Raw genomic sequence first — 273,785 nt, forward strand, 5'->3', positions numbered from 1 at the left:
TCAGATAAAATGAATATAAAAGTAGAATAAGGCTGTGCTATATTTAAATTTAACAACACTAGCCGATTTCAAATGAATACATTTTAAAATTAGCAATTTAATAAAAATAACGAATGCATACATAAAACATATAACATGAATTCATGTACAAATTTAAGAAAGGTATATTTTACCCCGGGTAATGGGTCAGGAGGTATATAGTTGAGTCAATAAAGGAATCCGTTCCAAAAAGTGCCCTTTTGAAAAATATAGTGCAGTGCAGCTGGAGACTCTTGGAAGTGAGCAGAGTCCGATCAATAATGTAATATCCAACGTAGATTTTTTTTTTTTTTAACTTTGAAAAAGCTGCAAGCTATACGCAGCGAAACACATCAGGTGCTATTGATTGGGTCAGGACGCTTTAGCTACTTGGATCCGAACCAGCCCTTGGCAATCATCCAACAAATAACAAGTGGCGCTAGACAACCAGAGTATAATAAAACATTTATTTTCTAAAATGCATGTAGAAATTACAACAACCTCCCGGGGGTAATATATCTTAAAACATCACAATGTCTGAACAAACACTAAATAGGTCCAATAAGTAACATATAATTAGTATATCATAACACCTGGAAGTTGAACAGCCTTTTATGGATTGTATATGTGCACACTGATATTGCTAATTGATGAAACGAAAGTCACTAGCACCTGTATTCTAATAGCCAGTTGCAAAAAACATAAGTTTTAGACTACTCTCACAATAGGGATTCACAGAAGCCCCTGCAGATTTATATATTTCCATGGTTACAATAAAACAAATAAATTTATTGTGCCGATATTAGATTTATTAAAATTTAAAATATAGAAAAAGGAGCTTCACTGTCCCCGTTCATCTATTTCTAACATTTTCCCACAAGTATTTTCTCCCACCTCTCCCAATGGTAGATGTATGGAACACAAGTAAACTAATGCTGAATAGAATACAGAAAATGATTCACTGCTTTACATGGGGAATGTATGATTGTCACATTCAATAAAGCAATAAGGAGAACAACTTCTTGCTGGAAATTATATTTGCATTAACTTCTGACTGATATTTTCAGAGGTGGTGGTAGAAGTAAAGCCACATGGCCCAGGGTGGAGTATAGCCCGGCAATGTTAGGTCACCTGCCTGAGGAGCCATGCACTGCTCTCCTGCTGCACAGTGAAGCACAAAAGGGTAAGTGGTTCAAGAACTGGGCCAGTCTTCAGATGTTGGTCCAGGGCTCAGCTCAGATTCTATTTATGCCAATATGTTTCCCACCAGAATACACAGCCATTTTGTAGCAATGGTGAGTGAGCTGAGATCTTATTAATAGGACATAAAGTAAATGGCTACTCACTGTAATCTATAAAAAAGGTAAAGACAAAGGAAGAGGGATTCATTCATGATTTATATACCTCAAACATGAGCGGTTTTAGGAACAACCAGAGATCTAGTTGAGTTTCTTTACCCTCCACCAGGCAAGCAAATAATTAGCTAAATCATTGTATACATTGTCATTACAACAGTTGCTTTACGTTTAATCTTCTGAAAACAACATCTGGACCAGATCTGTTTTTAAGCATTCCGCCTCTGTCAGCTTCTGCGGCTGTAAGATAAAAATGCATTTCAGATGACAGGATTTGTAATAGCGTTACAGCACAATACAAGTTGACTTCAGAGAAACAGAATTAACCATGGTAAGTCTACCACAACTCTTGTTTTTGTGTCGTGGGAAAAAGTAACAGAAAATCATGGAAATTTTCCTATTTGAATACATTAGAAATACGAGAACCATGATTAAAAAACAAAACAAAAAAGGAAACCACCTCCCTCTTCATGGTGCAGCAGCACATGCCTCAATAGAGATAACGAGTTTTATGGTAAGAACTTACCATTGTTAAAACTCTTTCTGCGAGGTACACTGGGCTCCACAAGGATGGACAATGGGGTGTAGAGTAGGATCTTGATCCGAGGCACCAACAGGCTCAAAGCTTTGACTGTTCCCAGAATGCATAGCGCCGCCTCCTCTATAACCCCGCCTCCCTGCACAGGAGCTCAGTTTTTAGTTAACCAGCCCAATGCAGTAGCAGGAAAAGAGACGACAACGGTTAGTAGCCACATACACCACACTCTCACGACAAGAGAAGTGTCAGCGGCTAATGCCATACCAACCCGAAGAAGCTAAGTGCGTCAGGGTGGGCGCCTTGTGGAGCCCAGTGTACCTCGCAGAAAGAGTTTTAACAACGGTAAGTTCTTACCATAAAACTCATTTTCTGCTGCGGGGTACACTGGGCTCCACAAGGATTGGACCATGGGGATGTCCTAAAGCAGTTCCTTATGGGAGGGGACGCACTGTAGAGGGCACAAGAACCCGGCGTCCAAAGGAAGCATCCTGGGGAGCGACAGTATCGAAGGCATAGAACCTTATGAACGTGTTCCCGGAGGACAACGTAGCCGCCTTGCACAATTGGTCAAGGGTCGCACCACATTGGACCGCCCAAGAAGGTCCAACAGACAGAGTAGAATGGGCCGTAATGTGAGCAGGAGCTGACAGACCAGCTTTCACATAAGCATGTGCAATCACCATTCTAATCCACCTGGCCAGGGTCTGCTTGTGAGCAGGCCAGCCACGTTTGTGAAATCCAAACAAAACAAAGAGAATCAGATTTTCGAATAGAAGCAGTTCTCTTCACATAGATACGGAGAGCCCGTACCACATCCAAAGACCGCTCTTTGGGAGACAAATCAGGAGAGACAAAGGCCGGAACCACAATCTCCTGATTAAGGTGGAACGAGGACACCACCTTCGGTAAATAACCGGGACGAGTCCGAAGTACCACCCGGTCACGGTGAAAAATCAGATATGGGGAACTACAGGAAAGGGCCCCCAAATCCGACACTCTTCTAGCAGAGGCAATAGCCAGCAAGAACACCACCTTAAGGGAAAGCCACTTAAGATCAGCTGAACCAAGGGGTTTAAACGGAGGCTCCTGCAACGCCTCCAAAACCACCGACAAGTCCCAAGGAGCCACAGGCGGGACATAGGGTGTGTTGCGTATCCAACCTCCCTGAGTGAAAGTATGATCATCAGGTAAAGTCGCAATTTTTCTCTGAAACCACACCGACAAGGCAGAAATATGAACCTTGAGGGGAGGCCAGACGCAGGCCTAAATCCAGGCCCTGCTGCAGAAAAGCCAAAAGTTTGGCTGTACTAAACTTGGAAGAGTCATAATTGTTAGATGCGCACCAAACAAAGTAGGAATGCCAGACCCTATGTTAAATCCGGGCAGAAGCCGGTTTCCGGGCCCGCAACATAGTTTTAATGACCTCTTCAGAAAAACCCTTAGCCCTCAAGACGGAAGCTTCAAGAGCCACGCCATCAAAGACAGCCGGGCTAGGTCCTGGTAGACACAGGGGCCCTGAACAAGGAGGTCTGGGCGTTGTGGAAGTAGAATTGGATGCTCTGACGATAGGCCCTGAAGGTCTGAGAACCAGTGCCGTCTGGGCCACGCTGGAGCTATGAGAAGCAGATTTCCTTTTTCTTGCTTGAACTTCCGAATTACCCTGGGCAGGAGTGACACCGGAGGGAACACGTACGGCAGCCGAAACCTCCACGGCACCACCAGCGCATCCACGAATGCTGCTTGAGGATCCATTGTCCTTGCTCCGAAGACCAGAACCTTGTGATTGTGTCGAGACGCCATCAAATCTACATCTGGAAGACCCCACTTTTCCACTAGGAGTTGAAAAACTTCTGGATTGAGGCCCCATTTGCCGGCATGCACGTCCTGACGACTGAGAAAGTCCGCTTCCAATTCAGGACTCCCGGAATGAATATTGCCGATATGGCCGGTAGATGGCGTTCCGCCCAGTGTAGAATCCGTGAGACTTGCTTCATTGCCAAACTGCTTCGAGTGCCGCCTTGATGATTTTTGCAAGCCACTGTGGTGGCGTTGTCCGACTGTACCTTAACAGGACGGTTCTGAATGAAATGCTGGGCCAGGTTCAATGCATTGAAGACCGCCCGCAATTCCAGAACATTGATCGAGAGGAGAGATTCCTCCTTGGTCCACCGACCCTGAAGGGAGTGTTGCTACAGCACCGCGCCCCAACCTCTTAGACTGGAATCTGTCGTCAACAGGACTCCGTTGGATATCCAGAAGGGACGGCCCCCTGCACAATTGTTGGTCCTGGAGCCACCAGAGCAGCGACAGACGGACCTCCGGAGTCAATGAGATCATTTGAGACCTGATCCGGTGAGGCAGGCTGTCCCACTTGGCTAGAATCAGCCTCTGGAGGGGGCGAGAATGGAATTGAGCATACTCCACCATGTCGAATGCAGACACCATGAGGCCCAGCACCTGCATCGCCGAATGTATCGACACTTGCGGACGAGAAAGGAAGCAACGAATCCTGTCCTGAAGCTTCAGGACCTTCTCCTGACACAAGAACAACCTCTGGTTGTGAGTGTCCAATAGCGCTCCCAGATGCACCATGCTCTGAGCAGGGATCAGGGAGGATTTCTTCCAGTTGATGAGCCACCCATGGGCTTGTAGAAACCGGACCGTCATATCCAGATTACGTAGGAGAAGTTCTGAGGAATTTGCCAGGATTAACAAGTCGTCCTGACCCCTTGACGGCGGAGTACCACCGTCATCACCGCCATTACTTTGGTGAAGACTCGCGGAGCTGCTGTTAAACCAAAAGGTAACGCCCGAAACTGGTAATGGAGGTTGCCAATAGCAAACCTCAGGTATTGCTGATGTGACGCTGCTATAGGAATATGCAGGTAAGCATCCTATATGTCCAGGGAGACCATGTAGTCCCCAGGTTCCAAGGCTAGAACTATAGAGCGAAGGGTTTCCATACGGAACTTGGAAACCTTCACAAACCTGTTCAATGCCTTGAGGTTGAGAATGGGCCGGGAGGACCCATTCGGTTTTGGGACTAGAAATAGCGGAGAATAGTACCCCTGGCCCCTCTGCGCAAGAGGCACCTGTACTACGACTCCTGTATCCAGGAGGGTCTGTACCACCGAATGCAGAGTGTTTGCCTTTGTCTGGTCCGACGGGACGTCTGTCTGGCAAAATCGATGAGGGGGTCGGTTTTTGAAGGCTATGGCGCAACCTCGAGTGACGACTTCCCGTACCCAGGCATCTGAAGTGGTTTTCAACCATTCCTGGGTATACCCTAGAAGCCGATCCCCAGGGGGAGTCCCGCCCCGTCATGTGGCAGGCTCATCGGCCTTGGAAGCTGGCTAACGGGCTGCCCAGGCTCTTTTTGGCTTCGGCTTACCAGGTTTGGAAGTGCGGGCCTGCTTGTTGTACGCCTGACTTTTTGCTTTACCTGAAGGACGAAAGAGGCGAAAGGACGTACCCTTAGCCTTCGACACAGAAGGAGCGATACTTGGCAGACAGGCAGTTTTGGCAGTAGCCAAGTCAGCCACTATCTTATTTAAGTCCTCCCCAAACAGAATATCTCCCTTGAAAGGGAGTACCTCCAGGGTTTTTCTAGAGTCTAGATCCACAGACCAGGATCTCAGCCACAATATCCGGCGAGCCAGGACTGACGTAGTAGAGGCCTTGGCTGCTAGGATACCGGCATCAGAAGCCGCCTCTTTAATATAGCGAGAAGCTGTGACAATATATGACAAGCATTGTCTAGCATGGTCAGAGGAGATTTCAGCTTCTAACTCCAAGGCCCATGCTTCAATAGCCTCTGCAGCCCATGTAGCTGCAATAATAAGATTTTACTTACCGATAAATCTATTTCTCGGAGTCCGTAGTGGATGCTGGGGTTCCTGAAAGGACCATGGGGAATAGCGGCTCCGCAGGAGACAGGGCACAAAAAGTAAAGCTTTTCCAGATCAGGTGGTGTGCACTGGCTCCTCCCTCTATGACCCTCCTCCAGACTCCAGTTAGGTACTGTGCCCGGACGAGCGTACACAATAAGGGAGGATTTTGAATCCCGGGTAAGACTCATACCAGCCACACCAATCACACCGTACAACCTGTGATCTAAACCCAGTTAACAGTATGATAGCAGCGGAGCCTCTGAAAGATGGCTTCCTTCAACAATAACCCGAATTAGTTAACAATAACTATGTACAATTATTGCAGATAATCCGCACTTGGGATGGGCGCCCAGCATCCACTACGGACTCCGAGAAATAGATTTATCGGTAAGTAAAATCTTATTTTCTCTATCGTCCTAGTGGATGCTGGGGTTCCTGAAAGGACCATGGGGATTATACCAAAGCTCCCAAACGGGCGGGAGAGTGCGGATGACTCTGCAGCACCGAATGAGAGAACTCCAGGTCCTCCTTAGCCAGAGTATCAAATTTGTAAAATTTTACAAACGTGTTCTCCCCTGACCACGTAGCTGCTCGGCAGAGTTGTAATGCCGAGACCCCTCGGGCAGCCGCCCAAGATGAGCCCACCTTCCTTGTGGAGTGGGCCTTTACAGATTTAGGCTGTGGCAGGCCTGCCACAGAATGTGCAAGTTGGATTGTGCTACAGATCCAACGAGCAATCGTCTGCTTAGACGCAGGAGCATCCATCTTGTTGGGTGCATACAATATAAACAACGAGTCAGATTTTCTGACTCCAGCTGTCCTTGCAATATATATTTTTAATGCTCTGACAACGTCCAGTAACTTGGAGTCCTCCAAGTCACTTGTAGCCGCAGGCACTACAATAGGCTGGTTCAGATGAAATGCTGACACCACCTTAGGGAGAAAATGCGGACGAGTCCGCAGTTCTGCCCTGTCCGAATGGAAAATCAGATATGGGCTTTTGTAAGATAAAGCTGCCAGTTCTGACACTCTCCTGGCCGAAGCCAGGGCTAGAAGCATGGTCACTTTCCATGTGAGATATTTCAAATCCACCTTTTTTAGTGGTTCAAACCAATGAGATTTTAGGAAGTCCAAAACCACATTGAGATCCCACGGTGCCACTGGAGGCACCACAGGAGGCTGTATATGCAGCACTCCCTTAACAAAGGTCTGGACTTCAGGGACTGAAGCCAATTCTTTTTGAAAGAAAATCGACAGGGCCGAAATTTGAACCTTAATAGATCCCAATTTGAGACCCATAGACAATCCTGATTGCAGGAAATGTAGGAATCGACCCAGTTGAAATTCCTCCGTCGGAGCACTCCGATCTTCGCACCACGCAACATATTTTCGCCAAATTCGGTGATAATGTTGCACGGTTACTTCCTTCCTTCCTTGCTTTAATCAAAGTAGGAATGACTTCTTCCGGCATGCCTTTTTCCTTTAGGATCCGGCGTTCAACCGCCATGCCGTCAAACGCAGCCGCGGTAAGTCTTGAAACAGACAGGGACCCTGCTGAAGCAAGTCCCTCCTTAGAGGTAGAGGCCACGGATCTTCCGTGATCATCTCTTGAAGTTCCGGGTACCAAGTCCTTCTTGGCCAATCCGGAACCACTAGTATCGTTCTCACGCCTCTTTGCCGTATAATTCTCAATACTTTTGGTATGAGAGGCAGAGGAGGAAACACATACACCGACTGGTACACCCAAGGCGTTACCAGCGCGTCCACAGCTATTGCCTGCGGATCTCTTGACCTGGCGCAATACCTGTCCAGTTTTTTGTTGAGGCGAGACGCCATCATGTCCACCATTGGTCTTTCCCAACGGGTTACCAGCATGTGGAAGACTTCTGGATGAAGTCCCCACTCTCCCGGGTGAAGATCGTGTCTGCTGAGGAAGTCTGCTTCCCAGTTGTCCACTCCCGGGATGAACACTGCTGACAGTGCTATCACATGATTCTCTGCCCAGCGAAGAATCCTTGCAGCTTCTGCCATTGCACTCCTGCTTCTTGTGCCGCCCTGTCTGTTCACATGGGCGACTGCCGTGATGTTGTCCGACTGGATCAACACCGGTTTTCCTTGAAGCAGAGGTTCTGCCTGGCTTAGAGCATTGTATATTGCTCTTAGTTCCAGAATGTTTATGTGAAGAGACGTTTCCAGGCTCGTCCATACTCCCTGGAAGTTTCTTCCTTGTGTGACTGCTCCCCAGCCTCTCAGGCTGGCGTCCGTGGTCACCAGGATCCAATCCTGTATGCCGAATCTGCGGCCCTCCAATAGATGAGGACTCTGCAACCACCACAGAAGAGACACCCTTGTCCTTGGAGACAGGGTTATCCGTAGGTGCATCTGAAGATGCGACCCTGACCATTTGTCCAACAGATCCCTTTAGAAAATTCTTGCGTGGAATCTGCCGAATGGAATTGCTTCGTAAGAAGCCACCATTTTTCCCAGGACTCTTGTGCATTGATGTACAGACACCTTTCCTGGTTTTAGGAGGTTCCTGACAAGCTCGGATAACTCCTTGGCTTTTTCCTCCGGGAGAAAAACCTTTTTCTGAAACGTGTCCAGAATCATCCCTAGGAACAGCAGACGAGTTGTCGGCATTAACTGGGATTTTGGAATATTCAGAATCCACCCGTGCTGTTTTAGCACTTCTTGAGACAGTGCTAATCCCATCTCTAGCTGTTCTCTGGACCTTGCCCTTATTAGGAGATCGTCCAAGTATGGGATAATTAATACGCCTTTTCTTCGAAGAAGAATCATCATCTCGGCCATTACCTTTGTAAAGACCCGAGGTGCCGTGGACAATCCGAACGGCAGCGTCTGAAACTGATAGTGACAGTTTTGTACAACGAACCTGAGGTACCCCTGGTGTGAGGGGTAAATTGGAACGTGGAGATACGCATCCTTGATGTCCAAGGATACCATAAAGTCCCCCTCTTCCAGGTTCGCTATCACTGCTCTGAGTGACTCCATCTTGAACTTGAACTTCTTTATGTACAGGTTCAAGGACTTCAGATTTAGAATAGGCCTTACCGAGCCATCCGGCTTCGGTACCACAAAAAGAGTGGAATAATACCCCTTCCCTTGTTGCAGAAGAGGTACCTTGACTATCACCTGCTGAGAGTACAGCTTGTGAATGGCTTCCAAAACCGTCTCCCTTTCGGAGGGGGACGTTGGTAAAGCAGACTTCAGGAAACGGCGAGGTGGATCTGTCTCTAATTCCAACCTGTACCCCTGAGATATTATCTGCAGGATCCAGGGATCTACTTGCGAGTGAGCCCACTGCGCGCTGTAATTTTTGAGACGACCCCCCACCGTCCCCGAGTCCGCTTGAGAAGCCCCAGCGTCATGCTGAGGCTTTTGTAGAAGCCGAGGAGGGCTTCTGATCCTGGGAAGGAGCTGCCTGTTGCTGTCTCTTCCCTCGACCTCTGCCTCGTGGCAGATATGAATAGCCCTTTGCTCTCTTATTTTTAAAGGAACGAAAGGGCTGCGGTTGAAAGGTCGGTGCCTTTTTCTGTTGGGGAGTGACTTGAGGTAGAAAGGTGGATTTCCCGGCTGTAGCCGTGGCCACCAAATCTGATAGACCGACTCCAAATAACTCCTCCCCTTTATACTGCAAAACTTCCATATGCCGTTTTGAATCCGCATCGCCTGTCCACTGTCGCGTCCATAAAGCTCTTCTGGCCGAAATGGACATAGCACTTACCCGTGATGCCAGTGTGCAGATATCCCTCTGTGCATCACGCATATAAAGAAATGCATCCTTTATTTGTTCTAACGACAGTAAAATATTGTCCCTGTCCAGGGTATCAATATTTTCAATCAGGGACTCTGACCAAACTACCCCAGCACTGCACATCCAGGCAGTCGCTATAGCTGGTCGTAGTATAACACCTGCATGTGTGTATATACTTTTTTGGATATTTTCCATCCTCCTATCTGATGGATCTTTAAGTGCGGCCGTCTCAGGAGAGGGTAACGCCACTTGTTTAGATAAGCGTGTTAGCGCCTTGTCCACCCTAGGAGGTGTTTCCCAGCGCTCCCTAACCTCTGGCGGGAAAGGGTATAATGCCAGTAATTTCTTTGAAATTATCAGCTTTTTATCAGGGGCAACCCACGCTTCATTACACACGTCATTTAGTTCTTCTGATTCAGGAAAAACTATAGGTAGTTTTTTCACACCCCACATAATACCCTGTTTAGTGGTACCTGTAGTATCAGCTAAATGTAACGCCTCCTTCATTGCCAAAATCATATAACGTGTGGCCCTACTGGAAAATACGGTTGATTCGTCACCGTCACCACTGGAGTCATCGCCTGTGTCTGGGTCTGTGTCGACCGACTGAGGCAAAGGGCGTTTCACAGCCCCTGACGGTGTTTGAGTCGCCTGGACAGGCACTAATTGATTGTCCGGCCGTCTCATGTCGTCAAACGACTGCTTTAGCGTGTTGACACTATCCCGTAGTTCCATAAATAAAGGCATCCATTCTCGTGTCGACTCCCTAGGGGGTGACATCCTCATATTTGGCAATTGCTCCGCCTCCACGCCAATATCGTCCTCATACATGTCGACACACACGTACCGACACACAGCAGACACACAGGGAATGCTCCTAACGAAGACAGGACCCACTAGCCCTTTGGGGAGACAGAGGGAGAGTTTGCCAGCACACACCAAAAGCGCTATATATATATATATCAGGGATAGCCTTATAATAAGTGCTCCCTTATAGCTGCTTTGTTATATCAAAATATCGCCATAAATTTGCCCCCCCTCTCTGTTTTACCCTGTTTCTGTAGTGCAGTGCAGGGGAGAGACTTGGGAGCCGTCCTGACCAGCGGAGCTGTGAGAGGAAATGGCGCCGTGTGCTGAGGAGATAGGCCCCGCCCCTTTTCTGGCGGGCTCGTCTCCCGCTATTTAGAGAAATCAGGCAGGGGTTAAATATCTCCATATAGCCTCTGGGGGCTATATGTGAGGTATTTTTAGCCTTTATATAGGTTACATTTGCCTCCCAGGGCGCCCCCCTCCCAGCGCCCTGCACCCTCAGTGACTGCCGTGTGAAGTGTGCTGAGAGGAAAATGGCGCACAGCTGCAGTGCTGTGCGCTACCTTTAGAAGACTGCAGGAGTCTTCAGCCGCCGATTCTGGACCTCTTCTGACTTCAGCATCTGCAAGGGGGCCGGCGGCGCGGCTCCGGTGACCATCCAGGCTGTACCTGTGATCGTCCCTCTGGAGCTTGATGTCCAGTAGCCAAGAAGCCAATCCATCCTGCACGCAGGTGAGTTGACTCCTTCTCCCCTCAGTCCCTCGCTGCAGTGATCCTGTTGCCAGCAGGAATCACTGTAAAATAAAAAACCTAGCTAAACTTTTTCTAAGCAGCTCTTTAGGAGAGCCACCTAGATTGCACCCTTCTCGGCCGGGCACAAAAATCTAACTGGAGTCTGGAGGAGGGTCATAGGGGGAGGAGCCAGTGCACACCACCTGATCTGGAAAAGCTTTACTTTTTGTGCCCTGTCTCCTGCGGAGCCGCTATTCCCCATGGTCCTTTCAGGAACCCCAGCATCCACTAGGACGATAGAGAAAGTGGGCCTTTGTGCAGCACCCGTGAGGGTGTAAATCGCTTTCAGACAATCCTCCACACGTTTATCCGGAGGCTCTTTTAGAGACGTGACGGTAGTGACAGGCAGAGCTGAGGAAACCACCATCCTAGCCACATGTGAGCCCACTGGAGGAGGCGTTTCCCAATTCTTAGACAGCTCTGGTGCGAGGGGATAGCGAGCCAGCATCTTCTTTTGAGGCACAAACTTCGTACCCGGGTTTTCCCAGGGTTCCTGATGTATATCCACTAGGTGATCAGAGTGAGGTAAAACTTGTTTAACCACCTTCTGACGCTTGAACCTATCAGGTTTCTTAGGAGGGACGGATGGCTCGGGATCATCTGTAATCTGTAGAATTAACTTAATAGCCTCCAAAAGGTCAGGAACATCCACATGTAAACTACCCTCCCCATCAGCCATATCCGAGTCAGAACCTGTGGGGTCAGTGTAAGTGCCGTCTTCATCAGACGAGGCGTCAGTGACAGCAGTGGATTGTGAGGAGACAAGCGCTCGCTTAGAGGACCCTTTGGACTTAGGCGAGCGATGGTCAGACTTTTTAGTAGTCAGGGACTGGTTCAACTTCTTCAATTGAGCAGATAAATCATCCGCCCACGGCGGATTAGCTGCAGGGACTAAATACGGTTGTACCGGCATTGGGGGTCCCATAGGGGGTGTTAGTTTATGAACTAGCGTATGCAGAAGCGTGGAAAAAGCGGCCCACGGTGGGTCATTATGTGCCTCCGTTGCCACAGTCCCACTGGGGGGCAAGGAGCCCCCAGAACCAGAGCCCACAGCTGCTGTATTCCCCTCATAGGGATCTGTGGCTTCAGCAACACCGGCAGTGTGTTCAGCCCCAGAACCGTTACTGCAAGTTATATCATGTCTGCTTCTGAGGGTATCAGGTAACACAGTACAATTGGCAGCAGCACAATACCTCTTACCCAAACCCCTGTGCAGTGTAGTCAGCACTAGCAGAGATAGGGGAGAGATATGGCGACTAAATCACAGAGAAAAATACGTAATAAAGTATATCTGTGTGAAAATCCTATATCAATATAAAACCTGACGCACCAAGCCCCCTCAGGTTATAGAATATAGGGATAGCAGGTGGAGTGAAAGACACGAAATGGACACCACTCAGCTATCTAATAAACACACAGATAGTAATAACCTCTGCATTGTACAAACTGTGACTAACAATAATACTGCACTGGACTAGCTTATATATCAAGCTATATAGTCAATAGATATAACACTACACAGTAAGAACTGGATGTATATCACAGGGTAATTGTACTAGAAAACCCTGACTAAGGCCCTCATTCCGAGTTGTTCGCTCGCAAGCTGCTTTTAGCAGCTTTGCACACGCTAAGCCGCCGCCTACTGGGAGTGAATCTTAGCTTATCAAAATTGCGAACGAAAGATTAGCAAAATTGCGAATAGACACTTCTTAGCAGTTTCTGAGTAGCTCCACACTTACTCGGCAACTGCGATCAGTTCAGTCAGTTTCGTTCCTGGTTTGACGTCACAAACACTCCCAGCGTTCGGCCAGACACTCCTCCGTTTCTCCAGCCACTCCCGCGTTTTTCCCAGAAACGGTAGCGTTTTTTCGCACACACCCATAAAACGGCCAGTTTCCGCCCAGAAACACCCACTTCCTGTCAATCACATTACGATCACCAGAACGAAGAAAAAACCTCGTAATGCCGTGAGTAAAATACCTAACTGCATAGCAAATTTACTTGGCGCAGTCGCACTGCGGACATTGCGCATGCGCATTAGCGACTAATCGCTCAGTTGCGAGAAAAATATAACGAACGAACAACTCGGAATGACCCCCTAAATGCACTCTCTTAACCATCACTGTCTAAAAATGCAGGTAGAATACTTAAGTGTCATGTAAAGTCACAGCACTGACAACCAGACGGCTTTACACAGGAGGATTTGCCCAAGCAGTCCCAGGAACAGTGAAGCTGAGGGATAATGGCGCCCAGACAATGACAGGGAGTGAGGGAGAGACAGATATGCAGCTCCAGGGCGGGAACATTTGCGGGAAATGGCGCCCTGGGGCTGGAGGAGGGGCTTCAGGTCAAAGCCTTACCCCCCTGCTGGCAAAACCACTGGGTACTGTGGGCTCTGATTAAACTAGTTTAGAGAGAAAACCTGACCTGCACCCATGCCCTGGTGATCTAGTGGGATCGCCTGTACTGCCACAGTGTCCACCGCCAGCGTGCGCGGCCCGCCTCCCACTGACCGCGCCGGATCGCGATAAAGACCGGGTCCTGCAAGCAGGACCCACTTACCACCTCCCAAAGCGTGGCCACGCGATGCCGGAGAGCCCCCGTTGTGTGTGCCTAACGTGAAGAAAATAAGATTTTAAACCTACCGGTAAATCTTTTTCTCCTAGTCAGTAGAGGATGCTGGGGACTCCGTAAGGACCATGGGGTATAGACGGGCTCCGCAGGAGACATGGGCACTATAAAAAACTTTAGAATGGGTGTGCACTGGCACCTCCATCTATGCCCCTCCTCCAGACCTCAGTTAGAGAAACTGTGCCCAGAGGAGACGGACAGTACGAGGAAAGGATTTTGTTACTCTAAGGGCAAGATTCATACCATCCACACCGTATAAGATGGAATATACTAACCTGTTAACAGTATGAAACAAAACAGCATCAGCCAGAGACTGATCAAAACTGTAACATAACCCTTATGTAAGCAAAAACTATATACAAGTCTTGCAGAATTTAGTCCGCACTGGGACGGGAGCCCAGCATCCTCTGCGGACTAGGAGAAAAAGATTTACCGGTAGGTTTAAAATCTTATTTTCTCTTACGTCCTAGAGGATGCTGGGGACTCCGTAAGGACCATGGGGATTATACCAAAGCTCCAAACCGGGCGGGAGAGTGCGGATGACTCTGCAGCACCGATTGAGCAAACATGAGGTCCTCATTAGCCAGGGTATCAACCTTGTAAAATTTTGCAAAAAAGTGTTTGAACCCGACCAAGTCGCCGCTCGGCAATGCTGTAATACCGAGATGCCTCAGGCAGCCGCCCAAGAAAAGCCCACCTTCCTAGTGGAATGGGCCTTTACCGAATTCGGTAACGGCAATCCAGCCGTAGAATGAGCCTGCTGAATCATGTTACAGATCCAGCGAGCAATAGTCTGCTTAGAAGCAGGAGTGCCAACCTTGTTGGCTGCATACAGGACAAACAGAGCCTCTGTTTTCCTAACCCGAGCCGTCCTGGCTACATACATTTTTAATGCCCTGACTACATCAAGAGACGTGGAATCCTCCAAGTCCCCCGTAGCCACAGGCACCACAATAGGCTGGATCATATGAAAAGATGAAACCACCTTTGGCAAAAATTGAGGACGAGTCCTCAATTCTGCTCTATCCACATGGAAAATCAGATAGGGGCTTTTGTGAGACAAAGCCGCCAATTCGGATACCCTCTTTGCAGACACCATGGCCAACAACATGACCACCTTCCAAGTGAGAAATTTGAATTCCACTGTCTGAAGAGGTTCAAACCAGTAAGACTTTAGGAACTGTAACACCACGTTAAGGTCCCATGGCGCCACTGGAGGCACAAAAGGAGGCTGTATGTGCAGCACTCCCTTTACGAAAGTCTGGACTTCTGGGAGAGAAGCCAATTCCTTCTGAAAGAAAATTGATAAAACTGAAATCTGTACCTTAATGGAGCCTAATTTCAGGCCCATATCCACTCCTGTCTGCAGAAAGTGGAGAAGACTGCCCAAATGGAAATCTTCCGCAGGAGCATTCTTGGCCTCACACCAAGATACATACTTTCTCCAGATACAGTGATAATGCTTCGCCGTCACCCCCTTCCTAGCCCTCATCAGAGTAGGGATGACTTCTTCCGGAATGCCTTTTCCAGCTAGGATTCGGCGTTCAACCGGCATGCCGTCAAACGTAACCGCGGTAAGTCTTGGAACACGCAGGGCCCCTGTTGCAACAGGTCCTCTCTGAGAGGAAGAGGCCACGGATCTCCTGTGAGCATTTCCTGAAGATCTGAATACCAGGCCCTTCGAGGCCAATCCGGAGCAATGAGAATTGTCCGCACTCTTTTTCGTCTTATGATTCTCAAAATCTTTGAGATGAGTGGAAGAGGAGGAAACACATAGACCAACCGAAACACCCACGGTGTCACCAGGGCGTCTACCGCTACTGCCTGAGGGTCCCTTGACCTGGCACAATACCTTCGAAGCTTCTTGTTGAGGCGTGACGCCATCATGTCTATTTGAGGAAGTCCCCAACGACTTGTTATCTCTGCAAAAACTTCTTGATGAAGTCCCCACTCTCCTGGATGGAGATAGTGTCTGCTGAGGAAGTCTGCTTCCCAGTTGTCCACTCCCGGAATGAAGACTGCAGTCAAAGCGCTTACATGATTTTCCGCCCAGCGAAGAATCCTGGTGGCTTCCGCCATTGCCACTCTGCTCCTTGTTCCGCCCTGTCGGTTTACATGAGCCACGGCTGTGACGTTGTCTGACTGAATCAGAACCGGTAGGTCGTTAAGAAGATTCTCCGCTTGACGCAGGCCGTTGTATATGGCCCTCAATTTCAGTACGTTGATGTGAAGACAAGCCTCCTGGCTTGACCATAGACCTTGAAAGTTTCTTCCTTGTGTGACTGCTCCCCATCCTCGGAGGCTCGCGTCCGTGGTCACCAGAACCCAGTCCTGAATGCCGAACCTGCGACCCTCTAGAAGGTGAGCACTCTGCAGCCACCACAGGAGACACCATGGCCCCGGGGGACAGGCTGATTTTCTGATGAAGATGAAGATGGGACCCGGACCACTTGTCCAGAAGATCCCACTGAAAAGTCCTGGCATGAAACCTGCCGAAGGGGATGGCCTCGTAGGACGCCACCATCTTCCCCAGCACTCGAGTGCATTGATGGACAAACTCTTTTCGGTTTCAACAGGTCTCTGACCAAGTTCTGGAGTTCCTGGGCTTTTTCCATTGGGAGAAAAACCCTCTTTTGTTCTGAGTCCAGAATCATGCCTAAGAACGATAGCAGAGTGGTTGGCACCAACTGTGGCTTTGGTAGATTCAGAATCCAGCCGTGTTGCTGCAGCACTCTCAGGGAGAGCGCCACGCTTTCCAACAACTGACCTCTTGATCTCGCCTTTATCAGGAGATCGTCCAAGTACGGGATCATTGTGACTCCCTGCCTGCGCAGGAGTACCATCATTTCCGCCATTACCTTGGTGAAAATCCTCGGGGCCGTGTAAAGCCCAAACGGCAACGTCTGAAACTGGTAATGGCAGTCCTGAACAGCGAATCTCAAGTGCGCCTGATGAGGGGGATATACGGGGACATGAAGGTACGCGTCCTTTATGTCCAGTGACACCATAAAATCCCCCCCCTCCAGGCTGGAAATAACTGCCCGGAGCGATTCCATCTTGAATGTGAACTTTTTTTAAGTACTGGTTTAGGGATTTTAAATTTAGAATGGGTCTGGCCGAGCCATCCGGTTTCGGGACCACAAATAGGGTTGAATAGTACCCCTTCCCCTGATGACCTAGGGGAACCTCGACCACCACTCGTTGTTGACATAGTTTTAGCTGCGATTCAAAAACTATCTCCCTCTCTGGGGGAGAAGCCGGTAGAGCAGATTTGAAAAATCGGCGAGGAGGCATGTCTTCGAACTCTAGCTTGTAGCCTTGGGATACAATTTCCATTGCCCAAGGATCCACGTCCGACTGAACCCAGACCTGGCTGAAGAGTCGAAGACGTGCCCCCACCGGCGCAGACTCCCTCAGTGGAGCCCCAGCGTCATGCGGTGGACTTGGCAGAAGCCGGGGAGGACTTCTGCTCCTGGGAACTAGCCGTAGCAGGCTGCTTTTTCCCTCTTCCCTTACCTCTGGTGAGGAAGGAAGAGCCCCGACCTCTTCTGGACTTATGCAACCGAAAGGACTGCATCTGATATTGTGGTGTTTTCTTTCGCTGTGTGGAAACATAAGGTAAAAAGGTAGGATTTGCCCGCGGTAGCTGTGGAAACCAGGTCCGTGAGACCTTCCCCAAATAAATCCTCACCTTTGTACGGCAAAACTTCCATATGCTTCTTTGAGTCGGCATCACCCGACCATTGACGGGTCCACAGGTCTCACCTAGCAGAAATCGCCATGGCGTTGGCTCTCGAACCTAGCAGACCAACATCTCTCTGAGCATCTCTCATATGTAAGACTTTGTCTTTAATGTGAGCTAAGGTCAATAAAATGGTATCCCTATCCAGGGTATCAATGTCAGCTGACAAGGTATCCGTCCAAGCCGCAACAGCGCTACAAACCCAAGTCGAGGCTATTACTGGTCTGAGTAAGGTCCCCGTATGTGTATAAATAGATTTTAAGGTAGTTTCCCGTCTGCGATGAGCAGGATCCTTGAGGGCGGCCGTGTCTGGAGATGGCAGCGCCACCTTTTTGGACAAGCGCGTTAACGCCTTGTCCACCCTGGGTGAGGATTCCCACCGTACCCTGTCCTGTGTTGGGAAAGGATACGCCATAAGAATTCTTTTGGGAATCTGCAGTTTCTGGTCTGGAGTTTCCCCAAGCCTTTTCAAATAACGCGTTCAGTTCATGAGATGGGGGAAAGGTTACCTCAGGTTTCTTTTCCTTAAACATGTGTACCCTCTTGTCAGGGACAGAGAGGTCATCAGTGATATGTAAAACATCCTTTATTGCAATAATCATATAATGAATACTTTTGGCCACCCTTGGGTGTAACCTCGCATCATCGTAGTCGACTCTGGAATCCGAATCCGTGTCGGTATCAGTGTCTGCTACTTGGGACAGGGGACGTTTCTGAGACCCTGAAGGGCCCTGTGACACAGCCAAAGTCATGTATGGACTCCCTGTTCTATCCCTGGACTCTGCTTTGTCCAACCTCTGATGTAATAAAGACACATTTGCATTTAAAACATTCAGCATATCCATCCAATCATGTGTCGGCGTCGCCAGACGGAGACACCACAATCATCTGCTCCACCTCCTCCTTAGAAGAGCCTTCCGCTTCAGACATGCCGACACACGCATATCGACACCCCCACACACTCAGGTATATATCTATATGAAGACAATTCCCCAATAAGGCCCTTTGGAGAGACAGAGAGAGTATACCAGCACACACCCAACTGACACTGGAAACCAATTCCCAGACAAAAACAGCGCTTTTATATCAATATACACTCACTGCGCCAATAAAAAGTGCCCCCCCCCTCTTTTTTGCCCTCTGTCACCGTGTTCAGCAGGGGAGAGTCCGGGGAGCCAGCTTCTCTGCAGTGTGCTGTGGAGAAAATGGCGCTGGTTAGTGCTGGAAGACCAAGCTCCGCCCCCTCAGCGGCGGGCTTCGGTTCCGCTCAATTTTTCCATACTGGCGGGGGATTTTACCATATAGTGCCTCCGCAGCCCCTATATTATCATTAGCCAGTCCCAAGAGGTTTAAAATTGCTGCCCAGGGCGCCCCCCCTGCGCCCTGCACCCTTCAGTGCCCGCTGTGTGTGTTGTGTGTGGGAGCAATGGCGCGCAGCGTTACCTCAGAGAAGATCCGAAGTCTTCAGTCGCCTTTGACGTCTTCTTTCTTCTTATACTCACCCGGCTTCTATCTTCCGGCTCTGTGAGGAGGACGGCGGGGCGGCTCCGGGACGAACGGCGAGGGTGAGACCTGCGTTCCGCCCCTCTGGAGCTAATGGTGTCCAGTAGCCTAAGAAGCAGAGCCTATCACTTAAGTAGGACTGCTTCTCTCTCCTCAGTCCCACTGTTGCCAGCAGTGCTCCCTGAAAATAAATAAACCTAACAAAATTATTTTTTTTCAGAGAAACTCAGGAGAGCTCCCCTGTAGTGCCTCTAGTCTCCTCTGGGCACAGGATCTAACTGAGGTCTGGAGGAGGGGCATAGAGGGAGGAGCCAGGGCACACCAATTCTAAAGTTCTTTATAGTGCCCATGTCTCCTGCGGAGCCCGTCTATACCCCATGGTCCTTACGGAGTCCCCAGCATCCTCTAGGACGTAAGAGAAAACCGGAGCCTCCTGCTGTAGTTACCCGGCAACCAGGGCTCGGGAGTGTACAGCGCCGCTGGGGAGAGCTGGAGCTGCAGCAGTGAATGTCTTCTGACATTTACCACCGCTGCTGCCCTTGAAGTCTTCACTTTTTCTTCATAAAAAAGCTCTTCTTAGGGCTGCTTGGAGCAGTCCCTCTGTTATGTGCCTGCTTACTGCAGCACCAACTACAAAACTGAGCTCCTGTGCAGGGAGGCGGGGTTATAGAGGAGGCAGCGCTGTGCATTCTGGGAACAGTCAAAGCTTTGAGCCTGGTGGTGTCTCGGATCAAGATCCTACTCTACACCCCATTGTCCATCCTTGTGGAGCCCAGTGTACCCCGCAGCAGAAACATCGAATATTTCAACCACAGGGTTTCCCATTCTCCTTGTAACAGAGTCCACCACATTGTTAAGTGGTATTTCAGAAAACTTCCATTGCTGACCTCATGTGTCTAACCCCGCCAGGTAGAGCACTATTGTTTATTCAACAATCACTGATCTTGAAACATTTTATTTTCAGTGTAAGTGCCATACTAACAAGTTTCCAACAAGACGCAGCACTGAAGATAAGGCATAGGCCGGATCATTATTATTAGTTACTTATATAGTGCCAGTATATTCTGTTGTACTTTACAATGAGCACAGAAGTTATTAAGACAGAAAGAAGTAAAATTTGGTTTTCAGGTATTTCAGAATAGAAGTAGTGGTCGACTTTCTTATTCTTGCACATTGCACCCATGGCACAGTACACACAGGAAATAAGTAAACATATAAATAGAGATATCTAGATATAGAAGAGGCTTACCGTTCCAACCTTTACCAGAGTGGGAACACCAGTTAGCTTTAAGTTTTGTCTGAAGTCATTGTTTGGGTCCTTCCACCTGCAGGAAACAAATCATGGAATAACCAATGAGAAGCTACAGATGAACACTGTCAAAGTTACAACATGTAACCAGAACTACAAATCTACACTAGCAGTATTTTAAATACTATACTGGACTTGGAGGTAAACATTATGAGGCAGATACCAAGGGGTCAATCCAATTAGCCACAATGATCTTGCAGGTGTGAATCATCGCAGCAGCAGCCACACTTTACGGTGGCCTGAAATCGCACAAAAGAGCTCAACACCCTATAGAGATCAGAGCATGCTCAGGAAGCAAGCTGACACAAGTACAGGTGACGTACAGCTTTACCAGTCTCAGCTGCCCCTCCACTTGTAACTGAAGGGACATATCTTGGCTACAAATGGGCATTATCACATAGGCTAGTAGAGTGTAAGCTCCCAGAACAGAGCCATTTTCCACCACAGTAATTCCCCAGCATTATCTTAACCAGAAGTGCTCCTTGTCTTTGCCCTACCCTTACCCTATACTGCTGTTGCAGGTGTACACAGAAAATAGCAACTACAATGGAACCACACATTTGGTTATTTGGAAAGCAGAGATGCAATATAATTCTGCATACAGATGAATATACACATTTAGTTCCACTCATGCAGTGTGGGAGCAATTCCAACCAACTTGCATTCAATTCTGCAATGGCCTCTAAGTAACACATTTTCATTTGGTTTGTATAATTTTAACAGTTAAATCAGGACCAAACATGCAATTTATATGCGTAGAAATGATCCAAAGTTTGCTGAAACATCAGCCAGCTACAAAATCCTGCCCATTACTATTCCTATCTTTAGATATAAAGGCAGAGGATAAGAATAGCTGGAAAAAAAAAAGTGTACACAGTGGGTAAGTAAAGTGTAAGAGAAGCCAACACAAAAAACTGTCCCCATTGTGTGCTTGGATAATTCCCCATTTAGGAGCTAGATCACTATAGAAACAGATCCATGACAAACAACGTCGCTCTGGTTACAACAAACAGAGGAAAAAACAAAAGAAAAGAAAAAAAAAACCCACACACCACCTTCTAATTCCTTCAAGGTTCTTCTAAACAGAGAAACAACACCCAACTATTTATTACACCGGAGCAGCTTTAATGACGGCTAAGAAAGGAGTCACTAAAGCACCTAGGAAATGCAGTGATAGACCAAGCAGGCTACTGTCCAATGAAATCACTTTGGGAAAACTGTACTGCCACTGCCTTTTACTATAGCGTTCCAAGAACTGTATTGTAACATCCACTCATGTTGTGAATAGAGCTGTAATGAAAGGGAGGCACTCGTTATACCGGCTGTCGGGATCCCGGCGCTCAGCATACCGGCACCAGGATCTCGACCGCCGGTATACAGACACCTAATCTCCTTCTTGGGGTGTCCAAGACACCCCTGGGAGAATAAATATGCATAGGGCGCCACCGTGCCCGCAACGCGGCGAGCGCAGCAAGCCCACAAGGGGCTCTTTTGCGCTCTCCCTGCTGCCGGCATTCCAGTGGTCAGGATCCCGGCACCGGTGTGCTGGGCGCCGGGATCCAGAGTGTCGGCCACTCGTACTAAACCCGTAATGAAACGTAGAATTTGACGACCGTTAAGAACCACTAGTATCTAGCCTGCCCATGTACACACACACACACACACACACACACACACACACGGGTTTTTTTTTTTTTTGGAAGCTAAATCAGAGGTATAGCTAGGCACCATGGTGCCCAGAGCAAGGGTATGTTTTGGCACCCCCCTCCCTTGTACTGAATTGGGGACCTAGCCAACGTGTTGTGGCAGGTTATATTTGAAAATAAACAAATTTAAAAACCCTAAGTTGGTGACAGGGCCGTTCTAGACCTTGTGGAGCTCAGGGTAAAATTTTCCTTTGGGTGCCCCCCCATGTTTAAAATAGGTCACTGTGTGCGCCGAAAGCTTGCAAAAATAATATAGGGGCATGACAATATGGACGGTGTAATGGTTAGTTTTACTACCTCACAGCACTAAGGGCCATTTTGGGAATCAAACCCATGACCTAACTGTGTGTTGTATATTCTCCACAATACAAAAATATACTGGTAGGTTAATTGGCTCCCAACAAAAATTAAGCTTCCATGGGGCAGGGACCGATTTGAATGGGGAAATATTCTCTATAAAAGTGCTGCGGAATATGTGTGCGTTATATAAATAACTGGTAATAATAAATAATGACTTCATTGGGAAGGTGTGTGTTCACAGAATAGTACCAATTCACATTACACCGCACAGTAGTGTCTGTTATTCACATTACATCACACAGTAGTACCCCTTATACATGTTCTGTCACACAGTAGAGCCCCTTATACACATTACACCATGGTAGAGCTGCTATGGAAGTAGCTGTATTTAACTATTTACTTTAATTCAAATAAATAAATAAAAAAAAACAAGCACTATATGCCCTGACCTCACCCCCCCCCCAATTCTGCACTGAAAATAAAGCCCCAAATGTGACCCCCCCAATCTCTGAATGAAGATAATGCCCCAAAACTGCCCCCCCCCCTCCGAATCTGATAATCTCGCAAACTCTCAAAGAAAATAATGCACCAAAATTACCGACCCGCCTCGATTTGATAAACCCCCAATGCCTCAAAGAAAAATAGGCTAGAACTGCCATTCCAGACCCGATAATCCCACTATGCTTCAATGTAAAAAATAAAAAAGTCCCAGAATTGCCTGAGGGGGGGGGGGGAAGAGAGAGAGAGAGAGAGAGAGAGAGAGAGAGAGAGAGAGAGAGAGAGAGAGAGAGAGAGAGCTATGCTGCAGCAGCCTGAGGGGCAGAGAGAGGTGCTACAGCTTTTAATGCAGAGAGGGGTGCTGCAATAGCAGCTAGGTCAGACTAAGTTGCTGCAACATCAATGTAGAGAGAAGTGCTGCAGCAGCTTGGGCAGAGAGAGGTGCTGCAGCATCAATATAGAGATAGGTGCTACCTAGTCTCAAAGTCCAAGGCAGTGTGCGCCCCCTCTGCTCTGCGGCTGCCAGTAAGGGGAGGTGACAGTGCGTCTACCCTGCCACCCTCGCTACACCCCTGGAGCTAACTAACCTACCAGAATATTTGTGGTTTGTAGCAGTTTGATAGATAGATGCCAGGTAAGTGTGCACTTGCAGGTACTTGTGTGTATGCATAGCAGATCACTTGGAAACTGTGAAGCCACAGCAGCATGCATCCAATTGTCCTCACTGCTCCAGCATAGACTTTCACAGATAAAGTGAAATGTGAGGAGGGGGGAGGCTGTGGATAGCCACCCTCAGTGGGACACTCCCACCAGGCACCACAACAGACAGCAGTTGGACAGCACCACCCGCCTCAGCTGCAGGGTCCTCGTCCAATCGCTCCTCACCAAGAACCGGAGAGAGCATGGCTTGGGGATCTGGCAAAGTAGTCCATAGGAGAATAACAGCACCGGGGGGCCGTGGAGAAAGACAGGCATGGTAGAAGTAGTGGCTGGCCATGTGGCGACATACTGCCCGACGCGCCAGAAGGCCTCACATCGATCAGGCAAGACTCGGGTCGAGAGATGGCTCCATCACCAAAAATGTTTAGTGCAAAAGATAGAGCTACATTTTTAATCTACCTAGTGTTCTTAAAGAAAGGTACCAGGGACGGCAGATGCAATCAGATTCAGAATACAGCTGTTCTGAAGGGCGGAGCATCCTGAAGTCCGACTTTTACGAAGTCCCAATGTTTTTTGTTGGTGGCTTCTTCTCCTTCTGGACTTTACTCTTTTGGGTTTTTCTCATCTTTCTCGGCCTCTTTATTGGCTCAAGATAGTTTATAAACTGAACTTTCGTTTGGTTTTTCAGTTTATTTTCATTGCTGTCCTCCTCTTCCATTTATTTAAGAATGCTCTAAGCACCATTGTCTGGTTTCTTGGCAGATGATGATGCAGTATCGCTTTCTGACATCCATTTTTTATAGCAGGCGTAAATGCCGTAGGCAAATACAGCCACAGCACCTGCTGAGATGCCCGTTACAAGAACTTGACTCGTCATTGCCTCTCCTTTACCATTCCGTTCTTAAAAATATCAAAAATGTCCTTAAAAATAAGAATTTACTTACCGATAATTCTATTTCTCGTAGTCCGTAGTGGATGCTGGGGACTCAGTCAGGACCATGGGGTTTAGCGGCTCCGCAGGAGACAGGGCACAATAATAAAAGCTTTAGGATCAGGTGGTGTGCACTGGCTCCTCCCCCCATGACCCTCCTCCAAGCCTCAGTTAGGATACTGTGCCCGGACGAGCGTGCATAATAAGGAAGGATATTGAATCCCGGGTAAGACTCATACCAGCCACACCAATCACACCGTACAACCTGTGATCTGAACCCAGTTAACAGTATGATAACAACGAAGGAGCCTCTGAAAAGATGGCTCACAACAAGAATAACCCGATTTTTGTAACAATAACTATGTACAAGTATTGCAGACAATCCGCACTTGGGATGGGCGCCCAGCATCCACTACGGACTACGAGAAATAGAATTATCGGTAAGTAAATTCTTATTTTCTCTAACGTCCTAAGTGGATGCTGGGGACTCCGTCAGGACCATGGGGATTATACCAAAGCTCCCAAATGGGCGGGAGAGTGCGGATGACTCTGCAGCACCGAAAGAGAGAACTCCAGGTCCTCCTCAGTCAGGGTGTGCCCCTGACCAAGTAGCAGCTCGGCAAAGTTGTAAAGCCGAGACCCCTCGGGCAGCCGCCCAAGATGAGCCCACTTCCTTGTGGAATGGGCTTTTACTGATTTTGGCTGTGGCAAGCCTGCCACAGAATGTGCAAGCTGAATTGTACTACAAATCCAGCGAGCAATCGTCTGCTTAGAAGCAGGAACACCCATCTTGTTGGGTGCATACAGGCTAAACAGCGAGTCAGATTTTCTGACTCCAGTCGTCCTGGAAACATATATTTTCAGGGCCCTGACAACGTCAAGTAACTTGGAGTCCTCCAAGTCCCTAGTAGCCGCAGGTACCACAATAGGTTGGTTCATGTGAAAAACAGAAAACACCTTAAGGAGAAATTGAGGACGAGTCCTCAATTCTGCCCTGTCAGAATAAAAAATTAAGTAAGGGCTTTTATATGATAAAGCCGCCCATTCTGACACACGCCTGGCTGAAGCCAGGGCTAATAGAATCTTCACCTTCCATGTGAAATATTTTAATTCCACAGTGGTGAGTGGATCCAACCAATGTGACTTTAGGAAACTCAAAACAACATTGAGATCCCAAGGTGCCACTGGGGGCACAAAAGGAGGCTGTATATGCAGTACCCCTTTTACAAACGTCTGAACTTCAGGCACTGAAGCCAGTTCTTTCTGGAAGAAATTCGACAGGGTCGAAATTTGAACCTTAATGGACCCTAATTTTAGGCCCATAGACAGTCCTGTTTTCAGGAAATGTAGGAAACGACCCAGTTGGAATTCCTCTGTAGGGACCTTCTTGGCCTCACACCACGCAACATATTTTCGCCCAATGCGGTGAAAATGTTTTGCGATTACATCCTTCCTGGCTTCGACCAGGGTAGGGATGACTTCATCTGGAATGCCCTTTCAGGATCCGGCGTTCAACTGCCATGCCGTCAAACGCAGCCGCGGTAAGTCTTGGAACAGACAAGGCCCCTGCTGGAGCAGGTCCTCTCTTAAAGGTAGAGGCCACGGTTCTTCCGTGAGCATCTCTTGAAGTTCCGGGTACCAAGTCCTTCTTGACCCATCCGGAACCACGAGTATCGTTCTTACTCATCTCCTTCCTATGATTCTCAGTACTTTTGGTATGAGATGCATAGGAGGGAACACATACCCTGACTGGTACACCCACAGTGTTACCAGAGCGTCCACCGCTATTGCCTGAGGGTCCCTTGACCTGGCGCAATATCTGTCTAGTTTTTTGTTCAGGCGGGACGCCATCATGTCCACCGTTGGTTTTTCCCAACGGTTTACAATCATGTGGAAGACTTCCCGCTGAAGTCCCCGCTCTCCCGGGTGGAGGTTATGCCTGCTGAGGAAGTCTGCTTCCCAGTTTTCCACTTCCGGAATTAACACTGCTGAGAGTGTTGTCACATGATTTTTCGCCCAGCGAAGAATCCTTGCAGTTTCTGCCATTTCCCTCCTGCTTCATGTGCCGCCCTGTCTGTTTACGTGGGCGACTGCCGTGATGTTGTCCCACTGGATCAATACCGGCTGACCTTGAAGCAGAGGTCTTGCTATGCTTAGAGCCTTGTAAATTGCCCTTAGCTCCAGTATATTTATGTGGAGAGAAGTCTCCAGACTTGATCACACTCCCTGGAAATTTTTTCCTTGTGTGACTGCTCCCCAGCCACTCAGGCTGGCATCCGTGGTCACCAGGACCCAGTCCTGAATGTCGAATCTGCGGCCCTTTCATAGATGAGCACTCTGCAGCCACCGCAGAAGAAAACACCCTTGTCCTTGGAGACAGGGTTATCCGCTGATGCATCTGAAGATGCGATCCGGACCATTTTCCCAGCAGATTCCACTGAAAGGTTCTTGCGTGAAATCTACCGAATGGGATCGCTTTGTAAGAAACCACCATTTTTCACAGGACCCTTGTGCAATGATGCATTGATACTTTTCCTGGTTTTAGGAGGTTCCTGACTAGCTCGGATAACTCCCTGGCCTTCTTCTCCGGGAGAAAACATCCTTTTCTGGACTGTGTCCAGAATCATTCCTAGGAACATTAGACGTGTCGTCGGAAAAGCTGCGATTTTGGAATATTTAGAAACCACTCGCGCTGTCGTAGAACTACTTGAGATAGTGCTACTCCGACCGCCAACTGTTCTCTGGACCTTGCCCTTATCAGGAAAGCGTCCATATTTCTTTTAGGAAGAATCATCATTTCGGCCATTACCATGGTAAAGACCCGGGGTGCCGTGGACAATCCAAACGGCAGCGTCTGAACTGATAGTGACAGTTCTGTACCACGAACCTGAGATACCCTTGGTGAGAAGGGCAAAATTTGGACATGTAGGTAAGCGTCCCTGATATCCAGTGACACCATATCGTTCTGGTTCGCTATCACTGCTCTGAGTGACTCCATCTTGATTTGAACCCTTGTATGTAATTGTTCAAATCTTTTAGATCTCACCGAGCCGTTTGGCTTCAGTACCACAATATAGTGTGGAATAATACCCCTTCCCTTGTTGTAGGAGGGGTACTTTGATTATCACCTGCTGGGAATACAGCCTGTGAATTTTTTCCCAATACTGCCTCCCTGTCGGAGGGAGACGTTGGTAAAGCAGACTTCAGGAACTTGTGAGGGGAAGACGTCTCGAATTTCCAATGTACACCTGGGATACTACGTGTAGGATCCAGGAGTCCACTTGCGAGTGAGCCCACTGCGTGCTGAAACTCTTGAGATGACCCCCCACCGCACCTGAGTCCGCTTGTATGGCCCCAGCGTCATGCTGCGGACTTGGCAGAAGCTGTGGAGGACTTCTGTTCCTGGGAATGGGCTGCCTGCTGCAGTCTTCTTCCCTTTCCTCTAACCCTGGGCAGATATGACTGGCCTTTTGCCCGCCTGCCTTTATGGGTACGAAAGGACTGAGACTGAAAAGACTGTGTCCTTTTCTGCTGAGATGTGACTTGGGGTAACAAAAGTGGATTTTCCAGCTGTTGTCATGGCCACCAGGTCCGATGAACCGCCCCTTTATACGGCAATACTTCCATGTGCCGTCTGGAATCTGCATCACCTGACCACTGTCGTGTCTATAAACATCGTCTGGCAGATATGGACATCACATCTACTCTTGATGCCAGAATGCAAATATCCCTCTGCGCATCTCGCATATATAGAAATGCATCCTTAAAATGCTCTATAGTCAATAAAATATTGTTCCTGTCAAGGGTATCAATATTTTCAGTCAGGAAATCCGACCAAGCCCCCCCAGCGCTGCACATCCAGGCTGAGGCGATTGCTGGTCGTAGTATAACACCAGTATGTGTGTATATACTTTTTAGGATATTTTTCAGCTTCCTATCAGCTGGCTCCTTGAGGGCGGCCGTATCTGGAGACGGTAACGCCACTTGTTTTTATAAGCGTGTGAGCGCCTTATCCACCCTAAGGTGTGTTTCCCAACTCGCCCTCACTTCTGGCGGGAAAGGGTATACCTCCAATAATTTTCTATCGGAGGAAACCCACGTATCATCACACACTTTAATTTATCTGATTCAGGGAAAAACTACAAGTAGATTATTCCCACCCTACATAATACCCTTATTTGTGGTACTTGTAGTATCAGAAATATGTAACACCTCCTTCATTGCCCTTAACATGTAACGTGTGGCCCTAAAGGAAAATACGTTTGTTTCTTCACCGTCGACACTGAAGTCAGTGTCCGTGTCTGTGTCGACCAACTGAGGTAAATGGGCGTTTTTACAAGCCCCTGACGGTGTCTGAGACGCTTGGACAGGTACTAATTTGTTTGCCGGCCGTCTCATGTCGTCAACCGACCTTGCATCGTGTTGACATTATCACGTAATTCCTAAATAAGCCATCCATTCCGGTGTCGACTCCCTAGAGAGTGACATCACCAATACAGGCAATTTGCTCCGCCTCCTCACCAACATCGTCCTCCTACATGTCGACACACACGTACCGACACACAGCACACACACAGGGAATGCTCTGATAGAGGACAGGACCCCACTAGCCCTTTGGGGAGACAGAGGGAGAGTTTGCCAGCACACACCAAAAAACGCTATAATTATACAGGGACAACCCCTTATACAAGTGTTTTCCCTTATAGCATTTTCACATATGTAATCATATCGCCAAATAAGTGCCCCCCCTCTCTGTTTTAACCCTGTTTCTGTAGTGCAGTGCAGGGGAGAGCCTGGGAGCCTTCCTCACAGCAGAGCTGAGCAGGAAAATGGCGCCGTGTGCTGAGGAGAATAGGCCCCGCCCCCTAAAACGGCGGGCTCTTCTCCCGGAGTTTGTGAGATCTGGCAGGGGTTAAATACATCCATATAGCCTCAAGGGCTATATGTGATGTATTTTAGCCATAAAAAAGGTATAATATATTGCTGCCCAGGGCGCCCCCCCCAGCGCCCTGCACCCTCAGTGACCGCTGGTATGAAGTGTGCTGACAACAATGGCGCACAGCTGCAGTGCTGTGCGCTACCTTATGAAGACTGAAAGTCTTCTGCCGCCTGTTTCTGGACCTCTGGACCTCTTCAACTTCGGCATCTGCAAGGGGGGTCGGCGGCACGGCTCCGGGACGAACCCCAGGGTGAGACCTGTGTTCCGACTCCCTCTGGAGCTAATGGTGTCCAGTAGCCTAAGAAGCAAATCCATCCTGCACGCAGGTGAGTTTACTTCTCTCCCCTAAGTCCCTCGTAGCAGTGAGCCTGTTGCCAGCAGGACTCACTGAAAATAAAAAACCTAACTTAAACTTTTATTCTAAGCAGCTCAGGAGAGCCACCTAGATTGCACCCTTCTCGGCCGGGCACAAGAATCTAACTGAGGCTTGGAGGAGGGTCATGGGGGGAGGAGCCAGTGCACACCACCTGATCCTAAAGCTTTTATTATTGTGCCCTGTCTCCTGCGGAGCCGCTAAACCCCATGGTCCTGACGGAGTCCCCAGCATCCACTTAGGACGTTAGAGAAAACACAGTATTCACATGTGTCCTGCTCCACTGAAAACTACATTTCAAAATAGACTAAAACTGATCCAGTCTATGACCTCTCCCCGAGCCATAGCTCCATTATGAGGTGTTACGTAATGTCAAAACTAGGAAGTGGCTGGGACCTTATTAGAGCCAATTTGTGCAGGGCAAATATATGTATTTCTTCTAATGGAATGTGCAGTGATTATAAGTGAGCCGGTGTGTAAGTATCCCAAAGGATCACAAGTCAGTAATCATACTGCTCTCTGGAAAGCCTTTGAGTTCTGCACTGTAAGAGTATCCTGAAAGTGAATATGAAGCAGATGACAAACATTGTATAAAATAATACACATACATTACAACTCCACCAACAATATACTTATTTGGATCTGCAAATGCATGCATTTCCTCTCATTCCCCAATAATAAACTGGCAATGAGCGCTGTAATTCCACGCTGCCTAAGAAATTATACTGGACAGAGATGCCAGGGCATAACAAACAACATTTGCTAGGAACAACTCCTATACAATTACTCTTTGCATTAGATTTATTACTCAGCCTTCTTTATTTGAACATGAACATGTAATTACACTTGAGACACCTTTCAGTCTACCTTGAAAAACCCAAAATGGTCATTTGCGATGCTGCTCTGGACCACTGATTTACCACTTTTTGCCCAAACTGGCCCAACACAGTGTGCAGTTCTCAAGGGACCATCCTAACTGGTCAGATCTAATCTGGCTTGAGCAGGAAAAATATTGAAAAACAAAACATCACAACACCCACAAATGTGTAGCCTCCTGGTATTTGATTGTTGTTGAATAAAGTCACCTGTAACACGATCTGGCACATGTGCTCATCCAGTTAGCGACTATGCATCGTGGATCAGTCTTGTAGTTACTGATACCTTTTGCACCAATAATCCTGTGTTGGGAGTGTTGCTTTGTAACTGGGAATGTGGCCATATTTGATTGGTTTGTACAACCCTCAAAACATATGAGCTATCAAAAATTATTAACCCATAATATCTAGCAAGTAGACACGTTTAAATCTCATTCGGAAAAGAATTGTTCTTCTACATTGCTATGGTCTAATAATTAGAATATGGCTAGTAAGAAAATAAAACATTCAGCTTTAGCCAATAGTACAATAAGATCCAGAGCGACGTATATTCTATAAATGGTCGTTTAATGCTTTGTTATTGTAAAGGGAAAACATTAAATCTATAGTCACTGTTTATTACATTAGTAGAATTCAGACTTTGCATTTGACTTTTTATTCAATACAACATTTTAAATAAAACAAATGAAAATGGCATGGACAAAAATGATGGGACCCTTGGGGAGGTTATCCAATTAGAGGTGAAACGGCTGTTTTTCACACTTTTTTTTTCTACGATGTTTCACAGTGTTTTTTTTTTTCTTTTTTAGGCTAGGCTGTTTTTCACACTTTTTTTTTCTACGATGTTTCACAGTGTTTTTTTTTTTCTTTTTTAGGCTATCCTATTAGATCGCCTGTAAAAAATAAATAATAATATAAAAAATAAATAGTATTTTAATTACCTACCGGTAAATCCTTTTCTCGTAGTCCGTAGCGGATACTGGAAATCCATTTAGTACCATGGGGTATACATGGGTCCACTAGGAGCTATGGGCACTTTAAGAATTAGATAGTGTGCGCTGGCTCCTCCCTCTATGCCCCTCCTACCAGACTCAGTCTAGGAAACTGTGCTCGAGGAGACAGACATACTTTGAGAGACGGATAGATAAGGAAAGTGGTGAGATTACGAACCAGCACACACAGAACAAGAGGAAAGCCATGCTAACCAAACTTGAAACAGGAACAGCAATAACCGAACCAACCAGAATACTTAACTAAGTAACAGTGCAGGAAAATGAAGCACCGGGCAGGCACCCAGTATCCTCTACGGACTACGAGAAAAGGATTTACTGGTAGGTAAAGTCCTACTCTCTCTTATGTCCTAGGGGATACTGGGAATCTAGTTAGTACCATAGGGAAGTACCAAAGCTCCCAAAGCGGGTGGGAGAGTGCCGAGGTTCCTGCAGAACTGATTGACCAAACTGAAGGTCCTCAGAGGCCAAAGTATCGAACTTGTAAAACTTAGCAAACGTGTTCGAACTTGACCAAGTGGCCGCTCGGCAGAGCTGTAAAGCCGAGACACCCCGGGCAGCCACCCAAGAAGTACCCACTAACCTAGCAGAGTGGGCCTGTACAGATTTTGGAATCTGCTAACCTGCCGTGGAATAAGGATGCTGGATAGTGAGCCTGATCAAGCGTGCAATGGACTGTTTTGAAGCAGGACACCCAATCTTATTGGGATCATAAAAAACAAACGAGTCCGATTTCCTGAAACGAGCAGTCCGCTTCACATATACCTTCAAAGCCCTAAAAACCATCCAAAGACTTGGAAGTAGCCGAGGTGTCCGTAACAACCGGAAACATTATAGTAGGTTGGTTGATGTGAAATGCGGACACCACCTTAGGAAGAAATTGCTGACAAGTCCTGAGTTCAGCTCTGTCCTCATGGAAAATCAAGTAGGGGCTCTTGTGAGACCACACCCTCAGTTCCGACACACGCCTTGCTGAATCCAAGGCCAACAGTGTGACGGTCTTCCACATAAGATACTTTACGTCTACCTCCTGTATCGTTTTAAACCATCCCGATTGGAGGAACTGCAGCACCAAATTGAGATCCCAAGGTGCCGTGGGGGCACAAAGGGAGGTTGGATGTGCAGAACATCTTTCAAGAACGTCTGGTCCTCAGAGAGAGAAGCCAATTATTTCTGATAGAAAACAGACAAGGCCAAAATCTGGACTTTTATGGAGCCTAGGCGTAGGCACACATCCACTCCCGACTGCAGTAGAAGCAGGAAACGTCCCAGATGAAATTCCACCGCAGAATATGGTTTGCTCTCACACCAAGAGACATATTTCTTCCAGATACGATGGTAATGTTTAGACGTTACCCCCTTTCTGGATCATAGTCGGGATGACTAGATCAGGAATCCCTTTTTTGGCTAGGATCAGCTGTTCAACTTCATGCCGTTAAACGTAGCCATGGTAAGTCTTGATAGACGAACGGGCCTTGTTGCAGAAGATCCTCTCGAAGAGGCAGAAGCCACGGATCTTCGCTCAGCATCTCGAGAAGATCCGAGCCAGTCCGGAGCAATGAGGATTGCTTGAACCTTTTCCCTTTTTATTCTTTTGAGAATTCTTGGGATCAGAGGAATGGGAGGAAACGCGTACAGCAACTGGTAAACCCACGGACTTGTCAGGGCGTCCACCACCACTGCCTGAGGGTCTCTCAACCTGGAACAATATCACTTGAGCTTCTTGTTGAGTCGAGATGCCATCATGTCAATCTGTGGGTAACCCCACGACGCATCAGCCACTGGAACACCTCCGGGTGAAGACCCCACTACCCCAGGTGCAGGTTGGGTCTGCTGAGGAAGTCTGCTTCCCAGTTGTCCACTACTGAAACGAAGACCGCTGACAACGCCATGGCGTGTTTTTCTGCCTAGAGCAGAATTCTTGACACCTCTGACATTGTGGCTCAGACTGTAGGACATGGGCCAAAGTACATTTTTGCGGACAAATGTCAGGGGACTGAGATGCTGGTTTGGGTACAGAGTCTCTTTTCATAAACTCAGTCAGATTGTCTTAAGTATTGCGTCTCTTTCTCATTCCAAGATAACTTAGTAGAGAGCCATGCTGGCTCTGCCCCACTAGCCTGGGAAGGGATACTACACTGAGTACACACTAGTGAACCCCCTGGAGAAGAGGAAAACTGTGCCTTACACGAAACACACTCTTTGCCTGACATACTGTAACAGTGACAGCACACACACACAGAAAAAGGTTAAAATGCACAATTAATCCACAAAGAGCTCTTCCAGGGAGATACAGGGGGGAGTATGGAACCAGCACAGGGCGCCCTTAACGCTAATGCAAAGCTTAGCCGGCTTGCAGACTAAGTACTTACATTAGGGACTTAGTACACTAATAATCGCTCCTCTCCTGCGATGACCCCCTGGTACCGCCAAGGTAAAGTGGAGTCTCACCGGAGGAGCTGCGCGTCCCCGTCAGTAAGTGTCTGTCAGCTCCAGAGGGAAAATGGTGCTGGTGAGCTGCTGGATCCGCTCATAGTGAAGCCCTGCCCCTTCAATGGCGAGTGGTCTTCCCGCTCTTTTTTATACTGGCTGTATGGGTCTATGTGCATAAAAATGGAGACAGACTCCTTTTATGGCTTTGTTGCCAGTCTGGGTACTGTGTCCGCTGTTCAGCGTCTGAGTCCGTACACAGCGGGAGACGCAGTCAGTCTCGTTTAGAAGCCGTGCGTCTCCGCACCCTCATGCCGCCATAATGGCCAGCGACCCGCTAACTGGGATGCCGGCTTAGTACTCACCACACTTCATTCTTCTGGCTCTGTTAGGGGTGGCGGCGTGCTGCGGGAATGTACGCTCACTGTGGTGGGGCTTGCGAATAATTCCCTCAGGAGCTAGTGTCTTGTCAGTGGGGAACGGGACCATTAACCCTTCAAGAGGTTGGGCCATCCCCCTCCCCCTAAGTCCCATGAAGCAGGCAGGCTGGTGCCATCGAGTCCTGCCTGAAAATAAACGGAGAAAATAAATGCAGAAAACTCTTCAAGAGCTTCCATAGACGTGAGCTGCTCTTCCGGGCACGTTTTCTAAACGGAGTCTGGTAAGAGAGGCGCCTAGAGGGAGGAGCCAGTGCACACTATCAATTTCTTAAAGTGCCCATGGCTCCTAGTGGACCCGTCTATACCCCATGGTACTAAATGGATTCCCAGGATCTCCTAGGACGTAAGAGAAAACACATTATCTCCAGAAAAAACACAGGTTCAGTGAATCGGGGCTGTTTCGGGGGATTTGGTTTCGCCTGCCAAAATGCCCGATAATAACCGCGGCGACCTGTAGTGTCCCATTCCCACTGCAGCAGCAACAGACTGGGACTGCAGGGACGGTGCAGCGGCCCAGGAGCAGGCACTCTGCGCTGTGACCCCCACGGTGAGGAAGCCGGGGCAGCCCCGTGACACACATCACCCGCCCCCGGTCACATGACGGGGGAGCGGTCATGTGCACAGGGTGAGCCGGAGGTGCAGCGCAGGTAACCCCCGATGTGCCAGCTTATCGGGGCTAATAGGATAGCCCCCAGCGGTAATTACCAGGGCTAACTGGATATCCCCCCTCAATCTGTTATTTTGTTGCACAACCTTTAGAGGTAATCACTGCCATCAAGCAATTTCTGTAGCTCTCAATACGTTTTCTTTACCTTTCAACAAGTAGTTTGGCCTATTCTTCCTGAGCAACCTGCTCCCGCCGTCTCAGGTTTGATGGGTGCTCTCTCTAAACAGCAAGTTTCATCTCTTTCCATAGATTTTCGATAGGATTCAGATCAGGGCTCATAGAAGGCCACTTCAGAATAGTCCAATGTTTTGGTTGTATCCATTCTTGGATGCTTTTAGCTGTGTGTTTTGGGTCATTATCTTCTTGGAGAACCCATGACCTGCAACTGAGACAGAGCTTTCGGATACTGGGCAGTAAGTTTTGCTCCAGAATGCCATTATCGTCTTGAGATTTCATTTTGTACTGCACAGATTCAAGGCACCAAGTGCCAGATGCAGCATGGCTTCCCCAGAACAGAACCAAGCCTCATCCATGTTTCACAGTAGATATGGTGTTCTTCTAATTGAAAGAATTATTTTTCCACTGTGGACATAGGGCCTAATTCTGATTTGTACGCAAGACCCGTTCTTCGCAGCCCCATCAGCCATAGCATGTCTGACATGCTGTGGTGTTTGGGATGCGGAGTGGTGGCAGCACTCTGCACTGTTCTTCAAAACCGGAGCGTGTTGCCCCCATTCTGAAGGTGTGATGGGTCCAGGGTCTACATGGTCACACACAGACTTGGGTGTCCGGATCAAGACGACCAGCCGGAGTAAAGCTTCAGCTTATGCAGGCCAACTGGTGCTTAAAACCATTGCAGCACTAAGACTCTTCCTTGCATGCATTTGCGAGGTCCATCTCCTACAGATACCTCCTGCTGCATTGCATTTTAAATGACACAGAATTGCACAGCCACTTCCGCTCGGCTGTCCATTTCCATACAATCATGAATAAGGCCCATCGAACAGATATTGCCAAAAAGCTCTAGTTTTGACTCATCCATACAAAGGGCAATCTCCCAAAAGCGTTGTGTTATTATGCATTTGAGCAAATGTCGGTCTGGCTCTTTTATGCTGTTTTCCCCCCCAAAATGGCATCCTCCTGGGTCTTCATTGATGGAGCCCACTGGTGCTCAAAAAGCATCAGATGGTGTGATCAGACACGGATATACCCTGACCTTGGAGTTCAGCTTGTATCACTTTAGACCTTTTCCTTGGCTTTTTTTCTATATCAATATCCTTTTTAATCTGGGGTTAATTTTCCTTTTGCAGCCATGTCCCAGAAGGTTAGCTACAGTCCCAATAACTTGACTTTTCATAATAATAATAATAATAATAAATATTTCGAACTGTAGTCACAGAAACATCAAGCTGCTCATAAATGGTCTTACAGCCTTTACCTTTAACGTTCTTGTCTATAATTTTCTTTCTGATCCTCAGACAACTCTCTCCTTGCTTTCTATGGCCCATGTACAGTGTCGTGCACATAATGATACCAAACAGCAGAGAGACTACTTTTCTCCATTTAAATACGCTGAATGACTAATTAGAAGACTGAAGGTGTGTGAGGCTTATTAAAAAAAATAAAAAATAAAAAAAAATAAAAAAATAATAGGATTTTCATTACCTACCGGTAAATCCTTTTCTCATAGTCCATAGAGAATGCTGGGGTCCACATTAGTACCAGGGGGTATAGACTGGTCCACTAGGAGCCATTGGCACTTTAAGAGTCTGAGAGAGTGTGGGCTGGCTTCTCCCTCTATGCCCCTCCTACCAGACTCGGTCTAGGAAACTGTGCCCGAGGAGATGGACATCTTCGAGAGAAGGATTTAACACAGATAGTGGCGAGATTCATACCAGCTCTCTCTCACACACACACACACACACACACACACACACACACACACACACACACACACACTAACCAGATTGAAACTCCGCAACCGCTGAAACATTACTTACCAAGTAACAATGCAGTACATAACTAAAAGCCAAAGTTGTACTGAACCGGATAACCACTGCAGGAAAACAAAGCACTGGGCGGGCGCCCAGCATCCTCTACGGACTACGAGAAAAGGATTTACCGGTAGGTAATTAAAATCCTATTTTCTTACGTCCCAGAGGATGCTGGGGTCCACATTAGTACCATGGGGATGTACCAAAACTCCCAAAACGGGAGGGAGAGCGCGGAGGCTCCTGCAGAACCGATTGACCAAACTGAAGGTCCTCATAGGCCAAAGTATCGAACTTGTAGAACTTTGCAAACGTGTTAGACCCCGACCAAGTAGCCGCTCGGCAGAGTTGTAAAGCCGAGACACCCCGGGCAGCCGCCCAGGAAGAACCCACCTTACGAGTAGAGTGGGCCTTAACAGACGTAGGACACGGCAAGCCTGCCGTAGAATACGCATGCTGGATAGTGAACCTGATCCAGCGAGAAATAGTCTGCTTAGAAGCAGGACACCCAATTTTCTTGGGATCATACAGGACAAACAGTCCGGTTTTCTGTGATGAGCAGTCCTCCTCACAAAGATTTTTAGAGCCCTTACAACATCTAAGGACTTTGATGAAATTGAGGAGTCCGTCGCAACTGGCACCACAATAGGTTGGTTGATATGAAATGCCAACACAACCTTCGGAAGAAATTGCTGACGTGTCCGGAGCTCAGCTCTATCTTTATGGAAGATTAAAGTATGGGCTTTTACAGGACAATGCCACCAACTCAGATACACGTCTAGCAGAAGCTAAGGCCAACAAAGTGACAGCCTTCCACGTGAGAAACTTGACCTCAACCTCCTGTAGAGGCTCAAACCAGTCCGACTGGAGGAACTGCAACACCACGTTAAGATCCCAGGGCGCCGTAGGCGGCACAAAGGGAGGTTGGATGTGCAGAACTCCCTTCAAAAAAAGTCCGAACCTCAGGGAGGGCAGCCAATTGTTTCTGGAAGAAAATGGATAGGGACAAAATTTGGACCTTTACGGATCCCAACCTCGGGCCCATATCCACGCCTGCTTGCAGGAAGAGGAGAAACCATCTCAGTTGAAACTCCACCGTAGGAAATTTCATGGACTCACACAAAGATACATATTTTTTAAAAATACAATGGTAATGTTTAGACGTTCTTCTTCTTTCCTAGCCTGTATCAGGGTAGGCATAACCTTGTTCAGAATGCCCCTCCAAGCTAGTATCTGGCGTTAAACCTCCATGCCATCAAACGTAGCCGTGGTAAGTCTTGATAGGCGAACGGCCCCTGCTGCAGCAGGTCCTCCCGAAGAGGAAAAGGCCTCGGCTCTTCTAGCAGTAGATCCAGAAGATCCGCGTACCAAGACCTTCTCGGCCAGTCTGGAGCAATGAGGATCGCTTGAACCCTTGTTCTCCTTATGAGCTTTAGCACTCTTGGAATGAGTGGGAGTGGTGGAAACACGTACACCGACTGGAATACCCACGGAGTCGCGAGGGCGTCCACCACCACTGCTTGCAGGTCCCTCGACCTGGAACAATATCGCCGAAGCTTCTAGTTGATACGAGAGGCCATCATGTCTATTTGGGGTACACCCCAAAGATCCATTACCTCCTTGAACACCACCAGATAGAGATCGTGTCTGCTGAGGAAGTCCGCTTCCCAGTTGTCTACTCCCAGAATGAAGATTGCAGACAGCGCCAACGCGTGTTTTTCTGCCCAGAGGATGATTCTGGTTGCCTCTGACATCGCAGATCTGCTCTTCGTTCCGCCCTGTCGGTTGATGTAAGCCACTGTCGTTACATTGTCCGACTGCACTTGAATGGCCGATTTGTCAGAAGATGGGCCACTTGGAGAAGACCATTGTAGACAGCGCTTAGTTCCAGAATGTTTATCGGTAGCCCGTCTTCCAGACTTGACCACCTTCCTTGGAAGGTTTCCCCTTGAGTGACTGTACCCCAGCCCCGGAGACTTGCATCCATGGTTAGAAGGATCCAGTCCTGAATCCCAAACCTGCGGCCCTCCAGAAGAAATTCTGGCCTTTGGTGACAGACGTATTCTCTGGTGCATGTGTAGATGAGATCCCGACCACTTGTCCAGAAGATCCAGCTGAAGGACAGAGCATGAAACCTGCCGTACTGCAGAGCCTCGTAAGAGGCCACCATCTTCCCCAGAAGGCGAATGCACTGATGAACCGACACCCGGGCTGGCTTCAGGACATCCCGGACCATTGTTTGTATCACCAACGCTTTTTCCTCTGGAAGAAAAACACCCTCTGCACTTCCGTGTCCAGGATCATTCCCAGAAAGGACAACCTCCTGTTTGGTTCCAAATTTGATTTTGGAAGATTCAGGATCCAACCGTGTTCCCTGAGTAGATGGGTCATGAGAACAATGGACTGTAACAGAGTCTCCTTGGATGATGCCTTTATCAGCAGATCGTCCAGATATGGAATTATATTCACCCCCTGTCTGCGGAGGAGAACCATCATTTCCGCCATCACCTTGGTGAATACCTTCGGTGCTGTGGAAAGGCCGAATGGCAGGGCCTGGAATTGAAAATGACAGTCCAACAGTGTGAATCAGGGGGATGAGCTGGATGCGGCGGCCAAATCAAAATGTGGAGGTACGCATCCTTGATATCCAGGGATACCAGGAATTCCCCCTCCTCCAGACCCAATATCACTGCCGTTAGAGACTCTATTTTGAACTTGATCTCCCTCAGGAAGGGATAAAAAATTTAGTGAGAATTCTAATGCACACTCTAGGAGCAGCAGTCTATGGTCGTATCACTTGGTGTATCACCACACACACCAGAAAAATTGAAACTTTTACAATCAAAATTGGAAACAACCTTAAACAGCGCTCACTCAAGATATTTCACAAAACATAAATGTAACCATACATAGGAATCAGTACTCATATACTGGGAAACGGTCCTTGGATGTTCCTCAATGTTCTGGCTGACAGGATATGATCGATTTCTTCTCAGTTTCCCGTGACTTGGTTTCTCGAATTCAAGGGAAAAAAAAAACAGACAGAGGGGAACGAAATGGTGGTAAGGTCTAAAGATGAGAATTTCTTTCCTTCTTTCCTCCACCCCTGTGGTAAATCAAACAGGGTAGGTCCGTCACCCTATTCTCCTTATACAGGAGACTGAATATTCTGATAGTTCTTTGAACTTTCTTCAGAAGGGTGTATCTCTCCTTTAGGGGTCCACCACAGTGAAGGATGAGCAGATAGGTACCAGACCGTACCTTACTTACTCCAAATAAAAAAACTGTGTAAATCCTATAAAGGTATCTTTTCACTGAATTTTTTAGGGGAGATGAGATGGTATCAGGCGTACCAGACTTACTGTTTTGCAGGAGTAGTCTTCCACATTAAGGTATCTTTATATCACTTCTCTTCCGGACTGTCCCCCTCAAGGTAGTAGTTCCAGGTTCCTCAGGAACCCCTGAGGAAGACTTTAATGTTGAAACGCGTTGGTGGAGAGTGCTGTGGCAGTTTTTTTAAAGAGTACCTGAATGCGGGATCGGCACCTGGAACTACTACCTTGAGGGGGACAGTCCGGACTTCTATCCCCCCCACAAGTTACGTATTTTCCTTATTTTTTCATCTGTGCTAATTCACGCTTCAGAGTACACTGTGTTTTAAACATTTTTATAAGGCATATTGTATTATGGCCTTTTGTTAATAAAGAAATTAAGGGATTATTTGAGGATTGAGACGTTCCTTCCTTTGTCTCTTTTTTTAATACCCCCATCGTTTAAAATTGGAAGCATCATTAAGTGACAAGGGGGAGGAGTAGAAGGAAGTGAACGGTTAGAAAAGATACCTTGATGTGGAAGACGACTCACAAGATATAGTTAATTGGGTACGCTGGATATCAGTTCACCTTTTAAATTTTGGTGGAAAGAAACCTTTATAAGATTTATACAGTTTTATTCATAGTAAGTAAGGTACGGTTTGATACCAGACCTATACATCCCGCACTGTGGTGGACCTTTAAAAAGGAGATACACATCCTCCTGAGGAATAAGGTGACGGACCTACCCCTTCTTTTACTTATTTAAGGGTCGGAGGAAGAAAGGGGAAAGGAAAATCCCCGTCTTCAGATCTTACTATAATTCCTGTTCCCCTCTCTGTTTTGTTATCCTCATTGATTGAGATTGGAATAACCATCCGGTGATAGAGGGGGAGAAATTGAGTACAGAAAGGAAGAGAAGTGGTCTAAAGATACCTTTATGTGGAAGACTACTCCTGCAAAACAGTAAGTCGGGTACGCCTGATACCATCTCATCTCCCCTAAAAAATTAAGTGAAAAGATACCTTTATAGGATTTACACAGTTTTATTTGGAGTAAGTAAGGTACGGTCTGGTACCTATCTGCTTATCCTTTACTGTGGTGGACCCCTAAAGGAGAGATACACCCTTCTGAAGAAAGTTCAAAGAACTATCAGAATATTCAATTTCCTGTATAAGGAGAATAGGGTGACGGACCTACCCTGTTTGATTTACCACGGGGGTGGAGGAAAGGGGGAAAGAAATTCTCATCTTTAGACCTTACCACCATTTCGTTCCCCTCTGTCTGTTTTTTTCCTTGAATTCGAGAAACCAAGTCACGGGGAACGGAGAAGAAATCGATCATATCCTGTCAGCCAGAACATTGAGGTACATCCAAGGACTGTTTCCCAGTATATGAGTACTGATTCCTATGTATGGTTACATTTATGTTTTGTGAAATATCTTGAGTGAGCGCTGTTTAAGGTTGTTTCCAATTTTGATTGTAAAAGTTCCCTCAGGAAGGGGTTTAGTGATTTTAAATTCAGAATGGGTCTGGGTACCACGAAAAGGTTCGAATAGTAACCTTTGTTTTGCATATGGGGTGGAACTGGTACAATAACCTGTGCCTCTACCAACTTTTGGATGGCTTCCTGTAGGATAGCCCTGTCTGCCAGCAAAACTGGCAAGCCTGATTTGAAGAATCGGTGAGGAGGGAGATCTTGAAATTCCAGCCTGTACCCCCCCGGGACACAATATCTTGCACCCAGGGATCCAGGCCGGACGACACCCAGACGTGACTGAAATGCCCAACTCTTGCCCCCACTGTCCACCGTCATACGGAGGACTTTGGCGTACTTGAAGTAGGTTTCTGTTCTTGGGAACCCTCAGCTTTCTTGGATTTTGGCCGACCTCCTCGAAAGAAGGTGTTGGACAGCTTGGTCTTTCTTGCTTTGGCAGACCAAAAGGGCTGTGATGCAGCTGAAAAAAAAAGGGTTTCTTCGTAGCAGGTGCAGCTGAGTGAAGAAAATGAGACTTAGCTGCTGTAGCCGTGGCAATCCACGCATCCAACGCTTCCCCAAAGAGAGCCTGACCTTTGTAGGGTAGGGTCTCCACACCTCTCCTGGATTCCGCGTCGGCAGACCACTGGCACATCCAAAGTTCCCTACTAACTGAGACAGGCATGGAAGATATCCTTGCAGCCATGGAACCCAGGTCTTTCATGGATTCCACCATAAATCCTGCAGAATCCTGAATGTTACATAAAAACAATTCAACATCACTTTTATCCATTGTATCCAAATCCTCAAGTAACGTGCCTGACCACTTTACTATAGCTTTGGAAATCCATGCACAGGCTATAGTAAGACGTAGTATCGCCCCTGAAGCAGTGTATATGGATTTGAGCGTAGTATCAATTTTGTGATCAGCCAGCTCCTTTAAGGCCTGGAATCCTGGAACAGGTAAAACCACCTTTTTTGAGAGTCTGGATACAGACGCGTCCACTATGGGTGGGTTTTCCCATTTTTTCCTATCCTCAGGGAAGGGGAAAGCAACCAGAACTCTTCTAGGAATCTGGAATTTTTTCTCCAGGTTTTCCCATGCTTTCTCAAATATAGCATTTAATTCTTTGGATGCAAGGAAGGTTAGCAAGGCTTTCTTATTGTCAGTGAAGTAAGCCTCATCAACCTGCTCAGCTGTTGCATCAGCAATATTCGACACATCTCTAATAACCTCTATCATCAACTGCACCCCTTTAGCAAGAGATACGGGCCCCCTCAGCACATCCCCATCACCGTCTCAGAATCGGTATCCGTGTCATCTTGCATAATCTGGGCAAGAACACGTTTGTGGGAACCTACAGTGGGGGGCCCTGAGGTAACAGAACCGGACCAAACTGCCATAAAGTTCTGTAAAACCTGAGTTGCAGATTCATTCTGCACAACCCTAGTAGAAATCATAGATTTGATAGAGGATAACCATTCAGGCTCCCTTGCTGGTATCTGCGCTAAAACAGTGCAATCCTGATTACATGGAATGGGACGATCCTGAGAGGACATATCCTCTGCAGCATATGACACAGAGTCCCTGGACATAGCTTAATAGAGACCACAGACACTCCATACACACACAGGGGAGGACAGACAGAGTTTAACCCCCAAGAATGGCAAAAGAGACACAGAGATTGGAGCCAACCCACACACAGCGCTTTCAAGGTATAGGGAGACCCCAACCAGCGCTGACTGTGCTCCTTAATAGGTTACACAGTCTGTACACAGCCTCCAATACCTTCTACAACCCCCTGGTACCGTAAGAGATAGCTGGAGTCGAAATGGAGGGACAGCTCTCACTGACAGCGCTTCTGCAGGCAGGAAAATGGCGCTGAACGCTGCTGGGTCCGCTCTGAGGAGAAGCTCCGCCCCATTAATGGCGCTGTCTTCTTGCTCTTCTGGAGATTATACTGGCCTGAGGAATTTTGCCGGCAGCGATCCTGGGACCCTGACATGCTTGGAGGTCAGCGTAGGGTGTAGGCGCTGGCTCAGGGCACCCCTCACAGCTCTGCACTATGTACCGCTGAGCCTAGGAGCACAGTTAGTACTGCGCTCCATACCCTGTTGCCGCCATCTTCACACCGGCTCCCCGCTTGCTAGGCGGGCCGGTGACTGACTCGCCACTGATCTTCTGGCTCTGTATGGGGTGGCCGCATGCTGCCGGGGTGAGCGATCCCCTGTGGCGGGGAACGTTCGATCCCCTCAAGAGCTCAGTGTCCTGTCAGCGGAGATAGTGGCTCAGACCCCGCAGGGCGGACACTACTACCCCCCCCCCCCCCCCCCCCTTAGTCCCACGAAGCAGGGAGGCTGTTGCCAGCAGCCTCCCTGTAAAATAACAAACTCTGGAAAACAACTTTACTTCAGAAACTCTGGAGAGCTCCCCTAGCTGTGACCGGCTCCTCCGGGCACATTTTCTAAACGGAGTCTGGTAGGAGGGGCATAGAGGGAGGAGCCAGCCCACACTCTCAAACTCTTAAAGTGCCAATGGCTCCTAGTGGACCCGTCTATACCCCATGGTAGTGCACCCCAGCATCCTCTAGGACGTAAGAGAAAATCTATTAATTGAAATATCACTATAATCCAATTACATTTTATCTTGTTAAAGGGTACCAACAAATCTGTCCATGATATAAATTATTGCTTATTCTACAAGTAAATTCTATTGTTTCACAGTTTCTTTGCTTTATTCTATGACATGGCAAAGGCACGCAGGTATACATGGGACAATAGCTTTTAATGTCATCACATTTCTCCTGAAAAGTGATGAATGTAAAAGTTATTATCTCATGTATACCTGCATGCCAATTGTTTCATGTATACCCCTAGAAAAAAGAAAACCTAGCAACATACAAAACAACTTACGCTGCTCTCTCTCCAACCAGGCAGTATATAAAGATAGCCCCCTCAGGAAGATGTGTCAGCTGCCCACGGACAATCGGCTCAGCTGGAATAAAAAATAAAAAAAATATTTCACTATAAGCTCTATGAGGACAAAACTTTAAAGTTGTCAATTGAGGATAAAGTGTCAGGCTAGTATACATTCTGAGGCTTAATTCTAAGAAAATAGAATGTATGCATTACCTGTCATAGAAGGAATAAATGTCATACAGGTATCCTACCATTTGTGTGATAACAGTGGATGCAAACTGAGACTATCACACTACGGATGTAAATACCAATAGCAGTCACTTGGGTAATACCATTAGGTGAGAATGGGCAGTTGTCCATGGTGACAATGCTTGGTGGTGCCTACAGATGTGTCCTCGCACATCCATACTTTTTGCACCATATGGCATGAGACAAATGGCACGACTTGGACACACCACCACATTTAGCAACTCCAGGACTTTCATATGAATTAAATCACACCAGATCTGCATCCAGAGTTGCTTAAAAGGGTATCAAGTCACAGATTAGGCACAAGGCTATGGGGCGTGATGCATGGCGTGCCTCACACGTATCGGTCTTCAGTCTTTTGTTTTTTTACCCAGGTTAGTGCCCGAGTCACACACCACAGCTGCATGTAATGCCAACGCCAGTATCACAGGTACCATGGCCGGTACTTTTGTCACATTAGTGATGCAGATAAAACACGTACTAGGTACAAGTGTTTTTGGTGGGAGGCATATCGCAGCTTAGTCATAAAGCATATGACTCCAATAGGGCTACTTGGCTGAATTTGAGGATCGGTAATGTGGACACATCTGTAAAACACTGAATGAGTTACATATACCCCTTTCAGACCGCATTTCGCGAGATGCACCCGAAGTCATACATGGGTGCTTTCCAGGTGTGACCCGCTCAGGCCCCTTTTACACTGGCATCCCCAGCTTGGCATATTGCCGGGTTGGTGATGTCAGCAGTGATGGCGCTTGGAGATCAGATGATCTCCAAGCGCCTCCTGTCCATACAGCGTGAATAGGAAACTCCTTGCATCGACCCGGGAACCCGTTCACACCACACAGCGACCCAGGATGAAGCCGTATTCTACCCTGGACACTATCAGGGTTGAAATACCAGGTCGCTCAACCCAGGTTATTTTCCCTGGCACCTTTCAGACCGCACAGCAACCCGGGTTACAAGTTGGCGGTCTGAGAGGGGCAATAATGTCCGTCGGCACCCAGACAAGGAGCACTGGCAGCTGACATGAAGGAGAAGCAGTTTCCTACCTACCAAGATGCAGCCTGCCTTCATGTCAGGGTTATACTGGGTGTGTGGGGCTTGGCTATGATAACACAGCCAAGCAGTCCCAGGTGAAAAGGATACAGCTCCCTCACCTTTTTATAATGGACTTAACGAGCCATTTGCAATGTACTCACACATGTAGGGCTTAATTTCTAAGACAAGCAAATGCCATTGGCAGGATCACTTAGTTAGATTTGGAGGCAAACTAGTCAGGGAGGGTGAGCTGACCTGGAAGGAAATGAGAATCAGGGGCAAACCCAAGGTATGCTGGATCTTCCAATGAGATGGGTCACAGCTCAGAGCACCCCAGGACTACCACAGCCAGTCCTGATTTCAGATTACTCCCTTCTTCCTTGGTTTAAATACCTGCGCCTTAGCAGGAGCGTCATGTGTGAGTGGAGGGGGCGTCATGTGTGAGTGGAGGGGAGGAGGGGGAGAATTTGCAGGGTTTTGTATCGGAGGCCCTTATCTAGACAAGGTATTGTTTGGGACATAGGGCCTGATCCAGAGATATATGCAAATACAGTGACAGCTGCAATCCTGTACCCAACAGCTGTGCAAAAATATGCAAATGTCACAGACACCTGACCGGCTTCTTTGCCAATCCCAGCGGCTGAATGTAAAGACGCAGCATCCATCGCAGACCAGCCTATTATCGAGTTTCAGGTAGCCTAATGGTCATTGTGGTCGCAGGGTGTAATACACCGGAGACACTGTAACTGCATCCAGGAACACAGTCGCAACCTCAAGCACACCTCCAAAATGGTCACGACATGCCTGCGTTTTTGCCGCCACACCCTTTTACCTCCCACAAAAGCTGCCTGTCACTCACTTTGCTAATAAATGCTTACTGCGACGACCATCGCAGGACTATGCTCAGACCTCCAGTAACGGCTCAGCTACAACAAAATCGGGTGCGCAAATAGCCGAATCAGGCCCATAGGCTAGGCCTACTTCTTCCATTGAAGTTATGGTGTTGACACAATGATCTAGAATCAAAGGAAAAGACTTGTAAATAGTTGGAAGAGGGAACATGCTTTTGCCATCTTGGATTAAGCCCAAACTGCATTTTAATAGGAACAAGACTTAAAAGGAGAGGTGGCCTCTATTGGGTTGGCCCCTCAGCTTGGCTTACAGCCTCAAGACATTGCTTTTTACCTGAGCAGTTCTATGTGAGGAAAACTAGTGATGATGCCTTTCCGACGCGTCACAATACGGCTAAGACGCTAATAGAATTGCCCCCATAAATCTATTTCTATATACTGTTGTGGTTAAAGGATGAGCAATGTCAGCAGTTACATTCCTCTAATGATTAATAGCTGAAGGAACTTTGACACATTCTCCAAGCACCAAACCTAAGACTTTCTGCCCAGTTTATGGCTTACATGTATTAGTTAGGTTGCCAGACAATTCGCTATACTAGAATGATTATGGGTCTATATATCAAAGGCAAAAACCCCTAAATCCAGCAACCCCCCCCCCCCCCCCCCACACACACACACACAATTTAAGGCCTTTGCTTGTTTACAAACCAACGGCGGGATGTAATGTCACCTGAGTCCGGTGGCTGTGCGGGATGCCAGCTGAACCCAGACTTTTTTTTTATAGGGGCAATCATTTACAAGGCAAAGCCATGCCTTGTTCGGCCAGCATCCCGCACGAGCACCGGACTCAGGCGGCATTACATCCCACTGCAAGCGTAAACTCTCACCGGGAGCATTCTGCAACTTATTATGGATAATGGGCCTGTTTCAGTTCCCGATGGTTCTGCAGCACATGCTGCAAAGTACCGCTGTTGGGTACTTTGCGCATGCACCAGACCTGTACTGCGTATGTGTAGTACGGGTCTGTGACGTCAGCCACACTACAGCATCAGACTATCAGTTATAGACAGTCTATGCTGTTGGGGGCAGCAGCAACCTCAAGGATAGAGAATTCTTGGCCTCTTGTTAGAGCTTGCGGCGACCGCCTTGCTCAACCCAGTGGTTATTTGGAAATATTGTGTCCTAGGACTCAGTTCTAATCAGTGATGCAGCAGGTGACGTGACACCTCCTGCTGCATTACCAACTTAGTGCTATGGCTGCTGCTTCCATATAAGCTCAGCTACAGCCTCTTCATCCACATCTGATTCAGGCCCAGTGTGCTGTTCTGAGATTGCAGACTCCATCTCAGAATGTCAACATTTTATTAGTCAGGGGAAGCCACAGGAAAAAAAAATATTTTAATAATAAAGAGAGGAAAATTTGGTTTAAGTAATTTTTTTTTTCTTTCTATTTGTAACTTTTATTCCTTTTCAACACAAACGGTCTTCCATTATCTCTGTGCATGCAGAATTCAATAAACTGGCTCATATGCGCACAATGACATTAAAAAGCCTGGCAAGCTGTGAGACCACTCTCCCTGGTGCCGGTGAACCACCTTTCTCAGCCATCGCATCATGTTTTTATTTTTATGAAACCGCAGAAAATCTTGATTTTGTTGGGTTCTTAATAAATGAACACCTTATTGTGTAATCACGTGGTCAGATTTAGAAGAACCCTTTTCCACCAAACACATGGGTCCGATCGTGGTAACTGAACACGGTTTCAAGCAGTGTCACAGCGGCTTAAAACCTGTTCACACTACAGGCTTGACCTGGGTTTGTGGCGGGTCTTCCCTCGGCCAGCGCTTGGAGATAACATCATCTCTTATATCCCTTTCACATCGCCAAAATATCCCGGGTTATGGTGGAGTCAACCCGAGTCAAGGTGCATTGTGAATGTGCCACTTAATTTCCCGGGTTGACTGACCCGGCATTTCAACCCAGGATTAAAGCAGAGTTATACACGGGTATGATCAGGGTTGAAGTGCAGAATGGGAGCAGGGTCGATACAACCCAGGACCCAGTCACACAATAGGAAAGCCAGTGATTACAGATGATCTCATCTCCAAGCGTCAGCCCAGGTCACCTGACCGCTGATGCGGCAATGAGCTGAGAGCAGCTGTGCAGTCTGAAATGGGCCAAAGCAGGGACGAACCGTGTAGGACCCATATACAAGGCCCCTGTGCTTCCCAGCTTTGGCGATGTGAAAGGGGTACAAGCGAGAGCCAGCTCTCCTTATGCTTTCTGCGTGGCCCAGGTCAGATAACCCAGGTCCTTCCCTGGTCACCCTGGTAGCTACCAGGGACAGATTCCCAGGTAACTGAAATCAGGATTTTTTTCAGAGGCCTTTTTACACCAAATGTTGACTCGGGTTGACCTGGCAATACCCAGGTTATAGGTTTTGTAGAAAAGGGATAATAGGATTTTAATACCTACCGGTAAATCCTTTTCTCCTAGTCCGTAGAGGATGCTGCGGATGCTTCAAGAACCATGGGGTATAGACTGGATCCGCAGGAGACATGAGCACTTTAAGACTTTAAAGGGGGTGTAAACTGGCTCCTCCCTCTATGCCCCTCCTCCAGACTCCAGTTATAGGAACTGTGCCCAGGGAGACTGACATTTCGAGGAAAAGGATTTATTTCACGTTTTTAAACTAAGGTGAGATACATACCAGCTCACACCTCAAACACGCCGTACAACATGGCATTCAACAACAACGCATGCAACGACATGACTATCATCAGTCACAGACTGACAGAACTCAACCGGAGTATAACCATAAGCAAAAAAAACGCAGATACAGCCCGCACTGGGACGGGCGCCCAGCATCCTCTACAGACTAGGAGAAAAGGATTTACCGGTAGGTATTAAAATCCTATTTTCTCATACGTCCTAGAGGATGCTGGGGATGCTTCTAGAACCATAGGTTTATACCAAAGCTCTAGAACGGCTGGGAGAGTGCGGATGACTCTGCAGCACCGATTGACCAAACAAGAGGTCCTCCTCAGCCAGGGTATCAAACCTGTAGAACTTCGCAAAGGTGTTTGATCCTGACCAAGTAGCAGCTCGGCAAAGCTGTAATGCCGAGACCCCTCGGGCAGCCGTCCAGGATGAGCCCACCTTTCTGGTAGAATGGGCTTTCACCGATTTCGGCAACGGCAATCCTGCCGTAGAATGAGCCTGCTGAATCGTATTACAGATCCAGCGTGCAATAGTCTACTTGGAAGCAGGAGCCCCAATCTTGTTGGGAGCATACAGGACAAACAAAGCATCAGATTTTCAAAGCTCTGACCACATCAAGATACTTTGATTCCGCCAAGGCATCAGTAGCCAGTGCCACTGGCATCACAATAGGCTGATTCCCGTGAAACAATGAAACCACCTTTGGCAGAAATTGTTGACGAGTTCTCAACTCTGCTCTATCAGCATGGAAGATTAAGTAGGGACTTTTGTGAGACAAAGCCGCCAATTCAGATACCCGCCTTGCGGATGCCAAGGCCAATAGCATGACTACTTTCCAAGTAAGGAATTTTAACTCAACCTTACGCAAAGGTTCAAACGAATGAGATTGCAGGAACTGCACCACCACATTTAGATCCCATGGTGCCACTGGGGGCACAAAGGGAGGTTGGATGTGCAGTACTCCTTTCACGAAGGTCTGAACCTCTGGAATGGAGGCCAATTCCTTCTGAAAGAAAATTGATAAGGCCTAAATTTGAACTTTAATGGAGCTTAACTTTAGGCCCGCATCCACACCTGCATGCAAAAAATGGAGCAACCGCTCCAGCTGAAATTCCTCCGTAGGAGCCTTCTTGGATTCACACCAAGACACATATTTTCTCCAAATACGGTGGTAATGCTTTGCCGTTACTTCTTTTCTAGCTTGAAGAAGTGTGGGTATGACTTCACTTGGAATACCCTTTCGAGCTAGGATTTGGCGTTCAACCGCCATGCCGTCAAACGCAGCCGCGGTAAGTCCTGATATATGCACGGTCCTTGTTGTAGCAGGTCCTCTCGTAGAGGAAGAGGCCAGGGATCTTCTATGAGCAACTCATGAAGATCTGGATACCAGGCCCTCCTTGGCTAGTCCGGAACAACGAGTATTGCCTGAACTCTTGTTCTTCTTATAATCTTTATCACTTTTGGAATGAGCGGAAGTGGAGAGAACACAGACAGACAGAAACACCCAGTGTCACTAGGGCGTCCACCGCTATTGCTCGAGGGTCCCTCGACCTGGAACAATATCTCGGAAGCTTCTTGTTGAGGCGAGACGCCATCATGTCTACTTGAGGAATTCCCCAACGACTTGTCACTTCTGCAAAGACCTCTTGATGAAGACCCCACTCTCCTGGATGGAGATAGTGTTTGCTGAGGAAGTCTGCTTCCCAGTTGTCCACTCCCGGAATGAATACTGCTGACAGAACGCTTTCATGTTTCCCCGCCCAGCAAAGAACTTTCGTGGCCTCCGCCGCTCTGCTCTGTATTCCACCTTGGCGGTTTACGTACGCCACTGCTGTTATGTTGTCCGACTGAATCAGGACGGGCAGACCGCGAAGAATATATTTTCCGCTTGCAGAAGGCCGTTGTAAATGGCCCTCAATTCCAGAATGTTTATGTGCAGACAAGCTTCCTGGCTTGACCATTTTCCCTGGAAATTTCTTCCCTGTTTGACTGCTCCCCAGCCTCGGAGACTTGCATCCGTGGTTACGAGGATCCAATCCTGAATACCGAACCTGTGTCCCTCTAGGAGGTGAGAACTGTGCAGCCACCACAGGAGAGAGATTCTGGTCCTGGACGATAGGGCTATCTTCCGGTTCATGTCCAGGTGAGACCCGGACCACTTGTCCAATAGGTCCCACTGAAAAACTCTGGCATGGAACCTGCCAAACTGTATGGCCTCGTAGGCCGCCACCATCTTGCCTAGCAACAGAGTGCATCGAAGAATTGACACTCTTGCTGGTTTCAGAATCTGTTTCACCATGTTCTGTATTTCCAGAGCTTTTTCCTCTGGAAGAAAAACTCTTTGTAATTCTGTATTTTTCGCAACATTTTTCAGCAATTGCTCCTTGGATCTCGCCCCTATGAGGAGATCGTCCAAGTACGGGATAATTGTGACACCCTGCTGGCGCAGGAGAACCATCATTTCCGCCATAACCTTGGTGAAAATTCTCGGAGCCGTGGACAGACCAAACAGCAACGTCTGAAATTGGTAATGAGAATCCTGAACCGCAAACCTCAGGTAAGCCTGATGTGGAGGATAAATGGGGACGTGTAAGTAGGCATCCTTTATGTTGACAGACACCATGAAGTCCCCTTCCTCCAGACTGGAGATCACTGCTCGGAGAGATTCCATCTTGAATTTGAACTTCTTTAAATAGAAATTGAGTGATTTTAGGTTCAGAATCAGTCTGACTGAGCCATCCGGCTTCGGGACCACGAACAGGCTCGAATAAAAGCCTTCCCCCTGTTGTGACGGGGGGGGCCATGACAATGACTTGATTTTGACACAGCACTAGTATTGCAGCGCATACTACCTCCCTTTCTGGAAGAGAAGCTGGCAAGGCCGATTTGAAAAATCGGTGAGGGGGCACGTCTTGAAACTCCAATTTGTACCCTTGGGCCACTATTTCTAATATCCAAGGGTCCAGGGCTGAGTGAACCCAGACCTGTTTGAAGAGTTGGAGGCGTGCCCCCACTGGTGTGGACTCCCGCAGAGGAGCCCCAACGTCATGCGGTGGATTTGGTAGAAGCCGGGGAGGACTTCTGCTCTTGGGAACTTGCCACGGCCTGTGACCTTTTTCCCCTTCCTCTCATAGCAAGGAAGGAGGACCCTCGTCCCTTGTATTTATTGGACCGAAAGGACTGCATCTGATAGTGGGGCGTTTTCTTTTGTTGCGCAGGAACATAAGGCAAAAATGATGACTTACCCGCGGTAGCCGTATATACCAGGTCAGTGAGGCCCTTCACCAAACAAGACACTACCGTTAAACGGTAAATACTCCATAGACTTCTTAGAATCGGCATCAGCATTCCATTGATGAATCCACAATGCCCTTCTAGCCGAGACTGCCATGGCATTGGCCCTTGAACCCAAAAGGCCAATATCCCTCGCAGCTTCCTTTAGATAGGCTGCAGCATACCTTATATGACCCAGCGTCAAAAAAATGCTATCCCTGTCCAGGGTATCTAATTCAGATGACAAGTTATCTGCCCACTTTTCTATAGCGCTACTCACCCATGCCGATGCAACGGCAGGCCTGAGCAGCGTACCCGTAGTGACATAAATGGCTTTTAGCGTATTTTCCTGCTTACGATCTGCAGGATCCTTCAGGGCTGCAGTGTCCGGAGACGGAAGCGCAACCTTTTTGGACAGTCGCGACAGAGCTTTGTCCACGGTTGGGGTTGACTCCCACTTTTCCCTGTCCCCAGAGGGGAACGGATATGCCACCGGAATTCTCTTGGGGACCTGGAATTTCTTGTCAGGGTTTTCCCAAGCCTTTTCAAAAAGAGCGTTCAGTTAAGGAGATTGACGAAACGTTACCTGAGGTTTCTTTCCTTTAAACATACAGACCCTAGTATCAGGAACAGCAGGGTCTTCCGTGATATCTAACACCTCTTTGATAGCCACAATCATGTACTGAATGCTCTTAGCCAGTTTAGGATTCAATCTGGCATCACTATAGTTGACTCTGGAATCAAAATCCGTGTCGGTACCTGTATCAGCTATCTGGGTAAATGTACGTTTCGGTGACCCCGAGGGGGTCTGAACTTGTGATAATGCAACCTCCATGGACTGTCTCCATGTCTGGGCATGAGATTCTGATTTATCTAATCTTTTATGTAGTCGAGCCACATTAGCATTCAGAACACTTAACACACGGTCACTCCCACATTCTTCTCTGTTCCCGTACCAGCTTCCTCCTGGGAAGAGCACTCAGCCTCAGACATGTCGACACACTCGTACAGACACCCACAACCACACTGGGGCTATAGGGGACAGACCCACAGCCAAGCCTGTTAGAGAAACACAGAGGGAGTTTATGCCAGCTCACACCCCAGCGCTCATCCCGGTTCTGGACAAATAAAATAATGTCTCAGACCTGACAGCGCTTTTATAATATGAATTACAGCACCAAATTGATGTCTCTACCCCCCCCCCCCCCCTGTTTTGCACCCTGTTACTGTACAGTAGGAGGCCAGGACCAGCGTCTCTGCAGCTTGCGAGGAGAAAACGGTGCTGAGTGGAGCTGTGAGGGCTAAGCCACGCCCCCTTAATGGCGCGCTTCAGTCCCGCTATTTATTTAAATATTTATACTGGCAGGGGTCCGGTTATTGTGCCTAGACACCGTAGGCCTCTTCTGTCAGTGTGTTTTAGAGGATTTATGCTGCCCAGGGCGCCTCCCCCCTGCGCCCTGAAGTGCAGCTGTGTGTGGGAGCATGGCGCGCAGCGCGACCGCTGCGCGGTACCCCAAGCCGTCACTGAAGTCTTCTGATCTTCTTTACTCACCCGTCTTCTGACTTCTGGCTCCAAGGGGGGTGACGGCGTGGCTCTGGGAACAAGCATCTAGGCGTACCTAGCGATCAGACCCTCAGGAGCTAATGGCGTCCAGTAGCCTAAGAAGCAAAGCCCTTGAACTCACAGAAGTAGGTCTGCTTCTCTCCCCTCAGTCCCACGATGCAGGGAGCCTGTTGCCAGCAGTTCTCCCTGAAAATAATAAAACTAACATAAGTCTTTTTTTGAGAAACTCTGGAGAGCCTCTCAGTGTGCATCCAGTCTCACTGGGCACAGAATCTAACTGGAGTCTGGAGGAGGGGCATAAAGGGAGGAGCCAGTCCACACCCCTTTTAAAGTCTTAAAGTGCCCATGTCTCCTGCGGATCCCATCTATACCCCATGGTTCTTGAAGCATCCCCAGCATCCTCTAGGACAGGCATTCCCAACCACGGTCCTCAAGGCACACCAACAGTGCATGTTTTAGTGATATCCAGCCTTCAGCACAGGTGACTTAATTAGTAGCTCAGTTATTTTGATTTAACCATCTGTGCTGCAGCCTGGATATCACTAAAACCTGCACTGTTGGTGTGCCTTGAGGACCGTGGTTGGGAACGCCTGCTCTAGGACGTATGAGAAATAAGGAATATCAACATGCACTAGAAACTTTCAGTAATCATATAGCAGCACATAAATAATAAGCAAGCCAACAAGCTGGCAAGGCTTTGTCTCTGCAATATCACACAACTAATGCAATATGATTCACAGGATCAAGCATGTTTCTCCAAAAATACTTACCGAGTTTACGAATTGTTTAGTCCTCTCACAAAGTAAATGAATGAAGGGGCATCAGCCTTATAACTTGTGTACTCTGAATGACTGGAAGTAATGGCATGCAAAGCTTACTCACACCAGAGTGAGTAATAGGAGACGAGTTTTAGATATGATTGCTGTCGTCTTGTTATCGTCGGGAGCCCGGCCGCCGGCAAACTGAAGACCACCCATCTCCCCCAGCCCCAACAGAACTGAGAAATGCCATATTTAGGGTTAGTGGCAGCATAATAACTATGGGAGTGCCAACACACCAACAGGGCTGGCACTTACAGGGTATACACTACTATACAGCAGGGACGTGCAGTCAGGGGAGGCAGGGCAGGCAGTGCCTCCCCTGTGATTAATTATTAAAATAATATAAAGAAGATACTTATGACACATATTCTGTGTCATAAGTATGTTCTTTATTTAATTCTAATAATTTTCTGTGCTTATATGTGTTTGGGAGGCACTGATAGCAGTGCCTCCCAAACACAATGCAGACGGGACAGAACGGGGGGCGGGGCCAAGCACTGGGCTTTAAAAGCCCATTCAAAAAAAGCGTAAAAGTGGCACTGAAAAAAGTGCCTCGCTGACAGGGACACCACCCCCATGTCAGCGAGGCACCTGTGATTGGACAGTGGATCCAGTGCTGGATCCGCTTGTCCAATCACCCAGACGCGGCGGGTCCCAGCGGTGAGTGTGTGCGGCTCTCCCCGTCCTCCTCCCGCTGACAGCAGCGGTGTGCGGCTCTCCCCCCGTCCTCCTCGGCTGGCTCCGTCCAGCCCATCTCTCCCTCCGTCCGCCCCGTCCTCTACCGCCCTCCCGCTGTCAGCGCGGTTTGCGGCTCTCCCCCGACCTCCTCCCGCTGACAGCAGCGGTGTGCGGTTCTCTCTCTGTTGGCTCCGTTCGCCCCGTCCTCCCCCCGTGTCTCCCTTCATCCACCTCCACCCTCCCGCTGTCAGCAGCGGTTTGCGGCTCTCCCCCGACCTCCTCCAGCTGACAGCAGCGGTGTACAGTTCTCCCCCCGTCCTTCTCCATTGGCTCCGGCTAGCTCCGTCCTCCCCCCGTCTCTACCTTCGTCCTCCTCCATCCGCCCCGTCCTCCCGCTGTCAGCAGCGGTTTGCGGCTCACCCCCGACCTCCTCCCACTCACAGCCAGCAGCAGGTTAGTCGGAGAGTGGGTCTCTCTCTCTCTTCTCTCTCCCCCCCTCCTGTGGATTGAAGTTTAATGTTAATTTTTTTACAGGTACCGGGCTTATTGGATTCTACTGGACAAGTGGACGTGACCAGCGTGGGATGTAGGTAAGTAAGTAATCTGTCTCTCATTTTTACAGGTATCAGCCCTATTGGATTCTACTGGACAAGTGGACGTGACCGGCGTGGGATGTAGGTAAGTATGTGTGAGTGTGTGTGTTAATGATAAAATTTTACTTTCACGGTGTGTGTGTGTGTGTTGTGTTGTGTTTTTATTTGGGTATTTTTTTTTTGTAGAACTACAGGTACCAGCGAGCCCGTTATTTCACCGCATGCTGGTACTTGGGGTTCTCCAAGTACCAGCAAGCAGGGGAGGCTTGCTGGGCCTTGTAGTTCCACAACAAAAAACAATATTCTTTTTTTTAACACTCTTATGGCTATCAGCCTCCCATCCACTGCCCACGGATGGGGGGGAGGAGGGGGGAGCCTCGGGCTTCACCCCTGGCCCTTGGGTGCTTGGAGGGGGGGACCCCTTCATCTAAGGCAGGCATGTCCAAACTGCGGCCCTCCAGCTGTTGAGAAACTACACATCCCAGCATGCCCTGACACAGCTTTAGCATTCTCTGACAGCAAAACTGTATCAGGGCATGCTGGGATATGTAGTTTCACAACAGATAGAGGGCCGCAGTTTGGACATGCCTGATCTAAGGGGTCCCCACTCCTCCAGGGAACCCCGGCCAGGGGTGACTAGTTGGGGGGGTAATGCCGCAGGGACCTACATTAATGTGTCCCCCGGCTGTGGCATTATGTCCCTGGCTAGTGGAGCCCGGTGCTGGTTTTAAAAATACGGGGGACCCCTACGTCTTTTGTTCCCCGTATTTTTGGAACCAGGACCGGACTAAGACCCCGGTGCTGGTTGTCTAAATACGGGGAACCCCTGTCCAATTTTTCCCCCAGTATTTAAACAACCAGGACTGGCTCAAAGAGCCCAAGGCTGGTTATACTTAGGAGGGGGGACCTCTCACAATTTTTTTTTACATTTTTTAACCCATTCAGTCCCTTCTCCATTAAGTTAATGGAAGCCCTGGACAACAGAATTGCATTTATGTTCTCCTCCCACTCCCTTCCCAAACACAAAAAAAAATTTCTATAAAAAATGTACAATATATCTCAAGTATGATGAGCAGGCAGGCAGCGGGCATTGGACTGAGATGCAAATTAGTGGTGGAGGGCTGGGTCAGTTGATTGTGGGCAAGTTTATAAGCCATTGGCGGTGGCAGCGGGCAGCGGCTCAGGGGCAGTAGCGGGCATTGGCTCGGTGGCGGTAGGGGTCATCGGCAGGATTCGGCGGGCATTATGGCTGTAGTGCCTCACCAGCCACTAACCTCACCGCACGCCACTGCTATACAGTACCTGTAACGCAGTCTGGGCACCAGCTCTCTCCCTGTTCGTTCTTATTACCACAGAACAAAGCGAATACCGGCTTCCCCTTGTGCTTGTCCAGCTCCCTGCAGTACTCCTGGTAGCCGTGCACCTTCACCTCAGTGTAGCCCATGGCAGCAGCTGCTAACCCGGCCTGACCTGCAGCAGCGCTGGCTGTATGGGAGAGAGAGGCTGGATGCTACACACAGCACACACTCTGCTTCTGCCCGGGGGAGTCACTTCCTTCCTGCCTGCGTTTTTAAAGGGCCAGTACAATAAAGCAGCAATTCCCTATCACATATGATAACAAAGTATATTAAAACACATGAAGTGACCACAGGCTAGAAAATGGCTTTTATTTCCCCATAGACCACCAACTGGAACTAGTCACCCTGGATTTGAGTATTATTACACTGACAGACTGGGCGATTGGAAAGACGGATTAATATTCAATTCATTAAAAGCGCCCGGTGGGTCAGGCTCAGGGAGAGCAGATGGGTGAGCTACACTACAGAGTCGCACCCTGTTGCTGCTGCCTCTGCCCGCGGCGGGTGAGGAGGCTGCAGTGTCTCCCTGCACCGCTCCCGTGTGGCAGCTGTCTGTCACACACACGAACCCTGACGGGGACGCGCATAGAGAATCCCATGGCAGCAAAGGTCGCTGCAGCATGGGGCCGTTCTGTTCCGGAGACCTGACTCTTCCAGCTTTCAAGAACCCCTCCTCCGCTGTTAGCCAGCGCTTAGCAACAGAGCACAGCCCGGCCCCAGCAACACAGACAGGGTTGCGCACACATTACAGCAGGTAGGTACCAACTAGTGTCCGCACATAGCTGAGGGGGCTACATGCACCCATATGCCGGGCGTTACACCGAGCCTGCGCCGCGTATACTTACTTACTGCCACTTATACACTATACTATAGTCACATCGCTCTGGTGCGGCGCTGAGATGGCGGGTTGCTGCTGCCCAGTGACAGGGGCCCTAGCTCCTACGGGTGGTTATGACTTTAATCCGTACTGCACTACTCATATTCGGAACTTCTAGTTTTATTTAAAAAAAATAAGTTCTTCATAATTATAGTTCTCTGTGCTCTAGGTCACATACTGACATTTCTCCTTACGTCCTAGAGGATGCTGGGGATGCTTCAAAAACCAGGGGGTATAGACGGGATCCGCAGGAGACATGGGCACACTAATAGACTTTGATTGGGTGTGAACTGGCTCCTCCCTCTATGCCCCTCCTCCAGACTCCAGTTAGCGTCTGTGCCCAGTGAGACTGGGTGCACACTGAGGAGCTCTCCAGAGTTTCTCAGAAAAAGACTTTTATTAGGTTTCTCTGACGTCCTAAGTGGATGCTGGGGACTCCGTCAGGACCATGGGGAATAGCGGCTCCGCAGGAGACAGGGCACAAAATTAAAAAGTTTGACCACTAGGTGGTGTGCACTGGCTCCTCCCCCTATGACCCTCCTCCAAGCCTCAGTTAGGTTTTTGTGCCCGACCGAGCAGGGTGCAATCTAGGTGGCTCTCCTAAAGAGCTGCTTAGAAAAAAGTTTGTTAGGTTTTTTATTTTCAGTGAGTCCTGCTGGCAACAGGCTCACTGCAACGAGGGACTTAGGGGAGAAGAAGTGAACTCACCTGCGTGCAGGATGGATTGGCTTCTTAGGCTACTGGACACTAGCTCCAGAGGGACGATCACAGGTACAGCCTGGATGGGTCACCGGAGCCGCGCCGCCGACCCCCTTGCAGATGCTGAAGAGAGAAGAGGTCCAGAAATCGGCGGCAGAAGACTTCCCAGTCTTCTTAAGGTAGCGCACAGCACTGCAGCTGTGCGCCATTGCTCTCAGCACACTTCACACCAACGGTCACTGAGGGTGCAGGGCGCTGGGGGGGGGCGCCCTGGGCAGCAATGCTGGCTATGCTACCTATGCTGGCTAAAAATACATCACATATAGCCCCTGGGGCTATATGGATGTATTTAACCCCTGCCAGGTTGTCAGAAAAACCGGGAGAAGAGCCCGCCGAAATAGGGGGCGGGGCCTATCTCCTCAGCACACAGCGCCATTTTCCTACACAGCTCCGCTGCTAGGAAGGCTCCCAGGCTCTCCCCTGCACTGCACTACAGAAACAGGGTAAAAACAGAGAGGGGGGGCACTTATTGGCGATATTCATAATATTTAAGCTGCTATAAGGGGAACACACTTATTTAAGGTTGTCCCTGTATATTTATAGCGCTTGGGTGTGTGCTGGCAAACTCTCCCTCTGTCTCCCCAAAGGGCTAGTGGGGTCCTGTCTTCTATCAGAGCATTCCCTGTGTGTCTGCTGTGTGTCGGTACGTGTGTGTCGACATGTATGAGGACGATGTTGGTGTGGAGGCGGAGCAATTGCCTGTAATGGTGATGTCACCCCCTAGGGAGTCGACACCGGAATGGATGGCTTTGTTTATGGAATTACGTGATAGTGTCACCACGCTGCAAAAGTCGGTTGACGACATGAGACGGCCGGCAAACCAATTAGTACCTGTCCAGGCGTCTCAGACACCGTCAGGGGCTTTAAAACGCCCATTACCTCAGTCGGTCGATACGAACACCGACACGGACACTGACTCCAGTGTCGACGGTGAAGAAATAAACGTATTTTCCAGTAGGGCCACTCGTTACATGATCACGGCAATGAAGGAGGTTTTACATATTTCTGATACTGCAAGTACCACAAAAAGGGGTATTATGTGGGGTGTGAAAAAACTACCTGTAGTTTTTCCTGAATCAGATGAATTGAATGAAGTGTGTGATGAAGCGTGGGTTACCCCCGATAAAAAACTGCTAATTTCAAAGAAGTTATTAGCATTATACCCTTTCCCGCCAGAGGTTAGGGCGCGCTGGGAAACACCCCCTACGGTAGATAAGGCGCTCACACGCTTATCAAAACAAGTGGCGTTACCGTCCCCAGAAACGGCCGCCCTCAAAGACCCAGCTGATAGGAGGCTGGAAAATACCCTAAAAAGTATATACACACATACTGGTGTTATACTGCGACCAGCTATCGCATCAGCATGGATGTGCAGTGCTGGGGTGGCTTGGTCGGAGTCACTGACTGAAAATATTGATACCCTGGATAGGGACAGTATTTTATTGACTATAGAGCATTTAAAAGATGCATTTCTATATATGCGAGATGCACAGAGGGATATTTGCACTCTGGCATCAAGAGTAAGTGCGCTGTCCATCTCTGCCAGAAGAAGTTTATGGACGCGACAGTGGTCAGGTGATGCGGATTCCAAGCGGCATATGGAAGTATTGCCGTATAAAGGGGAGGAGTTATTTGGGGTCGGTCTATCGGACTTGGTGGCCACGGCAACAGCCGGAAAATCCACCTTTTTACCTCAGGTCACCTCCCAGCAGAAAAAGACACCGTCTTTTCAGCCGCAGCCTTTTCGTTCCCATAAGAACAAGCGGGCAAAAGGGCATTCATATCTGCCCCGAGGCAAAGGAAGGGGTAAGAGACTGCAGCAAGCAGCTCCCACTCAGGAGCAGAAGCCCTCCCCCGCTTCTGCAAAGTCCTCAGCATGACGCTGGGGCCTTACAAGCGGACTCAGGTGCGGTGGGGGGTCGCCTCAAGAATTTCAGCGCGCAGTGGGCTCACTCGCAAGTGGACCCCTGGATCCTGCAGGTAGTATCTCAGGGTTACAGGTTGGAATTCGAGACGTCTCCCCCTCGCCGGTTCCTGAAGTCTGCTTTACCAACGTCTCCCTCCGACAGGGAGACGGTATTGGAAGCCATTCACAAGCTGTATTCTCAGCAGGTGATAGTCAAGGTACCCCTTCTACAACAAGGAAAGGGGTATTATTCCACGCTGTTTGTGGTACCGAAGCCGGACGGCTCGGTAAGACCTATTCTAAATCTGAAGTCTTTGAACATGTACATACAAAGGTTCAAGTTCAAGATGGAGTCACTCAGAGCAGTGATAGCGAATCTGGAAGAAGGGGACTTTATGGTGTCCTTGGACATCAAGGATGCTTACCTCCATGTCCCAATTTGCCCTTCACACCAAGGGTACCTCAGGTTCGTGGTACAAAACTGTCATTATCAGTTTCAGACGCTGCCGTTTGGATTGTCCACGGCACCCCGGGTCTTTACCAAGGTAATGGCCGAAATGATGATTCTTCTTCGAAGAAAAGGCGTATTAATTATCCCTTACTTGGACGATCTCCTGATAAGGGCAAGATCCAGAGAACAGCTAGAGGCCGGTGTAGCACTAACCCAAGTAGTGCTGCAACAGCACGGGTGGATTCTAAATTTTCCAAAATCCCAGCTAAGCCCGACGACACGTCTGCTGTTCCTAGGGATGATTCTGGACACTGTTCAGAAAAAGGTGTTTCTTCCGGAGGAGAAAGCCAGGGAGTTATCCGAACTTGTCAGGAACCTCCTAAAACCAGGAAAAGTGTCTGTGCATCATTGCACAAGAGTCCTGGGAAAAATGGTGGCTTCTTACGAAGCGATTCCATTCGGCAGATTCCACGCACGAATTTGTCAGTGGGATCTGCTGGACAAATGGTCCGGATCGCATCTGCAGATGCATCAGCGGATAACCTTGTCTCCGAGGACAAGGGTGTCTCTTCTGTGGTGGTTGCAGAGTGCTCATCTGTTAGAGGGCCGCAGATTCGGAATACAGGACTGGGTCCTGGTGACCACAGATGCCAGTCTGAGAGGCTGGGGAGCAGTCACACAGGGAAGAAACTTCCAGGGCGTGTGGTCAAGCCTGGAGACGTCTCTTCACATAAATATACTGGAGCTAAGAGCGATCTACAATGCTCTAAGCCTGGCAAAACCTCTGCTTCAGGGTCAGCCGGTGTTAATCCAGTCGGACAACATTACGGCAGTCGCCCACGTAAACAGACAGGGCGGCACAAGAAGCAGGGGGGCAATGGCAGAAGCTGCGAGGATTCTTCGCTGGGCGGAAAATCATGTAATAGCACTGTCAGCAGTGTTCATTCCGGGAGTGGACAACTGGGAAGCAGACTTCCTCAGCAGACACGACCTTCACCCGGGAGAGTGGGGACTTCATCCAGAAGTCTTCCACATGCTTACGATCCGTTGGGAAAAACCAATGGTGGACATGATGGCGTCACGCCTCAACAAAAAACTGGACAGGTATTGCGCCAGGTCAAGAGATCCTCAGGCAATAGCTGTGGACGCCCTGGTAACACCATGGGTGTTCCGGTCAGTGTATGTGTTCCCTCCTCTGCCTCTCATACCCAAGGTACTGAGAATTATACGGCAAAGGGGAGTAAGAACGATACTAGTGGCTCCGGATTGGCCAAGAAGGACTTGGTACCCGGAACTTCAGGAGATGCTCACGGAAGATCCGTGGCCCCTACCTCTAAGAAGGGACCTGCTTCAGCAGGGTCCTTGTCTATTCCAAGACGTACCGCGGCTGCGTTTGACGGCATGGCGGTTGAACGCCGGATCCTGAAGGAAAAAGGCATTCCGGAAGAAGTCATTCCTACCCTGATTAAAGCCAGGAAGGAAGTGACCGCACAGCATTATCACCGCATTTGGAGAAAATATGTTGCGTGGTGTGAGGCCAGGAGGGCCCCGACGGAGGAATTTCAACTGGGTCGATTCCTACATTTCCTGCAAACAGGATTGTCTATGGGCCTCAAATTGGGGTCCATTAAGGTACAAATATCGGCCCTGTCGATTTTCTTCCAGAAAGAATTGGCTTCAGTTCCTGAAGTCCGAACTTTTGTCAAAGGAGTACTACATATACAGCCCCCGGTTGTGCCTCCAGTGGCACCGTGGGATCTCAATGTAGTTTTGGAATTCCTCAAATCCCATTGGTTTGAGCCACTTAAATCGGTGGATTTGAAATATCTTACATGGAAAGTGACCATGCTACTGGCCCTGGCTTCGGCCAGGAGAGTGTCAGAATTGGCGGCTTTATCGTACAAAAGCCCATATCTGATTTTCCATTCGGACAGGGCAGAACTGCGGACGCGTCCTCAGTTTCTCCCTAAGGTGGTATCAGCGTTTCACCTGAACCAACCTATTGTGGTGCCTGCGGCTTCTAGCGGCTTGGAGGACTCCAAGTTGTTGGACGTTGTCAGAGCCTTAAAAATATATATTTCAAGGACGGCTGGAGTCAGAAAGTCTGACTCGCTGTTTATACTGTATGCACCCAACAAGCTGGGTGCTCCTGCGTCTAAGCAGACGATTGCTCGTTGGATTTGTAGCACAATTCAACTTGCGCATTCTGTGGCAGGCCTGCCACAGCCAAAATCTGTAAATGCCCACTCCACAAGGAAGGTGGGCTCATCTTGGGCGGCTGCCCGAGGGGTCTCGGCATTACAACTCTGCCGAGCAGCTACGTGGTCAGGGGAGAACACGTTTGTAAAATTCTACAAATTTGATACCCTGGCTATGGAGGACCTGGAGTTCTCTCATTCGGTGCTGCAGAGTCATCCGCACTCTCCCGCCCGTTTGGGAGCTTTGGTATAATCCCCATGGTCCTGACGGAGTCCCCAGCATCCACTTAGGACGTCAGAGAAAATAAGAATTTACTTACCGATAATTCTATTTCTCGTAGTCCGTAGTGGATGCTGGGCGCCCATCCCAAGTGCGGATTGTCTGCAATACTTGTACATAGTTATTGTTACAAAAATCGGGTTGTTATTGTTGTGAGCCATCTTTTCAGAGGCTCCTCTATTATCATGCTGTTAACTGGGTTCAGATCACAAGTTGTACAGTGTGATTGGTGTGGCTGGTATGAGTCTTACCCGGGATTCAAAATCCTTCCTTATTGTGTACGCTCGTCCGGGCACAGTATCCTAACTGAGGCTTGGAGGAGGGTCATAGGGGGAGGAGCCAGTGCACACCACCTAGTGGTCAAACTTTTTAATTTTGTGCCCTGTCTCCTGCGGAGCCGCTATTCCCCATGGTCCTGACGGAGTCCCCAGCATCCACTACGGACTACGAGAAATAGAATTATCGGTAAGTAAATTCTTATTTTTTATTATTTTCAGGGAGACCTGCTGGCAACAGGCTCCCTGCATTGTGGGACTGAGGGGAGAGAAGCAGACCTACTTCTCTGAGTTCAAGGGCTTTGCTTCTTAGGCTACTGGACACCATTAGCTCCAGAGAGTTCGATCACTTGGTGCGCCTAGCTGTTTGTTCCCGGAGCCGCGCCGTCACCCCCCTCGCAGAGCCAGAAAAAAAGAAGTCGGGTGAGTATAGGAAGATCAGAAGACTTCAGTGACGGCAGAAGACGGCTTTTGAGGTACCGCGCAGCGCGCCATGCTCTCACACATAACACGGCACTGCAGGGTGCAGGGGGGGGCGCCCGGGGCAGCATAGGACCCTCAAATAGCACTGGCAGATGGGTAAACAGTGCTTAGACACTAATTACCGACCCCCGCCAGTATAAATATGTATTTTAAGCGGAACTGAAGCACGCCATTAGGGGGGCGTGGCTTAGCCCTCATAGCTCTGACCAGCGCCATTTTCTCTTCACAGAAGCTGCAGAGACTCTGAGCCTGGCCTCCCACACTTCTGTACAAGTAACAGGGTGCAAAACGGGGGAGGGGGGGGGGGGGGGGGGGGACAAGAGATTTGGTGCTAATTACTTAAACCAGACATGGAGAAAATCCATGGAGGATGCATTGTCACAAACTCAGACCCCTACGGGGTCACAGAAACGTACATTTACCCAGATAGCAGATACAGATACCGACACGGAATCTGATTCCAGTGTCGACTATAGTGATGCCAGATTAAATCCAAAACTGGCTAAGAGCATTCAGTACATGATTGTGGCAATTAAAGAAGTGTTGCATATAATACCCCTTTTACACTCGCAGAAAAATCCCGGGATATTTCACGTGAACGCGCATCATCCCGGGATTTTTCTCAGTGTAAATGGGTACAGGGACAATTTCCCGGGACGAGCATCCCGGGATTTCATCCCAGGTCTAGAGCAGGGTTGAACCCGGGACCGTCCCGGGAAGCTGCCAGTGTAAACGGGTATACCGGGTCAAGGCGACCCGGCACCCGTTCTCTTCATAGGAGGAGGCGGTGCTTGGAGAAGATTATCTCCAAGCACCGCCTCTGGGAGACTCAGCGATGACGTCACTGACCCGGCAATATGCCGGGTCAGCCCGCTAATGTGAAAGGGTCATTCCCGGGAATGTGTCCCGGCAAATATACCGGGACACATTCCCGGGAATGAACTTTCCTGCGAGTGTAAAAGAGGTATAACAGAGGACCCTGCTGTTCCTGATACTAGGGTCTGTATGTATAAAGGAAAGAAAACTGAGGTAACGTTTCCTCTCTCTCATGAACTGAACGCTCTTTTTGAAAAGGCTTGGGAAAATCCTGACAAGAAGATACAGGTTCCCAAAAGAATTCCACTGGCATATCTGTTTACATTTGGGGACAGGGAAAAGTGGGAGTCAACCCCCACGGTAGACAAAGCTTTATCGCGTCTGTCCAAAAAGGTGGCGCTTCCGTCTCCTGACACGGCAGCCCTAAAGAATCCTGCGGATCGTAAGCAGGAAAATACACTAAAATCCATTTATGTCACTACGGGTTCACTTCTCAGGCCTGCTGTTGCTTCGGCATGGGTGAGTAGCGCTATTGAAAAGTGGGCAGATAACTTGTCATCTGAGATGGATACCCTAGACAGGGATAGCGTGCTTTTGACTCTGGGTCATATCAGGGACGCTGCTGCATATTTAAAAGAAGCTGTAAGGGATATTGGCCTTTTGGGATCAAGGGCCAATGCCATGGGTATTTCAGCAAGGAGAACATTGTGGATTCATCAATGGAATGCTGATGCTGACTCTAAGAAGGCGATGGAGTCGTTACCGTTTAACGGTAGTGTCCTGTTTGGCGACGGCCTCACTGACCTGGTGTCTACGGCTACCGCGCGTAAGTCGTCATTTTTACCTTATGGCCCTCATTCCGAGTTGTTCGCTCGCTAGCTGCTTTTAGCAGCATTGCACACGCTAAGCCGCCGCCTACTGGGAGTGAATCTTAGCATAGCAGAATTGCGAACGAAAGATTCGCATAATTGCGAATAGAAATTTCTTTGCAGTTTCTGAGTAGCTCGGGACTTACTCTGCCACTGCGATCAGTTCAGTCAGTTTCGTTCCTGGTTTGACGTCACAAACACACCCAGCGTTCGCTCAGACACTCCCCCGTTTCTCCAGCCACTCCCGCGTTTTTCCCAGAAACGGCAGCATTTTTCCGCACACACCCATAAAACGGCCAGTTTCCGCCCAGAAACACCCACTTCCTATCAATCACACTCCGATCACCAGAACGATGAAAAATCCTTGTTGTGCCGTGAGTAAAATATCTAACTTTTGAGTAAAATAACTAAGCGCATGCGATCTGCGACCCTTGCGCATGCGCAGTAAGCGACTAATCGCAATATAGCGAAATTCGGCAACGAGCGAACAACTCGGAATGAGGGCCTATGTTCCTGCGCAACAGAAGAAAACGCCCCACTATCAGATGCAGTCCTTTCGGCCCAATAAATTAAAAAAAGGACGAGGGTCCTCCTTCCTTGCTGCGAGAGGAAGGGGAAAAAGGTCACAGGCTGTGGCAAGTTCCCAAGAGCAGAAGTCCTCTCCGGCTTCTACCAAATCCACCACATGACGCTGGGGCTCCTCTGTGGGAGTCCGCACCGGTGGGGGCACTTCTCAAACTTTTCAATCAGGTGCACTCGGACTTGGATCCTTGGATATTAGAAATAGTAACCCAAGGGTACAGATTGGAGTTTCAAGGCCTTGCCAGCTTCTCTTCTAGAAAGGGAGGTAGTATGCGCTGCGATACTAAAGTTGTGTCAAAATGAAGTAATTGTCATGGTACCCCCGTCACAACATGGGGAAGGCTTTTATTCGACCCTGTTCGTGGTCCCGAAGCCGGATGGCTCAGTCAGACCGATTCTGAACCTAAAATCCCTCAATTTCTTTCTAACAAAATTCAAATTCAAGATGGAATCTCTTCGAGCAGTGATCTCCAGTCTGGAGAAGGGGGATTTTATGGTGTCGGTCGACATAAAGGATGCCTACTTACACGTCCCCATGTATCCTCCACATCAGGCTTACCTGAGGTTAGCTGTTCAGGATTGTCATTACCAATTTCAGACGTTGCCGTTTGGTCTGTCCACGGCTCCGAGGATTTTCACCAAAGTAATGGCGGAAATTATGGTTCTCCTGCGCAAGCAGGGAATCACAATTATCCCGTACTTGGACGATCTCCTCATAGGGGCGAGATCCAAGGAGCAATTGCGGAAAAATGTTGCCCTGTCACTGACGATTCTGCAACAACATGGTTGGCCACTAAACTTGCCAAAATCACAGTTGGTTCCGACGACACGGCTGTCGTTCCTGGGTATGATTCTGGATACAGAATTGCAGAGAGTTTTTCTTCCAGTGGAAAAGGCTCCGGAAATATAGAACATGGTAAAACAGGTTCTGAAACCAGCAAAGGTGTCAGTTCTTCAATGCACTCGGTTGCTGGGGAAGATGGTGGCAGCCTATGAAGCCATTCCGTATGGCAGGTTCCATGCCAAGGTGTTTCAGTGGGACCTATTGGACAAGTGGTCCGGGTCTCACCTGGACATGCACCGGAAAATAATTCTATCTTCCAGGACCAGAATCTCCCTTCTGTGGTGGCTGCACAGTTCTCACCTTCTGGAGGGACGCAGGTTCGGGATTCAGGATTGGATCCTGGTGACCACAGATGCAAGCCTCCGAGGCTGGGGAGCAGTCACACAGGGGAGAAATTTTCAGGGAAAGTGGTCAAGCCAGGAAGCTTGTCTGCACATAAACATTCTGGAATTAAGGGCCATTTACAACGGCATTCTGCAAGCAGAACATCTTCTTCGAGGTCTGCCCGTCTTGATTCAGTCAGACAACGTAACAGCAGTGGCGTACATAAACCGCCAGGGCGGAACAAGGAGCAGAGCGGCGATGGCCGAGGCCACAAAGATTCTTCGCTGGGCGGAAAGACATGCTAGCGCTCTGTCAGCAGTCTTCATTCCAGGAGTGGACAACTGGGAAGCAGACTTCCTCAGCAGACACGATCTCCATCCAGGAGAGTGGGGTGTTCATCAAGAGGTCTTTGCAGAAGTGACAAGTCGTTGGGGAATTCCTCAAGTAGACATGATGGCGTCCCGCCTCAACAAGAAACTTCAGAGATATTGTTCCAGGTCAAGGGACCCTCAAGCGATAGCGGTGGACGCCCTAGTGACACCGTGGGTGTTTCCGTCGGTATGTGTGTTCCCTCCACTTCCACTCATTCCAAAGGTGATAAAGATTATAAGAAGAACAAGGGTTCACGCGATACTCATTGTTCCGGATTGGCCAAAAAGGGCCTGGTATCCAGATCTTCATGAGTTGCTCATAGAAGATCCCTGGCCTCTTCCTCTTCGGGAGGACCTGTTACAACAGGGGCTGTGCGTGTATCAAGACTTACCGTGGCTGCGTTTGACGGCATGGCGGTTGAACGCCAAATCCTAGCCCGGAAGGGTATTCCCAGTGAAGTCATTCCCACTCTTCTTCAAGCTAGAAAAGAAGTAACGGCAAAGCATTACCACCGTATTTGGAGAAAATATGTGTCTTGGTGTGAATCCAAGAAGGCTCCTACGGAGGAATTTCAATTGGGGCGTTTGCTCCATTTTTTGCAAGCAAGTGTGGATGCGGGCCTTAAGTTAGGCTCCATTAAAGTACAAATTTCGGCCTTACCAATCTTCTTTCAGAAAGAATTGGCCTCCCTTCCAGAAGTCCAGACCTTCGTGAAGGGCGTGCTGCACATCCAACCTCTGTTTGTGCCTCCGGTGGCACCGTGGGATCTGAATGTGGTATTTCCTGCAATCTCATTGGTTTGAACCTTTGCGTAAGGTTGAGTTAAAATTGCTTACTTGGAAAGTGGTCATGTTGTTGGCCTTGGCGTCCGCAAGGTGGGTGTCTGAGTTGGCGGCTTTGTCTCACAAAAGCCCCTATTTAATCTTCCATGCTGATATAGCAGAGTTGAGAACTCGTCAGCAATTTCTGCCTAAAGTGGTTTCATCATTTCACGTAAACCAGCCTATTGTGGTGCCAGTGGCTACTGACACCTCGGCGGATTCGAAGTCTTTCGATCTGGTTAGAGCTTTGAAAATCTATGTCACCAGAACGGCTCAGATTAGGAAAACAGGCTCTGTTTGTCCTGTGGGCTCCCAACAAGATTGGGGCTCCTGCTTCTAAGCAGACTATTGCGCGCTGGATCTGTAATACAATTCAGAAGGCTCATTCTACGGCAGGATTGCCGTTACCGAGATCGGTGAAAGCCCATTCTACCAGAAAGGTGGGCTCATCCTGGGCGGCTGCCAGAGGGGTCTCTGCGTTACAACTTTGCCGAGCCACTACTTGGTCGGGATCAAACACCTTTGCGAAGTTTTTCAAGTTTGGTACCCTGGCTGAGGAGGACCTCTTGTTTGGTCAATCGGTGCTGCAGAGTCATACGCACTCTCCCGCCCATTCTAGAGCTTTGGTATAAACCCCATGGTTCTAGAAGCATCCCCAGCATCCTCTAGGACGTAAGGAGAAAATAGGATTTTAATACCTACCGGTAAATCCTTTTCTCTTAGTCCATAGAGGATGCTGGACGCCCGTCCCAGTGCGGGCTGTATCTGCAGTTTGGTTGTAGTTACGCTCATGTTGAGTGTAGTTCAGTCAGTCTGTGACTGTTGTTGGTCATGCCGTTGCATGCGTTGTTGTTAAATGCCATTTTGTACGGCGTGTTTGTGGTGTGAGCTAGTATGTATCTCACCTTAGTTTTAAAATAATTAAATAAATCCTTTTCCTCGAAATGTCCGTCTCCCTGGGAACAGTTCCTATAACTGGAGTCTGGAGGAGGGGCATAGAGGGAGGAGCCAGTTCACACCCAATCAAAGTCTTATAGTGTGCCCATGTCTCCTGCGGATCCCGTCTATACCCCCTGGTTCTTGAAGCATTCCCAGCATCCTCTACGGACTAAGAGAAAAGGATTTACCGGTAGATATTAAAACCCTATTTTCTGGCATAAGTCCCAACTTCCTCTGTTATGTTTCCCTCATACAAACTGGGTCTACTCTAACATGATGTTACCAGTGCTCCTTTTTATCACTGTCTATAGGGCACATTTATTGATAATCGCCTTTGTCTGAGTGATTATTATGTATTCTAAAGTTTCCCAAACAGAACTTGATATGCGGGGTGGTCTTCAGTATGCCGACTGTCGGGATCCTGGCGCACAGTATACCAGCGCCGGAGTCCCGACAGCCGACATACCGACACTTTTTCTCCCTCGTGGGGGTCCACGACCCCCCTGGAGGGAGACTAAAACAGCGTGGCGAGCGCAGCGTGGCGAGCGCAGCGAGCCCGCAAGGGGCTCATTTGCGCTCGCCACGCTGTCGGTATGCCGGCGGTCGGGCTCCCGGCGCCAGTATGCTGGTCGCCGGGAGCCCGGCCACCGGCATACCATACTACACCTGATATGCGCACCAGTATAGATTGGTTTCTTGTTATGTACATTTAGGGGCATAGGGGCCCATTTATCAAGCAATATTTGCAGCTACATTTCTGGAAAACACCAGTTTTCGGGGATTACCAATAAATATTAAGTGTCCCTTGAAAGTATGTAAGAGGGACTGCAGCAGATATGGAGCTGCCACTGATCTTGAGCACTAATATTGGTTCCAGATTGCATTGCAAACGTGATCAATGATAAATGGGTCCCTAGTCAGTTAGTCATGGAGAGTATCACAGACTGATTACATGCCCGGAGCTATTCAGTTGCAGCCCGGAGGCGGAACTTACTGTGGGCTCCTACTCGCTTTGCACCCTCCTGAGGTGCAAACAGAAATTCATGGTAAGTAGGACTTGGTGGCCTTACTGCGGCCACCGTGAGCGCATTAACCCGTAGCTCCGGGCACTTAACCCAGTATCTATGGGTTAACATGAGCTAGCCTTGGGTTTACCACTGGAGGAAATTGGCTTAAAATTCAATATCTCCAACTATTTAAGCTTGAGGCTATCCTTCCATGGTGAGCCCCATTGTTAATTGAATAGGCCCCTTAAATGGGTACATACATTTTTTTGGAGCCCCTCTAAAATCTAGACACCCATTAGGTGACTTGGAGAACTTTTTCCAGAAGATAAGAAGAGACTTTTAGAATTGTACATTCCCATTGGTGCTGGCCTGAAGATTCTGTGTAATTGGCACAACCAACTGGAATCGGTCACACTTGTGTAACCATGAAGTGTTTAATTGCGCACCACTTTACTTGGAATGGAGATGAAATGCTTCCTGTCATGCTAAGGTGTGCTGTCAAAGGTAAAAAGAAAAAAGGAAGTTATGGCTGTTACCCAACATGGGGGGTCATTCAGAGTTGATTGCACGTAGCAACTTTTTGCTGCCCGTGCGATCAACTAGAATCCGCCTATGGGGGAGGGCTTTTTTGCATAGCAAGGCTGTGAACGCTTGTGCAGCCCTGCTATGCAAAAAAAGTTTTGTGTAGAAGTAGACCAGGGTAAGAGTTACTTACCCTATGCGATTGATTCATCGATGCAGGTCCCGGAATTGACGTCAGACATCCGCCCTCCAAACGCCTGGACACGCATGCGTTCTCCGCACCACTCCCAGAAAACGGTCAGTTGACGCCCCGGAACGGCTTTCTCCTGTCAATCTTCTTGCAGTCGCCCGGACTGCTTTCTCCTTTTGCGGCGTCGCGTGCAAACGTCGCGTGCCACGCGTGCGCATTTCCAACAGCGTGCGATCATGTCGGAATGACCCCCATGGTTAAGTAAAATGAAGAGAAAGTGTAGAAAAAAATAAGAAAAAGAAAGATAGACTTTATATACTAGAACTTCCTGAACAAAAATAATATACAGTCTACTTTAGAGTCCTCTTACTAGTGTGTGTTATTTGCAGATTCCTTTACAGAGTTGCATTATCTTGTATTCTAGCAGGTTAATGGATACTGGAAATCTGAGGTCACCGTGGACAGAGAAAAAACTCACCTCATTAGTCGCAGAAGAGAAATTGGATACCAAAAAGCTTCATCAGCTGTACAATGACATCCTGCAGCCACTCACCTTATTCCCCAGTCAGACGACCCATACTGTACAAGAGAGGAAAGGTTTGTATGGTATTCTGTCATTGATGAGGATGATTAGCTTAGCACAGATTTGGTCATTTTTTACGTTGTAGGATACATATGACACAAAGTAGATAATATTGTCATCATGGAGAGTCAAACACAGTCTTCGTATAGAGTATATAAGTAATGTCCATGTGGGACACTGTAACTGTACAAGTAATTGATAATAAAGGAATGATAGAAGGTCACAGGAGATAAAAAAGAGGCACACAGTAAAGGGGAAGGGGTATCTGTGCCTTTGCTTAATACTTAGAGGGTTGGTGAGTGTACAAGTTGGGAAGTCTGATGCAACCAAAAAGATATTCATTATATCTCTCATTTAGCTCTCATTTAGCTCTTACTTTATTATTCCTAGTGGAAGGCACTTCTTTCAAAGCCTCACTAGTATTGTGGGGAAGACTTAAGTGTATGAGACACTGTTGTCAAGGTTAGATAGCAATTCATGAAGATATCAAAGACGTTATCATTGTCAGTCACAGGATTTTATTACATAGGAAATAATACATTCCAGTTTGTTTGAAAGAGTACTTCTTCAGTCTGGCTTCCAAAAGGAGTGTTATCTTCACAGGGTTATCTTAATGTATGGGCTCACTTGGCAGCTCCCCAGGTCCCCACAATTCTAGGAGCCTTTGAGCAGGGGTGGATTGGGCCAGGGGCATTTGCCTCTAGGGCCAGTTCCTCCGGAGCTCCTGGGTGGCAGGTAGAGAATGCTGTCTGGCTTCACTGATTGTGAATTACACAGAGTGGCCAGGCAACCGTCTCTACCTGGCTCACGTCCTGCAGCCTGACAGTGAATAACTGTCAGCATGCTGATTGATTGATTGATTGATTGATTGATAGCTAAAGCTACTCACTAATCAGAGTGCAGCATTCTCTACGTGCCTCCCAGCTTGCAGCCAGACAGTGAATGGCTGTCAGCATGCTGATTGGTGGATGGCTGGAGTTATCCACTAATCAGAGGGCTTACAACCATTCACTGTATGGAAGCATATGGAGAAACTGTGTGGGACTGCAGAGTAAGTTATTATTATATTCATTTATTTGCGAATATGGGTGGGTACAATGCTAACACATCCCTGCATCATCATGAGATATTGGAATTATAATTAGTATTTTTCAAATAGTATCCATTGTGTTTTTGGAAGGCACAAATATAGATTGGTATCACTGACTTGGTTTGGGAGTATTGTGGACTCGGGGTTTCTTCCGGTGACCGGGAAGAGGAACCGCAACTGGACCGCAGCAGAGATGGCCGAATATAGGTTTTCCTCATGCAGGATTTGGTCGGCAGACAGGAGGCACGTGTGGATACTGGAGGTCTCCTGAAAGACAGAACTTGAAAAGGTGCTGAGGAATAAATAAAAAGTACCGGATGCTGGAGGCACCAACTACGCTTGTGAACACTGGGTGCTTGGAGGCACTGAGGTGCTTGGAGGCACTGAGGTGCTTGTAGGCGCAGAAGTGCTTGGAGGCACGGAGGTGCTTGGAGACGCTGAAGTGCTCGGAGGCACAGAAGTGCTTGGAAGCACGGAGGTGCTTGGAGACACGGAGGTGCTTGGAGGCACGGAGGTGCTTGGAGACACGGAGGTGCTTGGAGGCACGGAGGTGCTTGGAGGCGCTGAAGTGCTCGGAGGCACAGAAGTATTTGGAGGTACGGAGGTGCTTGGAGGCACGGAGGTGCTTGGAGACACGGAGGTGCTTGGAGGCACGGAGGTGCTTGGAGGCGCTGAAGTGCTTGGAGGCACGGAGGTGTTTGGAGGCACGGAGGTGCTTGGAGGCACGGAGGTTCGTCTGAAAGGGTTGGAAGCCACAGGGATACGGGAGCTCTGGAGATCACAACTTCAATAGCAGTAAAGATGATACTCAGGCGCCGGAGCTCTGCCCGGCGTCTGAATTTGAACTTCCCGCCAGCGTCTGATTGGGGAAGAGCTTGATGACGTCACCCGCACCCTCAGTGAACGCCGAGCGCACCCGCGACGTCCACACTACGTGCGCCGGACGGAGCACCGGGAGCCGGAGACCGCCAGTGAGGACGGCCGCCCGGAGACCCAGCGCCCCCGGAGAGGCAAGTACGGCGGCCGCGGCATGACAGTACCCCCTCCTCTAGGAGTGGCCCCTGGACACTTTCCTGGTTTCGAAGGGTGTCTAGAATGGAAAATCCGGATTAGTCGAGGAGCCGAGACCTCAGAAGCCTTTATCCAACTTCTCTCCTCAGGACCATACCCTTTCCATTCCACCAGATATTGCAGATTCTTGTGAAGGTAACGAGAGTCCAGAATAGTTTTGATCTCAAAGTCTGTTCCGGTTTCAGTTTCCACTGAGGTGGGGCTAGAGGACTTCGAATGAAAACGATTAAGGACGAGAGGACGAAGAAGAGAAACATGGAAGGCATTTGGTATACGTAGGTGAGAAGGTAAACCCAACTTACAGACCACAGGATTCAGGACTTGTAGCACAGGATAAGGACCGATGAATCTTGGAGCAAACTTCATAGTGGGCACCTTTAACCGGAGATTGCGTGTGGAAAGCCATACCCTATCACCAACCTTGTATTGAGGAGCGGCTCGCCGTTTCTTATCTGCGAAGAACTTGTATCGGACAGAAACCTTTTTAAGACTAGCATGAATCTTACTCCAAATTTGTCTGAAGTGTAGTAGAGTGGACGTTACAGCTGGAACCTCTTCCGTCGGAAGACTTGGTAATTCCAGAACTCGTGGGTGGAACCCATAGTTGACGAAGAACGGAGACTCGCCAGTGGAAGAATGAAATGAATGGTTATGGGCAAACTCCGCCCACGGTAACAACTCCACCCAGTTGTCCTGTGAAGGGGAGAGATAATGGCGGAGGAAAGTCTCTAGATCTTGGTTGACTCGTTCCGTTTGTCCATTCGTTTGGGGATGATAGGCAGACGAAAATTTAAGTGTAAATTGTAAGGCTGAGCAGAGGGTTCTCCAAAACCTTGCGGTGAACTGTACCCCTCGATCAGAGACTATTTCTTAAGGTAAACCATGCAACCGAAAGTGTTCCCGGATGAACAACAAAGCCAATTTGGGAGCTGTCGGCAGACCTGTTAATGGAACGAAGTGCGCCATCTTTGAAAAACGGTCAACAATCACCCAGATGGTATTGTAACCCTTGGAACAGGGCAACTCGGTAATGAAGTCCATGGAAATATGAGTCCAGGGTTTCATAGGAATGGTCAGAGGATGAAGCAACCCGGCAGGAGGTAGACGAGGAGATTTATGCTGCGTACACTGTGGACAAGAATCAACGTAATCCTGTACATCCTTCCTCATGGTGTACCACCAGTAAGATCTTTGCAGAAACTTGAGCATCTTCTGGACGCCGGGATGACCGGAGAACTTGGAGATATGGGCCCACTGCAGTATTTTTGGCCGGAATTTAGTTGGTAGGGACATTCACCCAGGAGGAGGACCCGGAGTAGTGGAAGCAGCGGAAACAGAAATTGGATTCAGAATTAAGCTCCGTTCAAACGAATCCTCTTCATCTATGGGAGTTTGTAAATGAGAGAGCGCATCAGCTTTAGTATTGAAAGTCCCGGCCTGGTACTTGATAATAAAAGAAAATCGAGTAAAGAAAAGCGCCCATCTAGCTTGACGAGGATTCAGACACTGTGCGGTTTTAATGTACAACAAATTTTTGTGATCGGTGTAAATAGTAATCACATGTTTGGCCCCTTCCTAAAGATACCTCCACTCCTCCAAAGTGGATTTTATTGCCAAGAGTTCTTGATCACCGATAGTATAATTCCGTTCGGCCGGAGAGAACTTTCGAGAGTGGAAGCCACACGGATGCAGTTTCTTATCTGAGGAATACTGGGAGAGAACGGCTCCGACTCCAACCGAGGACGCATCAACTTCCAAGAAAAAAGGTTCTTCGAAATTTGGTTGTTGAAGAACCGGGGCTGACATAAAAGCTGATTTCAAGTAGGTGAAAGCTTCCATGGCTTCGGGAGACCACAAACCCGGGTTGGAGCCCTTCCTGATCAAGGCGGTAATGGGTGCAACTATAGTAGAGAAACCCCTAATGAATTTCCTGTAGTAATTCGCAAAGCCCAGGAATCTTTGTATTGCTTTCAAAGAGAGGGGCTGAGGCCAGTCACGAATGGCAGAGAGCTTCTTCGGATCCATGCGAAGCTCCGTCCCCAAGATGATATAACCGAGGAACGGAATTGATGTTACTTCGAAGGTACATTTGGAGAACTTAGCATAGAGACGATTCTTTCGTAAACAGTGGAGCACCTCTTTGACCTGAGTCCTATGTTCAACAAGATCTTTGGAAAAAATCAGTATGTCGTCTAAGTATACCACAACACTTCGATATAACATGTCTCGGAAGATTTCGTTGACGAATCCCTGGAAGACGGCAGGAGCATTACTAAGGCCAAACGGCATTACCAGTTATTCGTAATGCCCATCCTGGGTATTGAAAGCGGTCTTCCATTCATCCCCTTCTCGGATGCGTATAAGATTTTAGGCTCCCCTCAAATCGAGCTTGGAGAAAACGCGGGCGCCACGAACCCTATCAAATAAGTCTGTGATTAGTGGCAAGGGGTATTTATTCTTGATGGTGATATCGTTTAAGCCGCGGTAGTCAATACATGGCCTCAACCCCCCGTCCTTCTTCTTCACGAAAAAGAAACCCGCTCCAGCAGGGGAGGTAGAGGGGCGAATGAATCCCTTGAGCAGATTAGACTTAATATAGTCCGACATAGCTTGAGTCTCAGGAAGTGACAAAGGATATGTGCGGCCACGGGGCTGCATCTTCCCTGGGATAAGATCAATGGGGCAGTCCCAAGGCCTATGAGGTGGTAACTGGTCAGCCGCCTGTTCCGAGAACACATCCTTGAACCCTTGATACGCCTCCGGAATATGCTCTTCATCCGACTTAGAAGAGACACGGAGCGGACAAACGGGAGTGAGACAGTTAGCGTGACAAAAAGAACTCCAAGACAGAATTTGAGAAGACTTCCAGTCAATGTGGGGATTATGAATTTTGAGCCAAGGCATTCCAAGGACCAGATCATGATGCATTTCCGGAATCACCAAGAATTCCAGGCATTCTAGATGTAGAGCTCCGACCTGCAGTTTAACTGGTTCCGTGCGCCACGTTATGAGACCCTTGGATATCCTAGTACCATTGATAGCCGTCAAAGAAATAGGCCGCTCGATAGGCCGTAACTTTAAATCCATGCTTTGGACACAGGAAGAAGAAATAAAGTTCCCCGCAGCTCCGGAATCCAACAGGGCTTCACAAGACTTGGAGACGGACTTGGTGATTAAAGACACTGGAAGCAAACAATCCAAAGTCGGAGAAGATTTTGTCGTGACCCCCAACTTGACTCCTCCGGAACAAGCTAGGCCTGCCCGTTTCCCGGACGGGACTTGCAGAACTTGATGAAGTGATCTGCGGCCCCGCAGTACAGACAGAGTTTGCCCTCACGACGACGCTGTCATTCTTCCGGAGACAATCGGGACCGGTTAATCTGCATGGGTTCGTCCGGACTTGGTACCACCGCTTGCCTAGAGGGAGGAAGCCGGAACCTGGAACGCTCCGATCGACTACGTTCACCTCCACGTTCCTGCATCCGGAGATCCACTTTAACGCAGAGAGAAGTCAATTCCTCCAACGAATCCGGGAGTTCCCTAGTGACCAACTCATCCTTCAGGCGATCAGAAAGACCGTTCCAGAAAGCAGCTCTCAGGGCGTCATTATTCCAGCGAAGTTCAGAAGCAATGGTCTGAAAATGAACCACGTACTGGCCCACGGATCGGGAGCCCTGACGGATGCGTAGCAAGTCGGAAGAGGCCGTGGTCATCCTGCCGGGCTCGTCAAAAATTCTTCGGAAAGACGTAATGAACTCAGAGTAATTGGAAACCAATGAATCAGATTGTTCCCATAGTGGAGACACCCAATCCAATGCAGATCCTTCAAGCAAAGAAATAATATATGCCACCTTGGACCGGTCTGTGGGAAAATTATGTGCGAGTAGCTCAAAATGAACTTCGCATTGGTTTAAGAAACCTTGATAATTCCTTGGATTCCCATTATAACGGGAAGGAGTAGGGAGTTGAAGGCGCGGACTGATACCAGCCGATGGTTGAACATTGCTGGAAGCGGCAACTGGTGCGGCTACGGAAACTGGGGCCGGAATTACAGAAGCCAAGGATGCTTGAATCTGATCCAACGACCGGACAACTCCTGGAGGTACTGCATCACTTGGCCCTGTGCTGCTTCCTGACTTTGCACGCGGGAAACCAAATTCTGGATGGCACTTGAGTCCGTGTTCCGCTCCCCCGGGTCCATGTGGCCTGAGTATACTATCACTGACCTGGTTTGGGAGTATTGTGGACTCGGGGTTTCTTCCGGTGACCGGAAAGAGGAACCGCAACTGGAACGCAGCAGAGATGTCCGAATATAGGTTTTCCTCATGCAGGATTTGGTCGGCAGACAGGAGGAACGTGTGGATGCTGGAGGTCTCCTGAAAGACAGAACTTGAAAAGGTACTGAGGAATAAATAAAAAGTACCGGATGCTGGAGGCACCAACTACGCTTGTGAACACTGGGTGCTTGGAGGCACTGAGGTGCTTGGAGGCACTGAGATGCTTGTAGGCGCAGAAGTGCTTGGAGGCACGGAGGTGCTTGGAGACGCTGAAGTGCTCGGAGGCACAGAAGTGCTTGGAAGCACGGAGGTGCTTGGAGACACGGAGGTGCTTGGAGGCACGGAGGTGCTTGGAGGCGCTGAAGTGCTTGGAGGCACAGAGGTACTTGGAGGCACGGAGGTGTTTGGAGGCACGGAGGTGCTTGGAGGCACGGAGGTTCGTCTGAAAGGGTTGGAAGCCACAGGGATACGGGAGCTCTGGAGATCACAACTTCAATAGCAGTAAAGATGATACTCAGGCGCCGGAGCTCTGCCCGGCGTCTGAATTTGAACTTCCCGCCAGCGTCTGATTGGGGAAGCGCTTGATGACGTCACCCGCACCCTCAGTGAACGCCGAGCGCACCCGCGACGTCCACACTACGCGCGCCGGACGGAGCGCCGGGAGCCGGAGACCGCCAGTGAGGACGGCCGCCCGGAGACCCAGCGCCCCCGGAGAGGCAAGTACGGCGGCCGCGGTATGACAATAGGTACTATTTTGTTAAAATATTTACATCTACATTAATTAAGGAGATAGACCTGTAACTACAGCAAAGTGTTGCTTCTCTGCCTGGTTTAGGAATAACCATAATAGCCTTCAGAATGGGGTAGAGATACAGTACACTAATGTGAAGTAGATCATTAACCAAGAAAGAAGATTGTAGAGTAAGGATTCAAACTTGTTTATAGTAGTCCGAGTATTCCTACAAGGACGTACCGGGGCTTGGTGATTTAGAGGACTTCAGAGAACAGTGATAGCTGCCATTAGCGATAATGTTTGATCTGCAGGGAGTCATGGTAGGTTACAGTCCTATATAAAGATAGTAATGGCTGGTGCAGTACCATATTTGGGATTGCTTAGTATTAACATAACTTAGAGTGAAAAGCAAAGCATTATAACAAATCTTCATATTGCATTAATTATCTAGAGATATCTGCTGCAATGTCTACATTCCCACCAGCAGATGTATCCCTCATAGGTTTTTATGGGGGATGCGATTCTGTCAGCTTTAGAAAGCTCCGGAATGTGATGCATTCCCTAGCTTGTCCCTGCAGCTAACACCATCTGAAGATGGCGTTAGCCTGCTTTAGCCTGTGATCTACACATCGCAAACTTAGTGGTTCCTCTGCAACCCTCCACAGCAATGGCCGCCACACATGCGTGGTCAGCGGGCCACGTATGCGCAAGAGCCCCGACACTACACTGTGCACATCTCTGGGTCGGGCTCCTTTCAGAGCACCTGTCCCTGCAGGTGTAGAATGATATACAGTATATCACAGTAATAATCGCGTACTGCAATGCAATTCTGGGTGCTAATATTGTACCCAGATCACATTGCAAATACGATTCTTGATGACTGGGCCCCTAAGTGTGGAAAGAGTTCCTAAATTATATGGTCCTAGTTATTTTGTGTAAATTCTGATAGTGATCAGATTTTAGGTCTTGCATTTTTCAAAGCCTTTGTTTGTTTTTTAATCTTTTTCATCTAGGTCCCTTTAAGATTAATCTCTGGTTCCTGAGGTGGAGAAACTTCCATGTATCTATGAGGCTAAAGTGTTTGACCCCAGTTTTAAATAAGTTAAGAGTACGAGATATGACAGCAGGGAATTGAATGGCTTATTTGTCCAGCAAGTGGTCAGCTGTAGATTAGTCACCAGGTATAGCAAGTTTGGAGTGAGGAAGAGTTGTGTGTTATAGGTCTGCATATATGTTGTACATTAGTTTAGAAATGACATATTAATATAGTGTGTGTATTTATCTGAGTAAACCGTATTTGTCTGTCATTATATGCCTTGGAAGTGTACAATTATTATTCTTGATATATAACCAACATCCCCAACCCACCCCTGTTGCCGGTTCTGCAGTGCATCTTCAATTAACTTGGACATACCTGTTCATGTTACAGAAGACAAATAAGTTATACATTGCACACATGCAATCATATAGATGTTGTGGCAAACATAAATATTGGTGAGGAAGACATAATATTGTAGTACTTCAATTACAGATCCTACAGAAGAACAGAAATATTCCTCAAAAGACCAGTTTGACTTGAAGGAACAAGTTGATGCCACTCTTTGTAAAGGTAAAACTCACATAAAAATTGTATCTATACTTTGATAACTGATGTTATATTATGCTGTGCTTGTTGGGCTGCCCGGCTTATGGGTTTCGATTCATATTATGGCTAGATTAATATTGCACAAAGGGTTGTCATTTGCTGGTGCACAAAAACATTAAAACATTACTTTTATTATGGATTATTAATACTATTGTAGTTAGCAGGTTCAGTGAAATATATTAAAACTAGTAGAAAAGTAAGAAGAGTGTGCTCAGACATGAGGAATAATAAGTCAAATAAAAACTGGGAAAAAACCCTGTTAAAGTCTCAAGTGATTTTATATCAGGGATAGTATGTCTACTGTGTATTATATTGGTGCCAGGAGGGATTAATAGTTATATAATGATGCTCCTGAAGGGAGAGTCAAATATAAATGTGTGCTGAGGTAGCAGGGTCCCATACACTCTCTCAATACTATATTGTTATGTGAGTTATGGCCTGCGACGCCTATACTGCACACACACTCTATACAGATCAGTGCCATTGGATGGAGTACCTGTGTTCATGGATTCTCTGTAGGACTCACTGTTGATTATTGGGTTACCTTTATGATAGGGATCAGGGATTAGGCGTGCGCTGGGGTATCGCAGCCAGTTATACTCAATTAATATTATATTGCATATATCATGCACACAAGTTTTGCCTAAATTGGCTGAAATTCATATATTTCTTGATGCGTTAATTGATAAGGTAGATGACTATATTAGTAAGTGTAGCATCAAATAGCTGCTTCCCCTAGTGTATCCTGGGATAAGTGAATAGCCTGCAAATGAGCCTAATTCAGGCAAGTTATTCACAGGAACATAGGTTTAAGGGGGATAAAACCCATAGGTTCAACACATTAAGGACCCCAACAACCGTCTTGCTGATAAATTAAAGGAAAATGTTCATGATGGCCTTACACCTAAATATTTGTAGTGCATAGATTTATAATGTTGTTTACCCACAGGCAGTGACGGACTGGGGCTCCATTTCGGCCCGGGCACTTATAAATGCGCGGGCTCGTCACAGGGCATGCGCACATGACACGGGGTGGCGTGCCGTCACGATGTACGTGGGCGTGCCACGAGTTAAGGGGGGCATGGACTCGTGGCACTCCCCCATTACCATAGCTACACTTGCTGAGGGCGGGGGCGAGTCCGGGGGTGTGGACTCATGGCATTCCTTCATTTCCATGGAGACCGGGGGGGGGGGGGGGGGGCGGCTTAACCAGAGAGCCGGAGGCTGCACTGCGCGTGGCCTTCCCAGCTCTCTGAGGGACCGGCCTGGGCCACTTGCCCTTTGGCCCTTCTGGCATATGCCAGAAGTGCCAGATGGGCAGTTAGACCCTGCCCATAGGGCTAATAGGGGCCTGCAAAAAGCACCTGTATGCTAGTAGTTTAGGGATTTTAGCTGTCTAATTCATATAGCGAAAATTAATACTTATAGGTCAGGATGGGTTAAGTTTGGCTGACCGCCGGTCACCATATCGACGCCGGTATCCCAGTTGTTAGGTGGCGGGGGGGGAGGGGGAAGAGCACAACGAAGCCCCGTGCCTGCTCGGTGCTCTCGCCACGCAGAAGGCTCGGTTGCTTGCTGCGCTCACCACAGGATCTATTCCCATGATACCCATGAGTGGGAATAGTCCCTGCTGGTCGGCATGTCGACCGGCGGGCTGTTAACTGTTCGGGATCCCGGTGACGGTATAGTGACACATAACCGCATCCCGTCAGGACATCAGTACATATACAGAGGGTCTGCAAAAGTACTCAGCCCCTAATTTTCTCTTTACACCCTGGGGGACTGAACAGAGTGGCAGGAAAATAGACATATCTTCTGACTTTCTAGGAGGTTGAATACTTTTGCTAGCCACTGAAAATGCTGAGCTTGCTAGTTTTCACACAGTGAGATGAAGTTATTCAACCAGTGGCGGAACTCCCGCAGGCAATGAAAGCATTGACCTCCGGGTGCTAGCTGTCAGGAGGGGGCACAGATCAGTCCTTTTCTAACCGCTGTCCCTTGATGGCTGGAGAGACAGAAGGGTGCTAGCTGGAGAGATAGAAGAGTGCTGGCTGGGCAGACAGATTGGGGCTGGCTGGGTAGACAGAAGGGTTCTGGCTGGAGAGACAGAAGAGGACTGGCTGGTAAGACAGGAGGGGGGTGGTTGGGGAGACAGAAGGGGATTGGCTGAGAAGACAGAGGAGGACTGGCTCGGAAGACAGGAGGGGGCTGGCTGTGTAGACAGGAGAGGACTGACTGGGAAGACAGGAGGGGGCTTGCTGGGTAGTCTCTTTCACATCATATATAATGTATCTGCCGTGTTGGTCATTAGTATCCAATATACCACTAAGACTGTCTGTTTATTACCATTGGGTATATTTGATACTAATGACCAACACGGCAGATACATTATATATGATGTGAAAGAGACTTTTCATTTTTATTTTATCTTTATTTTATTTGTGAGCTCTTACTTATGTGAATATATTCATTGTATAAATATGTGGTAATGGCATTTAAAGAGTATTAACTCTTTTTAGAACCAGCTAGGAAGTCTTTCCGGAGTTTTATGGATAATAAAAATTCCTTTTAATTTTAAGTTGGTCAGCGCATTCTATTCCATTTCTCTTTTGGTCTATTGTTTGTAAGGGGTTGAGTAGCCCCTTTGGAAATAGAAAGCTGCAGACAAACAAGTGTATAAATACTGAGCATTTTAATTGGGCGCCAGAAGATACTTGTATCATTTCTCTTTTTTCTATCTTTTCATGTTCATGTAGATGAGGTATATGCACGTCCAGTAGCTCCTTTTATGAAGGACGTGTGCACTGTCTCTCCGGACGTTCTGTGTGAGATTGTGAAGAGGAGACTACATAGAAAATCAGCAGTGCAAGGTGGCTCCACAGAAGTTCAACGGATATTTGTATGTACAGTCTATTCATGTCCATCTCTTATGCTGTCCTGTTATATCGCCATTCCCCAGTACCGTGGGGTAGCCGCTGGCTTCTGGCCCCCCGGAATAAATCTGAGCCTCATTATTCTGAAACAATATTGGACACTCACTATTTCTGAATTCTAAGTGGAGGCCTGTGCAGTGATTTATCGCCCCTGATTCTGAAACCTCCTGCATTGATGAACAGGCTGCTATTGCTTCCATAATCACAATAGGAAGGACATAACCAAGCTGCTGTGAGACCGCATAGCCTATTGGATTGACAGCGGGGCCCCCAGACCTTCTGGTGCTGTTCCTACACCACTCCTGCAGTAGTTACAACATCTATATTAATCCCCATCTCTGCATATCTTTGAGTATAGCGCAGACGCATGCGCAGATGAAACACATCACTCCACTGCCTTTGCAGCTGCATCTGACTCAGACTCAGGCCCTTAGCTGTAAGATATAACATATACTGCAATATCAGTATCAGATTGATCAGATAACTAAGCAACATTTATTCACCTAGCGGTAAAAATTAAATGAACTGTTACTTATGTGGGTATTTTGTCAAGTTTGAATGCTCTGTTCTTTTCTGCTATCTGATAGGAGGAAATTATTCTCAGTGAAGTAAGAGTTGCCTGCGAGAGCATTACTAGTGTACTATGCACTACATTATTACCTCAGAATAAAAAGCTACAACTGCGCCGTCGTATCATCTCCCACATCATGATTGTCTCTGAGCAGTTGTTTATGTTCTACATGCACAAAATGGATCGGAATAAGCCACATGCTGTGTTTTCCGAGGAGGCCAGTCTCACACGTTACAAAGCACAGCTGTTACTTGATTGTTCCAAATTGTAAGTCCCGACAATAAACAGTTTTTATGTTCCTCGCATCTCTAAGGGAAAGAATTCTGAATATGTGTAAAAAAATCTACATTTATAGAAATAAAACAAATACTCATCAGTATTCCCACAGCATAAGACTTTGGCCAGTGATGTAACATTGCATTCTGCTGCTGCACCTCTGTGTCCTCTGATAGGCTGGGAGTATGATGTTGGGTTTGATGCCAAAGCCCCATGTCACACTGACAGCCTGACACAGAGGAGCAAAGCACTGATATCTTCTTGGTGGGGGATTATAGATAGATAAATAGAAAGATAGTTAGATAGATAGATAATTCAAATGTCAATAGGCCAACACCATAGGACCAACAGTCCATAGGGTCAAAAGTTCGACATATAAAAGGTCGCCAGGTACATTAGGTCGATGGCTTCAAAAAGTCGAGATGAAAAAGGTTGATACACTTATGGTCGACACATGTTTTTTATGGTTAATTCATGTTTTTACAACTTTTGCTGCATTTACTATCCATGTCACAAACTATTACCTTTAGTAACCTTGTGGCGAGTGAAGCAGAGTGGAGCGAGCTGCCGCGTCCGAAGTGTAGCGAGAGGACACAGTTCAAGAAATGTGGGTCAAATATGTCTAAAAACACAAAATACCACCCAAAAAAAAAAAATTGTTGACTTTTTTGTTTTGACATTTTCCATGTTGACCTTTTGACCCTGTCAACCTTTTGTACCTCTCAACCTTTTATATGTCGACCTTTTGACCCTGTCAACCTATTGAATGCTGATCCTATGGTGTCAACCTATTGACTATAGACCTTTTAACTGTCTATTGATCCACACCCCCTTCTTCCTCTGCTTGACAAGCTCACATGCCTAATGTGAGGTACAACTATGGTAGCTAACACCCTTCCAGCATCCCAGCGTTTTGCACAAAAAAACAAAAAGAGAATGCTAAAATGATTGTATTTTACAACATGCCCATAATCTCTTCTAGTGCCAATGACAAGTGTGCCTACAAGTTTTGTTGAAGCGTTAGTAAATATAACTTGTGGTTTGTAACTGGAATGCTATAGAGTTATTTGTGTTAGTGCAATGTTAGCTACTACATATGAGTAGTTACTGATTGGCACTTTTTACATTTAAGCAACTGATTTACCCTGTAGGGCAGGCATTCCCAACCACGGTCCTCAAGGCACACTAACAGTGCAGGTTTTGGTGATATCCAGGCTGCAGCACAGGTGGTTAAATCAAAATAACTGAGCTACTAATTAAGTCACCTGTGCTGAAGCCTGGATATCACTAAAACCTGCACTGTTAGCATGCCCTGAGGACCGTGGTTGGGATTGCCTGCTGAAGGGAGTAAATATAAAAGCCTGCCACTTGCAGGCATTGGAGAGATTCCGGTGAGTCTGCTCAATGTTTTAAAGTTGCGCTCATTTAAAAGCAAAAACAAAATGGTTTTGCCTTTATTTAATGATTGCCCCTTTAACACTTCGGCCATACTCACTAGAAACTTGCAAGTCTCAGGCTATTACATTTACCGCCTTGAAGTCTTATTAAATAACATGGTGTACCTAGCACACTATTGATTTATGGAATCATATTTATGAATGATATTAATATTGAATGTATCATATATGATTATTAATATATGGATATATTTTAATTAATATGCATTTATCATATATATCTGCAAATATATTATGTCAGGCTTGCAAACTAAGTGGCTGATAAATATATGCAGTCCTTATACATATGACTTATGAAATTATGAAGTTATAATTCCTTAAAGAGAGTTCAAACTTGAGATTACCGCTCTAATCATATAATTATTTATTTACAGGCAAAATAAAATCATACAGACTAGGATATTCACAGTGGTGATATATATACTAATAATATTTATGCTTCCTTAATTATAGAACAAATATAACAAAACACAAACCGTTTCACAAACTTAGACAATTACTAACATAGTTTGTACTTGCAAGTTACCGTCCTAAAGATCCTTTTCCTTTCTCTCCTGCATCAAGCTTCCATCTGCATCTTCTACTTCATTTCCTGCTCCTCCTGACTTCTCCTGTTCTGATTCTAGCACTGACTGAACTCATGTATATATACCTATAACTTAACATTTAGCTGGTATACTCTCATAGTGTTTTCAATGCAAAAGATAATTATAAGTTTGCCATTTACATTCCAAGGTGTCATAAAACAAAATTGAACTGAGCTGGTTTGTCCTGCTCAAGAAGGCATGGTGTCATAAAACGTGTTGTGCCCACCCTGCCTCAAGCATTGAGAGTATTGTAAAATTCAGAATGTCTTTTCATCCAAAGTTCTGTTGTATTGACACGTTTTGTCTGAAGTGGTTTAGACCATGTTTTATCAATGGATGTGATCTTTTATTGTAATAGGTAATCTATGATCCCTAGCTTGGCCTATACTGGACAATACACAAACCAGTTTTATGATTGCCAAAGGTATTCTGGAGCTTGATTTCAATCTAACTGTAAGCACACCTGTGAATTCCAGTGTCCAAGTGACCAAAAGAGTTCTCAGTCACATACCTAACTTCATTTATGGCCTAAAACCTGTTCAGACCACAATGACTCTTAATATTGCAGTAAAACACAAATATATACAATATATCTATATAAACACATATACAAATCATTATTTCTTAAATCATTTAAACATTTAACTTATATGTTCAAACCTATTTCATATCTATTCCGTATTATATATATATATTATAATGAATTGTATTTTAATTCGGACAATATCCATTGCCTTAATATTATATTAAGTGCGAACAATTAACTATATGGCAACAACACATTGATTGTGACTCATAGCAGCTGGTCATATGCTGGCTTGAGGGTCTATTCAATACCTGTCGGAATTGCTGTCAAGTCAGAAAGACATCAGTTTCCGACTTTTTTTGGTCAAATCGGGATTTGACCTATTCAATGAAGTTGCCATTGTTCTGACTTGTCGGCAATTCCAACTTGTCGGAAAACACGTGGATCGGCGGATAAGCCGCGGATCCGCGTGTTTTGTCAAATTAGCGGTCAATTCAGACAGGTTTTTGGCCCGTTTTCGATAGTGCTGATCCGACTTAAAAAAAGTCGGATCAGCATTGTCGAAAACGGGCAAAACCTGTCGTAATGCCCGCTAATTGGATACTGACCTGTCAGATCCTTTCCATCGGAGAGGATCCGACAGGTATTGAATAGACCCCCTTGGTCTTTATTATACTTGGCTAATTAAAGCAAATGTAGGGGGTCTATTTACTAATCCTTGAATGAAGATAAAGTGGACAGAGATAAAGTACCAGCCAATCAGTTTTTAACTGCCATTTTTCAAACACAGCCTGTAACATGACAGTTAGGAGCTGATTGGCTAGTACTTTATCTCTGTCCACTTTATCTCCATTCAAGGCTTAGTAAATAGACCCAGGTCTGTTGTCTGTCTCTGTGTGACATTGTATGTGTGACAGCTATCAATTAATAAATCCTGTATTTGGACAACAGTGTATTAGTGTGGGATTGTACATGGGTTCCACAGTGAATTTGTGCTATTACACCTTGTTATTAATCAATGTCTTTTCTAATGCATCTTCATAGTAACACAAAGGGCCGGATGTACTGAAGTCCGAGTTGGCCGGAGAAGCGTTTTGCCATGTACATGATTGCCACTTTAAAAAAAACGTCCGAGTTTGGCCGGGAACCCGCACCTCCAGCCAACTCAGACTTCATTACATCCGACCCAATATCTGCACACTTTCTGGCATTATTCCTAGTATTTGCTATGTGTCCTATCAGATCTACCAATGTGGAGCACTCTCGTCATCTCTTTTCAGGAATAATAAACTATTTTCTCAATTTCTTTGTAACCTGTGGGTATTAAGAAAGTGATATAAGTCATTATTATGAGTTTTATGAATGTATAAAACTTTCACCTTTTATGCAGAAAGTCTAATTCAGATTTTCTTTTTTAGTTTGAATGTGTTTTCAGTCAGACACCACCTTATTGCTGAGATAAAGGAGTTAGACGGTAAAGAACTATTACATGATGACCCTAATGACGTGGCTACGGAGCACATTGAGGAGACCATACCCCAATATAAATCCCACTATCCAAGGATTACTATGGCATATTTCTTAAGGTTGGGCAGGCCACACATTGCGGTACATAGAGTCCATAGAGAAACAGAACTGATGCAGGTAACTGTGACATAGTTATAAATGTAAATATGAAGAAATTAATTAACATGACAGTCCAATATTTTTCTAAAATGCTTTGTATTATTCCATATGTATGAACTGTTTGCAGATGATTCTCTAATATGCTGAAAGCGTCAGGTTACCCTTAGGAACCAATCAGCGAAGAACATGGATCAGCCCAGTACAATTGTAGACTGATTTTAAAATAAATAATCTGCTTGGTTGCTATGGGTTACTATGGACCCTATTCAGGTTGGATTGCTAATTTTGCTAAAAAGCAGTTGCTGCGATCAAATAGAAGCAGCCCAGAAATAGAGAAAAAACGCCCATTGCAGAAATTGCGAATGCATCAAAATGCGTGATGTGACCGCATAACGATACACAAATACCAGAACATCGAAGAGTTTTTCCATCTTCGCCAGGCAAGGTCGTCCACAATTTGGCATATGCAAGAGGCTGGAAGTGGTCATTGCTGACGTCAGAGACCCACCCGAAAAACGCCTTGCCGTGCCTGCGTTTTTACAAACACACCCACAAAATGCCATGTTTCCTCCCCTAAACGCTGGCTTCCTGTCAATCAAAATGCAATTGCGTTGAAGCACAATGCATTTGCAGAAATATTCGCATGTGCACACACGCAATGTGAACGCTGCACATGCACAGTTGTTTGATAGCCGGATTGTGTTTTCTCAAATTTTGCGATCGAACCTGAATAGGGTCCAATGTTAGTAAAACATCACATTATTCAGTTCCATGTGATAAACAAATCAGGTCTCATCCCATCACTAGTCCACATTACACAGTTACAGCTGCTTCTTGCAGTAATGTCCATAGTGCACTGTAGCGTCACAATTCATTGTCTATGGTGGATATAATTAGTGGCCATAGCTATACTTTTTACATTTGTGTAAAAATGAATGCAGAGAAAACACATGCCTCGTCTATGCAATCTGCTTTTTGTAAATCATTGAAACATACATTTCTCTAACGTCCTAGTGGATGCTGGGAACTCCGTAAGGACCATGGGGAATAGCGGGCTCCGAAGGAGGCTGGGCACTCTAGAAAGATCTTAGACTACCTGGTGTGCACTGGCTCCTCCCACTATGACCCTCCTCCAAGCCTCAGTTAGATTTCGTGCCCGGCCGAGGTTGGATGCACACTAGGGGCTCTCCTGAGCTCTTAGAAAGTTATAGTCTTAGAATTTGTTATTTTCAGTGAGACCTGCTGGCAACAGGCTCACTGCAGCGAGGGACTAAGGGGAGAAGAAGCGAACTCGCCTGCTTGCAGCCGGATTGGGCTTCTTAGGCTACTGGACACCATTAGCTCCAGAGGGATCGACCGCAGGCCCAGCCTTGATGTTCGGTCCCGGAGCCGCGCCGCTGTCCCCCTTACAGAGCCAGAAGCAAGAAGATGGTCCGGAAAATCGGCGGCATGAAGACTCTGTCTTCACCAAGGTAGCGCACAGCACTGCAGCTGTGCGCCATTGCTCCTCTCACACACTTCACACTCCGGTCACTGAGGGTGCATGGCGCTGGGGGGGGCGCCCTGAGGCAGCAATAAAAACACCTTGGCTGGCTAAAATACCTCAATATATGGCCCCAGGGGCTATATATGAGGTAAATACCCCTGCCAGAATTCCATAAAAAACGGGAGAATAGGCCGCGAAAAAGGGGCGGAGCCTATCTCCTCAGCACACTGGCGCCATTTTTCCCTCACAGCTCGGCTGGAGGGAAGCTCCCTGGCTCTTCCCTGCAATTCTACAGTACAGTAAGAGGGAAAAGAGAGGGGGGGCATTAAAATTGGCACTGTATACAGTATATTATATAAAAGCTATTAGGGACATAACTCAGTTAGTCCCTGTATATATATAGCGCTCTGGTGTGTGCTGGCATACTCTTACTCTGTCCCCCCAAAGGGCTTTTGTGGGTCCTGTCCTCGTTTAGAGCATTCCCTGTGTGTCTGCGGTGTGTCGGTACGGCTGTGTCGACATGTTGAATGAGGAGGCTTATATGGTGACAGAACAGAGGCCGATATATGTGATGTCGCCCCCTGTGGGGCCGACACCAGAGTGGATGGATAGGTGAAAGGTATTAACCGACAGTGTCAACTCCTTACATAAAAGGGTGGATGACATAACAGCTGTGGGACAGCCGGCTTCGCAGCCCGCGCTTGCCCAGGCGTCTCAAAGGCCATCAGGGGCTCAAAAACGCCCGCTCTCTCAGATGGCAGACACAGATGTCGACACGGAGTCTGACTCCAGTGTCGACAAGGTGGAGACATATACACAATCCACTAGGAACATCCGTGACGTGATCCCGGCAATAAAAAATGTGTTATACATTTCTGACTTTAACCCAAGCACCACTAAAAATGGGTTTTAGGTTTGGGGAGAAAAAACAGGCAGTGTTTTGTTCCCCCATCAGATGAATAAATGAAGTGTGTGAAAGCGTGGGTTCCCCCGTTAAGAAACTGGTAATTTCTAAAAAGTTACTGATGGCGTACCCTTTCCCGCCAGGTGGATAAGTTACGCTGGGAGATATCCCCTAGGGTGGATAAGGCGCTCACACGTTTGTCAAAAAAGGTGGCACTGCCGTCTTAGGATACGGCCACTTTAATAGGTACCTGTTGATAAAAAACAGGAGGCTATCCTGAAGTCTGTATTTACACACTCAGGTACTAGACTGAGACCTGCAGATAGTGCTGCTGCAGCGTGGTCGGTGACCCTGTCAAACAGGGATACTAGTTGGAAAACATAAAAACATATTAAAGACGTCGTCTTATATATGGGGGATGCACAGAGGGATATTTTGCCGGCTGGCATCCAAAATAAATGTAATGTCCATTCTGTCAGGAGGGTATTAGAGACCTGTCACTGGACAGGTGATGCTGACTTAAAAAGCGCATAGAGAGCCTTATAAGGGTGAGGAATTATTTGGGGATGGTCTCTGGGACCTCGTATCCACAGCAACTGCTGGGAAGAAATAATTTTACCTCAGGTTTCCTCACAGACAAAGGTACAGTCCTTTCGGCTTCAGAAAAGCAAGCTGGTCAAATGGCGCTTCCTTTCTGTACAGAGACAAGGGTAGAGGGAAAAAAGCTGCACCAGTCAGCCTGTTCCCAGAATCAAGATTCTTCCCCCGCCTCCTGTGAGACCACACCATGACGCGGGTGCTCCACAGGTGTAGCCAGGTACGGTGGGGGGCCGTCTCAAAAATTTCAGCAATTAGTGGGCTCGCTCACAGGTGGATCCCTGTTTCTTTCAAGTAGTATTTCAGGGGTACAAGCTGGAATTCGAGATGTCTCCCCCCAGCCGTTTCCTAAAATATGCCTTGCTGACAACTCCCTCAGGCAGGGAGGCTGTGCTAGAGGCAATTAATAAGCGGTATTCCCAGCAGGTAATACTCAAGGTGCCCCTACTTCAACAAGGACGGGGTTACTATTCCACACGGGTTGGGGTACCGAAACCGCATGGTTCGGTGTGACCCATTTTATATTTAAAATCCTTGAACACAAAAATCGAGTTCAAGATGGAATCGCTCAGGGCGGTTATTCCAAGCCTGGACGAGGGGGATTACATGGTATCCTGGGACATCAAGGATGCTTACCTGCATGTCCCCATTTACCATCCTCGCCAGGAGTACCTCAGATTTGTGGTACAGGATTACCATTACCAAGTCCAGACACTGCCGTTTGGACTGTACATGGCACCGAGGGTGTTTTATCAAGGTAATGGCCGAAATGTTGATACTCCTTCAAAAAAAAAAAAAAAGGGAGTTGTAATTATCCCGTACTTGGACAATCTCGTTATAAGGGCGAGGTCCAAGGAGCAGTTGGTAGTCGGGGTAGCACTATTTTGGAAAGTGCTACAACAGCATGGTTGGATTCTAAACAGTCCAAAGTCACAGCTGGTTCCTATGACACGTCTACTGTTCCTGGGGATGGTTCTGGACATAAACCAGAAATAGTGTTTCTCCCGGAGGAGAAAGCCAAGGAGTTGTCATCTCTAGTCAGAGACCTCCTGAAGCCAAAATAGGTAGCGGTGCATCATTGCACGCGAGTCCTGGGAAAAATGGTAGCTTCCTACGAAGCAATCCCATTAGGCAGGTTCCATACAAGAACTTTTCAGAGGGACCTGTTGGACAAGTGGTCCGGATCGCATCTTCCGATGCATAGGCTGATAACCCTGTCTCCAAGGACCAGGGTATCTCTACGGTGGTGGCTGCAGAGTGCCCATCTTCAAGAGGGCCGCAGGTTCGGCATACAGGACTAGGTCCTAGTGACCATGGATTCCAGCCTTTGAGGCTGGGAGGCAGTCACACAGGGAATAAATTTCCAGGGACTTTGGTCAAGTCAGGTTATTTCCCTACACATAAATATTCTGGACCTGAGGGCCATTTACAATGCCCTGAGGCCGGCAAGGCCTCTGCTTCAAAACCAGCCGGTACTGATCCAATCAGACAACATCACGGCAGTCGCCCATGTAAACCAACAGGGCGGCACAAGAAGCAGGATGGCGATGGCAGAAGCCACAAGGATTCTCCGATAGGCGGAAAATCATGTGTTAGCACTGTCAGCAGTGTTCATTCCCGGAGTGGACAACTGGGAAGCAGATCTTCTCAACAGACACGACCTCCACCCGGGAGAATGGGGACTTCCTCCAGAAGTCTTCCAATAGGATTGTACACCATTGGGAAAGGCCACAGGTGGACATGATGGCGTCCCGCCTCAACAAAAAGCTATAAAAGATATTGCATCGGGTCAAGGGACCCTCAGGCGATAGCTATGGACGCTCTGGTAACACCGTGGGTGTACCAGTCGGTTTATGTGTTCTCCCCTCTGCCTCTCATACCAAAGGTACTGAGAATAATAAGAAGGCGAGGAGTAAGAACGATACTCGTGGATGGCCAAGAAGAGCTTGGTACCCAGAACTTCAAGAATTTATATCAGAGGACCCATGGCCTCTGCCACTCAGACAGGACATGCGGCAGCAGGGGCCCTGTCTGTTCCAAGACTTACCGCGGCTGCGTTTGTCGGCATGGCGGTTGAACGCCGGATCCTGAAGGAAAAGGGCATTCCGGAGGAAGTCATTCCTACGCTTACTAAAGCCAGGAAAGAGGTTACAGCAACTCATTATCACCGCATATGGCGAAAATATGTTGCATGGTGTGAGGCCGAAAGGGCCCCAACAGAGGAATTTCAACTAGGTCGATTTCTGCATTTCCTGCAAGCAGGAGTGACTATGGGCCTTAAATTGGGTTCCATTAAGGTACAGATCTCGGCTCTGTCGATTTTCTTTCAAAAAGAACTAGCTTCAGTACCTGAAGTTCAGACATTTATAAAAGGAGTGCTGCAGAGTCAGCCCCCGTTTGTGCCTCCTGTGGCACCTTGGGATCTCAACGTGGTGTTGAGTTTCTTAAAATCACATTGGTTTGAACCACTAAAAACCGTGGATCTGAAATATCTCACGTGGAAGGTGGTTATGTTATTGGCCTTGGCTTCTGCCAGGCGAGTATCAAAGTTGGCGGCTTTGTCTTGTAAAAGCCCTTATTTGAGATTTTCCATATGGATAGGGCAGAATTGAGGACTCGTCCCCAGTTTCTCCCAAAGGTGGTGTCAGCGTTTCACCTGAACCAGCCTATTGTGGTGCCTAGGCTACTAGGGACTTGGAGGACTCCAAGTTGCTAGACGTTGTCAGGGCACCGAAAATATATGTTTCCAGAACGGCTAGAGTCAGAAAATCTGACTCGCTGTTTATCCTATATGCACCTAACAAGCTGGGTGCTCCTGCTTCTAAGCAGACTATTGCTCGTTGGATTTGTAGTACAATTCAGCTTGCACATACTGTGGCAGGCCTGCCACAGCCAAAATCTGTCAATGCCCATTCCACAAGGAAGGTGGGCTCATCTTGGGCGGCTGCCTGAGAGGTCTCGGCTTTACAATTTTGCCGAGCAGCTACTTGGTCAGGGGCAAACACGTTTGCAAAAATTCTACAAATTTGATACCCTGGCTGAGGAGGACCTGGAGTTCTCTCATTCAGTGCTGCAGAGTCATCCGCACTCTCCCGCCCGTTTGGGAGCTTTGGTATAATCCCCATGGTCCTTACGGAGTTCCCAGCATCCACTAGGACGTTAGAGAAAATAAGAATTTACTCACCGGTAATTCTATTTCTCGTAGTCCGTAGTGGATGCTGGGCGCCCATCCCAAGTGCGGTTTATCTGCAATACTTGTACATAGTTATGGTTAACTAAATCGGGTTATTGTTGAGCCATCTGTTGAGAGGCTCTATTGTTTCATACTGTTAACTGTGTTTCATATCACGAGTTGTACGGTGTGATTGGTGTGGCTGGTATGAGTCTTACCCGGGATTCAAAATCCTTCCTTATTGTGTACGCTCGTCCGGGCACAGTACCTAACTGAGGCTTGGAGGAGGGTCATAGTGGGAGGAGCCAGTGCACACCAGGTAGTCTAAGATCTTTCTAGAGTGCCCAGCCTCCTTCGGAGCCCGCTATTCCCCATGGTCCTTACGGAGTTCCCAGCATCCACTACGGACTACGAGAAATAGAATTACCGGTGAGTAAATTCTTATTTTTTAGAAGTCCATATACAGATACAATGGATAGTGGTCACATTGTATCTACAAAAAACTCTTCAAATCTTCACAGATTGGAAACATAAAGGGACTGGATATAGAGAAAGTACATATGTTGGTTCCCAGGCGAGAAGACCATAGTAGAGCTATAAGAAATATGCGCTGTGAGTATCTCAAACATTTCAAATGGTATTTTATTTATAAAACCTGTTGTTTTGATAAGGTGTCAAGATATACTTGTTTCATATATTTATTCTATGAAAGCTTTATACACTATAGACATACCTGGGAAATGCTGCCCTGGAATCCGCAGGGGAGGTATTTGATATGCCGGCTGTCGGGATCCCGGCGCTCAGCATACCGGCGCCAGGATCCCGACAGCCAGTATACCGACATCTATTCTCCCTCTTAGGGGGTCCACGACACCCCTGGAGGGAAAATAAATAGCGTGGTGCGTATAGCGCGCCACCGTGCTCGCAGCGTGGCAAGCGCAGTGTGGCGAGAGCAGCGAGCCCGCAAAGGGCTCTTTTGCGCTTGCCCCACTGCCAGCATCGGGATCCTGACAGCCAGCATAACGTAGTAGGCCCAATCCCCAGCACTGCATTACACTTGCTGGACAGAGACAGGGATTCAGTAATGTAATGTAAGGCCTAATTCAGAGATGCAAGCAAACCCAATGGTTTACATACGGTTTACTCATGCGCAGAGATATGCAGATCTGTGTCTGCGCATGACTGTAGCAGTGCCCCCTAACCCCTGTTTGGTGACAGGAAAGAAAACACCAAGCGTGTCAGAAAAAGGGGAATGTCGATCAAGTTTTCTGGATGTGCTGAAGCCAGTAGCTATGCCCTTGGTGCAGCAGAGGATCAGAGGAGCCAGCAGGGGCGTCTATTTACACAAGATGCCTCCTGCATATTAGCATATTTTAGCACAGCCGCTGTGTACAAAGATGAAGCAGCTGTAACTACTGCATCCATCAGGCCTGTAATGAAGAGCTACCTGTGGAGGGCAGGGACAGACACCTTATAAAACCGTACTGATCCACATAAGTCCTATCTCTGCTCAGGGTGCTATTAAATACTTTGCTATTTATCTCTCCTCTCAGCAAGTGCTGGTATATTCTGGTCAGAAGGTCTGACCTATGACAAAAGTCAGTGTAAAGATCTGAACAGTCGCTATGTACCAGGTGATAAAAATAGTGCGCCTCATTGTTTCTTCACAGGTGAAGCAGTAACAACCCCCTGTCCATTCATACATGAGGGAGACCAGGAAACAAAAGAAGAATACAGTCATACTAAGCAGACTCGCTTCAAGGTTGTCTTTCTTCTTTTCTAAATTAGACACACATGTAGGTTTACAACAAGTACTACTTCCCTAACGTGTCATGGGCTTTTTGCCTACGTGTATTGTGTGATGCCCCTGCAGTGGGCAGTGGGCCTACGCGTGGGTTGTGGTACCCTGGAATTGGGCAGTGTGCCTACATGTGGGGTGTGGTGCCCCTGCAGTGGACTGTGTCCTACGCATAGGGCGTGGAGCCCTGGAAGTGGGCAGTGTGCCTACCCGTGGGGTGTGGTCTTACGTGTGGGGTGTGGTGCCTGAGCAGTGGGCTGTGTGCATACACGTGGGGTTTGGTGCCCGTGCAGTGTGTGCCCACTGCCTACCCTTGGAGTGTAATGCCCCAGAAGTGGGCTCTGTGGTAATCGGAAGCATGAAGCAGTAGGCCATCTTACAGTTAATACTGGTGAGAACCACCATAAGAAGCTACAATTGTAAATCAGTATTCAGAAAATGTATTACTAGATATAAAATACCACTACCATAGACTATTATAGGAATTTGGTAATCAGTACGTTTATATAGTAACAAATGTCATTGCTGACTTCTTTAATCATTACAAGCCTTAACCACTATCAGTGTGCAGATGATGTCTTTCAGCTGCTCCAGAAATATCTTATTGGTACATTTTTTATGACTGCAGGAAGTGGTAGTAAATGTTCATATGTTAATTGACTAGTTTTTTGACACGTCACTTGCCACCTCCCCTCCTCTCATCCCTGGACGCAGGCGGCATACATCTGTGGAAGGCATTGTCTTCTGCATACTTCGCTATCCTGGCTGTTGCAGCAGTGTGGGGAGAGAGCCCATACAGTGCGGTCAGGCTCCTACTACACATTACAGAGACAGGCTAGGCGCTAGACCATCGGCAGTTATCACATTATGCTTAAAGGATTTTCATTCCACTGCAAACTGCCAAATATTTTTTTAGATTGTTTTTATATTGCTCGCTTCTGCCTGATTTCTGCTGCTCAGTGATCTCTGTGTTTTCTCTAAACGTTCTGGGGGTAATTCCGAGTTGATCGCAGCAGCAAATTTGTTTCTGTGCAGGATAAATACTGGCTGCTTTATTTTTACACTGCAATTTAGATTTCAGTTTGAACACACCCCACCTAAATTTAACTCTCTCTGCAAATGTTATATCTGCCACACCTGCAGTGCAAATGGTTTTGCCCAACTGCTAACAAAGTTGCTGCTGCGATCAACTCGGAATTACCCCCTCTGTGTGCAAATTCACCAACCTAAACCTACTTGTCACCTAAAATGTTTGATAACAATGAATCATAGTTACAGTGTGCTAACATTTTACTTTAAAGCCTAAGGGGTCTATTCATGAAGCAGTGAAAAATGTGGAGAAGTGAACTTGTGGAAAAGTTGCCCACGGCAACCAATCAGCTGCTCCGTACAATTGTACAGTATGCAAATTATAAATGTTAATGCTGATTGGTTACCATGGGCAACTTCTCCACTGGCTCACATTTTTCACTGCTTTATGAATAGACCCCTAAAGCCTTACTTTTACTAGTGATCTTTCCAGGAACACATATTTAGCACTGTAACGATAACTGGCTATTTTGTAAGAAGACAAATAAGTAACTTTAAAACTTTATATGTAGAAATGTGTGTCCTGCCCTAACCTGAGGACCGGTGACTTGCTAGCTGATGAACTGAGGATAACATTTAACCAATACGCTGCTGAATGTCCAGAGACTGCGGGCACATTTGAAACCGTGAAAGTGAAAAACGATCCGGTATCGGATGATCTCAGAAGGTATGTTACCTTCAGTTTAACATTTGTTCATCTGTCAAGTAAGACTGGGTAAGAAGAGGAGTGTCGCCTCTGACTCCTTTTTGGAAGGATCCTTTATGGTTTGCACTCTTTTCTTCCCCCACAAGTTCAACAAACTTCAGTATAGACACCCATTCAATTTAATTCTAATGCTGGCTACACACTAGGCCGACCTATCTGACGATTGGTAAGTGCATACATACTTACCGATCGTCGGCCAGATGTGTTGTGTGAGTGTCTGATGCCCCAAATGGGCGGACACTTACATGTGCCGACCCAGTTGTGATGTCAGTCACCAGCGACCTCTGCAGCAAGTGTACCGACTGCCTGTGCACACAGCACTATGCGCCGATATATCTGTAAATATATCAACCATCAGCTGTGCTGCACAGCCATCGCGTAGTTCACAGACATATTGGGGGTACACAATCTCTGATGCTTCCAAGATATATCGTCCGTTCAATTGAACAGCCGATATCGGCCGGTGTGTACCCAGCATAAGTCTTACTGCTTTGCCTTTTATCTAAAATGATCGGTCCCCGGTTTTCTGTTCAAGGTTTTTTTCTCCGTATTTGGTATTACAATGCTTTACATTGACTAAAATTCATTGAAAAGCCACCCCAGTCATTACTTATGGTGCAGCAGGGCCGAATTAAGAGCCATATGGGCATGGGGCTGCAAAATGTTTTAGAGCCTATTGTGAGAAGCAGAGGAGGTGGAGCCAGTGATGTGTGGGTGTGGCCAGTGCAATGTGGGCGTGTCACCTTTCTATTATCCGCTTCAATGGCTACCAAAATATGTATAAGTATAAATATTGCATCATTGTAGGAGGAAAATAGAAATACAGTGTTAATTGTTATAATTTATGATGGCTGTTAGAATTGTGTCTATTTTTATGAGGAGGCCGGGAGCTGTAGCTCCATCTGACCCATTGTTAATCTGGCGGTCATGGCTTTGTTTCACTGAGCGGTAACAGTCTTTTCTCTTGCGTCCTAGAGGATGCTGGGGACTCCGTAAGGACCATGGGGTATAGACGGGCTCCGCAGGAGACATGGGCACTTTAAGACCTTTAATGGGCGTGAACTGGCTCCTCCCTCTATGCCCCTCCACCAGACTCCAGTTAGATCCTGTGCCCAGAGGAGACTGGTCACACACTAGGGGAGCTCTACCGAGTTTCTCTAGAAAATAGACTTTGTTAGGTTTTTTATGTTCAGGGAGACCTGCTGGCAACAGACTCCCTGCTTCGTGGGACTGAGGAGACAGAAGCAGACCCACTTTCCTGGACTGATGGGCTCTGCTTCTTAGGCTACTGGACACCATTAGCTCCAGAGGGTCTGAACACTGGTGTCGTCTAGCTGTTCGTTCCCGGAGCCGCGCCGCAGTCCTCCTCACAGAGCCGGAAGATTGAAGCTGGGTGAGTATAGGAAGAAAGAAGACTTCACAGGCGGCAGAAGACATCAGAGCTTCGGGAGGTACCGCGCAGCGGTCGCGCTGCGCGCCTTTGCTCCCGCACACACACTAGGCACTACAAGGGTGCAGGGCGCAGGGGGGGCGCCCTGGGCAGCAAGGAGTACCTCATAAAAACGACTGGCACACTATATACACTGCATTACAGGGTATTTGAAACCCCCGCCAGTATAAATATTAGCAGAACCGAAGCCCACCGTTGAGGGGGCGGGGCTTCGTCCCTCAGCTCTAACCAGCGCCATTTTCTCCACAGCTTGGCTGTAGAGACGCTGCTCCCGGACCCTGCCCTGATATCTGCAAGTAACAAGGTACAAAACGAGGGGGGGGCACAATATTTGGTGCTAACTTGATATATTTATTATATATATAAAACGCGCTATACAGGTCTGGGGTATTGTTATATTTCAGACTGTGGCGGCGTTGGGTGTGAGCTGGCAAACTTCCTCTCTGTCTCTCCAAAGGACCTCCTTGTGGGTCTGTCCCCTATAATTCAGTGTGTGTGGGGGTGTCAGTACGTGTCTGTCGACATGTCTGAGGCGGAAGGCTATGCGAGGGAGGAAGAGGAGCAAAATGTGATAGTGACTGCGTCGGCACCGCCGACTGCTGATTGGGTAGACATGTGGAATGTTTTGAATGCAAGTGTGGCGTTATTGCATAAAAGATTGGACAAAGCTGAGTCTCAGAACCAAGCATGGAGTCAATCCATAGATATTGCTGTGTCTCAGAACCCATCAGGGTCCCAGAAACGTCCCTTTACCCAGATAGCAGACACTGATACCGACACGGATTCCGACTGCAGTGTCGACTATGATGAGGCGAGATTACACCCATGGGTGGCCAAGAGTATTCAGTACATGATTGTAGCAATAAGGGATGTATTACATATCACAGAGGACCCTTCTGTCCCAGACACAAGGGTCTGTATGTTTAAAGAGAAGAAACGTGAGGTAACGTTTCCCCCATCTCATGAACTGAACGCGCTATTTGAAAAGGCTTGGGAAACTCCAGACAAGAGGCTGCAGGTTCCCAAGAGAATTATTATGGCATATCCTTTCCCTTCACAGGACAGGTTACGGTGGGAATCCTCTCCCTCGGTGGATAAAGCCTTGATGCGGTTATCCAAAAAAGTGGCCCTACCGTCCACGGACACGGCGACACTAAAGGATCCTGCGGACCGCAAGCAGGAAACCACTTTAAAATCAATTTATGCGACTACGGGAGCCCTCCTCAGACCGGCAGTTGCGTCGGCATGGGTGAGTAGCGCGATTGCAGCTTGGGCAGATAACTTGTCATCTGACATGGACACCCTCGACAGGGATACTGTTCTGTTAACTTTGGGTCACATCAAAGACGCAGCGTTATACCTAAGGGAGGCTGCGAGGGATATTGACCTCTTGGGATCAAGGGCCAATGCCATGGCAATTTCAGCTAGGAGGTCGCTGTGGACCCGTCAATGGACTGGTGATGCTGACTCCAAGAGACTTATGGAGGCTCTGCCTTACAAGGGTGAGGTTTTGTTTGGGGATGGCCTCGCGGACCTGGTTTCCACAGCTACCGCGGGTAAGTCTTCTTTTTTGCCTTTTGTTCCCCCACAGCAAAAAAAAACGCCTCAGTACCAGATGCAGTCCTTTCGGTCTCATAAATTCAGAAAGGGGCGTGGATCGTCTTTCCTCGCCAGAGGTAGAGGAAAAGGGAAAAGAACACCAGCTACGGCTAGTTCCCAGGAGCAAAAGTCCTCCCCGGCTTCTGCCAAATCCACCGCATGACTCTGGGGCTCCCCTGCGGGAGTCCGCACCGGTGGGGGCACGTCTTCGGCTCTTCAGCCAGGTCTGGGTTCAGTCGGACCTGGATCCTTGGGTGCTAGGAATTGTGACCCAAGGGTACAAACTGGAGTTCGAAGACGTGCCTCCACACCGATTTTTCAAATCGGCCTTACCAGCTTCTCTCCCAGAGAGAACAATAGTTTCAGCGGCAATACAAAAGCTGTGTCAACAGCAAGTGATTATCATGGTTCCCCGGTTACAACAGGGGAAGGGATTTTATTCAACTCTTTTCGTGCTCCCGAAGCCGGACGGCTCGGTCAGACCGATTCTAAACCTAAAATCCCTAAACCTGTATTTGCGAAGATTCAAATTCAATCGGAATCTCTCCGAGCGGTGATCTCCAGTCTGGACGGGGGGGAGTTTATGGTCTCACTGGACATAAAGGATGCATACCTTCATGTCCCCATATACCCTCCGCATCAGGCGTTCCTGAGATTCGCTGTACAGGATTGTCATTACCAATTTCTCTAACGTCCTAGTGGATGCTGGGGACTTCGTCAGGACCATGGGGATTAGCGGCTCCGCAGGAGACAGGGCACAAAAATAAAGCTTTAGGATCAGGTGGTGTGCACTGGCTCCTCCCCCTATGACCCTCCTCCAAGCCTCAGTTAGGTTTTTGTGCCCGTCCGAGCAGGGTGCAATCTAGGTGGCTCTCCTAAAGAGCTGCTTAGAAAAAGTTTTTAGGTTTTTTATTTTCAGTGAGTCCTGCTGGCAACAGGCTCACTGCATCGAGGGACTTAGGGGAGAGAAGTCAACTCACCTGCGTGCAGGATGGATTGGCTTCTTAGGCTACTGGACACCATTAGCTCCAGAGGGATCGAACACAGGCCCAGCCATGGAGTCCGGTCCCGGAGCCGCGCCGCCGACCCCCCTTGCAGATGCCGAAGATGGAAGAGGTCCAGAAGCAGGCGGCAGAAGACTTTTCAGTCTTCCTGAGGTAGCGCACAGCACTGCAGCTGTGCGCCATTGTTGTCAGCACACTTCACACAGCGGTCACGGAGGGTGCAGGGCGCTGGGGGGGCGCCCTGGGCAGCAATGTATAATACCTTTTTATGGCTAAAAAATACATCACATATAGCCCTTGAGGCTATATGGATGTATTTAACCCCTGCCAGATCTCACAAACTCCGGAGAAGAGCCCGCCGAAATAGGGGGCGGGGCTTATTCTCCTCAGCACACAGCGCCATTTTCCTGCTCAGCTCCGCTGTGAGGAAGGCTCCCAGGACTCTCCCCTGCACTGCACTACAGAAACAGGGTAAAACAGAGAGGGGGGGCACTTTTTTTGGCGATATTACTATATTTAAGCTGCTATAAGGATACAACACTTATATAGGGTTGTTCCCATATATATTATAGCGCTTGGGTGTGTGCTGGCAAACTCTCCCTCTGTCTCCCCAAAGGGCTAGTGGGGTCCTGTCTTCAATAGAGCATTCCCTGTGTGTCTGCTGTGTGTCGGTACGTGTGTGTCGACATGTATGAGGACGATGTTGGTGTGGAGGCAGAGCAATTGCCGGTAATGGTGATGTCACCCCCCAGGGAGTCGACACCGGAATGGATGGCTTTGTTTATGGAATTACGTGATAATGTCAGCACATTACAAAAATCAGTTGACGACATGAGACGGCCGGAAAACCAGTTAGTACCTGCCCAGGTGTCTCAGACACCGTCAGGGGCTGTAAAACGCCCTTTACCTCAGTCGGTCGACACAGACCCAGACACGGACACTGAATCTAGTGTCGACGGTGAAGAAACAAACTTATTTTCCAGTAGGGCCACACGTTATATGATCACGGCAATGAAGGAGGCTTTGCATATCTCTGATACTACAAGTACCACAAAAAGGGGTATTATGTGGGGGGTGAAAAAACTACCTGTAGTTTTTCCTGAATCAGAGGAATTGAATGATGTATGTGATGAAGCGTGGGTTAACCCAGATAGAAAAGTGCTAATTTCAAAAAAGTTATTGGCATTATACCCTTTCCCGCCAGAGGTTAGGGCGCGCTGGGAAACACCCCCTAAGGTGGATAAGGCGCTCACACGCTTATCAAAACAAGTGGCGTTACCGTCTCCTGATACGGCCGCCCTCAAGAATCCAGCTGATAGGAGGCTGGAAACTACCCTAAAAAGTATATACACACATACTGGTGTTATACTGCGACCAGCCATCGCCTCAGCCTGGATGTGCAGTGCTGGGGTGGTCTGGTCGGATTCCCTGACTGAAAATATTGATACCCTGGATAGGGACAGTATTTTACAGACTTTAGAGCAATTAAAGGATGCTTTTCTTTATATGCGAGATGCTCAGAGGGATATTTGCACTCTGGCATCGAGAGTAAGTGCGATGTCCATATCTGCCAGAAGAAGTTTATGGACACGACAGTGGTCAGGTGATGCGGATTCCAAACGGCATATGGAAGTATTGCCGTATAAAGGGGAGGAATTATTTGGCGTCGGTCTATCGGATTTGGTGGCCACGGCAACTGCCGGGAAATCCACCTTTTTACCTCAGACCCCCTCCCAACAGAAAAAGACACCGTCTTTTCAGCCGCAGTCCTTTCGGTCCTATAAGAAGCGGGCAAAAGGACAGTCATATCTGCCCCGAGGCAGAGGAAAGGGTAAGAGAGGGCAGCAAGCAGCTCCTTCCCAGGAACAGAAGCCCTCCGCGGGTTCTGCAAAGCCCTCAGCATGACGCTGGGGCTTTACAAGCGGACTCAGGAACGGTGGGGGGTCGACTCAAGAATTTCAGCGCGCAGTGGGCTTGCTCACAGGTGGACCCCTGGATCCTGCAGGTAGTATCTCAGGGTTACAGGTTGGAATTCGAGAAGTCTCCCCCTCGCCGGTTCCTAAAGTCTGCTTTGCCAACGTCTTCCTCAGACAGGGCGACGGTATTGGAAGCCATTCACAAGCTGTTTTCTCAGCAGGTGATAGTCAAGGTACCCCTCCTACAACAGGAAAAGGGGTATTACTCCACGCTATTTGTGGTACCGAAGCCGGACGGCTCGGTAAGACCTATTCTAAATCTGAAATCTTTGAACCTGTACATACAAAAATTCAAGTTCAAGATGGAATCACTCAGAGCAGTGATAGCGAATCTGGAAGAAGGGGACTTTATGGTGTCCCTGGACATAAAAGATGCTTACCTGCATGTCCCAATTTGCCCTTCACATCAAGGGTACCTCAGGTTCGTGGTGCAAAACTGTCATTATCAGTTTCAGACGCTGCCGTTTGGATTGTCCACGGCACCTCGGGTCTTTACCAAGGTAATGGCCGAAATGATGATTCTTCTGCGAAGAAGAGGCGTATTAATTATCCCTTACTTGGACGATCTCCTGATAAGGGCAAGGTCCAGAGAACAGCTGGAGGACGGAGTAGCACTAACCCAAGTAGTGCTGCAACAACACGGGTGGATTCTGAATTTTCCAAAATCTCAGTTGACCCCGACAACACGTCTGCTGTTCCTGGGAATGATTCTGGACACGGTTCAGAAAAAGGTGTTTCTTCCGGAGGAGAAAGCCAAGGAGTTATCCGAACTTGTCAGGAACCTCCTAAAACCAGGAAAAGTGTCTGTGCATCAATGCACAAGAGTCCTGGGAAAGATGGTGGCTTCTTACGAAGCAATCCCATTCGGCAGATTCCACGCACGAACTTTTCAGTGGGATCTGCTGGACAAATGGTCCGGATCGCATCTGCAGATGCATCAGCGGATAACCTTATCGCCACGGACAAGGGTGTCTCTTCTGTGGTGGTTGCAGAGTGCTCATCTGTTAGAAGGCCGCAGATTCGGCATACAGGACTGGGTCCTGGTGACCACGGATGCCAGTCTGAGAGGCTGGGGAGCGGTCACACAGGGAAGAAACTTCCAGGGAGTATGGTCAAGCCTGGAGATGTCTCTTCACATAAATATACTGGAGCTAAGAGCGATTTACAATGCTCTAAGCCTGGCAAAACCCCTGCTTCAGGGTCAGCCGGTGTTGATCCAGTCGGACAACATCACGGCAGTCGCCCACATAAACAGACAGGGCGGCACAAGAAGCAGGAGAGCAATGGCAGAAGCTGCAAGGATTCTTCGCTGGGCGGAAGATCATGTGATAGCACTGTCAGCAGTGTTCATTCCGGGAGTGGACAACTGGGAAGCAGACTTCCTCAGCAGACACGATCTACACCCGGGAGAGTGGGGACTTCATCCAGAAGTCTTCCACATGATTGTGAACCGTTGGGAAAAACCAAAGGTGGATATGATGGCGTCTCGCCTCAACAAAAAACTGGACAGGTATTGCGCCAGGTCAAGAGACCCTCAGGCAATAGCTGTGGACGCTCTGGTAACACCGTGGGTGTTCCAGTCAGTGTATGTGTTTCCTCCTCTGCCTCTCATACCCAAAGTACTGAGAATTATACGGCAAAGGGGAGTAAGAACGATACTCGTGGCTCCGGATTGGCCAAGAAGAACTTGGTACCCGGAACTTCAGGAGATGCTCACGGAAAATCCGTGGCCTCTACCTCTAAGACGGGACCTGATTCAGCAGGGACCGTGTCTATTCCAAGACTTACCGCGGCTGCGTTTGACGGCGTGGCGGTTGAACGCCGAATTCTAAGGGAAAAAGGCATTCCAGAAGAGGTCATTCCTACACTGGTTAAAGCCAGGAAGGAGGTGACTGCACAACATTATCACCGCATTTGGAGAAAATATGTTGCGTGGTGTGAGGCCAGGAAGGCCCCCACGGAGGAATTTCAATTGGGTCGATTCCTACATTTCCTGCAAACAGGATTGTCTATGGGCCTCAAGTTGGGGTCCATTAAGGTTCAAATTTCGGCCCTGTCGATTTTCTTCCAGAAAGAATTGGCTTCAGTTCCTGAAGTCCAGACTTTTGTAAAAGGAGTACTACATATACAGCCCCCGGTTGTGCCCCAGTGGCTCCGTGGGACCTTAATGTAGTTTTGGATTTTCTCAAATCCCATTGGTTTGAGCCACTCAAATCGGCGGATTTGAAATATCTTACATGGAAAGTAACCATGCTACTGGCCCTGGCTTCAGCCAGGAGAGTGTCAGAATTGGCGGCTTTATCGTATAAAAGCCCATATCTGATTTTCCATTCGGACAGGGCAGAACTGCGGACGCGTCCTCATTTTCTGCCTAAGGTGGTGTCAGCGTTTCACCTGAACCAGCCTATTGTGGTGCCTGCGGCTACTAGCGATTTGGAGGATTCCAAGTTGCTGGACGTTGTCAGGGCATTGAAAATATATATTTCAAGGACGGCTGGAGTCAGAAAATCTGACTCGCTGTTTATACTGTATGCACCCAACAAGCTGGGTGCTCCTGCTTCTAAGCAGACGATTGCTCGTTGGATTTGTAGCACAATTCAACTTGCACATTCTGTGGCAGGCCTGCCACAGCCTAAATCTGTCAAGGCCCATTCCACAAGGAAGGTGGGCTCATCCTGGGCGGCTGCCCGAGGGGTCTCGGCATTACAACTCTGCCGAGCAGCTACGTGGTCGGGGGAGAACACGTTTGTAAAATTCTACAAATTTGATACCCTGGCTAAAGAGGACCTGGAGTTCTCTCATTCGGTGCTGCAGAGTCATCCGCACTCTCCCGCCCGTTTGGGAGCTTTGGTATAATCCCCATGGTCCTGACGGAGTCCCCAGCATCCACTAGGACGTTAGAGAAAATAAGATTTTACTTACCGATAAATCTATTTCTCGTAGTCCGTAGTGGATGCTGGGCGCCCATCCCAAGTGCGGATTGTCTGCAATACTTGTACATAGTTATTGTTACAAAAAAATCGGGTTGTTCTTGTTGTGAGCCGTCTGTTCAGAGGCTCCTACGTTGTCATACTGTTAACTGGGTTCAGATCACAAGTTGTACGGTGTGATTGGTGTGGCTGGTATGAGTCTTACCCGGGATTCAAAATCCTTCCTTATTGTGTACGCTCGTCCGGGCACAGTATCCTAACTGAGGCTTGGAGGAGGGTCATAGGGGGAGGAGCCAGTGCACACCACCTGATCCTAAAGCTTTATTTGTGTGCCCTGTCTCCTGCGGAGCCGCTAATCCCCATGGTCCTGACGGAGTCCCCAGCATCCACTACGGACTACGAGAAATAGATTTATCGGTAAGTAAAATCTTATTTTCAGACGTTGCCGTTTGGGCTTTCCACGGCCCCAAGGATTTTCACCAAGGTAATGGCAGAAATGATGGTGCTCCTGCGCAAGCAGGGGGTCACAATTATCCCGTACTTGGACGATCTCCTGATAAAAGCGAGATCAAGAGAACAATTACTGATAAATTTGGAGCTCTCTCTGAGGGTGCTACAACAACACGGCTGGCTTCTAAATTTGCAGAAGTCGCAGTTGGTTCCGACAACTCGGCTGTCGTTCTTAGGCATGATTCTGGATACGGAAAGACAGAGGGTTTTTCTTCCAGTGGAAAAAGCTCAGGAAATCCAGACCATGGTCAAGGATCTGCTAAAACCAAAAAGAGTATCGATTCATCAATGCACTCGAGTGTTGGGAAAGATGGTGGCGGCCTACGAGGCCATTCCGTTTGGCATTTTTCATGCAAGAGCTTTTCAGTGGGACCTACTGAACAAGTGGTCAGGGTCCCATCTCCAAATGCATCGGTTGATATGCCTGTCCCCCAGGGCCAGGATCTCTCTCCTGTGGTGGCTCCAGGGGGCTCACCTTCTAGAGGGTCGCAGGTTCAGAATTCAGGATTGGGTTCTCGTGACCACGGACGCGAGCCTCCGAGGATGGGGAACAGTCACACAAGGAATAAACTTTCAGGGAATATGGTCAAGCCAGGAGGCTTGTCTGCACATAAATGTGCTGGAATTAAGGGCCATATACAACGGCCTGAGACAGGCGGAGCACCTTCTTCGCAACCTACCGGTTCAGATCCAGTCAGACAACGTCACAGCCGTGGCGCATGTAAACCGACAAGGCGGAACAAGGAGCAGAGCAGCAATGGCAGAGACCACCAGGATTCTTCGCTGGGCGGAAAATCATGTGAGCGCTCTGTCAGCAGTATTCATTCCAGGAGTGGACAACTGGGAAGCAGACTTCCTCAGCAGACACGATCTCCATCCAGGAGAGTGGGGACTTCATCAAGAGGTTTTTGCAGAAGTGACAAGTTGCTGGGGACTCCCTCATATAGACTTGATGGCGTCACGCCTCAACAAGAAGCTTCGGACGTATTGTTCAAGGTCAAGGGATCCTCAGGCGATAGCGGTGGACGCGCTGGTAACACCATGGGTGTATCAGGCGGTCTATGTGTTCCCTCCACTTCCGCTCATCTCGAAAATATTGAGAATTATAAGAAGAACAAAGGTTCAGACGATACTCATTGTTCCAGATTGGCCTCGAAGGGCCTGGTATCCAGATCTTCAGGAAATGCTCACGGAAGATCCTTGGCCTCTTCTTCTCAGAGAGAACCTGTTACAACAGGGGCCGTGTGTGTTCCAGGACTTACCGCGATTACGTTTGACGGCATGGCGGTTGAACGCCAGATCCTAGCAAGGAAAGGTTTTCTAGGGGAAGTCATCCCTACTCTACTTAAAGCTAGGAAGGAGGTGACGGCGAAGCACTATCACCGTATCTGGAGGAAGTATGTGTCTTGGTGTGAATCCAAGAATGCTCCTACGGAGGATTTCCAGCTGGGTCGTTTTTCTCCATTTTCTACAGACAGGAGTGGATATGGGCCTGAAGTTAGGCTCCATTAAGGTGCAGATTTCGGCATTATCAATATTCTTTCAGAAGGAATTGGCTTCTCTTCCAGAAGTGCAGGCTTTTGTGAAGGGAGTGCTGCACATCCAACCTCCCTTTGTGCCCCCAGTGGCACCGTGGGACCTTAACGTGGTGTTACAGTTCCTTAAATCACATTGGTTTGAACCTCTTCAAACTGTTGACTTGAAATTTCTCACTTGGAAAGTGGTCATGTTATTGGCCTTGGCTTCGGCAAGGCGGGTATCAGAATTGGCGGCCTTATCTCACAAGAGCCCCTATTTGATTTTCCATGTAGATAGAGCGGAATTGAGAACTCGTCCTCAATTTCTACCCAAGGTGGTTTCGTCATTTCACATGAACCAACCTATTGTGGTGCCGGTGGCTACGGATGTCTTGGAGGATTCCAAGTCCCTTGATATGGTCAGGGCTTTAAAAATCTATGTAGCCAGAACGGCTCGTATTAGGAAAACAGAGGCACTGTTTGTTCTGTATGCGGCCAGCAAGATTGGCGCGTCTGCTTCCAAGCAGACTATTGTACGCTGGATCTGTAACACAATTCAGCAGGCTCATTCTACGGCTGGTTTGCCGTTACCAAAATCGGTAAAGACCCATTCCACTAGGAAGGTGGGCTTATCTTGGGCGGCTGCCCGAGGCGTCTCGGCATTACAGCTTTGCCGAGCAGCTACTTGGTCGGGGTCGAATACTTTTGCAAAGTTCTACAAGTTTGATACCCTGGCTGATGAGGACCTCACGTTTGCTCAATCGGTGCTGCAGAGTCATCCGCACTCTCCTGCCCGGTCTGGAGCTTTGGTATCAACCCCATGGTCCTTACGGAGTCCCCAGCATCCTCTAGGACGTAAGAGAAAATAAGATTTTAAACCTACCGGTAAATCTTTTTCTCCTAGTCCATAGAGGATGCTGGGCGCCCGTGCGGACTGAAATCTGCAATAATTGTACGTAGTTATTGATAAGGTACACACAGGTTGTGTTACTGTTGAAATCAGGTTGTTGCTGGTTTCTGTTGTTGTTCATACTGTTAACTGGTTTACTTATATACCATGTTGTACGGTGTTTTTGTGGTGTGAGCTGGTATGTGTCCCACCCTTGATTAACAAAATCCTTTTCCTCGAAATGTCCGTCTCCTCTGGGCACAGTTCCTATAACTGGAGTCTGGAGGAGGGGCATAGAGGGAGGAGCCAGTTCACGCCCATTAAAGGTCTTAAAGTGCCCATGTCTCCTGGGGAGCCCGTCTATAACCCATGGTCCTTACGGAGTCCCCAGCATCCTCTACGGACTAGGAGAAAATAAGAATTTACTTACCGGTAAATCTATTTCTCGTAGTCCGTAGTGGATGCTGGGGACTCCGTAAGGACCATGGGGAATAGACGGGCTCCGCAGGAGACATGGGCACTTTGGGAAAGAATTTAGATTCTGGTGTGCTCTGGCTCCTCCCTCTATGTCCCTCCTCCAGACCTCAGTTAGAGAAACTGTGCCCGGAAGAGCTGACAGTACAAGGAAAGGATTTTGGTAATCCAGGGCAAGATACATACCAGCCACACCAATCACACCGTATAACCTGTGATAAACTTACCCAGTCAACAGTATGAACAACAACAGAGCATCAGTTCAACCCTGATGCAACTATAACATAACCCTTATTGCAGCAATAACTATATACAAGCATTGCAGAAGAAGTCCGCCCAGCATCCACTACGGACTACGAGAAATAGATTTACCGGTAAGTAAAATCTTATTTTCTCTAACGTCCTAGTTGATACTGGGGACTCCGTAAGGACCATGGGGATTATACCAAAGCTCCCAAACGGTCGGGAGAGTGCGGATGACTCTGCAGCACCGATTGAGCAAACACAAGGTCCTCCTCAGCCAGGGAAATCAAACTTATAGAACTTTGCAAAAGTGTTTGAACCTGACCAAGTAGCCGCTCGGCACAGCTGTAATGCCGAGACTCCTCGGGCAGCCGCCCAAGAAGAGCCCACCTTCCTAGTGGAATGGGCCTTAACTGATTTTGGCAGCGGCAATCCAGCCGCAGAATGAGCCTGCTGAATCGTGTTACAGATCCAGCGAGCAATAGTTTGCTTTGAAGCAGGAGCACCAAGCTTGTTGGAAGCGTACAGGATAAACAAAGACTCTGTTTTCCTGACCCTAGCCGTTCTGGCTACATAAACCTTCAAAGCCCTGACCACATCAAGCATCTCGGAATCCTCCAAGTCAGTAGTAGCCACAGGCACCACAATAGGTTGGTTTATATGAAAAGATGAAACCACTTTCGGCAGGAATTGTGGACGGGTCCTCAATTCTGCTCTATCCGCATGGAAAACCAGATAGGGGCTTTTATGTGACAAAGCCGCCAATTCTGACACACGCCTAGCCGAAGCCAAGGCTAGTAGCATGACCACCTTCCACGTGAGATATTTCAATTCCACCGTTTTGAGTGGTTCAAACCAGTGGGATTTCAGGAAACTCAACACCACGTTAAGATCCCAAGGTGCCACTGGAGGCACAAAAGGGGGCTGAATATGCAGCACTCCCTTTACAAACGTCTGAACTTCAGGTAGAGAAGCCAGCTCTTTTTGAAAGAAAATGGATAGGGCCGAAATCTGGACCTTAATGGAACCCAATTTTAGGCCAAAAGTCACTCCTGACTGTAGGAAGTGAAGGAAACGGCCCAGCTGGAATTTGCTCCGTAGGGGCATTCCTGGCCTCACACCAAGCAACATATTTTCGCCATATACGGTGATAATGTTGAGCTGTCACGTCCTTCCTAGCCATTATCAGCGTAGGAATGCCCTCATCCGGAATGCCTTTCTCTGCTAGGATCCGGCGTTCAACCGCCATGCCGTCAAACGCAGCCGCGGTAAGTCTTGGAACAGACAGGGCCCCTGTTGCAACAAGTCCTGTCTTAGAGGAAGAGGCCACGGGTCCTCTGTGAGCATTTCTTGCAGGTCTGGATACCAAGTCCTTCTTGGCCAATCCGGAACAATGAGTATTGTTCTCACTCCTCTTTTTCTTATGATTCTCAGCACCTTGGGTATGAGAGGAACAGGAGGAAATACATAGACCGACTGGAACACCCATGGTGTCACCAGGGCGTCCACAGCTATCGCCTGAGGGTCTCTTGACCTGGCGCAATTCCTCTGTAGCTTTTTGTTGAGGTGGGATGCCATCATGTCCACCTGTGGCAGTTCCCACCGACTTGCAATCTGCGTGAAGACTTCTTGATGAAGTCCCCACTCTCCCGGGTGGAGGTCGTGCCTGCTGAGGAAGTCTGCTTCCCAGTTGTCCACTCCCGGGATGAACACTGCTGACAGTGCGCTTACGTGATTCTCCGCCCAGCGAAGAATTCTGGTGGCTTCCGCCATTGCCACCCTGCTCCTTGTGCCGCCTTGTCAGTTTACATGAGCCACAGCGGTGATGTTGTCTGACTGAATCAGAACTGGTTGGTCGCGAAGCAGGGTCTCCGCTTGACGTAGGGCGTTGTATATGGCCCTTAGTTCCAGGATGTTGATGTGAAGGCAAGTCTCCTGACTTGACCACAGACCTTGGAAATTTCTTCCCTGTGTGACTGCTCCCCACCCTCGGAGGCTTGCATCCGTGGTCACCAGGACCCAGTCCTGAATGCCGAATCTGCGGCCCTCGAGAAGGTGAGCACTCTGCAGCCACCACAGGATAGACACCCTGGCCCTGGGGGATAGGGTGATTAACTGATGCATCTGAAGATGTGATCCGGACCATTTGTCCAGTAAGTCCCATTGAAAGGTCCTCGCATGGAACCTGCCGAAGGGAATGGCCTCGTATGATGCCACCATCTTTCCCAGGACTCGAGTGCAGTGATGCACTGACACCTGTTTTGGTTTTAATAGGTTTCTGACCAGTGTCATGAGTTCCTGAACTTTCTCTATCGGGAGATAAACCCTTTTCTGGTCTGTGTCCAGAATCATGCCCAGAAAAGGCAGACGAGTCGTAGGAATCAACTGCGACTTTGGAATATTTAAAATCCAGCCGTGTTGCCGTAACACTTCCAGAGAACGTGCTACACTGATCAGCAACTGCTCTCTTGACCTCGCTTTTATGAGGAGATCGTCCAAGTATGGGATAATTGTGACCCCTTGCTTCCGCAGGAGTACCATCATTTCCGCCATTACCTTGGTAAATATTCTCGGAGCCGGGGAGAGACCAAACGGCAACGTCTGAAATTGGTAATGACAATCCTGTACCACAAATCTGAGGTACGCCTGATGAGGTGGATAAATGGGGACATGAAGGTATGCATCCTTTATGTCCAGAGACACCATAAAATCCCCCCCTTCCAGGCTTGCGATGACCGCTCTCAGCGATTCCATCTTGAACCGGAACCTTTTCAGGTACATGTTCAGGGATTTTAAATTCAATATGGGCCTGACCGAACCGTCCGGTTTCGGTACTGCAAACATGGTCGAATAATTACCCCTTCCTTGTTGAAGGAGGGGAACCTTGACCACCATCTGTTGAAGATACAATTTGTGAATTGCAGTTAACACTATTTTCCTCTCGAGGGGGGAAGCTGGCAGGGCCGATTTGAGGTATCGGTGAGGGGGCATCTCATCGAATTCCAGATTGTATCCCTGAGACACAATATCTATTGCCCAGGGATCCAACTGGGAGTGAACCCACTTGTGGCTGAAATTTCGGAGACGCGCCCCCACCGGGCCTAGCTCCGCCTGTGGAGCCCCAGCGTCATGCGGTGGATTTTGTGGAAGCCGGGGAGGACTTCTGTTCCTGGGAACTAGCTGTGTTGTGCAGCTTCTTTCCTCTGCCCCTGCCCCAGGCAAGAAAGGACGCACCTCGGACTTTCTTGCTTTTCTGTGATCGAAAGGACTGCATTTGGTAATACGGTGCTTTCTTAGGCTGTGAGGAAACATATGGCAAAAAATTTGACTTTCCAGCAGTAGCTGTGGAGACCAGGTCCGGGAGACCCTCCCCAAACAATTCCTCACCCTTGTAAGGTAAAACCTCCATGTGCCTTTTTGAGTCGGCATCACCTGTCCATTGCCGAGTCCACAGGACCCTTCTGGCAGAAATCGACATAGCATTTATTCTAGAACCCAGTAGACTAATGTCTCTTTGAGCATCTCTCATATATAGGACAGCGTCTTTTATATGCCCCAGGGTCAATAATATAGTATCCTTGTCTAAGGTATCAAGTTCCTCAGACAGGGTGTCCGTCCATGCTGCTACAGCACTACACACCCAGGCCGACGCGATCGCCTGAATGTGTATAAATGGACTTCAGGGTACCCTCCTGCTTTCTATCCGCAGCATCTTTGAGGGTAGCCGTATCCTGTGACGGCAGGGCTACCTTCTTGGATAAGCGTGTTAAAGCTTTGTCCACCCTAGGGGAGGATTCCCAGCGTAACCTGTCCGTTGGCGGGAAAGGATACGCCATAAGAATCCGTTTGGAAATCTGCAGTTTTTTATCTGGAGATTCCCAAGCCTTTTCACATAACTCATTTAGCTCGTGTGAAGGGGGAAAGGTTACCACCTGCTTCTTTTCCCCATACATATGAACCCTCTTGTCAGGGACTGGGGTTTCCTCTGTGATGTGTAACACATCCTTAATTGCTATAATCATATAACGGATGGATTTAGCCAATTTTGGCTGTAACTTTGCATCATCGTAATCATCACTGTAGTCAGAATCCATGTCGGTATCTGTGTCAACAATTTGGGATAGTGGGCGCTTCTGAGACCCTGACGGTCTCTGCGACATAGGATCAGGCACGGGCTGAGACCCTGACTGTCCTGAGGCTTCAGCTTTTTTCAACCTTTTATGCAAGGAATTAACATTATCATTTAAAACCTTCCACATATCCATCCAATCAGGTGTCGGCGCCGTCGGCGGAGACACCACATTCATTTGCTCCCGCTCTGCTTCCACATAGCCTTCCTCGTCAAACATGTCGACACAAACGTACCGACACACCACACACACAGGGAATGCCCTTTTTGAAGACAGTTCCCCCACAAGGCCCTTTGGAGAGACAGAGAGAGAGTATGCCAGCACACACCCCAGCGCTATAAACCCAGGAATAACACAGTAACTTAATGTTAACCCAGTAGCTGCTGTTATATTGATTTTTGCGCCTAATTATGTGCCCCCCCTCTCTTTTTACCCTCTTCTACCGTGTGTCTGCAGGGGAGAGCCTGGGGAGCTTCCTCTCAGCGGAGCTGTGGAGAAAAAATGGCACTGGTGAGTGCTGAGGAAGAAGCCCCGCCCCCTCGACGGCAGGCTTCTGTCCCGCTTAAATATGCATTTTCTTGGCGGGGGCTCATACATATATACAGTGCCCAACTGTATATATGTTCACTTTTGCCAAAAAGAGGTCCAAATGCTGCCCAGGGCGCCCCCCCCCCCCCCCCCCCCCCCTGCGCCCTGCACCCTTACAGTGACCGGAGTATGTGAGGTGTTCTGCCGCCGATTTCGAAGTCTTCTTGCTTCTCATACTCACCCGGCTTCTGTCTTCCGGCTCTGCGAGGGGGACGGCGGCGCGGCTCTGGGATCGGACGACGAGGGTGAGATCTTGTGTGCGATCCCTCTGGAGCTAATGGTGTCCAGTAGCCTAAGAAGCAGGACCTAGCTTCAGTGAGTAGGGCTGCTTCTCTCCCCTCTGTCCCACGATGCAGGGAGTCTGTTGCCAGCAGAGCTCCCTGAAAATAAAAAACCTAACAAAATACTTTCTCACAGCAAACTCAGGAGAGCTCACTGAAAAGCACCCAGCTCGTCCGGGCACAGATTCAAACTGAGGTCTGGAGGAGGGACATAGAGGGAGGAGCCAGAGCACACCAGAATCTAAATTCTTTCTTAAAGTGCCCATGTCTCCTGCGGAGCCCGTCTATTCCCCATGGTCCTTACGGAGTCCCCAGCATCCACTAGGACGTTAGAGAAAAAGATTTACCGGTAGGTTTAAAATCTTATTTTTATTTCTTTTTACTTTACATTTCAGAATATTGAGAACTCTAGATTAAAAATACCATTACAAATTAAGTATTTTAAATGTTACACTTTAAAGTAAAAATTTGAATAGTTTACCTCAAACACACATAATAAATCACCAGTTTGCCATCCTAACTTTTTTCTTAATCCTTTTTGATTATTAACAATTTTGTTTTGTTTCTTTTGCCATTATGATAATAAATAATTGGGTAAGAGGGAAGAGACTGAGCTGGTATTGTAGTAGTACAGGTTGAGTATCCCATATCCAAATATTCCGAAATACGGAATATTCCAAAATACGGACTTTTTTGAGTGAGAGTGAGATAGTGAAAACTTTGTTTTCTGATAGCTCAATGTACACAAACTTTGTTTAATACACAAAGCTATTAAAAATATTGTATTAAATGACCTTCAGGCTGTGTGTATAAGGTGTTTATGAAACATAAATGAATTGTGTGAATGTACACACACTTTGTTTAATGCACAAAGTTATAAAAAATATTGGCTAAAATTACCTTCAGGCTGTGTATATGTAACATAAATGCATTCTGTGCTTAGATATAGGTCCCATCACCATGATATCTCATTATGGTATGCAATTATTCCAAAATACGGAAAAATCCCATATCCAAAATACCTCTGGTCCCAAGCATTTTGGATAAGGGAGACTCAACCTGTATAACACAGAAGGTGACTTCCCCAACTGTAGCTTCGTAGACCTCAATGACACGGTTATTATAAAAGCACCTCGCTGATCTGAACATGCTAGCCTTTTTCTTGTTTATGTTGAAAAATACTAGTCAAGGTATAGTGGGATCTTCTGTTATATCGCATAGAATACACTAGAGCAGGCTTCCCCATACTCTGTACTCAAGGCACCCTACCAGCCCAGGTTTTAAGGATATCCATGTCCATGCTTCTGCATATATGGAATAAACAAACTGATTGAGGCACTAATTAAGTCACCTGTGCTTAAGCATGGATATCTTTAAAACCTGGACTGTTAGGGTGCCTTGAGAACCAAGTTTGGGAACCACTGCACTACAGAATTAACCAATTCCAGGCTGTGTTACTGTCATATTTATTTTATAAAGGAAAGGGTTCCAACATAAACCAAGAAAAATATGTTCTTGGGCTTATTGGCACTGCTTATACATGTTTACTGTTTATAGGCTGAACTAGTTTTGTCTGCTTTCCAGTTAACCAAACAAGTAAAGTAATTGTGTCATTGTGTCATCATGCTGGCCAGAGATTACAGTAGGAGCTATGTAGGTTCTGATGACCATGTTTAATACTAAACAGAAACTGATGTCTTTAAGGTTAATGCAAGACTCCACATTGCAGAAGTCTCGTCAAGTACAGTGTCCGGATGAGGAGATTCCTCCCTTAATAAGAGCTCTAGGTCCTGGAAACAGGAATGCTGCTAAACGCCTGGAAATGGAAGCTTTATCACAGGTAGCTAGCCCTGCATATAACAGTGGTTTATCAGTCAGGCATTTGTTCAGATTTACCCTCTTAACTTTTGGTTATCTATATGGTTGTTCCCGTATCAGTGGCAAATTCTGTTTGTTAATTTCTCTAACGTCCTAGTGGATGCTGGGGACTCCGTCAGGACCATGGGGAATAGCGGCTCCGCAGGAGACAGGGCACAAAATGTAAAAGTTTGACCACTAGGTGGTGTGTACTGGCTCCTCCCCCTATGACCCTCCTCCAAGCCTCAGTTAGGTTTTTGTGCCCGTCCGAGCAGGGTGCAATCTAGGTGGCTCTCATAAAGAGCTGCTTAGAGTAAAAGTTTTGATAGTTTTATTATTTTCAGTGAGTCCTGCTGGCAACAGGCTCACTGCAACGAGGGACCTAGGGGAGAAGAAGTGAACTCACCTGCGTGCAGGATGGATTTGCTTCTTAGGCTACTGGACACTAGCTCCAGAGGGACGATCACAGGTACAGCCTGGATGGGTCACCGGAGCCGCGCCGCCGACCCCCTTGCAGATGCCGAAGTAAGAAGAGGTCCAGAAACCGGCGGCTGAAGGCTTTTCAGTCTTCATGAGGTAGCGCACAGCACTGCAGCTGTGCGCCATTGCGCTCAGGCACCCTTCACACCGGCGGTCACTGAGGGTGCAGGGCGCTGGGGGGGGCGCCCTGGGCAGCAATGTTAATACCTTTCTGGCTAAAAAGAATACATCACATATAGTCCATGAGGCTATATGGATGTATTTCACCCCTGCCAGGTCTCAGAAAAACCGGGAGAAGAGCCCGCCGGAATAGGGGGCGGGGCCTATCTCCTCAGCACACAGCGCCATTTTCCTACACCGCTCCGCTGCTAGGAAGGCTCCCAGGCTCTCCCCTGCACTGCACTACAGAAACAGGGTAAAAAACGGAGAGGGGGGGCATTTTTTGGCGATATTATATATATTTAAGCAGCTATAAGGAAACAACACTTATATAAGGTTGTTCCTATATAATTATAGCGCTTTGGTGTGTGCTGGCAAACTCTCCCTCTGTCTCCCCAAAGGGCTAGTGGGGTCCTGTCTTCTATCAGAGCATTCCCTGTGTGTCTGCTGTGTGTCGGTACGTGTGTGTCGACATGTATGAGGACGATGTTGGTGTGGAGGCGGAGCAATTGCCGGTAATGGTGATGTCACCCCCTAGGGAGTCGACACCGGAATGGATGGCTTTGTTTATGGAATTACGTGATAATGTCAGCACGCTGCAAAAGTCGGTTGACGACATGAGACGACCGGCAAACCAGTTAGTACCTGTACAGGCGTCTCAAACACCGTCAGGGGCTGTAAAACGCCCTTTGCCTCAGTCGGTCGACACAGACCCAGACACGGACACCGAATCTAGTGTCGACGGTGAAGAAACGAACGTATTTTCCAGTAGGGCCACACGTTATATGATCACGGCAATGAAGGAGGCTTTGCATATCTCTGATACTGCAAGTACCACAAAAAGGGGTATTATGTGGGGTCTGAAAAAACTACCTGTAGTTTTTCCTGAATCAGAGGAATTGAATGACGTGTGTGATGAAGCGTGGGTTACCCCTGATAAAAAACTGCTAATTTCAAAGAAGTTATTGGCGTTATACCCTTTCCCGCCAGAGGTTAGGGCGCGCTGGGAAACACCCCCTAGGGTGGACAAGGCGCTCACACGTTTATCCAAACAAGTGGCGTTACCGTCTCCTGATACGGCCGCCCTCAAGGATCCAGCTGATAGGAGGCTGGAAAATACTCTAAAAAGTATATACACACATACTGGTGTTATACTGCGACCAGCAATCGCCTCAGCTTGGATGTGCAGTGCTGGGGTGGCTTGGTCGGATTCCCTGACTGAAAATATTGATACCCTGGATAGGGACAGTATTTTATTGACTATAGAGCAATTAAAGGATGCATTCCTTTATATGCGAGATGCACAGAGGGATATCTGCACTCTGGCATCAAGAGTAAGTGCGATGTCCATATCTGCCAGAATGTCACAACTGAGGGCCTGAGCTGACGGAAGGCAGCCTCAGTTGTAGGGGCTGAGATGTACCGGAACCTGGGAGGTTGTATCAGACCCCTGGACATGTAAGTAACATGAAGAGAAACCGCCCGAAGGCGTGACCACGACAACTTGAGTAAAAGTCAATGATATTTATTTATGACAAACTCCATGCATCACAGTAGCAATAAAAGGTAACATAAAAATCAGCAGAGAAATAATAATACAGTTCCTGGGTACTACAGGGTGGCAGGGGCCACAGAGCTCTGGTGGTATGAGACAGTTCTTATTATCTGCAAGTTGGAAAGTCCTTACCAGGCTCAACTGTAGCAATGAGGAAAGCCCAGGGTCGTACCAGCTGGTGTTCCAGGGAAAGCTGGACTGCTGTAGATAAAATGCTGCTGTGGGTACTGGTTAGAACCAGACAGGTGTTAGCACGGAGTGGATACTGGCTGGAACCAGTTAAATAATAAATAAAGCTTGAGAGCGATGCAATGTAGATGAAATGTAGAATTTGAGAGCGGAGAAATAATAATACCGGTGGAGAGTGGTAAACTGCAGAAAGGACACCGGCCCTTTAAGAGAAGCTGTACACTGCTGGAAGCTGAGCTGGAAGCAGGTGATGTTGTAGCTGGAAACAGGTGAGTCCAGTATGGATCGGAGAGTCAGGCTACACCGCAGATGGAATGCTGGTGCGGGTCTCTATAGCAGAAGTCTGGAGACAGGAGCTGGAACCTGGAAGACATTCACAGAAGAGAGACAAACTGGAACTAGGTTTGACAACCAAAGCACTGACGCCTTCCTTGCTCAGGCACAACCTATTTATACCTGCAGCAAGGAAGGCGTTGGCTAGGCAATTATGCAAATTAATAATACTGACAACGGATTGGTAGGAATGATCAGCTGACAGAATCCAAGATGGCTGCGCCCATGCAGACACTTGGAGGGAAGTTTGGATTGTAATCCATGTGGTCTGGAAAACAGTAATGGCGGCGCCGGAGACAGGAGACGCCAGGCTGACAGATGCACATCCGACCACGCGGACACAGCGGAGGCCGCGGCTGACGTAATCGCCACTCTGAATGCAGAAGCTCAGGGACGGCGGCGGAGGCCGCGGGAGACGCCATGCCAGATGTATAAGGCGTTACTGTGACTGCGTCCAGAGAGACAGGAGAGGATGCGGGAATGTGCACATCAGGATAACAGATGGGATCCGGTCCTGGAGCGCTGAGCCAGCCTTAGGAGGCATCTGATAGGTAAGAAATGGCGTCCAGATACCCGGATCGTGACAGCACCCCCCCCTTTAGGAGTGGCCCCAGGACACTTCTTTGGCTTTTGAGGAAACTTGGAATGGAATCTCCGGACCAAGGCAGGAGCATGGACATCAGAAGCATTGGTCCATGAACGTTCCTCAGGGCCATAACCCTTCCAGTCAATAAGATACTGAAGTTGACCGTAACGGTGACGTGAGTCCAGGATCTTGGCTACTTCATACTCAACGCCTCGTTGAGTTTGGACTTTCGGAGTTGGAGGAAGTGAGGAATGAAACCGATTCAAGATTAACGGTTTCAACAGGGAAACATGGAATGTCCTGGGTATCTTTAAGAAGGGAGGCAACTGGAGTCTGTAAGCAACAGGATTGATGACTTGATCAATTTTAAAAGGACCGATGTAGCGAGGTGCAAACTTCATACTGGGAACTCTTAACCTCAAATTCTTCGTGGATAACCATACCCGATCACCCACCTTGAGAGCAGGAACTGCTCGACGCTTCTTATCCGCAAACTTCTTGTACCTGAACGATGCCTTGAGCAGAGCTGATCGTACGCTCTTCCAGATATTGGCAAACTGATGCAAGGTGATATCCACTGCGGGAACAGAAGTTGCTGGAAGCGGTTGGAACTCAGGGACTTTAGGGTGGAATCCAAAGTTGGTGAAGAATGGTGTTGAAGAAGATGAAGAATGATACTGGTTGTTATGACAGAACAGGGAAGTAATTGAACCCAGTCATCTTGAGAGGAGGACACATAGATGCGGAGGAAGGACTCCAAGTCCTGATTCACCCTCTCAGTTTGACCATTGGTCTGAGGATGGTAAGCCGTGGAAAACTTTAGCTTGACTTGGAGGACTTGACATAAACTTCGCCAGAATTTGGCTGTGAATTGAACTCCTCGATCTGAGATAATTTCTTCTGGAAGACCGTGGAGTCGAAAGATCTCTTGTATGAATACTTGAGCCAACTTGGAAGCTGACGGAAGACCGGTGAGAGGAATGAAGTGTGCCATCTTGGTGAACCGGTCAACTACCACCCAGATGGTATTAAACTTGTTGCACATGGGCAAATCTGTAATAAAATCCATCGACAAATGGGTCCATGGTCGACGGGGAACAGATAGTGGAACCAGTTGCCCCGCAGGCGACTGGCGGGATACTTTATGTTGAGCACACTTTGGGCAAGATGCAATAAACTCCAAAACGTCCTTTTTCAGAGTTGGCCACCAATAGGACCTAGAGATAAACTCCAGGGTTTTTTGGATACCTGTATGTCCGGCAAAGCGGGAAGCATGGGCCCAATGCATGAGCTTCTTCCTTAGTGTCGGCTTCACAAAACTTTTCCCTGATGGGGGCGTAGAGTCCATCCCTACCGTGGAGAATGCCAACGGATTTATAATAGGATGCTTGTCTGAAGACTCTGACTCATTTTCTTGCTCCCATGAGCGGGAAAGGGCATCGGCCTTGCGATTCTGAGAGCCCGGACAGAACTGGAGTTTAAAGTCGAACCTGGAAAAGAAAAGTGCCCATCTGGCCTGACGAGGGTTGAGACATTGTGCGCCTTTCAGATATAGAAGGTTCTTGTGGTCTGTAAGGATGGTGATTGAATGAGAAGCTCCCTCCAACAGATATCTCCACTCCTCTAGAGCGAGCTTGATGGCTAGCAACTCCTGGTCGCCAATGGCATAGTTGCGCTCCGCTGGGAAGAACTTCCGTGAGAAGAAACTGCAAGGATGTAAATGGCCATCTTTAGCCCTCTGAGATAACACCGCTCCTACTCCAACGGAGGAGGCATCCACCTCTAAGATGAAAGGAGAGTCGATGTCAGGCTGTTTCAGGACAGGCGCAGAGATGAACCTCTGTTTTAAAAGATGAAAAGCTTGCATGGCTTCTTCAAACCACTTGGACGGGTTAGCACCCTTCTTGGTGAAAGCAGTAATAGGCGCCACAATGGTGGAAAAGTCTCGTATAAACTTTCGGTAATAATTGGCGAACCCTAAGAACCTCTGGACCCCTTTGAGGGTTAAGGGTACCGGCCAATTCTGGATTGCTTGTAGTTTCTCAGGATCCATCTCTAGTCCGGAACCGGACACAATGTACCCTAGAAACGGAATGGACTTGACTTCAAAGACGCATTTCTCTAATTTGCAATAGAGATGATTGACACGGAGACGGGACAGAACCTCCTTTACCCAAAAACGATGTTCCTCTAAATTGTTGGCAAAAATGAGGATATCATCTAGATAAACCACGACATGACGGTATAGAATGTCTCTGAAGATCTCATTGACGAAATGCTGGAAGACAGCTGGAGCATTGCTCAATCCGAAGGGCATGACGAGGTACTCATAATGTCCGTCACGGGTGTTAAAGGCGGTCTTCCACTCGTCACCCTCACGGATCCGGATGAGATTGTATGCACCTCTCAAGTCCAGCTTTGTAAAGATGGTAGCACCGCTAACTCTGTCAAAGAGCTCAGTAATCAGGGGTAAAGGATAGCGGTTCTTGATGGTAATGTCGTTCAAACCTCTGTAGTCGATGCACGGCCGCAGACCACCATCCTTCTTTTTTACAAAAAAGAAGCCTGCGCCGGCTGGAGAAGAAGAAGGTCGAATGAACCCCTTTGCTAGGTTCTCTTTAATGTATTCCTCCATAGAATGCGTCTCGGGCAGAGTTAACGGATAAGTTCGGCCTCGAGGTGGAACCTTCCCTGGAACGAGATCAATCGGGCAGTCCCATTCTCTATGAGGAGGAAGGATATCAGCAGAAGCTTTACTGAACACATCCGTGAAATCTTGATATGGAGGAGGTGGAACATCAGACGACCTGGGGGAGGAAGAACTGACAGGCAACACTTTAAACAAACATGTCTCAGCACAGGAGGAACCCCATGCCAGGATTTGCGTAGTCGTCCAATCAATTGTAGGATTGTGAAGACGGAGCCATGGAAGGCCCAGGACCACAGGATGTGTGGCTCTTGGAATCACTAAAAGTGAAATAAGTTTGGAATGAAGAACTCCCACTCTCAGACGAACTGGTAGAGTCCTTAGAGCAATAACTGTATCAAAAATTTTACTGCCATCCACGGCAGTTAAGGAAAAGGAGGAAGGAAGTCTCTCGGTGGGTAGGGACCACCGTTTAACATAGGCTTCGGTAATAAAGTTCCCAGCTGCTCCAGAATCCAGGAGGGCAATGACGTTCTGATAACGTTGAGCAACTTGAAGCGAGACTGGGAGATTACAATCTTGAGGAGATGGAGAGGAGATCATTACTCCTAGCCGGCCCTCTCCTTGGCGAGCTAGGATTTGGAGTTTTCCCGGACGTTTGGGACAGGCATTAATAGTGTGAGACGGAGCTGCACAATACAGACAGAGAGACTCAGAGAGACGTCTTCGGCGCTCAGCAGGAGTTAAACGGGAACGGCCAATTTGCATGGGTTCATCTTTAGTTGGTGACAGTTGGCGAGGAGGAGGAGCAGAAGATTTTGGAGCAGATGATCTTCCACGCTCAATTGCTCTCTCTCTGAAACGTAAGTCAACTTTTGTACAAAGTGAGATTAGCTCATCTAACTTGGAGGGTAAGTCTCTGGTAGCTAACTCATCTTTAATACGCTCAGATAAGCCATGCCAGAATGCAGCATACAGGGCCTCGTCGTTCCATGCCAGTTCAGATGCCAGGATCTGGAACTGTATAAGATATTGTCCTACAGTATGTGATCCCTGGCGTAAACGGAGAATCTCAGACGAAGCTGAAGTTACCCGGCCTGGCTCGTCGAAGATGCGCCTGAATGTTGACACGAATGCAGTGTAAGAAGATAGCAGGGTGTCGGACCTCTCCCATAACGGTGATGCCCAGTCAAGGGCTGAGCCACTGAGAAGAGAGATGATGTAGGCAATTTTTGTTCGGTCACTGGGAAAATTGCCAGGTTGTAGCTCAAACTGAATCTCACACTGGTTGAGAAATCCCCTGCAGAATCTTGGAGATCCGTCAAATTTTGCTGGCGTTGGAAGATGAAGACGTGGAGCAGAAACGGGTAAGGTGGGTGGGGTTATAGTTGGAGTCACTGTGGTTGACGCCCCAGATGCGCCTGATCCACGGAGAGTTGTCTGAATCCCATCCAGCCGAGTAGAGAGATCCTGGAGACAGCGGATGATGTGGCCCTGTGCAGCCTCCTGATGTTCAAGTCGGGCTGCCAGTTCTTGCATCGGCCTGGCCGCTTGATCCTGGTCTCCGGCTGGATTCATTTGGTCAGTGCTTACTGTCACAACTGAGGGCCTGAGCTGACGGAAGGCAGCCTCAGTTGTAGGGGCTGAGATGTACCGGAACCTGGGAGGTTGTATCAGACCCCTGGACATGTAAGTAACATGAAGAGAAACCGCCCGAAGGCGTGACCACGACAACTTGAGTAAAAGTCAATGATATTTATTTATGACAAACTCCATGCATCACAGTAGCAGTAAAAGGTAACATAAAAATCAGCAGAGAAATAATAATACAGTTCCTGGGTACTACAGGGTGGCAGGGGCCACAGAGCTCTGGTGGTATGAGACAGTTCTTATTATCTGCAAGTTGGAAAGTCCTTACCAGGCTCAACTGTAGCAATGAGGAAAGCCCAGGGTCGTACCAGCTGGTGTTCCAGGGAAAGCTGGACTGCTGTAGATAAAATGCTGCTGTGGGTACTGGTTAGAACCAGACAGGTGTTAGCACGGAGTGGATACTGGCTGGAACCAGTTAAATAATAAATAAAGCTTGAGAGCGATGCAATGTAGATGAAATGTAGAATTTGAGAGCAGAGAAATAATAATACCGGTGGAGAGTGGTAAACTGCAGAAAGGACACCGGCCCTTTAAGAGAAGCTGTACACTGCTGGAAGCTGAGCTGGAAGCAGGTGATGTTGTAGCTGGAAACAGGTGAGTCCAGTATGGATCGGAGAGTCAGGCTACACCGCAGATGGAATGCTGGTGCGGGTCTCTATAGCAGAAGTCTGGAGACAGGAGCTGGAACCTGGAAGACATTCACAGAAGAGAGACAAACTGGAACTAGGTTTGACAACCAAAGCACTGACGCCTTCCTTGCTCAGGCACAACCTATTTATACCTGCAGCAAGGAAGGCGTTGGCTAGGCAATTATGCAAATTAATAATACTGACAACGGATTGGTAGGAATGATCAGCTGACAGAATCCAAGATGGCTGCGCCCATGCAGACACTTGGAGGGAAGTTTGGATTGTAATCCATGTGGTCTGGAAAACAGTAATGGCGGCGCCGGCCACCGGAGACAGGAGACGCCAGGCTGACAGATGCACATCCGACCACGCGGACACAGCGGAGGCCGCGGCTGACGTAATCGCCACTCTGAATGCAGAAGCTCAGGGACGGCGGCGGAGGCCGCGGGAGACGCCATGCCAGATGTATAAGGCGTTACTGTGACTGCGTCCAGAGAGACAGGAGAGGATGCGGGAATGTGCACATCAGGATAACAGATGGGATCCGGTCCTGGAGCGCTGAGCCAGCCTTAGGAGGCATCTGATAGGTAAGAAATGGCGTCCAGATACCCGGATCGTGACACAGAAGAAGTCTATGGACACGACAGTGGTCAGGCGATGCGGATTCCAAATGGCATATGGAAGTATTGCCGTATAAAGGGGAGGAATTATTTGGGGTCGGTCTATCGGATTTGGTAGCCACGGCAACAGCCGGGAAGTCCACCTTTTTACCTCAAGTCCCCTCCCAGCAGAAAAAGACGCAGTCTTTTCAGCCGCAGTCCTTTCGTTCCTATAAGAACAAGCGAGCAAAAGGACATTCATATTTGCCCCGAGGCAAAGGAAAGGGTAAGAGACTGCAGCAAGCAGCCCCTTCCCAGGAGCAGAAGTCCTCCCCGGCTTCTGCAAAGGCCTCAGCATGACGCTGGGACCTTACAAGCGGACTCAGGGGCGGTGGGGGGTCGCCTCAAGAATTTCAGCGCACAGTGGGCTCACTCGCAGGTGGACCCCTGGATCCTGCAGGTAGTATCTCAGGGTTACAGGTTGGAATTCGAGAAGTCTCCCCCTCGCCGGTTCCTAAAATCTGCTTTGCCAACGTCTCCCTCAGACAGGGCGACGGTATTGGAAGCCATTCACAAGCTGTATTCTCAGCAGGTGATAATCAAGGTACCCCTTCTACAACAGGGAAAGGGGTATTACTCCACGCTATTTGTGGTACCGAAGCCGGACGGCTCGGTAAGACCTATCCTAAATCTGAAATCTCTGAACCTGTACATACAAAAATTCAAGTTCAAGATGGAGTCACTCAGAGCAGTGATAGCGAATCTGGAAGAAGGGGATTTTATGGTGTCCTTGGACATCAAGGATGCTTACCTTCATGTCCCAATTTGCCCTTCACACCAAGGGTACCTCAGGTTCGTGGTACAAAACTGTCATTATCAGTTTCAGACGCTGCCGTTTGGATTGTCCACGGCACCCAGGGTCTTTACCAAGGTAATGTCCGAAATGATGATCCTTCTTCGAAGAGAAGGCGTATTAATTATCCCTTACTTGGACGATCTCCTGATAAGGGCAAGATCCAGAGAACAGCTGGAGGTCGGAGTAGCACTAACTCAAGTAGTGCTCCAACAGCACGGGTGGATTCTGAATTTTCCAAAATCCCAACTAATCCCGACGACACGTCTGCTGTTCCTAGGGATGATTCTGGACACTGTTCAGAAAAAGGTATTTCTTCCGGAGGAGAAAGCCAGGGAGTTATCCGAACTCGTCAGGAACCTCCTAAAACCAGGGACAGTGTCTGTGCATCAATGCACAAGAGTCCTGGGAAAAATGGGGGTCTCTCTGCTATGGTGGTTGCAGAGTGCTCATCTGTTAGAGGGCCGCAGATTCGGCATAAAGAACTGGGTCCTAGTGACCACGGATGCCAGCCTGAGAGGCTGGGGAGCGGTCACACAAGGAAGAAACTTCCAGGGCGTGTGGTCAAGCCTGGAAACGTCTCTTCACATAAATATACTGGAACTAAGAGCAATCTACAATGCTCTAAGCCTGGCAAAACCTCTGCTTCAGGGTCAGCCGGTGTTGATCCAGTCGGACAACATCACGGCAGTCGCCCACGTAAACAGACAGGGCGGCACAAGAAGCAGGAGGGCAATGGCAGAAGCTGCAAGGATACTTCGCTGGGCGGAAAATCATGTGATAGCACTGTCAGCAGTGTTCATCCCGGGAGTGGACAACTGGGAAGCAGACTTCCTCAGCAGACACGATCTTCACCCGGGAGAGTGGGGACTTCATCCAGAAGTCTTCCACATGATTGTAGTCCATTGGGAAAGACCAATGGTGGACATGATGGCGTCCCGCCTCAACAAAAAACTGGACAGGTATTGCGCCAGGTCAAGAGACCCTCAGGCAATAGCTGTGGACGCTCTGGTAACACCATGGGTGTACCAGTCAGTGTATGTGTTCCCTCCTCTGCCTCTCATACCCAAGGTACTGAGAATTATACGGCAAAGGGGAGTAAGAACGATACTAGTGGCTCCGGACTGGCCAAGAAGGACTTGGTACCCGGAACTTCAGGAGATGCTCACGGAAGATCCGTGGCCTCTACCTCTAAGAAGGGATCTGCTTCAGCAGGGACCGTGTCTATTCCAAGACTTACCGCGGCTGCGTTTGACGGCATGGCGGTTGAACGCCGGATCCTAAGGGAAAAAGGCATTCCGGAAGAGGTCATCCCTACCCTGGTCAAAGCCAGGAAGGAGGTGACTGCACAACATTATCACCGCATTTGGAGAAAATATGTTGCATGGTGTGAGGCCAGGAAGGCCCCGACAGAGGAATTTCGACTGGGTCGATTCCTACATTTCCTGCAAACAGGATTATCTATGGGCCTCAAATTAGGGTCCATTAAGGTTCAAATTTCGGCCCTGTCGATTTTCTTCCAGAAAGAATTGGCTTCAGTTCCTGAAGTTCAGACTTTTGTAAAAGGAGTACTACATATACAACCCCCGGTTGTGCCCCCAGTGGCACCGTGGGATCTCAATGTAGTTTTGGATTTTCTCAAATCCCATTCGTTTGAGCCACTCAAATCGGTAGATTTGAAATATCTTACATGGAAAGTAACCATGCTACTGGCCCTGGCTTCAGCCAGGAGAGTGTCGGAATTGGCGGCTTTATCGTATAAAAGCCCATATCTGATTTTCCATTCGGACAGGGCAGAATTGAGGACGCGTCCTCATTTTCTGCCTAAGGTGGTATCAGCGTTTCACCTGAACCAGCCTATTGTGGTGCCTGCGGCTACTAGCGATTTGGAGGATTCCAAGTTGCTGGACGTTGTCAGAGCATTGAAAATATATATTTCAAGGACGGCTGGAGTCAGAAAATCTGACTCGCTGTTTATACTGTATGCACCCAACAAGCTGGGTGCTCCTGCTTCTAAGCAGACGATTGATCGTTGGATTTGTAGCACAATTCAACTGGCACATTCTGTGGCAGGCCTGCCACAGCCTAAATCTGTCAATGCCCACTCCACAAGGAAGGTGGGCTCATCTTGGGCGGCTGCCCGAGGGGTCTCGGCATTACAACTCTGCCGAGCAGCTACGTGGTCAGGGGAGAACACGTTTGTAAAATTCTACAAATTTGATACCCTGGCTGAGGAGGACCTGGAGTTCTCTCATTCGGTGCTGCAGAGTCATCCGCACTCTCCCGCCCGTTTGGGAGCTTTGGTATAATCCCCATGGTCCTGACGGAGTCCCCAGCATCCACTAGGACGTTAGAGAAAATAAGAATTTACTCACCGGTAATTCTATTTCTCGTAGTCCGTAGTGGATGCTGGGCGCCCATCCCAAGTGCGGATTGTCTGCAATACTTGTACATAGTTATTGTTACAAAAAAAATCGGGTTGTTTATTGTTGTGAGCCGTCTGTTCAGAGGCTCCTACGTTATCATACTGTTAACTGGGTTCAGATCACAAGTTGTACGGTGTGATTGGTGTGGCTGGTATGAGTCTTACCCGGGATTCAAAATCCTTCCTTATTGTGTACGCTCGTCCGGGCACAGTATCCTAACTGAGGCTTGGAGGAGGGTCATAGGGGGAGGAGCCAGTACACACCACCTAGTGGTCAAACTTTTAAATTTTGTGCCCTGTCTCCTGCGGAGCCGCTATTCCCCATGGTCCTGACGGAGTCCCCAGCATCCACTACGGACTACGAGAAATAGAATTACCGGTGAGTAAATTCTTATTTTCCCCACCTATAGAGCCTTATTTAGAACATACTTATACCTCTTTTACACCAGCTGAGGCGGGTCGCAACCAGGAGCCTGACACGGGTGCTTCCTGGCTCCGACCCACCTCAGGCCCTTTTCCCACCGCTGTTTCCAACCCGGCATAAGATCTCCAAGCGCTGCCCATACTTACACTGTGAACAGGAGCCAGGTCGCATCCAGTTTGCCGGATTGAACCCGTGTTCAACCCTGCGAGCTACCCGAGTTGGAATACCGTGTCACTCGACCCGGATTATTCCAACTGGGCCTCTTTATACCACACAGCAACACGGGCTATGCACGCTCATGTGCAATAACCCGTGTTAGAAGCTGGCAGTGTAAAAGGGGTACTACCTACTTTTCTTTTCATCTTTCCTGGGAGAAGCCTGGAAAGGAGATGCTGCTGGGCACTTCGGGGGCACTCCCAATTCTGCAAAATTCCATGTTTCGCTCTTCTGCGGGGTGGATGTGGAGCTAAAATGACGTGATTTGCATCATTCAGCCCTGTAGCGCTGCGCTTGGCAGTGATCCTCTCTATTCTGTGGGATGCTGGAGATCTGCCTTCTATTCTGGTGGTGCAAGGGACTACCCGAAAATAGGGAGTATCCCGCAACTTCTGGGAGAGTAGGCAAGTATGATTTACAGATGGATGTACGTCTAATTTTGTGATGTAAATATATGTATTTCCCATACAAAAATGTGTCCATAGCTTAGGTTTGGGCTTTTTACACCTGGAAAGACAGAACAGGGACGGACAAGCATAGGTTGAGTACAGTCAGGGAGTGAACACTAATATGTAGCATCAAAGATAGGCTTCTTTGGCGACATAGGCGCTGGAACGGTGGGGGGTAGCTGAGGGGCAAGAGGGCTGCTCAAATATTTGAGAAGCGCCAGTCAATGTACTGGGTCACGGGGCGCACTGCAGATGCTATCTACAGTTAATACGGGCAGTGTCAGGACAGAGATAATACCCTTTCCAACTGCTCTCCTCCTCCCTCCCCACAGCCCTTCTCTGCCTCCAGGGCCGTACTTCCCCCTGCACACAGCTCCATCTTCTACATTGTGTGGATAGTTGCTGTGGGATGGCCTCTCTTTTAAGAACAGCCCTGCGTCCTTCTCACCTCCCACTTCATATGTTCCTCACCTCTTCCCCCTCTCCTCCTCTTTGTCCTCCCACCCCCTTTACCTCGCGGCTGGCCGGACCTCCAACCATTTCCAACTGGGTACAGCTGAAAATGTACAATGTAAAGTCTCATTACCATCGATGCACAGCCTTAGCCAGGGTGTGAGCTATGAATGGGACATGTCTCTTTGTCTTCTACATAAAGTCACTCACATGTTACAGTTACATTTTTGGGGCATATTTATTATATACATTTTGTGGGAAATCACCCGAAAAATCAGGATACCCTTAAAATGTAAGTATCCCCTGAATGTATTATAGGGGTTCCACAGCAGATATTGAAGATATCTGCTGCGCTTTCCCTGTACTCCATCGCACTAGCGATGGCGTTAGCCATTGTGGTCTATGGGCTACATATCGCACAATTTACCGGAGAGGGATTGTCCAGATCTCTCTGGCGCATGTGCTGTCTGATGACCGCATATGCGCAGTAGGTCCATAGCATAAAGTAAAGTGATCCCTGATGCGATCACTTAGCTTACACATTGCTGTGACGGGCTCCTATCAGAGCGTCTGACCCTGGATGTGATTTTTAATACATCTGGGCGGAAATTAATATCTTATTGCCCGAATAGCGGTGATAACAAATTCTATTTAACGAGTCTTAACCTCAATAAAAAGTAAATTAACCCCTTAATGTTTTATTTTTCTTTTAATACCCTATTATCTGCATTCTGCATCATAGTGCCCTCTATGCTGTTTTTTACATAAGTGTGTGTGTGTGTATGTATATATATATATATATATATACACACACAGAGAGAGAGAGAGTGATGGAGAGAGATCTCTATGTAAAGATAGATACAGATCTGTCTTCCCTCAGCTTTGCTGCTAGCGTGCGTCATGTACTCACCCACGTTCCGTAGGATTGCATGTTTGCATACGCTTCTGCAAATGGAACGCACGTGTGCATGGCTAGTTGCAATCAAGATGTGAGCGCACATACGGCCCGTTCGCACATAAGCTGGTGGCGGCTGCATCTGTAGATAGATAGATACATATATATGTTTGCTATCAGGTAGGTAGTGTGGCAGTTCAGTTATAAGGTAGGTGAGGGGGCAATGTAGGGGCACCGAAATTCAATTATATCTTGCCCCCCCCCCCCCCCACCAGAAAGGTTGTGGCACCACTGTTTGGTGGTGTATCTATTCGCATATAGACCTCTCCAATTGATATCACTTCATTTATTAGTGTCCTGGCTAAATTATGTGGAGTTATGACCATCTATTCAGATTTATATGGAAAATACAACTTTTATATTCGTTAATAATACTGTCAAGACACAATCTTGTGTATATGACACTTCATTACATTACACTAGTGGCCAAAATTGTGGAAACCTTTTGTAAAATGTGCATTTTTGAAGTTTAATTGCTTATAGCTCTAATACATTTTAGTATTATACCAAAAAGCATACATCATTACAATGGCACTAAAATTTAGAACATAATACAACAGAATACAGTGAACTAGATAACAAAATTTTACATTTTGAAAACGGTTATACTGAACTGTAGGAAAGTACATTTCTCTATCGTCCTAGTGGATGCTGGGGTTCCTGAAAGGACCATGGGGAATAGCGGCTCCGCAGGAGACAGGGCACAAAAGTAAAGCTTTCCGATCAGGTGGTGTGCACTGGCTCCTCCCCCTATGACCCTCCTCCAAGCCAGTTAGATTTTTGTGCCCGGCCGAGAAGGGTGCAATCTAGGTGGCTCTCCTAAAGAGCTGCTTAGAAAAAGTTTAGCTTAGGTTTTTTATTTTACAGTGAGTCCTGCTGGCAACAGGATCACTGCAACGAGGGACTTAGGGGAGAAGAAGTGAACTCACCTGCGTGCAGGATGGATTGGCTTCTTGGCTACTGGACATCAGCTCCAGAGGGACGATCACAGGTACAGCCTGGATGGTCACCGGAGCCTCGCCGCCGGCCCCCTTGCAGAGGCTGAAACATGAAGAGGTCCAGAATCGGCGGCAGAAGACTCCTCAGTCTTCTAAAGGTAGCGCACAGCACTGCAGCTGTGCGCCATTTTCCTCTCAGCACACTTCACACGGCAGTCACTGAGGGTGCAGGGCGCTGGGAGGGGAGCGCCCTGGGAGGCAAATGAAAACCTATTTGGCTAAAAAAATACCTCACATATAGCCTCCGGGGCTATATGGAGATATTTAACCCCTGCCAGAATACACTAAAGAGCGGGAGACGAGCCCGCCGGAAAAGGGGCGGGGCCTATCTCCTCAGCACACAGCGCCATTTTCCTTACACAGCTCCGCTGGTCAGGACGGCTCCCAGGTCTCTCCCCTGCACTGCACTACAGAAACAGGGTAAAACAAGAGAGGGGGGGCAAAATAGTGGCAAAAATTATATTATAAAAGCAGCTATACAGGGAGCACTTATTATAAGGCTATCCCTGTCATATATAGCGCTTTTGGTGTGTGCTGGCAAACTCTCCCTCTGTCTCCCCAAAGGGCTAGTGGGGTCCTGTCTTCGTTAAGAGCATTCCCTGTGTGTCTGCTGTGTGTCGGTACGTGTGTGTCGACATGTATGAGGACGATATTGGTGTGGAGGCGGAGCAATTGCCAAATATGGGGATGTCACCTCCTAGGGGGTCGACACCAGAATGGATGCCTTTTTTTATGGAATTACGGGATAGTGTCAACACGCTAAAGCAGTCGTTTGACGACATGAGACGGCCGGACAATCAGTTAGTGCCTGTCCAGGCGCCTCAAACACCGTCAGGGGCTGTAAAACGCCCTTTGCCTCAGTCGGTCGACACAGACCCAGACACAGGCACTGATTCCAGTGGCGACGGTGACGAATCAACCGTATTTTCCAGTAGGGCCACACGTTATATGATTTTGGCAATGAAGGAGGCGTTACATTTAGCTGATACTACAGGTACCACTAAACAGGGTATTATGTGGGGTGTGAAAAAACTACCTATAGTTTTTCCTGAATCAGAAGAACTAAATGATGTATGTGATGAAGCGTGGGTTGCCCCCGATAAAAAGATGCTAATTTCAAAGAAGTTATTAGCTTTATACCCTTTCCCGTCAGAGGTTAGGGCGCGCTGGGAAACACCTCCTAGGGTGGATAAGGCGCTCACACGCTTATCTAAACAAGTGGCGTTACCCTCTCCTGAGACGGCCGCACTTAAAGATCCAACAGATAGGAGGATGGAAAATATCCAAAAAAGTATATACACACATACAGGTGTTATACTACGACCAGCTATAGCGTCAGCCTGGATGTGCAGTGCTGGAGTAGTTTGGTCAGAGTCCCTGATTGAAAATATTGATACCCTGGATAGGGACAATGTTTTACTGTCTTTAGAGCAAATAAAGGATGCATTTCTTTATATGCGTGATGCACAGAGGGATATCTGCACACTGGCATCACGGGTAAGTGCTATGTCCATTTCGGCCAGAAGAAGTTTATGGACGCGACAGTGGTCAGGCGATGCGGACTCAAAACGGCATATGGAAGTTTTGCCGTATAAAGGGGAGGAGTTATTTGGAGTCGGTCTATCAGATTTGGTGGCCACGGCTACAGCCGGGAAATCCACCTTTTTACCTCAAGCTACTCCCCAACAGAAAAAGACACCGACTTTTCAACCGCAGCCCTTTCGTTCCTTTAAAAACAAGAGAGCAAAGGGATATTCATATCTGCCACGAGGCAGAGGAAGGGGGAAGAGACACCAACAGGCAGCTCCTTCCCAGGAACAGAAGCCCTCCCCCGCTTCTACAAAAGCCTCAGCATGACGCTGGGGCTTCTCAAGCGGACTCGGGGGCGGTGGGCGGTCGTCTCAAGGATTTCAGCGCGCAGGTAGATCCCTGGATCCTGCAGATAATATCTCAGGGGTACAGGTTGGAACTAGAGACAGATCCGCCTCGCCGTTTCCTGAAGTCTGCTTTACCAACGTCCCCCTCCGAAAGGGAGACGGTTTTGGAAGCCATTCACAAGCTGTACTCTCAGCAGGTGATAGTCAAGGTACCTCTTCTACAACAGGGAAAGGGGTATTATTCCACTCTATTTGTGGTACCGAAGCCGGACGGCTCGGTAAGACCTATTCTAAATCTGAAGTCCTTGAACCTGTACATAAAGAAGTTCAAGTTCAAAATGGAGTCACTCAGAGCAGTGATAGCGAACCTGGAAGAAGGGGACTTTATGGTGTCCTTGGACATCAAGGATGCGTACCTCCACGTTCCAATTTACCCCTCACACCAGGGGTACCTCAGGTTCGTTGTACAAAACTGTCACTATCAGTTTCAGACGCTGCCGTTCGGATTGTCCACGGCACCTCGGGTCTTTACAAAGGTAATGGCCGAGATGATGATTCTTCTTCGAAGAAAAGGCGTATTAATTATCCCATACTTGGACGATCTCCTAATAAGGGCAAGGTCCAGAGAACAGCTAGAGAGGGGATTAGCACTGTCTCAAGAAGTGCTAAAACAGCACGGCTGGATTCTGAATATTCCAAAATCCCAGTTAATGCCGACAACTCGTCTGCTGTTCCTAGGGATGATTCTGGACACGGTTCAGAAAAAGGTTTTTCTCCCGGAGGAAAAAGCCAAGGAGTTGTCCGAGCTTGTCAGGAACCTCCTAAAACCAGGAAAGGTGTCTGTACATCAATGCACAAGAGTCCTGGGAAAAATGGTGGCTTCTTACGAAGCAATTCCATTCGGCAGATTCCATGCACGAATTTTCCAGAGGGATCTGTTAGACAAATGGTCAGGGTCGCATCTTCAGATGCACCAGCGGATAACCCTGTCTCCAAGGACAAGGGTATCTCTTCTGTGGTGGTTGCAGAGTGCTCATCTATTGGAGGGCCGCAGATTCGGCATACAGGATTGGATCCTGGTGACCACGGACGCCAGCCTGAGAGGCTGGGGAGCAGTCACACAAGGAAGAAACTTCTAGGGAGTGTGGACGAGCCTGGAAACGTCTCTTCACATAAACATTCTGGAACTAAGAGCAATCTACAATGCTCTAAGCCAGGCAGAACCTCTGCTTCAAGGAAAACCAATGTTGATCCAGTCGGACAACATCACGGCAGTCGCCCATGTAAACAGACAGGGCGGCACAAGAAGCAGGAGTGCAATGGCAGAAGCTGCAAGGATTCTTCGCTGGGCAGAGAATCATGTGATAGCACTGTCAGCAGTGTTCATCCCGGGAGTGGACAACTGGGAAGCAGACTTCCTCAGCAGACACGACCTTCACCCGGGAGAGTGGGGACTTCATCCGGAAGTCTTCCACATGCTGGTAACCCGTTGGGAAAGACCAATGGTGGACATGATGGCGTCTCGCCTCAACAAAAAACTGGACAGGTATTGCGCCAGGTCAAGAGATCCGCAGGCAATAGCTGTGGACGCGCTGGTAACGCCTGGGGTGTACCAGTCGGTGTATGTGTTTCCTCCTCTGCCTCTCATACCAAAAGTATTGAGAATTATACGGCAAAGAGGCGTAAGAACGATACTAGTGGTTCCGGATTGGCCAAGAAGGACTTGGTACCCGGAACTTCAAGAGATGATCACGGAAGATCCGTGGCCTCTACCTCTAAGGAGGGACTTGCTTCAGCAGGGTCCCTGTCTGTTTCAAGACTTACCGCGGCTGCGTTTGACGGCATGGCGGTTGAACGCCGGATCCTAAAGGAAAAAGGCATGCCGGAAGAAGTCATTCCTACTTTGATTAAAGCAAGGAAGGAAGTAACCGTGCAACACTATCACCGCATTTGGCGAAGATATGTTGCGTGGTGCGAGGATCGGAGTGCTCCGACGGAGGAATTTCAACTGGGTCGATTCCTACATTTCCTGCAATCAGGATTGTCTATGGGTCTCAAATTGGGATCTATTAAGGTTCAAATTTCGGCCCTGTCGATTTTCTTTCAAAAAGAATTGGCTTCAGTTCCTGAAGTCCAGACTTTTGTTAAGGGAGTGCTGCATATACAGCCTCCTGTGGTGCCTCCAGTGGCACCGTGGGATCTCAATGTGGTTTTGGAATTTCTAAAATCTCATTGGTTTGAACCACTAAAAAAGGTGGATTTAAAATATCTCACATGGAAAGTGACCATGTTACTAGCCCTGGCTTCGGCCAGGAGAGTGTCAGAACTGGCAGCTTTATCTTACAAAAGCCCATATCTGATTTTCTATTCGGACAGGGCAGAACTGCGGACTCGTCCGCATTTTCTCCCTAAGGTGGTGTCAGCATTTCATCTGAACCAGCCTATTGTAGTGCCTGCGGCTACAAGTGACTTGGAGGACTCCAAGTTACTGGACGTTGTCAGAGCATTAAAAATATATATTGCAAGGACAGCTGGAGTCAGAAAATCTGACTCGTTGTTTATATTGTATGCACCCAACAAGATGGGTGCTCCTGCGTCTAAGCAGACGATTGCTCGTTGGATCTGTAGCACAATCCAACTTGCACATTCTGTGGCAGGCCTGCCACAGCCTAAATCTGTAAAGGCCCACTCCACAAGGAAGGTGGGCTCATCTTGGGCGGCTGCCCGAGGGGTCTCGGCATTACAACTTTGCCGAGCAGCTACGTGGTCAGGGGAGAACACGTTTGTAAAATTTTACAAATTTGATACTCTGGCTAAGGAGGACCTGGAGTTCTCTCATTCGGTGCTGCAGAGTCATCCGCACTCTCCCGCCCGTTTGGGAGCTTTGGTATAATCCCCATGGTCCTTTCAGGAACCCCAGCATCCACTAGGACGATAGAGAAAATAAGAATTTACTTACCGATAATTCTATTTCTCGGAGTCCGTAGTGGATGCTGGGCGCCCATCCCAAGTGCGGATTATCTGCAATAATTGTACATAGTTATTGTTAACTAATTCGGGTTATTGTTTAGGAAGCCATCTTTCAGAGGCTCCTCTGTTATCATACTGTTAACTGGGTTTGATCACAAGTTGTACGGTGTGATTGGTGTGGCTGGTATGAGTCTTACCCGGGATTCAAAATTCCTCCCTTATTGTGTACGCTCGTCCGGGCACAGTACCTAACTGGCTTGGAGGAGGGTCATAGGGGGAGGAGCCAGTGCACACCACCTGATCGGAAAGCTTTACTTTTGTGCCCTGTCTCCTGCGGAGCCGCTATTCCCCATGGTCCTTTCAGGAACCCCAGCATCCACTACGGACTCCGAGAAATAGAATTATCGGTAAGTAAATTCTTATTTTATTAGTTTCCCACAATATTCATTAGTACTTTGTTGGGAAGCCGTTTTGCTGCAATTACATACCTCCCAACATTGGTGGACCTTTGGCATGCCGAAAGCGTGCTCGCATCGGAAAAGAAGTGGGGCCTAGGGCAAAGGGGGTGAAGCTTCATGTTACCCCAGCTTCTGTCACTGTGGGGACGTGCCCAGCACTCTCCGAAATGCTGGGCTGCCCCCAGGCTCTCTCTGCACTATGAATAGGTGCATGATTTTTTGTTGTTGTTTTTTTTGCTACTATGGGGGTCTGGCTACTATTATTAGGGTTTAAGACCACTGAGCATTAATTGCCAATAAGGGGGGGTGGCTTGGGGGCAGTGGGAAGTTATTTCATAATGGGGGCCTATGGACAGTGTGATATCCACATAAATTCTCGTTAGGTAATTACCGGTAGTTTCTAAGACTGTTGCAAAATAAATAATTGCCTAATGGTAGAAATTATTAGAATGGACAGTTGCTCAGAGTGTACATTAAGCCCTGATGTTAATATTAGGGTGCTGCTGGGTGAGCAAAACATACGTTTGGGGATAGCCCACCTGACCCCTTTCACACCACCGCTTCAGGTCGCAGCTCTGCGTGACAGGGTCCCCGAAAAAACACCCTGTCACGAGTGACCCGGGAATCCAACCCGGGTAGCGACCTGGGTTGGACATCGGACAATCTGGGTTACTGGGCAGTGTGAACTGGTAACTCGGGTCATCCGACCTGGGGACTGTTAACACTGTATGGAGAGCTGGTTCACCGGCGCTTGAAGATTATATATGTCATCTCCAAATGCCGGCAAAGGAGAAGCCCCGGTTCAACCTGTGGTGTGAATGGGTTTCAAGCCTACTGTGACATGGCTTGAAAACTGTTTTTAGTGACCTGGGCAGGACCCGGGGTTTCTATATGAAAGGAGTATTGTTTAAGTCATGGAGGGAGAGTTAGAGAGAGGCTGCAAGCAGTGCCGTAACTAGGCATTTTAGAGCTATGTGCAAGGAACGGCATTGGCGCGCCTCCCCCCCATACAGGGGCAGTGCGCACCGTAGGTGCGTGAAAAATATATAGGGGCGTGGCTTCATGGGGAAGGGACGTGGCCACAAAATAATACCAATTCATACTACGGTGTATAGTAGTCTCCATTATTCAAATTACGCTGCACAGTAGCACCACTATACCAGGTAGAGCCCCTTTTACACATTACAGCAGACAGCGTCCCCTTTTTTTACACATTACGGCTGATAGCGTCCCCTTTTTACACATTACGGCAGACAGTCCCCCTTTTTACACATTACGGCAGACAGCGTCCACTTTTTACACATTACGGCAGACAGCGTCCCCTTTTTTTTTTTACACATTATGGCAGACAGCGTCCCCTTTTTACACATTACGGCAGACAGCGTCCCGCTTTTTACACATTACATTAGACAGCGTCCCCTTTTTACACATTATGGCAGACAGCATCCCCTTTTTACAAATTACGGCAGACAGCGTCCCCTTTTTTACACATTACGGCAGACAGCGTCCCCTTTTTTTTTTACACATTACGGCAGACTGCTTCCCCCTTTTTACACATTACGGCAGACAGCGTGCCCTTTTTACACATTACGGCAGACAGCGTGCCCTTTTTTACACATTACGGCAGACAGCGTGCCCTTTTTACACATTACGGCAGACAGCGTGCCCTTTTCTACACATTACGGCAGACAGTGTGCCCTTTTTACACATTACGGCAGACAGCGTCCCCTTTTTACACATTACGGCAGACAGCGACCCCTTTTTTTACACATTACAGCAGACAGCGTCACCCTTTTTTACACATTACGGCAGACAGTCCCCCTTTTATGGGAGGGAGAGAGAAAGAGAGAGAGTTATACTCACCCTCACCTGCAATCTGGCATCAATGGCACACATTGTTTTTTCCTATCAATGGCAGAGGAGGCAGAGACCCAGGAGCTGGCGGCTGCGGCATGATCAGAGGCGGCAGTGGGAGGCAGGCATCAGCGGGACTCGGAGACCAATGAGCGCGGCAGTGGGGGGGAGGGGCGGCTCCAGCGGCTGGCGGGAGGCAGACAGCGCAGGAGCACTGGGCTGAGCGTAGTGGCTGCGGCAGTGGGGGAGCGGCTCCGGTGGCTGGCGGGAGGCAGACAGCGCAGGAGCGCTGGGCTGAGATTAGTTGCTACTGCTTTGGGGGGGCGGCTGGCGGGAGGCAGAAGGCAGCACTGAAGTGACTGCGGAAGTGCGTGGGGGGGTGGGGTGTGCTGCCGATGGTGCGCCTTCAGTGCATGTGCGCTGTGGGCAAGGCACCATCGGCACACACCTAGTTACGGCACTGGCTGCAAGTGAGGTGAGGGATAGCATTGGAAAAGGGGATTAGTCTGTGGGGGAGTTTCAGGTAAAGTTGCTACAGGAAGTTTTGGCTCCTAGGTTCAGATGTGTATTATGTTTACAAGGAATCTTAGGTTTAAAAGGTCATGGACACCTGTGGAGTAAATTCAGCAAATGGCTCTGGTGCTATTTCAAGTATTGCACCTGTCACACAATTGTTGTTCATGGAGTTGTTATCAATTGGTAGCAAATTGTTACCATAGAGCTGTCCAAGACCATGGGCCTGAATCAGAGGTGGACGCTAACAGCACGCAATGCTGTTATGAACACAGTTTGTCGAAGTTGTAAGCACTGCTCATGCGTCTGCATCACCCCGATGGCTGCCACACAGAGAAGCAGAACAAATTGGGATACAGGGAGCGTGGATTTTAGTGGGCATTCCTAGGAGGTAACAGGCGGGTGACTAGGCAGACCTGGCTGTGACGCTAATAGTGGATGCGTACAATGACGCAGAACCGCTCACACAGAAGAAGAAACTGCTCCTGCAATAGGACTGGTACAGGTTTCCATGGTGTGTCTGATGGTGGCCCAAAGACAGATTTGTGCCGCTGCAAGTGGCCATCTCAGTATGAAGAACATCAGCCAGCGGCATTAGCAGAAGGATGCAGACGCATCTACAGCAAAAGGCCCATATGTGTTATGCTGGCAAATGTAAATGACAATTTACTCATCTCAGTCATTAATAATAAATCTTAAACATTGTTAAATGATATGACATTTTCCATTTGTAAACTGTGTTTATCCACCCCAGGAGTTAAACATGAAGTCGGAACAACATAAAGAACCACAGAAGACACTACCAGGTCGTCATCCTCAGACTTCCACAATCGATGTGCAGATTCCTAACAGGCCACTAGTGAGGAAAGCGGATGTGCAGGCCTCTGACAGGATATACACAGATATAACTGACATTCCTACATATCCCCCTGTGTACAATGATTTTACCTCAGAGGTAAGTTTTACACTAGAACATTTGTAGTATACTTTATGCTGTGGTATTGAGTTGAAAATTAGTGGGTAGGTATTTAATAAGATCTTAAATATTTACCAATCATTTGGTAAATATTTAAGAACTAATGCTGATTAAATATGTCCTTTATATGTAACTCTATAGGAAATTAGCTTCTTTTTTAGATTGCAGACTGACATTTGAAATTCCAAGATGCGTCTGTAGGTGGCAGTAATTATACATAGAAAACTATGTACACTGTACACATAAATACAGGGAGAGACAGAAAAACTCCCAGATTTTAAAAGTTAACATAAAAGGCATGGTAAATGCTATTCAAAATGTTAGTGCATAATCTAAAAGTGCATGGAATACGGTTTATTTTCAGTTTGCTTTGAAACATCATTGTTGTACTTAATGCAAGTGGTGGCTGTGGAATTTATAAGTCACACTTTCATCTGAAGGGCTGGGAAGTGGGTATTGGTAGGGGATCCGGTTGGGATCCCGCCAGTAAAAATAAAGTTGGTAGAATCACGACATCAGCATCCCGAGATGGGGGTCACACGACTGGCGCCGGAATCCTGACCGCCGGGATCCCGAATGAGCGTCAGACGACCAGAAAGGTAAGACGCACGGGAAGGGGAGGTTTGGTTTAGGCTGCAGGGGGAGGGTAGGGTTAGTCTATGGCCCGTGGGTGTTAGGTTTAGGCACCCCCGGGAAGGTTTAGGGTTAGGCTGTTGGGGGGTTAGATTTAGGCACCACCGGGAAGCGTTAAAGTTAAGTTGTGGGGGGAGGGTTAGGTTTAGGTTGCAAGAAAGGAGGGTTATGGGGACATTGGGGGAAAGTAAGTAAACTTTCCTTCACCTGTTGAGATTCTGTACATCGGGTTGCTTCGGTAGGTATTCGCCGACATTTCGATCCCAACCCATTGGTGGTTGTTGGGGACAGTAGGCTGCAGTATTGCCTAGCGTGCCAAGAAACCTTGCACCAGCCTTTGTGTCCAATGCTCAGACATTTTATTTAATAATTATAATAATAATAAAAATAATGCAAAAAGAGGATGCCCAAACTTGGAATTCCATTCTGAAAAGTATGAAGATAAAAGCTGTTTCCATTACAGATTGATGCTGCTACTGTGAAGAAATTAGATAGAAACTTGTATGTTGGACAAGAACTACAAGAAGTATATGCAGAGCTCATTAAGAATATTTCAACAGATCATCTGAGATTTCACCAGGTAAGACATTTTTACAACCAGTATAAGCAACGTGCCATTTATGTGCATTATAAATTGTATTATAGTTTACTATGTACAAATATGAACCATTATTACACCATACACATAGATATCCTAACAGCTGACTTCTTTACCTATAATGCACCATACTTCCAACATCTGTGATTATGCCCCTATCAAGGGTGGTTTGTCATTTTCATAAGGGGAAGTATTACATACCACTCCTTCCATACCTAGAGTACTGCTTGTTTGGGCACCAGGTCTATATAATGTGTTTTTGTTTCCATGGTTTAAGGATTTAGAAAATGAGACGTATGCAACAAAGGTGGATTTCTCTGTGTGCGTTGCTTCATCCACATTGACCAAGAAAACCAATCAGCGTGTGATCAACAAGGAGCTGGACTCCCTTATTTCCAGAGACAAATGTGAAAGGTAAGCAAGGATGTTACTTGGGGGATTTACACACTCCATTATGGTACTGATTGTCAGGAAGTGAAATTTACTGACTGTCAGGTGCATATTTACAACAGATATATTGCAGGTCTGATTCATAGTAAAGCACACAGACGCTGACCCATGATTGCTTGGCTTCTGGGTAGCATGTTTAAAAGACAATAAATGAACACAAGATCTTTGTATTGCTCATTTTCATGCGGTAAGCAGTGGATCTGAGGGCTAAGGCGCAGGGCATTTAACTAGAAGGCAGACAGCATCTGGAGCACCTTGTGAGTTGGGTGCAGCTAAAGGTTGATTTTAATTGTGTAAGGCACCCACTCAAAATGGCACTTAGGGACCTGGTTGAGATGGGTGCTTGTGCATAGGGGACGGAGTTGGCAGGTTTTCAGACTGTCAATCACAGAAAAAGGCGCCTTCCTCAGCTAGGCAGCTCATGAATAGCAACAATGTTTCTTCTCTCCTCAGAAATCAGCACTTTTAGCAGAGACTGGTGCACATTCCTTCTGACTGCCAGAAACCTGAAAGCCTGCACATAAAATACAGGCTGGTGGCAGAGGGAGTTAAGGTGGGTACACACTGGCCGATATATCGCGGGTCCGTCGGCCAGTGTGTACGGCCGATACGTCTGTGAACTCCGTCGTTCACAGACGTATCGCTTTGGTCCCGCAGCACAGCCGACGGCCAATATATCTACCGATATATTGGCGCGTCGCTTGGTGTGTGCCGGTACACATGCTGCGGCAGCCGGCGGTGATTGACAGCTGAACTGGGCGGACGTGTGTACACGCCCGCCCAGTTCATGACGTCAGTCCCCGACAGATCGGGCAGTGTGTATGCTCAAGACACTGCCCTATCCGTCCATAGATATATCTGCTGATCAATTGATCGGCAGATATATCTACCAGTAAAACTCCCCTAGAATAGGGGAGTAGTACAAATGTTATACCTCCCTCCCTCTTTCTCTCTCTCTCTCTCTCTCTCTATTATTGAGAGTGCTGGTGTGAATTGTATGTGTCTCCACTCTGTCCATCACAATGGCAGACAAGGAACCAACTAATAAGGCATCACAAAAATTATTTATCTGTGTTAAGTGTAAAAAAAAAAAAGCTCACACAGACGATTCCTCCCTGTGTGAAGCATGTGCTTCAGAGGTTACCTTAGTTAATCCGTCCCAAGACGCTAATTTTCACCCCTGGACGGTAGCGCTCACAGGAACCAGCTCACAGTTACATAATAAGGTGTCTGCTTTATGAAAGACGGTTAAAGAGATTCCTCAAATTGATGTACTTTCTATTGTTACAGAACCATCCTGGGTGGCAGGTCTTCGCTCTCAGGACGAAGCTGAAGAGGACGATCGTGAGTTGGGCGAAATTACTGACCCAGATGAAGAAGTTCCACAGGAACCTTCTTAGCGGGTTGAACCTCTTATTTTAGGTATAAGATAAGTTTTAAACACTTCCGAGACTACAACACCGGATTCACCATATACTGCTTTATTTGGTAGAAAGCAGCGTTCATCGGTCACTTATCCTTTTTCCAAGAAACTGGACGATCAGCTGACTGAGGCTTGGAAACACCCGGACAAGCGGTTTCAGATGCCTAAAAGTTTTTAAGTATTAATCCATTTCCATCAGATATGACAGATAAATGGGAGATGTTACCTCGAGTGAACTCTTCTCTATCCAGGTTGTCCAAAAAGACTGCATTACCTGTTCTGGGAGCAACTTTGTTGAAAGACCCGTCTGACCGGAAGCTGGACACCATGTTGAAGTCCATCTATTCGGCCGCAGTTGTCTCACTTAGACCAGCCTTGGTGAGTTCTTGGGTGTACAAGGCAGTGGAGCATTGGGCCACTAAATTGATAAAGGACTTACAAGACGGAGTTTCGTTTGAAGTATTGATCTTAGCGGAACATATTAAAGAATCATCTATATACCTAGGAGAAGCGGCTAGAGATATCGGACAAGTTAATTTGAGAACTATTGCAGCCAGAAGAGTTCTTTGGCTTCGGTCATGGCAAGTTGACGCTGAGTCAAAAAAGAGCGGCGGAAGCACTTCCGTTTACAGGTGACATTCTTTTTGGAAAAGAACTAGACTAGAACAAGTTAATTTCTCAGGCTACGGGTGGTAAATCTACCTTTTACCAACCCTTCCACAACCACCTAAGCGCTCTTATACTGGAATTTCCTTTCAGTCTTTTCATTCCACTCAGCCTTTTAGAGGACACGGAAGAGCTACATCCTTGCGAGGTAGAGGTCGTGGCAAGCAACCAGTCGCTGCTCGTCTCAAGACCCAAAGCCTGCACAAAAGACCGTGGCATGATGGTCTTCCCTCCCACTGGGGCCCAAGTACGGTGGGAGCTTCAAAACTTTCAGGATGCCTGGTTCAAGATATCAGACAATGCGTGGATTCGCAATATCATCTTCCAAGGGTACAAGTTAGATTTAAAATTTTTGCCGCCAAAGAAATATTTTACGGCAAGTCTTCCACTTCTTCTGGACATGCGTGTGGCCCTTCAAGGTTCAATACAGTCCTTTTTAGAATCGGCTGTGTTAATGCCACTACCACTGCTTCAATGAAAGAAGGGTTACTATTCCAATCTTTTCGTAGTACTAAAACCAGACAGTACTGTACAACCAATTCTGAATCTGAAATCGTTAAATCAGTTTCTGTCTTATTAGCGGTTCAAGATGGAGTCACTCAACTCAGTGATCTCGAGCCTTGAACCCAAGGAATTTTTGATATCTCTGGACATCAAGGATGCATATTTCCACATTCCGATATGGGAACCACACCAAGCGTTTTCTCAGGTTTGCGATTCAACAAGATCATTTTCAGTTCAGAGCCTTACCATTCGGTCTTTCCACAGCCCCCAGGGTGTTTACCAAGGTCATGTCGGTGATGATTGCTCACCTCAGATCACCTCCTTCTCAAAGCGCCATCAGATCTCATTCTCCAGTAGCATACTCTATTAACATACACGGTGTTAGTGGAACACGGATGGATAATCAATTTACGGAAACCAAACCTTCACTAGTCACAGCATATCCAGTTTCTCTGTGATCTTGGTCACCAACGCCCAGAAAGTTTTTCTGCCTCAAGACAAAGCTCTGGGTATACAGAAACTGGTCCAAGCTGTCCTCAAGCCAAGGCTGGTATCAGTCCATTTATGCATTGGAAATGGTAGCAGCTTTCGAAACTCTGGAGTTCGGTCGTTTTCATTCACATCCTTTGCAGCTGGATCTGTTACATCAATGGTCGGGGTCGCAACTACCCCTTCAATAGTTAGTTCGACTGACTCCAGAGACGCGACGTTCGCTTCCTTGGTGGCTCCAACTGCACAATCTCACAGCGGGCAGGCGGTTCGGTGTAGGGACTGGATGCTCCTAACGATGGATGCCAGCCTCAGGGGATGGGGAGCGGTTGTGTTGGACTTCCATCTTCAGGGCCATTGATCTCCACAGGAATCACTGTTGCCAATAAATGTGTTGGAACTGAGAGCGATCTACAATGCGCTGGTAAAAGCTGCCCAAGTTCTTCGATCCAAGGCGGTAAAGGTTCAATCGGACAACGCGACTGCTGTAGCGTACGTAAGTAAGCAGGGAGGAACTCGCAGTCATCAAACGATGCTTGATAAAGCTGCCAAGTGACAGTGAAACGCGTTAGGGGGGCCACACCTCTGACCAGGGCATTTCTGAGGATTCCTGCAGGCGTTACACAGGGCTATGTTTCCACCAGGAGATTCCAGTCCCTTCGGTGTGGACATTAATAAAGGGAGAACCATCATCTTCATTGCGTGGGATAGAGAGATTGCTCCAGAACCCCGCTAGGTGGGATACCCGGCTGAATCATCACCAGGGACCTGGTAAATATTCTCCATCACCTGGACGCCTTTATTTACATCAACGCATGCGTTGCAGAACTTTTACCATCCTCCAACAATCAGTTGTACATACCGGCTATTTTGCATAAAGACTGCCCCAAGTGAATAATCACTGTCAGAGAGTGGCTTACTAAGGCTCAGTTTTAATATTATTTCTTGTCATTATCAGTGTCGTATTATATTATTCTAGTATGTTTATGTGTATGTGTATTTGTGATATTGATTTTAATTAATATAAAAATGTAATTGATATGTTAGCGCAGTTGGTATTTCTTGTTTTGTTCAATCAAACGATGCGAGAGTTGATACGCATTCTCCAGTGGGCCGAACACAACGCTGTAGTCCTCTCAGCAGTATTCATTCCAGGAGTAACAATATGGAAATATATACTGGCGCCGGCTGTGAAACTAATAAGGGCCGATAATTTGTTAAGATAAAAAATCACAAATTTTTAATAAACATATAAAATGGTTAATTGGATAAATCAGATGTAGTCACACTATCTTTATCTGTTCCTAAATCAGAAACAAATGATGTTAAAAGATGTTGATTAGGACCAATTGGATCCCACTCATGGTAAATATTATATGTACACAGTCTCCGGTTAGGACTCCCTCCTCATTATTTCTTGGTTCACTTGAGATAATAGTAGTTACCCAGTCCTTATGGTATCTCCGGTAACAATTGGACTCTTTGCCCCTATTGGACACTACAAGCCCATTGCAACCTGGAATCATTCCCCTGCTGCTAACTGGATTCTCACCTGCTAAACTGAGATCCTGGGGACAACATCCATAAGGACTGGGTAACTACTATTATCTCAAGTGAACCAAGAAATAATGAGGAGGGAGTCCTAACCGGAGACTGTGTACATATAATATTTACCATGAGTGGGATCCAATTGGTCCTAATCAACATCTTTTAACATCATTTGTTTCTGATTTAGGAACAGATAAAGATGGTGTGACTACATCTGATTTATCCAATTAACCATTTTATATGTTTAATAAAAATTTGTGATTTTTTATCTTAACAAATTATCGTCCCTTATTGGTTTCCAAGCCGGCGCCAGTATATATTTCCATATTGTTGCTTCACTTTACTTAGGGGCTGACCCCCCCTTTACTGGCTGCCGCTGACAGCGCACTCATAATCTTTCTCTCTTCATTCCAGGAGTAGACAATTGGGAAGCAGACTACCTCAGCCGTCAGGATCTACATCCGGGAGAATGGGCACTTCATCTAGAGGTGTTCGACGCTCTGACACAGCGCTGTAGGTGTCCGGCAGTGGATCTCATGGTGTCCCATCTCAATCATCAGCTTCCTCGATACATCTCCAGAACACAGGATCCTCAGGCGGAAGCTGTAGATGCTCTGGCCGTGACTTGGTCGTACGACCTAGTATACATGTTTCCTCCATTTCCTTTATTGTCTCGAATTCTGAAGAGAATCAAAGCGGAGTCAATCACGGTGATCTTGGTAGCACCAGATTTGCCTCAGAGAGCTTGGGTTTCAGACCTGCACCTTCTGCTAGCAGACGATCCTTTGCCTCTACCTCTGCGAACGGATCTACTTTAACAAGGGCCCTTTGTGTATCCAGATTTAACACGACTACGTTTAATGGGATGGCTCTTGAGCCAGACATTCTAAAACGCAAAGGGATTCCGGAATGTGTGATTCCCACGATGTTGCGTGCACGAAAACCTGTTACAGCAGCCCATTACCTGGCGGTCTTATATCTCTTGGTGTGACTGAAAAAGGGTTTCAATCAGATTATTTTCGTCTCTCCCGGTTCTTGCTCTTTCTTCAGGCAGGTTTAGATTCCAGACTTCGTCTAGGATCCTCGAGGGTTCAGGTATCTGCCTTATCGATTTTCTTTTAGAGACGCCTGGCGCTCCTACCGGATGTGCAAACTTTCCTACAAGGGGTCCTTTGGGTACAACCCCCGTTTGTTCCCCATACAGCTCCTTGGGACTTGAATCTGGTGCCGGATTATCTGCAGTCAGCCTGTTTTTAACCCTTGGCAGACGCAGATATTACCTATCTTACTTGGAAGACTGATTTTCTATTAGCCATAGCTTCAGTCCGGAGGGTATCTGAATTAAGTGCCTTGTCTTGTATGCCTCCCTACTTGATTTTTCATCCTGATAGGGCTGAGTTAAGAACACATGCTTCCTTTCTTCCCAAGGTTGTGTCGGCTTTTCATATCAATCAGCCGATTGTGGTACTGTCTTTACAGGCGGACTCTGGGACACCTTCTTCTCTGGATGTAGTGAGAATGTTGATGATCTACATGGAACAGACAGCACCGTTACGAAAGACTGATGCTTTATTTGTGCTTTATGATCTTCCCCGGCGAGGGTGGCCTGCTACTAAGCAGACCTTGGCCCGCTGGATTCGGTTGACTATTCGTCAAGCCTATCTAATCTAGGCGACCTCCATTATCCATTGCGGCCCACTCTACACGCTCAGTTGGGTTTTCCTGGGCCGCTAGCAGGGGTGCTACCACGTCTCAACTCTGTAGAGCAGCCACTTGGTCCAGTATGCATACGTTTGCCAAGTTCTACAAGTTTGATGCTTTTGCGGCTTCATCTTCACAGTTTGGCCGTCTTGTTTTGCAAGTTCCTCAGCGATCTCCCGCCCAGGGAGGAAACTTTGGGACGTCCACACAGTCTTGAAGTTGTGCCAGTGTCCCCTAGCGGCTGACAGAAAAAGGAGGATTTTGGTACTTACCGATAAATCCCTTTTTCGGAAGCCATAGTTGACACTGGTCGCCCACCCGTCACTGTTCCCTTGCCTTCATTGTTGTTCTGTTCTGTTTGATTGTTATGTGCTCTCTTCCCTCGTATAGTTCTGTTCTCTTGTTCCCGTCTCCTCACGGCTAATTCATAACTGAGGGATGATGGGAAATAGAGGGTGAGGAGCCTGTTTCACTTCTTGGATTATTTAAAGTGCCAGCTCCCTGTAAGCCACCATCATCTTCCCATGGTTTTGAAGTTGTGCTAGTATCCCCTATGGCTTCTGAAAAAGAGATTTATTGGTAAGTACCAAAATCCTCCTAATATTCCACAAAAGGTCAGTACGCACGTTCCTATTTTCCCAGAGATGTGTGCTGAGCGATCTATCACACATCTCTCCCCCCGCTCAGCACAGCGCGATGTGTGCTGAGCGAGGGGGAAGACACTCATTTCACCCAGCGGGTAAAATGAGTGATGTGCTAGATTGTTGGGCCAATCTAGCACCGGCGATAGCGACGTGCGGGGACGCGCATCGCTATCGTTGTGGGGCACACACACGAGAGAGCCGTGCTTAAAATCTAAGCAATCTAGTCAGATTGCTTAGATTTTAAGACCGGATCTCTCCTTGTGTTCCCCCCCTAAATATTTTTTTTTGTTTATCTGTCCTAACTGGGGAGATTAGGGCATTAACCCATACTGTACATGTAGGTTGCCAAGGAGTCAAAGAAAACTGATGTTCATATACATACTACAGGTAATATATGGTAATGAGTTCAGATAGATTCATCAGGCTAACTAATAGCAGTTTATAAAGAAAGATAGACCAGAGCAGCATTGGCATAAAACGTAATATTGTTTTATACTGATGGCCCCATTTAATTTTATACAGTCGCTCATTGTACCTATTATATATTTTCTGTTGGTTTATATTTTTTTACATTTGTAAACATAGAAAATCCAAATCATCTATTAGAATCAATGTAATACAGTGTATAAATATAGTTGGGACACAGTTGATCAGATAAAACATTATTTCATGTGGTAAAGGCTTCAAGTGGATTAATTTTAAATGGAAAGATTACTTCGCAACACTGTTTACTCTGCCTCTCTTTTCTCTTTTCCTTTTGGGTAACAAGTTTGATCCATCACATACCGGTTGATAAAGAAGCCTCAAGAGTTTGTAATTCCTGGCTCAATTGGAAGAAATCTGTAGTGAACACTAATGACTATATGACATATATATCCTCACAGGTATATCACCTTCTTAATAATAAACCATAGGATCCCACTTATGAAGTTTGCTGCATGGACACCAGAAAATACCACAGCATTTCATTGTTACACCTAGGTAGTCCTCATAGCACACCTAGGCCAAACGTAATAGTCCACGATTTACAGGAATCAGCATGATTCTGGTGAGATAATTATTAGATTTAAAGTGGTAATTAGTTTAAAAGCAAAACCAACTTGGTTTTGTCTTTAAATGAATTACCGCTTTAAATCTAATGACTAACAGGCCGTCTCCCACAAATCATAGGCTATTATTTTTGACTTCTAATCTCTTCTGTCTCCTTTTACATATTTAAATAGAGCGTAGGCTTGTATCATGGTGAGAAAACCAAAAGAGGTGCACTGTACAATTACTAATACTACTTTACTGCCACCCCTTTCATTAAATACAACATTTCTACTTTTCTCCTAAAATATTGCTTGGCTTGGCTTGGCTTAGCTTGGCCTCATGTATTTCGTAAATGATAAGAGTGAGGGAACAGTGGAACTGGATTTATTACATGCAGCACATTTGTGTTACAAAAGTCAAGTCCTTCCCAATGGAAGAAGCTGTGGGCTCTTATGCACTCCAAGCAATGCCTCTTAAGCTGCACCCTCTACCTTCCTTAATTACGTTCAATGACCTTGATCCACAAAATGAATTTTTGCTCTGCTCCACAAAACCAAACTTACTGGTGTTTCTACTGCATACTTGGCAGGGAGCACCCACGCTCCACTAGGCTCCCCTCATAGGTTGGTGCAAACATAGGGTGGAATTCAATGTTGGTGCAAACACAGGGTGGAATTCAATTGTTTTAAAAGTCGGTTGGGTGTCTGCTTTTTCCTGTCTATTAGATAGGAAAAACAGACACCCAACTGACTTTTCAAACAATTGAATACCCCCCATAATGTTCCACCTGAGGCACTGCCATCTTACTCTGCAAACCCATGTCCCTCAGTGGACAGAGCACCTGTTGCATGACATATTCTCTGTGTTCTGTCCCTATTTATAGGCTCTGGATTACCTGAAAGTCATTTTCCATTTATACAGCAGTAATTCTGAGGAAGAAGAACAGGCAAATATCGCCTTAAAGAAGAAGCAAGATGAGCAGAAGAGGTCGGCATATTTATTTCATGTGAAATTAATGCAATCATATGCTCTCCTTTATAATGTATTCCTGCATATTAGCCAGTACGTCCTAGTAATTGAAACATATCTCTCAATACACCACCTAACTTAAATGCCAATAAAAAGTATACTAACCCACATATACTCCTCCCAAATGCTATACTGCTTTTGCAATCATTAAAAAATGTGTTTTAAGTGATAGCCATCAACATTCTGAATTTAAGGTACCATAAGAATTACATTGTGGCTAACTGATTCTTTTCAGTTAACGGTAAAGAAGTCTTTCAGTCTGTAAAACACACGATTGTATTGTGTAGACCGTGACTATTATATTTTTATGCAAATCAGATGTGTGTGTGTGTGTGTGCTGTGATCCCATGACCCCGCACTGCATGGTGCAGGTTTTGCCACCCAGGAGAATCCTTGTCCGTGAGGTGTCATTTGTTTGTATTCTTTTTCTCTCCTAATACTATTCACTTCTTTTCTGATCAGATTGGTTAAAGGGTAGTGTACCATGTATTGGGAGATTTCAATGTTGTTAAAGATTTTTGGACTGACAGAGTTCCATGCAAAGCAAAATAGCAAGTATCTTTGCACCTGGGCAACCATTTTGCAGTGCTGGGCAGCATTACTTTTATACTGCAATACAGATTTGGGTTTGGACGTGCCCTTCTCAAGTAAAAAATATGTCTGCACATAGTAAATCTGCTCCACATGCAGTGCAAAGGGGTTTTGCTAAGGAGCAAATGTTCTAGTATTTTTTTTTTTTTTTACTTTACTCACAACTCAGAATCAGCTGCTGTGTCTGATTTGTGACGATTGTAATGTGTGTGTCTTTATATAGGAAGAGTAGAGACATATCTTGTTGTACATGAGTTTGATGCACCATATGCACTGTGCTTATGTTGGTTTTCATACATTTGTTCTAGATACTTTCTGGCTGTACAAATGACTTTTTGTGTATGTAGGGATGTGTTGTGCCCCAGGAACTCCCGGTACTTTGTACCCCCGTGTCAGCCCTCCCATGGGTAGATCATATATGCATGTAACTGAGTTCCTAGCCTATCATTTTTGGGTTATTGTGGGGAAGGATTAAATCTCTAAAAATATTATAGTTGGTGAATGTGAAAACTTTTATAACTTACCGGAGGTCATGGCAATTGATAGTCATCTGTCTTTGTAATTTACAATAAAAATCCCACCGCTGTGTCTGGACAGTCTCTGAGGGAATACGCTTGCCGATTCACACGTGCATTGGGGGATGAAGGTGATAGCAGATCAGATGTCCTGAGATGGCAATAACCAAGTGGTACTTACAGATGTAGCCATGCTCATCCTGCAGCAATGCGGCTATTCGCAGCGGGCAATCGCTCTGTTAATACCTAATGGAAATAATGGAGCGGTTGCCGGCTGCAGGTAATCACAGCCCGACGTGTCATGCAGCATGCCGCATCGCTGCAAAGATAAGCGTGACTACATCTATATAATTGTAATATAACGCTGAGTTGCTTGTTGAATTGACTTTGCATGAGAAAGCTATTGCTATAGAGACCAGCAAATCTTACAAGTGGTGGGAGTTACCATAAGGGTCTTTTTATTAGAATAGGAAAAGTGAAAGAGTTTTGTGAGTTTATAAATCTGCTATCTGGGTTTAGCGTGTGTATATTGCTTCAGACTGGCTAGAAAAAGGAGTAGGTTGCTGCTTCAGGATAGTGTCCCTGGCATCTCTGTACTGCTCAGCTGCTTGGATATATATTTTATAGATTGCAGCAATGGGTGATTTTTATCACTGTGATGATAAGCAACAATATAAATCAGCTTTATTGGCTCATATTAGTAATTAGTCTCTTAGGACAGTTACTAGATTTGTTTCCATAAAGGTCAATTAGGGTTACTAAATTAGTGTCAATAATGGAATTTGCTGTCAGGTGAAGGTCTAAGCCATAGGCGTATGGGTGCACACCCCCAACCCAGAGTATACCTGCCTGGCACCAGCAATTGGGCCCCGGCTCCGCCACGGTGCCATCTTCTTGGTAACATAAGAGAATGGAAAATCATATAATCAGTTTATCCAGATAAGACAATATTAATCTATACTGCCACCTAGTGGTAATAGGAATTTATTCCTTTCTTTTTAATTGTTCTACATATGATATGTCAATAAATTGTTTTCAATTTTATACATGAAGCAAACCATCTTTGTATCAATATGTTAGCCAGCGCTGGTATATATTCCTTTTTACTATTCAGATTTTATTTGAGGATCTGACCTTCCTCATACCTGCTGCTGTTGGTTGCGCACTTACATATTTTTCTATTTGCTAATTGTTATTGGTTGGTGCTGGCAGGCAGCCGGGATCATAGCCTGCTGAAAAACACAGCACCAACAGCTCGCTTCTATAGCTTATACGGTGCACCGCACGCTAGTCACAGCACCGCATGGCAAAGAAGAGCGTTTAAGTCAGTATCCGGCATAGGAGAGATCCCAGGTACTGGAGCTCACCCGCACAGCATAGGAGCCAGCTGCGGGCAGACAGGTAGGTCAGAAAACACTGCCCCGGGAGCCGTCTGCTGTCTCACTGGAGCAGCACAGCACTGCAAGAAAAAAAACAAAAAACCCTGCTTCTCTTTAACCCCTCAGCGCCCCCTCAAATCCTGCACTCTCTTTTTTTCTTTTTTTCACTTTTTCATATTATTATTATTATTATTATTATCCTTTATTTATATGGCGCCACAAGGGTTCCGCAGCGCCCAATTACAGAGTACATATGCACATAATCAAAACAGGAAAACAGTGACTTACAGTTGAAGACAATATAGGACAAGTACAGGGCAACTAAGCATAACTACACCAGTAAACATAGAGATAAGTTCCAGGTGGCCAAAAAACTGCGGGATCTGGGCAGTTGAGGATTATTAAAGTAAGAAAAGTATAGGCACATGAGGGAAGAGGGCCCTACTCGTGAGAGCTTACATTCTAAGGGGAGGGGTAGACAGACAGGGGTGACACAGATGGGGTACATAGAGAGCATGGAACAGAGGGTTAGGTTGAGATTTGGCTAGGTTTGGTAAAGAAATGGGTCTTAAGAGCCGTTTGAAGTTTTGTAGAGAGGTGGAGAGTCTGAGGGGGAGAGGTAAAGAATTCCAGAGAAAGGGAGCAGCACGTGAAAAATCTTGGTGAAAGGAGTGGGAGGAAGTAATCAGAAGACAGGAGAGTCGGCGTGCATTAGCAGAGCGAAGAGGACGGGTGGGAGAGTAAAGGGAGATAAGGTCAGAGATGTAGATGGGAGAGGAGTGGGTGAGAGCTTTGTAAGTGAGTGTGAGAAGTTTGAATTGGATTCTGAAAGGGAAGCCAGTGGAGGGCCTGTAGGAGAGGGGAGGTAGACGTAGTGCGTTTGGTGAGGAAGATGAGCCGGGCAGCAGCATTGAGGATAGATTGGAGTGGAGAGAGGTAATTGTCAGGGAGGCCAGTTAGGAGGAGATTACAGTAGTCCAGTCTGGAAATAATCAGTGAGTGAATAATGATCTTAGTGGCATCCTAAGTGAGAAAAGGTCTGATTCTAGAAATGTTTTTGAGATGAAAATGACAGGTTTGTGAGAGGTGCTGAATGTGTGGTTTGAAGGAGAGGGAGGAGTCAAGGATTACGCCAAGACAGCGTACTTGGGGGCTAGGGGAGATAGTCGTGCCATCAATGGATAATGAGATTGTGGGAGGTGAGGCTGTGCGGGAGGGTGGGAAGATGATCAGCTCAGTCTTAGACATGTTGAGTTTAAGAAAGCGCTGAGACATCCAGGGAGAGATAGCAGAAAGACAGTTTGAGGTACGAGTGAGGAGAGCCGTGGAGAGATCAGGGGAGGAGAGGTAGATTTGAGTGTCATCAGCATAGAGGTGGTATTGGAAGTTAAAAGAGCTAATGAGTTCACCTAAAGAGGACGTATAGAGAGAGAAAAGGAGAGGACCAAGAACAGAGCCTTGGGGGACACCAACAGTTAGTGGAAGTGGGGGGGAGGTAGCATCATGAGAGGAGACAGAGAAGGAACGATCAGAGAGGTAGGAGGACAGCCAGGAGAGGGCAGTATCACGCAGACCAAGAGAGTGAGGGATTTGCCGAAGGAGAGGGTGGTCCACAGTGTCAAAAGCAGCAGAGAGGTCAAGAAGAATAAGCAGAGAGTAGTGGCCCTTAGATTTGGCTGCATGGAGGTCATTGCAGACTTTTGTGAGGGCAGTTTCAGTGGAGTGGAAACCAGACTGGAATGGGTCAAACAGTGAGTGAGAGGAAAGAAAGGCAGTGAGGCGATTATAGACAATACGCTCAAGAAGTTTGGAGGCAAAGGGGAGGAGAGAGATGGGTCGATAGTTGGAGAGAGTGTTAGGATCAAGGGTAGGTTTTTTAAGAATAGGGGAGACAAGAGCATGCTTGAAGGCAGAGGGGACAGTGCCTGATGAAACGGAGAGATTGAGAATGTGGGCAAGATGGGAACAGGCAGAAGGAGAGAGGTAGCGGAGGAGGTGGGAGGGGATAGGGTCGAGCGGGGAGGTTGTGGGGGGGGGGAAGGAACGGATGAGGGCCATGACTTCCTCGCCAGATACATGGGAGAAAGATGTCAGAGTTGGTAAGAGGGAAGGGGAGGGGGTGGCAAGGGATGGGTGGTGGCTGGTTGCTGGTCTGGTGGGATGTGATATCCTGACGTATGGAGTCAATCTTGGATGTGAAACAAGTGGCAAAGTCAAGAGCAGCCAATGAGGAAGGGAGAGGAGGTGGTGGTGGGCAGAGGAGGGAGTTAACAGTGGCAAAGAGGCGCCGGGGGTTGAAAGACTGGGTAGAAATGAGGATTTTGAAGTATGATTGTTTAGCAAGGGAAAGGGCAGTACTGAAGGATGAGAGCATGAATTTGAAATGGAGGAAGTCTGCTTTAGAGCGTGATTTCCTCCACTGTCGCTCGGCAGTACGTGAGCATTTTTGTAGATATCTGGTGCATTTGGTGTGCCAGGGTTGAGGTGTTGATCTGCGAGGGTGAATAGTGGTTGGCGGAGCAACAGAGTCAAGGGCAGAAGTAAGTGATGCATTGTATAGGGATGAGGCTTGTTCAGGGCATGTGAGAGAGAGAAGAGGAGAGAGAAGGGAGTCAAACAGGGAGGATAGGGATGAGGTGTTAATAGCCTCAATGTTACGCTTCGTGATGGTAGACTTAGGAGGGAGAGATGGGGAAGCAGAGATAGATAAGTTGAAAGAGAGCAAGTGGTGGTCAGAGAGGGGAAAAGGGGAATTGGAGAAATCAGAAATATCACAGCGGTGAGTGAAAACCAGATCCAGTGAGCTCCCGTTCACATGGGAGGGTGAGGTGGTCCACTGGGAGAGACCAAGTGAAGAGGTGAGGTTAAGGAGTTTAGAGGCAGGTGATTTTGTGGGGTTATCGATAGGGATGTTGAAATCACCTAGAATAATGGAGGGAATGTCAGAAGAGAGGAAGTGAGGTAGCCAGGAAGCAAAGTTGTCGAGGAATTTGGAGGAAATGCCAGGTGGACGGTAAATTACAGCAACTCGAAGATTAGTAGGTTGGTAGAGGCGTATTGCATGGACCTCAGATGTAGAGAATGTAAGAGAAGGTTCTGGAGGTATAAGTTGGTATGTGTAGCTTGAGGGTAAAAGGATCCCAACACCACCCCCATGGCGACCCCCGGGTCGGGGTGTGTGTGAGAATGTGAGGCCCCCAGCAGAGAGAGCAGCAGGAGAAGTGGTGTCATGAGGAGTAATCCAGGTTTCTGTAATGGCCAGGAGGTGCAGGGAGTTGGAAATGAAAAGGTCATGAGTGGGGGCCAGTTTGTTGCAAATAGATCTGGCATTCCAGAGTGCACATGATAGGGGGTATGAGTTTGTGGGAGAGATGTGAATGAGATTATCAGGATTGCTGTAGCGTTGAGGTAGGAGTAATTTGGAAGGAAAGGATAAAGAGGGTGTGATGATGGTGCTGGGGCCTTGGCTAGGAAGGGAGACTGCATGAGTGAGACAGGGAGGGAGTGCAGTTTGATACTGGTGGAGGAGAGGTGAGGAGACAGGCAGAGTAGGGAGAGAGCAGGGTTGAGTGGTGGGGTATAAATGGTGTGAAGGGGCAGAAGTGAATTGCAATGGGGAAACAGAAGAGGGGTAGGGAGGCAGAGAGAGGAGAGGATGAGATGTAGGAGACTGGTAGAGAGGGATAGAGGTGGTAACGGGACAGAATAAAGGATTAGAAAGACAATGAGTAATGGGGGTTGCCAGCCTGGCCATAGTGTGGATGGGGTGAAAACTGGTAGTAAAATGAGAATAGTAGGAGGAGTGGTGGCTGTATGAGAGAGCAGTGAAATTTGCAGAAAGAAATACGATTTGCAAGTATTTAAAATGATGTTAATATCCACAGATTACCAGTAAATCAAATATTTGTTGATGTTAGATGGAAAATTACACAGTGTTGGCAAACCACAAGTCAGTGTTACTTCATCAAATATGCTTCTCAATAAAACATTTGTTTTCCAGGTATTTGCAGGGTCAGAGTAAAAGTTGTATTGCAGGTGTTTTTGCAGAAAGTGAATGTATAGTTTCCTGGGTAAGTGAGGTTTGGAGAATAATAGGTGTGTACAACATTTGTAGCTGCAGTCCAAGTATTGGTGGATTGTGATGATTTATTTGCTTTTGTTTGGAGTTTCCATGCAGTTTCCGTCCAGTTAAAGTCCCAGACGAAATCCTTAAAAATTGTCTCCCTTTGAAATCTTTCTCCCAAAAATGATACAGCTACGCTAATTCAGCTAAACTACTCACTAATATAAAGCCCAAACATGTGTATGTAAGCACATTGATTGATTGGACCCTCCCCTAGCCCATCACCCATTTGGAGCAATAAAACTTAAACAAACAAATGGTGTGTAGGGATGAAACCATTACACATTCCCCAAATAACTACAAATAAAACTTGAATAAATCTGCTAATAATATTTAATACACTAGAAATACCTATGGCTAGGCATTCATGATATTCCTATATGATAATTAGCAGACTCAGTACAGCTTGCTTTACCATCCACGTGGACTACGATTGGGAATAGTAACATGTGCCGAGCGCAGTGGTAGCGGACCACAGCACCTTGTCCGAAGCATGGCAAGGGGACGTACTACACTAATGGGGCTTTTTTTGTAGCAGAAAAGAGACAAAACACCCCACAAAAAAACAAAATGTTGTCAATGTTTTTTTGCATCAACCATTTCCATGTCAACCTTTTTACCCTGTCGACCTTTTCCTACTGTCGACTATTCCACATCGACCTTTTGACTCTGTTGACCTAATGCATGTCGACCATTATTGGTCAACTTATTGACTGTAGTCCTTTTTAGTGTAGATCTAATGATCCACAACCATCCTATAGCTAGAGTGATATTACTTCTACCCGTCTTATAAGATGAGAACACCTTATCAGCTGCAGCTAAAAGGTTTGAGATGTTAGAATGCAGGCTGTGAGTGCACAGAACATTTGTATTTTGGGGGTCATTCTAACCCATTCGCTCACTGCTTTTTATCGCAGCCGAGCGAACGGGTACCAACTGCGCATGCGCTGGCGCCGTAGTGTGCTGGCGCATGCCAGACAGCCGGAGGCCGTAGCGGGGCTGCGATCGCCTCTGCCTGATTGACAGGCAGAGGCGGGAGGGGGCGGAACGGCGGCATCTGGCCACCGTTTCGTGGGCGCGGTCCGGCCAATGCAGGTGTGGCCGGACTGTCGGGGAGTGGCCCGCAGCGGCTGCGTGACGTCATACGCAGCCGCTGCGGGCCGGGGAGCGACGAGTAACCGCTGCGCTGGTCGGGAGCTACTCTGGCAGTGCAATGGCATCGCCGCTGTGCGATGCCTTTGCACTTCTGCGGGGGAAGGGGCCAGCACTGAGATGCGGGGCGGACTAGTGCTGGGCGTTCCCCCGCATGTCAGTGTGAATGATCGTAGCTGTGCTAAATTTAGCACGGCTACGATCATCTCGGAATGAGGGCCTTTGTTTTAAATAAAATTCTCCGTAGAACAATTGAAAGCTTTTAGATTGCAAAGTCCTGTTTTCTGTTCTGTATTTTGCTCTGCCAAATTAATTTGCAGATTCAGTGTGTGGTGGTGGTGGTGGTGGGTGGGGGGGGTTTGGGGGGGGTCATCACAGGACTGAGTTTACTTTATATTAATTTGATTGTGTGCATGCTCTAATTGCGAGATCTCAAATTCATTTATACAGGCAAAGGGACAAAAAGATTGCAGAACTCAGAGCCGAGAAGCAACGCTATTTGCCTGGCTTATGGAACAGTAACAGTATCATGCTTGGGGGTCTAGGATCTGATCCACCCATCCAGGGTAATCACCTTTGTCATTTAGGAATCTGTATGTGCTATGATATAATCATATAGACCACTCTAGATGTATTTCTCTGTCCTCCATCTGGGGGACGCTGCGCCGTTACTTGTGGGTTAGAGGTGTGTGGTAGTGGAGTTTGGCACAGAACTATCAAAAGCTGACTCCTCCCCCCTCTAACCCCTCCCATCTCCTTCCTGCTCAGCCATGTTCAGTTTTTAGTTTTGTGCCTGTGGAGTACAGACACAGTTTTTATTTCTCTTTAGATTTTATTTTTATTTTTATTTCTTTTGACAAGTACCTAGTCCCTGTTTACAGGTGACAGGTATAACAGTGGAAGGGGTTAGTATCCCATTCCAGACTGCTGCATGGAGGCCACTATACCTTGGTCACTGGGGCCTTCAGGGAAGAAAGCAGAATCAGGTACTGGACAGCCACAATCTGTCACTGACAGTATTGGGCTGTCCCTACTTCCTATTGCCTGGGGTTTTTATCCTTTATATGTGCAGCATGCGCCCACCGCTCCCCCCCCCCCCGGAGCGCGCGACCATCCACAGACAGCCGGATGGCTGAACTGAGATGGAATGTGGTGGGGGCGGACTGTGTTTAGGTCCGGGAGGGTGTTATTCACTCCCTGGGACCGTTGCTGTGCTACCGTGACAACCGCTCTGTGTAGCGGCGTACGGGAGCCGAACTTCCGGTTTCGCCGGAGAGAGAGAAGTTACGTCAGGCGGGCAGGGCCGTCTTCCCGCCCAGCTCTGCCCGCGCGCGCGCTGCTGTTCACGGCGCCATCTTCTCTGCCTGCAGACGGGGGGACGCTGTGCTACGGAGGGGGATCACACTTACACAAAAACCGCAAGTATAAGAGGGGGGGGATCACACAAAACTTGGGGGGACAAGACATAGTACATCAGGGTACAGGATGACCAGTGTTATGAGCCACGGCTGTGGCTCATTCCTGTTTTGCATTTTTGTTATGTATTTTATGTTATACTTCTGTTTAGGCCACTGTCTCAGCGGGGTTCCCGGAGGCCACTGTCCCAGCGGGGTTCCCGGAGGCCACTGTCCCAGCGGGGTTCCCGGAGGCCACTGTCCCAGCGGGGTTCCCGGAGGCCACTGCCCCAGCGGGGTTCCCGGAGGCCACTGTCCCAGCGGGGTCCCCGGAGGCCACTGCCCCAGCGGGGTCCCCGGAGGCCACTGCCCCAGCGGGGTCCCCGGAGGCCACTGCCCCAGCGGGGTCCCCGGAAGTCACTGCCCCGGGTGGGGTTCAGAAAGTCACTGCCCCGGGTGGGGTTCAGAAAGTCACTGCCCCGGGTGGGGTTCAGAAAGTCACTGCCCCGGGTGGGGTTCAGAAAGTCTCAGCCCCGGGTGGGGTTCAGAGAGTCTCAGCCTCGAGTAAGGTCAATAGTGACCAGGTCCTAGCAAAGCACTCCAGTCAGTCAGATGAGAAGGAAACAGATCCTGACTCTGATATCTCAACATCCATAACCTTTGATGGGGACTTCGCCCAATTTCTGGCGCTTTTCAAACACTATTACACTATTATGTTGTCTAGACCATTTCTGGGCATCACTTCAGAAAACCTTGGGCTCTATCTGATTTATTCTTTTAGAGGAGAGCCTTCTGAGTGGGCAACCAGCCTAATGAAAGCTGAAAATCCCATTCTTCAGGATCCCCTAGCATTCTGTGATGCAATTGTTAAAAGATACGGTTCCAAAGAAATTGGTTCAGGTTCCTCTAAGTCACCCGTCTTGTCTGCTGAGAGTCCACCAAATACTGTAAACTCTGCACAAGAGTCCCAGCCCGATGTTTTGACCGCAGGATGTGCTTTTTTGACTTCTTCTTCTTCTAATAATAGTACTTTACCAGAAAGTTCAGCTCCCAAGGGTAAGAAACCTGTCTCTGATTTGAACGCAGCCTTGCTGGGTGGTACCATCAGTTCAGACAATGTTTGGGGAATTACCTTGGTCAGACCTAAAGAGCTTTGTAAAAAGAAGAAGAAGAAAAAGAAATAATTTTTTGACTCTTGCCTTGATTTAAAAAAAAAAAAAAAATTAGAGATTTTTTTTTTTCTCCTTGTCTTGTGTCCTGTGGCCACCGTTAGGGGGAGGGCACTGTTACAAGTTGTTGCTACAACTTGTTTTTTTTTTGTTTTCTTGTCTGTTAGACCAGTGTGTCAGGTTTTTTTTTTTGTATCCCTTGTTCTGGATAGTCTGAATTTTGGGGTCTTTTGACCCCTCCTCAAGGGGGGGGTAATGTTATGAGCCACGGCTGTGGCTCATTCCTGTTTTGCATTTTTGTTATGTATTTTATGTTATACTTCTGTTTATGTTCCCCGTGGGTGTCATGGGGTGCTCGGAGCTCACCCTTAAGGAGGGGATACTGTTATGAACCACAGGTAGTGGTTCATTTCTATTTTATGTTTATTTAGTTGTCTTGCATGCCAGGATTTCCCATTGCTCTGTTTTAGATTACTCTTGTCTGCTGCCGCTGGTGAGTCTGTGCAATTGCAGCTTGTTCCCATGTGTTCAGCCTCATCTGGCTGCTAATTGCATCTTGTCAACTTGGAGTCCTGCAATAGGCCAGCTGCACTGGATTATTAATTAGGCCTCTCTGTTATATGCTGGCTGATTGCAGTTCGCAGATGCTGGTGATATTTCTGGGTTTTCAGTCTGCTTGAGTTCTGAGCTTGGTTCCTGCTAGTTCCTGACCTTCCTGAATGCTGAATCTGTTTGCTGAAAGTGTTTCCAGTCCTGCTGTATCCGGTCGTTCCTGTTCTCAGTTGTCCTGTACTCGGAAGTCGTCACCTGTTCCTGGAGTCCTGACTGAGCACCTTTGAACATCCAGTGGTGTTCGTGAGTCACGGCGTAGCCGTGTGTTGCGGCTTGGGCCGCTTAATTATTTATCTTTTATTATTTGTGTTCCGGAGCTTTTGCGGAGGATTCCGCTCCCACAGATCCACTCTGGTATCCAGCGGTGCTGGGTAGGAGTACGGACTAGTGGATTTTGGTTGTCCTTTTCCCTGGCGGGTTACCGCACATACCTCAGGTTTAGTCAGTTAGCTTGTAGCCCCTGGCCTGGTTGTTTAGTCAGAGGGCCCCTTGTTATCACCCTGTCTCGGATTTCCCTTTGTCTCCCATTAAGACCTGAGGGGGCATCGGAGTTGGGCAGACATAATCCGCCCTTCAAACGCGGCTGCCATGGGCTCAAGCAACCATAGTCTCGCAGGGGATTTCTGACCACACGGGCGAGACAACGGAGTTAGGGCGCCAGGGGCTATTCCCTTTCCATTCCCCTTTCCCAGCATTACGTCCTGGTGCTCTGGACTCGCTTCATAACATCTCCCTTGTTCTGAGCACCAGGAACCTAACACCAGTAAGCCAGAGAAACCTGCAAAGGGAAAAACAACCTCAGTGGTTTATTTTTCATGTTCACAATGTGGCACAAAGCTGGCTAAGGGGAGTGCTGACGCAGGGACCCTCTGTACATCATGCTCTGGTGCACCAGCGGCAGATCAGCAGGGCAGATCCACAGATCAGTCGATGCCCCCTTGGGTCAAGGCCATGGTGGATGCAATTTCAGATTTGCGTCAGTCAAGGTCGGAAACAGCTTTGGCCCAGACTCAGGTGGAACCGCTGTGGGCCCAGAATATGGGAAAGTGTCTCACTGATTTGACTCAGTCTGTAAATAAATTTGTAAATTATGCCAGTAGTTCGGCGGCTTCTAAGCGAACGCAGCCGTTGCCCGCTATTACGTTTCCGGGAGAGGAGTTGGATACTCTGACATCTCCATTGGAAGAAGGGGAGGTAGATCCTGAATGGGACGAAAATTCGGCTTGGGAAGATGAGGAATTATCTACTAGTTCAGGTGTTAGGCTACTAATCGAAGCCATTCGTCAGACCCTTAATATTCAGGATGAGGCAGTAGCCGAGACTTCTTCCCCTTTCTTCAAACGACAGAAGAGACAGGTTACTGCCTTCCCTTCTTACTCGCACTTTGCGGATATTTTAAAAGAACCCTGGCTAAAACCGGATTCTCGTTTCCAGGCTCCTAAAAAGTTAAAATTTCTATATCCTTTTACGGAGGAGGATACAAAATTTTGGGAGACTGCCCCAAAGGTAGACGCTCCTATTTCGCATTTAGCAAAAGCTACGGTTATTCCGTCAGTACAGTCTGTGACTTTAAAAGACTCTACCGATAGGAAGATAGAAGCATTACTAAAATCTATGTTTTCCTTATCAGGTGTCTCTCTCCGTCCAGTTCTGGCAAGTGCCTGGGTGCTTAAAGCCGTAGATGAGTGGCTTGCACAGGTTGTATCTGGGATGCAGTCGGACAATCCGTCGGAGGCCATTCAATTAGCAGAACAGATTTCAGAGGCTCTTACTTACGTGGGTGAGGCCTTATTGGATTCGGTGGCGCTACAGTCCCGTGTTCCTGCCTTAACAGTATCCGCAAGACGGTCTCTTTGGCTTAGGGTTTGGAATGCTGATTCGGACTCAAAGCAGACCTTGACGGCAGTTCCTTTTGAAGGCGAGTTTCTCTTTGGATCAGAGTTAAAGAAGATTATTTCAGATACTATGGGAGGAAAGAGCCCTTTCCTTCCGTCTGCTCCTAACAAACCAAAACCTACAAGATTTCGGTCCTTTCGTACGCAAGGCAGAGGTAACTTCCAGTCCTTTCGGCCCTTCTCCAGATTTCCACGGAGGGGATCATTCAGAGGTAGAGGAGCTCAGGCTAATCGCAGACCGGCCAGTAAGCCTGCCGACAAGCCTGAGGCATGACGCTTCGAGCCCTCTGGAGGGATCAATACAGGTTGGGGCTCGTTTACTTCACTTCAGGGAAGTGTGGCTCCTATCGAAACCAGATCGGTGGGTAATGGGGGTCATTTCCAGAGGATATATGTTGGACTTCGAAGAGACAGTCCCAACCCGACTATTTGTCACACCTCTCCCAGACGACCCCTCCAGACGTCAAGCTCTCCTTCAGGCAACAGCAACATTATTACAAAATGGAGTAATCCTTCCGGTCCCAGCTCCTCAGAGAGGTCGGGGCTTTTACTCGGGTCTTTTTCTCGTGGACAAGCCGGACGGTTCGTTTCGACCCATTCTAAATCTAAAAGCTCTCAATCCGTACCTCTCATCCCAAAAATTCAGGATGGAATCCATTCGCTCCATTATCGCAGCCATGGAGCCAGGGGAATATTTGGCTTCAATAGACATAAAGGACGCATACCTACATGTTCCAATTTGGATAGGACATCAATCCCTTCTGAGATTTGCAGTAGGTCCGTGGCATTTTCAGTTTCGGGCCCTTCCCTTTGGTCTCTCTACGGCTCCCCGGGTTTTTACGAAGGTCCTGGGTCATGTCGTCGCAGTTCTCCGTTGCAAAGGGGTCAACATCACCCCATACTTGGACGACCTGTTGATCAAGGCCCCGTCACCGGAGATTCTCACTCAGAACCTGCGTCTAACGACAGAGACTCTACAGTCGTTCGGGTGGATAATCAATTTTCCAAAGTCGTCTTTACTCCCGTCACAGAAAATGTTTTTTCTGGGTCTTCTATTCGACACCAACAGCCAGAGGGTGTTTCTTCCTACAGACAAGATTCAGGACTTACAAGCCAGAATCAGAACCCTGTTAAAATTGCCGGCAGTGTCAGTCCTCAGATGCATGCAGGTACTGGGCAAGATGGTGTCCTCATTCGAGGCAGTTCCATACGCCAGATTTCATGCCCGACCTCTTCAAGCTCAGATTCTCCACTGTTGGACTCGGACGGATTCACGTCTCGAACTGCAGTTGATACGCTTGTCGATAAGGACTCGTCAGTCGCTCTACTGGTGGCTTCACAGTCACAATTTGAGGAAGGGTGCGCCGTTCACGGTCTGGTCTTGGATGATGGTAACCACGGACGCAAGCCTCAGCGGTTGGGGAGCAGTGTTCCAGACTCATCATTTACAGGGGCGCTGGAGCACTCAAGAGTCAAAACTACAGATCAACATTCTGGAATTGAGAGCGATCCGGTATGCTCTCATTCGGATTCAGACCATGGTGCAAGGCCATCCAGTTCGGGTGCAATCCGACAATGCCACGGCAGTGGCTTACATCAACAAACAGGGAGGAACTCGCAGCTGGTCCGCAATGAGAGAGGTTGCTCAGATTCTCACGTGGGCGGAGCGTTGGATTCCCGTGATTTCAGCAATTCACATTCCGGGAGTCGAAAACTGGGAGGCAGATTTTTTGAGTCGTCACACGATTCATCCGGGAGAATGGGAACTTCACCAGGAAGTGTTTCTTTCTCTAGTGGATCGCTGGGGAATGCCAGACATAGACCTGATGGCGTCACGCCTCAACAAAAAACTTCCTCTTTACGGATCAAGAACTCAGGATCCTCAAGCATTTCTGATCGATGCACTAACAGCTCCGTGGCAATTTCAGCTGGGTTACGTGTTCCCGCCAATTCCATTGCTTCCACGTCTACTCCAACGCATTCGGCGAGAAGGCCTTGCAGTAATTCTGGTGGCTCCAGATTGGCCGCGCCGACAGTGGTACACTCTTCTAAGCAGCATGGTCGTCGGAGATCCCTTTCGCCTCCCTCTGCGACCAGATCTTCTTCTTCAAGGACCTTGTCGCCACCCAGATTTAAATCGGCTGGCTTTGACGGCTTGGTTCTTGAATCCAACATTTTGAAGGCAAAGGGTCTTTCTCGTGCGGTTGTTCAGACGATGATTCGGGCTAGAAAACCGGTGACATCTGGCATTTACCATAGAGTATGGCGTATTTACATTGCTTGGTGCGAGAAAAGGGACTTGACTCCGCATTTGTTTAGACTTCCTCGCCTGCTCTCCTTTCTCCAGGAGGGTCTTGACAAGGGTTTAAAACTTTCTTCCCTGAAGGGTCAGGTTTCGGCCTTGTCGGTTCTTTTTCAAAAGAAATTAGCAATCATCCCAGAGGTTCAAACATTCCTGCAGGGAGTACTTCGAATTCAACCACCTTTTGTTCCTCCGATTCCTCCCTGGGATTTAAACTTGGTACTTACGGCCCTTCAAAACTCTCCATTTGAACCTTTAGAATCTGTGGAACTACGTTATCTAACACAAAAAGTTTTTTTTTTTTTGGCTATTGCCTCAGCTAGACGAGTGTCTGAGTTGGCGGCTCTTTCTTGCAGACCGCCCTTGTTAGTGTTTCATGAAAATCGGGTGGTTCTGCGGACAAAGCCTTCATTTCTTCCAAAGGTTGTTTCAGCATTCCATTTAAATCAGGACATCGTTCTTCCAGCTTTTAATCCGTCATCTTCTCAGGGGGAAGATTCCCATTTGGCTCTCTTGGATGTTGTTCGGGCCTTACGTATTTATTTGTCTCGCACTGAGTCTTTCCGTCGTATGGATTCCTTGTTGGTATTGATTGATGCTCCCAAACGAGGTTGGCCTGCCTCTAAGAACACTGTGGCCCGTTGGGTAACTTCGGCCATCAGACAGGCTTACGTGTCCTCAAACGTTTCGGTTCCTGACTCAATTAGGGCTCATTCGACTAGAGCAGTTGGAGCGTCTTGGGCTGTTCGCGGTGGTGCATCTGTTGAGCAACTATGCAGGGCGGCGACCTGGTCGTCAGTCCATACGTTCACAAAGTTTTACCGGTTTCATACGTTTGGTTTGGAATCTGCCTCTGTTGGGCGTCGTATTTTACAGACGGCTCTGCCGTCAACGTCTCCCTCCTCTCATTAGCTTGCTTTGGGAAGTCCCACAAGTAACGGCGCAGCATCCCCCAGATGGAGGACAGAGAAATTGGGATTTTTGTTTACTTACCGTAAAATCTCTTTCTCTGAGTCCATCTGGGGGACGCTGCGATCCCTCCCATAGTTTGTCTGGTTTAATTGGTTAATTTTTTATTCTGGTCTATCTCCTTTGGCTTGGCTAAACGTTAACTGAACATGGCTAAGCAGGAAGGAGATGGGAGGGGTTAGAGGGGGGAGGAGTCAGCTTTTGATAGTTCTGTGCCAAACTCCACTACCACACACCTCTAACCCACAAGTAACGGCGCAGCGTCCCCCAGATGGACTCAGAGAAAGAGATTTTACGGTAAGTAAACAAAAATCCCAATTTTTACGGTTGATCAATGACTCTGTCTAACATTAAGAGCTGTATTTACTAAAGGTCGAATTTGCTAGATTCAAATAGATTAAATATCGATGAAAATTGATTGACAATTTATATAAAAAAATTGCTGTTAGCAAATGTGTTTTTCAGTGCCTGGAACCCAACATCGATTGAGATCGATTTTAATCGATATAAAATCACTCAAGACTGACCTTTAGTAAATATACCCCTATAAGAGCTTACACCGTCAGCATTTATATACAGTAAGAATTCTCAGCAACAATATACTTATTATACTTGTATATTGTACTTGTTTTATCATAAATTGCATCAACCACTTGTTTTCCTGTCACAAGTGTCATTTACCTTTTTAAAAATTGACTCCCCAAATTAAAGTTCCTGTCTACTCTCCAGTTATGCATTTACCAATATGTAGCCCATGGCCAGGGGCGGATCCAGAAGAAAATGATAGGGGGGGCACCATGGAAGGGGCAAGTACATTTACGTGCGGCTTCGGTGCATGTGAGGTGGCGCTTCTTATACAATGCCCACAGTTGTAGCACTCATTATGCAATGTCCACTGTACTGGTAGTGCCCCTTATATAGACCCCATAGTAGTGGTGCCCCTTTTGCAATGCCCGTATTGCCCCCAGTAGTAATGTTGCCTGTAGTAATGCCCCCAGTCATTATGCCCCCAGTGGTAATTCCCCTACAGTTATGACCCCAGTAGTTGACCCCCCCCCCCTTTAGTTTAGCCTCCCAGTGGTAATGCCCCCCTGTAGTTTGCCCCATTATAGTTTAGCCCCTGCAGTTATGCCCCCTTGTAGCTTAGCCTTCAGTAGTAATGCCCCCAGTAGTTTGGCCCCTGTAGTTATCCCCCAGTAGTTTGGCCCCTGTAGTTAAGCCCCCAGTACTTTGGCCCCCCTGTAGTTTAGTCCCCAAGTAGTAATGCCCCTGTAGTTAAGCCGCCAGTAGTAATGCCCCTGTAGTTACGCCGCCAGTAGTTAGCACCTTTGTAGTTGGCCCCCAGTAATAGTCCCCCAGTAGTTTGCCCCCAGTAGATGCCCCCCAGTAATAATGGCCCCCAGCAGTTTGCCCCCAGTAGATGCCCCCCAGTAATAATGTCCTCCATTAGTTTGCCCCCAGTAGTAATGCCCCCTAGGAGTTTGCCCCCAATAGATGACCCCCCAGTAGTAATGCCCCCAGTAGATGCCCCCCAGTAATAATGCCCCCAGTAGATGGCCCCCAGTAAAAATGTCCCCCAGTAGCTGCCCCCAATAGATGACCCCCCAGTAGTAATGCCCCCAGTAGATTCCCCCCAGTAATAATGCCCCCAGTAGCTGCCCCCAATAGATGACCCCCCAGTAATAATGCCCCCTACGAGTTTGCCCCAATAGATGACCCCCCTGTAGTAATGCCCCCAGTAGATGCCCCCCAGTTATAATGCCTCCTCCCAGTAGTAATGCCCCTTGTTGATGCCCCCCCAGTAGTAATGTCCCCCGTAGTTTGCCCCCAGTAGATTCCCTCGCTGCAGTAAGGAAGAAAAAAACATACTTACCGAGCCCTGTTCCCGCTTCCAGGCCGCTGCAGTCCTCCTCCTCCCTGGGCGTCCGCTCCTCAGTCAGCACTATGAGAGAGACGTCATGACTGACGTCTCTCCCATAGCGCACGGCGCACAGTGACAGCGCCGGAAACCGGAGCTCAGTACTGAGCTCCTGCCTCCGGCTGCCGCTGTGCAGGGAGACGGGCGCCCGCTGGTAACACAATCTCAGCGGGCGCCCGTCATCTCCCTGTGCGGCGCCGGTGGGGGGGGGGGGGGGACAGAAGGCCACAAATTACTCGGGCCCGTGCCCCCCCCTGGATCCGCCACTGCCCATGGCAGTGTACTATATATTATGTGCAGCACAACAAATAAATCTTCCATGTTCCTCAGCACTTTAACTTGCTGATTGTATCACGTTCTGTGCTCTGAGATCACTGAATTCAGCATAGTGGATGTGTCTCAGAGGTTAATGTTGGCGACAAGTGCAGATGCTGAATGACAGAATGTCTTGGTAGCTTGGGAACACATAGAGGTGGCACTACTGAATGTGATCTCACACAAACATGTCCAGAACCCAGTGGGTCTACACAGTACTGATGGAAGATGATGGCACACACAGGATTATAGTAGCTATGTCCTATCCACCTGCTAATGATCTGATCAGTTAGTAATCAGCATTGTAGTCATTATTGGCCTGGTAACTGACCGGTATGGCATATATAATATTGTATGTCAAAGCTTTAGGCTTGGGTCATCTTGGTGTATTTGGGGTCCTATGTACAAAGAATCACAGAAGTGACACCATTTTTTTCAATCTATGTACTAAATGTAACTCACAGGAACATCGATAGCAATAACTGCTGTTGCTGCGAGTTACATCTCGGGGGTAGCGATGGCCACTGACCATAGAAGATTTGCAGCCATCGATAGTCTCTTGCCAATGTCCAGTATTTTTGTCATTGATGGTGATGCACAGATTCCACATCAGTGATGGCGGCACCCAATGTTGAGAAAACATAGGTGGCAGTGGCGGCAGTCCAATAGCCAAGATCTGCGCATTTGCACCAGATTTATCATAAAATGATGCAGTTTTTGCATCATTTTAGGATTTATCTGCTTGATAAATAGGCCGCATAGCCCTTAATAGGCAAGTTTGTATTATTTTTATTTTTAAGATGTCACACACTAATGGGTTTAAAAAAGTATATGCTGAGATCCTGATATTTATTTAAATACATAGAATGCTTTCTTATCTTTTTTTTTCAGATGTTGAATTCGAAAAAAAGGAATCAATCAACATCCTATCAGAGGTAATATATATATTAACAGTCAGTGCGCATTTATGGGAGGTAACGGTGGTGTGTCGACCATTTTCATGTCAACCTTTTGCCCATGTCGACATTTTGACCCTGTCCACCTTTTTCATGTCAACCTTTTGACCCTGTCGACCTTTTGTATTATCTACCTTTTTCATGTCGACCTTTTGATCGTGTCGACCTAATGTCTGTCTAACATATGGGGGTATATTTACTAAGCTCCCGATTTTGACCGAGTTGGTGTTTTTTCTTCAAAGTGTCATCTTGGCAGTGTCATCTCGGCAGTGATGAGGGCATTCGTATTTTTTTTTGAAGGCAAAGAAAAAATACGAATGAATACACCATCTGTCAAACACGCCTGTTATTTTATACAACTCGGTAATTTACTAAAAATTCATATTCACAATCACTGCCGGCAATAACCAAACACTGCCGTGAAAAAATACAAATCGTAAAAAAAAGCAGTTTTCAAATAGACCTGCTTTTTTTAACCATATTCTGATAGGCATGCACGGATCAGTGAGATCTGTGCATAATTATCAGTGGGAAGGTGTGTGAAATGGTTAAAAATCCTAAAAATATTTTGCGTGGGGTCCCCCCTCCTAAGCATAACCAGCCTCGGGCTCTTTGAGCCAGTCCTGGTTGTAAAAATATGGGGGGGGAAATTACTGTGGTTCCCCGATATTTAAACAACCAGCACCGGGCTCTGCGCCTGGTTCTGGTGCAAAAAATACGGGGGACAAAAAACGTAGGGATCCCCCGTATTTTTAACGCCAGCACCGGGCTCCACTAGTCAGATAGATAATGCCACAGCCGGGGGACACTTTTATATTGGTCCCTGCGGCCCTGGCATTAAATCCCCAACTAGTCACCCCTAGCCTGGGTACCCTGGAGGAGTGGGGAACCCTTAAATCAAGGGGTCCCCCCCTCCAGCTACTCAAGGACCAGGAGTGAAGCCCAAGGCTGTCCCCCACATCCAAGGGCGGTGGATGGGAGGCTGATAGCCTTTTGTGTAAAAAAAAAGAATATTGTTTTTTGTAGCAGTACTACAAGTCCCAGCAAGCCTCCCCCGCAAGCCGGTACTTGGGTACAAGTTCCAGCATGCGGGGGGGGGGGGGGAAACGGGCCCGCTGGTACCTGTAGTTCTACTACAAAAAAATACCCAAATAAAAACAAAACACACACACCGTGAAAGTAAAATTTTATTAAACATACATGCACACTTACATACATACATACTTACCTATGTTGACACAAAGCACTCGGCCTTCTTGTCCAGTAGAATCCAGGGGTACCTGTAAATAAAATTATACTTACAAAGAATCTGGGGTAGATCGGTCCTCTTCTTAAAAGTTATAATCCAGGGATTTGGTAAAATAAAAAAAACGAATACCCGATCCACACACTGAAAGGGGATCCATGTTTACACATGGATCCCCTTTTCCCAACTGGCGGGACCCCCCGTGACTGCTGTCAAAGAGGGTCCCTTCAGCCAATCAGGGAGCGCCACATCATGGCACTCTCCTGATTGGCTGTGCGCTGCTACACTGTCAGTCAGGTGGCGCACTGTAGATACAATGTAGCGCAGAGGCACTACATTATATCCAATGGTGGGAACTTTGCGGTCTGCGGTAGACCGCGAGGTTAAGTGGGGTTACTCTTGTGCTTGGCCCCACTTAACCTCGCGGTCTACCGCTGACCGCAAAGTTCCCACCATTGGATATAATGTAGCGCCTCTGCGCTACATTGTATCTACAGTGCGCCGCCTGACTGACAGTGCAGCAGCGCACAGCCAATCAGGCACCCCTGGATTCTACTGGAGAAGAGGACCGAGTACTTCGTATCAACATAGGTAAGTATGTAAGTGTGCATGTATGTTTAATAAAATTTTACTTTCACGGTGTGTGTGTTTTGTTTTTATTTGGGTATTTTATTTGTAGTAGAACTACAGGTACCAGCGGGCCCGTTTCCCCCCCTGCATGCTGATACTTGTGGTTCTCCAAGTACCAGCTTGCGGGGGAGGCTTGCTGGGACTTGTAGTTTTGCTACAAAAAACAATATTCTTTTTTTACACAAAAGGCTATCAGCCTCCCATCCACCGCCCTTCAATGGGTGGGACAGCCTCGGGCTTCACCCCTGGTCCTTGGGTGGCTGGAGGGGGTACCCCTTGATTTAAGGGGTCCCCACTCCTCCAGGGTACCTTGGCCAGGGGTGACTAGTTGGGGATTTAATGCCAGGGTCGCAGGGACCAATATAAAAGTGTCCCCCGGCTGTGGCATTATCTATCTGACTAATGGAGCCCGGTGCTGGTGTTAAAAATACGGGGGACCCTACCTTTTTTTATGTCCCCCGTATTTTTTGCACCAGGACCAGGCGCAGAGCCCGGTGCTGGTTGTTTAAATATGGGGGAACCACAGTCATTTTTTCCCCTGTATTTTTACAACCAGTACCGGCTCAAAGAGCCCGAGGCTGGTTATGCTTAGGAGAGGGGACGCCACGCAATTTTTTTTAATTTTTTTTAACACTTTCATCACTTCTCATAATGTACACAATGAAGCCCTGCACGGATCTCACAGATTCGGCCGGGATTCATTGTGTTAAGTCCGGCAGTGTTTTACTAATCACTCCCGTAAAACACTGCCGACTTTACGAATGACATCGGCAGCGGAAAAACGAAAATGCAAAATACGACAGTTTAGTAAATGAGTCGTAAAAAAAAAAAAAAAGTTGCAAATTCACACATTCGATGTCATTCGTGTTTAATCTCCCTCCAAATCCCGTCAATTACGAATCTTAGTAAATATACCCACTTGTGTCTATCTATTGACTGTCTAGCTAGACACTGTCTATCGATCATCCGGATACAGGGTGGAGGGTGGTTAGCGTTAGATTTGGGCTGTTGACCTGTTGACCAAATGCATGTCGACAATATATTGTCGGCTATTGACTGTCAATCTTTTAAGCCACAACCACTTGTTTCAGTTGCTCGTAGTGGTCAGTTGGGCAACATGTATCCAAATGCAGACTGTCACTTGTATGCTATTGTAAGCATTTTTGTAGTGTATGTACCTTTTCATTCATCTGTATAGGCAGAGACATCAACCTATGAGGTTCTGCAGAAAAAGATAAATTCCATATGGAGTGCACTTAATGTTCCAGAAGGCCAGCGGCTGGATATGGCAATTAAATATAGCTCCAATGACTACCGTGACAGGCTGCCAGAGGTGAGATGACAAGTTGTACAAGTGAGAACAATGTATACACAAATCTTACACTACTACACCATTTAAAGCAAAGATGTTTTTTATCAAGAGCTTACAGATAAGGATAATAACAAAAAAAATATTAATGTTATTTCTTTACTACCAATATGTCTCAAATGGACAATTTAAATGAGCAAATCCTGCTGTGTTTGACTGCGCACATATCCACTTGTTCTAGTAGGCCCAACATTGCTAAATTACTGTGCGCCTCTATGGTGTGCAAGAACCGCCTAGCAATGTTGCTGGTCATGAAGTCCCTTTCCAGGACAGCCCACTGTGGCCAAACCACTTACTAAATCACCTCCACATTGTTTTACATTTGCAAACTTAAAAAAACATGATACGTAATTATTAACAGAGTGCCTAATTCAGTTTTGTATGTAAACCCGATGGTGTGAGGTCTGCGCATGTGCAGAACGGGTGATGTTGCTCGCAGCCCTCCGTCAGCCGCAGTATGATTTATAGGCAGCCGGTGAAGGTACAGTGTGCATACAACTCTGATGGTGGGAGATCTGGGCATGTGCAGATCACTGTGTTGAGAAGCCTTAAGCTGGGTACACACTTGTCCAATCCCTGGGAGATCTGACTCACGACCCACAGGTTTGCCCGACATTGGACAAGTGTGTACACTCCGCCAACCGACTCACACACCTGGACCTGATCGCCTGTCGGGTCTTTTGGTTTTTAAACCTGCTTAAAAACCAGGAGACCTGACCTCCGTCCAGGCGACCCACAGTGTAGTGTGTAGGCTGCGGAGAACGGAGCAGGCGATCAATCTTCTGTCCCAGCACCCCAGAACACTATCAGCTTGGCAGCAGTGTGGAAACCAGAGGGATCCCAGCACCATCTGCCGCTGCTGCAGGACACTGTGCTGGTGGCGGGAATTGGTGTAGAGTAAGGCGGAGGGCATGGTGAAAATGGTGGGAGGTGGCGTAGGCATGGCAACAGGTTTTACCTTTACAGCAGAGTTAGGCAGCCGGCATGGCTTCCCATTTCAAAAATGTCGCTGTAAAGCTATTTTCTGCAGCAGGGTACACTGTGTTCCACAGGGAATACATCGGAGTATAGCGTTGGATCTAGATCCAGGCATCAACAGGTTAAAGCTTTAGCTGTCCCAGGATGCATTGGGGCCTAGAGGGCACTGTGAGCTCAGTTTCGAGTTGGTGCCCTGCAGAGCAGGCTAGTCAACAGGGGGGCTGCGCTGGGCAGCCCTGAAAAAACCTTTCTAAGAAGACTTCAAGGGCCGCAGCACTTACATGTCAGAGTGACATTCTGTACTGCGGCTTCATCACCTCCCAAGCGGCGTTGCATACTCCCGCGGCTCAGTTCCTGGGTACTTGCGGTGGAGACTCTCCGTCTCCAGGCAGATGCACGCGCTCTCATGGTTCGCATGGCTGCTACGGGGAGGAGGTAAGAGGGTCCCCCAGGCGGGACCCGCTACTAAATCACGTTCCATTGGAAGTCTAGGGAGACGGACTGCGACGCTGGCATGGACACTGCTAAGCATAGGGACTATATCTGCCAGGGCATAGGAGTACAGGTCGGGTGTACTAACACCCAGTTTAATAAGACTCCGTAGTACCAGGCGGTGAGGACCAGCATAGAGAAGCCGGCGCTTGACCTGTAGCCCCTCCTCCGGCCCAGGGCGCCATCATTTTCCTGCCCTGGAGCTGCTTTCCATTCTCCCTCACTCCCTGACTGAGACGCTGGGTGCCATCTTAGGTATAGTTGCGGCTGGTCTCCAGGACTGCAGGGCAAGGTCTCCCTTGTAAAGCCGCCTGTATACAGCGCTGTAATTTTACAAACACTTAAGTATTCTATGTGTCTATTTACAGACAGTGTTAGTTAAGAACAAGTGTATCTGTTACAGAATATATTGTACGAGTATTCTGATATATACCTCCGGTCTAGGACCGCGCTGTGTTTTATTTTTATATATATATATATATATATATACACTGCTCAAAAAAATAAAGGATACACTAAGATAACACATCATAGATCTGAATGAATGAAATATTCTTATTAAATACTTTGTTCTTTACATAGTTGAATGTGCTGACAACAAAATCACACAAAAATTATCAATGGAAATCAAATTTATTAACCCATGGAGGTCTGGATTTGGAGTCACCCTCAAAATTAAAGTGGAAAAACACAGTACAGGCTGATCCAACTTTGATGTAATGTCCTTAAAACAAGTCAAAATGAGGCTCAGTAGTGTGTGTGGCCTGCACGTGCCTGTATGACCTCCCTACAACGCCTGGGCATGCTCCTGATGAGGTGGCGGATGGTCTCCTGAGGGATCTCCTCCCAGACCTGGACTAAAGCATCCGCCAACTCCTGGACAGTCTGTGGTGCAACGTGGCGTTGGTGGATGGAGTGAGACATGATGTCCCAAATGTGCTCAATTGGTTTCAGGTCTGGGGAACGGGCAGGCCAGTCCATAGCATCAATGCCTTCATCTTGCAGTTACTGCTGACACACTCCAGCCACATGAGGTCTAGCATTGTCTTGCGTTAGGAGGAACCCAGGGCCAACCGCACCAGCATATGGTCTCACAAGGGGTCTGAGGATCTCATCTCGGTACCTAATGGCAGTCAGGCTACCTCTGGCGAGCACATGGAGGGCTGTGCTGCCCCCCAAAGAAATGCAACCCCACACCATTACTGACCCACTGCCAAACCGGTCATGCTGGAGGATGTTGCAGGCAGCAGAACGTTCTCCTTGGCGTCTCCAGACTCTGTCACGTCTGTCACATGAGCGCAGTGAGAACCTGCTTTCATCTGTGAAGAGCACAGGGCGCCAGTGGCGAATTTGCCAATCTTGGTGTTCTCTGGCAAACGCCAAACATCCTGCACGGTGTTGGGCTGTAAGCACAACCCCCACCTGTGGACGTCGGGCCCTCATACCACCCTCCTGGAGACTGTTTCTGATTGTTTGAGTAGACACATGCACATTTGTGGCTTGCTGGAGGTCATTTTGCAGGGCTCTGGCAGTGCTCCTCCTGTGCCTCCTTGCACAAAGGCGGTGGTAGCGGTCCTGCTGCTGGGGTGTTGCCCTTCTACGGCCTCCTCCACGTCTCCTGATGTACTGGCCTGTCTCCTGGTAGCGCCTCCATGCTCTGGACACTACGCTGACAGACACAGCAAACCTTCTTGCCACAGCTCGCATTGATGTGCCATCCTGGATGAGCTGCACTACCTGAGCCACTTGTGTGGGTTGTAGACTCCGTCTCATGCTACCACTAGAGTGAAAGCACCGCCAGCTTTCAAAAGTGACGAAAACATCAGCCAGAAAACATAGGAGCTGAGAAGTGGTCTGTGGTCACCACCTGCAGAATAACTCCTTGATTGGGGGTGTCTTGCTAATTGCCTATAATTTCCACCTGTTGTCTATTCCATTTACACAACAGCATGTGAAATTGATTGTCAATCAGTGTTGCTTCCTAAGTGGACAGTCTGAATTCACAGAAGTGTGATTGACTTGGAGTTACATTGTGTTGTTTAAGTGTTCCCTTTATTTTTTTGAGCAGTGTATATATATATATATATATATATATATAATTATATAGTATTGTATACTAGTTCAGTGCAGTTTTATTGTCATACCAATAATTATCTGCATTGTCACTGTGACTGTGTGTGCCTGTATCTGCTGTGTGATTTTCACTTTCAGTGTTTCCCAGACATATCTATCACTATATTCTGTACCCTAAGGGACTAAGGCCGTCATTCCGAGTTGATCGCTAGCTGCCGTTGTTCGCTGCGTAGCGATCATTTTAAAAAACGGCAAAACTGCGCATGCACCGCAATGCGCACGCGCGGTGTACGGGTACAAAGAGCATTGTGGTTTTGCACAGGTTCTAGCGACGCTTTCAGCCACACTAGCAAACGCAGGGAGATTGACAGCAAACGGGAGTTTCTGGGTGGCAACTGACCATTTTCTGGGAGTGTTTGAAAAAATGCAGGTGTGGCCGGGCGTTTGCTGAGCGGGTATTTGACGTCATTACCGTGTCACTCGTTGCAGCAATCATCGCACAGAATAAGTAACTACAGGGCTGGTCTTGTTCTGCACAAAATATTTTTGCTGCCGCTCGGCTGCACAGGCGGTCGCACTCCTGCAAAGCAAAAATACACTCCCCCGTGGGCGGCCACTATGTGTTTGCATGGCTGCTAAAAGTAGCTAGCGAGCGATCAACTCGGAATGAGGGCCTAGGTACGTCAGGATCTATTATATAGTGCGTCACAGTATTTACCTATTACGTGTATTATACTGTGTGCTCAGTCATATATAATACCGGATTTATTCGCAGGTGTTGGGTACTGGGGATTCAGTCACATAATACCAGATTTATTCGCAGGCGTTGTGTACTGGGGACTCTGTCACATACTAGAGAATTTATTCGCAGGTATTGTGCTCTGTCTGGCTTAATCGTACTCATGCGCTCTATTGTTGCATTCACTGAAATGTCTAACAAAAAGGGCATTAAGTCCGGGGACGCTACCGCATCATGCAGGGCATGCACCAAGGATTTACTTGAGAGGGAAGTTTTCTATGATGGTCTGTGTACTGTGTGTCATACCTCTCCAAATCAGTCCGCAGCTCCTGCAACCAATCAGGAGCCACCCTGGCTATGTCCTCAACTCTATTGGGTACTCTGGTAGACTGTCTCACGCCTACTATGGGATCACCTGTGCCACTACAGCCACAAATTGTCCCTATGGTTAATCCACCTTGGGTGAATAATTTGTCTAACCAGCTGCAGCAATTAAACCAATCTTTGGTTAGAGATAAACCTGCTATAGGTCACACTCGTGTCACTGGGTCATCTAAGCGGGCTGCTTCCTCCTCACAATCCATGCATCTCTCAGAAGTTTCTTCTGAGGAGGATTGGGAACAAACTGTCCTGTCTGACACTGAATCAGATGCTTCTGATGAGGAACCTTCTTTACAGGTGGATGTCCCTGATGGTTGCTATTAGGCAGATCCTCCAAATACTGATGATGATGAGGATTCCACTACGGTGTCTAAGAAACCTGACAAGTTTAAACGTCAGAAGGTAGCTAAAACTCTATTACCACATTCTGACCATTTAGTGGACATACGCAGAGAACCCTGGTCTGAGCCAGGGAAGAATTCCCCCTACCTAAACGAGCCTTAGCTCGATATCCTCTCCCTGCAGAGTTATGTAACAAGTGGGAAAACCCACCGCCGCGGTGGATTCCCATGTCGTCCATCTAGTGGTATCTTCTACTCTGCCTGTCACTACTGTCACGTCACTAAAGGAACCGACAGATAAACGCGTGGAGGGATGCCTGAAATTTATTTACTCCCTGACAGGTGCTGTACATAGACCCACTATCGCAGCCTCCTGGGCTGCAAAAGGTATTGAAGCATGGGTTCAGGCATTGGAGGAAGAGCTACCCGATGAATTATCTGACAAGGCCAGACAATACCTGTCTCACATTACCACCGCCACCTATTATATACAGGAGGCGTTCACTGAGGCAGGTGTGTTGGCGTCTAAGGCGTCGACTACGTCTGTCCTAGCTCGCCGTATTCTGTGGTTGAGGTCATGGAAGGTGGACCTGGACTCCAAAAAGACTTTGGAGGTACTCCCTTTTAAGGGAGACAGCTTGTTTGGGGAAGACCTAAATAAAATTGTGTCTGATTTAGCGGCTGCTAAAACTGCATTTCTCCCAAATCCTACTCCCTCTGCACAAAGGGCAAAAGGTACCACTTTTCATTCCTTTCGGCCTCATGGGAAAGCAAAATATCAGGCATACCCGAGACAGTCTCCTGCTACCAAAACAACAAAGCCCAAGATAAAATAGTCCTTGTCTTCTAAAGAAGACAAGCCTGCCGCATGACGGGGCAGGCCTCTTCCTGAGGGATCCCAGGGTGGGGGACTAACTTCTACAGTTCACCCAGGTCTGGTTAAAGACCACTTCAGACACATGGGTGCGGGAAGTCGTCTCTCACGGGTACACAGTCTCCTTCAAGAGACGACCTCTTCGCCAGTTTTGCACCACGGTTATTCCTTCAGATCCGTTAAAAGCGCAAGCTTTACAAATGGTTGTGAGTTCCCTCCTGGATACAGGAGTGGTGGTGCCGGTACCTCTGTCCCAGAGAGGCAAAGGATACTACTCGACCCTGTTACTAGTTCCAAAACCCAATGGGTCTTTCCGGCCTATACTCAACCTCAAATCATCAAGTTTGTGAGAGTGTCCAAGTTCCGTATGGAAACTGCGCTCAATTGTACCGGCCATGGAACTCGGAAACTATATGGTATCCCTGGATTTACAAGATGCATACCTGCATATACCTATTGGCATGTTGCATCAGCAGTATCTGCGGTTTGCTATTGGCAATGTCCACTATCAGTTTCAGGCTCTGCCATTTGGACTGGCTCCGGCCCCTCAGATCTTCACCAAGGTTATGGCCGTGATGACGGCTCATCTCCATCGCCAGGGAGTCAGGATCCTGCCGTATCTGGACGACTTGCTGATCTTGGCAAACTCCCACGATGTCCTACTCAGTCATCTACAAGTCACAGTAAGCTTTCTACAAGCCCACGGGTGGCTCAACAATTGGAAGAAGTCCTCGCTGGTCCCAGCTCAGAGCATGGTGCACCTGGGGTCACTGCTGGACACGCACAGTCAATGGCTGTTTCTGTCTCCAGAAAAGGTCCTGAAGCTTCAGGACAGGATAAGATGCTTCCTTTGTTATCCCAGAGTGTCGAAACACTGGGCGATGCAAGTACTTGGCCTGATGGGGTCGTTATTCAACACGGTAGAGTACGTTCAATTTCATTCCCGCCCTCTGCAGAGGTTAATCCTTTCCAAATGGGATGGCCTACCTCATCGGATCAGGTCTCATATGATCACTTTGACTCCAGAGGTTCGTCTGTCACTGACCTGGTCCCTTCAGGACCAACAATTAAGCAGGGGCCGTCCCTTCTGGATCCCCGGGAACAAACAACGCTTTTTTCAGGGTGGACCAAGGAGGAATCACTTCTCCCGATAAATATTCAGGAGTTGCGGGCAGTGTCCAATGCGTTGTCTCTTGCCCTGCCCCTAGTACAGAACAGGCCTGTTCAAGTACGGTCAGACAACGCCACCACTATGGCATACATCAACCATCAAGGCGGCACTCGAAGTCGCATGGCAATATTGGAGGTGTCAAAAATCCTTCAATGGGCGGAACGTCATCTGCCAGCAATATCAGCAGTGTTCATTCCAGGTGTCCTCAACTGAGAAGCGGACTTCCACCGTCGCCAGGATGTGCACGCCGGAGAGTGGAGCCTTCATCCGGAGGTCTTTCAACTCCTAGTGGACAAGTGGGGTCTACCCAATGTAGACCTGATGTCGTCTCGAGTTCCAGTCTTCGGATCAAGGACCAGGGATCCTCAAACAGCGTTCGTGGACGCACTAGCCATTCCATGGAACTTTCGGCTGCCTTACGTGTTCCCTCCAGTGTCACTCCTGCCCAGGGTATTGCGGAAGTTCAAGCATAAAGGAGGAATACTAATTCTAGTAGCTCCAGCGTGGCCCAGACGGCATTGGTTCTCAGACCTGTAGGGTCTATCGACAGAGCGTCCACGTCTACTTCCTCAACGAACAGACCTCCTTGTACAGGGCCCTTGTTTCTATCCAGACCTGACAAAGACATAGGGCGATTGGGCACAGGTCACAAAAATGTAATAAATTGAAAAAACCAAAGTCGGACAATTAATTACCCTTAGTAGCGGGAGCGAGAAAATATCTATGATTTTCTCCTATATGCTGTCCTCATTGGTGGTGCGCCCAGAGCTAGAAAGTACACAGACTAACAAGGAAGAAAAAGAAGGCTCTTGTGTGGGCGCACTCTATACAGGAAAAAAGTTCCTATAATGTATATCAGAGAATGTTAAAACATAACTTTTATTGGTAATAAGATAAACACATTTTACCCATCTAAACGATCCATAAAGAAATAAAGAATTGGGAATTTTTTTTTAAATGTTCTGGTCTCTTTATTTAAAGAATGATTGGAAAGGTTTGTAGACACAGGATTGTCATACCACCATTTCCCCTGACCAGTACAGATAACTGTATTGATAGGACCGAGGAGTGGTCAAAGCATTAGTATATAAATATCCAACTATGATCACTTAAATTAAGTGGATATATAGCTGTTTAGAGGTCACCAGACTCTAGCACCTGAATCATTCGACAAATACCATAATTGTAAATGGAAAAAACATTGATCTGCACTGAGCATTCACTGACTAGATGAGAAGATATGAGAAAGAAATAGTGGTGATACTGCTGTTGGCGTGTTCTTCTCACACAGAGAGGAAACAATTCCTACTCTACAACACCAGGTATTCACAGGTAGTCTCCTTTCCTGGTACTAACCCGGCCCAACGCTGTTTAGCTTCCAAGATCGGACGAGATCGGGCGATGGCAGCGTGGTATGATAGTAGAGGATAGTATGATCAGCACGCCAATGAGAGTGCACCTATATAAGAAATAATTCAGTATGAAATGATAGAAAGAAATAGAAAGAAGAGAGAAAGTGAAAAGATAAGTAAGAATAGGTGGATCTGCTTTCCACGTTAGGCACGGTTCAACAGCACCCACATTCGTGGCTCTGTGCTCCGTGAATCGAGGATGAGAGTCCATGAGACAGATAAGGGGGTGGAATTGATTCTAAGTTGGTGTTCTCGATAATTGGGGTTGAAATCCAAAATTAGAAATACAATTAATAATGCAGAAAAATGCTGTGGATAAAGTCAGTCTCAAAGAATGATCACCACAGTAAACACGTAAGATGGACAGTCTGACTGCAATACTGTCATTGAAATCCCCTTAGGGAGTATAGGTTATCACAAAATACAATAGTATCGCAGGAAAAATTATAGATAATAAATGAACATAGGCATGTATATTATATGCACAGAGGATCTTCTTAACAATGCTAAGACAGTGTTTACATGTTAACAAATCCGCAAGCTATGTCGATCAAATGTTTGAACAAAAACAATATGTCATAAATTTCTGATCCAGAATAGGAAGTGAAAAGCAGCTAATCTGTGATTTGGAATGAAAATGACAGACAATTCTCTGAATTTTATTACCAGATAGATTCAGTGATGGTTACAGGTAATTTTCAGTGTGCGGAAGGGAATTTGGGGGTGGGGATTTGCACCCCCCTTCCTCTTTGTTTGTTTGTCTGTGACCCCTCCCCCTTCCAGCACCTGATATATATTATCTCCAGGTATGATTGAGCAGCTTCCAAATTGTTTGTCTGCTTGTGTGCATGAGGCATTGAATGGGAGCAGCATTTGGAAGGCATGCTGTTCCTTGTAGTGCCAATGGGAGATCCTGGGGGTGGCTCCCTGGTAAGTTAGCTCTCAGTCTGGAACTGTTTTAGTAATGGCCTTTATTATGAGGCGTACTGTGACAAATTACATGGCCCAATGTGGGCACTGCTATCAAGTAGTTAGGACTGCTGTATCAGAGAAGCCGTGAAGTGGCCAGCAGCTAAACATGTGTTTGCAAACATTTGTGACGAATTCTCGGAATTTTATTACCAGATAGATTCAGGGATGGTTACAGGTAATTTTCAGTGTGCGGAAGGGAATTTGGGGGTGGGGATTTGCACCCCCCTTCCTCTTTGTTTGTTTGTCTGTGACCCCTCCCCCTTCCAGCACCTGATATATAATTATCTCCAGGTATGATTGAGCAGCTTCCAAATTGTTTGTCTAGCAAAAAAAACTCAGTCCGGGGTTTTTCCCACACACATAGGGTTCTGCTATTCAATTAGGGGACAGAAATGGGATGCAGTGATTTCTGCGTCTTTTTTCTCGCACCTCCAGAGCAAGCCATTAATTTTAGGAAAAATCACCGGGACTTGCTCTGGGACTCCGGCAGCACCCACCTCAGTACTAATTAAGCAATTGAAAGATTCCAATTAGCTTAGTCAGTAATTACCTTCTGAAGTGGGGTCTTCATCTAGCGTCAGGAGCCGGGTCTTCTACAGCAGTGTATGTGATATGTGTGCATGAGTGTGTGACCCCAGTGTGTGTGTGACCCAAAGAGTGTTAACCCCTCCTTCCCTCCAGAGCCAGCAGCTGGGAGAACTACAATTGCCAGTAGCCCCCACCCCAGTGGCAAGATGGAGGAGAGACCATCAGAGAGCACCTGGTAGGTATTATTATATATTTTTTTTCTCTCGTGTCACAGGGTTTTCAGCGCTGAAAATCCTGCAACCATTTTATATTAATTGGATGGCATTGGGTATCAGGAGCGCGCATACTCGCAGTAATCCAAAATTGGAGATGAGGGTTTTTTTACCTCGCTAAACCTTGCACTCAATTGAATTCCCTCCATAGAGTAAAAAAACCCACTCTAGACTTGAACTCATGACCTCAGTGCTGTGCAGCAGTAATGCTAACCATTACACCAACTATGCTGTCTACATCCACTTTACCAAAGACTGAACTTGGAAAAGGGTGAGGAAAGAGCAGGAAAAATGTTTGCTCCCAAGTGAGAAAAATAAATGTGGGATTAAGTGAGTTTCTGCAAGTGATTGACAGTTACCTTTACTTAGACCACATATACTTAGACCACATATACTGACAATTCATTCATTTAAGCCAGGCAAGAACATAGTAGTATTATTCACAAAGCACAACATACATGCACTGTATTCTTTTCATTCATCACTTGCTTAAGGTACATACACACTAAGTGATACGTATCATGAGTGATATCGCCTAGTGTTTTCCCTACCCTACCGAGCGGCCAATATACTGCGTACACACTGAACGATAGCGCAAGCAATTTCGTTCAGTGACGTCATGTCACGCCTGGTCAGTACGTGCAGCTTTGGACGATAAGTCCAAATTGAGCTGCACGCACAGGCGACACAGGGGTATGATATGGATGCGCAGTACCATGTATCGTTCATTGGGCCTAATTCAGACCTGATTGCAGCAGAAAAATTGTTCTCTAATGGGCAAAACCATGTGCACTGCAGGTAGGGCAGATGTAACATGTGCAGAGAGAGTTAGATTTAGGTGGGTTATATTGTTTCTGTGCAGGGTAAATACTGGCTGCTTTATTTTTACACTGCAATTTAGATTTCAGTTTGAACACTCTAACACAAATCTAACTCTCTCTGCACATATTATACCTGCCCCCCCTGCAGTGCACATGGTTTTGCCCTTTAGAGAACAATTTTGTTGCTGCGATCAGGTCTGAATTAGGGCCATAGGCATGCATGCATGTGGGGCATCAGATATATATCAGTCTCTCACCAAAAGCAGGTGCTGCGGTGGGCTAGCTGAAAGATAGTACAGGTCCCGGGCTGTTAAGCTCGGTACCACCGCAGGAGGCTTCAACAGACCGATTAGATGTTAATCCCTCCTGTTTTTCTCAAGGTGAAAGTACTTGCCCCACATGCACAGTGTTGTCTTAGAATATGGTACTGTGATGAATGAAAATTCTACAAAGCACTAGCACTATGTCACTTTACCGCATCATTTTACATTTTATTTGTGTACTTTTCATGTGATATTTGACTGTTCATAGTCATTGTATCCAAGTTGTGTTGGATTGTTTTAAAATAAAAAAAAATTTTTAAACATTAAATCTCGCTGCATCAAATCATCCAGGGAAAACTCGCGCCTACAGATGTATACTTCTTTTTAGTATTGTTTCTTGTGTGGAACTGAGTGCTCGGTTCCAATCTAGTATATATCAAGGCTGCTTGATAGTTTTTCCCGCTGCGCGGAAAAAAAGTTTTCACACTTTTTTTACTTTATTCCTAAATATGTCATTCCTTCCTGAGCTTCTCCTAATTATGTGTCCTTGTACCTATATTCACTGTTCTGTCTATCTTGTCTTGCCTTTCAGTTGACTATACTGCACTCTATCTTCCTTACCATCATACCCTGCTATGTAGTACTCACCTCCTCCTACCTGTCTTCCTGCATGGTAACTGGAAACTTCAGCAGCTGTAGATAGAATGTTACGGGATGAAGCATTGTGATGTCACAGGCTAGTGATGTCTCAGGCTAGGTGTGATGTCACAGTAACCAGCAGCAAGCTACCAAGTTACAGCTATCTTACATGTACATTTTATACATCAATTATAACTGGATTTACATGAATTTCTAGTTTAAAATAATGAGACTAGTGTAGAAAATGAACTATAAGGCAATGTTGTATAGAGTGCCTCAATATATAGGTAAAGGGAAAATATAAGTGAAAGCAATTTCTAGACTAAATCACCACTTATATTTTATAAGGAAATAAAGTTCTTTATCTAACAGACTGAATTAATAATTTTCTGTGTGTGTGTGTGTGTGTGTGTGTGTGTGTGTGTGTGTGTGTGTGTGTGTGTGTGTGTACATATATAATCTGCCAACTGTCACGATTTTTTGGGAGGCTTCTGTCAATCGCTGCTCTGCTGTAGAGCAGCGGTGAATAGACGCTGTGCATATACGCATACAGTGCCTATTTACGGAGACAGAGGGACCGGGGCATGCCAGCAACTCAGAGTGCTACAGAGTGTTACATACATAACACAGGCGCAAGCTCCGGCATCTCCCGGCTCTCCCTTCTTCAGTCGCAGTGAATACTCCGCTGTGCCCCCCCCCCCCCCCCCCTACTGTGAGGCAACGCATTCCCCCCACTGATCCATTGCCACTGGCAGGTTTTTGTTATCCTTTGAAGCTAAGCCATGTGACGTGGCAGCTGCTTCTGGTATCTCCTCAGTGAGAGGCCAGGCAGAGAAGCTTCCTGCAGCGGCAGCGTGCGGCCAGTTCCTCTGGGACTCGGAGAGCTGTCCCGCAATGCACTCTTCTTCAGTCCCCCGGAAAGGCTTCTGTAACAAGCTGCACTGTATGTGTAGCAAATGTGCTGTAGTCTAGTGTGGTTGTGCTGCATTGCGGGGGATGGGGCTATTTAGTACATGATGGTAGTGGTGTGTGTCAGCAGGGCTGTAGCTAGGTGTGTGTCGAGTGTGCTCAGCCCACAGCGCATAAGCACTGGCCCAATTTTAAGTATGGAGGGGGGGTGGGGGTGCACCAATTTTCTTTCTGGCACAAGGCACCAAAATGTCTAGTTACGGCTCTGTGAATATTTAAATATATAAACAACATATACTTACAAATAATGTGCATCAGATGTAACTTATCTATCTTAAATTTTTTCTCAGGCAATAACAATGTGGGAAGAGGCAGTGAGACTCATCAAGGGAAGAGAAAAGATTTTAGCCGAGCTGGAGATGTTTGAGAGGACAGCTTCTGACCCCAACAGATTCTTTCACAGAGGTAAGTATGACATAGGATTTGGAAATGAAACTGTAAGCCCTAAGCTGCAAGCTGGAAACACCCAATCGGTCACTTTTCAGTGTCATTTGCTCCTGGATAACAGAGCTTAGTAAGAATCTTAGTAAGCCATATCAATCATAACGCATTGTTCCACACATCTCTTTTGTGGATGGAACTTGCAATTTTTAGTACACTGCATGCCCTAGAGCCAAGCATATGCATCTCCAGGTCATATGACTCTCAAGGTGCATACACACGGTGCGATTTGTGCTTACGATTTTGACTATATAGTCAAATTCGTAAGATAAGTTAGCACAAATCACACCATGTGTATGCACTTGTGATACCGATGCGCGGTCCCGCAGGGTCGGCATCGCAAGGAAATATAGTTTGTGCAGGTAGGGACAATACTGACTAGATTGGAGGTTCATGCCTCTGGGCACTTTCTAGTCAATATCAGCCATTAGCCAGAATTGCACCGTGTGTACTCACCTTTAGTCCCAACTCCCAAGTTGTGGCTGACTGGATGTAACTCAGAGCCGGCCCTAACCAATATGATGCCCTAGGCAAGATTTTGGGTGGTGCCCCCTAGCACCGCCGCTAGTTCTGCAGGAGATGTCTGGCATGAGTCAGCTGGCTCTGCTAACGTTGGGCGCTTTTTGTTTATGAAAATGCATCTTATTTGCATTACTATGTGGCTAGGATGCACAAGCAGCTTCTGCTGATTAAAATGATATGCAGCATGCCTATATTCTGTGTGGGACTGCGGCTGTATCTGCATACGAAATGCTACATTACAGTGATTTCCAGGAATAAACTGCATCGTAGCATTTTGTATGCAGATACAGCCGTAGTCACACACAGAATATAGGCATGCCGCATATCATTTTAATCAGCAGAAGCGGCTGGTGCCCTTAACTATACCAAATGCCCTAGGCATTTGCCTAGTTTGCCTATGCATAAGGCCGGCTCTGATGTAACTGGATGGCAATCGGATGACTGCACACAGCAAACAAGTAATATCTTGCATCAGTAACATTTAGGTTCTTAATCATATCTATCTATCTATCTATCTATCTATCTATCTATCTATCTATCTATCTATCTATCTATCTATCTATCTATCTATCTATCTTGCATCAGTAACATGTAGGTTCTTAATCATATCTGTCTGTCTGTCTGTCTATCTATCTATCATCAGTAACATTTAGGTTCTTAATCATATCTATCTGTCTGTCTGTCTGTCTGTCTGTCTGTCTGTCTATATCTATCTATCTATCTTGCATCAGTAACATGTAGGTTCTTAATCATATCTATCTATGTATCTCTCTCTCTCTCTCTCTCTCTCTCTCTCTCTATCTATCTATCTATCTGTACAGTTAAGTATTTCACCATGAGTATTTATGGTCGCCATGATGTAATGTTAATGTCCGCATAGTAGGGATATACTTGTAAATAATGATAATCTCAAAATGCTAGACAGGTAAATAAAAAATGAATTAAATCAATGTTATGTTCTTTAGGTTATGAAGGAACATCGATGGCGAGGATGGAGGAGTCCAGGAAAAGGCAAACCCTACATAAACAGATCACAGGCTTTGAGCATGACTTAACTAAACTATTACAAGTCATAAAGAAAACCCTCAATGACACAGTCAGCTTTAATGTGAGTACAGAAACAGTCATTCAGAAACCGCTATATTTGTTTACACTTACAGTAAGTGCACCAGGGAGCTCCTGTAGCTAAAGTGTTGCTTATATTTTCTTCAAGTTATGCCACATCTGCAGAATCCTTTTACATCTGTCCTGTTTGGTCCGTTTGTTTTTCAGTATTACAGGTTTTCAAAATACAGAATTGGCATGTAGTTCAGAATCTCTCTTCTGTATCCCCTAAGTAGTATTACAGTGCATTCAGAAAGTATTCACAGCGCTTAACTTTTTCCACATTTTGTTGTGTTACATCCTTATTCCAAAATGGAATAAATAATTTTTTTCCCTCAAAATTCTACACACAATACCCCATAATGACAACCTGAAAAAAGTTTTTTTGTGATTTTTGCAAAATTCTTAAAAATAAAAAACTAAGAAATCTCATGTACATAAGTATTCACAGCCTTTGCCCACTACTTTGTTGATGTACCTTTGGCAGCAATTACAGCCCAAGTCTTTTTGAATATTATGCCACAAGCTTGGCACACCTATATTTGGGCAGTTTGGTTGGATGGGAAGCGTCGGTGCACAGCCATTTTCTCTGACGTCCTAGTGGATGCTGGGAACTCCGTAAGGACCATGGGGAATAGCGGGCTCCGAAGGAGGCTGGGCACTCTAGAAAGATTTATGACTACCTGGTGTGCACTGGCTCCTCCCACTATGACCCTCCTCCAAGCCTCAGTTAGATTTTGTGCCCGGCCGAGGTTGGATGCACACTAGGGGCTCTCCTGAGCCCTTAGAAAGAAAGTATAGATTTAGGTTTTTTATTTTCAGTGAGACCTGCTGGCAACAGGCTCACTGCAGCGAGGGACTAAGGGGAGAAGAAGCGAACTCGCCTGCTTGCAGCCGGATTGGGCTTCTTAGGCTACTGGACACCATTAGCTCCAGAGGGATCGACCGCAGGCCCAGTCCTTGGTGTTCGGTCCCGGAGCCGCGCCGCCGTCCCCCTTACAGAGCCAGAAGCAAGAAGAGGTCCGGAAAAACGGCGGCAGAAGACATCAGTCTTCACCAAAGTAGCGCACAGCACTGCAGCTGTGCGCCATTGCTCCTCATACACACTTCATACTCCGGTCACTGAGGGTGCAGGGCGCTGGGGGGGGGCGCCCTGAGAAGCAATAATAACACCTTGGCTGGCAAAAATTCCACAATATATAGTCCCAGAGGCTATATATGTGGAAAATACCCCTGCCAGAATATGGAAAAAAGCGGGAGAATAGTCCGCGGAAAAGGGGCGGAGCTATCTCTCACAGCACACTGGCGCCATTTCTCCTTCACAGATCCGCTGGAAGGAAGCTCCCTGGCTCTCCCCTGCAGTCTACACTACAGAACAGGGTAAAAACAGAGAGGGGGGGCACTAAATTTAGGCGCAGTATATAATATATAGAAAAAGCAGCTATAGGGGACATAACTCAGTTAGTCCCTGCATTATATAGCGCTCTGGTGTGTGCTGGCATACTCTCACTCTGTCCCCCCAAAGGGCTTTTGTGGGTCCTGTCCTCATTCGGAGCATTCCTTGTGTGTGTGCGGTGTGTCGGTACGGCTGTGTCGACATGTTTGATGAGGATAATGATGTGCAGGCGGAGCAGATGCCTTTAGAAGGGATGTCACCCCCTGCGGGGCAGACACCTGAGTGGATGAGCTTATGGAACAAATGTGGGACAGCCGACTTCTCAGCTCGTGCCTGCCCAGGCGTCGCATGGGTCGTCAGGGGCTCTAAAACGCCCGCTACCGCAAGCAGACCCAGATGTCGACACTGATACTGACACCAGTGTCGACGACGATGAGTCTAACCCACTAAGGCCATTCACTGCATGATTGAGGCAATGAAAGAGGTGTTACACATTTCTGATATAACTACAGGTACCACTAAAAAGGGTATTATGTTTGGGGAGGAAAAACTACCCGTAGTTTTTCCCCCATCAGATGAATTAAATGAAGTGTGTGAAGAAGCGTGGGCTTTCCCTGATAAAAAATTGGTAATTCCTAAGAAGGTACTAATGGCGTTCCCTTTCCCGCCAGAGGATAGGTCACGTTGGGAAACACCCCCCAGGGTGGATAAAGCGCTCACACGTTTGTCTAAAAAGGTGGCACTACCGTCTCCGGATACGGCCACCCTCAAGGAACCTGCTGATAGAAAGCAGGAGGCGATCCTGAAGTCTGTATATACACACTCAGGCATTATACTTAGGCCAGCTATTGCGTCAGCTTGGATGTGCAGTGCTGCCGCTGCGTGGTCAGATAAACTGTCAGAAAATATTGACACATTAGACAGAGACACGATCCTGTTAACCATAGACCATATAAAAGACTCAGTCTTATATATGAGAGATGCACAGAGGGAAATCTGCCGACTGGCATCTAAAGTAAGTGCATTGTCCATTTCTGCTAGGAGAGGCTTATGGACTCGCCAGTGGACAGGAGATGCAGATTCTAAAAAGCACATGGAAGTGTTGCCATATAAGGGTGAGGAATTATTTGGGGATGGTCTCTCGGACCTAGTTTCCACAGCAACGTCTGGGAAGTCAGCATTTTTACCCCATGTCCCCTCACAGCCTAAGAAGGCGCCGTTTTATCAGGTTCAGTCCTTTCGGACCCAGAAAAACAGGCGTGGAAAAGGCGGGTCCTTTCTGTCCAGAGGCAGAGGTAGGGGAAAAAGGCTGCAACAAACAGCAGGTTCCCAGGAGCAAAAGTCCTCCCCCGCTTCTTCTTCCAAGTCCGCCGCATGACGGTGGGGCTCCACAGGCGGAGCCAGGTACGGTGGGGGGTCGCCTCAAGAATTTCAGCGATCAGTGGGCTCGCTCACAGGTGGAACCCTGGATCCTGCAAATAGTATCTCAGGGGTACAAACTGGAATTCGGGGCGTCCCCACCCCACCGGTTCCTAAAATCTGCCTTGCCCATTGCTCCCTCAGACAGGGAGGCGGTGCTAGCGGCAATTCACAAGCTGTATTCCCAGCAGGTGATAATCAAGGTACCCCTACTTCAACAAGGCCGGGGTTATTATTCCACACTATTTGTGGTACCGAAACCGGACGGTTCGGTGAGACCCATTTTAAATTTAAAATCCTTGAACACGTACATAAAAAAATTCAAGTTCAAGATGGAATCGCTCTGGGCGGTTATTGCAAGCCTGGACGAGGGGGATTACATGGTATCCCTAGACATCAAGGATGCTTACTTGCATGTCCCCATTTACCATCCTCACCAGGAGTACCTCAGATTTGTGGTACAGGATTGCCATTACCAATTCCAGACGCTGCCGTTTGGCCTGTCCACGGCACCGAGGGTATTTACCAAGGTTATGGCGGAAATGATGATACTCCTTCGAAAAAAGGGAGTTTTAATTATCCCGTACTTGGACGATCTCCTAATAAAAGCGAGGTCCAAGAAACAGTTGTTGGTGGGAGTAGCACTATCTCAGGAGGTGCTGCACCAGCACGGCTGGATTCTGAATATCCCAAAGTCACAGCTGGTTCCGACGACACGGCTACTGTTCCTGGGTATGATTCTGGATACAGTCCAGAAGAAAGTGTTTCTCCCGGAGGAGAAAGCCAGGGAGTTGTCATCTCTAGTCAGAGACCTCCTGAAACCAAAACAGGTATCAGTGCATCGCTGCACACGGGTCCTGGGAAAGATGGTGGCTTCTTACGAAGCAATTCCCTTCGGCAGGTTCCATGCCAGAATCTTTCAGTGGGACCTGTTGGACCAGTGGTCCGGATCGCATCTTCAGATGCATCGCTTAATAACCCTGTCTCCAAGAACCAGGGTGTCTCTACTGTGGTGGCTGCAGAGTGCCCATCTTCTAGAGGGCCGCAGGTTCGGCATACAGGACTGGGTCCTGGTGACCACGGATGCCAGCCTTCGAGGCTGGGGGGCAGTCATACAGGGAAGAAACTTCCAAGGACTATGGTCGAGTCAGGAGACTTCCCTTCACATAAATATTCTGGAACTAAGGGCCATCTACAATGCCCTAAGTCAAGCAAGATCCCTGCTCCTACACCAGCCGGTGCTGATCCAGTCAGACAACATCACGGCAGTCGCCCATGTAAATCGACAGGGCGGCACAAGAAGCAGGATGGCGATGGCAGAAGCCACAAGAATTCTCCAATGGGCGGAGAATCATGTACTAGCACTGTCAGCAGTGTTCATTCCGGGAGTGGACAACTGGGAAGCAGACTTCCTCAGCAGACACGACCTCCACCCGGGAGAGTGGGGACTTCACCCAGAAGTCTTCCAGATGCTGGTAAACCGTTGGGAACGGCCACAGGTGGACATGATGGCGTCCCGTCTCAACAAAAAGTTAAAAAGATATTGCGCCAGGTCAAGGGACCCTCAGGCGATAGCTGTGGACGCTCTAGTGACACCGTGGGTGTACCAGTCGGTTTATGTGTTCCCTCCTCTGCCTCTCATTCCAAAGGTATTGAGAATAATAAGAAAGCGAGGAGTAAACACAATTCTCGTGGTTCCGGATTGGCCAAGACGAGCGTGGTACCCGGAACTTCAAGAGATGCTCTCAGAGGACCCGTGGCCTCTACCGCTCAGACAGGACCTGTTACAGCAGGGGCCCTGTCTGTTCCAAGACTTACCGCGGCTGCGTTTGACGGCATGGCGGTTGAACACCGGATCCTAAAGGAAAAGGGTATTCCGGAAGAAGTCATTCCTACGCTTATTAAGGCCAGGAAAGATGTTACGGCAACGCATTATCACCGCATATGGCGGAAATATGTTGCATGGTGCGAGGCCAATAAGGCCCCAACAGAGGAATTTCAACTAGGTCGATTTCTGCATTTCCTGCAAGCAGGAGTGGATATGGGCCTAAAACTAGGCTCCATTAAAGTACAGATCTCGGCTCTGTCGATTTTCTTTCAAAAAGAACTAGCTTCAGTACCTGAAGTTCAGACATTTGTGAAAGGAGTGCTGCATATTCAGCCCCCATTTGTGCCTCCTGTGGCACCTTGGGATCTCAACGTGATGTTGAGTTTCTTAAAATCACATTGGTTTGAGCCACTAAAAACCGTGGATCTGAAATATCTCACGTGGAAAGTGGTCATGTTATTAGCCTTGGCTTCAGCCAGGCGAGTGTCAGAATTGGCGGCTTTATCATGTAAAAGCCCTTATCTGATTTTCCATATGGATAGGGCAGAGTTGAGGACTCGTCCCCAATTTCTCCCTAAGGTGGTGTCAGCATTTCACCTGAACCAGCCTATTGTGGTGCCGGCGGCTACTAGTGAATTGGAGGACTCCAAGTTGCTAGACGTTGTCAGGGCCCTGAAAATATATGTTTCCAGGACGGCTGGAGTCAGAAAATCTGACTCGCTGTTTATCCTGTATGCACCCAACAAGCTGGGTGCTCCTGCTTCTAAGCAGTCTATTGCTCGCTGGATTTGTAGTACAATTCAGCTTGCACATTCTGTGGCAGGCATACCACAGCCAAAATCTGTAAATGCCCATTCCACAAGGAAGGTGGGCTCATCTTGGGCGGCTGCCCGAGGGGTCTCGGCTTTACAACTTTGCCGAGCAGCTACTTGGTCAGGGGCAAACACGTTTGCAAAATTCTACAAATTTGATACCCTGGCTGAGGAGGACCTGGAGTTCTCTCATTCGGTGCTACAGAGTCATCCGCACTCTCCCGCCCGTTTGGGAGCTTTGGTATAATCCCCATGGTCCTTACGGAGTTCCCAGCATCCACTAGGACGTCAGAGAAAATAAGAATTTACTCACCGGTAATTCTATTTCTCGTAGTCCGTAGTGGATGCTGGGCGCCCATCCCAAGTGCGGATTGTCTGCAATACTTGTAAATAGTTATTGTTAACTAAAGGGTTATTGTTGAGCCATCTGTTGAGAGGCTCAGTTGTTTTTCATACTGTCAAACTGGATATAGTATCACGAGTGGTACGGTGTGATTGGTGTGGCTGGTAAGAGTCTTACCCGGGATTCTAAATCCTTCCTTATTATGTCAGCTCGTCCGGGCACAGTGTCCTAACTGAGGCTTGGAGGAGGGTCATAGTGGGAGGAGCCAGTGCACACCAGGTAGTCATAAATCTTTCTAGAGTGCCCAGCCTCCTTCGGAGCCCGCTATTCCCCATGGTCCTTACGGAGTTCCCGGCATCCACTACGGACTACGAGAAATAGAATTACCGGTGAGTAAATTCTTATTTTAAGATCTCTCCAGAGATGTTCAATCGGATTCAAGTCTGGTCTCTGGCTGGACCACTCAAGGACATTCAGAGTTGTCCTAAAGCCACTCCTTTGACATCTTGGCTGTGTGCTTAGGGTCGTTGTCCTGCTGAAAGATGAACCGTCGCCCCAGTCTGAGGTCAAGAGCGTTCTGGAGCAGGTTTTCATCCAGGATGTCTCTGTACATTGCTGCATTCATCTTTCCCTCTATCCTGACTAGTCTCCCAGTTCCTGCCGCTGAAAAACATCCCCACAGCATGATGCTGCCACCACCATGCTTCACTGTAAGGATGGTATTGGCCTGGTGATGAGCGGTGCTTGGTTTCCTCCAAACATGATGCCTGGCATTCATGCCAAAGAGTTAAATCTTTATATCATCAGACCAGAGTATTTTGTTTCTCATGGTCAGAGAGTCTTTCAGGTGCATTTTGGCAAACTCCAGGCGGGCTGCCATGTCCTTTTTACTAAGGAATGGCTTCCGTCTGGCCACTCTACCATACAGGCCTAATTTGTGGATTGCTGCAGAGATTGTTGTCCTTCTGGAAGGTTCTCCTCTCTCCACAGAGGAATGCTGTAGCTCAGACAGAGTGACCATCAGGTTCTTGGTCACCTCTCTGACTAGGGACCTTCTCCCCCGATCACTCAGTTTAGACGGCCGGCCAGCTCTAGGAAGAGTCCTGGTGGTTACAAACTACTTTCATTTATGAATGATGGAGGACACTGTGCCCATTGGGACCTTCAAAGCAGCAGATATTTTTCTGTACCCTTCCCCAGATTTGTACCTCAGGACAATCCTGTCTCAGAGGTCTACAGACAATTCCTTTGACTTCATGCTTGGTTTGTGCTCAGACATGTACTGTCAAGTGTGGGACCTTATATAGACAGGTGTGTGCCTTTCCAAATCATGTCCAATCAACTGAATTTACCACAGGGGGACTCCAATTAAGCTGTAGGAACATCTCATGGATGATCAGTGGCAACAGAATGCACCTGAGCTCAATTTTGAGCTTCATGTCAAAGGCTGTGAATACTTATGTACATGTGATTTTTGGTATTTTTAATAAATTTGCAAAAATCACACAAACTTTTTTCATGCTGTGATTATGGGGTATTGTGTGTAGAATTTTGAGGGAAAAAATGAATTTATTCCATTTTGAATAAGGCTGTAACGTAATAAAATGTGGAAAAAGTGAAAAGCTGTGAATACTTTCCGGATGCACTGTATATGTTATTAATATAACTGTCACCCTCCCCTTCTCCATGCTGTCTTTTTATATGGGAGATCGTCAATATATAAGTCGCAAGAGCATTTTGATAAATCCGCGCCTTTATATTGTTAGTTCTCGAAGACCACAGTGACACATTAACCACTTAACTGCTCATTTTTACCCCAAAACCACTCAGAAATTGTATTGTTTTTCAATTTACATAAGTTTAGGAAGTATTTTTAAAAATGGATTTAAATAATGAAATGAAAAACAAAAAAAGGAAATGCCTAACCGTACGTACAACCTATGTGGATCCCCAATGGCAATGACCCCCCCAAACCCACACCCACCCTCAGACCATAAACCAGTGTCCATTGTGGCACTATCCCCCATCATATAAAGATATATTTATGTATACACACACGCTCACTGCGGCTACATCTGTATACACTAATAATGTACCTCATTTTTAATACTATGGTGATTGCTACTCTTCTGCTAAATTTAAGTGGATTCAGAACTTGGATTTCATCCCACAAGCTGAACTGTTACTGGAATACATACTGTATGTAGATTACCTGCATCCCCTGTTACTAGTGAGTGTGTAATAGTTAATATATAATTCCTTGTGTTACAGGGAAGACCATATATTGAAAAAATTAAGTGGGACAAGACAGAAATGCTCTATTGGCTGCAACAAGATCGACGCAAATCTTTAATGGAAATGGATATTAAAAAAGAAAATACTCTTGTAAAACTGGAACCTCTAAACCCAGTCATTTAGTATACAAGATTGTAAAATTCAGGGGTTTGTTGAACAACCAGTATATATTGCCACTTTACATCCAGCAGAAAACTGTTCACCGATAAATAATCCCTGTACTGTATGTCTTTACATTTTACACCTGATAATGAGAAAACACAAAAAAGGGGTGAGTAGTGCAATATACATTTTGTGATGGCACATTTGTATTTAGGTGTAAGTTTGCCCATTTTCAAGATCTGCACATTAAGATTACGGCATTACTGGGGTCTGCAAAGTTATACTGGATGAGAAGCTGTGACTTCACATGCAGCCGCTGTGCACCTAAACATGGCAGGTAGCCGTAGCAGGTAGCTGCTAGGCTGCGTAGGCAGAGAGCTACTCATCAGGTGCGAAAGCATCGCCGCCGTGGACTGCCGGCGGACTTGCCCAGTGCTGGGCGTCCCCCCGCATGTAGATGTGTGTTTTCTCTTACGTCCTAGAGGATGCTGGGGACTCCAAAAGGACCATGGGGGTATAGATGGGATTCGCAGGAGCTTGGGCACACTGAAAAGACTTAAACTGGGTGTGAACTGGCTCCTCCCTCTATGCCCCTCCTCCAGACCTCAGTTAGACTTTGTGCCCAGGACTGACTGGCCACTCACTAGGGGAGCTCTCCTGAGTTTCTCTGGAAAAGACTTTTGTTAGGTTTTTTATTTTCAGGGAGACCTGCTGGCTACAGGCTCCCTGCATCGTGGGACTGAGGGGAGAGAAGTCAGACCTACTTCTACTTAGTTTAAGGGCTCTGCTTCTCGGCTACTGGACACCATTAGCTCCAGAGGGTTCGATCACTTGGTGCGCCTAGCTGCTTGTTCCCGGAGCCGCGCTGTCAACACCTTCACAGAAGCCAGAAGAAAGAAGCCGGGTGAGTAGGCAGAAGACTTCAGTGACGGCAGAAGACTTCAGTAAAGGAGGTACAGCGCAGCGGTAGCTCCCACACACTATCACCAACGGCACTCACAGGGTGCAGGGCGCTGGGGGGGGCGCCCTGGGCAGCATGTTACTGAGGTCTGGGAGCCGGCAGAAGCCACTGTTTCTCAGACCCCCGCCGGCATTTTAAATTTCTCTAACGTCCTAGTGGATGCTGGGGACTCCGTAAGGACCATGGGGAATAGACGGGCTCCGCAGGAGACATGGGCACTTTAAGAAAGAATTTAGATTCTGGTGTGCTCTGGCTCGTCCAAATAAATACAGGCGTGGAAAAGGTTCGTCCTTCCTCGCTTCAAAGGGTAGAGGAAGGGGAAAGAAGTCGCCTGCCGTGTCAGGCGCCCAGGACCAAAAGTCCTCCCCTGCCTCTATCAAGTCCACCGCATGACGCTGGGGCTTCCCTGGGGGAGTCCGGACCGGTGGGGGGCCGTCTGCGGATGTTCAGTCATGTCTGGATTCAATCAGACCTGGATCCTTGGGTCCTAGAGATTGTGTCTCAAGGATACAAGCTGGAGTTTCGGGAGGTGCCCCCTCACCGGTTTTTCATTTCGGCCTTACCAGTGTCTCTTCTGGACGGGGGGTGGTGCTGGCAGCGATACAAAAGTTGTGTCAACAGAGGGTCATTGTTCCCATTCCCCCGTCCCAACTGGGGGAGGGGTTCTACTCGAGCCTCTTTGTTGTACCGAAACCGGACGGTTCGGTCAGACCGATTCTGAATCTAAAATCCCTCAATCCATACATGAAAGTTTTCAAGTTCAAGATGGAATCTCTTCGAGCTGTGATTTCCAGCCTAGAAGGGGGGGATTTTATGGCGTCAGTCGACATAAAGGATGCATACTTACACGTCCCAATATATCCTTCGCATCAGGCCTTCCTCAGGTTTGCGATACAGGATTCTCATTACTAATTTCAGACGTTGCCGTTTGGGCTTTCCACGGCCCCGAGGATTTTCACCAAGGTCATGGCAGAAATGATGGTTCTCCTTCGCAAGCAAGGGTTTACAATTATCCCGTACTTGGACGATCTCCTGATAAAGGCGAGGTCCAAGGAACGGTTGCTGAGAAGTGTGAATTTGTCGCTGTCGGTTCTGCGACAGCACGGTTGGGTGCTAAATTTGCCAAAATCTCAGTTGATTCTGACCACTCGGCTGCCTTTTCTGGGCATGATTCTGGACACGGAGTTACGGAGAGTATTTCTTTCAGAAGAAAAAGCTCTGGAACTGCTGACGATGGTCAGGGAACTTCTGAGGCCTACAAGTGTGTCGATCCATCACTGTACTCGGGTTCTGGGGAAAATGGTTGCGGCGTACAAAGCCATTCCATTTGGCAGGTTTCATGCCCGGGTGTTTCAGTGGGACTTGCTGAGCAAATGGTCTGGGTCTCACCTGCACATGCATCGGAAAATAAGTCTATCTCCCAGAGCCAGAATTTCTCTCCTGTGGTGGCTACAAAGTTCTCACCTCCTAGGAGGATGCAGGTTCGGTATCCAGGACTGGGTACTTCTGACAACAGATGCAAGTCTCCGGGGCTGGGGCGCAGTCACCCAAGGAAGAAACTTCCAGGGGAAATGGTCGCTCCAGGAAGCTTGTCTCCACATAAATGTTCTCGCGTTAAGAGCTATTTACAACGGCCTGCTACAAGCAAGAAGCCTTCTTCAGGGTCGACCTGTCCTGGTACAGTCGGACAACATCACAGTGGTGGCACATATAAACCGTCAAGGCAGAACAAGGAGCAGGGCGGCTATGGCGGAGGCCACAAGAATCCTTCGCTGGGCGGAACAACACGTGAGCGCCCTGTCAGCAGTCTTCCTTCCGGGAGTGGACAACTGGGAAGCAGATTTCCTCAGCAGACACTATCTCCATCCAGGAGAGTGGGCTCTTCACCAAGAGGTATTTGCAGAGGTGACAAAGCGTTGGGGAATTCCGCTGATCGACATGATGGCGTCTCGTCTCAACAAGAAGCTTCCGAGGTATTGTTCCAGGTCAAGGGACCCCCAAGCCAGTGCAGTGGACGCCCTGGTGTCTCCGTGGGTGTTCCAGTCGGTGTGTGTGTTCCCTCCACTTCCTCTCATTCCACAGGTACTGGGGATCATTCGACGAGCAAGGGTTCAGGCGATTCTCGTTGTTCCAGATTGGCCAAGAAGGGCCTGGTATCCGGATCTTCAGGAATTACTGGTGGAAGATCCTTGGCCGCTTCCTCTAAGAGAGGACCTGTTGTTGCAGGGTCCATGCGTGTTTCCAGACTTACCGCGGCTGCGTTTGACGGCATGGAAGTTGCGCGCCAGATCTTAGATCGTCAGGGTATTCCCGGAGAGGTCATTCCCACTCTCATTAAGGCTCGGAAGAAGGTTACCGCGAGACATTATCACCGTATTTGGAGAAAGTATGTTTCCTGGTGTGAGACTAAAAAGGCTTCTGTGGAAGATTTTCTCTTGGGTCGATTTCTCCACTTTTTGCAGGCAGGCTTAGATGCAGGCCTGAAATTAGGCTCCATCAAAGTGCAGATTTCGGCTTTGTCTATTTTCTTTCAAAAGGAATTAGCTGTCCTCCCAGAGGTTCAGACTTTTGTGAAAGGAGTGATGCATATGAATCCTCCGTTTGTGCCTCCTGTGGCACCATGGGACCTTGAGGTGGTCTTGCAGTTTCTCATGTCTTCCTGGTTTGAACCTTTGCGTAAGGTTGAGTTGAAGTTTCTCACTTGGAAGGTAGTCATGCTGTTGGCTCTGGCATCTGCCAGGCGAGTGTCAGAGTTGGCGGCCTTACCTCATAAGAGCCCGTACTTGGTTTTTCATTCGGATAGGGCGGAATTGAGGACTCATCAACAATTTCTGCCGAAGGTGGTTTCTTCGTTTCACATTAACCAACCTATTGTGGTGCCGGTGGCTACGGATGCTGTGGCAGTTCCAAAGTCTCTTGATGTTGTCAGAGCCTTGAAAATCTACGTCGCCAGAACGGCTGTTGCCAGGAAAACTGAAGCGTTGTTTGTCCTGTATGCTTCCAACAAGATTGGTCATCCTGCTTCGAAACAGACTATTGCACGCTGGATTTGTAGTACGATTCAGCAAGCTCATTCTTCGGCTGGGCTACCAGTGCCGAAGTCTGTAAAGGCCCATTCTACCAGAAAAGTGGGCTCATCTTGGGCGGCTGCCCGAGGGGTTTCGGCACTTCAGCTTTGCCGAGCAGCTACGTGGTCGGGTTCAAACACCTTTGCTAAGTTTTACAAGTTTGATACCCTGGCTGAGGAGGACCTCATGTTTGCTCAATCGGTGCTGCAGAGTCGCCCGCACTCTCCCGCCCGGGTTGGAGCTTTGGTATAGACCCCATGGTCCTTTTGGAGTCCCCAGCATCCTCTTGGACGTAAGAGAAAATAGGATTTTAGTACCTACCTGTAAATCCTTTTCTCCTAGTCCGTAGAGGATGCTGGGCGCCCATCCCAGTGCGGACTGTTGCTTGCAGTGTATTCTTGCGGGTTAAGTTAGTTTATACATGGGTTGTGTATTTATGGTTTTCAGCTTGTTGCTGTTGTATTTCATACTGTTATCTGGTTTACTGTTACTCCGGTTGTACGGTATGTTTGTGGTGTGGGCTGGTATATATATATGTATAGTAGGCCTTAGTTAAACAAAAATCCTTTCCTCGAAATGTCCTTCTCTCCTGGGCACAGTTCCTATAAATGAGGTCTGGGGGAGGGGCATAGAGGGAGGAGCCAGTTCACACCCAGTTTAAGTCTTTTCAGTATGTCCAAGCTCCTGCGGATCCCGTCTATACCCCCATGGTCCTTTTGGAGTCCCCAGCATCCTCTACGGACTAGGAGAAAAGGATTTACCGGTAGGTACTAAAATCCTATTTTTTCGCACATCTACGATCAGGTCTGAATTAGGCCCACAGTTTCAAATTCAGAGAATAAAGTATGTGCAGCACGATGTGTAATTTATACTGACCTTTTTCTGTTCTGGTACTCAGGGGTATACACTTATAATTCTATAACAAATTCCATAAACAAGAAACATTTTTTTTAAATCATAAAGGATATTTATCAAATATCAAAGAAAGATTAAATTGTGAGAGCTAAAGTATTAGCCAATCAGCCTTTACATTAAGCCCAGAACACACTAGGCGATCCCCGCCGATGCCGATATTGGCGGCGGCAGGGACCCGGCGGAGTGTCGGCATCGGCAAGTGCATACACACTTACCAATGCTGGCAGGGAAGGGAGCGGCGGTGGGGTGAACGACGGCTATGCTGCGCTGTCGTAAACGAGGACCTCCCTCATCTGTACATGTTCAGACAAAGGAGGGGGTCGTTAACGATGCGGGAGCGCGCATCATTAACGACATTGAGTGTACACGCTGGACGAGATTGTAAATGATGTCATTCAGATCAGCCCTTCTGAGAGAGATTTCACTTTCTCGTCTAGTGTGTAAGGGGCTTTACATTTTACAGGCTGTGTTTGAAAAATTACAGGAGCTGATTGGGTGGTACTTTATTTCTCACTGTTTTATCTATTTCCAAGCTTTGATAAATACCCCTTAATCACTTCAGAATGAAGTATCTGCACACTTATTTAGAGAGCCCTTTACACTATTAAATGAAACAAACTCCCAGTGATCCTTTGTATCAGCAGTATTATAAGAGTAAATAAAAAAGTATGAAATAAAGGGGGCAGTCCTAACGTGTTACTCAGTGTAGGGTTTCTTTCCACCATGTGCATTTCTCCTGGACCCACAACACACAAAAAGTTGAGCAGAGCGTTTCAGTTGTTTACTTCCACATATGATAGGTAATAAAGCATGATATTCAAACACTCGTTGCATTTTATTTATTGTTAATACTAGAAATTACTTAATTACTGGTGTATAAATAATTTTTTAAATAAATTTAATGACTAGGTATTGATTTTCTGTACAAAATAAAGTATGATAATTACAGTAGTTTAATAGGGGTTGGGTACATGATGCTGACGTTCAGAATCCCCACCGCGGCATCCCTATGGTCTGAATCCTAACCCTCCCGGCATACTTATGTGTTGGATCCTGGCACTGGTATTCTGACTGCTGGTATATTGAACGTTGGGATCCCAACAACATCCCTATAACAGTGCTGTTTTACACCCTCAGTGACCTCAATTATCACCAAAACCTGCTGAGGGTATTTCAGGAATAGGAACTCTGTAATAGACCAAGGTCTGTTCTACCTTTTGGATGTTCCAGTCTCTGCCATTCATTACTTCACCTAGAATAGTGCCTCTCACCCTGGGGTACTCGCTGTGATGTTCAGTAATATTTAAAAAAAAAAAGTTCTGCAATTGCATTACAGGAGGAACCTCATAAACAAATGCTAAGTCACATGTGCCTTATGTTCCTTGTGAAATGCCATACTGCAGGGGTGGCCAGACTTTTGGAGTCGGCGATCTACTTTGAAAGCTAAAAAGCTTTTGTGATCTACCTAGGAGGAATAATAGCGCGTGCAAAAAAAGGGGCGTGGCATAACAAAAAGTGGGCGTGGTATAACAAAAAAAGGGACGTAGCCTTGCTGCACAGAGTGTAATGACTGCCTCACACGAAATAACACATTGGCCTCCACAGGTAAAAACCTCACACATATGCTCCCACAGTGCCAGATACACACATGCCCCCGCAGTGCCATGTGCCCACAGTGCCAGATATGCCCCCACAGTGCCAGATACAGATATGCCCCCACAGTGCCATGTGCCCACAGTGCTAGATATGCCCCCACAGTGCCATATTATAGATATGCCCCCACAGTGCCATGTGCCCACAGTGCCAGATATGCCCCCACAGTGCCAGATACAGATATGCACCCACAGTGCTAGATATGCCCCACAGTGCCAGATTACAGATATGCCCCCACAGTGCCATGTGCCCACAGTGCCAGATATGCCCCCACAGTGTCAGATTACAGATATGCCCCCACAGTGCCATGGGCCCACAGTGCCAGATACAGATATGCCCCCACAGTACCAGATATGACCCCACAGTGCCAGATACAGATATGCCCCCACAGTGCCATGTGCCCACAGTGCTAGATATGCCCCCACAGTGCCAGATTATAGATATGCCCCCACAGTGCCAGATATGCCAGCACAGTGCCATGTGCCCACAGTGCCAGATATGACCCCACAGTGCCAGATTATAGATATGCCCCCACAGTGCCATATGCCCACAGTGCCAGATATGCCCCCACAGTGCCATGTGCCCACAGAGCTAGATATGCCCCCACAGTGCCACATATGACCCACATTGCCAGATATGCCCCCACTGAGCCATGTGCCCACAATGCCAGATATGCCCCTATAGTAGAGCTCACCGTTACTGTGTGGTGAGCGCAGCACAGCGCGCGCTTCTCCTGCCTGCCGCCCTGCTTTTCAGTCTGATCTCCGGCGGTGACGGCAGCCAGCGTGTATGTCTCAAATCAGGCGCCGGTCCGCGAGCTCTCATTGGCTAACGAACCGGCACCTGACTTGAGCCATACACTCCGCCGTCACTGCCGGAGACCAGACAGAGGGGCAGGGCGGCAGGCAGGAGAGGCGCGGCTTCGGGTGGCTGGGCGGAGGATCGCGATCGACTGGTCGCATGTCCGCGATCGACCAGTCGATCGCTATCGACTGTTTGGCCACCCCTGCCATACTGTCTCTATGAACGGTTCTGTGGGTCGTTTTGTAACAAAAGACTGTTGAAATGATGATATTGTGTAATTACTTCTGTTTTATTGTTCAAACAAGTTGTGACACGTCTTTTATTAGTAAAGCAATATTACTATATTCATCGCTTCAATAAAAATACAATTTAAAAAAAAAAAGGCCAAGTCTATCCCTGTAAATAGAAAGAATGTGGACTATAGTTTTTGTTAGTTTTAAATTATACACAAATTGTAATATGTGAGAAATGTATATGTACAATTTATTCTAGTATATTTATCTTGTTTATAGCATGGACATTATCGAGCACTTAATCGTTCTATCTAATCCCATTTCTTTTTCATCCACTAGGGGTCACTGGAGTACTCTTGGGATATGGACGGCTTAGCAGAAACAAAGGCACTGAATATTTAAATTTAGAACTCTCCACCCCTCCATATCCCAGAGTACCTCAGTGTACGACCTCAGTGTTTTTTCCGTGCTCACAGCAATAACAAGGCTTGTGGGGACTTCCCACACTTGGTGGAAGATTTTATTAATTTTTCATTTTTACTTTTTACTATAGCACATCCCTTCCCAGTTTCTGGAAAAACATGGGTCCGGGATAGTGCCGCTGCACGGGCAGCGCATGGCGTGTCCGTCCTCACAAAGAGCACCCTCACAGCCACAGGCCCACTGGCTCCTGCAACAGCTGGACGGAGCTTACAGAAAGAAGCCCCGTCACAGCCATGAAGAAGTGATCAAACAGCTGGACGGAGCTTACAGAAAGAAGCCCCGTCACAGCCATGAAGAAGTGATCAAAGAGCTGGACGGAGCTTACAGAAAGAAGCCCCGTCGCAGCCATGAAGAAGTGATCAAAGAGCTGGACGGAGCTTACAGAAAGAAGCCCCGTCGCAGCCATGAAGAAGTGATCAAAGAGCTGGACGGAGCTTACAGAAAGAAGCCCCGTCACAGCCATGAAGAAGTGATCAAAGAGCTGGACGGAGCTTACAGAGAGAAGCCCGTCGCAGCCATGAAGAAGTGATCAAACAGCTGGACGGAGCTTACAGAAAGAAGCCCCGTCGCAGCTATGACCGGAGAGCTCTGAGCTTAGAAGCCCGTCGCAGACCTCCTACAAAAGGTATGCTGGGGAAACGGGGTGGTCAGCGCAGGCTGCCGCCCCGCTGTGTGGGGTCCGTTGGGTGCGCCCGCTCACTACCGCTCACTGCCACTTAGCCCAGCCGCTCCGTCCAGCGCTCCGTCCTCCCGGCCCAGGCGCTCCGTCCTCCCGCCAGGCGCTCCGTCAGCGCTGTATGGAAAGTGCAGCGCCCAGAGGGGGAGACCCGCCGCAGCTCGGCTAGCGACAGCTACGCGCCCCGGCCAGCCGCCCTCCGCTACTTTGAATGTGTCTCTCGCCTCCCTGCAATGAGCTTCCCGGCTCACCGCTAACACAGCGCTACAGGGAGTACAGAGAGGGGGGGGGGGCCTGGCTGATTACAGCGCGGCTGCAAGGGGAAATAGGAATGTTAATACAAAAAACTGCAGGCAGTGTTTATATTAACTGGATTGTGACCTGCCTGTGATTATGCAGGGTATAATAGGCTATTGAGCCTATATTAACACTTAAGGCATTTATTGTAACCTGCATGTGTTTATTACTGTTTACTAGACAGTGATTATCACTGTATAATAGGCTATTGAGCCTATATTACACTGCAGCAGGTATTGTAACCTGTCCTGTGATTTTCAGTGTAAGCATGGCATGGGGGCCATTTTAATCATGTTTCCTGTTTCTTCCAGTTTGTAATTCCAGAACATTCCTGCCATACATCTCTACTCCACACGGAGGCGCAGGGGTGTTAGTGGGAATTTTGGTTCAGGTTTCACATAGGCTAGCCATGTGAACTGTATTTCGACATAAATATATATATATATATATATATATATATATATATTACACACCTTAAGTAAAGACTTTACTGGGTTGTGCAAGTGTCTGGCCTTTGGCTATTGTGTTGTCTGTGTGTATAAGGAGTAAGGCTCCAACACAGACTAAAAACAAGGTTTACTACAATGTCTGTACATAAATCTACCACAGATTCAGTTGCGTTGTAGGTTTCCACTCCGGAAGCCTGTTCATTCCCAGATCCTATGTTAAGCATTGGCAATTCAAATTGACTCCGTTCGACAGGAGTGGTAAGATCGGAGTCTCGGAAGTTACTCCGCCAGCTCTAACGGAGGAGTCTCAGACTTTCCAAAGGTCCAACTTCCTTTTGGGTACCAGGGTGTTAATTTAACTGGTCTTATCATTTAATGCAGTCTGACAAATTCTATGTCAAACCTCACAGTGATAACTACGAGTGAGAAGGGTACCTTAGACCAGCAGTCAGATAGTGCGGGGTTTGGGCAACCATACATTGCTAATGACCAGTGAGTCAATGTCTCAAATTTACAGAGACTAAGGAGACTCTAACATCTAATCCGTCGAATTTAATAAACGACAGATCTTCAATGAGTTTCTTATTTAGAATATCTGACTAAGATTTAAGTCTATTTACCCGTTTCCACATCTAAATGGGAGAATCCGCCATTGGTGAATTCGTCTGTGTCAAACATTATAAAGACCCAAGATACATTTGGGTCACTAGGCGCTCTATGTATGGAAACAATGACGATCACGTTAGACTTATCGTTAATGAGAAGCTGCAGAGTATCTCTGTAAAGCTTCTGCTGACGCCTGTTACCTCGATTCTCGCTTTTCATCGTCGCTAGTTTCAGCACGACAAGGCCAGAAGTTGTTTGGTACTAAATTTGATATTCAGGCCAAGGCGGGGGGGGTAAAGTCTAGCCATTGCCTCCTCCGGTATCAAAACGGAAATACTTTGGTCCGGCGTTTAAAGTCTTTAGACTTCAGTCTTTTCAAGGCTGTGGTACAAAAACAGTCACGACTTGTAACGCCAGGGCGCTAAAGTCAACAAGCCAGTGGCTTGACGGACTCTTAGGCCATCTCGAATTTCCAATTGTGGAAGCGCGCCTTTACACGTTACATTTGCCGGGTTTCCAGACATCCACTCATGGATGTATCCGCTATTTAAAGGTTAAAAGACAAGACTGCCTCTGTCGGACGAAATTAGGCGTTTTGGCAGGTTGCCATTCAGTCTCTGCTGGTTTCAGCTGTTTTTATTTCCAGGCCTGGTACACCAACAGAGTCAGGGTTACTTATTCCCTCTGTTTGGGGTACCGAAGCCGGAGGGCTCCGTCGCAGTCTCAATCAGCAAGTCACTTACTACAGTTTGAAAATGGATTTCTGCGGTTAGTATTTGCATATTTGGAGCCACAAGATTGCATGATTGCGCTTGATCTTCAGAATGCGTATTTACCCATTCCGGTTTGGTCACCGCATCACAGGTTCTTGCGTTTTGCAATACGCCACAACCATTAACCGTTTCAGGTTCTACCGTTTGGCCTCTTGTCAGCGCCTCGGGTATTCACCAAAGTGATGTTGGTGATGATAGCTCATCTCAGAGCCCTGGCAGTGACAATCGTTCCATACTTAGACGATCTGCTCATAAGAACTCTGTCTCAACAGAGGTTCCTCTTACTTGCGCTACTAACGTACACCACGGTTGCAGTGTCAAGTTCAAAAACAATCGCATCTAATACCGTCTGAACGACTTCAATTCCTAGGTATGAGTATAGATACGGTGAATCAAAGAGATTTACCTACTACACCAGAAAGAACAGATTATACCATCTAGTACAATTAGTGCAAAAGCCACGCACACTAGCGGTACATTGGTGTATTCGCTTATTAGGAACAATGATGTGTTTTCGAAGCGCTTTAGTTCGCCAGGTTTCACTCGCGTTTCCCACAGGGGTGCGAGGGTGTCTATACTCTGGGCGAGAGTCTCAGAGGTTGAGGAGTTGTAGTTAAAAAGGTCAGCGACAGGGGTTCTAAAACGGATCACGACAGATTGCTGTCTATAAATGTCCTGGAACTCCGTGCAATTTACAATGCACTACATGCTTCGCTTTCAGTCTGTCCAAGTGCAGTCAGACAACGCAACGGGAGTTGCATACACAACATCCAGGGAGGACCGAGAAGCCGCATGGCAATGCGGGAGGTAGCTCGAATCCTCAATTGCCCAGAATACCACAAGGTGATATTGTCGACGGGGTTCATTCCGGGAGTGGACATCTGTTAGACAGATGATCTTAGCCGTCGGGATTTTCATCCAGAAAACTGGGCATTAAATCCAGAGGTGTTTCACATGTGGGTCCACAGGTGGGGTTACCTTCAGGTGTACATGATGGCATTTCGCCACAATTACAAACGCTCAGTAGGTGTACAGAACGACAGATCACAAGGGCAGTGGCGGTGGAGGCTCTCACATTCGCGTGGTCGTACAGCCTCGTGTATCTGGGTCCACCGTTTTCCGCTGCTCTCTCCGTTGCTAAAACGGATCATAAGACAGTTCGTCACAGTCATACTAGTGATATCTCATGGGTTTCGGAGAGCTTGCTTCTCGAATCTCCAAGGAATACTCGCACACGATCCTTGCCCGCTCATACTACGTCCAACCTGTTACAACAGGGACCGTTCTTTTACCCCTATTTACCTATGTACCGCGGCTGCGGTTGACGGGGTGGTGGTTGATACCGCCCTCTTAAGAAAAGAGATAGGGCATTACAGTATCGGTTATACCAACCATGTTACGAGCTAGGAAGACGGTTACGGCAGCTCATTATTACAGAATTTGGTTTGCCTATATAGGTTGGTGTGAAGCTCTGAAGTTTCCGACATCATCTTTCAAGTTACCCGTATTCTGTTATTTTACAGACGGGGTGGGATGGAGAACTGCGTTTATCTACACTGAGGGTGCAGGTATCTGTGTTGTCAATTTTTTTTTTCAAAGACGTTTGACTCTATTGCGTCGGTACACACCTTTCTACAAGGTGTCATCAGAGTGCAGCCTCCATTTATCCCACCTACAGAGCCATGCGACTTGAAGCTGGGTTCAGATTTCTTACAGTTTTCATATTTTGAACCCTTACAACAAATGGGGATTAAGTTTCTCACTTGGAAAACGTTTTTTCTTCTAGCCTTAGCTTCGGCAAGGGTTTTGTTTTCAAATTTGGGTGCCTTGTATTCCAAGCCACCGTATTTGGGTTTCCTCATGACAGAGCGGAACTTCGGACGAATTCCGATTTCTTATTTTTCACATCAATAAACCAATAGTGTTTCCTGTGTTGACAGCACATTCTAGAATTCTGAATGTGGTACGCGCATTACGCGTTTATATGTCCCGAACGTCTACAGTTCGTAATACGGATACGTTGTTTGTTCTCTATGATGCTGCCAACTGGGGTTAGCCAGTTTCTCAGCAGACATTATCCAGTTGGATAAAACTGACTACACGTCAGGCTTACCTTAAGGCTAAGTTACAGTCGCCTACGTCAGTAATAGCTCATCCCACAGGTTCTGTGGGAATGTCATGACCAGCTGGTCGTGACGCTGCTACATAGTCTTCAGTGCACACGTTTGTGCGCGTTTACAAGTTTTGAAACGTTTGCGGCATCAGCATCTAGCTTTGGCCGCCTACTGTTACAGGTGTCAAACAGCTCTCCCGCCCACGAGGGAAGCTTTGGTACGTCCCAAGAGTACTCCAGTGACCCCTAGTGGATGAAAAAGAAAATAGGATTTTGGTACTTACCAGGTAAATCCTTTTCTTTGAATCCATAGGGGGCACTGGACGCCCACCCAGAGCAGTTTTACCTGGGTTGTATTAAGCTCAGAGGAGCTTATGGTACCACATTTTCACCGATTGGTTCAAATTATAAAGGTCTATCGGTTATGGTGTCAACTGTTTAGTTGACAGTAACGTTATGTGTCAACTTTGTTGTTGTCCGTTATGTTATAGGAATTCTCCATTGTCAACCTCTCTATAGTTCCTGTTCGCTCAGTAAAAAACACTGAGGTCGTACACTGAGGTACTCTGGGATATGGAGGGGTGGAGAGTTCTAAATTTAAATATTCAGTGCCTTTGTTTCTGCTAAGCCGTCCATATCCCAAGAGTACTCCAGTGCCCCCTATGGATTCAAAGAAAAGGATTTACCTGGTAAGTACCAAAATCCTATTTTTTATTCATTACAAATTTTTTTTTCTAATACTTAAGTTTATATATGAATGTATTACAATCATTTGAGACTTGAAAAGTAATACTAAGAAAATACGGACATGGATTGGATGTTTGAGACAATAAAGGCATTGTACATTATTAAAGCGTTGTCAGGTGTATGAAATACCTGAATTAAAATAAAAATACAATTGAAAAAGGAAAATGAAATTTCAAAATGGTATGACAATAATGCGTAATAGAATTGTTTTCAAGTATCAGTGATGATTAAATATATGATTGAAAACATCATATAATGACAGGCAAAAACAAATACAGAGGGTGGGGTGGGAAGGAGGGGGTAGGAAATTCATTACAAATGTATTGCTTAGGACAGGGGTAAGCAACATGCATACTCCAGCTGCTGTGGAACTACACATCTCAGCATGCTTTTTCACAGTTTTAGCATGCTCAACTGGGCCCTACACACTGGCAGATAACACTGAACGATATGAACGTTCTTGCTCATTAATGAACAAGAACTCGTTCATACAGTTCAGTGTGTATGCACCAACGATGAACAATGTGCGGCTCTGCTCTCGTTCATCGTTGGTGCCGGGACGCTTATGCATGCAAACCAATATGGACAATCTCGTCCATATTAGCATGCAGTGCTATGGAGCCGGGTGACGGGGGGGAGTGAAGAAACGTATCCGCCGTCGGGCAGCTCGGCGGCGGTTTGCCAAATGTGTAGGGGGCATAACAACAAAACTCCAAGAAAAATAATTGATAGCAGCCTTGCGCTTACTAATTGCTGCTTGTTCTTAGGTAATGGAGGAAACACCCAACACCTCCTAATTTACACAGGTTATACAAAAAAGAATACCAAGAACTGGCGCTATGTATTCAAATTGCAGTAAAAATGATGGGGATATTGCCACGTAGTTTCAGAAATCCCCTGTACGGTCTCTCCCCTGGAAATACACTTACAGGTTGTTTCTTTCACGTGTATCCATAAAGGTATCTTTATCAGCACATAGATTTCAACCCACTGGCACCACAATATTCGTTCACTGATAGCTGACAGTTATACAACTTACATTGAATTTCTGTCCCGCGTGCCCATAAAGGTATCTTTCTCCTCTCTGTGTGTTGATTTCCAGTAGAAATCCCCAGTAGGACAAACTGGTTTCCAAAAAGGTTTTATTAAAATAACAAAATTCATAAAAAAGTCAGCATACATCAACAGGAACTGGATATCGGCAGCTGATGGAAAACCCCGTAGAGGAACGCACCGGCTGCAGACAGGTAAGCGCACAGTACGGAGTCCGAATCACCGACTTCCAGGACCTTCTGAACACAGACACAGGACGGCTTCTGTGTCTGTGTTCAGAAGGTCCTGGAAGTTGGTGAATTTTGTTATTTTAATAAAACCTCGTTCATCGTTGGTATAACAACAAAACTGTTGCAGGGCATGCTGGGCTGTATAGTTCCACACCAACTGTATAGTGCCACATGTTGCCTACCCCTGGCGTAGGAAATGTTCGGGGTATAAATAAGGCAAAGGAGCTGCACCCAGGTGGAAAATGATTGAGAACCACTGATCTGGATCATACAACCATACAGATGGAGCCACACTAGTCGTGGCTCTGTCTGTGACTAGGTGCGCCTGGACGCTGAGAGCGTCTCCGTCTGGTCGGCGCGCGCCCGTGAAAGATACGCGCCCCGTTCTCTTGTATGTTGAGTGTCTTTGTCTGGTCTAGACAGATGCTTAGAATGGGAAGTGTCTCTGTGCACTCCCGGCGTGACTAGGCAGACGGATCACCTAGTCACGCCGGGAGTGCACGTTTGCGATGGAGCCACTATAGATAAGAGCGGCTCCATCTGTATATCAAATAATTTCTAAATGCTGGATAAGGGGTTGTATCTCTCAATGCAGATGAATTTCATTTTTAGCAGTATTGGTTACATGATGCTCACATGTAAATCCAAGCGGTTGCCATGATCAATATGAAGGACAATTCCCATGGCCCTCACTACTTACCAGAAATAGTCTACATAATGTAGTTCAGTTTAGAATGGAAAATTTGCTTCTTAAGCCAGCATGTGTGTATATCTCTGGGAATTTAATCATACCCTTACACCCTCCTAAAAATCTCTGGTGAGCAAACCAAAAAATTTATAGCCAAGCATGGATATACGTAAAACCTGCCTTGAGGACCACGTTTGAGAACCTCTGGTATAGTATGTACCCTTAAATCCACCCAATTTACAGTTTTATGAATTGGGTGGTTGCATCGTCCTATTGGATAATTTGCATGTCCAATGGACGATTCCACGGACAACGTGGTATTGTTAAATGAAGCATGTAACAATATTGCGTTGTCGTACAGAGGATCATGTAGTGTGTACGACGATGCAATATATTACATTACATTGCTTGGTTGCACCGTCATTTAGCTGCGTTGTCCGCTTTACTTGCTATTTTTATGCATCACTCCCAACTCTGCACTAGCCCCTGAATCTGCCTGAAAGTAGCCTTTTTACAATGACAGAAAGGAGATTAGTTCATTTAAATCAGCTTTTGCTCCAAGAGACAAGTTTCAGGGGTGATTTCAGGTGAGGCAGTAATGCAAATAGTACCAGCTGCAGTACTCCAGCAGTGCAGTCTGACACCTTTAAACATTGAATGATAGAAGAGCCAGTTGTGACCTCATCCTCCAATCCGATTTATAATGTACAGAGGTAACAGCTGTAACTTTGTGATACATATTTATTTTACTATAAATGAAGTACAAATATAGGATTCCCATTCTTATACTAATGTGTTTACACTATATTGTCCAGGTATAGCAGTTATTGTCAGCTGAGAACTGTGCTGCCAGCAGCAGCTGAAGCCATTCTGGTACAGACATATTTAGCTTGTGGATGTTATCAGCGAGAAGCATGTGAGCTGTTGAGGTCTGGACTTACAATCACTAATGTAAACTACATTACGCAACCAACAGAATTCTACATGGACTCTGCTGTCACCTCATGGTACCCCTGCAATCTCCTCTGCTAGTCAAAACAACCCAGGCAGCTAAGATCAACAGAAGACATGTGAGAAGAGAGGTCTTACTGTGCAGTTAGGTGCTAAAGTGTTCGCTAACAGTCCTACAATGTAGAATAATCTGATGTTTGTAAAATGCCATGTTGTTTCATCACTTCAGTGTCAAAGTTTGAAACACTTTATTTCAACGAGTCAGCTGGAGTGAAATATTTAGCGCACGTTCGCACCAATCTGCTTTTTTGGCACTTTTCACAAGTTACTAAATGGTAGAAAAATCCCTTTAAGATAGAACATATTACATTCAGTAGTACAATGGTTTAATGTGTTTAATTCTAGCATACCCTATTCCCATGCCTCCCAACAATTCCGATCCATGAACTGGGATAGGAGCAGTGGCGGCTCCAGATGTGGGGCTACAGCGAAGTCCAAAACTAAATAGGGGAGCCACACCAACTGCCCCCCACCCCCAAAACACAGCCAAACATCGCCGGCTGGTACTCACTGGCACTTGGTGTGGCACCACTATATGCCTCCTAAACCTCTGGCCCATGAGAAAAATAGGATTTTAATTACCTACCGGTAAATCCTTTTCTCGTAGTCCATAGGGGATACTGGGATGGTACTTCAGTACGGTGGGGTATAGATGGGTCCATAGGAGCCGGTGCACTGAAAACAAAACTTAGTGTGTGTGTGTGTGTGTTGGCTCCTCCCCCTATTACCACTCCCACAGCTCAGTCTAAAAAAACTGTCCCCAAAGGAGACGGAACATACTTTGAGAAAAGGTAAACAGATAAACTAACCAAACAGGTAAGAGAAAAATAGTCATACACAACCAGAACTGGAATGCTCAACATAACCAGCACACAACATACAGAACAGTTACAACTGAACACAGAATAAGGACAGCAAGCTGATCTAAACAAGGTACACACCGAAACAAATATGCAATGCAGAAAACATTACGAAGCACAGAGGTGGGTGCCCAGTATTCCCTATGGACTACATGAAAAGGATTTACCGGTAGGTAATTAAAATACTATTTTCTGCTGCGGGGTACACTGGGCTTCACAAGGAAAGACATAGGGGTGTAGAGTAGGATCTTAATCCGAGGCACCAACAGGCTCAAAAGCTTTGACTGTTCCCAGAATGCATAGCGCCGGCTCCTCTATAACCCCGCTTCCCTGCACAGGAGCTTAGTTTTGTAGTTGGTGCGCAGATAGCAGGCACATAACAGAGGGACCCATGCTTTATCGCAATCCGGCGCGGTCGGTGGGAGGCGGGCCGCGCGCGCTGGCGGTGGACACTGTGGCAGTACAGGCTATCCCACTAGATTATCAGGGCATGGGTGCAGGTCAGGTTTTCTCTTCAAACCTTTTTTGTGTGTAGCCCGCAGTACCTGGTGGTTGTGCCAGCAGAGGGGATAAGACTTAGTCCTGGAGCCCCAGCCCCAGGGCTCCATTTCCAGCAAATGTTCCCGCCCTGGAGCTGCATATCTGTCTCTCCCTCACTCCCTGTCAGTGTTTGGGCGCCATTTCTCTCAGCTACACTGTTCCTGGGACTGCTTGGGCAAATCCTCCTTTGTAAAGCCGCCTGGTTGACAGCGCTATGACTTTACATGACACTTAAGTATTCTACATGTCAATTAGACAGTGTTAGTTAAGAAAGAGTGCATTTAGTCAGGGTTCTCTGGTACAAGTACCCTGTGATATACATCCAGTTCTTACTGTGCAGTGTTATATCTATTGACTACATAGCTATATATATAAGCTGGTCCAGTGCAGTATTATTGTTAGTAATAACCTCTGCATTGTATAACTGTGACTATATGTGTGTGCATTAGCTTGCTGAGTGGTTTCCATTTCGTGTCTCTCACTCAACTTGCTATCCCTATATTCTATAACCTGAGGGGGCTTGGTGCGTCAGGTTTTATAATTATATAGGATTTTCACAAGATATACTTTAATACGTATTTTTCTCTGTGATTTTAGTCACCATATCTCTCCTGTATCCCTGCTTGTGCTGACTACACTGCGCATGGGTTTGGGCAGGAGGTATTGTGCTGCTGACAATTGTACTGTGTTACCTGATACTGCAAGTTATATCATGTCTGCTTCTGAAGGTAATGGTTCTGGGGCTGAACACACTGCCGGTGTTGCTGAAGCTGCAGAACCCTATGAGGAGACCATAACAGCTGTGGGCTCTGGTTCTGGGTGCTCCTTGCCCCCCAGTGGGACTGTGGCAACGGGCGTGCATAATGACCCACCGTGGGCTACTTTCTCCACGCTTCTACATACACTAGTTACTAAACTAACACCCCCTATGGGACCTCCTATGCCGTGCAACCGTATGTGGTCCCTGCAGCTAACCCGCCTTGGGCGGATAATTTGTCTGCTCAATTGAAGAAGTTGAACCAGTCCTTGACTACTAAAAAGTCTGAGCCTCGCTCGCCTAAGACCAAGGGGTCCTCTAAGCGAGCTCTTATCTCCTCACAATCCACTGCTGTCACTGACACCTCGTCTGATGAAGATGGCACTTACACTGACCCCACAGATTCTGACACAGATATTGCTGAGGGGGAGGGCAGTTCACATGTGGATGTTCCTGATCTTTTGGAGGCTATTAAGTTGATTTTACAGATTACGGATGATCCCGAGCCATCCGCCCCTCCTAAGAAACCAGATAGGTTCAAGCGTCAGAAGGTGGTTAAACAAGTTTTACCTCACTCTGACCACCTAGTGGATATACGTCAGGAACCCTGGGGAAACCTGGGAAAGAAGTTTGTGCCTCAAAAGAAGATGCTGGCTCGCTATCCACTCCCGCCAGAGCTGTCTAAAAATTGGGAAACGCCTCCTCCAGTAGACTCACATGTGGCTAGGATGGTGGTTTCCTCAGCTCTACCTGTCACTACCGTCACGTCTCTAAAAGAGCCTACGGATAAACGTGTGGAGGGTTGTCTGAAAGCGAGTGCTGCACAATGGCCCACTATTGCAGCAACATGGGCTGCAGAGGCTATTGAAGCATGGGCCTTAGAGTTAAAAGCTGAAATCCCTTCTGACCATGCTAGACAATGCTTGTCATATATTGTCACAGCTTCTCACTATATTAAAGAGGCGGCTTCTGATGCCGATATCCTAGCAGCCAAGGCCTCTACTACATCAGTCCTGGCTCGCCGGATATTGTGGCTGAGATCCTGGTCTGTGGATCTGGACTCTAGAAAAACCCTGGAGGTACTCCCTTTCAAGGGAGATATTCTATTTGGGGAGGACTTAAGATAGTGGCTGACTTGGCTACTGCCAAAACTGCCTGTCTGCCAAGTACCGCTCCTTCTGTGTTGAAGGCTAAAGGTACTTCCTTTCGCCCCTTTCGTCCTTCAGGTAAAGCAAAAGGTCAGGCATACAGCAAGCAGGCCCGCACTTCCAAACCTGGTAAGCCTAAGCCCAAAAGAGCCTGGGCTGCCCGTCAGCCAGCTTCCAAGACCGATAAGCCTGCCGCATGATGGGGCGGGCCTCCCCCTGGGGGATCCCAGGGTGAGGGCCGGCTTCTAGGGTATACCCAGGAATGGTTGAAGACCACTTCAGATGCCTGGGTACGGGAAGTCGTCACTCGAGGTTACGCCATAGCCTTCAGAAACCGACCCCCTCATCGATTTTGCCGGACAGACGTCCCGTTGGACCAGACAAAGACAAACACTCAACATTCGGTGGTACAGACCCTCCTGGATACAGGTGCCTCTTGCTCAGAGGGGCCGGGGGTACTATTCTCCGCTGTTTCTGGTCCCGAAACCGAATGGGTCCTCCCGGTCCATTCTCAACCTCAAGGCATTGAACAGGTTTGTGAAAGTTTCCAAGTTTAGCATGGAAACCCATCGCTCTATAGTTCTGGCCTTGGAACCTGGAGACTACATGGTCTCCCTAGACATACAGGATGCTTACCTGCATATTCCTATAGCAATGTCACATCAGCAATACCTGAGGTTTGCGATTGGCAACCTCCATTACCAGTTTCGGGCGTTACCTTTTGGTTTAACTACGGCTCCGCGAGTCTTCACGAAAGTTATGGCGGTGATGACGGTGGTACTCTGCCATCAAGAGGTCAGGATACTGCCGTATCTGGACGACTTGTTAATCCTGGCAAATTCCCCAGAACTTCTCCTACGTCATCTGGATATGACTGTCCGGTTTCTACAAGCCCACGGGTGGCTCATCAACTGGAAGAAATCCTCCTTGGTCCCTGCTCAGAGCATTGTGCACCTGGGAACGCTATTGGACACTCACAACCAACGGTTGTTCTTGTCTCAGGAGAAAGTCCTGAAGCTTCAGGACAGGATTCGTTGCTTCCTGTCTCGTCCGCAAGTTTCGATACATTCGGCGATGCAGGTGCTGGGCCTCATGGTATCAGCATTCGACATGGTGGAGTATGCTCAATTCCATTCTCGCCCCCTCCAGAGGCTGATTCTAGCCAAGTGGGACGGCCTGCCTCACCGGATCAGGTCTCACATGATCTCATTGACTCCGGAGGTCCGTCTGTCGCTGCACTGGTGGCTCCAGGACCAACGATTGTGCAGGGGCCGTCCCTTCTGGATATCTGACTGGGTCCTGTTGACGACAGATGCCAGTCTAAGAGGTTGGGGAGCGGTGCTGGAGCAACACTCCCTTCAGGGTTGGTGGACCAAGGAGGAATCTCTCCTCTCGATCAACATTCTGGAATTGCGGGCAGTCTTCAATGCGTTGAACCTTGCCCAGCATTTAATTCAGAACCGTCCTGTTCAAGTACAGTCGGACAACGCCACCACAGTGGCTTACATAAATCATCAAGGCTGCACTCGAAGCCGTTTGGCAATGAAGGAAGTCTCACGGATTCTACATTGGGCGGAACGCCATCTACCGGCCATATCGGCAATATTCATTCCGGGGGTCCTGAATTGAGAAGCGGACTTTCTCAGTCATCAGAACGTACACGCCGGAGAGTGGGGCCTCCATCCAGAAGTGTTTCAACTCCTAGTGGAAAAGTGGGGCCTTCCAGACGTAGATCTGATGGCGTCTCAACACAATCACAAGGTTCCGGTCTTCGGAGCAAGGACAAGGGATCCTCAAGCAGCATTCGTGGATGCGCTAGCGGTGCCATGGAGGTTTCGGCTGCCGTACGTGTTCCCTCCAGTGTCACTCCTGCCCAGGGTAATTCGGAAATTCAAGCAAGAAAGAGGAATTCTGCTTCTCATAGCTCCAGCGTGGCCCGAACGGCACTGGTTCTCAGATCTGCAGGGCCTATCGTCAGAGCGTCCAATTCTACTTCCACAACGCCCAGACCTCCTCGTTCAGGGCCCCTGTGTCTACCAGGACCTAGCCCGGCTGTCTTTGACGGCGTGGCTCTTGAAGCTTCCGTCTTAAGGGCTAAAGGGTTTTCTGATACGGTCATTCAAACTATGTTGCGGGCCCGGAAACCGGCTTCTGCTCGGATTTACTATAGGGTCTGGCATTCTTACTTTGTTTGGTGTGCATCTAACAATTATGACGCTTACAAGTTTAGTATAGCCAAGCTTTTGGCTTTTCTTCAGCAGGGCCTGGACTTAGGCCTGCGTCTGGCCTCCCTCAAGGTTCAAATATCTGCCTTGTCGGTGTGGTTTCAGAGAAAGATTGCGACCTTGCCTGATGTGCATACCTTTACTCAGGGTGTGTTGCGTATCCAACCTCCCTATGTCCCGCCTGTGGCTCCTTGGGACTTGTCGGTGGTTTTGGAGGCGTTACAAGAGTCTCCGTTTGAACCTCTTGGTTCAGCTGATCTTAAGTGGCTTTCCCTTAAGGTGGTGTTTCTGCTGGCTATTGCTTCAGCTAGAAGAGTGTTGGATTTGGGTGCCTTGTCTTGTAGTTCCCCATATCTGATATTTCACCGTGACCGGGTGGTTCTTAGGACTCGTCCCGGATATTTACCTAAGGTGGTTTCTTCGTTCCACCTTAACCAGGAGATTGTGGTTCCGGCACTTGTTTCTCCTGATTTGTCTCCCAAAGAGCGGTCTTTGGATGTGGTACGGGCTCTCCATATCTATGTGAAGAGAACTGGTTCTATTAGAAAATCTGATTCTCTCTTTGTGCTGTTTGGATTTCACAAACGGGGCTGGCCTGCTCACAAGCAAACTTTGGCCAGATGGATTAGAATGGTGATTGCACATGCTTATGTGAGGGCTGATCTATCAGCTCCTGCTCACATTGCGGCCCATTCTACTCGGTCTGTTGGACCTTCTTGGGCGGCCCGCCGTGGTGCGACCCTTGAACAATTGTGCAAGGCGGCAACGTGGTCCTCTGTGAACACGTTCATAAGGTTCTATGCCTTCGATACTGCCGCTTCCCAGGATGCTTCCTTTGGACGCCGGGTTCTTGTGCCCGCTACAGTGCGTCCCCTCCCATAAGGAACTGCTTTAGGACATCCCCTATGTCTTTCCTTGTGGAGCCCAGTGTACCCCGCAGCAAAAAACGAGTTTTATGGTAAGAACTTACCTTTGTTAAAACTCTTTCTGCGAGGTACACTGGGCTCCACAAGGTGCCCACACTGACGCACTTAGCTTCTTTGGGTTGGTATGGCATTAGCCGCTGACACTTCTCCTGTCGTGAGAGTGTGGTGTATGTGGCTACTAACCGTTGTCGTCTCTTTTCCTGCTACTGAATTGGGCTGGTTAACTAAAAACTGAGCTCCTGCGTAGGGAGGCGGGGTTATAGAGGAGGCGGCGCTATGCATTTTGGGAACAGTCAAAGCTTTTGAGCCTGTTGGTGCCTCGGATCAAGATCCTACTCTACACCCCCCTATGTCTTTCCTTGTGGAGCCCAGTGTACCTCGCAGAAAGAGTTTTTACAAAGGTAAGTTCTTACCATAAAACTCGTTTTCTCTAACATCCATAGTGTATACTGGGATGGTACTTCAGTATGGTGTGGAACGTCCCAAAGCTCCCAGAAGGGTGGGAATGTGCTGAGATCCCTGCAGGACGGAACGTACATATTGAGTATCCTCTGAAACCTGTAAAATTTCACAAAGGTGTTCGTACCCGACCAAGTGGCAGCACGGCACAACTGCAATGCCGAGACACCCCTGGCGTCCGCCCAAGACGAGCCCACCGATCTTGTAGAGTGGGCAGTAACCAAGTGAGCCGAGGAATAAGCCTGCTGAATAGTGAGCCTGATCTATCGAGCGATCGACTGCTTAGAAGCAGGACAGACAAACTTGCTGACATCGTACAGCACAAAGAGGGAATCCGACTTCCGGAAACGGGCTGTCCATCTGACTTAAATCTTCAAAGCACGGACCACATCCAAAGACTTTGGAGTAGGCAAGTCTTTAGCCAGGACCAGAACCACAATCAGTTCATTAATGTGAAAGGCAGAGACCACCGTAGGCAGAAAATTCTGATGAGTGCGTAGCTCCGCTCTGTCCTTATGAAACACCAGATAGGGACTTTTGCATGACAAAGCCCCTAATTCCGAGTCCTGTCTAGCCGACGCCAAGGCCAACAGTGTCACCGTCTTCCACGTCAGAAACTTCTCTTCCATCGACTGCAATGGCTCAAACCAGGAAGACTGTAGGAAATCCAAAACCACATTCATATCCCACGGAATGAAAGGCGGCTGAATGTGCAACACACCTTTTAGAAAGGTCTGAACTTCTGGAAGGGTCACGAGTAGCTTCTGAAAGAAGATCGACAAGGCAGAAATCTGAACCTTACTATATGAATGCAGAGACCCCACGTGACTGCTGTCACAGAAAGGTCTCTTCAGCCAATCAGCGAGCGCAACGTCCTGGCACTCTGCTGATTGGCTATGCGCGTCTGAGCTGTCAGACAGCGCATCGCAAAGCCTCTCCATTATATTCAATGGTGGGAACTTTGCGGCCAGCGGTGAGGTCACCCGCGGTCAGCCGCTGACCGCGGGTAACCCCACCGCTGACGGCAAAGTTCCCACCATTGAAACTAATGGAGGGAGCTGTGCGATGCGCTGTCTGCCAGCAGACGCGCATACAGCCAATCAGGTGAGTGCCACGAAGTAGCGCTTCCTGATTGGCTGAAGGGACCTTTCTGTGACAGCAGTCACGTGGGGTCCCGGCATTCGTGGAAAGGGGTCCCTTTCAGTCCGTTTGGTCCGGGTGTTCGTTTTTTTTTTTTTTGCCAAGTACGTGGATTATAATCTGGACACTGGATCAGGTGAGTATAATTTTATTCACAGGTACACGTGGATTCTACTTGGACAAGTGGACAGAGGTCGGCATGTGAACATAGGTAAGTATGTATGTGTCGACATGTGTGAAATAAAGTTTTACTATCACGGTGTGCGTGTCCTGTTTTTATTTGGGTATTTTTTTTCCAGTAGAACTACAGGTACCAGCGGGCCCGTTTTTCTCCCGCATGCTGGTACTTGTGGTTCTCCAAGTACCAGCTTGCGGGGGAGGCTTGCTGGGACTTGTAGTACTACTGGAAACAACAATATTCTTTCAGTTTTCTCAAGGCTATCAGCCCCCCATCCGCAGCCCTTGGATGGGGGGGACAGCCTCGGGCTTCACCCCTGGCCCTTGGGTGGCTGGGGGGGACACCCCTTGATTGAAGGGGTCCCCACTCCCCCAGGGTACCCTGGCCAGGGGTGACTAGTTGGATATTTAATGCCACGGCCGCAGGGCGCTGTATAAAAGTGACCCCCGGCTGTGGCATTATCTGTCCAGCTAGTGGAGCCCGATGCTGGTGTAAAAAATACGGGGGACCCCTTCTCTTTTTGTCCCCCGTATTTTTTGCACCAGCACCAGGCGCAGAGCCCGGTGCTGGTTTTAAAAATACGGGGGGATCCCCTGTCATTTCCCCCCCCGGATTTTTAGAACCAGGACCGGCTCGAAGAGCCCGAGGCTGGTTATGCTTTGGAGGGGGGACCCCACGCAATTTTTTTTCGGGTTTTTTACCATTTTTTCCGTTTTTTTAAAAATCGGATCAAAATCCGTCAAATCGGCCGTTTTTCGACAGCGGGACTGTCGAATCCGTTTTTTTATTGAATATGTTGAATTCCGGCACCCACTTGCCGGAATTTCGATGGTCGAATTGTGTCAAATTAAAAAACGGCCGAAAAATTGCCGCGATTCGCCGCTAATTGCATATACCCCAAAACCTATATCTCTTCCCTATACATATTTGAATGTGTCTGTTTTCTTCTTTCTTCTTTTTCTTATTTTCTCTGCATTCTCGGCTCGGTCACATTTTCTTTTCTTTTTTTTCTCTTTCTTCCCCCCTTTTTTCTGTCTTCTTCTAATTTTCCTGTTTTAAAAAATGTTAATGCAGACTTTTGATATAATGAACACGTTGCTTTGATCCCGCTTATACTACTGTACGCTGCTGTGTGCAGCTGTTTTCTAAGTGTTCGATACTGTGTTCCCATGTGCTTATATATTGATATGTCTGTATTATTTTCAATAAAAAAAGAAATCTGAACCTTCAGAAATCCTAACCGTAGGCCCATGTCCACTCCAGCCTGCTGAAACCTCAAGAGTCTACCAAGCTTAAATTCCATGGGAGATAATTTTTGCCCCTCACACCGCGACACATATCTCTTTCATATCCAATGATAATGTCGGGATGTGACCGCCTTCCTGGCCTGAATCATGGTAGGAATGACAGCGCCAGGAATGCCCTTCCTAGCTAAGATCTCTCACTCAACTTCCATGCCATTAAATGCAGCCGCCATAAGTCTAGATAGACAAAGGGGCCTTGTTGAAGAAGATCGCCTCGAAGCGGCAAGGGTCAGGGGTCTTCCTTCAACAGGGACAGAAGATCCGCATACCAGGTCCTGCGAGGCCAGTCGGGGGCAATCAGAATTGCCTGAACCCCCTCGTGCTTCACTTGCCTGAGAACTCTCGAGAGCAACGGAAACTGAGGAAATAGGTACATCAACTGGTAATTCCAGTCAACGCATCCACCGCCACAGCCTGTCGATCTCAAGTCCGGGAACAATAGCGTTGAAGCTTCTTTTTGGTACTTGACGCCATCGGATCTATCTGTGGGCAACCCCACCATCTTATTATCTGCTGGAAGACCTGTGGATGAACACCCCACTCCCCTGGGTGGAGGTCGTGTCTGCTTAGGAAGTCTGCTTCCCAGTAGTTCACTCCTGGTATGAAGATAGCAGATATGGCACGTGCATGCTTTTCTGCCCAGAGAAGAATCCGTGACACTTCTCTCATTGCGCTCTGCTTATTTTTCTGCCGTGGCAGTTTATATATGCCACAGCCGTTGCATTGTCCGACTGGACCTGTATAGCTTGGGTATGTAGCAGATGCGAGCCTTGAAGGAGAGCATTGTATACCGCTCTTAGCCCCAGGATGTTTATGGGAAGGGTTGATTCTAGACTGACGATCTTCGCTGAAACTGAGCTCACTGTGTTACCGCCCCCCAGCCCCTGAGGCTGGCATATATTGTTAGCAGTTTCCAGGGAACCGTTGCAAAGGTCCAACCCTCCAATAAGTGTCCAGAACCATCCCTAGGAACTGGAGTCTCTGAGTCTGTTCCAAATTTGACTTTTGTAAATTCAGGATCCAACCTTGACGTGTCAGTAAGTCTCTCGTAACACTGATACTGTGCAACAGTTGGTCCCTGGACGTGGCCTTTATCAGCAGATCATCCAGATATGGGACAATGTCTACTCCCTGTAACCAAAGTTGCACCATCATCTCTGCCATCACCTTTGTTAACACTCTCGGTGCCGTGGAGAGTCCGAAGGGCAAGGCCTGGAACTGGTAATGCTCTTCCTGCAGAGCAAATCATGGGTATGCCTGATGTGGCGGCCATATTGGGATATGGAGGTAGGCATCCTTGATATCCAAGGACCCCAAATACTGATCCCTTTTCAATCCTGCGACGACCGCTCTCAAGGATTCCAACTTGACAAATATGGGTTTAGAGACTTGAGATTCGAGATTGGGCGGACCGAACCCTCCGTTTTTGGTACCACAAAAAGGTTTGAATAATAACCCTTAGTCCTGGAATGGGACAATGACCTGAGTCTGCACCAATTTCTTTATCGATAACTGCAAAGTTACCTGCATTCTGCAGAAGCTGGCAAGTTGGATTTTAAATATTTTTGAGGAGTGAACTCGAACTCCAGTCTGTACCCCTGGGAGATCAGATTTTTTACCCAGGCATCCCAGAAGGAGCTTACCCAAATATGGCTGAAATGCTTTAGGCGAGCCCCTACTTGGAGATCCCCCAGGTCCTGGAACATGGTGTCATGCTGACGGTTTTGAGGAAGAAAAGGATACACTCTGATCCTGGCTTCCTGTAACAGCTGACTTACGTCCTCTTCCTCTGTTACCTCGGCCTGCATTAGAAGCACCTCTGGCCCTGCCTCAAAATCTGACAGTACGAAAGTACTGCAGAGAAGGGCCTGGATATGCCCGTTTAGCTGGAGGAACTGCCGCCGGTAAATAAGTGGATTTACCAGCCGTAGCCTGATTAATCCATTTACTCAACTCTTCTCCAAACAAGGCCTCACCAGTAAAAGGCAAGCCCTCTGCACCCTTTTTAGATCCAGCGTCTGCCGCCCACTGACGCAACCATAAGGCCCTACGTGCCGACACTGACATGGTTGTCAGACGAGCATTCAGGGAACCAATCTCCTTAATTGTCTCACACAAAAAAGCAGCAGACTCCTGTGTGTGCGAAGGCAAGATCACCAGCCCACTTCTCCACAGCCTTGGTGATACAGCAACCCGCTATAACCGGTCGCTGTGAGACCTCTGCTACGACATGCATGGATTTCAGAGTGTTATAAATTTTTCGGTCCACTGGTTCTTTTAAAGAAGCACCTGAAACCGGCAAAACATTGTCTTTTTTGAGAGACGCGATACGGAAGCATCCACAGTAGGAGGGTTTTCACAGCCTTTCCCGTCTTTGATGGGAAAGGGAAAAGTGACTATAAGCCGTCTAGGTATTTGAAACTACTTATCAGGGTGTTCCCAAACACCTTTGAACAGAGTATTCAGCTCCCCTGACACAGGAAAGGTAACCTGCAACATCTGGGGCTTAGCAAAGAAAACAGGTGCTGCCTGATTCGTGTCTTTATCAGGAATCTGCAGCACTCCCCTTATAGCATAAATCAGAGATTCCACTCCCGGGGCTGGGGTAGAGTCCTCCACATCAACCTCCCCGTCTTCTAAAGCAGACAACTCATCCTCGGAATCCAACAGGAGGAGCTGCGGCAGCATCCGTTTTCACGGTGCAGGTTTTGGGGGTTGGGCAGATGGGATCTGGCATGTCAATAAAGTATTTACAGTCTTTTGTAAATCCTTCCTCTCCTTTTTAGCAGTAGCTAATTCAGCAGAGATGTCAGCCACTCCACCTTTGAAAGTAGCAAGCCAAGCTGCAGCAAGTTCCTGAGATTTGCTGCTGCTTTGTGAACATTCACTGCATTGTTCACAAGTAAGTGAACCCACAAAGGCTGGTGTAAATTCCTGTGCACAGGAAATGCATGTAACTGACCTTCCATCCATGTTACAATTACCCCCCCCACGCACACAAGGTATTTACACAGGAATAACAGTGTACACAGCCTTACTTCCCAACCTGCTAGAAGCCACAGATGAGGGGGAACCAGCACACACCTGCCCCTTTAGCTTATAGTATGAACTACCGCTGGGCAGCGACAAAAACCAGGACCCGTTAATAAGGGAACAGTAATTATATTGAGCACTCCCACCAAATATGTCCCCACTACACCACCAATGTAGTTGAGGGTTCCCTGGAGGCTCTGGACTGTGACTGCACGCTGCACCACTGCTGAGGGCTGTAAAATGGCGCCCTGCTGCTGGTCCCACTCTGAGAGAAGCTCCACCCTCTTAAATGGCGCGTCTGCTCCGCATAGACTACTGGCCTGTGTGTGTGGGGAAAACTGTCCTTGGGAGTTAGTACTGCCCTTGGCAGTGAAGCGCCTGTGTCAGCATTCAACCTGGAGTCAGCAGTCCTTTACACGATGACAGTGCGCCGGAATGCTCATATGCCGCCATATACCATCGGTCACCCCGCTTGTCAGGGTCCCGGCTCTCACTCACCAGTTTTCAGGTCTTCAGTGGCTTAGCAACGGTGGCAGTGGCTGCAGGACCGTGCGCAAGCATCAGTGTGCTGCGGTACAAGTCATGTAGCCGGGGAACGGACCAATAACCCTACAGGGGTTGGTCTCGCTCCCCCACCCCCACCCTGTCTGCCTGAAAATAATAAAAGCACACACAAACACACTAAGTTTTGTTTTAAGTGCACCAGCTCCTATGGACCCATCTATACCCCACCGTATTGAAGTACCATCCCAGTATCCCCTATGGATGTTAGAGAAATCAAGATAATTGGGAGATATGTATTTCATGCATTAACACACACTATAAAAAAAAACCTATGTATTGTATTCGTAAAAGCGTAATGCCTGAAAATTAATCACAAACACGTCATGAATGCATCAATAAAACACAGTCGCTTTCAGGTGTATTTACACATTTTACCAATGCATATGTGGTATAACATCTCCCATGTATTTAAGTAAGCAAGCACACCATAATATATTATATATATATATATATATATATATATATATATATATATATAACACACACACACATATACATACACATATACACACACACACACACACACACACACACACACGCGCACACACTTTTTAAAGTGGCAATCATTTACATGGCAAAATCAACCTGGTTTTTCCATATAAATGATTGACACTTTAAAAAAAAAAACAGGAGAATTTTACCAAAATCTCTCACTTTCTGATTCTCACACCCTATTACATTTCTCCCAAGGTGCCTAGAATTCAGTTGGACCCGTTAAATTAGTGGGTGTGAAAAAGGGTGGACTATTCACTCAGAGCCCATTTTTCTCATCTGTTAAATTACCTGTTTTCAGGTGTTAACACATTGGGGGGTATTCAATCGTTTGAAAAGTCGGTTGGGTATCTTTTTTTTCCTTTCTATTAGATAGGGAAAAACTAGAGATGAGCGGGTTCGGATTTACTTGGTTCTTAATGCCAGAATTATTGCAAGTTCTTTTTTTCTGGATTTTTCTTATTGGCTAACCAAAACACGTGACATCCGTGAGCCAATAAGGAGATTCGAGTAAGTCAGAGTAAAAACGAACCCGCTCATCTCTAGAAAAAACAGACATCCAACTGACTTTTCAAACAATTGAATATCCCCCATAGAATCTAGGATAAATTCCTAGACCTATGTGTTAACGGCTTCTTTTCACCCAAAAACTGGCTAGTTTTCAGGGATTTTTTTCGGATCTGCTCAAACCTGAAAAAAATCCATGTTAACTGCAGCCTGAGAGCTGCCATCGGGACTAATTGGATTGGCCCAGGGTATCAATTAGCACATAGCAATACCATGTGCTTCCTAAATCAACAGGTCCTTTGCTGCAAAACGGAACATGATGCAACAAAACCAGCATATGTGATTTACAGTAGTTATGACGCCTTGCATGTTGGACACCATCATCTTTAAAAGATGCAAGGGAGGTGGTGCATATACAAATAGCTGACTAAAGTCGAGCAATACAATAATTTGCTATACAAATGTTAACGGAAAAAAAAATAGTTTTATTACTTATTTCCAAAATATATGCATGAAAATGTAAAATAAATAAATAAATGGAAAAATGCAAGAGATTCCTTAATGATTAATCTGTAAAGGAATTGAGGCTAAATCACACCAGATAAAGGGTGAACCAAAGGTTACAATAAAAACAAAAATTACAACTGTACTTTATATTGCAGTGATCAAAGTTCATCACTAGGTGTTTCTCAGGAACACCTTTAATACAGACCAATAAAAAAAAATGTTTTTTAGGTCACTTACTAGAAATATCGGATCATACACATCACTTGTATATATAAGCTCAAAAAATGTTGACTAAGTATGATTTATAGCATACTGTATGATGCAGCAACATGGGTTATGTAAATGATAAATTCTAGGGATAAAGGAATGCATGTAATAAGGAAATGGGTAGATATACTTGAAATGTACAAATGCCTAAAATCACAAACCACAAAGACAATGCTTGACAATCTAAGCAGAGGTGTCAAAACTGTGAAATAACTGGATGGCATGGCACCAGTTGCACAGCATGTTTTCCAGGTCTTCTCACAGAATCTCAAATTACATACACTGCTCAAAAAAATAAAGGGAACACTAAAATAACACATCCTAGATCTGAATGAATGAAATATTCTTATTAAATACTTTGTTCTTTACATAGTTGAATGTGCTGACAACAAAATCACACAAAAATTATCAATGGAAATCAAATTTATTAACCCATGGAGGTCTGGATTTGGAGTCACACTCAAAATTAAAGTGGAAAAACACACTACAGGCTAATCCAACTTTGATGTAATGTCCTTAAAACAAGTCAAAATGAGGCTCAGTAGTGTGTGTGGCCTCCACGTGCCTGTATGACCTCCCTACAACCCACACAAGTGGCTCAGGTAGTGCAGCTCATCCAGGATGGCATATCAATGCGAGCTGTGGCAAGAAGGTTTGCTGTGTCTGTCAGCGTAGTGTCCAGAGCATGGAGGTGCTACCAGGAGACAGGCCAGTACATCAGGAGACGTGGAGGAGGCCGTAGGAGGGCAACAACCCAGCAGCAGGACCGCTACCTCCGCCTTTGTGCAAGGAGGAACAGGAGGAGCACTGCCAGAGCCCTGCAAAATGACCTCCAGCAAGCCACAAATGTGTCTACTCAAAGGGCCACAGGTGGGGGTTGTGCTTACAGCCCAACACCGTGCAGGACGCTTGGCATTTGCCAGAGAACACCAAGATTGACAAATTCGCCACTGGCGCCCTGAACCAAATTTAGAACCAATGATATATACAATTATATATACAGTTGTGCTCATAAGTTTACATACTCTAGCAGAATTTGTGATTTTCTGGCCATTTGTCAGAGAATATGAATGATAATAAGATTTTAAACCTACCGGTAAATCTATTTCTCCTAATCCGTAGAGGATGCTGGGGACTCCGTAAGGACCATGGGGTATAGATGGGCTCCGCAGGAGATAGGGCACCTAAAAAGAACTTTGACTATGGGTGTGCACTGGCTCCTCCCTCTATGCCCCTCCTCCAGGAGATAGACAATACAAGGCAGGATTTAGCAATCCAAGGGCAAGATTCATACCAGCCCCCACCAATCATACCATGTAACCTGGAACATACATAACCAGTTAACCGTATGAACAACAACAGTAACGGTCCAAGACCGATTTCAACTGTAACATAACCCTTATGTAAGCAACAACTATATACAAGTCTTGCAGAGTTTCCGCACTGGGACGGGCGCCCAGCATCCTCTACGGACTAGGAGAAATAGATTTACCGGTAGGTTTAAAATCTTATTTTCTCTTACGTCCTAGAGGATGCTGGGGACTCCGTAAGGACCATGGGGGTTATACCAAAGCATCCAATCGGGCGGGAGAGTGCGTATGACTCTGCAGCACCGACTGAGCAAACGCTAGGTCCTCATCAGCCAGGTTATCAAACTTGTAGAATTTAGCAAAAGTGTTTGACCCCGACCAAGTCGCCGCTCGGCAAAGTTGTAATGCCGAGACGCCTCGGGCAGCCGCCCTAGAAGAGCCCACCTTCCTAGTGGAATGGGCCTTAACCGAATTTGGTACCGGCAATCCAGCCGTAGAGTGAGCCTGCTGAATCGTATTACAGATCCAGCGAGCAATAGTCTGCTTCGAAGCAGGTGCGCCAATCTTATTGGCCGCATACAGGACAAACAGAGCCTCTGTTTTCCTAAGTCTAGCCGTCCTGGCTACATAAATTTTTAAGGCCCTGACTACGTCCAGGGATCTGGAATCCTCCAGGTCACTTGCAGCCACAGGCACCACAATAGTTTGATTCATATGGAATGAAGAAACCACTTTAGGTAAAAATTGCGGACGTGTCCTCAATTCAGCTCGATCCACATGAAAAATCAAATATGGGCTCTTGTGTGACAAAGCCGCCAATTCTGACACTCGCCTTGCTGATGCTAAGGCCAACAACATGACCACCTTCCAGGTAAGAAATTTCAACTCAACCTTGTTAAGCGGTTCAAACCAGTGTGATTTTAGGAACTGCAACACTACGTTCAGGTCCCATGGTGCCACTGGAGGCACAAAAGGGGGCTGGATGTGCAGCACTCCCTTTACAAACGTCTGGACTTCTGGAAGAGAAGCCAATTCCTTCTGAAAGAAAATCGAGAGGGCCGAAATCTGTACCTTAACAGAGCCTAATTTCAGGCCCATATCCACTCCTGTCTGTAGGAAGTGGAGAAAACGACCTAGATGAAAATCTTCCGTAGGTGCATTCTTGGTCTCACACCAAGACACATACTTTCGCCAGACACGGTGATAATGTTTTACCGTCACCTCCTTCCTAGCCTTTAATAAAGTAGGGATGACCTCTTCCGGAATCCCCTTTTTCGCTAGGATTCGGCGTTCAACCGCCATGCCGTCAAACGTAACCGCGGTAAGTCTTGATATACACAGGGCCCCTGTTGCAACAGGTCTTCCCTCAGAGGAAGAGGCCAGGGATCTCCTGTGAGCATCTCTTGTAGATCCGAGTACCAGGCCCTTTGAGGCCAGTCTGGGACAACGAGTATCGTCTGTACTCTTCTTCGTCTTATGATCCTCAACACTTTTGTGATGAGAGGAAGAGGAGGAAACACGTAGACCGATTTGAACACCCACGGTGTTACCAGAGCGTCTACTGCTACTGCCTGAGGGTCCCGAGACCTGGCACAATACCTCCGAAGCTTTTTGTTGAGGCGTGACGACATCATGTCTATTTGAGGAGTTCCCCAAAGACGCGTTACGTCTGCAAAGACTTCTTGATGAAGTCCCCACTCTCCTGGATGGAGATCGTGTCTGCTGAGGAAGTCTGCTTCCCAGTTGTCCACTCCCGGAATGAAGACAGCCGACAGAGCGCTTACATGATTTTCCGCCCAGCGAAGGATCCTTGTGGCTTCCGCCATCGCGACTCTGTTTCTTGTCCCGCCTTGGTGGTTCACATGAGCCACTGCTGTGACATTGTCTGATTGAATCAGAACCGGTAGGTTTCAAAGAAGACTCTCCGCTTGTCGAAGGCCGTTGTAGATGGCCCTGAGTTCCAACACATTGATGTGTAGACAGGACTCCTGGTCTGACCAAAGACCCTGAAAATTCTTTACCTGCGTGACCGCTCCCCATCCTCGGAGGCTCGCGTCCGTGGTAACCAGGATCCAATCCTGAATTCCGAACCTGCGACCCTCCAGGAGGTGAGCACTTTGCAACCACCACAGGAGGGACACTCTGGCCCCTGGGGACAGAGTTATTTTCCGATGTAAGTGCAGATGGGACCCGGACCACTTGTCCAGAAGGTCCCATTGAAAAGTCCTTGCATGGAACCTTCCGAAGGGAATGGCCTCGTAGGCCGCCACCATTTTTCCCAGAACTCGAGTGCATTGGTGAACTGACACCCTTTTCGGTTTTAGCAGGTCTCTGACCATGTCCTGGATGTCCTGGGCTTTCTCTATTGGGAGGAAGACCTTTATTTGTTCCGTATCCAGTATCATACCTAGGAGTGGTAGTCGAGTTGTCGGAATCAACTGTGACTTCGGAAGATTTAGAATCCAACCGTGTTGCTGGAGCACTCTCAGAGAGAGCGCCACACTGCTCAGCAATTTCTCCCTTGATCTCGCTTTTATCAGGAGATCGTCCAAGTATGGGATAATTGTGACTCCATGCTTGCGCAGGACCACCATCATTTCCGCCATTATCTTGGTGAAAATCCTCGGGGCCGTGGAGAGTCCAAACGGCAACGTCTGAAATTGGTAATGACAATCCTGTACAGCGAATCTTAGGTATTCCTGATGGGGGGCATATATGGGGACATGAAGGTACGCATCCTAAAACCATAAACTCCCCCTCCTCCATGTTGGCTATTATCGCTCTGAGTGATTCCATTTTGAATTTGAATCTTTTTATGTACAGGTTTAGGGATTTCAGATTCAAAATAGGCCTGACCGAACCGTCCGGTTTCGGGACCACAAATAGGGTTGAGTAGTAAGCTCTTCCCTGCTGGTGCAGGGGAACCTTGATTATCACTTGCTGTATACACAGCGTTTGAATTGCAGCTAACACTATATCCCTGTCCGATGTGGAAGCTGGTAGGGCCGATTTAAAAAATCAGTGCGGGGGCACCTCCTCGAATTACAATTTGTAACCCTGGGAAACTATTTCCAACACCCAGGAATTCAGGTCCGAACTGACCCAGGCCTGACTGAAAAGTCGAAGACGTGCCCCCACCGGTGCGGACTCCCTCAGGGGAGCCCCAGCGTCATGCTGTGGGTTTTGGAGCAGCCGGGGAGGACTTTTGTTCCTGGGCACCTGCCGAAGCAGGTGCTCTTTTGCCTCTGCCCTTACCTCTGGCGAGGAAAGAGGATCCCCGACCTCTCTGGACATGTGCGACCGAAAGGACTGCATCTGATAGGGTGTAACTTTCTTTTGCTGTTGGGGAATATATGGTAAAAAATTTGATTTACCTGCCGTAGCTGTGGAAACCAGGTCCGTCAGCCCATCCCCAAACAATACATCACCCTTATAGGGTAGTACTTCCATATGTTTTTTGGAATCCGCATCACCCGTCCATTGGCGAGTCCATAAGGATCTTCTCGCTGAGATAGACATGGCATTGGCCCTAGAAGCTAGCAATCCAATGTCCCTTTGAGCATCCCTCATAAATAAGACTGCGTCTTTTATATGGGCTAGATTTAAGAATATAGTATCCTTATCCATATAATCAAATTGATCTGTCAGCTCATCTGTCCAAGCTGCAATTGCGCTACACACCCATGCCGACGCTATTGTCGGTCTTAGCACAGCACCCGTATGAGAATAAATACACTTTAAGGTAGTTCCTTGCCTGCGATCTGCAGGGTCCTTAAGGGCAGCAGTGTCAGGAGACGGTAGCGCCACTTTCTTGGACAAGCGCGTCAGGGCCTTGTCCACAGTGGGGGGTGATTCCCAAATCTCCTTGTCCTGCTCAAGGAAGGGGTATGCCATATAAATTCTTTTGGGGATCTGCGGTCTCTTTTCCGGAGTCTCCCAAGCTTTTCCAAAGAAATCATTTAATTCATGAGATGTGGGAAAGTTAATAATCTGTTTCTTTTCCTTAAACATGTGTACCCTTGTGTCGGGGACCGAGGGTTCATCCTCAATATGCAACACATCCCTTATTGCCACAACCATACACTGAATGGTTTTAGTCACCCTAGGGTGCAATTTTACTTCGTCGTAGTCGACACTGGAATCAGAATCCATGTCGGTAGTAGTGTCTTGTGTTAAGGGACGCTTTTGAGACCCCGACAGGCCCTGTGAGTCGGTCCAATCCGAGGATTGACCCCCTGATGTCCCCCCTAATTCAGCCTTATCAAGCCTTTTATGTAAAGATGCCACACTTGCATTCAACATATGCCACATGTCCATCCAATCCGGAGTCGGCACAACCGACGGGGACACAACACTCATTTGCTCCACCTCCTCCTTGGAGAAGTCTTCCGCCTCAGACATGTCGACACACACGTACCGACACCCCACACACACAGGGATTAACCTATAAGGGGACAAAATTCCAACCAGGCCCTAAGGAGGGACAGAGAGAGAGTATGCCAGCACACACCAGCGCTTAAAAACACTGGAAAAATTATGACCAGATAGCGCTTTTCTATATATAATATATAAATTCCCACTCACTGCGTCGCTAATGTGCCCCCCTCCTCTTTTTTCCAGCCTGTGAAGTTCAGCAGGGGAGAGACCAGGGAGCCAGCGTTTTCCTCATGCAGCTTCTGTGGAGAAATGGCGCTGGTTAGTGCTGAGGATCAAGCCCCGCCCACCCGACGGCGGGCTTCGGTCCCAGTGATTTTTCAATGAAAATGGCGGGGGATCTTAGATTTACTGCCTCCGCAGCCTAATCTATCTGCATTTGGCCAAATGTGAGGTTTATTGCTGCCCAGGGCGCCCCCCCGCGCCCTGCACCCTTCAGTGCTGCTCTGTGTGTGTGTGACTGGGAGCAATGGCGCGCAGCCTTACCTCATGAAGATCTGATGTCTTCTGCCGCCTAAGATGTCTTCTGCCTTCTCATCCGGCTTCTTTCTTCGGCATCTGTGAGGAGGACGGCGGCGCGGCTCCGGGACAAACCCCAGGTAAGACCTGTGTTCCGACTCTCTCTGGAGCTAATGGTGTCCAGTAGCCTTAGAAGCAGTGCCCAACTTGACAAGCCAGCTCTGCTTCTCTCTCATCAGTCCCACGATGCATGGAGCCTGTTGCCAACAGGACTCCCTGAAAATAAAAAAACTAACAAAATTCTTCTTCAACAGAAAACTCTGGAGAGCTCTCTGCAGTGCACCCATTCTCCTCTGGGCACAAGATCCAACTAAGGTCTGGAGGAGGGGCATAGAGGGAGGAGCCAGTGCACACCCATAGTCAAAGTTCTTTTTAGGTGCCCTATCTCCTGCAGAGCCTGTCTATACCCCATGGTCCTTACAGAGTCCCCAGCATCCTCTAGGACGTAAGAGAAAACTCACAAACTTTTCTTTCACTCATGGTTAGTGGTTAGCGGTTGGGTGAAGCCATTTATTGTCAAAACAACTGTGTTTACGCTTTTTAAATCATAATGACAACAGAAACTACCCAAATGACCCTGATCAAAAGTTTACATACCCCAGTTCTTAATACCGTGTATTGCCCCCTTTAACATCAATGACAGCTTCAAGTCTTTTGTGGTAGTTGTAGATGAGGCTCTTTATTTTCTCAGATGGTAAAGCTGCCCATTCTTCTTGGCAAAAAGCCTCCAGTTCCTGTAAATTCTTGGGCTGTCTTGCATGAACTGCACGTTTGAGATCTCCCCAGAGTGGCTCAATGATATGAGACTGAGATGGCCACTCCAGAACCTTCACTTTATTCTGCTATAGCCAATGACAGGTCGACTTGGCCTTGTGTTTTGGATCATTGTCATGTTGGAACGTCCAAGTTCGTCCCATGCGCAGCTTCCGGGCTGATGAGTGCAAATTTTCCTCCAGTATTTTCTGATAACATGCTGCATTCATCTTGCCATCAATTTAGATCAAGTTTCCAGTGTCTTTGTAGCTCACACATTCCCAAAACATCAGCGATCCACCTCCGTGTTTCACAGTAGGAATGGTGTACCTTTCATCATAGGCCTTGTTGACTCCTCTCCAAATGTAACGTTTATAGTTGTGGCCAAAAAGTTCAATTTTGGTCTCATCACTCCAAATGACTTTGTTCCTGAAGTTTTGAGGCTTGTCTCTGTGCTGTTTGGAGTATTGTAAGCGGGATGCTTTGTGGCATTTGCGTAGTAATGGCTTTCTTCTGGCGACTCGACCATGCAGCCCATTTTTCTTCAAATGCCTCCTTATTGTGCATCTTGAAACAACCACACCACTTTTTTTCAGAGTCCTCTATTTCAGCTGAAGTTATTTGTGGATTTTTCTTTGCATCCTGAACAATTTTCCTGGCAGTTGTGGCTGAAATTTTTGTTGGTCTACCTGACCGTGATTTGGTTTCCACAGAATCCCTCATTTTCCACTTCTTAATTAGAGTTTGAACACTGCTGATTGGCATTCTCAATTGCTTGGATATCTTTTTATATCCCTTTCCTGTTTTATACAGTTCAATTACCTTTTCCCGCAGATCCTTTGACAATTCTTTTGCTTTCCCCATGACTCAGAATACAGACACGTCAGTGCAGCACTGGATGAAAGATGCAAGGGTCTTTCAGTAGTCCAGAAACTCACTGACCTTTTATACACACACATACACTGATTTACAAGCAAACAGATCACAGGTGACGATGGTTACCTTTAGTAGCCATTCAAACCTGATTGTGTCAACTTGTGTGCATGTTATCAGGCCAAAATCTCCAGGGTATGTAAACTTTTGATCAGGGTCATTTGGGTAGTTTCTGTTGTCATTATGATTTAAAAAGAGTAAACACAGTTGTTTGACAATAAATGGCTTCACCCAACCACTAACCATGAGTGAAAGAAAAGTTTGTGAGTTATCATTCATATTCTCTGACAAATGGCCAGAAAATCACAAATTCTGCTAGGGTATGTAAACTTATGAGCACAACTGTACTAACAAAGTAGTTCTCAAACTTGGTCCTCAGGACCAACAACACCAGGTCACCCAGCAGGTGCACAGGTGGAGCTAATTATTTCACTTGCAATTCTGTGAGACCTGGAAAACATGAACTGTTTGGGGTCCTGGGGACCGAATTTAAGAATCTATGCACTAAGACATCCATTTTTTTGCTATTTATCTTTCAGGTCAATACTAAACATTGTAGTCTCTGAACTGTAATGTACAAGGGGTATTCAATAAGTTTACAGATGCACTAAAAAAACTGAAACAAAGTGAACATTGATTTTCACAAGAGGAGTCGTTGCAAAGTTGCATGCGCTCAAACCACTTGGTGAAGCAGCTGGACCAGTCCAAAGCAGGTATGTCTTCTGCATGCTGGATGAAGGACTCAACTGCAACTTCTGATGACTCAAAACAAGTCCCACACATCTTGCGCTTTATTTGTGGGAACACGCAGAAGTCATAGGGACTCAGGTATGGACAGTACAGCGAATGACCAAGCTTCTGGATGTGTTCATGGGCCAGAAAATCCACCACTTTCCTGGACTTGTGTGCAGGTGCATTGTCCTGATGTATACCTCCCAACATAACCCTCTGAAGGAGGGACAGAATGCTCTGCTCTTGGACTTCCCTCTTAATTTATGATTAACGGCACCTGCAGTAAAACACCTTTCTTATCAATTAACCTGTTCACAACATGTGCCGGCAATCATAAATTAAGAGGGAAGTCTAGATTCAGAGCATTTTGTCCCTCCTGGAGAGGGTCATGTTGGGAGGTATGCTGATGGAGAAGGGCACCCCAAGCGCAAGTTCTTGGATGACACATGGCAATGGATTCCAGCACTTGTGGCAGGAATCGGTTGGCATACCAGTTCCCAGTGACAGTGTGCTGCTGCACAAGTGGTACGGTAGCTACATGACCAGTCTTGGCCACAAAAACAGCCTCCATCTGCTTGGCAAAGTTGTGTTCACGTCGGAACTTTTGTGGAGGTGCACTTTCAACTGGGGTTCACTGGACCGACTGTTTGGTCTCCCGGGTCAAAACTGTAGATTCAGGAATCGCCACTGATGATCTCCCAGAGTTCAAACCCAGCCAGCATGTTGCAGCACCAAGTCACCCGAGCCTCCTGCTAATCAGTTAATGGAGCACCCAGTATGCAGAAACCTTGCTCAGGCCAAAATTTTCATAGATTATCAAGCATATGAATACCGATGAGATGCCTATCTCCTTCACTGACTGGGCCATGGTCACCCTGGCGTCCACCTCAACTATGGCCCGTACGGCAGCAACGTTGTTCACAGTGATGGTGGATACAGGTCGGCTGCGTTTGTCTTCCAGGGACCGTCTCCCACTCTGAAACTCTGCAAACCACTCAAACACAGTGGTTCAGAACTGTGCTGTTGCAGACCGCTTTTGTAGTCGTAGACGATCAATGGCTCTCAAGTGGCCTCTATTGATGAGAGCAACTGACAATCGACCATTTGCTCCCCAATACTGGAAAATGGACAAAACCTGTCCCTGATTTAACCAATTTCTATAAACGACAGGTTTTGTCCATTTTCCAGTGTTTGGTAGCAAATGGTCGATTGTCAATTGCTCTCATCCATTACCAGGTTTTCATTCCATCCACAGATTATCTGCCAGATAATTGTATAGCGCAGGCCTGGCCAGCTTGTGGCTCTCCAGCTGTTGTGAAACTACAAGTCCCAGAATGTTCTGCCAGTTTTGCTACTAGGGAATGCTAAAACTTTGGCAGGGCATGCTGGAATGTGTAGCTTCACAACAGCTGAAGAGCCACAGGTTAGCCAGGCCTGGTATGGTGTATGCCCAGTTTAACGGATGTTGGGATCCTGGCGCGGATGTGCTGGCCGGATCCCAAGTGGCAAATTTTCCATTAGGCACGCCTAGAGCCAGCACTTGGATGCTTGTGTAAGCCCAAAAAGTATCCGTAACTGCTAAATATTTCCAGGGTACTGTACTATATGTAAATGGGTAAAACATGCACAAACTGCTCCTGTAAGCTTTCCCACAGTAAATATGTATACATAAGTACATAAGTACAAATGAAAAAAAAGTCAGTTTTTTTTTTTTAATTATTCTATTAATTTGGCTATCATCAAGTGAGAGCTTATAACCAATATATAAAAATAATAAGAATTTACTTACCGATAATTCTATTTCTCGTAGTCCGTAGTGGATGCTGGGGACTCCGTAAGGACCATGGGGAATAGCGGCTCCGCAGGAGACTGGGCACAAAAGTAAAGCTTTAGAACTACCTGGTGTGCACTGGCTCCTCCCCCTATGACCCTCCTCCAAGCCTCAGTTAGGATACTGTGCCCGGACGAGCGTACACAATAAGGAAGGATTTTGAATCCCGGGTAAGACTCATACCAGCCACACCAATCACACCGTACAACTCGTGATCTAAACCCAGTTAACAGCATGATAACAGAGGAGCCTCTAGAAAAGATGGCTCACTACAGCAATAACCCGATTTTTTGGTAACAATAACTATGTACCAGTATTGCAGACAATCCGCACTTGGGATGGGCGCCCAGCATCCACTACGGACTACGAGAAATAGAATTATCGGTAAGTAAATTCTTATTTTCTCTAACGTCCTAAGTGGATGCTGGGGACTCCGTAAGGACCATGGGGATTATACCAAAGCTCCCAAACGGGCGGGAGAGTGCGGATGACTCTGCAGCACCAAATGAGAGAACTCCAGGTCCTCCTCAGCCAGGGTATCAATTTTGTAGAATTTTACAAACGTATTTGCTCCTGACCAAGTAGCTGCTCGGCAAAGTTGTAAAGCCGAGACCCCTCGGGCAGCCGCCCAAGATGAGCCCATCTTCCTTGTGGAGTGGGCATTTACAGATTTTTGGCTGTGGCAGGCCTGCCACAGAATGTGCAAGCTGAATTGTACTACAAATCCAACGAGCAATAGTCTGCTTAGAAGCAGGAGCACCCAGCTTGTTGGGTGCATACAGGATAAACAGCGAGTCAGATTTTCTGACTCCAGCCGTCCTGGAAACATATATTTTCAGGGCCCTGACAACGTCTAGCAACTTGGAGTCCTCCAAGTCCCTAGTAGCCGCAGGCACCACAATAGGTTGGTTCAGGTGAAACGCTGAAACCACCTTAGGGAGAAACTGAGGACGAGTCCTCAATTCCGCCCTGTCCGAATGGAAAATCAGATAAGGCTTTTACAGGATAAAGCCGCCAATTCTGACACGCGCCTGGCCCAGGCCAGGGCCAACAGCATGACCACTTTCCATGTGAGATATTTTAACTCCACAGATTTAAGTGGTTCAAACTAATGTGACTTTTTGGAACCCAAAAACTACATTGAGATCCCAAGGTGCCACTGGAGGCACAAAAGGAGGCTGTATATGCAGTACCCCTTTTACAACGTCTGAACTTCAGGGACTGAAGCTAGTTCTTTTTGGAAGAAAATTGACAGGGCCGAAATTTGAACCTTAATGGACCCCAATTTCAGGCCCATAGACACTCCTGTTTGCAGGAAATGTAGGAATCGACCCAGTTGAATTTCCTCCGTCAGGCCTTACTGGCCTCGCACCACGCAACATATTTTCTCCAATGCGGTGATAATGTTTTGCGGTTACATCCTTCCTGGCTTTGATCAGGATAGGGATGACTTCATCCGGAATGCCTTTTTTCCTTCAGGATCCGGCGTTCAACCGCCATGCCGTCAAACGCAGCCGCGGTAAGTCTTGGAACAGACAGGGTCCTTGCTGGAGCAGGTCCCTTCTTAGAGGTAGAGGCCACGGATCCTCCGTGAGCATCTCTTGAAGTTCCGGTTACCAAGTCCTTCTTGGCCAATCCGGAGCCACGAATATAGTGCTTACTCCTCTCCATCTTATCAATCTCAGTACCTTGGGTATGAGAGGCAGATGAGGGAACACATACACTGACTGGTACACCCACGGTGTTACCAGAGCGTCTACAGCTATTGCCTGAGGGTCCCTTGACCTGGCGCAATACCTGTCGAGTTTTTCCCAACGGTTTATAATCATGTGGAAGACTTTTGGGTGAAGTCCCCACTCTCCCGGGTGGAGGTCGTGTCTGCTGAGGAAGTCTGCTTCCCAGTTGTCCACTCCCGGAATTGCTGACAGTGCTATCACATGATTTTCCGCCCAGCGAAGAATCCTTGCAGCTTCTGCCATTGCCCTCCTGCTTCTTGTGCCACCCTGTCTGTTTACGTGGGTGACTGCCGTGATGTTGTCCGACTGGATCAACACCGGCTGACCTTGAAGCAGAGGTCTTGCTAAGCTTAGAGCCTTGTAAATGGCCCTTAGCTTCAGGATATTTATGTGAAGTGATGTCTCCAGGCTTGATCATAAGCCCTGGAAATTCCTTCCCTGTGTGACTGCTCCCCAGCCTCGCAGGCTGGCATCCGTGGTCACCAGGACCCAGTCCTGAATGCCGAATCTGCGGCCCTCTAGAAGATGAGCACTCTGCAACCACCACAGGAGGGACACCCTTGTTCTTGGTGACAGGGTTATCCGCTGATGCATCTGAAGATGCGACCCGGACCATTTGTCCAGCAGGTCCCACTGGAAAGTTCTTGCGTGGAATCTGCCGAATGGGATTGCTTCGTAGGAAGCCACCATTTTACCCAGAACCCTTGTGCATTGATGCACTGAGACTTGGCTCGGTTTTAGGAGGTTCCTGACTAGCTCGGATAACTCCCTGGCTTTCTCCTCCGGGAGAAACACCTTTTTCTGGACTGTGTCCAGGATCATCCCTAGGAACAGAAGACGAGTCGTCGGAACCAGCTGCGATTTTGGAATATTGAGAATCCAATCGTGCTGCCGCAACACTACCTGAGATAGTGCTACACCGACCTCCAACTGTTCCCTGGATCTTACCCTTATCAGGGAATCGTCCAAATAAGGGATAACTAAAATTCCCTTCCTTCGAAGGAATATCATCATTTCGGCCATTACCTTGGTAAAGACCCGGGGTGCCGTGGACCATCCATACGGCAGTGTCTGAACTGATAGTGACAGTTCTGTACCATAAACCTGAGGTACCCTTGGTGAGAAGGGTAAATTTGGACATGAAGGTAAGCATCCTTGATGTCCCGAGACATCATGTAGTCCCCTTCTTCCAGGTTCGCAATCACTGCTCTGAGTGACTCAATCTTGAATTTGAACCTCTGTATGTAAGTGTTCAAAGATTTTAGATTTAGAATCGGTCTCACCGAGCCGTCCGGCTTCGGTACCACAACAGTGTGGAATAATACCCCGTTCCCTGTTGCAGGAGGGGTACCTTGATTATCACCTGCTGGGAATACAGCTTGTGAATGGCTTCCAAAACTGTCTCCCTGTCAGAAGGAGACATCGGTAAAGCCGACTTTAGGAAACGGCGAGGGGGAGACTTCTCGAATTCCAATTTGTACCCCTGAGATATCACCTGAAGGATCCAGGGGTCTACTTGCGAGTGAGCCCACTGCGCGCTGAAATTCATTGAGACGGGCTCCCCACCGTGCCTGATTCTGCTTGTAAAGCCCCAGCGTCATACTGAGGGCTTGGCAGAGGCGGGAGAGGGTTTCTGTTCCTGGGAACTGGCTGATTTCTGCAGCCTTTTTCCTCTCCCTCTGTCACGGGGCAGAAATGAGGAACCTTTTGCCCGCTTGTCCACGAAAAGACTGCGCCTGATAATACGGCGTCTTCTCATGTTGAGAGGCGACCTGGGGTACAAACGTGGATTTCCCAGCTGTTGCCGTGGCCACCAGGTCTGAAAGACCGACCCCAAATAACTCCTCCCCTTAATAAGGCAATACTTCCAAATGCCGTTTGAAATCCGCATCACCTGACCACTGTCGTGTCCATAACCCTCTACTGGTAGAAATGGACAACGCACTTAGACTTGATGCCAGTCGGCAAATATTCCGCTGTGCATCACGCATATATAGAAATGCATCTTTTAAATGCTCTATAGGCAAAAATATACTGTCCCTATCTAGGGTATCAATATTTTCAGTCAGGGAATCCGGCCACGCCAACCCAGCACTGCACATCCAGGCTGAGGCGATTGCTGGTCGCAGTATAACACCAGTATGTGTGTAAATACATTTTAGGATGCCCTCCTGCTTTCTATCAGCAGGATCCTTAAGGGCGGCCATCTCAGGAGAGTGTAGAGCCCTTGTTCTTACAAGCGTGTGAGCGCTTTATCCACCCTAGGGGGTGTTTCCCAACGCACCCTAACCTCTGGCGGGAAAGGATATAATGCCAATAACATTTTAGAAATGATCAGTTGTTATCGGGGGAAACCCACGCATCATCACACACCTCATTTAATTTCTCAGATTCAGGAAAACTACAGGTAGTTTTTCCTCACCGAACATAATACCCCTTTTTTGGTGGTACTCGTATTATCAGAAATGTGTAAAACATTTTTCATTGCCTCAATCATGTAACGTGTGGCCCTACTGGAAGTCACATTTGTCTCTTCACCGTCGACACTGGAGTCAGTATCCGTGTCGGCGTCTATATCTGCCATCTGAGGTAACGGGCGCTTTAGAGCCCCTGACGGCCTATGAGACGTCTGGACAGGCACAAGCTGAGTAGCCGGCTGTCTCATATCAACCACTGTCTTTTATACAGAGCTGACACTGTCACGTAATTCCTTCCAACAGTTCATCCACTCAGGTGTCGACCCCCTAGGGGGTGACATCACTATTACAGGCAATCTGCTCCGTCTCCACATCATTTTTCTCCTCATACATGTCGACACAAACGTACCGACATACAGCACACACACAGGGAATGCTCTGATAGAGGACAGGACCCCACTAGCCCTTTGGGGAGACAGAGGGAGAGTTTGCCAGCACACACCAGAGCGCTATATATATACAGGGATAACCTTATATAAGTGTTTTTCCCCTTATAGCTGCTGTTTTATTTAATACTGCGCGTAATTAGTGCCCCCCTCTCTTTTTTAACCCTTTCTGTAGTGTAGTGACTGCAGGGGAGAGCCAGGGAGCTTCCCTCCAACGGAGCTGTGAGGGAAAATGGCGCCAGTGTGCTGAGGAGATAGGCTCCGCCCCCTTATCGGCGGCCTTATCTCCCGTTTTTCTATGTATTCTGGCAGGGGTTAAATGCATCCATATAGCCCAGGAGCTATATGTGATGCATTTTTTGCCATCCAAGGTATTTTTATTGCGTCTCAGGGCGCCCCCCCCCCCCAGCGCCCTGCACCCTCAGTGACCGGAGTGTGAAGTGTGCTGAGAGCAATGGCGCACAGCTGCAGTGCTGTGCGCTACCTTGTTGAAGACAGGCCGTCTTCTGCCGCCGATTTTCCGGACCTCTTCTGTCTTCTGGCTCTGTAAGGGGGCCGGCGGCGCGGCTCTGGGACCCATCCATGGCTGGGCCTGTGATCGTCCCTCTGGAGCTAATGTCCAGTAGCCTAAGAAGCCCAATCCACTCTGCACGCAGGTGAGTTCGCTTCTTCTCCCCTTAGTCCCTCGATGCAGTGAGCCTGTTGCCAGCAGGTCTCACTGAAAATAAAAAACCTAAAACTAAACTTTTCACTAAGCAGCTCAGGAGAGCCACCTAGTGTGCACCCTTCTCGTTCGGGCACAAAAATATAACTGAGGCTTGGAGGAGGGTCATAGGGGGAGGAGCCAGTGCACACCAGGTAGTTCTAAAGCTTTACTTTTGTGCCCAGTCTCCTGCGGAGCCGCTATTCCCCATGGTCCTTACGGAGTCCCCAGCATCCACTTAGGACGTTAGAGAAAAATAGGATTTTAATACCTACCGGTAAATCCTTTTCTCCTAGTCCGTAGAGGATGCTGGGGACTCCAAAAGGACCATGCTGGGGACTCCAAAAGGACCATGGTGTATAGACAGGATCCTCAGGAGACATGGGCACTTTAAGACTTTAAATGGGTGTGAACTGGCTCCTCCCTCTATGCCTCTCCTCCAGACCTCAGTTATAGGAACTGTGCCCAGGGAAACGGACATTTCGAGGAAAAGGATTTTTTTAACCGAGGGTGAGATACATACCGGCTCACACCACAACACACCGTACAAAATGGCTTTTAAGCAATACCAGTTAACAGCATGAACCAAAAACAGCAACAGGCTGAACATAACCGATACACAATCTCTGTGTAACAGAAGCAATAACTATCAACACTACTGCAAAAACAGTCCGCACAGGGACGGGCGCCCAGCATCCTCTACGGACTAGGAGAAAAGGATTTACCGGTAGGTATTAAAATCCTATTTTCTCTTACGTCCTAGTGGATGCTGGGGACTCCAAAAGGACCATGGGGTTTATACCAAAGCTCCAGACCGGGCGGGAGAGTGCGGACGACTCTGCAGCACCAATTGAGCAAACATGAGGTCCTCATCAGCCAGGGTATCAAACTTGTAGAACTTAGCAAAAGTGTTTGAACCCGACCAAGTAGCTGCTCGGCAAAGTTGAAGCGCCGAGACTCCTCGGGCAGCCGCCCAAGATGAGCCCACCTTCCTGGTAGAATGGGCCTTCACTGACTTCGGTAACAGCAATCCAGCCGCAGAATGAGCATGCCGAATTGTATTACAGATCCAGCGGGCAATAGTCTGCTTGGAAGCAGGAGCCCCAATTTTGTTGGGAGCATATAGGACAAACAGAGCCTCTGATTTCCTAATCTGAGCCATTCTGGCGACATAAATTTTCAAAGCTCTGACGACATCGAGAGATTTTGAATCAGCCAAGGCTTCCGTAGCCACAGGCACCACAATAGGCTGGTTTATGTGAAACGAAGAAACCACCTTTGGCAGAAATTGTTGACGAGTTCTCAATTCTGCTCTATCCACATGGAAGATCAAATAGGGGCTCTTGTGAGACAAAGCCGCTAATTCCGACACCCGCCTTGCGGACACCAAGGCCAAAAGCATGACCACTTTCCAAGTGAGAAATTTCAACTCAACCTTTCGCAAAGGTTCAAACCAGTGTGACATAAGAAATTGCAACACCACGTTGTCAAAGTCGGAAAAATATCATGCTACACGTTGCCATAAATTCACCTTATGCGCTTGCCCGCTGCACATGCACTTTCTCTGGCGTGCGTGCACATATTCGCAGTTGCGTGACGGCGCCTCTACGGGCGTGCGCTCGAGCGCATGGTATGTGCATTTACGGTAGAGTTCGTGTGCGTCTAGCGGGCGACTCAATCGTTAAATAATAAAACCAAATGGTATGTTTTATAGGTAATGTTCCCCTTAATGATAACTGTAAATTTGTTTAATGTGACTTGTTCACGGACTTGGGAATCCCTCTTTACGTGGTACAAAGGGTCTGATTAAGGTTGAACAGTGGTGTCTGGTACCTAACCGAAGAGTATTTTAACAGCAACAATCCGGTGTTGGTTAGGTAAAGATTAATCGCTCCTGCATATAGTTATGCCCATTAGTAGTTTCTGGACATTACTCATATTTGCAGTTCATTATCCATGCGACGGGAATCCGGCGATTCCCTCCCACCTGAGCAGTTTGTAATAGCCACAGCCCACCTGTTCAAATCCACCTATGACCTTTTGTTATGATGCGAGGAGACATTCCTGTATCCAATGAACAATGAGATTATAGGTCCCTTTGTAGTGTACTGTATGCAGTGTATATAAGATCAGCCAGCCTGGGCAGCTCACTCTCTGACTCTCCACAAACGGTTTTCATCTTGACTAACTTGGAGCTGGTACCAGGAGCTGCGCAGCGATCATTTCCCAGTGTGTGTAAGTAATTCTCTGTAACCAACTTGTTCCCTGTTTGTATTGGCCATACTCTCTCTCTCTCTCCGTTATAGTATAAGATTGTGACGCTATTGTATATTTCTGTCTAGATATTCTGTTAGAATGATATGTTAGCTTGTAGTGTATGACTTGTAAACTGTTTCCCCTTTTCGATATAACTAAAAGCTTGTTAATAAAGGTGTTGGAACCTTAGCAAGGTATTGTGTATTATATTGCAGAGGGTAATAGGAGCGTCTCAATCGCCCAAGCAGCTTTAATATTAACAAGGTTAAGCAGCGTTACATCGCTACAGTATTTCAGTACAAGGTTTACAGTATAAGAGTATCCTTTCTGTGTGTTGCATTCAAGGTTTACTGAGTGTCATCCCGTGAGCGTCTGCGCCGCTCGTGTTCTCCTCGTGGACTCGAGCGTCCGCTACGCTGGTAGCGTAGCATTACGGTAGTCAGCCACCTATAACGTGCGCGACACCACGCATTAAGCTGTGAGCGAGCGTGTCGCATGTGCGTCTTGATCACGTCTGAGCGTAGGCTACGCTAAGTGCGTACCCTTACGGTACCCCATACGTCAATTGCGTACTGAGTCTCTTACCTGTATATAGTGAAGGTTATAAGGTAATCCAATCGGCATTATCAATTGAGGGCTCGTCCGTCCTCCACATATCCGCACTAACGAAAACAAACGTTATCTGCCAGCAAGGGCGGGAAGGCAGTAATGCTGGCTAGATAAGCGTCTGTTTCGCTACGTTGTAGGAGTGCTGGTGGAATCCGGAACCGGAGGTAAGAACAATACGTTATTATCTTTTAAAACTGTTTATTTCTGTTTTGTGTACACACACGCACACATCTACATTGTTGTATCTCACTCCCTTGTTGCCATTAGAATTGATTATTAGACACGGGCTGAGGAAATCTGGTGCTATTTAGTTGAGATTATTGATTTATGGAATCCTATTTATGAATATTAATATTTAATATATCATATATGGTATTTAATATATTGATATATTTCAATTAATATGCATTTATCATATATATCTGCAAGTATATTATGTCAGGCTTACAAACTGATAAATAGATGCAGTCCTTATATATATGACTTATGAAATTATGAAGTTAAGATTCCTTAAAGAGAGTTCAAGCTTGAATATTACCGCTCTTTTTATATGATTCTTTATTTACAGGCAGATCAAATCGTACAGAATAAGATATACACAGTAGTGATATATATACTAATTATTATATTAAGCTATGCTATGCTTCCTTCGTTACATAACATAAAACAACATGACATAAGTTTCACAAACAGTTTCAATTACTATCATATTTATACTTGCAAGTTAAAGATTGCCATCCCAAGAATCATTCCTTCTGCATGTTCTCCATGACTTCTCCTCCTGACTGACTTCCTTCCTTCTCCTTCTCCTCCTCCTTTCTTCCTCCCTCCAACTAAAAAGTCTGCTGCTTTTTATCCTATATTCTACCAATTCAAAACTAGTATATCCCCACAGTTTCCAATGAAGTACATAATTATAGGTTTTGACAGATTCCAAAGTGTAATAAAACGTTCTCTGCTAACTCCGTCCCACGGTGGTGAGCATGTAGGGAATTTGGGATCATAAAATTTGGTATTTCTTTATCCATCAGAGATCTACCTTTGTATGGATGTGTAAACGATCTATTTCGCCTAGGCCCTAGGGTGTTAGCATAAATGATTGTGACCTGTTTATAGTGGGTTTGATCCTATATTATCATTGCCTCTGGCCAGCAGTATAACTGGACAATAGGCCAGCTGGTTGATATACTTTCTAAAGGTATGAAGATCTTTGATTGTGAATTCCAATGCACCCTGTTCATACCAGTAACTGTTTGCATATTATGAGACCTGAGCTAGGTGACCTATTGACTTTATCCACCAAGTTATAATTATTTATTTGCTGTGTGTGAATCAAGTATACAGTATACATATATCTACATATCATGTAAACTTTGATTTAATTGTACTTGGTATAGCGCAGATCAGACATTAATCCTTTGATTAATACAGATATGAATAATGGCATGGAAGGGATGAATTTGTGTAATGCTCAATGTATTGTGTATTCTGGCTATATGGCTTACACAGAGAAAACCTGTCTCTTACATAATGACCCATAATCTTGCAGTAAAACACACAGAAATACATGCTACTAAATTCTCAAAACATAAGACTAATACATTCAAACCTATTTAAGTTATACCTTACAATAATATATATATACACACACTCTTAACTGGTTAAAATCACATTGGGTAATAAATCATATTTAATTTACATAATTTGTTCTAACTTTGGTACCTACTAAATTATATTGTTATGTAATGGTCTATATGGTAACAGTCGCCCCCTTGTGGCCATGAGAAATTATTTTGATTGGCCACACATTAAACTAGCGTAATTGCTTCCAAATACATTTCAAAATATTTCTTCAAAACATAACTTTTGTTGTAACCCTAATATAAACCATAAGTGTAATAATAATAACCATTATGATTTTAAAAATCTCTAAAAATTCTTAGCTTACCTAACCTTATTCTACTTTTTAACGAAAGCAGACAAGACTGAGGTTTTTATTCAGTATTCATGAGGAAAACTAATTTCTACAGACATTTGGAATACCATAGTCCAATTGTAGACCTTTTTTCTGTATCTGGATCAGTACGTTTGGACATTTTTGCTGTTCTTGGCTGTAGCAATTTACTGGGAGAGTAATGTCATCTGCGTGGTTTGCTTGCCATTGGAGACGTATTACGTTTGCATCATGGAGGCAGTTGAAGTAGAATTCTTCATAGCAGCTGCTCCTTTGCTTGCCATTTCGCTGTTTGAGTCAGAGGGCTGTGTACGTCGAGTGCTGTGTCTTGAACATTCAGTACTTGTGACGACCCTCAGTAATGGTCTTTAGCCTTGTGCGTCCTTTAAATGTTTTTCCAATGCCGCAGTTGTGACAAGTGTCCATATTGCTTTTGCACAAACAGGTTGTGATTTTGAATAGAACAGGCATATATGAAACAGTCTTTTTTTTTTCCTCTTTCTTTCTTTCTTTCTTTCTTTCTTTCTTTCTTTCTTTCTTTCTTTCCTTGCTTGTTAATAGTAGGTCTTAATTGTCTTCGGGCAATAGTACCACAAATGGCTGTGAGTAGTACACCTACTCTGTTCTGTATTTCCTCACTGAATAAATTACCATGCAGTCTTAAGTCTCCTTATTCTACCTTGAACCTATTTATACATCTCAATCTTAAATAACCCTATACCAGTTTAACCCATATAAAGGCGTTTTCTATCCTACCTATATTTTGGCTAATAATTATTTAAAATGCTTTTGATGTGTATATAGTAACATCCTATCAATACAATAAATGAATACAATTTTGCTTCAAACAGATATTAAATATCATTTAGGAATGGCTTTGACTAAATCTAATTCCATCCAGTATTAGATATTTAATTACTTTTGAAGCTTTTACGAGGGAAGCATAGGTAGTATCTACTGTGTAATATAAAAAAAACCATAAAATATTTACAAGGTATATAATACAATGACATAAAATAAATATATATATATATATATATATATATCAGACAAATGTTTACATATATATTTGATTAAGGTATATGAAGGGATGAGACAGTTCTGTATAATCACAGTGATGAGATGTGCTGTACACTGTTGTGGGGGTGTACATGTAGTTTGAAAGACAAGTAATGATTACTTGTGATGAAAGGGGTTAATGAAAACCTTCCCCTTTCTTGTGAAACTGGAAAACTCCTTGAGGATTTGTCCATATATCAGTCTTTAGGGATGCTATGTAGATTTTGCTGGATAGCAGCGATGAAAGGGTTAATGAAGACCTTTTCCCTTGTAAATTGGAGTCTTTTTGGAGTCTTGCACCATTCTGTATACAGGTTGCCAGGATTACTATGAATCAAACAAAAAGACATACAATGAATATCACAGATATTTATACAGTGATTTAACATACCGTGCTATGCATTCTGTCCTATCTGCTGCATGTTATCAGGTACAGAATTTACAAATGTGTCTTTAAAGATTGAATAACAAACAAACAATTGTTTCTGGCCTGTGCCAATCTTTCCTGTCACCTTGTGTGTCAATGGCAGCACAATTGTCGCTGCAGATATGATGCAGGTTTAATTTGGAAACTGTGGCTGTTGGAACATCAAAGCAAACAATGGCTACATTGGATCTAACAAGTAAAGGAATGATACTACCGTATTCACTTGTGACCATACTCCCTTGTGATGCAGCCTGGTCCCAGACTGTCTCCAACCATAGCGTTTGCTGCTTGGCATGGCTTCTTGGTCTTGAAGCATCTTGTATTTCCTGAAAAATATTCTTGTGGGGAGAGAAACTTGTTAGACTTTGCCAAATATGTATTGCAGGTCCCAGGGCTTTCTGTCTTTCCACACCTGTAATAAAATGGTTATGGCACCAGGGCATAAAAAGATTCTCATCCTGGTGATACTTTGTGTCATTGTTAATTGGTGTGTGGTTTGCAGAATGACACTCTGCATGTGGTCTCTCTGAGAGCATGCAAACATTTGCACCATCACTAGATTTCTCTGAGTGTTGTGTGGGGGTTACAAAAGTTTGGGAACTTTGTTTGTAAACATGCATTCCTGAATTAATTTCATGGATTTTCCCTTTAAACATGTTTCCAGGTGAATACATTTCAAGGTTTGCAACTCTGGTTGCCATGGGAGTTTTCACCATGGGGAACTTCTCCACCCCTGTGTGCACTGTACTGCAGCTATCAGTGTTTAAATCTGCTGACAATTCACCTTTGCCTAAGGGCATAACAAATTCTTCATTTACATTGGGAACTCTGAGAGTGTATTCAGCAGAATACTCATAATCTGAGTTACAATAATCTTCCCCTTTAGTAGAAACAGTATAGGGGACATCTCCTATTGCTGCTACCTCCTTTACATTAATGTGCTGTCTGATGATAGACACATCCTGCACATTGCTACTTTCTTCATTTACCAAAGAGGCTGTTCTGCTGGTGGTCTGTGTGACCATAGCAGACTCTGTGTGCTGCACATGGACAATGCTGTCCTGAGTCTCACCTACATCTACAATATTCTCCCTTGTACTTCCTTTTATCTCCTCCTGAGAGGTCATGACAGTTTGCTTACAATCTGCCAGGCTTTTTGCTTCTGCCCCAAACTTTTTTTGTTTATTTTTCTGTTTAAGGGACTTAAATAATGAATGCATTTTTGCATTAATGGTCAGGCACGCCTTACGAAGACGTGAACCTGATCCTTCTTTACATTTCTGTTTGGCTTCTAAAGCCGCAGTTCTGCGCATTTTTCCTAATGCTGCTGCAACTTTTTGCATATTTAACATTACAATGCTAAATTTATATATTCTTTGTTTTTAGTACTGAAGGTATCCTCTCCTTAAGATTGACCGGTGTCTTAAGGTTAAACTCTAATACCTGGTACATTTATACATTTATTTGGAAATACTCATTTCCACTGTGCACATTTTCTATTCTAGGCCTTTAAATTCTTTATTCTCATTTGTAACCTATTCCACTGTGATCTTGTACTTTGCCAGCAGGCTTACAGCCATTGGTGCTGCTTCCTAATAGATATTATGTTAGTTAAAATAACGTATATTGCACTAACACATTTATCCTAGGTTATACAGAATACAAAATTGACATTACACAATGGTAATAAATTTTCATAGATACATCCCCACCGTGATTCTGTAGATTTGGTAGCCAGCTTATAGCATTTGCTACTCCTCATAAATATTATAAATCAGATAATCAGATTCAGTAATAACAAGTCCAATTCGTGGTCGCCATTATTGATTTATGGAATCCTATTTATGAATATTAATATTTAATATATCATATATGGTATTTAATATATTGATATATTTCAATTAATATGCATTTAACATATATATCTGCAAGTATATTATGTCAGGCTTACAAACTGATAAATAGATGCAGTCCTTATATATATGACTTATGAAATTATGAAGTTAAGATTCCTTAAAGAGAGTTCAAGCTTGAATATTACCGCTCTTTTTATATGATTCTTTATTTACAGGCAGATCAAATCGTACAGAATAAGATATACACAGTAGTGATATATATACTAATTATTATATTAAGCTATGCTATGCTTCCTTCGTTACATAACATAAAACAACATGACATAAGTTTCACAAACAGTTTCAATTACTATCATATTTATACTTGCAAGTTAAAGATTGCCATCCCAAGAATCATTCCTTCTGCATGTTCTCCATGACTTCTCCTCCTGACTGACTTCCTTCCTTCTCCTTCTCCTCCTCCTTTCTTCCTCCCTCCAACTAAAAAGTCTGCTGCTTTTTATCCTATATTCTACCAATTCAAAACTAGTATATCCCCATAGTTTCCAATGAAGTACATAATTATAGGTTTTGACAGATTCCAAAGTGTAATAAAACGTTCTCTGCTAACTCCGTCCCACGGTGGTGAGCATGTAGGGAATTTGGGATCATAAAATTTGGTATTTCTTTATCCATCAGAGATCTACCTTTGTATGGATGTGTAAACGATCTATTTCGCCTAGGCCCTAGGGTGTTAGCATAAATGATTGTGACCTGTTTATAGTGGGTTTGATCCTATATTATCATTGCCTCTGGCCAGCAGTATAACTGGACAATAGGCCAGCTGGTTGATATACTTTCTAAAGGTATGAAGATCTTTGATTGTGAATTCCAATGCACCCTGTTCATACCAGTAACTGTTTGCATATTATGAGACCTGAGCTAGGTGACCTATTGACTTTATCCACCAAGTTATAATTATTTATTTGCTGTGTGTGAATCAAGTATACAGTATACATATATCTACATATCATGTAAACTTTGATTTAATTGTACTTGGTATAGTGCAGATCAGACATTAATCCTTTGATTAATACAGATATGAATAATGGCATGGAAGGGATGAATTTGTGTAATGCTCAATGTATTGTGTATTCTGGCTATATGGCTTACACAGAGAAAACCTGTCTCTTACATAATGACCCATAATCTTGCAGTAAAACACACAGAAATACATGCTACTAAATTCTCAAAACATAAGACTAATACATTCAAACCTATTTAAGTTATACCTTACAATAATATATATATACACACACTCTTAACTGGTTAAAATCACATTGGGTAATAAATCATATTTAATTTACATAATTTGTTCTAACTTTGGTACCTACTAAATTATATTGTTATGTAATGGTCTATATGGCAACAAGATTAAATAGGATAATTTTAAGGGAATAATTGTAAAGGACACACACACAGCATAGCAAATACTGTGTGGTGTATGGTAAGCGATTACAGTTGAACATCGTTTACATTGATAGAAGTGTGTTGATTGTGTCGCTGTGGGCATATCTGAACTTTGTGCATACGTGTCTCGGACAACGTGCAAAATCACGTACGTGACGCAAAGGCATACGCACGTGGCGTGTTTACGCAACGGAGTGTACGGATACGCCCACCGAGACTCAAATCACACAATAACCTTGTTTAGTGTGGGCGGTATAGTATAGCCACCTGATAATAGCACAGGTTTGTTCAGTTTTTTTCCCCCCAAAAAGTATGTTAAAAGAAAACCTTTTTCTATTGCAAGACCCAGGGATTGGACCCCTGCCTGTATGAAAAGAATTTCTGTACAGAAAGATCAGTGTGTATATGAGTGAGTAGGAGTGAGTGTGGAAATTAAAGTATTATTTTTTGTGAACCCACAAATCGGGATCCCGTCGGAGACCACATCAGGTGAGTGGACACTTGGTGGCGTGGGACTGGCTTGCCCGCGTTAACATTATATAAGGTAAAAGGAGCAAGTAGTATCAGCAGACAAAAGGACTGCGAAGGTTTAAGCGCAGCCCGAGGGGTTTTGCGTAGCACCCATATAGTCAAGTTGAGCTCCGGCTGAAGGTTTCGCAGCCTAAACAACCGATTCCATTGGTCGTAAAGCGTATAAATATTAAGTTATTTATGCGCAGTGCGACTGGACCGCACGTCCTTGTGTGCATTAGTTTGTTACCTTGATACCCATTAAAATTTTACTGTGGGATCATAAACGCTATTTGTACATTCTAACGTGATTTGTGTAGGTTTTTGTTATTTTAAGGGAGTTTTACTGTTCACTCAGGAAATCTCCAACAACCAATACTTACTGGGGAGGGTAGATCCCACACGCTCCAGTAAATAGAGGTTACAAAAAGATCCTACGAATTGGGTACGTCCAGTGGTGAGAACATCACTGGAACTTGTATTGGCCAATTGGGGCGCAGAGTGAGTGAAGGCACTAGTTGAACTTTCACCGTCGCCTTACCGTGGGCAATTTGGTCTGTTTGTAAGAATTAGCTAAGACAGCAATATCTGCAAACGATGGGGGCCAGTTGTTCAAAGAAGGGACGTCCAACAAGGGTTCACGTTGGTAGTTGCTGGCCCAAAGGGTCCGCACGGTATATAATGTGTGAAAAATCACACACACAGGTATTATGCAAAGAATGGGAACGAATGACAGAGGATGATGGGGAGCAGTCTCCCCGGGTAGGCAGTCTGAACCCCGAGGTATTGCAGAACCTACGAAAAAGGATAGGTCTAATAAAATCTGCCAAGCAGAGGATTAGACAAAATGATTGTTTACAGTTATGGCAACGAGAAAGTGAAATACAAGGAGAATTAGCTTATACAGCTGACTCTCACTTTGAAACACAAACAAAAGAAATGCTCTGCGCTCCCAATTACTTAGAGTTAATTGACCAATCAATTAAAGGCAGTCTATCATGGAGAATAATTGACTCAATGAGGCTTGACCCCTTTTTAAAAAAAATATATTTTATCAAACAATTAGATACCACATAAACACATAAAACAAACAATACATGAAAAATTGACAATTTAAAAATTCAGAGGTTAATACCTCTAGCATATGTAAGCAGAAACACTGTATCTATAATTGTAAATGTGCTATTAAGACAGTATACAATGTAACTAAAGTGCAAAATTGAATATCTTGAGAGAGAGGCTCTCTATCAGAATGTCAATTGATTCTACCACTGGCGTCCCAGTATAAAATCATATATACTGTCCACAGAAGGCTCCGCAAAAACTAGTATGGGACTATTAAGGCAAAACAAACAATGATAGTTACCCCCGTGCTGGTTCCTGGAGTTTATCACAGGGTCCTGTATGCAAATGCACGAGGTAGATGTAATGATTTTTAGTTGATGCCTCAGTGATAATTGGAAGGCAAACTTGCTGAAGTGCTCTCACCTTCGTTAGAGAAGCCGGCAATTGACCATATGATGCTATTATATTAGGAACTTCCCAACAGGGGATGTGATTAATTCAGCTGGTGATAGCAGTGTGGTAAGGCAAGTCCGCTGATGGCTGATGATAAAGTGGTCTCACTGCGGAGATCCGTTCGTATCCCTAGTCGCGGCAGTTTCCAAAAATACAATGCCGTGTAGCTGAAATCACCTTTTGCCTCACTGCGGAGGTACGGTTCCTGAAGGTCACTTGGCTGCAGTGTAAACGCCGGAAGGTGCCGGGAGCCGAGAAGCTAAGGAGCCTGTCTGCCAGATATCAGATGTCCAATAATGAACTCGTAGAAGGGGGCGTCGACGCGTTTCGTCTCCTAGCAACGGAGACTTCATATGGTCAATTGCCGGCTTCTCTAACGAAGGTGAGAGCACTTCAGCAAGTTTGCCTTCCAATTATCACTGAGGCATCAACTAAAAATCATTACATCTACCTCGTGCATTTGCATACAGGACCCTGTGATAAACTCCAGGAACCAGCACGGGGGTAACTATCATTGTTTGTTTTGCCTTAATAGTCCCATACTAGTTTTTGCGGAGCCTTCTGTGGACAGTATATATGATTTTATACTGGGACGCCAGTGGTAGAATCAATTGACATTCTGATAGAGAGCCTCTCTCTCAAGATATTCAATTTTGCACTTTAGTTACATTGTATACTGTCTTAATAGCACATTTACAATTATAGATACAGTGTTTCTGCTTACATATGCTAGAGGTATTAACCTCTGAATTTTTAAATTGTCAATTTTTCATGTATTGTTTGTTTTATGTGTTTATGTGGTATCTAATTGTTTGATAAAATATTTTTTTTAAAAAGGGGTCAAGCCTCATTGGGGTAAATTTACTAAGATTCGTAATTTCCTAAAAAAGGTCAAAGTTCAATCACGAATGACATCGACAGTGTAAAACTGCAACTTTTTGAATTGATTACGATGGATTTACTAAGCTGTCGTATTCGGGTTTTTCTTTTCTTCCGATGTCGATGTCATTCGTTTTTTTTTACCTATTTTTACGGCAGTGATTAGCAAAACACTGCCGTTTTTTTTTACAATCAATCTCGGCCGGATCTGTGTGATCCGTGCTGGGGTTCTTATTTTTTTTTTTTTTAATTAAACAATGTAAAATCCCCAAAAAAAATGCGTGGGGTCCCCCCTCCTAAGCATAACCAGCCTCGGGCTCTTTGAGCCGATCCTGGTTGCAGAAATATGGGGAAAAAATTGACAGGGGTTCCCCCATATTTAAGCAACCAGCATCGGGCTCTGCGCCTGGTCCTGGTCCCAAAAATACGGGGGACAAAAAGAGTAGGGGTCCCCCGTATTTTTAAAACCAGCACCGGGCTCCACTAGCTGGACAGATAATGCCACAGCCGGGGGTCACTTTTATATAGTGCCCTGCGGCCGTGGCATCAAAAATCCAACTAGTCACCCCTGGCCGGGGTACCCTGGGGGAGTGGGGACCCCTTCAATCAAGGGGTCCCCCCCCCCCAGCCACCCAAGGGCCAGGGGTGAAGCCCGAGGCTGTCCCCCCCCATCCAATGGGCTGCGGATGGGGGGGCTGATAGCCTTTGTTGTAATTGAAAAGATATTGTTTTTAGTAGCAGTACTACAAGTCCCAGCAATCCTCCCCCGCATGCTGGTACTTGGAGAACCACAAGTACCAGCATGCGGCGGAAAAACGGGCCCGCTGGTACCTGTAGTACTACCACTAAAAAAATACCCAAAAAAACACAAGACACACACACACCGTGAAAGTATAATTTTATTACATACATACACACATACATACATACTTACCTTAAGTTCCCACGCAGGTCGGTCCTCTTCTCCAGTAGAATCCAAGGGGTACCTGTTGAAGAAATTATACTCACGAGATCCAGGGGTCCAGGCTCCTCGGGAAATCCAGGGGTAATCCACGTACTTGCATAAAATAAGAAAACGGAAAGCCGAGCCACGAACTGAAAGGGGCCCCATGTTTTCACATGGGACTCCTTTCCACGAATGCCAGAAACCCACTCTGACTGATGTCTAAGTGGGTTTCTTCAGCCAATCAGGGAGTGCCACGTTGTAGCACTCTCCTGATCAGCTGTGTGCTCCTGTCCTCACTGACAGGCGGCACACGGCAGTGTTACAATGTAGCGCCTATGCGCTACATTGTAACCAATGATGGGAACTTTCTGCTCAGCGGTGACGTCACTTTAGGTCAACCGCAGGGCAGAAAGTTCCCATCATTGGTTACAATGTAGCGCATAGGCGCTACATTGTAACACTGCCGTGTGCTGCCTGTCAGTGAGGACAGGACCACACAGCTGATCAGGAGAGTGCTACAACGTGGCGCTCCCTGATTGGCTGAAGAAACCCACTTAGACAGAAGTCAGAGTGGCTTTCTGGCATTCGTGGAAAGGTGACCCATGTGCAAACATGGGTCCCCTTTCAGTTCGTGGTCGGGACACCGTTTTGTTTTTTTTGTCAAGTACGTGGATTACCCCTGGATTTCCCGAGGAGCCTGGACCCCTGGATCTCGTGAGTATAATTTCTTCAACAGGTACCCCTTGGATTCTACTGGAGAAGAGGACCGACCTGCGTGGGAACATAAGGTAAGTATGTATGTATGTGTGTATGTATGTAATAAAATTATACTTTCACGGTGTGTGTGTCTTGTGTTTTTTTTGGGTATTTTTTTAGTAGTAGTACTACAGGTACCAGCGGGCCCGTTTTTCCGTCGCATGCTGGTACTTGTGGTTCTCCAAGTACCAGCATGCGGGGGAGGCTTGCTGGGCCTTGTAGTACTGCTACTAAAAACAATATCTTTTCTTTTACAACAAAGGCTATCAGCCTCCCCATCCGCAGCCCATTGGATGGGGGGGACAGCCTCGGGCTTCACCCCTGGCCCTTGGGTGGCTGGGGGGGGGGGGACCCCTTGATTGAAGGGGTCCCCACTCCCCCAGGGTACCCCGGCCAGGGGTGACTAGTTGGATTTTTGATGCCACGGCCGCAGGGCACTATATAAAAGTGACCCCCGGCTGTGGCATTATCTGTCCAGCTAGTGGAGCCCGGTGCTGGTTTTAAAAATACGGGGGACCCCTACTCTTTTTGTCCCCCGTATTTTTGGGACCAGGACCAGGCGCAGAGCCCGATGCTGGTTGCTTAAATATGGGGGAACCCCTGTCATTTTTTGCCCCATATTTCTGCAACCAGGATCGGCTCAAAGAGCCCGAGGCTGGTTATGCTTAGGAGGGGGGACCCCACGCAATTTTTTTTGAAAACATAAGCACTTTCCCACCCCTTCCCACTGATATACATGCACGGATCTCATGGATCCGTGCATGCCTATCCAATCACGAATAAAAAAAGCAGGTCTGTTTTTTTTTAGCACTTTTTTACGAGTTGTAATTTTTCACGGCAGTGTTTGTTCTTTTTTTGCTTTGCACTTCTTAGTAAATGACCGAGATTCATACTTAAACAGCCGCGTTTTGACCGATGGTGTATTCATTCGTAATTTTTTACCTGAACTTGCAAAAAATTACGAATGCCCTCATCACTGCCGTGATTAGTGCTTAGTAAATTACCGAGATGACACTTTGATGAAAAAACGGCATCTCGGTCAAAATCGGGAGCTTAGTAAATTTCCCCCATTGAGTCAATTATTCTCCATGATAGACTGCCTTTAATTGATTGGTCAATTAACTCTAAGTAATTGGGAGCGCAGAGCATTTCTTTTGTTTGTGTTTCATAGTGTTTTTCAGCCTAGCCAGCTGTTTTGCTCAGCAGCCGGAATTTCACTATTTTTGTATCGATCACCAGTTGGTTAATTTATTATTATTATCTATAGCGCCAGATTTATACAGTTTGGGATTTATCTCCAGCTGTATTTATATACATGACTCTCACTTTGGTAAGAAAAATATGGCAACGGGAGAGAAGGTGGTTACAGAGAATGGCACACTGGTGTATGATAAAAATGCACTTAGCAACTGTATTATAGATGATAAGAGTAATTGTAACAAATGTAACAATGATAAAAGTAAAACTGTTAAATATACAACTGTTAACCCGTGCAAGTTGCACTCCATGTTAAACTTCCCTCAGGATTACCAGCAAGAAAGTGAGCCCAGCACGATATCGGCACCTTTTCCAGCAGCCATCCTACAAGACATCCAGGTGGACGCGACCAAATCGGTAAAGGCAGTAATCAAACCCCCTAACGGAGGGTCAGGTGAGGTCGTGTCCACAGGTACGTACGGTGTTATATATCACGCACAAACAAATGTACCTCATATTGAAGAACCAACACAAGGTGATGTAGTTGAATTTAATCCTGTCAGGGTGATCACAGTCCCCAATGGAAAGACTGACGCTCAGGGAATCATTCCCGTCAAGGACAGTGCAATGCGCCGTCCCTGGTCCCGGACAGAATTGAGGTCAATTATGTCTGAATTTCCTGATCCTAGGAAAGATCTAGTTGCATGTCAAAGGTTCATTAAAGAACTAGGAAACTCCACAGAACCCACCAACAAAGATTGGCGGACAGTGCTGAGGGCATGTTTGCCCTCCAGTGTTGACCCTGCGAAATTTATTGCTGATTGTAAATTAGACACAGAGGTACCTTGTACGGAGGAACACAATCAGGAACATATTAAGCAGATCAACCGACAGTTAGGAGTATATTTCCCAGCCATTGTCGAGTGGAACAAAATTTTCTCCATAAGACAAAACGAAGGGGAAAGTACTTCTGATTATTTCCATCGGGCATTGCAGGACATGACTAGGTATACAGGTATAGAAAACATTGAAACAAGTGCACCGCACAGAGAAGTAGCAGTATTTGTGTTAATGGATGGTTTAAAGGAAGTGTTGAGAGCAAGGGTACAGACCACCAATCCATACTGGAGAAATAACTCGGTGACTGCATTAAGGAAGTCCGCTGTTGGGCATGAGCAAAACATCAGCAAGCACAGGGAAACACACAGAGAAGTAAGAAGCCCCAGATCCCTGTGGGTAAGTCAAAGGTGATAAGTTGTTATAATTGCCAGAAGGAAGGTCATTTTGCAAGAGATTGTGGATCAAGAAGTAGACAAAAATCATATAAACCCCCTAGACAAAGATATGAGCAAAGTTATGACACACCAAATTGTAATCAGGGATCATATAGGAAGGAGTTTGGGCCGCACCTGTAACATGCAGTCAGGAAAGGTGATCATTAGGACTGATAGTAAGCCTGAGGTTACAGTTAATGAAATGGGAGGTCAGTTCCTTGCAGGCACAAGAACGGCCGGGTAAACGTTGTAATTTATCTGTAAATGTTCTTTTTCCCCATCTCTGACGTTCATCGGCAGAACTCAAACATCACGTAGCTATTTGGTCCTTGCAGAAGTCTACCTAACCCCAGTGTGACCTACCGACATCGGTGTGTCCTGGCCAGGCGCAAAACGGTGGGGTGTGGAAATACTGGTGGGGAGGGGATTTCGCAGGGACACCAGTGGATGTGTTGGTGTGACAGCCTGATGGTGAACGGAAGATCTGACAATGTTTTTTTGTTTGTTGCTTAATGCAAAATATATGAATTGTTCTCTCTCTCGTTTGTTTTTCTCTCTTCTCTTCTTTCTCATGTTTTAAAGATGGTATGTCACACATCAGTTAGACAAATGGTAATGCAAGATTTTTCTCCTTACAGAAAGATCGCAGATTTGGAAGGAATATTGTATCACCGGAATGTTCGTTTGGAAGACTGAGAGACAGCACCTTTGAGATGACAGCAGAGCAAGAAGAACAACAAGACTAGAGGACATAAGACATAGTAACATTTTTCTTTCCCCTCAAAGTATTTTTTTTGTATCCCCATTACAAATTTCTCTTTCTCCTCCTGTAAGATGGACACGCCCCAAGAGACTGTGATACGGATTTTCCTGTTAACCATGATGTTGACCAGAGCAGTCTGTTTCGGTGAGAGTACCATGGAAGTCGAGGAAGGATCTGGAATGGGTTCTGATGGCCAGGATGGAGGCGTAAATTTCCAAGAACAACATAATCTCCAAATAAAGGCGAGTATCAGAAAACGATCTGGTAGCATTGATAATAGAAGAAATTGTGAAGGATTGTTAGCTGAAGAGAACTGCATCTGTAGGCATTGTGACAATATAGTTGAGGATGGGTGCATCAAGAAATGTCAGTCCAGTTTTAATGTCCACATGGACCGGCATCCATTGAGTGACTATCACTCCCTAGTGGGTAAAGTGTTAAACCAGACAGACTGTTGGGTATGCTCTCAAGTACCTCAAGGTCATTGCAAATCAGGACTAGTACCATTCCCTTTAACTGTAGGAGAGGTACTTGAGCTAAGTGGTGGGAGGCCGGTGGACAAGAGGTTTAATATCTCTAGTCCTCCTAGTTTGAAGCTCCACCAATATCATGTGGATAGGTCCTTAGTGTGCTTTAACATTTCCAATACCCGAAAGCCGGGAAATTGGGAAGTGTCATGGAGTAATCAAACCATGACTTTTTCATACAGAGCCGACAGAATGCCCATAGACACAGAACTTATACGCCAGATAGCCGACCATGGAAGATTTTTCCGGTATAGATACACTCTAGGAAGTAGGACCATGCGAGTTGGAGAAGTATCACCAGGATACTGTGCACATATCGTACAAACAGATACGTGTACTAAACAGATGGGAGAGTTAGGGTTAGGAGATTTCACATGGAAAATTTGTAACATGATAATGTCATACTCCGTCCCATATGTTCTCCCCGATGATGCATACTTCATATGCGGGAGGAAGGCGTATAAGTGGCTTGCCCCAAACTCAGAGGGATTGTGTTATATTGGAAAAGTACTGCCTGAAGTAATGACTGTAACCCATAACAAAATGAAAGATATTCACCGCAGTGCCCAAGCTCCTTATACTCACACTCATTACGAGCACATCGTTAAAAGGCACCTGATAGAGAGGACAGAGCACTCGGCCTCTGATCTGATCCATGAATCCACCGGGATTCAATTCCTACTCGCGTTAGATATCACTCGTACCGCCAGAGGAGTGATAAATTACAAATATATATCTGCGCTTGCAAATTTATTAGACAATATCACCGAAATGTATGACGACACATTCAGGTACACTGGGAAAGAGTTACAAGCCTACAAAACAGAACTGGTTCAGCATAGGATAATTCTCAATTACCTCACAGCTGTGACAGGCGGGTATTGTGTTACCCTAGCGACTCAATATGGAATAAAGTGTTGCACGTACATTACAAACAGCACGGAGGACCCAGCCGAGGTCATAGACCAAAAGATGGATGACATTTTACAATTAAAATGGGAGTTTCGAAGGAAACACAATCTCACACTCGCTGCTGTGGGTAATGAGCTGACCAGTTGGGTGTCATGGTTGAACCCACGAAATTGGTTCTCGGGCTTAGGAGAATGGGCCCAAGGTATTATTGTGGATGTAGGGAAATTTCTTTTGTGTATTCTAGGAGTCGTCATATTGGTCGGACTGATATTTAGATGCGTTCGAGCTTTAACGAAGTGTAAAGGTAGTACTAGAGTGATGAGCCTGAGGAGCGAGGACACTGTACTAACAACAACTAATTTGATTTATGACCCAACGATAGAGACAATGTTGTGATGAAAATGTGATTCCACAGTCCGTTTCTTTCACCCGTTTCTCCTTTGTTTTCCTCCAAGGTACAAAGACATCCGCTTGGAAGAAGAATTTGACAACCTCTTTTATACAGACCATTGATGAACTATGCTACAAGCCCCATTTTCCCTAGTGACTTTAAATTTTACGATAGCCCCAAATATTTTAGTGACTGTAACTTTCTGGACAATGGAAAAACTTTTGCCGCCATTTATAGCAAAAGCATCAGGAGACTACAGTCAACATGTACATCGAGACAAGACACAAGACAAGACCTCAATCGGCAAATGTATATTAAACTCACATAGTTTATGACTGCATTTACCATAATTGCTTCTTATCTTCATTTCTACAACCTTCAGGTAATGACACACATAGTCAATAGGGAATATAGGCACAGATATCAGCACTCACATATCCCCCCATTCATGTATCATCAACTAAAATGCGCTCCCCCATTTTGTTACAACCAAAAGCCGAAAAGAGCTCGGTAAAGTTTGACAGCCCATCCACAGACCCTTGATACGGGATAAGAAGGAATTCAAATGTATACTTCGCAATACTTCGAAGCTTGATTTAAAACACGTACGGCACGATGATACATGACCCCTCAAACATGGATTCATACACACATGCTTCTACTATTTCACTAGGTCATACCTTTTTCCCACCTTCCTCTCTTCTGCCTTACCCAATCATAGAAATGTATTTACATATGACATATATTTTTCTCTTTTTGAACTGTTTTAGGAAGTGGCAGTTATTGGTGACTGCCAAAGGGTGGACTGTCAAAGTCGGAAAAATATCATGCTACACGTTGCCATAAATTCACCTTATGCGCTTGCCCGCTGCACATGCACTTTCTCTGGCGTGCGTGCACATTCGCAGTTGCGTGACGGCGCCTCTACTGGTATGTGCATTTACGATAGAGTTCGTGTGCGTCTAGCGGGCGACTCAATCGTTAAATAATAAAACCAAATGGTATGTTTTATAGGTAATGTTCCCCTTAATGATAACTGTAAGTTTGTTTAATGTGACTTGTTCACGGACTTGGGAATCCCTCTTTACGTGGTACAAAGGGTCTGATTAAGGTTGAACAGTGGTGTCTGGTACCTAACCGAAGAGTATTTTAACAGCAACAATCCGGTGTTGGTTAGGTAAAGATTAATCGCTCCTGCATATAGTTATGCCCATTAGTAGTTTCTGGACATTACTCATATTTGCAGTTCATTATCCATGCGGCGGGAATCCGGCGATTCCCTCCCACCTGAGCAGTTTGTAATAGCCACAGCCCACCTGTTCAAATCCACCTATGACCTTTTGTTATGATGCGAGGAGACATTCCTGTATCCAATGAACAATGAGATTATAGGTCCCTTTGTAGTGTACTGTATGCAGTGTATATAAGATCAGCCAGCCTGGGCAGCTCACTCTCTGACTCTCCACAAACGGTTTTCATCTTGACTAACTTGGAGCTGGTACCAGGAGCTGCGCAGCGATCATTTCCCAGTGTGTGTAAGTAATTCTCTGTAACCAACTTGTTCCCTGTTTGTATTGGCCATACTCTCTCTCTCTCTCCGTTATAGTATAAGATTGTGACGCTATTGTATATTTCTGTCTAGATATTCTGTTAGAATGATATGTTAGCTTGTAGTGTATGACTTGTAAACTGTTTCCCCTTTTCGATATAACTAAAAGCTTGTTAGTAAAGGTGTTGGAACCTTAGCAAGGTATCGTGTGTTTATTACATTGCAGAGGGTAATAGGAGCGTCTCAATCGCCCAAGCAGCTTTAATATTAACAAGGTTAAGCAGCGTTACATCGCTACAGTATTTCAGTACAAGGTTTACAGTATAAGAGTATCCTTTCTGTGTGTTGCATTCAAGGTTTACTGAGTGTCATCCCGTGAGCGTCTGCGCCGCTCGTGTTCTCCTCGTGGACTCGAGCGTCCGCTACGCTGGTAGCGTAGCATTACTGTAGTCAGCCACCTATAACGTGCTCGACACCACGCATTAAGCTGTGAGCGAGCGTGTCGCATGTGCGTCTCGATCACGGCTGAGCGTAGGCTACGCTAAGTGCGTACCCTTACGGTACCCCATACGTCAATTGCGTACTGAGTCTCTTACCTGTATATAGTGAAGGTTATAAGGTAATCCAATCGGCATTATCAACGTCAAGGTCCCACGACGCCACAGGTGGCACAAACGGAGGTTGGATGTGCAGTACTCCCTTCACGAAAGTCTGAACCTCTGAAAGAAAATAGATAAGGCCGAAATCTGCACTTTAATGGAGCCTAATTTTAGGCCTGCATCCACACCTGCCTGCAAAAAATGGAGGAAACAACCCAGTTGAAACTCTTCCGTAGGAGCCTTCTTGGATTCACACCAAGACACATACTTTCTCCAAATACGGTGATAATGCTTCGCCGTAACCTCCTTTCTAGCCTTAAGCAGAGTAGGGATGACTTCCCCGGGAATACTTTTTCGAGCTAGGATTTGGCGTTCAACCTCCACGCCGTCAAACACAAGCGCGGTAAGTCCTAGAACACGCACGGCCCCTGCAGTAACAGATCCTCTCTCAGAGGAAGAGGCCAGGGATCTCCTATGAGCAATTCCTGAAGATCCGGATACCAGGCCCTCCATGGCCAATCTGGAACAATGAGTATCTCATGAACCCTTGTTCTTCTTATGATCCTTATCACTTTTGGAATGAGTGGAAGTGGAGGGAATACATATATCGACTGAAACACCCACTGAGTTACCAGGGCGTCCACTGCACTGGCTTGAGGGTCCCTCGACCTGGAACAATATCTCTGAAGCTTCTTGTTGAGGCGAGACGCCATAATGTCTATTTGAGGAATTCCCCAACGACTTGTCACTTCTGCAAAAGCCTCTTGATGAAGACCCCACTCTCCTGGATGGGGATCGTGTCTGCTGAGGAAATCTGCTTCTCAGTTGTCCACGCCCGGAAGGAAGACCGCTGACAGAGCGCTTACGGAGAACTTTTGTGGCCTCCGCCATCGCCGCTCTGCTCCTTGTTCCACCCTGGCGGTTTATGTACGCCACTGCTGTTACGTTGTCCGACTGAATCAGGACAGGTAGACCTAGAAGAAAGTGTTCCGCTTGTAGAAGGCCGTTGTAGATGGCTCTTAATTCCAGACAAGTTTCCTGGCTTGACCATTTTCCCTGGAAATTTTTTCCCTGTGTGACTGCTCCCCAACCCCGGACTCTTGCATCCGTGGTCACCAGGACCTAATCCTGGATCCCGAACCTGCGTCCCTCTTGGAGGTGAGAACTTTGAAGCCACCACAGGAGAGATATTCTGGTCCTGGAAGATAGGCTTATTTTCCGGTGCATGTGCAGGTGAGACCCGGACCACTTGTCCAACAGGTCCCACTGAAACACCCGGGCATGAAACCTGCAAAATGGAATGGCTTCGTAGGCTGCAACCATCTTCCCCAACACCCGAGCGCATTGATGAACCGACACTCTTGCCGGTTTCAGTATCTCCTTGACCATGTTCTGGATTTCCAGAGCTTTTTCCGATGGGAGAAACACTCTCTGCAGTTCCGTGTCCAGGATCATGCCCAAGAAAGACAGCCGTGTCGTCGGCATCAACTGTGACTTTGGCAAATTTAGGATCCAACCATGTTGTTGCAGAACAGTCAGTGAGAGCGCAACGTTTCTTAGCAACTGCTCCTTTGATCTCGCCTTTATCAGGAGATCGTCCAAGTACGGGATGATTGTGACACCTTGCTTGCGTAGGAGCACCATAATTTCCGCCATTACTTTGGTGAAGACCCTCGGAGCCGTGGAAAGACCAAACGGCAACGTCTGAAATTGGTAATGACAATCCTGAACAGCAAACCTCAGGAAAGCTTGATTTGGAGGATATATTGGGACATGTAAGTAGGCATCTTTGATGTCGACTGACGCCATAAAATCCCCCCCTTCCAGACTGGAGATCACTGCTTGAAGAGATTCCATCTTGAACTTGAAACTTTTCAAATATAGATTGAGGGATATTAGGTTCAGGATCGATCTGACCGAGCCATCCGGCTTTGGTACGGCAAACAGGCTTGAATAAAACCCTTCTCCCCGTTAAGACGGGGGTACTGTGACAATGACACGCTGTTGACACAGCTTTTGTATCGCAGCGCACACTACTTCCCTTTCTGGCAGAGAAACTGGCAAGGCTGATTTGAAAAATCGGTGGGGGGGGACATCTTGAAACTCCAGTTTGTACCCTTGGGACACTATTTCTAACACCCAAGGATCCAGGCCCGAGTGAAACCAGACCTGACTGAAGAGTCGGAGACGTGCCCCCACCGGTACGGACTCCCGTAGAGGAGCCCCAGCGTCATGCGGTGGACTTGGCAGAAGCCGGGGAGGACTTCTGCTCCTGGGAACCTGGCACAGCAGGCGACCTTTTTCCCCTTCCTCTACCTTTAGAGGCAAGGAAGGACGACCCTCTTCCTTTCTTGTATGTATTGGGCCGAAAGGACTGCATCTGATAGTGAGGCGTCTTTTTCTGTTGTGTAGGGACATAAGGAAGAAATTATGACTTACCCGCGTCAGCCGTAGACACCAGATCAGCGAGGCCGTCACCAAACAAGACACCACCTTTATATGGGAGAGCCTCCATAGCTTTCTTAGAGTCGGCATCAGCATTCCATTGATGAATCCACAGTGCTCTCCTGGCCGAGACTGCCATGGCATTGGCCCTTGATCCCAAGAGGCCAATATCCCTTGCCGCATCCTTTAGGTAAGCTGCAGCGTCCCTGATATAACCGAGAGTCAAAAGAATGCTATCCCTATTCAGGGTATCCATGTCAGATGCCAAGTTATCTGCCCACTTACCAATAGCGCTACTCACCCATGCCGACGCCACGGCAGGTCTGAGCAGCGCACCTGTAGTGACATAAATGGATTTTAAGGTAGTTTCCTGCTTACAATCCGCAGGGTCCTTTAGGGCAGCCGTGTCAGGAGACGGAAGCGCCACCTTTTGGACAGTCGTGATAGAGCCTTGTCCACATTGGGAGATGACTCCCACTTTTCCCTGTCCTCAGAGGGGAAAGGATATGCCATTAGAATTCTCTTGGGAATCTACCACCTTTTGTCAGGAGATTCCCAAGCTTTTTCACAAAGAGTGTTCAGCTCATGAGAGGGGGGAAACGTCACCTCAGGTTTTTTACCCTTATACAAACAAACCCTTGTATCAGGAATAGTAGGTACTTCTGTAATATGTAAAACGTCTTTAATTGCCACAATCATGTACTGAATACTCTTTACCAGTTTCGGATTTAAACTGGCCTCACTATAGTCGACACTGGAATCAGAGTCCGTGTCGGTATCAGTATCCGCCATCTGGGTAAATGAACGCTTTTGTGACCCTGAGGGGGTCTGGACCTGAGACAAGGCGTCCTCCATGGATTTTCTCCATGTTTGTGTCTGAGAATCAGATTTATCCAGCCTTTTAGTCAATAACGCCACATTTGCATTCAACGTACTCAACATATCCACCCAGTCAGCAGTCGGCTGTGCCGACAGAGTCACTCCCAGCGCCTCATCCGCCCCCACTGTAACCTCCTCTGGGGAGGAGCACTCAGCCTCAGACATGTCGACACACACGTACGACACGCACCAACACACTGGCTATAGGGGACAGACCCACGGAAAGCCTGTTAGACACAGTGGGAGTTTACCAGCTCACACCCCAGCGCCTATCCCGGTACTGAGACCAAATACACATTGCCTCAGACCTGTTTGCGCTGTTTTTATCAAGTGATAATAGCACCAATTTACTGTGCCCCCCCCCGTTTTGCACCCTATTTGTGCAGGAGTGTGGAGGTCCGGGCCAGCGTCTCTGCATCCTGTGAAGAGAAAATGGAGCTGGTAAGCTGTGAGGCATATCCACGCCCCCTCACCGGCGCGCTGTAGTCCCGCTCAAATTTAAATTATTTATACTGGCGGGGGCTATATCTAGTGCCTAGGCACTTCCAATATATATATATTTTAGCCAGTTTTATATTAAAAACGTCAGTAATCATGCTGCCCAGGGCGCCCCCCCTGCGCCCTGCAAGTGCCGCCGTATGTGTGTGTGGGAGCAGTCTTCTGCTGTCACTGAAGTCTTCTTAATACTCACCCGGCTTCTATCTTCTGGCTCTGTGAGGGGGGTGACGGCGCGGCTCCAGGAACGAGCAGCTAGGCGCACCAAGTGATCGGACCCTCTGGAGCTAATGGTATCCAGTAGCCTAAGAAGCAGAGCCTTTGAACTCACAGAAGTAGGTCTGCTTCTCTCCCCTCAGTCCCACGCTGCAGGGAGCCTGTTGCCAGCAGTGCTCCCTGAACACAAAAAACCTAACAAAAAAATATTTTTTACAGAGAAACTCAGGAGAGCTCCCCTGTTAGTGTCCAGTCTCTCTGGGCACAGAATCTAACTGAGGTCTGGAGGAGGGGCATAGAGGGAGGAGCCAGTTCATACCCATTTAAAGGCTTAAAGTGCCCATGTCTCCTGCGGATCCCGTCTATACCCCATGGTCTTTTTGGAGTCCCCAGCATGGTACTTTTGGAGTCCCCAGCATCCTCTAGGACGTAAGAGAAATAAAATTAGGAAGGTGGGGGAGCCCATTAATATGCCTAGGGGCAACCTCACCCCTAAAGCTGCCCCTGCGGATCTCCTTATAAGATGGCACACATTAGTAAAGCATCAGTATGGTTTTAGCCCTGGAATACACCACATCATGTCTTGGTAAAGGCACAGTGCACCCCACACACAGTACAGTGTAATTTATCAGTTTGATGCAAACCAACACTGCACTCTGCCCTTACCATGCCCCGTCTAATAAGCAGCCTTTACGGCAGGGTGGGGAAAGTCCGGCCCGCGGGCCGGATCAGGCACGCACAGCCTCTTCATCCGGCTCGGCTGCCAGTGCTGCAGCCACTGCTATGTGAGGGGAGGAGAGCACAGTGCCTCTCCTGCCCCTCAATGTGCTCAGTCCAGACTCCGGTGAATCTCATTGGTTTGTTAGCCAATCAGAACTTGCAGACCGGCAGCCCCGGCTCCTGATTGGCTGCCGGTCAGCGAGCTCTGATTGGCTAACAAACCAGCTCCTCATTTGAGATACCCGCCGCCGGAGACCAGACTTCACTGAGCATTGAGGGTCAGGAGAGGTGCTGCGCTATCC

The 273,785-nt window shown here is 47.1% G+C and overlaps 2 protein-coding genes and 1 pseudogene across 2 annotated transcripts; 1 reads left to right on the top strand and 2 right to left on the bottom strand.

The window, feature by feature from the left end:
- Positions 1–471: 471 nt before the first annotated feature.
- Positions 472–58,248, bottom strand: TXNDC17 (thioredoxin domain containing 17). The gene is made up of 4 exons (XM_063927848.1): positions 57,984–58,248; positions 44,885–44,966; positions 20,304–20,379; positions 472–1,613 (listed from the first exon to the last, which is right to left on the bottom strand). The coding sequence occupies exons 1-4, from the start codon at positions 58,123–58,125 to the stop codon at positions 1,545–1,547; spliced, it is 369 nt and encodes a 122-aa protein (XP_063783918.1). The 5' UTR covers positions 58,126–58,248; the 3' UTR covers positions 472–1,544.
- Positions 58,249–58,484: 236 nt separating this feature from the next.
- On the top strand, positions 58,485–200,320 carry CCDC87 (coiled-coil domain containing 87). Its single transcript, XM_063927847.1, has 21 exons — positions 58,485–58,793; positions 72,979–73,151; positions 81,840–81,917; positions 84,710–84,852; positions 85,474–85,724; positions 89,722–89,947; positions 96,610–96,700; positions 97,759–97,850; positions 99,488–99,642; positions 118,977–119,112; positions 143,156–143,356; positions 144,474–144,590; positions 144,886–145,022; positions 152,803–152,917; positions 153,949–154,052; positions 162,305–162,420; positions 173,320–173,363; positions 176,459–176,593; positions 189,845–189,959; positions 191,483–191,625; positions 199,691–200,320. Exons 1-21 carry the CDS (start codon positions 58,660–58,662, stop codon positions 199,835–199,837), a joined length of 2,853 nt encoding a protein of 950 aa, XP_063783917.1. The 5' UTR covers positions 58,485–58,659; the 3' UTR covers positions 199,838–200,320.
- LOC134936891 (5S ribosomal RNA) lies at positions 184,986–185,104 on the bottom strand (annotated as a pseudogene).
- Positions 200,321–273,785: the final 73,465 nt, after the last annotated feature.

This window comes from Pseudophryne corroboree, chromosome 6 (genome assembly GCF_028390025.1).
Source record: "Pseudophryne corroboree isolate aPseCor3 chromosome 6, aPseCor3.hap2, whole genome shotgun sequence".
Classification (NCBI taxonomy): domain Eukaryota; kingdom Metazoa; phylum Chordata; class Amphibia; order Anura; family Myobatrachidae; genus Pseudophryne; species Pseudophryne corroboree.

What these genes read in the sequence shown, in the direction of transcription:
- TXNDC17 (XM_063927848.1), bottom strand. Translation starts at nt 58,125, where the DNA reads ATGGGCTACACTGAGGTGAAGGTGCACGGCTACCAGGAGTACTGCAGG. An exon ending in CTGGTTGGAGAGAGAGCAGC is followed by an intron (nt 20,380 to 44,884) that starts GTAAGTTGTTTT and finishes TGTTTCCTGCAG; the next exon opens with GTGGAAGGACCCAAACAATG. An exon ending in CTCTGGTAAAGGTTGGAACG is followed by an intron (nt 1,614 to 20,303) that starts GTAAGCCTCTTC and finishes TTTATCTTACAG; the next exon opens with CCGCAGAAGCTGACAGAGGC.
- CCDC87 (XM_063927847.1), top strand. Translation starts at nt 58,660, where the DNA reads ATGGGGCCGTTCTGTTCCGGAGACCTGACTCTTCCAGCTTTCAAGAAC. An exon ending in TGATGCCACTCTTTGTAAAG is followed by an intron (nt 81,918 to 84,709) that starts GTAAAACTCACA and finishes ATGTTCATGTAG; the next exon opens with ATGAGGTATATGCACGTCCA. An exon ending in CTAAGCAGACTCGCTTCAAG is followed by an intron (nt 97,851 to 99,487) that starts GTTGTCTTTCTT and finishes CTTTATATGTAG; the next exon opens with AAATGTGTGTCCTGCCCTAA.